At 28.6% G+C, this 268,807-nt stretch overlaps 15 protein-coding genes across 24 annotated transcripts; 6 read left to right on the plus strand and 9 right to left on the minus strand.

Moving 5' to 3' along the window:
• Positions 1-5,375: 5,375 nt before the first annotated feature.
• Positions 5,376-45,988, plus strand: LOC113548081 (transcription factor Ken 1-like). The gene is made up of 6 exons (XM_026948749.1): positions 5,376-6,129; positions 35,363-35,690; positions 36,537-36,839; positions 37,201-37,479; positions 40,271-40,700; positions 43,620-45,988. Exons 2-6 carry the CDS (start codon positions 35,373-35,375, stop codon positions 44,102-44,104), a joined length of 1,815 nt encoding a protein of 604 aa, XP_026804550.1. The 5' UTR covers positions 5,376-6,129; positions 35,363-35,372; the 3' UTR covers positions 44,105-45,988.
• Positions 45,989-66,361: 20,373 nt separating this feature from the next.
• On the minus strand, positions 66,362-68,512 carry LOC113560865 (apolipoprotein D-like). Its single transcript, XM_026966976.1, has 5 exons — positions 68,271-68,512; positions 67,284-67,414; positions 67,112-67,203; positions 66,819-66,911; positions 66,362-66,703 (listed from the first exon to the last, which is right to left on the minus strand). Exons 1-5 carry the CDS (start codon positions 68,394-68,396, stop codon positions 66,507-66,509), a joined length of 639 nt encoding a protein of 212 aa, XP_026822777.1. The 5' UTR covers positions 68,397-68,512; the 3' UTR covers positions 66,362-66,506.
• A 13,112-nt stretch (positions 68,513-81,624) lies between these two features.
• On the plus strand, positions 81,625-124,692 carry LOC113560567 (bestrophin-4-like). Its single transcript, XM_026966517.1, has 10 exons — positions 81,625-81,803; positions 109,302-109,436; positions 109,539-109,705; positions 109,812-109,969; positions 113,383-113,460; positions 113,541-113,693; positions 115,908-115,988; positions 116,092-116,243; positions 116,321-116,482; positions 122,689-124,692. Exons 1-10 carry the CDS (start codon positions 81,625-81,627, stop codon positions 123,095-123,097), a joined length of 1,674 nt encoding a protein of 557 aa, XP_026822318.1. The 3' UTR covers positions 123,098-124,692.
• Positions 124,693-131,390: 6,698 nt separating this feature from the next.
• Positions 131,391-140,173, minus strand: LOC113561274 (delta-1-pyrroline-5-carboxylate dehydrogenase, mitochondrial). Of its 2 annotated transcripts, none has more exons than XM_026967596.1 (13): positions 139,868-140,173; positions 139,149-139,241; positions 137,724-137,800; positions 137,057-137,190; positions 136,626-136,673; positions 136,343-136,557; positions 136,109-136,280; positions 135,852-136,039; positions 134,480-134,702; positions 134,238-134,416; positions 133,687-133,875; positions 133,508-133,626; positions 131,391-132,092 (listed from the first exon to the last, which is right to left on the minus strand). In XM_026967596.1, exons 2-13 carry the CDS (start codon positions 139,199-139,201, stop codon positions 131,980-131,982), a joined length of 1,710 nt encoding a protein of 569 aa, XP_026823397.1. In that variant the 5' UTR covers positions 139,202-139,241; positions 139,868-140,173; the 3' UTR covers positions 131,391-131,979. The 2 variants fall into 2 exon arrangements, with proteins under 2 accessions (XP_026823397.1, XP_026823398.1); XM_026967597.1 differs by lacking the exon at positions 139,868-140,173 and adding an exon at positions 139,364-139,771.
• An 894-nt stretch (positions 140,174-141,067) lies between these two features.
• On the minus strand, positions 141,068-143,721 carry LOC113555498 (EARP-interacting protein homolog). 3 transcript variants are annotated; one of them, XM_026959841.1, is made up of 7 exons: positions 143,461-143,721; positions 143,247-143,381; positions 142,767-142,961; positions 142,584-142,707; positions 142,220-142,370; positions 141,847-141,987; positions 141,068-141,591 (listed from the first exon to the last, which is right to left on the minus strand). In XM_026959841.1, the coding sequence occupies exons 1-7, from the start codon at positions 143,497-143,499 to the stop codon at positions 141,291-141,293; spliced, it is 1,086 nt and encodes a 361-aa protein (XP_026815642.1). In that variant the 5' UTR covers positions 143,500-143,721; the 3' UTR covers positions 141,068-141,290. The 3 variants fall into 3 exon arrangements, with proteins under 3 accessions (XP_026815642.1, XP_026815660.1, XP_026815650.1); XM_026959849.1 differs by lacking the exon at positions 141,068-141,591 and having other exon boundaries at positions 141,843-141,987; XM_026959859.1 differs by lacking the exons at positions 143,247-143,381; positions 143,461-143,721 and having other exon boundaries at positions 142,584-142,646; positions 142,767-142,909.
• A 2,324-nt stretch (positions 143,722-146,045) lies between these two features.
• Positions 146,046-148,194, minus strand: LOC113555519 (protein BUD31 homolog). The gene is made up of 4 exons (XM_026959885.1): positions 147,979-148,194; positions 147,007-147,129; positions 146,392-146,558; positions 146,046-146,310 (listed from the first exon to the last, which is right to left on the minus strand). The coding sequence occupies exons 1-4, from the start codon at positions 148,070-148,072 to the stop codon at positions 146,260-146,262; spliced, it is 435 nt and encodes a 144-aa protein (XP_026815686.1). The 5' UTR covers positions 148,073-148,194; the 3' UTR covers positions 146,046-146,259.
• Positions 148,195-148,334: 140 nt separating this feature from the next.
• LOC113555511 (immunoglobulin-binding protein 1b) lies at positions 148,335-149,898 on the plus strand. The gene is made up of 4 exons (XM_026959872.2): positions 148,335-148,600; positions 148,662-148,888; positions 148,965-149,453; positions 149,533-149,898. Exons 1-4 carry the CDS (start codon positions 148,475-148,477, stop codon positions 149,723-149,725), a joined length of 1,035 nt encoding a protein of 344 aa, XP_026815673.1. The 5' UTR covers positions 148,335-148,474; the 3' UTR covers positions 149,726-149,898.
• A 6,328-nt stretch (positions 149,899-156,226) lies between these two features.
• On the minus strand, positions 156,227-172,461 carry LOC113548469 (protein argonaute-2). The gene is made up of 19 exons (XM_026949361.1): positions 171,883-172,461; positions 168,718-168,828; positions 164,280-164,387; positions 163,461-163,741; positions 163,268-163,399; positions 163,002-163,176; positions 162,721-162,943; positions 162,516-162,663; positions 161,768-162,025; positions 161,332-161,486; positions 161,124-161,194; positions 160,948-161,061; positions 160,695-160,861; positions 160,450-160,634; positions 160,287-160,383; positions 159,980-160,086; positions 159,790-159,919; positions 158,946-159,145; positions 156,227-156,798 (listed from the first exon to the last, which is right to left on the minus strand). The coding sequence occupies exons 2-19, from the start codon at positions 168,803-168,805 to the stop codon at positions 156,690-156,692; spliced, it is 2,748 nt and encodes a 915-aa protein (XP_026805162.1). The 5' UTR covers positions 168,806-168,828; positions 171,883-172,461; the 3' UTR covers positions 156,227-156,689.
• On the plus strand, positions 167,853-169,298 carry LOC113548470 (39S ribosomal protein L53, mitochondrial). The gene is made up of 3 exons (XM_026949362.1): positions 167,853-168,117; positions 168,916-169,028; positions 169,104-169,298. Exons 1-3 carry the CDS (start codon positions 167,972-167,974, stop codon positions 169,256-169,258), a joined length of 414 nt encoding a protein of 137 aa, XP_026805163.1. The 5' UTR covers positions 167,853-167,971; the 3' UTR covers positions 169,259-169,298.
• Positions 169,226-169,681, plus strand: LOC113548472. The gene has a single exon (XM_026949363.1). It carries the CDS (start codon positions 169,261-169,263, stop codon positions 169,441-169,443), a length of 183 nt encoding a protein of 60 aa, XP_026805164.1. The 5' UTR covers positions 169,226-169,260; the 3' UTR covers positions 169,444-169,681.
• Positions 172,462-184,048: 11,587 nt separating the features above from the next.
• LOC113549797 (low-density lipoprotein receptor-related protein 1) lies at positions 184,049-200,735 on the minus strand. Of its 3 annotated transcripts, XM_026951259.1 has the most exons (10): positions 200,422-200,735; positions 192,065-192,573; positions 189,505-189,635; positions 189,136-189,379; positions 188,137-188,436; positions 187,368-187,542; positions 185,428-185,552; positions 185,226-185,336; positions 184,918-185,065; positions 184,124-184,208 (listed from the first exon to the last, which is right to left on the minus strand). In XM_026951259.1, the coding sequence occupies exons 2-10, from the start codon at positions 192,477-192,479 to the stop codon at positions 184,124-184,126; spliced, it is 1,734 nt and encodes a 577-aa protein (XP_026807060.1). In that variant the 5' UTR covers positions 192,480-192,573; positions 200,422-200,735. The 3 variants fall into 3 exon arrangements, with proteins under 3 accessions (XP_026807061.1, XP_026807062.1, XP_026807060.1); XM_026951260.1 differs by lacking the exon at positions 200,422-200,735 and having other exon boundaries at positions 184,049-184,208; positions 192,065-192,479; XM_026951261.1 differs by lacking the exon at positions 184,918-185,065 and having other exon boundaries at positions 184,058-184,208.
• A 28,918-nt stretch (positions 200,736-229,653) lies between these two features.
• LOC113549984 (14-3-3 protein zeta) lies at positions 229,654-240,830 on the minus strand. 4 transcript variants are annotated; one of them, XM_026951547.1, is made up of 6 exons: positions 240,691-240,830; positions 240,329-240,477; positions 234,144-234,477; positions 233,102-233,225; positions 230,882-231,045; positions 229,654-230,055 (listed from the first exon to the last, which is right to left on the minus strand). In XM_026951547.1, the coding sequence occupies exons 3-6, from the start codon at positions 234,441-234,443 to the stop codon at positions 229,900-229,902; spliced, it is 744 nt and encodes a 247-aa protein (XP_026807348.1). In that variant the 5' UTR covers positions 234,444-234,477; positions 240,329-240,477; positions 240,691-240,830; the 3' UTR covers positions 229,654-229,899. The 4 variants fall into 4 exon arrangements, with proteins under 4 accessions (XP_026807348.1, XP_026807344.1, XP_026807345.1 ...); XM_026951543.1 differs by lacking the exon at positions 230,882-231,045 and adding an exon at positions 231,096-231,259; XM_026951544.1 differs by lacking the exons at positions 230,882-231,045; positions 240,329-240,477; positions 240,691-240,830 and adding exons at positions 231,096-231,259; positions 235,826-236,169.
• A 4,053-nt stretch (positions 240,831-244,883) lies between these two features.
• Positions 244,884-249,817, plus strand: LOC113560966 (eukaryotic peptide chain release factor GTP-binding subunit ERF3A). The gene is made up of 10 exons (XM_026967111.1): positions 244,884-245,264; positions 245,334-245,600; positions 246,364-246,510; positions 246,602-246,747; positions 247,048-247,349; positions 247,413-247,587; positions 247,658-247,831; positions 247,897-247,986; positions 248,080-248,248; positions 248,947-249,817. The coding sequence occupies exons 1-10, from the start codon at positions 245,060-245,062 to the stop codon at positions 248,988-248,990; spliced, it is 1,719 nt and encodes a 572-aa protein (XP_026822912.1). The 5' UTR covers positions 244,884-245,059; the 3' UTR covers positions 248,991-249,817.
• A 3,841-nt stretch (positions 249,818-253,658) lies between these two features.
• LOC113549829 lies at positions 253,659-258,084 on the minus strand. 2 transcript variants are annotated; one of them, XM_026951304.1, is made up of 4 exons: positions 257,781-258,084; positions 256,830-257,638; positions 255,462-256,176; positions 253,659-254,402 (listed from the first exon to the last, which is right to left on the minus strand). In XM_026951304.1, exons 3-4 carry the CDS (start codon positions 256,162-256,164, stop codon positions 253,969-253,971), a joined length of 1,137 nt encoding a protein of 378 aa, XP_026807105.1. In that variant the 5' UTR covers positions 256,165-256,176; positions 256,830-257,638; positions 257,781-258,084; the 3' UTR covers positions 253,659-253,968. The 2 variants fall into 2 exon arrangements, with proteins under 2 accessions (XP_026807105.1, XP_026807104.1); XM_026951303.1 differs by having other exon boundaries at positions 257,718-258,084.
• A 4,309-nt stretch (positions 258,085-262,393) lies between these two features.
• On the minus strand, positions 262,394-264,208 carry LOC113548131. The gene is made up of 2 exons (XM_026948830.1): positions 263,854-264,208; positions 262,394-262,488 (listed from the first exon to the last, which is right to left on the minus strand). Exons 1-2 carry the CDS (start codon positions 264,206-264,208, stop codon positions 262,394-262,396), a joined length of 450 nt encoding a protein of 149 aa, XP_026804631.1.
• Between the last annotated feature and the right edge of the window lie 4,599 nt (positions 264,209-268,807).

The following is a 268,807-nucleotide window of genomic DNA, read 5'->3' on the forward strand; positions in this document are numbered from 1 at the left end:
TTATAATTGTACACAATTGAAAATAAATTGAATATAATATCGACTCATTGTTAATATATTATAAATTAACATTTAACGCTAATTAAAACATTAAGTGTTAACAAACAAATCTACAAATTATGTTATTATAATAAATATAAAACAAATAATATATAATTCTGTATGAAGCTATAAGAAATAATCGGTGAAAATTTCAAAACGATAGATGATTATTATTATTAACTTCCAAAACAATTATGCTTAAATATTATTCTGTAAGTTTCATATATTATTTTCTTGCCTTTTTATGTCTATAAACAAAATAAATGACGATACTATAGTATGATGCTTAATTTCTATATATACATTCCTTATAAATATGTTTTACGATATACACCGTTCACACGCAATTGCTGTGGCATTTCTACAATCACTAACATTATAAATATGCGTTTATTAAAATAATTATTTCTATTCCAGCATTAAAAAACATATTATACTAAATACCTAGAAATTATGTAATTTTGATGTTTTTTAAACTTGGAAGAATATCAATATTAGTAGATAAACATAGTTATATTATGAAATTTATCTTATTTCATTATGACTACCGAGTACCGTCAATCAATCAAAAATTAAACACAAATAAGCTATTAATTTTTAAGACTAACCACAAATTATGAAAACAATAGTCCAAATATTAAATAATTCAGCTTTGCTTAGATAGAAAGATAGCTTTTATTTGACAAACTTAGGCTTGTATATATTTAGGTCCAAGGCTGTACTCAGAACAAATTTTCAGATGATGGCGGGTGACCCCCCCCCCCACAGGTATAGCCTTGCTTAGGTTTTAAACTGTTATTATTTATGACAATTTTGTATTATTTCACTTAAATAATAAAAATGTTACGTAGGGTTTGTATTTATTATATTTAAATGTGTTGATAACTATTTACTTCATTTTTCTGGTTATAATTTATACTTATATACAAACTACTATAGGTAATTATTTTTTAATAATTTTCGTGAAGTTTTAAATATTGCATGTAACTTTCCAGTTTATTTGTAGTAATATCAACAGGTTAATAACTATATCGTTAAATTGTATACAATTGTATACTATTTTACTTTTTTATATTTTTTAATTTTTTTCAACAACCACTACGAATTGTAATAGTTTTAAGTTGATGACAAATTTTTTTTTATATATATTTCAAATAAATTTGATATTTATCACTATTTTTATAATAATAAGAAATGAAAATTATATATTGTTAAGACTTTATAAATATGTAAAATAATATTTAGTTAAATAGACAATTTTAATATAGGTATTCAATTCTTTTTGATTGCGGACCTATCGTTTTTCGATAAAGTAATATCACTTATATAGTCTTAAACAGGAAATTAACTTTCTTGTTCATTATCTTGTCAAGCAGTTTCAATAAAATAATTGGGTATTTATTTTGCATTGAGCAATCATACCTAATTAAGATATAAATTGTACTTTAAATTATTTTTGTACTTAATAAATTAATAGTTATCAATAAATTATGTTTTAAATGCATTTTTTTTTTATTTTACTGTTACTTATTAATATATTTAAATTACTTTTTATTTTTTATATTTAAATGATTTTTATTGTATAATATTTAGCGTTTAATAATACTTTTTAGTGCATAAAAATCCGTGCTTTTTAATAATAACACACCTCAGTTAAGCGGTGTGATGTGTACCAGGGTCATAGCTTAATCGAAGGAAAATGCTGTTTCAGGTTAAACGTGCAAAGGAAAAGTATACCCTTTAAAGTTAAAATACACACAAAACAGATTTAATGTTTTTTTATTATTATTATTATATAAAAAAATAACACCAAAAACTTCGTTTAATTTTAAACTATTTATTATTCAACTCATTAATATTTTATATAATTTGAATCATCGTATTTATTTAATTTATAGTAATGTTAATTTTATCATAGTCTAAAAATAATTGTTCTACATCAAGTACCAAAGTACCAATATTGAATTATATAGCTTTTCGTACAACATATAATTTATATATTGTATCATCAAACTTGTTTAAATGATTTTAAATTAATTACTAATCATTGATAAAAAAAAAAATCGTTGAACAACATAAAAAATAGTTAAACACTAATAAACCTCACGTAATTTAAATTTTTTTCTATTATAAAATAACTAAGTTTAGGTAATTTCAAAATATTAAAAACTATATTAACTATAATATTATATTAGAAATAAAATTAGTATACTAGATTATATTCTAGGGTCGATTATGTCCATTATGCAAATTAAATTACAATTGTAATTATCATAATTGAACTTGTATTTGAAGTTCTTTATCAAGTCTATATAGAAGTATGGCATCCAAATGTGGAGTTCTGCAAAATTTCCAATTCAAATAAAATCTAAACATTGCAGTCAAAACTCCTTTGTCTGATCACAGACGACCTTTATTATCTATGTGTTATAATGGGTTGTAAACTCATACTATTCATTCTGATATATATATATGCGTGCAAACCGTGCAAATCTGCATGATTATCCCTTTATATTATTGCTATCAGCTACCATTCCTTATTTTAATAGTAGCAAGAATTAGGCCTGAAAATCATCCCCATAGCCTCAAGAGATAATGGACATGGATCATGGAACCGTGATTTATTGCAGTAAAACTTTCTATAAATGCAACTATGAAATTTGTACTAATGATTGAAGAGTGATGAGTGACTCCTTTTATTAAAACTTAATAATATAATTAAAAAAATATGCGTATTGAACAAAAAATAACGTATTTTGTATAGATAATATATAATAGATGACAACTTAAAAATAAAATAAAAATTTGATTTTATTCACATTACCTATAGGACATGCGTGTTACAATATTTGAAAATAAGTATGATATCATCGGATGAACGATAAACAATATTTAACAATAAATATAATAAACTATTAAAGTGATAGTAATAAATTATTACTGATTCGTTGACCAATTACGACTAAATCAATTATTAATAGGTTCATTACGATCTGAAATTAGAAAAATAATCCTAATAAAAATCAGATTTATTTATTTTGAAAATAATACTAACAATTGTATAAAGAATTGAATACATATATTTTGTATAAGTTATTATTATATAGTTTTACAGTTACTTGTTATTATTACTTATTACTCGTTTAGTAATGTTACATATGTTGTATTATATATGTATGTAGAACAAGAAGATTGAATGAATGTAATTGTTTCATGTTTTTTACGTAATACATAATAATGAAAGTATTATTAAATATGAATTATCGATGGTTCGCATGGCGTTGAGACCAGATGTTAAACACTGGTAAGATGGCATGACGCGCGGTTATGGCGGCCATGAAAGTGGAATACGGTAAGCACGAAAGTAAAAATAAAAAAAAATTAAATCGATAAATATCTAAGTAAAATCCAATTTAACCTATAAGGTTATAATATATTTAAAATAGTATAATATTTGAAATCCTTAAAGAAATGACTGAGAAAATTATACAATGATATTTTGCGATCAAAAGTCATGAACAAATATCATCATAATTTACAATCTAAAGTTATATCTCTATAAATAATCGAAGTTTCTTCAGTGGCATGTGTTCCGAGTGGAGATAAAGTTGAACCATTTCTGACGCATTATTATTATTATTATTATTATTATTCCTAAAGTTATTTTCATTGAAAAAAAAACTAAACGTAAACTTTTGTCACTTGTTATTATTATATTTGGATGCGATCGAGACTTCAATGTGACTATAAGAAAATCAACGATTCAGTCAGGTTGGTTGGTTATTTTATTTATTTTTTTTATCCATACCTATTTTGCTGCGTGGAAACGCGGAGTTACGCAATAGTTATCACTTTTGATTTCTATCGTTTTCTTTTTCCATTATACCGTCTCATCGGGTTTCCGATTTCGATTGGCCATTACGCGGTAACGTGCAGACGTGTACAATATTATACGTCTGTGATGCGTGAAGGTTTTTAATATTTGTGGGTAATAGGAACAAGTACATACACGAGTTATGCAACAAATGACACCCGAGTATCGTTATACCGCCTTGATCTGACGGTGTTGGGTTAAAACGTTTTGTATTCCAACGAAGAGCTGGAACTGCGAGAAAGATATGATAATAATACCGTAGTTATAATAACGGCCGTCTTTTTTAGGCGCGCCATTTTCAATCGCACCAATATCCGAAATATTTAAAAACAACTGGGTGCATTTTAAATAATTGGTCCACCGACAAAATTAAAAATAATCTAAGTATTAACCTCTACAAGTCCATGTTTTTTGTGTATGAAATGTGTACGCCGTTTGCGGCCCGTTAATATTCTGTCTTCGAGGTAGCAGACAGCTCATAAACTCTCAACAGCATAGCCACGATACGCGTTTATATTTCCACGCACGCGTTCTCCTTTAGAATTGTATATTCTTTTAAAAATATACAACTCGAATTCGTTTAAAAATTGAAATATATTCAAAAACACTACTCGCAATATCACCATGTTTGGAAGTCGTTTCGTCCAATTTAAAATACTCGATGGATTTAATTATTTGAATTGTAATGTATTATTAAAAATTGGTAAACCCCATTTCTGTTAAATGTTTTCAACCTTAGACGATTCAGCATCGCACTTCCTAGATCATCGTTTTTTTGGAGTCTGAAAAACGAGGAAAACGTGTTCTAACATTATTTCTTCGTCGACGACATACGCTGTTATTTAACTTTGGGGGGTGAACGAGTCACCGACCCCCGCCCGCCTAGCTAGCACCCCGGGTAACGCCCCGCCGATTTTGATGTCGTTCGTTATGGGCGTAAAAGTTGAGTAGTGCTGTGAGACGGCGATGTTTCGTACCACTTACGTGAGTAGCGGCGGCGGCGGCGGCGGCCGTAGAAAGGGAAAGGGGTCCACCACACGCGGTAGAAATAGACAGTGGAACCGGACCGCCGCCGAAGCCCGTCACCGTCGTCATTCACGTCACACAGCCGCCTACCACCGCTCCTCCGCCCCACAGTTATCGCCGTGAAAAGGAGCGTGTTGCGTAATGATATGGTTGGGGGGCCCCTCGCTCCGTATACCACCAAGCACGTTTTTTTAAAATTTTTTCTTATACTTTTTACATCACGGTGTATAACGATGTTGACGACGATGACGATCGTAATAGTAATAATAGTAATAATAGTAATAATAATAATAATAACATTATGTGCACATCGAGTGCCGAGGCGGCCACGGTGACGTCGTCGGCGGAGCGCATGCGCCATCCGGTGAGTGCCGTAGTACACACGCCGCCGAACCAGTTGCGTGTCGAAACAAACCGCGAGCCGCCGCCGCCGCCGCCGCCGCTGCTGTTGCCGCCGTAGTTCTCATCGACATCGCCGTGCGTACTATACCATCCGCGGCACCGCGCGGCAGACACGACCATCGCGAGTGTGTACGGTGTGTGAACGTGTGCGCGCGTGTGTGTGAGTGTGAGTGCGTTTTTTTTTTTGTTATTTATTTATTTAATTTTTTTTTTGTCCACTCGTATATTTTTCGGCGCCCGCGAGTGTTTTCGCCGTCCACGGGTGTGCCGGGGAAAAGTCGATTAGTTATTTTTTTTTTTAACCCGTCGAAAATACCGTTCGGGCCGCCGTTCGTATTTTTCGGAAATAATAGTCCGTCGTCGGAGTCGTCACTGTTATATATTACGATGATATACGTATAGATCGTCCGCCCGGCTGTCTGCAGTGTATAGTGTACCCTTTTTGCCGTCCGCAAAGGAGTCGGTGCGGATTTTCCAGCATCTGGTACGGGAAACGGTGACGGTGGCGGAGGAGGAAAAATAATATGATATGAGAAAAGCGAAAATCGCTCAGAGATCCTCGCCCTAGCCCCGTCTGGTATATCTATCGTATAATACGGTATAATATTGTAATATTATAATACACGCCGACCGACCGCTTGTCCGCCGCATCGCTCGCGCGCGTGTTTGTGTTAACGCGAAAGTGAGAGTTTGGGTTCCTTCCGGTTTCGGCCGTCCGTACGAGAACGAAATAAAATACTATGGTTTACGCCTGTAGGATTCTATTTGGATTACCATCATGTACGGTAAGTGCAACGCGTGTTATCGTATGATATTATTGTAATACACTGTTGCTCTATAGCAGGCGACGATCGGTCGATCGATCTATATAATACACGATTGTCGACTATGTAATATAAGTTCTTATGCTTGCATACTTTTTACTTTTACACTAATTATATATGTATATATGTATGTATATTGTTGCATAACCGATTAGACTGTAATAATTTTATTTTCGAATACGATTAAAAGGATAAAACGAAACTATGTGAAGAAGCAAATATGTATTAGTATGGTCAAAATTAAAAATATTATATTTTTGACACGAATTTCCTGTTTAAAATGCATTCGTTTATTATATGTAATAGGAGGATATTTGCAAGAAAAGATGAATGGCCTTATATTTCAAGCAACAATAACGTGATTTGAATGGAAAGTTCATAAAGTCTATTTATTTTATCGCAATCGCAGACTATATACACATGAAACTATTCAATTTTTCATTTATGTACTATACAGGAAAATTAGTGTACGCTTTAATCATTAATAACTCGTTAAATTATTTAAATTACTTTTAGAACATAATAGACATACGAGAAACTTTGATAAAGTATATATTGAAGTTTATGTGTTACATTATTATTAGCATTGTGTATAAATAATATTAATATCTTGCAATCAAAAGATTTCGACGATAATTCAGTTTATTAAACACAATTTCTCTAAAATCAACATTTAAACAGCCATACTGTTTATACGAAATTCTCAATTAATATTCAACTACCCTTATTCTATTGGTAGGTAAATACAAAACGTGTAATGCGAAAACGACCTTTAAATGCGATTTAAACAATATAATATTATATAGATATATTTTTCACCGTAACATAATAACGCCGATTATATTTTCTACGTACTTTCGCGTGTCTAATACGGGGCTTATATATGTATAAATATATATACTAAATAGTTATACCCTTAGCTAATTATTAATTTGTCATCATAAACGTCAACCTATCGACTGTGACATTCTCAACAAATCTCGCTACCGTTTGGTACGAACTGATAAGATTGTAATATCTCGACATCTCGACGGTTGGCTGGACGATATTTTATTCGGTGTGTGTGTAGGTGAGTCGTCGTCGCCGTCCAGTGATTTCGAAAACGAAAGTGAATAGTATTTGAATACGGTCTGGCTATTCTATACCACTGCCGTAGCCGCAGTGAATAGAATACAGCCCGAACCTTTTTTAATCACACCGGTGGCCTTGTAATACATATACATTATGTTCTATAACGATTTTCGAAGCCAAACTAAATATACAGAGATCTGTATACACGTAGGTATATATTTATATGATTTATAATGATATGTACGCGATATACTAATGTCAGACGCTCTGCAGACGATTATTATTTGGGTATATAAGTATTATAGATATGGCGACGACAATATTACGTTCGCGTAGGAAAAAAACCTCGAGACCTTATAGGTTTTGGAAGTCCTTCGGGCTTAGGTCATCCTCAAGAACTTAACGGCACGTTAAACGTGTTTTAATGTCGAAACGATATTACTCCCAACGTGTCACCTTAAAAGCGCCTCTCGGCCTTAATGTGTGTTCTTGAGAAAACTTCGAACTGTATGGATGGTGTTATAACATTACGAGTTCGGAGTCGGTCTGTACGAATGAATGTATAGAGAAAATAAAACACGAAAGTACTTTTCAAGAAGAAAAAAATCATAATCACAAAAATTCGTTCATACTGCATAATATATTAGTGTACAAGGATGAATAACTTGCAAACTTTATCATAGCCAAACGGTTGTAAATATTGTGACTATACAGTTATAATAAACCACGTTTATATTTTACGTACCGATTATGATATTATACGCGTGTAGTCATAAAGCAAATATAGTTAATGCAGCTGAAATACATCATTACGAATCAATTTAACTGCATGTTACAACATCGTAATAATATAATGTCTCGAATTTTAAGATTCTCGCGTCATCCAAAGTGATGTGATAAAATTCAGATAATATATCCGACGGTCTGTCGCACAGACAACAACAAAAAATACGCACCACTACCACTACATAATTATATGTTCGCTATCTAATCACCCGTTGTGTTGACCTAATTCTAAATTCGATTGCACCATCGCGTGGTATAATTCCGCGAAAATAAAAACGTGTCTGAGAGGTGTATTCACATCGCAAACACAAAAAAGCATTTAAACCGCAATTATAAAATAGTATACGATCGCGGTTTTTACTCGTGAAGAAAGACGCGTTTATAAAGACACATTACAGTTTTATTATTTATCATTTATCACATATTATGATAAAATACCAGTCATCACTCTCGTCAAATCTGTTAGCGGATCAAGTCCACGTGTTGGAGATACATGTATCATATATCAGTCCATCAAGGATAGTTACGAGTTTTCACTTGAGCTATAATAATAAGTACTTCTAATCTATAAACTATGGCCTCGATATTATAGACACTCATAAGAAAATAATTGTAATAATGTGACCCACGACTATTATTGACGTCATTTTTTTTTTAATTGGTCTATATAGTTCAGAGAAATGAGAAGAAAAATTCTCAATCGATCGATACATTTTCAATATATACATATACACTTATACATAGTTTCACCGATTATGTGCAAACAATTTGCACACAAATTCGTTTGTCTTGGTCTGCAATGTACGCGCATCGTTGAATCGTGAGATATGTATAGTCGCGTGAACACTTTTCTCCCGAAATTAAAATATATTAAAAATCATTTAAGGAAAAATATTTAAATATTTTTCTTTTAATAAATAAATATTGAAAAATGACCGCATCCAAATTGAGTTTGTGCACGCGATCCTTTTAGCGTCAACTGTAAAAGTGGTGCCCTTTAACATTGTTTTCCCCTGATAAGGCTATTTTGTTATTTTTTTTTTTTTTTTACATAAAATACATAGTCCAAAATCGTTTATATTATACATAGCTTAGTTATTTAGTTGGAAAAAAAATCACTGATAATATTAAAGCATACTTACGATTTGTGTGTATTGTGTACACACTGCATGTACACGATATTTTATGACTATGGCCGAAAATATCACTCGTGCCAGATAAGTACCGAAGGCCATCTCGAGTTATACATATTACAGTATATGTATACATAGAATTTTTGCAGGATCGATAAGTATGTATTTAGTTGCTAGACTTTCTCAGGATTTCTCTAGCGTATAGGTCTCATGTTGCTATATGATTCAATTTCGTCCTAGCATAGTTTAATCACAGTCGTGGTTTGACAACTGATTTGGTCATTGCACTGCCTCTATATAATGTAAGACGTTTATTTCGGTATAGATCGTGATTTTTATACAGTAATTGACTGTATAGTTATTTCGTTAGTTAATAATGATGATCACTCAGTACGGTATCTGCAGAATATGTGGTGGTGTACAGGCGTGTCATACGCGTTACCGATTATAAGTAGGGTCGTATCAACTCGTCGTAGCTGGTTCCCCGAATAGTCGGAAAACTTTTTTCTGTTGCCAATGAACACGTGAGCTACAAGCACACTGCATAATATGATAACAAATTTGCGTGGTGAAAGAATATAAATATCGTCATATACATATCTGTATGCATATATAGTTTTGTTATAAAATTATTATTATTATTATTAGTAGTAGCAGTAGTAGTAGTAGTAGTAGTAGTAGTAATAGTAGTAAGCCATTTCATTGAGCCGTACGCCCTTACACATTAGATATTTTATTAAATTTAGTGTATAATACCTTTATAATATAATAACATAAATTACATATTTTATAGTTATATTTATATTTTCAATTGACTTATGTAATTTACGGGAGGTAAAACATCCAATTTTATAATTGTTTACTCTATAACTAGATTATTATGTCGAGTCCAATCCCTAAACTAAATTTACTGATCCAATTATTAACACACGGCTATATTTGCGACCGAGACATCTATCAAAACCATTTGCTTTGTATCGTCATCCAAACCCAATCTAACCTATTTGACAAATGCCAAATACACACAGGAAGTGTATTTCTGTAATCTTGTCAGAATTTGCATTACGCCCAGTTTGCAGTATTATAAATAAATCAATAATATTTTATTAGAAATAGTTACGGTGATTGTAACTTGTAAGTACTTACATGAAATGTTATACTCAGACAGGTGTTCGTGTGTACAGGTATTGTTATTCGGGAAAATTCAAACTGATATCTCCATATCCTATCAACACATCACATTTGATAGATCTTACTAATAGTATGTATATACTATAATATAGTCATTAGTCACCATATAGTATAATTGTGTCGTGAGACATTTTGTGAGAAATCGTATCACAGTATTGTATTATTATAATATAATAATATATAAATACAGGCCGATTATCTATATACAATACGCAACTGTATCGAACGTTTATATGAAAATATATGCGTTAATCGAACGGTTCTATTGTGCTTTTGGTGTCTCAAACTATATACACGCGGTATATTGGTTGTTGCTTGAGAAATGCATTTCTGAACCACATATCGCACTTATTTCATAAACAGTCAATGATTATTCATCAAAACATTGTTTTTTTCCGACTAATAATTTTAGAAATTTATTTTAGAATTTTATTCTAAGAATTTAAAGTTATTTTAAAATGTATGTGTTTCTATATTATACAATAATAAAACGGACAGTAAAAACCATAAGTTTCAATAGTTTCAAAGCAATTTTTTTTCTCTTTTAATATTATCAAATCGTTTCCAATTTTATAATAATATAACTATATTATTAAACAATAATATTTGTATTTTATTTTTGATTGTATCATGAAAAAATTGTTAAGCCATATTATCATGTAATATGCGTTTTTTACGTAGGTCTTGGTCACGTGTATCTAATACCTATACAACCGTATTATATACACATGTGTAAAGCTGCAGTGCTGTAATCTCGTTTTACAATAATTTATATCCGCAGCAGTTAGACATGGTCGTATTTTGTCCATCGAATACACCTAGACTAAGTACACATAGTGTTACGTAAGTGTAAGAATTCAGTTTTTTTTCCTCATAGCATTATAAACTTGTAGAATGGTTTTTTAATAGTCCTTCGTGATGGTATCGTTTAGAAGTTTGATTTACGACCCTGGATATTTCTGCTGCGGTATGTATTGTATTGTGTAGCGTTTTCGTAAAAAATCTGAGTACCTATAAAAGTGCCCACGTTTTTAGAAATACGAAAGAAAAGCAATCGTGTAGTCGTTTAAACGAATGCGAAATGGCCAATTAACCTTAATTGTTACAGAAGCATAAGAACGCTCCGTTTTTGAGCGTGCTTTATTCTTTTGTTTATCAATTGTGACTGAATGAATGATAAACAATGTATTGGTACGACAATCAAAATTTTAAATACTCAGCAGTGAACGTTACATTTTATAATGATATTATATTGTAATATGGCAGCTATGTCAGTTGATGGATAATATATTCTATCGCCATAAATTGATTGGTTTGACATTTAGGGTATAATATTAACAACTTATAATGAATAAATAAACTAATGAATGTATTAACATAAGTTTATTTAGGGTAAAAGTAACATTATATTGTAAAGAAGCAGAGTGTATAAGGGAAAAATTAGATAGCCATATAGCGATATTAAAAAATACATATTAAATTACACTCATCTATAAACGATCCATTGAAATAGGTAGCTCATATTGAATAAAAGAATTGAAAATGAGTCTAAACAAAAAACTAACAGGTCAGTTTGAGTATACGAGTTACGAATACATTTAACTTGATGCATAATACGTACGTCAAAAATAAACTATGAAAAACATATAGAAAATACATCAAATTAATCTATAGATCTAAGTGTATTCATTTATGTGTTTACTCTTACAAGAAGTTATATCCTTTGAATGTACTCTTTATTAGAGTTGATAATATTATTATTGTGTATTTTTTTTTTTTTATAATATGTGTAACATATTTTTAATAATAAATAAAACCAAGTATAATTTCAACACCTGTTACATTCAAAATCAATACAATTAATAATTAAATATTTAAAATTAATATTAATGGCATTGGTTTGAGATCAAGTTATAGTGTGGAGGTCAAACGAGATTAGAAAAACACAATTTAGTTTTAGTTGATACAATAAATTGATACTCTGTAACTTTGTCGTTCTTGTTACTTACTATTCATAATTAATAGGCATTTATTTTTAAATGTATCCAATCGGTGTTATTATTGGTATATACCTACAGACTGTAGGCCAGTTACAGTTGTTAGTTATTAATGTGTATAATTAAAGTATAGATATTATATAAGTAAGAAAGTGTTATGTGGTCAAGCAATTTCAAAACCAATAATTATTTTCTATTTGTTTACATCGGATAACTAAAAATACGTTATAATAAGGTATATCAAATTTTAATACAATTTCCGCAGTTACGATAATACAAAAACTGCAACTGTGTTAATCGATTGGCGATTGACGACGATGCTGTTGACGATAATATACTTCAATGGTTCAATACTTACCTGTATGGCTTAGGTATAATAAATAATAATAAACTACGATACATCTATACCTACAGTAGCTTTCGGTATTTATAAAATGCATATATATATATATATATATAATTTATATAGTTATTACGAAGTCACTCCTCCTTATTGCTTGGCTCAAATCTGCGGTTAAAATCAATAACAACAATAATAATCGACATATATAGAAATATGTGTTTGGCTGAATATGTAAGCATATAATATACGTAGTATGTATTGTATGTATGTGTATTATACGTGTATAGCAAACGAGAGTGGGACGTGGATGGAAATGGTGGCCTCGAACATCGTTGTAGGATGACAAGATCGCGTTATTATTATTATTATTTCTCTCTCACCATCGCACGGGGCAACGCTTGCCAAGGTCAGCGAAACTTGCACAATTTTTTCTTTGCACAACTTAATTCGTATTTACAGTCCAATACTCCATCAGTTATATATGTATATTAATCATACTCCGCATCGTGACTGTATTATTTCCCTTGAGTTTTCTTTATTTTCGTGTACATAGATACGTATATTAATAATAATATATAATATAAACTAAATACATATTAAAATTAACCACAACCTACGGGTGTGGTGAATTTCAATAATCTATTAGTATTTTGATACAACGTGTACGCTAACATTAATATTTATTATGATTGATTTTTATCGTTGGACGATAGAGTTGAATTTTTATCTCACGATTAAGACTCGAGTGTACAATTAAGTAGGAGGTAAAGCTCATATTATGGTAAAATACAGGAATATTCGTTTACCTACCTTTCCTCGACGTGTTTTAATTCAAAGTTTATCTATGATAAAGATATCCTAACGACATTTTTGGTCACTATATTATCAATATGTATTATGTATATATATTATGTGATTTATTATTGTATATTTTAATAATTGCACGTAATACTGTGTATAATATCGTATTTAATAATCGGATTTCTAAAATTATTTCGATGTATGAGTATGACTTTTTCATAATATTTAAAATGTAGCCTGCAATTATATTAAAATAATTGTATATATTTTATTTAACTACACATAATTATTTTCTTAAAACATTTAACCATTTATACTGTAAAAAGCCATGTGTTGATCAAAACAGTAATGACTAATGACTAGTGTAGATCACGGTAGATATTACCGTGGTGTAGATACATTATATACTTATATATGCACATAATATATTTTATTTTCAGCTGATATAATATAGGTATCTATAATACATTTAACAATGGCTTTAACACTGTGTATATGGCTCGTAAATGTTATTTTCATTAAATACTTACTAATGTTTCTGGATTGAATTTAATTAAGTACTATACTTTAGTCATTAAAATAATGCAGGTTTATTATTAAAATTCATAAATGTTTTTACTTAGTTTGAAAATGTTCACAGTAATAGCCGTTTGTGGTTTTGGTTATTTCTATACTAAAATCGACATTTAAGTCATAATACGCACATTATAATATTTTACAAAACACAATGATATATTTTCGAATGATTTTAATTTTATTTTCTATTATAATGCAACTAATTTTCATTATTTAGCTTGTTCAATTCACATTGTTTTTATAATCTTACTATACACGTACGTATATAATTTGCATTATTTTGTATATTAAAAATTTACCTTTTATATCATATATACGTTTACCTATAGCATAAGTATTATATGATTAAATTAGGTTTGTACATTTTTTTATCATTTCGGATAGGTATGTATAGTATATTATATAATGATGACATTTGACCCAAATTATTACTTAACTCGGTGCAGTAACTATTTCTGTGTGAAAAATTATTTGTGGTATTATATTGTATACTTTTAACTGTACAGAACATTACTCACTACTCACATACTATTCACACACCGTACCTATATATCCATGAACCAGCATGACATGTCGATCTAATACCTACCATAGCCGTATGTATGCGTATATTATATGCGTATCTATAATATATATATATTTAATTAAAATAACAACAATTAATTGAATTTTACAGGTGTACTTTTATGTTTGTTAGTAAAATAGACAAACGTATTTTTTTTCTGTGGAGGGGAGGGATATTAATATATTACCACGATAGAAATTGTTCCGTAATTAATATAATGTAAGTAGTATCATATGTGATTACCTATTATTTGTAATTTATGTAATACAAGAGTATCAATTATTAGATAGAAAATGGAAAGTGGCTAAAAAGTAAATTACAAGAAAATTATGACCATGGTGAATTTGGCGAGGTAAATCAGAAAAAGACAATTAAAATTAAACTATATCATTATTCATTTATCTACGTATTCCTGTTCTGTTGTTTTTAACACTCCTTTGTATATTCAAGGTCAAGGTCAGAAGCATTAGAAAACTTTTAGACAGTAAATATTTTATGCGTAAAAAAATTGGATTAGGAAAAACGACTTGCTGTTATTATAATTTATAGCCTTATCAACAGATACTAATGCCCACACCTAATTATTTCACTCATTTCTATAACTACATAATATATAATATAATACATTTATATTATTTGAATTATCCACTCGAATTTCGTTTAACCGTACACTTTATTAAAGTAGTATTGTTGACATCTCACATTGTTGTTGTTATTGTGAATAAATTGATTTACGAATATTTTGATTTAGTAATTGAGTTGTTAAAATATTTATAGATCGATTTGAGTTGCCTCTCCTGTCGGAGATTTAGTTTATTTATTTTTATTAATATATCATATAATTATAGAGATAAGCACCTCTCGTAAAAAAAAAAGACATAATAAAATAAAGTATATAAACAACGTTAAATTGTTTGTATTATGTATTATAAATATTATGTATAGCAGGATTTCCGATAACTTTTTAAAATTCGCTATCGCTGTATAGAGAGAAATGTGATCAGTCAATACACGCGGCCGCCCGCGTTATCCCCGCCGAGAAAAGAAAATAAAAAAAAATACATCGCCTACGTTCGAACATTTCTACTGTATTATGTAGTAGTCTCGTCTTCTCGCAATTTCTCCTGCGCTGGTCGCCCCGCTGCCGCTACGCCGGAGATGTCGTAACAGCCGCGCGCTCGTTGTTTCGTAACAGAGTCGCGTACGCACGCACACTAGTGCACTAGCCGCGATTATAATATAGTATGACGTATATGACAATATACATATTAAACGCGACAGAGAATAAATAATAATATCGTTTTGAATTTATCGACGATGCACATACGTGTTATTTTCTAACGACGTTAGACGCGTAAAATGTGTATATTTATACGGATTTACACGAGTCGGTAAAATCTCGGTCGATACGATAATAATTAGACTCCTTCGCGATAACACGCTTTACGAACATTTTAAATACTTATTGAAATAACCTGCGGTACGCAGTTTCACGGCTGGTCCATATCGCGCGGGTCGATGTACAATAAACACAGTGAAAAGCTGAATCTCTGTAATACAATATACTACGTTATAAGATATATATATATTGTAATAAAATAATATCATATTTATTAGCGTGTTTACAGCTATTATAATAGGTACATGATATGAATTGGCGCGAATCAATCGATTAGGTGTTCTTAATAAATCCGTACACACTTTCATCTCGCGATTCGTATTCAATAATTATTAGGCGTTATTATTATTATTATTATTATTCGAAAATCGTGAGTAGGGAGATGATAGGTAGCTACATAGAAATACATATTCTATGAGTATATTAAAAATATCGTTTGTCACCGTTCGTATTATTCACCAATGTCATCCGTGTCAAGAGTATATTATAACTATAATACACTCATATATAATGTTATGTATGTATTCCGATCGACCTTGTAATATATAGTATTATATTATTATTATTTATGGTTTTGGCTTTATGGCAACTATTTAGTGCCACTCGTATTATTGGGATCGGATTCGTATGCGAAACGCACCTTTCGAGTGTATAGATAATAATTATTACAATATTATTATTGTTGTCTCGCCTATTTACACGCATACAAAATACGATCGCGATTTTCGATGCTTGAGCGACCGACCGCGTGCAGGGAATCCAGAAATCCTGTTTTATCACAACCTATATTATACCCCGCAGATATTTGGGCAACTAATTTATATAATATTATGTTTGTGTGTTCATGTACCATGTACGCGCTCCGTATACAATATTGTTAGATTTCGACTCCAAATCCGGTCTCGATTTTTTTTTTTCGTCGTCAAGCATTGTGTCTATATACCATTATAAATAACAATAAAAATCGTAAGAAAAAAATGCGTTCTTACATTTCGCACCACTGGAGTACACGATTCGGACGAGAGATTGTTGATTCGGACCACCGCGCGTGTATGCGAGTGTGCGTGTGTGTGTGTTATATATATATATATATATTATACCATGTATCGTTTTTCACGTGCACATACGAAATCCGGTCAAGGATTTCAGAACCCTATGTGGCAGTGGAGGCGGCGGCGTTAGCACTACAGTTTCGCCTATGAAAGTCTTTCGGGAAAAAAAAACGCGGCAACCATGCTGTACAATTTCTATGGCCTTGGCGGTGCAGTCGACTCCGTGATTGAATGTTAATTTAATTATGTTTACGAACCTCGAAAACAGAGGCCAAATTTGGGATTTAGTCTATGTATATACAAGTTTGTGTGTGCGTATTCGTATCATAACATAATATGTAAATTTAATACTTACGATGATGTTATGAGTACCTACCTATGAACAGTTCTGCATATTTTGTTAATTGGATAGTTTTGGGGTCAATTTCATAGGTCACGAGTACGCGACGAGCGTCTAAAGAATAATGTTAAATTATACCGAAAATTATCAAGCTGAATAGATATTGAGCCGTACAGCTCTATCATGGTGCCGTCGTACATATATTACCATGTCTTATTCATCTTATTCAAACTAAATTAATGAATTCAGGTCAAATCCACATGTCAAGGTATATTTTATATATATACATATGGGATGTAACATGTAAACTTAAAAATAAAAATACAATTTTTTGAAAATGAATATATCTGATAAGTATATTAATATAATTCTTAAACGTACTATTAAAAAATATCGTATAATAATATTTATTGAATTATTTGTAAAATTGTTATTTTTTATTTCCGTTGGTTCTATTGCACTTGCCATACAATTTTTGATAATTCTTATGCATAAATTAAAAACCAGTGAATACATGTAAAATATGATATTATAGAATATTCGAAAAACACCATAATTTAAGTGTAATTAAAATTTATATTATGAGCATACAACAACAACGATAAAATAGTAGTATTGTTACTTTTAAGTAGGTTTTAAACAAAAAAAACTCTTCAACAGTTATTAAGTTTATTATAAACGTGTGTTTTAACATTGGCTCATTTTGACAGTACCTAATGACATTTGCTTAAGGGAAAAAAATTAAATAAAAAAAAAAAAATCAAAGAACTACTGTCGTTCAAAAAGCGACAGCTATTGTTTCTCTGCTGCAGTATTCATTGTTCGTATATTTTTTTTCTTGGTTATACATAAATGTATAGGATAACAAAAACAGATTAAACATTTTATAAATAATGAATAATATACATTTTTTACTATTGCAATTTCACAATAGTTTTTAATACGTTTTACGTGTCGTCAAAATATATCAAACATTACTTTTACTTAGAACCAGACTGATCTGTGTAATATATAACACAGAAAGAAAATAGACATGTTTTAATCAATTTTTTTATACCTATCGAGAATATTAAAAAAAAAAAATATGTCTTTAAGTAACTATAAATAATATATAATTAATAAAAAGCAAATTTTTAAATAAATTGTGTTTCATTTACTTCTACCCGACATTGATGATAATCACGACTTACAATAATAAGTGTAAATACATTATGTACAATATATTTAATAATATAAGGAACTGTGTGATACTCGAAAAATGATTTGTTGGCTACCAACATTATAAATACCGATGTTTATTTAACGTATCTTTTGTATGTTCGTGTGACGGGTAGTTGCGTGTATGAATACAACACTGAAGTATTCATATATATAAATATACTCTGTTGAATATGTGGTGTTTATGTATAATATAATAACATAATAACGAAATCCAGTGACAGAACTCGACCTTTGTGAACGCCTGTCCAAGAGATACGTCTGGCCTACGAGGGAGGTCGTCTGTAGACCTGACCCGATTTTAAGGACGGTTGTTTTTTTTACGCACATACCTACATAAAGGTATTATAGGTACGCATCTTACAGATCGTGAAGAATATCGATTTTCACTTTCAATGGACTAAACACTGTAGTCTATTATATCCAAACAAAATCTTCCTTCCCTTTTCAAAATTGAAAATTCTATTCACTTCCGAGTAGCCTGCGGGTACTCGTACATGTTTTATCCATTATACAATATTTAATACGAGTAACGAAACATATTTATCGTTTCCGCAGTCTACCTATTCTTAAAATGGCATCTGAAAAAAAAAAATCCGAAATGACCTTTTTCCCGAACAGACGATGTGTATTATTACTATTATTATTATTATTATTATATATTATTGTCGTTAGTCGTGTCCGTGACGTTAAACGTTTCCAAATCTGTGCGCGATCCGAGTGTCTGTATCTGTAAATAAAATGTATCTTGTACGCACTACTGTAGTATTTCTTTTTTTTTTCATAACATAGAAATCGGTACGACGCGATTCGGTCGTATACTGTATTATTCAGTGAGTGCCGATTCCGTCGCCGAACGAACGACACTTCGAATCACGGTCTCGAGATATATAATAATATTATGCAGGTTAACCCATATCCGTTCCTGGAAACGGTTAAAATAATGGCAGATTATCATACGGCGATAATTTCGCAACCGATTGCGTCTTATCGACCGCAGTATTCCGCTTTCGTCGGAGGCGTCTGATAAGCGCGTTCGTACGCCGTAATATTATTATATATACACGTCGTCGTATCAACATTCTACCTACTTACACGTCTCAATGCAACAATCGATCGCCGTACACGGCTATTTCAGTACGATGAGCGAGTAAGTCAACAGCTGATAGCGCAAGTATCTTCGAGTACGCGCGTACATCACGTATTGTTAATTATTTGTACATTAGACATATAATATAATATATAAAAATGAATAGCGTAGTAATATTATTATTATAATTGTTTATCATTAGGTATTATATTTTTTTTTACTATTCAAGCCTAATAATATTATACGTAATACGTTATATTACCATACACTGCTATCTGTATTGTTTATAATCAATTGTGATTGTTCTATATCCTTCGGATGTTTGCCCTAATTTTACTCGCACAAGGATCAATACACGACCTGTATTATATTTATACTAATCACGATTTAGGCATACACTTATATCCGTTATATACAAATTGTGTACACGATGCGTAGTGTTTCATACCGATGTAAAGAAAGAATATTGTACCTAATGTAAGTTTTCGTCCAGCTTACGTATAATATATTAATATATAGTAGGTAGTTAGGTAGTTACAACTGATAAGTTTTACTTTTTATCCGATTTCTGGACCATTATATACATATTGATTTAATGTATTCTATGTACACTATGTTAGCTGAGTTATGGAATCAAAATATTTTGTTTTTTTTTTTTGTCTGATTTCGATATGTGATGAATTGTTCTTATAAAATTACAATGATGATAGCTGTTAATACATTAATTTTTCAATTTATAGCGTACCTACTTATAATTTTTATTTAAAACAAAAAATTGCGAAAATAATGGTTGAGTTAATAAACTAACATCTGGTGTTTTTTTTTATCAAGCTGCTTATAAATTTATTGAAATTACAATAAATTATTGGGTCTTGTGAACGCAAATTATTTGTGGTTTATTTATAATAATAAACGAAAAAACATTTAAACAATTCGTGCTGAGTATACGCAAAAACAGTAACGACGTTACTACAACATTACATACAGCATGTACACGCTGTAAAATACTTAATAATATAATAATTTTAATAACGATATGGTTGAATATTATCGTCATAAATTACAACTTATAATAAACATCTTGTGTGCGATCAATATCTGTATAGATGTCTTGTATCCGTTGTATCATTATTGGGTACAAATCGTTGAACACAATGTTTTGCCTTACGTTTTATTTAATCTACTTTTTTTTTACTTTTACGTTCCTGACCGTACAATGTAATAATAATTATACTGTGCAATAATACGGCAAAACAACTGGCGTATACTTTTATTCTTTCTATAAACGACACGATTCGATTTGACCTCACGGCCGCTGTGATTGATTTCGCAACTTATTTGGCACCGCAGCTATTACGGAATATTTCGCGATTTTCAATGTTGTTTCGCGAAGAAAAAGAAAGTAATTACTCCGGTTTACCCGTTTGGGTTTCTCGATCGAACGATTAAAAAGTGTATATTATATATTATTATTATTATTATTATAAATGAAAGATCGCCACGCGGAGGGATACTACCTATTCGATAATCTTTTACTTCTTTCTTCTCTATATTATAATATATACGTATTACATGATGTCATGATGGATTTTATCGCAATAACATAATACCTAATAGTAAGTAGCATACAAGTTATTAACAGTATCATTTTTTTTTTGTAGGTGCCCCTAATGTTATACGAATTTTTTTTATAATTTTTACGAAAACTTGCAGCAATGAATTTAATTTTGTTTTATAACTGTTACAAATATATAAAATTAATAGCATGTTGAATACGCTGTATACTACGAATGTATACACATAACACATATACAATAAGATTAGGTTTTTTTATTATTTGCTGCTGTTATTATGCAGTACTGCAGATAGCAACTACGTATGCTATTTTTACTTTTGTTTTCAATATTACATGTGAATTATAATTATTTAGCAATATAGCGCAATGGCCTCGTAGCCAGCCTATTGTTTGCTTTCGCTTATTATTTTTCTTTCGATTTTCACTATCAAAAGTATTTCTATTATGATATTATGTAGGTACATCTTATATAACATTTATGTTAACACTGTACTATTATTAGAAATGCTTACAGTGTATTGAATTTAATATTTGCAAAGGCTCTTTGAACGGCGTTGTAATTATTTTAACCATGACTTCAAGACGGTTAATTAACGTTCCGTTTTATGTCGACGCAAGTGCGTACTTTATTACAATATAGTTTTGGGTTCTCGGGGCGTAATACGGCATCGACAGAATACAGTTTGAACCCCCACAGTATATTTTAATAGTCACTTACATCAAAAACGCTTTCGATCTAAATATTAAATATTTTAATAAAACATAGTCTGATATGAAATGCGTGCTCGTGTGACTTTTATTCGTTTCGAAACATGTATCATGTGGCACGCACTTCTGTGTTTGTACACATGTCTCAATCAGTCCAATATTATTTTTCTCGGGCCACAGCGACCGACCACACGACACTTCGAAAACTCGAAACAATAAACTTGTGGATAAATAAGACATAATAATATAAAGACCGCAGGTTTTTTTTTTTGCAATTGTCCTCTTTGTGTCTTACGATTAGTAATTGGTTTATGTTTGTGGTTTTAATTCAAAGCTTTTGTCCAAAAAATGATTGACCAATCTTCAGACAATTGATTTTAATATACATTATGTTAGTTTTGATAAATGTGCATTATATTATATTTATATATTATGTATATTATACTAGCTGAATACTATATTGGAAAAATAACAGAGGAAAACAAGCTGCTTTGTTTTGAAGTAGTATCGTTTTAATAATATAAAATATTAGTGTCTACATTATTAAATTTTATACAACTAAGGTGGTAGATTGTACGCATATGTTTTAGTGAATATACATGGGTTGAAATTTAAAACTTCATTAAACACACTGAAACCAAAACACGTAAACCTCTATAAATATTACGTTTTTTATATATATAAAAGGGTAACATACACATGCATTGAATCGAGCGAAGAGAGGTTTAATAAACAATGTGTGTATTGTGCTACTCGTTAAAAACTTTTTGAAAAGTTTGTTATAATATTTTCTTGACATCTACCGTACTTGTATATACTTTGATCGACACTCCCCTTGGAAAATTTCTCAAGCGTACATTCGTTCACTTTAATGCATTATATTATCGTTATCAGCACCACACGACACGACTGGATATTATAAGCCATAATAATAATACTTTTATGTAACACATTTTAAAAATGTACAGATTTTTCTCATCAAATTTAATAGTTCTAGATTATAATCATTGGTTTTACGTTAAGTAAATATAAATTATATTTTATTAAATGTATACACGCCATGGTATTTTATAATTATATTAATACAATATGACGGGAATAAAATATTAAGCATTACCAATAAGATCCTATTCGTTATACAAATTAAAACTGCGGTACTCGTCCATTATGTTATCTATCGCTCATTCGATAGTTTAATATACCAAAATTAAAATATTCTAGATATACAGAATCTACTAATATCGTTCATTTTATAATTGTACGATTAATATATTGAACGTTGTAGAAGGGGGTATGGTTAAGTAAAATGTATGACCAAAATAAGATATTTAGTTTGTGTTTATTTTTTGTGCGGGTAATAATAATAGAGATAAATCATAATAATATATTTATCGACCTAATAACTGTTGACTAAACTTAAAAGATAGAAACGTTCTGCAGACGCGTCAAAACTAAGTAATATAACATTAAAACAAGCACGAGCAACTAACACAATATTAGAGTCTATCTCTATTGTTTCAAAAAGAGTGGTGGTACTCTCTTCAACCATCTACAGAAGATTTATTTGAATAATTTCTCAGATAACTAAATACAAATTTAATATAACCTATGTATCTATATACCATACACTAATTATGAAAAAATGATCCTTTACATATTTAATAAATTAAATAATAATTTTATTTAATACATTTTTATTAATATTATTAGAACAGCAATACATTTTAAATAGATAATTGCATTTAGTTAAAGTACTAGTGTAATTAGTATATTATATGTATTAAAGATAATATGTATACTACGTATATAAATGTGATATAAATATATCACTGCTAGTTTTAACTCTTAAGAGTTGTGCACAACCTTTTTTCAAGAAAAATATAAAGTTTGGCTGAAATGTTATCTATATAGGCACAATAATAAGAGATTTTTTATAAAATACATGTGATTAAATAATCAACAGGACGAGAGGGCTTTACAATCTTTACATATTGGTTTTACGATGATGTAATTTATTTTAATATAAATGTATAGAATTATAACCATTAAAATAAAATTCAGTAATCACTGTATGCATGCATAGATCAATCATAATGGCATTTTAGACACATCATTTGTTAATAGGTAATTTTCGGAAAATGAATAATAAATATTAATTTGTTTTCCACGGTATAATATCTAAGTTTGTATATTATGACTTGAAATTTGAATTGAATGCTGTGCATATTGTAATCAATACATTATATATTATATTTTGATTTTTCTTATTCATTAATTATCTTTATGAGTGCTTACTATTCTATAACGTTCTATTGGCTATTTTTATGTACTATAAATACGTGCTCAAATCATCCAAATGATGTGAATGTTTAACTCGTAACCTAATTTACGATATTATATCACGCAAACACTAATCAGTAATCAGTTTAACGAGGCGCTCGTCGTACATCGTAAACATTTAAAACAATAATATTATACAGTTTCCACGGGTCCATCGGTCGACACCGGACTACGTTGTAATGCGACTATGCGAATGTGATATATAGACGATCGTGAAAGATGAATAAAGTGCGAGTGATTATATTTTAAAATCAAAACGTATTTATGGGCATACGTAATATGAGAACTGCACGCGGTTGATACCTGTATAGTGTATATCAACGCTTATAATATACAGATGTGTTGTAGAATGTAGATAGATAGCGATTAGTGGTGTAGGTTTTCATTTTCTACTTTTACCGTTTTTGACGACTGTTACAAAAACACAGTATAGGTAACGGATTTTTATTACGTTTTCGGTATATTAACATAATTATTATGTATACGCGCGCAACCACTTTACACATTTGGTTTTTACTATTACACACACACATACATATGTATAGATATACAATGTATGTACCCGTTGGTTGTCGTGGTTCAGTTTTCACCAAATTTTACGCCGCCGTATAATATGTATTGGTATGTGTTCTTTGTTTATCTAACTATGATGTGTATATAGCAGCAATATTTTAAATACGTACTGATTTATAAGCTTTTATTATTAAACACACCGTCTCGGGGGGAGAGATGGTTATAATATTAATTTCATAAAGTAGAAATGTTTAACTATGTGCATTTTCATTTTTTTGTTCTAAATGTAATAATTATTATTATGCAATATGTATGTCTATAATATATAAAATATAAATGTAGTGTATTAATATAGATGTGTATGCACAAATACATTTATAGAACATTATAGAACATATTTTCAAAATTTAACCCTCGATTTGAACATATCGTGGTATACACGATTGAAGTGAACAGTGTTTGATCTTTGTATAGTTGTTTATTCAAAACCACAAAATATAAAATTTTAACAATCCGGTATTCGGTATACGTATTGTATTATATAGGTATCATAATATAGCATTATGAAAATAATCAAATCGGAAACGAATCGACTCCCCCCCCTTCTATGCCACTGGCACCTGATAACGATGATAATAATAATAATAAAAACAACAACATTAACAAGAACATACGAACACACGGCGTGCACTGAAATTCGCAAGCGTAGACACGCCGTTCGACCGTTTGATCATTCTATACACGAGATCGCACGGATCGGTCGAGTATACATGTTATTATTTCGTATACCGAGCGAACAAATAATGTCATTAATAAGCCACAACTTTATACATATTGTTATTATCGTTGTCGTAGGTTTTAACTCGCGCAACAATTAAACACTCGGGTTTCGCGCGCGCGCGTAAAAAGAATACACACACACACACACACATTATATACAATATACACAATACGTAACGTCGGACCCTTTGAACGAATTCGCTTACTCGTGTATACATCATAGACCTACGCCGTTCGCTGACCGGTGAAAATATCGTGTCGTTCAAGTCGCACGCCGTCAATGCGGTTTACTGTACTCGATATTATTATTATTATTATCATTATTATCGTTATTGCAGACATACAGCGCGCAAGTTTGCGACGCACCCCGTTCTGTCACCGCAGTCCGCTGCAACCATACGTGCACTATATTGTATAACACGCGCGGCCGCGTCAGTTAGTCTGGTCGCGCGATGACGCGTGCACGGTGTATACATCTCGCACTGTACAGTGTACGCGCGCATACGAATGATAATGATAATAATAATAATAATAACACGCACACGCGTACCTATATGTGCGTAATGTATTATAATATATATGTAATAGTACGCTGTACCGTATACATATTATGTATATGATGTATACGCGCACACGATGTGAAAGTTCACGGAACGGCGGAGGTACGTAGTAGTAGTAGTAGTAGTAGTAGTAGTTATATAATTGCGTTACGGCGGCCCGAGGGTTAAGCCGGCCGTCGCCGGTCGCCTTTCAACCTTTCTTCTTTCTTCATCGTCATAATAATATTTTAACACGCGCACGAATAACGAATATAATACCGTAATGTGTGTGTGTGTGTGGGTATTATAATATTGATATTATCGGGACCGCGAGAAACTCTATATAGGCGTTGCACAGCTGTTGTAGACGTGCGACGGCAATAATGTGTGTATATAAAATGTTAATAATGCACTAGGTACACTACTGCTACGCCTAAACGATAACGACAATGAGCGCGCGGCGTTGTACGTACGTACGTGTGTATATTTATGATTTATGCCGATCGCGATCGTTGTCGGGGGCGGTACCGCGATGATCGAACACCGCGGGGTGACGGGGCCAGCGACCGGCGAAACGACCAATAAGAAAATACTATTATAATTAATAAATCGCAACGATATTCCGTATGATAATATATGGCACGACTAGGTAAAGCTCGTCGGACGTCATCAATACGACGATGGCTGAAGATGCATCGAATGCTCGAATCATATATCATTATAATACGTCCTAGTAAAATTATTGCTATACATGCTATAATATATGTATGATATACTCGACAATTTGTTCAAAATACTACGGTTTGTGGAAACCTACCTAATTAGGCATACTCGTATACAGTTCTATAAACTATAAAATGTAATTTTCGTGTGTGTGTGTGTGTGTGATGAATATAATATTGCCGTATCTATGTTATTCAAATTAGTTCTGATCAATAATAATACAGTGTTACTATGAGATGGAAATTGTTAAATGTGTAATTTTATGCGAAATGTGTTTGCAGATTTGAAATTTAAACTTTGCAAATTTAAATTCGTGTCATATACTTGTCAGCAATATAACTGTGACTGTTTGAATACACTACGTAAAGCCAAATAACAACAGCTAGCTCAATACAATCAGAGCAAACGAATTATTAATTAAATGTATAATATTATATTATATAGCATTAAAGGTGTATAATTGGATTTCTACATTTCGTCAAGTCCTCGGGGGAAAAAATGATACCGTTTGGTCACGAATCATTCGATACGTTTGATATTATTATTATTTTATTATTTTTTTTTTTTTTAATGTCAGAAAAACCCTAGTCGTTTTTAGGTATTTTGAGGTTTTATATTTTTGATCGATGTATTATCGTAATCTCCTAACCTATATTCGGCAATATCATAATTATTAATGACGGTTTTGGCCACAGTCGCCGCCGTCATAATATAGCAGATGCAAGCCCGGTGCACGGTACCTGTATTGTATTATATCATAATGCAGCACGATGACGACAACGCGAAAACGACGTTCTAAAAACCGAATTTTCACTTTTATTTCGACCTTTTTTCGTTTTTTTTTCCACTTTCCCCTCTCTCAACCGCCGCCGAGCGCCAGCCCGCCCAAGGTTAAGCGTAGCTATCGCGAGCGGATGGGCCGGGACGTGTGTGCGCGCGCACGTGTGAGGAAGGACGTCGTGCCGTCGTGTCGAAATCGCATAATAGTCGCGTATATTATATATGTAATAGTGTTAGTATTTTGGTAATATTAATACAATACTAGTAATAGTGGTAGTGGTAGTAGTAGTAGTAGTAGTAGTAGTAGTAGTAGTAGTAGTAGTAGTAGTAGTAGTAGTTGTAGTAGTAGTAGTAGTAGTAGTAGTAGTAGTAGTAATAGTAGTAGTAGTAGTAGTAGTAGTAATAGTAGTAATAGTAATATAGTTTAGAGTTGGAGATCATTTTCTGAGGTTACGCAATGGGCCGAAAACAGAGCACACGCACACTCGTCCGTGTGTACGCGCGTGATTGTGTGCGTGTGTGACCTGAATTCGGTTTTCACGTACGCATATACGGCGGACATATGTATAATATTATGATTGTATACTTACTATATAATATTTAGGTATTATATAACAGTGGCGGAGCATGAAAAAGATTTAGCCCGAGAAAACTATTTTATTGGCCATCAAATTTGTTCGGAGTAAAAAATATGCATGTTTATTTTGAAGTTTTGTCCTCAAATTAATAATTTCTAAACAATATAAAAACTCATATTTTGCATTTATTAAAAACAGTTAGTTATAATAAATTTAATTTAAAAATTATATAGATTATTTTTTTATATATTTTATCTAATCATGAGTAATCACTTTGTTTCTACAATGTTTCAATAATGTCTTCAACATCGATGGTATTCGGTAAATTTTTTTCTACAATAATTAATGAAAATGTTTCTAATTATTATTTAAATGAACAGCCTGCGACCTTCAGCCGCAGTCCAACGAGTTCAGATATCCCACTGGCATAGTCCGCCACTGTACATAGTAGGTACATATTATCATATGTGTGTGCGGCCTTTTTTTCAGGGTATAAAGAAGAGCTGCCACTGGTGCCCATGAAAGTTATGTTAAGCATGTAAAATGCTTGTAAAAACATATACTTAAATATTGCAATTTCTTTCTAACTGTTTGATTAAAAATATAAAATCCAAAACTTCGATTATATTTTTTGGAAAAATTCAATGATAAACGGTTTTCGTTGTCGCTTCGCTATCTGTGCTTATACATTTATAATTTATGTGTTTCAAAAATAAATTACAACGATTTTATGACTGAATATAACAATATAATATAAATATTAAATATATAGCATATGATCCAAAATCATACAATTTTAAATTTAAAAATGAGTTTTAAGACCAAATATCGTTATATTTTTATTTGCCTGGTATGTCTGGAAACAATGCTCTGCATACTCTGCATATTCCCTTCGCACGCCTATGCATACTAAATTAATAATATATTCATATACTATGTGGATTTTGGCATGTCCTCAAATTTGCCTCACATTGTACACACGCACACATTAGTTTTGCACGTGGATGCGGTACATCACGCACCCTGAAACAATAATGATCGCGATCGTGACGAAAATTTCAAATAACCGTCCAGTTTTAATTATATATATCAACATTTTTATATGCATCTGGAATGAAAAGCATAGGTATTTAAAATGCGTATTGTGAATTTATGCATTATACTATAATATACACGATTTCCAGGATGTCGTTAGTGAACTGCTTCCTTTTCAAGTTAATAATGTGAACTCTCTTTTTTTCTTCCATACACAAAAATGTATCTACTTATTGTTATAGTTATCAGATTGTAAATATCTTATTAGGATCAAAAAAAAGTCATAACTTATACGTATTTAATGGTTAGAGGAACGAAGTGGAGTGACACAGAAGTAACGAGTACCCTGACAAAATATTTATATTACAACTCTGCTTACCGAAAAACAATTTAATAACTTTTAAGTTTTAACTAATTAACATTAAATATTTATGCATTGACATTTACAAAGAAAAATATTCTACTTCATAAGGATGAAATCCAAGACTAATATGGCATTTAAAAAAATGTTTTTCAAAATGTTGGTTTAATTATTATGGTATTGAGTAAATGAAGTAAAATAAATATTTCTAAAGTCGTTTATATTTTTTAATAAAAACGGATTTTACTAATATAAATATATATTTATTTAAGTACCTATTCATACAATAATATTGTTTCTCAGCCGTGCATATTAAAATTATATGCTCAAAGTTACGTATAAAAACGTACGTGGAGCTCTAGATATTATATATCATATTTATATTTTATATTATTTTTTTAAATTTGATAATAATATTTAAATTTACTATAATATCAAAAATAACAAATTAAAATGGTTTATTCTGCACATCACATTGCTATGTTATAATACGTGAGTAAGACAGAGACAATAATTGCAGGTATGACGTCCTAAGTTGTAATTTTTTTTTAATTCATGATTTTCATACTTAAGTAACTTTTTTTTATGAATTATTTCAAAAAATACTACGACATGGAAAATATTGTCTCAATATCATAGGTACATACATTTTGTTTCCTTACTATTATTATATCCTAAGTGGTTCTTTTTCAACCAAAATTTCGTAACTATTATTATGCAACAACCGCAAAACTTATTTAAAATCTAAAATTTAATTTTTTTTTTCAATGTAACAATATTTTAGATATTAAAATCCTTTAAAATAAAGTAGGTGGACGTCAGTGGTGTCCTTCTAAAACAATATTATAATATATTTTTGTAAAAATAATAAAATCTATTTGCTATAAACATATAGAAAATACAATTCTGTAGTTCATTTTGAATTAAGTTTACCAACTTAAATTTTTTTTTTTTTTTGACACTATTTAATACCTTCTTCTTTTTTATGGGCAGGGTGGTGAGGCGAATAAAAAAGTTATCAAAGAGATGAACGTTACTTTTTTTTAAAGGGAGAGGTCGTTTTAATGATATATACATGTCGTAAGTGATTAAATGGTTAATGCGGAAAAGAAATAGTTTAATTGTTTTATTCTACGTCACGCGGGAAATTCGAATATTACCCATTTACTCAATGGCGCTGGCTTAACGTGAAACGTACGTTTTTTATGTTAATTAATAATATTTACATGCGTACTACACGTGTATATAGTTTTATAGAAATTACTATGCGGTTTTATTTGTTTCATGGGTCTTATGTGTACACGCAAATGAGAAGTTTTTTAAGTAAACCGAAAGTATGTGATAGATAACAAGGCTATGCATAAAATACATGTGTAAATTAAAATGCTAATCAAACAAATGTAAACGCTAAACAGCCGCAAGGATTGTATGTAACACTCGACACCTGATGTTACAATTATTATTATTTGCTATCTAATAATCGATAATGTGATAAATTATTTATTTCATCATTTTCTTCTCTTTCATTTTATTTTTACTGTTATTTATTTTATTAAATTAATAGAAAACCATTGTCTTATAACCTAAAATATCGAGAAACATTTTATTTAAATACAAATAATACTATACGATTTTTATAGGAATTTCAATTGTAAAAGTTATCAACATAATTATTACTATAATTCATTTTTTTTTCTCTATATCGACTTCGTATACTCTAAAATTATTTGCCATAATAATTACGATTAGGCACCTACCTGTAAAAGATACCATAGGATAAGACAGTCTAAATAAAGACATTTATGTGCCATGTATATGTGTTAAATATAATAAATAAATGCATATAATTATACACGATTTCAATTACCGCGCCGGTTAGTTTTTCACGACGTAATATACTTACATATAGCTATTATATTTTTATATAGGACGCGTTATATTATACTCGCGCCGTCAACAGGTGTGTAGGCGTGTGTGTGTGTGTGTGCGCGCGTGTCGGAGCGAGCGAGCTCGAGTGCAACAAGTTTACCATATTTGTGTGCGATTATTATACACGGTATTTATAACAATAATCCACGCGCAACTTTTTCTCTCGTTTCTTTTGTCGTCGCACGATAGTTAATAATAATTAAATAAACGAACGACGGCTTTCGTAATGATTTTAGCGCGATGAGTGATGCACTCTATAGCCAATTGTATATAATACATATTATTATGTATTATACTACAATATATAATTATTATAATAGGGAACATTATTATTATTATTCCCATAAATTTAGTTTAGCACAAGTATTATAAATAATATCCTTCATAGTTCAGTCGGTAGTGCGTGTTTTGCGATTATAATATATAATATTGTACATGACCCGATGAAGTGTCTATCGTTTTAAAAGAGTTCTTGAATTATTATACGATTATATGTAATCTAGATAAAATGTAAAAATAAATATTATTATAACCTACGAGCATATCGTACATTATGATAATACCTATGATATTATCAGTAATTTCGACGTGTTTTAAAATAGATAACTGAACACTTTTTTTCGCCGTAAATAATAAATATTAATGATAAATTAAACATAATATTATAATATACTGAATTAGATGTATAACTCGAATTCGCCTAAGAAAAATTAACTAATATTATCCGTCAGTTCGCAGTCAAATCGGTGTCGGTTTACTTCACTTTGTGAATTAATTTAACCGAGATGGGCAATCCGCTTTTGTCAGATTATATATATCACCAGGTGTATTTTCAAACGTTATTCAAGTTATATAATCTAAACTTTTTTGATAACTCTAAGAAATATTTCGGAAATGTACGTAAAAATCGGTCCATAAAAAAAATTTTGAATTTATATATATTATGTTTCGAAACATATACTCGTAATATACAGTAACCAATGGCAACCCTAAATATAATTTAATAAATATTTGATTTTTCGTGAGCAAAAATGAAATTCACATATGTACCACCCATAGCATCTTACAGCGGTTGAATATCGAAACTATAAACACTCTCTGAATCTAAAAGAATATCTTTGAAAATTGGTTCAGTAGTTTCCAAGTCTATAAGTTTCATACAAACGTACATTCATTTGCATCTACATAGATTGTTTTACCGATGTAACGATACATAAATAAATGTACGTGTACGGATCACATGAAACCCCATCACATATTTTTCACCTCCTAAGTACTGTGGACGAATTATAAATGTATGTATTTTGAAAACTATTACGCATAATATAATTTTTTTACGTAAATTTTTTCTATGTTATTGATATTTTTGAATATTATTATTACAGGACCATATTTATTATAATTTTAAGTACGTATATTAAAGTTAACCTAAATTTGATGTAAAACAAAATTGGGACGGTTATTTTCTTCACATATACTTGACCGTTTAAAATGGCAGAAATTTAAACGATAATAAGGGTTATTATCTATGCAAATATTTAAGAAGTAGAATTTATAATTAATAATTATCTTTAAGCGTTGGACATTGATACGAGGTATACGAGGATGAAAAATACACATTATTCACGGTGTCTCACACCCTGTGTATCCGCTGATGATTTATTATAAATATATACACATATATATATACGCAAAATTTATAATAAAAATAATAAAAAAATCACATAAAAATACGCGATTGACGACCTCACGTTAGATTACGTAGCCTACAGCTATTTAATAATATATTATTATTATATTATATTATATTTTATGTATAGTACGCTGACTACATAAATAATACATGTGTACGAGTGTTTTTCGGGTCGTCGCTATTTCAAGTCGAATCATTTATATGTATGATATTATAATAATATAAACGAATGACAAGGCGTTTTACATATAATCGGGATGTTTTTGAGTGACACGTGTTTCGCTTACGGTGAAGTGCCATCAGCCGCACCGTAATAACAATATTTCATATGACAACCACGGAAAAACGACAAATCTTTTCGTCGAATTCTCGTGATTAAGCGGTGGTTTTTGCTTGTTTGGTTTTCGAACGATCTACGTTAAGTTCAGCTTAACAGTAAAACCTGTGCTCATTTGACGTCACGATAACAATCGATATTTTATGTTTAAACAGGTAATTTGTGACGCGGCAACTGGGAAGTAGAGCAAAATAATTTACTAAAAATAGGAAACGTCAACGTTTGCGTATATTTCATAATCAATAGCAAACTCAATACTTCACTATTTTAAATATATTTTCTAATACAATAAACGTATATTATTGTATAGTCATTAAAGACTAATTCAAAAACGATTTTTGTACAATCCTTATGGACGAAGAAGTGGTGCTTAAGCTCCAAGTACCATGACATAAATACGCGCTTGTTTCACTATAGTCAAGACGTCGAGTACTTGGGTCTCAATAATATTATACAGTATATTATAGTATACACTTTTCGGGCAAACGATGATCAATTATATTGTTATAACGTTTTTCGAGTTGGAAAAATTCATTGCTGTCAAAACTAGAGCGATACGACGTATTTCGTTGAATTTCCTTTATCATCTACAATGGATGATGTTTATGACACCTAATAATATTAACGTGTGTCCCAGTCGTTGTTTTCGTTTATCTTTAACAACGTTAATCACTACAATCACATTATAATGTAATACGTTAAAATACTTAATAATAATACTACACTTATGCGATGGTGTTCGGTGCGAAAACATAAAATGTGCCAACACGCGTATAATATAGTACCTAACCTAACCATTATGTGTGTATATATAAGTATACAACAAACTTATATGTTCAAAAGAAAATTCGGTAAAAACCATTTGTATTGCCACAGTGTTAATTTTGGGCAACATAATTTGTTACGTGCTATAAGTCTCAAGAGTATCGTAAGAAAAGATGCTTATTTTTACACACGTCACTAATTTTCTCGCTAATATAGAAATGTATACATACCTATTGCCTTTCGATAAAACTAAACTTTTGTAAGCACACTCGAAAATTAAATTAAATTAAATTAAAATGTTATCTATCTTCATTGTTATCGTGTATTATATAGGGGTAGTGTGTACATTGTGCTGGTATATCCATGTAACAACTATATTATAAACAACGTGCAAGTGAAACGGCTTATATCAATAATTATATAGGTCGTAAAAATAATTGAAATTCGAAAATATTAAAATAAAACAGTATTATACGACTCCATCAACGAAAGAGAATTTATACTGTTTTTAGTTGCATTTTTTGTTATATATCCGTGATTAAAATGATTCGAAAGCCCTTTCGGTTCGCTTTTAATTGGGTGATAGTGTTGAATGATTAGGACATTATGTATTAATCTAAAAAAATAAATTAATTAGAAATATCTATTGAATGCTGCTTTGGCTTCAATGGTTTATTCATAATATATTTTTTATTATTTATTATTTATTTTTTTTTTATATGTATATTTTATATTTACATTAGGTATTATTTTATTTAATTATTTATTGACAAAAATAAAATCTTAAGTATTATAAAAACGATTCGTGTGTACTGAATTGTAGTAGAACGTTTATTTTTGTTCTCGTCATCCGTCGTGCAAACAGCTGTAAACTATAGTATTTTCACTATTACTGCGATTTTATATAGTGTATATATATATCACATATTTACTATAAACCATGTACTTATCTTGAATTAATTTTTGTTTTTACAGCCACGGCCAAATGATGTATGATACTGACTCTGAGTGCGGCAACGCCGCACCACTGACCTTGCACTATGGCAACCACCACGTTTACCTGATGGCGGAAATCCAACAGGCTGGCGACGAGCACTCAGACATGGAGTTGATGTGTGAGCAGGGCGCCACCATCAGGGCCCACTCGCTGGTGCTGGCTTCCGTCAGTCCGCTTGTTCGGCGGCTGCTCAAGGAGGACAACGTGTGCATGTACCACAACCTGGTGCTCCAGTTCCCGGAGATCAAGGAGTCGCACATGAAAACGGTGCTGGACTTCATTTACACCGGGCAGGCCAGCGTGTTGGTGAGTGTTGTACAATGAAATACCAATACTCATTATAGATAATTATAATTAATGACACTTACCACGCGGTTAAGTCGGGTTAGGTGTTTTGACAAACATATATTATTTGCTTAAATATAACTTGTAAGAGTTGTATTTTTTTATTACCTATTTACATATTTAAATAAATAACCACTTTATTCCCGACTCATTTCTCGGGATTTTGTTATTTGATGTTGACTTGGAAACTTCAACTTTAGTTTGGCATAGTTGTGGATGTGACTTTTTTTTTCTTTTAAATTTGATTACTTTTGATCGTCACGTATTTCTCGTCCACTGAGATAAATCGTGTACCGTTTTCCATCTCTTTCATTTATTTCCACTAATCACACTACATTTGGATATTGAAATTCATGATGTTGTTTTTTACACTCTTATAAATAAAATGTACACTACATCATCATAATGGAATTTGCATTGTATATTTACACTGGTGATATTGGTGATATTAATTAATTTTATGCCACTCGTGTACACCAGTGTGCACTAGTACATTCAGATAGAAAACGCTATTCTAGGTACTTGTAGATATTGAAATGGTCTATTATCGTCGTTTATATAATATTTTAACGACTAAGATAAAAATACATATTATTTAACATTTTTTTTTTTTTATTTAATTTAATTCAAATAAAAAAATAAAACTTGAGAAACGGATACATACTCCAAAACGGAAACACGCATCATTTCTAACATGTATATAAAGGCACACGAATATACATAATATGTATCCTGACTTGACCTCACGTGAATTTTTGATTGTCATAGTTATTGATGTGTGTGCGTGTGTGTATGGTGTTTTCGCAGGAGAACGAATTTGACGAGGTAGTTAGCTTGTTGAACTTGTTGGAGATTCGGTCAGACACGTGGCAACGGGCTATGTACGAGTCGGCGTCGTCATCGTCCCCACCGCCACCCGGTCAACCACCGTCAGCTGCGTCATCGGACGTGTCTGTAAGGACGGATCCAGAAAACCTGTCACCAGCGTCTCGGTGTGAAGTACACCCCAAAAAGCGACGAAGACGGTCGTCTGTGCCCGTAAACTTGTCAATCGATACGAAAAACGACGAGGATACAGCTGTCACCCAATCTAACTGGCGGGTATCTAAAGTGAGTCCTTTTTTTTGTAGACATTTCAAGTTTAAATTAGTAGTACATTTTAGGGTATATCCTTGCTAATTAACGCCCGTCATGAATACTCTAGTAATAAAATATTATATTTTCAATATAACTTTATTTTAGAAAATTATTTTGATTTAAATTATAAAACAAAAATAGAAAATGTATGGTTTGGTTGTTATACATTATATAAAAAAAACTATTTGATAAAAGGTGTACGATTCAGGATTTTTTTTCAAATTTATTTGCGTAGATATTTAATATTATCGAATGACGCAATAAGCTTCGGACAATAATTATAATGATCACTTGATCACTTACTTGAATAATATATTGGTTTTCATATGTGTAGTTCGAGGAGAGTCACCGGAAGTTGAGGAGGCGAAGCAGTTCGCCGTTCGACGACTATGCGCATCACCACGAACGCGAATACCACCACAACGGTTTCCAACCATTCCCAAAACGTGAACCGCATTGGGTGGAAACCGAATATCGGAGTTCACAGCTTCAGTACAGTTGTGAGGTAAACTTACCGTACATGGACCCAGCGGAACCGAACTTGGATCCTGAGATCGAAGAGACGAATGATTCGGATAGTAAGGACGCGAGGCTGAATCCCGCCGACTATGTGGTATGTATAATAATATTAGTATATTATATTAGAATATATTTTACTAGGGAGTTTTTAATAACGAATAAGTTTTCCTCGAAAATTTGTTTGGTAGGCTAGTTGTGTTGAACTTGAGTATACTTTAAACTGACCAGTAATAGTTTATACTAGGTTGGTCGTTTTACCATATAGTTATTATTAAAAATCATTAGTCCAATGTTACAAATACATCTTGAAAGCTTGTAAAAATGTATTTATCTTAATTGGAACTCCAACATATATTTGTTTATTCGATTACATATTCGATAACATAGCATTAAATAACAATATTTAAATTTATATATTTAATATATAAATATTGCGTTATTTGTGACGCAATTTTAATTTCCATTTCACGAAGAAATTCAGAACATATTGCAGCAAAAAATGACAACATTAATGCTATATGTGCATATATATATATATATATATATATATATTATACATTTATATGTGATCACACATTAATGTCAATACTATGTACTCTGCGGTGACTTTTTAGATGCTACTTTTCCAAGAAACCTAACCTAACCTCATAATAGGGAGTATGTAATTAGGATGGTCTTTACATTGAATGCAGTTTCCTTATCTCAACGATATGCGTTCGAAAATTGACCCGGAACGTAGTTTGGCTTTAATCATTGCTATCTAATAATTTTTTAGTGATAATTAATTTAAATTACTTTTATAATACATATATTTATTGTTTAATATTAAAACATTAAAACAATGTATTTAAGGTGAACGTTAAAAGTGTGACCTTATTCGACTTGTTGTGTAGTGACGTGAAACGTTTTTGAAATTTCCCTCGAACATAAAATTCTTTTACCATAAATTTAACACGTTTTTAAAATAAATTGTAATGCTGACACAGGTTTTTGCACATGCTTTGTAATTATTTCTACGGTTTACTATTTTGGTATATATATATATATATATATATATATATATATATTATTGTTTAAGTCAGTGAAAATCCGCGTTTATTCATATGGACGACACTGATCTCATAAAAACCAATAACCGAAATTTTACTGCTCCGACGATACTTAAAATGTTGTAATGAAATAATACATATATTATTAAATTCTCGGCTGGTTCCGACTCTATTTTTACTTTATAAGACGAAATAATATTACAACCAGCTGAACTAGGCTTACATTATGAATTATTACATTTTTCACACAGCTTCCAAGAATATAATAACTATGTAGTAACTATTTATAACAACTCAAAAACCTTTAATGATTGTTAAAACATATTTGATTGGAATTTTGTTATGTTAAATTCATCAACCTTCACCGTAGGATTTTATTTCGAAAAGCCGAATGAATAGATAATCATGCACAAAAGAGGTATTACATTTTATTTACTATTATATATCTGTCATTGCTTGGGACATTTATTAAATGATTATTATCACCAACTCACTGTTTGTTCTCGATTTTTAACATACACTAAATCTGTGTACACATTTAGTTGTTGCCTTGTCGTCCTCATTCACACCCACTTTTCTGCGATTCATATAATTATGTAGTAAATGGCGGTCGAGATATTGTATGGTGTAAAAATGTGCATTCTATATTTGTATATGTACGATTATTTGTATTTGTATATATTACGATAAATATCTAGAGACATTGTATATCTATTATCATACGAAATAATAAAACATTTTAATTTTATATTTTACGTTTAAGATGAAATTACTCTTATCGTATAATACTTATATCGTTTGTCCGTAACTGTCTATAAATAACAGAGCCCAGCAAAAACAAACAACTTAATACAAATCAATTATAATAATATATTATATAATCCAATGCAGGTTTATTGTTACCCCGTACACACATAGCATACCCCTCATTTACTCTGCTTCCCACTTACGTCTATTACAGATATTGTCATAATATACTCATATATCTATGGAATGCAGGTGATGTACCCATATATTAATGTTTTTAAGGGTATAATAATATTATATGTTACTAAAAATAAATATTCAGTTAAAAAAAAAAATCAGAAATTATTGATTATAAGTTACATTATAATATATTTATGTATTACAACATTGTTTTTATTAAAAATAAACATGGTATTCATGAAATGTGAAGGAAAACTAGTTGAACACGTGAAACAATTATGTATAAAATAAAAACGCAAATTGTTTTTATAAAATATTAAAAATACACATAACGTTATAAACAAATTAATAAATATGTACCTATTATTATCTAAAATTAATTAACATTCAAAAATACGCATTTTAAATTGTTGTGCCTAATCTCATCATTGATTAGAATGAATTACTAGCTCGGTGGTCCACCACTCCTATAAGTTCCGAGCCAAGCTGGTTATAACGAACGCGAGTCAAATGCTGCAGTTAAGTTGCAGCGTAAGATCGATTCGTTATTCCGTGATCGAAAATACTAACTTGCATTTAGCTTATAGACATATCGATTGCTTTATTATGCATAGGTATTACAACTTAAACAGTAGATATTTTATCTATGACCCACATGGTGTATAAACTATAAAGTAATGAAAAGGATTCTTCCTGTATTCGTAATTAGATTTTCGTGGGCTAAACATAAAATAGCATCTGCAGTACTAAAGTACTGTACATTTTTATAAATTATTGACTTGTATAAATACCTCAAGCTATACACTGAAGCGACTTCAATTTTTCTTTAGCCTAAACCAATCTACCACAAAAACAAAAAAAAATATTTCCCACCAAAGATATTTTGTTGACTATGACTATTCTGTGCAGGTGACCCCGAGGAAGCGAAAGAAACAGCCAGGGTTCCAGAACTCTCCAGCCCAAAACCCGCCGTTCGTGCCCATGTACTTCCACGAGATGGCGTTTAGGCACCAGAAGATCACGCAGTCGCTCAGCTCCTTCGTGCATCACCCATTCGGGTCCACGCCACAGCCACCGCTGACCCAGCCACGGACCACGGACGACGGCGACCGGGACACGCCACCGCACAGGACGCCCATCTACATGGGCCGGTCCAGATCTCAGGACTCCGGCGTGTACAGACCGCCACCGCCGCCGCCGCCGCCCCAGCTGCAGCCGCCACCGCCACCGCCGTCGGACAACGACTGCAGTCCGCCTCCACCGTCGTCCGGACAATCAACGCAGTCGTCGTCGTTCGGCGGTTTCTCTGAAAATGGGTCACCCTGGAAGCCATCGTCTGGTACGTTTTTCGTTATGGTGTTAAGATATACAGCTACCTAAGTTTTCACTTGATCGAATTATTGTCAATTACCGCGGGATGATAACAATTTAATATCAATGATAATTCGCTTCGGTTGATTGTAATTTTGCAATCACAGATCCTCGGTTGTACTTAGTTTATACAAGCATATCTGTTTTTTTATTTTTTATTACCTTTGGATATTACGACTTTACAGTAAAGTACTAAAATATTACACAACATTTCATTGTGCATTAGGAAGTTTAAAAATTATAAAAACGAAAGAGATATCTGATTTTTCCGCGCGTCGTATCTTTATTTGTGGTGTATCTGTGTAGGTAAAGAGTCTTATAAATCACACAAAATCATCGTAAATCCGTACAGGTCTTAGTGGCGGTGCTCAATGTGTTCATTCGGTTAAAGACAGATCTAATACAAATACCAAACTATTGTCGGATCACTGTGCGTACATCATTGATATTTTCCATAGTACTTGTATATACTATATTTATTTCATCGAAAAAATATTAACCGATCGATGTGCATTCACGTATAGTACTAATGAGAGCGAAACATTTTATTGTGTTTTATTATATTATAGCGTGCGTGTTAATGGAACGTTTAACAATATCGTATATTCATATATAGGTATATTGTAATTCCTCGCCAAGTAGGGGTTTCGAAATTCAAAAACTTTGGTGCTTGCCGAGAGGTTTCGCCGCGACGTAATTAAAACGGGAACCGGCACGAAGAAAGTTTTCAAACGTTTGTGTTATTCCATGTATAAAGTAGCCCTCCTCATCCCTGTCTATTATTACATAACTTTTGGGATAATATAATATAATAATAATAATACGATCTCATAAACGCGCGCGTAGAGTGCATAGTCCGAAATTTCATGATATGACGTAAAAAGGTATTTGATGCAAGTCCGACAGACTGTGTAGCAAATATAATATGATCTTATTTAATGCCAATGAAAAGAAGAGTGTACTAGTTTGGGTCTTATCACATTCTCGGGTATCGGAAAAATCATTTTTTTTCCTGGTGGGACCCCTACAAATCAATAAATCCTATGACCTACAGGTCGCAAGATACATTCAAACACATTAATATAGACCAAGAAAGTAACGAATAGAATCTGAATAGATGTATTACATTTGGATTCAATAATCAATCGTTTAATACGATGAAAAACGATTTTGAGAGAAAACGGACTAACTAAAGTTACCAAACAATTATTTCAATAATAATTTTAAAACTCCAACAAATTTTATTTTAAAAGGTACTGAGAAATGTCTAATTTTTAAATACGCCTACATTCAACAATTTGATACTTCTGATTGATTTTAATATTTTATCATTTACTTTTCAAATATTATAATTTATTAAAAAAATATATAATTTGTAAGTGTTTATCAGATATTGAACCTGTTAGGTTAAAAGTGGGAGGAGGTGGATGTTTTTAACAATCATTTGTGATAATCCCACAAGATTACCACTGTAAAATTTCTTTGAAAACAGTGATATTGAATTTTGAATTTTGAACGTCTTTCAATATCTTACGACGGCTCGTTAAATCACAAAAATAAAAGAATCGTTATTTATTTCTAACACAGCTGCCGTCTTAACCCGCTGATGTGCGCATTACGCCTGCTACTGCAGGGCTTATCGATATCCCGCCGGATTCATTTGATGTGACGACGCGAGTGTTGTATAACTGTAAACGTTTAATATTTTATTATGATTTTGCGCCACGGACAACTGCGTCGAGGGCGATACGACTTTGTGTATGTTTCTAGCACGCTCCGCGTTGTTGTTCCAGTTTTTGTCATTGCCTATCTGTACCGCGGTGATGCAATCTAATAAATTATATAATTACCATCACTATCAAATTGATAACATTCATTATAAATATTTTTTGAAATGCATGGTCCTTCTCGCTCGATAACAATGATATTATTATTGCGCACGCATCAAGTGTGAACTTGGTCAGTTATAGAAAACACGTATGATAAATTACGTATTGCTGCGCTATCTGATGATAATAACACTACTGCTACTAATAATAATGTTGTTATTATTATTCATGCAATCATACACACCCAAAACGTCAAAATCAAAAGTGACCATCGCCGATTTAATTTATCGTACTGAGAATTTGAGAATAATATTATGATAAATATTGTAAACAGATATCACGTATATTATTATGTTGCTAAACTATAATTACTCAAAAGGACTAAAATGGCATTCAATAATGTTGAGTAATGTGATGAGTTTAAATTATAATTTATCAGTTTGAACACATTTGACTAGTATATATTATGATATTGTATCGTGGCGGTATTAATTGCACAATATCTATTTGAATGGGTAGGCCGATTTTTCGATTTGAAATTTTTATTACTCTTAGACATAGTTGTTTTTAATGATAATTATCTATATTTTTAATTCCATTAATATATAACCAGAATTCCTTTTTCAACAAAATACCTGTGTGGATAAAATATCGAATATCGAATGAAAATAGGCAATAATATTGATAAGCATTAAACAACTGTCAGGCACGTATACAGGGGGGGAGGGGGTTCGACTCATTATTTCGAGTAACGAGGAAAAAATTGTTTTTTGTATACGCGTTTGACAATTGTGCACGTTGTATACAGACGAGCGTATAGATGTACATATAATTAAAATCATAATAATAAACTTGTCCACATCGTTAGAAGAAATGGCCACTTTGTGAAACGAAAAATTCCAACGAGTCCGAGTTGAGGCCGTTGTCATATTTTTCGAACAATTTTGAGTAGTCCATCGTAACGATTTAAATTGTTTATTTTCAATTATAATAATATGACACAATAATAAATCGTAGTATCTTACTGACTTACGTGATTTTCGTTTTTCTGTCCGCAGATGTGAAACCGATGGCGCTGTCGTCGGAACCGGCGGCCGAAGTGCAGCACCAGCACCAGACGCACCAGCACAGCTCGCCAGCGTCAGCGGCCGGACCGGCGTCCGCGGCGTCGTCGTCCGACACGGAGGACAAGTCGTCGGGCTGCGCGGGCGGCGCGGGCCGCGAGTACAAGTGCACGTACTGCGGCAAGCAGTTCGGCATGAGCTGGAACCTGAAAACGCATCTCCGCGTGCACACGGGCGAGAAGCCGTTCGCGTGCCGCCTGTGCGTGGCCATGTTCAAGCAGAAGGCGCACCTGCTCAAGCATTTGTGCTCGGTGCACAGGAACGTCATATCGCCGGGCACCAGCGCCGCCGACCAGGAGACGGCCGCCGCGTTCAACTGCTGCTTCTGTCAGATGACGTTCGACACGCTCCAGCAGCTGGTCCGCCACTTTTCCGGGCCGCACAACAACCTGCTGCTCACCAAGAACCTGAACGCCTGACCGAACGCCGACCGAGCTCTTTTCTCTCGGGGCGGCGGCGGCGGCGGCGGCTCCGTTTCACGTCTCGCGGATTTTTCTCTGATAATAACGATAACAATGATATTACATATTGTTATTATGTGATACAAACTTTCAGCGGACAAGACGTGCCGTACCTCCTCTATGTTATACAGCTTTTTTTTTTACAATTATTATTATTATTATCATTATTATTATTACATGTACAAAAAAAAAAAAACAACCCGTTTTTCGTAATTATTTTTACCAGCTGTTATCGTATTATTATTATTATTATTATTATTATTATTATTATCACTATCATCGTCGCTGTTCTCGTCGTTGTTATATTGTTAATTTTTAACGCGTGAAAATATTCGACCGGATATAGCGGTTTTAATCCGGACCCGACCTGTTTTGCGCTTTCGGCGTGTAACGCTCTGTATTATTGCCGCTGTCCGTCATCATTCATTCGCAGGCGCCTATTATACACTCCGACGTGTCTCTCGTAGACCTTTTTTGTATAAAATATGATATCTTAATTCAGTGCAATATGTCACGCTCCCATCGCCGGCGGAGTCGGAATAGACAACTTCAAAAACTCCGTGACATCGTCCGAAAAGTGTTCATCGCGATGTAATTTATTGCCAACGTTTTCTGATTGTATAATTATTATTATACTTCCTACGTGTTCACTAATATTTATATAGATTTAAGTGGCAAACTCCAAATCACGTATACTCGTCGTTGGGTAGGTACTTACGCATTCCAGTCGCCAACGGAGTTCGGGAAAAAAATTAAAATCAACGACGACGACAGCAACGCACGACGATATCGTTTTGCCGACGTGTGTGACGCGCGCGACTAAATACTAAATGTATAGATACTTAATTCGTAGGGAAAATTAAGATCTCTAGAAATGAATAATATGAGCGGTTATATATATATATATATATTATATACGTTTAAGTTTAAGTAGAATTACTGTATAATATTATGATAAACTACGTCCTAAATCGATCGTTACCTTTATGTTTATAAAACAAATTAATTATTTAATGATATAATAATATTAATAATAGTGTAACAATTTTAACAGAAACATTATAATATTATAAAATATAATACGACCTATGTATTGATGTTTGCGCGCAAATACGTGAACTGCAAAGATTTGACGATTTTTTATGCGTTCAAACTGCCGTCGAATCTCTGCAGCGATGCACCGTGCAACTTATTCTCGGACCGACTTATTCGACTCAGTGCGGCCCTCCACTACTCCAACAATCGCGTATAACGACATCCGCGTGATATCCAAAAAAAAAAAAAAATATATTCACGACATACATCCCCAAAACAGACGCTTTCGGACTCGGCCACGAGCGAGATAATATTTTGTTGGTCGTACACGATCTCGGTGCAGGTGTCGACTGCGCGAAATCGAAGTAGATACTTATTTAATTTTAGACGCATAATAATTGCCTATAAAACTTGTACATAGTAAATTTATGTATTATATATATAAATATATACCATAAAATCCATAATATTTTTTCGCGTATAATATTACGAGTTTTATGAATGAAAAAAAAACAACAATGTGTACATAATTTATAGTATTGTTACGGTAATAATAGTGAATAGCAATTATAATATTATGTATTGTAATGCGCATTACACGATGTATAAATTAAAACGCGTATTAATATTATAATATATAGTGACGCGTGATCGAAACTAGTCATAATTTATTCACTAAGATGTGTACGAAATGTAAAAAGATAAAAAAGATATTGCTTGTAAATATGTACTACCCTTAAACAACACCAACCGTGTTTGTAAATATTAAATATAACGAATAAACGGTTTACTAAAACTTTTACTCGACTGCTGTTGTATTTAATTCATATAATATAATAACTATAAAATCTACATGATCGTATCCAATCCAAATACGCGATATCGTACAACAACTACGTTATGCCTCCGGAGGAGTGTGAGCAATTTTCAACAGCCCGTCGAATTATTATTATTTTTAAATGGTTTCAATTGCGTTCTTACAGTCCGATAAATCGATTCAACGTGTCAGCAGTACACCGCTTTTGAGTTACAATATTATGACGTGCGGATCGATTAATTCCGGCTTTAAATTTCCGGCGACGATGACGTTTACTTGAAAATCGAATAATAGAAATTGTGTTATTATGCATATAATTAATAGTACTGTGGTTATATTTTCCCATCGCAGTGCAATAATATAAACGCAATGCAAAAATATTGCCGTATTATTATCACTGCAATATTATAATTTATTCAAACGCCACCGCTGCCATTTTTCTTCTGATCCTGACCTCTTTCACGGCGTTGTGTCGCGTATCGACGACTTGTAGAAGACAGACGTACGTGTGACGCGAATTGTTCATAGCACTAATAATATAACGCTGAACGTTATGTAAAAATAGTAACGCCGTGTGTACAAAATATGAGCGTGTCGTCATTTTGATAACGATAATATTATTATGACAACGGCTGGAAATATGCCATGGTATAATGAGCTGACGTGCACCGAGTACCCGACTTTATTTTCTGTCCTTGTATAATATCCTGTTAACTATAGTAATATTGTACCGGCCACCGACATTTTGAAACCGTCACAAGCAATAGTCTTTAAATAAACTTTACACTAATCGTGTGTGTTTTGAAATCCCGTTATTGGAGGCTGATATTTTTGAATAATTTTTATTAGAGATGTGATGAAACCGAACGAATATGCTACTAAAATCATCAATAGTTTAAAAAGAAAAAAAAAAGAAAAATCAATAAAATATAATTGATAAAAGTATTCAAATATTAAATGCGATAAACGAATATCCAATACTGGACCAAAGTCTAGAGTTGTTAAATATGCGATTATAATATTATGTTATTTTACCTTTACTCTGAATTTATTTAAATGTTTCACTCACGGCATTCGCTAAGTCATCAAAAGCTGTCAATATTGAATGTTCACCTCCGTCTCCGAAACCGTTTATAATAATGTATTAATTAATGAGACAATGTTTTTTCATGCAATGGTATAATACGCATTATGGAATTTAGTCTGTACACAAATACATTCAATTGTTTGAGTACATAATATAAACTATAATAAAAATGATCATATATTTAAAAAAAACTTTTTTCCATACGACATACAATATTTTATAATATGAACATTCTTAATATTTTATGACCATTTTTGGTCGCAATTTAATGTGCTGAATTGGCTTAACGCCCAAACATAGTTTTAATAAGTAACAATATTTTATTATGTATATATATATATATGCCAAATATTAGTAGAAATTGATTTATCAAAAATATAGAATTCAATAATATATTTCGGTTGAGATTTAAAAAAAATTATTAAAACAATACATATTGTTTGGTAAAAAATCGCTGAAACATGCATTCAGTAGACGAAATACGACCTTAAATACGTAATATATGCATTCAAATTTTTTAAAAAAAATGTGAAAAGCAAAAAATAATATGCATTAAAAAATATTCGTATTTCAATTCACAACACCGTGAAACTTATGTTGTGCTTACTTAGCATTTAATATGATCAGTTGTAAAAAAAAAAAATATGCAAATACATACAAATTCGCATAATGAATAATGCCTTTTCCAACACATTCCAAACAATATGCACGCATTAATAATGAATACAAAGTAAAACGCGAAGATGAGTTAAAACAGAAATACATTAAAAGTAAAATATATAATTTGCGTGCATTACACTAAATTATATATAATATGGTAGATCACATGTATAATAGTATATTACACCTTATTGGTTATAATTGGTTTGACATTTCTGAAAATATATCTTCCAGCATTTCAGCAATTTTATCATATGCATGGGAGCCTTGGAATCTGCGACAAGTTCCAATGCATCAGTGACGATTTAATGTCTCTGAATCAATCTGTAAAAAAAAATGTATGTCTAATTTTTGTTTTGTTTTGTTCATCTGTTATAATAAATTTAAGTTATACAGCGAACACTGAGTAATAGTAACACCCATAAAACTACGATGTTTTGTAACCATTCGTTGTAAACACACGATAAAAACTTCAATTTTTCTATTAACTTTTCGTGTATTTCTTCATCCGACGTCTAATTCTGGATTAATATCTAAAAACAAATATATATCCCATATTATTAAAAAAAAGTCAATAAATAAAAAATAATTATGATCACCTATCTCGAATAATTTTAATAATATTTACATATCGTACAGTTGACAAAAGTTTCGTATTTATTATATAATTCATTACATTCATATCCAACAGGTTTAATTTTAAGGGTATTACTATAACCTAAACTAACTGAGACAGTAGTTGAAATTACGGAAAAAAGTTTTAATTTGTAAGGTACCCGTTAATTATATTCATGAAATGTTTGAATTGTATACATTTCTCCCAACTTTCATATTATACTAAGTGTACGAATAAAGTTTAAATAAAAAAAAATATAATAAGTATTAAAGTAGCTATTATATCTTTAAATTATAAGTTACTACCAAAAAATTATCTAAATCCAAGATAAAAGTTACAAATGTAACTAAGTTACGTATTTCAGTTACTACCCAGCCCTGCATACATGTATTTTTACCATAATTCACCACTGCCAAAATGCTTGTGTGAAATGTTAACTATATTATATATATATATATATTATAATTTATCTTTCTCCATAAATCGCATTAGAATGATTATATATTAAATAATTATGCCAGTAACAATTTAAATGTAAATAAAGTATTTAATTCAACGGTAAGTATACTATAGCGTGTAATGACCGTATTTAGGTACTACATAATAATATTAAACAGTTAAAACCTTATGATAGATATTGATCAGAGTTTGACTTTATTATACTGATAGGAAATGTTTATGAGTATATTTTTTAATTATTGCATTGAGCACAATGATGTCCACTCCTGAGTAATAATAATACACGCATTACGCATTACGCCGCAGCAGTCATAGTGTGTCATTATAACGTTGGACACGGCGGAAACTCGCGAGTACGCAAGTGGACGAACTACCGAAAATCGATGTTGTGCACTTATTACAATATTATGGAATGACCGCTCCAAGAGAACACACGCATTATTTTGAACGGATATGCGAAAAATAATGTTATATAAAATATACATCGAAATAATAATTATCATCAACTGTAGATTGAACGACATATCAAATAGTATAATGTGGCGCAACTAACGCCAGAATTAGTCCTTTTTGGATATATTATAATAATAAATTACCTTTTTTTTTTTTGATTTATCGTCGTTATTATATTGTGATGTAGTTTTAGGTACATATATATAATATGTATTTTACTTTAAACCATTTAACATTTATAAAAAAAAAAAAAAAATGTTTGAGCTTGAAAAATATTTTAAAATCTCTTTAAATATTGATGAGTATGTGAAAATTAAAAAAAAATTAATAATAACTTATGTGTGACCACGTTTTTAGTTATATAAAGTTATAAAAAAAAAATCAAATGAATTATCGAGCAACAAATTGTCTGATGATTATTACTAATCATAAAAAGATTACCAAAAATTGAAGTTTGTTTGACAATAAATTATTTTATTTTTTTTATTAATAGAATCTAGATTAATAAATTTACAAAAATGTATTTATATGTAAATAACACTACTATTAATTATTAATTATTTTATGCAAGAAAAATATAATATTTAAATTTAAACTTTCAAAATATAATATTCAAACTAAATAGATAAACACTACAGATTATGCAGAATGAATTTAATATTTTAGCTTTTAAATAAACTCGAATGTTAATGAAATTTAAGATTTACATAATAAATGTTTAAAACTTGTTTTAGTGGGTTACTCACCCTGTAGTTAAGAGAGATTAAAAATATAATTTTAGTAAATACACTCGCTTGAAAATATTTAATACAAGTCTCTATTCTATTTTATAATGGTCATTAACATTATATTAGGTATTAAAAAAATGTACATCATAAACTGTATGATTTAAATATATCACACCAAGCATGATATATCAGTAATACATATTATTTATACGATTAATACATCTTAAGTATTAAAACAAAATTAGAATTAATTCATTTTTGTAAAAAAATCGATAAAAAATAGGAATTTTAAGTTTATATGATGAAAATTACGGACAAGTAACAATAGAAGCAACAAAATAGGTTTCACTTAGAATACAATTTAAATACCATAATATTATAAGACATATCTTAGAAAGTTTAATATAGCCCTATAGATTAAAACATAATGTTATTTTAATTACGAAGTATAAATTACTAACAAAATTAAATTACCTAAATAAGTCATAAATAATTGAGAATTAAAAATAGCCAAAATACATAGAAAATAAATATGTATACAATATATTGATGATAGATTAGTGAAAATGTACTAAAATTGCTAAAAATACAGTTTTGATATGATATTTTAAAATTATTTATAAAATAAATGTAATATTATGTTCAATAATAATTCAATAAAATCAAAATTATTAACCAAAAATATTAATAACTATTATTATAACACTGTAAACCTTGATACAAATTCCGTAAGAATTAAACATGTCATATTTAATGGAAAGAAAATGTACATTTTCTAGTAATTGTTACCCATAGGTTACACTGATTGATTATAGCTACATTACTGTTGTCAAAATATACATTTTCTTCAAACAAAAACAAAATTTCAGTAATGCATTCGGCATTTAAGATGTAGTTAATAAAATAAGGTAACTGTGCCCACCTTGTTTACTTTGTTAATATAATCGACACATGCGCATATTTTTAATCATAATTTACAAGACTGTAAATATATTAAATTAATACCCTCGATTAATATACTTAATACTTATATAACATTTTTAAAATTAATTTCATTTTATAACGAATAACTGAATATTCTTCATTCACTAAAGCAACGTAAATATCGAACCTTTACATCACAATGTTTGAAACCAGCGTAGTTCATTATTATATTACGTTTGAGATTATCTGGCGTTCCACTCGTCTCTGCCAAAAAAGTATTCCTCAACGCAGTTATGTACCTATATTGACTATCCATTGCGCCGTGTAACACAATGTGTGTTTGAATAATAATAATAAAATCATAACATAATTAATTTAGTACTGCACAGTGTTATTTGATATACTTTCTCGATTCAATAATATATTATGATATTGTACATTATCAAATAACCTATTACTGTATATATTTTTAAAACCTTATCATTCGCATAACATAAAACTAAAAGAGTTTAAATATTTTTATTTTAAATAGAATTAATGTAGTAATGTTTTTACTGTAGTCTTCAATTGTGATCATTTTGTTGTAATTATTAACGAAATATAAAATAAATAAAACAGAGAAATAAAAACTTGATAATACATTATAGGTATATGTTTATGTTTGATTAGGATTTACTCATTTTCAATTCAACTTCATCCAAGTAAAATACACCTAAGAAATTAATTTTTAATATAGTTCAATTAATTTTTCAATATTATTTTAATTCATTTATTCTATGTAATAGTAGATAAGTAATACATTTTAATATACATAAATTGCGTAGTCCCATAAGAATAATTTTCAATTTATTTCAAGGTTAGTGAAAATATCGCACTCATAATCTATATGACCTTAATGTCATACGCATTATACTTCGGAGACATTGAGTGGGTGTTATAATACCGTAGTTGTGCGTATCCAACCGTACGTGTGTTATTGCTATTTGCTTTTCAAACATAATCCGCAGAACATATAATAAGATGAAAAAAATTGCTTGAATAAATGATAAAACCAGTCCACAAAGGATAAATGCGATACCAATAAAAGTCATTTTAATCGTAAGTAGTGACTGCGCCAACCACAAAAATGCTATGCACTTTTTTTTATTACCACCTCGGACTAGCGAAAGATACAGAAAAAAACCTTCAAAAGAAAGAAAACGAAAAAAGGCAAACTCGAAAGGTTTTTATTTTTTCCCACCCCTCTTCACCTTCTATGACGGTATGCCAGTGCAACCCATGACCGATTCTTTATAATAATATATGTTATATGCTAGCGTTTGTTTTTACGAGTCTTTGGAATTATTCTTCTACGTTGCGTCCATAAATGATAGAGTTCATCATCTTGTAACCATAATACGAGATGCGTTTTTTTAAACTTAATTTATACTCGACAATATAAACATAGTTTATTTCACGTATCAAAAATTAAAATTTATGATTTTTAAAGGTAAACATACAATTAATTATGATTAATAAGGATTAATAGGTATAATAAAATAATAAACAATTTCAGTATATTTTTTTTACAATCAATTATTAAAAATATTATATTATTATAATAAACTATTTCTATGTAGTATTAGCTTTAAAATTCTTTCAAAAATATCCATAATATTTAGGTTTAATAACATATTATTATGATTTATTTAATAACTGAATTTCTCTTAAAAAAAATTAACATCACTATAAAAGATTTAAAAAAAAATCAAGAAGTATAATAATACGATAATATTAAAACATATATATTTGCTAACAATATACGTTGTACAAATTAAATACTTAATTATCTAAAAAAATAAAACCATTTGATAAATTGATAAAATGAGTGTTAATCGCTTAAAAATTGACTATGTATGATATTTAACGTTATTAAATAAAGATTTAACATTTAAGCAATTTAAATAATGTAAATTTGATTTTAAACAAACTTTTCAAATTATTCCACGTTAGATTAAAATAACTGGTCCACTAAAAGCTGAGAATTTATAGGGAATGTTTTTTTTTTGCTTATAGTTAAATATAAACATCCCACTATCGATATTTGATACGCACTAAGTCTCAACGATGTATTATTTTTTATTATTATGGAAGTATTCGAATTTATTAGAAACAATATACATTTTTAATACTTGTGTTCTTTTCAATGTTTTTCATCTTATATTTATTTTATGGCTTATTTACCGACTTTTCCATTTTTTTAAAGAATATCATGAAAAAAAAAAATCAAACAACGATGTATTTGTTGTTTTTTAAATTACACAATATTAATTAAAAGAGATATTAATCAAGATAAAATATATTTATCTCTATTTTTTCCTTGTTATTGCTTAAAAAAAAAACTAAGAAAATGCAATTTTATCGTAAATAATTTAACCACGTTTTTGATTTATTCTTTGATTAATATTTATCATAATAAATATGAGTTGGAAAATACGGTTTTAATAAAATATGAGCATGTTTCGGTTATATAAAGATAAAATAATTTTACATTAAAGGAAAAAGAAGAGTTGATTGACAATAGCTAAATGATTTATAATATTATATTATATGAATTGAAATAAAAATTATTTTATTAAATTGTTGTATTTATTGTATAAATTTCAATTAACTATTAAGTCTTCTCAAATATATGATTTCGCTTTAATAGTAAAGGATATTATTTTTACAGCTAACCCTTTTTTTACATAAATATCAACTATTAATTTTTAAAAGTTATGAAAATGTAGCGATCATAATGAATCCTAACAGAAGTCTTTTTCATTTTATTAAACGTTTACAATGATACCACTGTTACAAAAACATAAATACTCTGATGATGACTGGACTTCACAGTATTTCTTGTAACTTTAAAACAAAAATAAAAATAAAATAAGCACGAAGAATACGTTTCATAAGATTTTCATTTTAATAAATAATTTATATAGGTCTTAATGTAATTACGTAGTCCAACCTGTATACCTATACACATCATGATAGGTAGGTACCTCTACGGTCTGACTACCAAAACCATTAAGTATAAGTTGATAATTTAAATGGTAATCATTGAATTTATGTTGCTTTATTGCTGTGACTTGTGAATTTAACATCATATAATAAATTCAACTGAAAATGTAGTTAATAAATGTAGAAAACGTGATGTAATATAATATCAATAATAAATAAAAAAGATTTAACCTAGTATTTCTAGTTATTTTATACTTTCAATTTTTAAGCTATTTATAGACAATTGAAATTTTCAATTTTTTTAGTACTATTTTTTATAAATGCTTAAAAATGTAATTAATTTTAATTAAAAAGTTTCACGTGTATTATATTATTATGAATTTTACTACGACATGCAATAACATTTTGAGTTTATTTTGAAATAATAATATTATTTTTATACTGTGAATATATTTTTATTGTTTTACGGAATTTATAAACAAATAAAATTAAATTTCAAGATATATACATTTTTATGAAATGGTATAAATGTATATTATTAAAATAATTAAATACTATATTATCCAAAAGAAAATTATATCAACCCACCGTAATACTAACATTAAAATAAATAGCTTTAGTTATATATTAAAAAAAACTTATCACGAAATATACTTAGTGATATTATCGATTATCAGACCGTCTGCATAGAATCGATTTTCGTATACAATGACATACCATTGAATTAAAATTTAACACGCTTATAATATTATAGTGATTCACTTGACATCTAATAAACACCAGAGCAGTAACCACTTGTCTACTTTTTTCACTTAAAATTTTAATTAAAAATTGAAAGTATCGATATCACCGCAGCAATGGTATCACAGCGTTCTGACAAAATAAAAAATACAATATAGTCATCAATGGTTTCAGAGAGCTTTGTAAATATCATGACAACCACGCAATTATTTTTTATTAGGTTTTTTCATTCTAGCCGTTAAAAATATTTCAGTTGAGTGTGTTACAGAAAAACTAATAAATTTTCATACTCGAAAAAACGTCGATATGGAGATTCATTACGATCGTTTTTAAATGATGTGTATTATTGTATAGCTATAAATATGAAGAACCCAATTATGAATTGTCCGCACTTACGTGAAATGTGTTGAATCCGAACGGTAGCTGCTGTTGGATTAAAATTTAGTGTTATAAAACTATAGCCAAGTAACGAAATTCTCGTGACAATAGTAAATTACTGTACTTCATCCACCATCATCAATAACAGTACGACTTTGACACTTTGTGATAAATATTACACGAGTGATCGGTGTCGGCAATGTCTTGATTGATATAACCACTCTCTGCCGTACTGTGACAATATTATTTGCAGACTTAATAATATTAAAATTATTAATGTACCGCTAAACATGTATGTAGGGGTACTTATATAACTGACGTGAACCGTCTATATACTATAACGACACGATCGTTGTGTCATGTTCTCGTGATCATTCATGGGTATATAATTCAACATAATATAGCTGGTACATTATTACCGGTCGTTTTTTTCCATTTATCCATATAAATCCATAAATATACTAGTACTAATTACAAGTTTTTTTTAAATATACAAGTTGATTTTTTACCGTTCAAAACGATTAAACCGTTTTGAAAATATTTTTCTTATATAATTTACAATAAAAATAAAATAAATTTTTTTAAAAAAAATTATATTTTTCATTTTTTTTTAACGATATCTCATACATTTTTAAATTCACATTCTGAAACAGAATATTTTTCAGAGTATTTCGACATAAAAAAACATAATTCGGACTTATAAATTATATAAGAGAGGTATTTTCAAAAAAACTTTAATAGATTTTGAAATGGTGCGTGTTCGACGATAAAAGAATCGCCTTGTATATATATTATTACGTGACACGATTATAACAATGAGATTTATAATTATACTTAGATCATCTATGGATAATACGGATTTACTTACAACCCGTCGCGAGTGACAATATATGGTACGATCATCGACGAAATGTATGATAATATGTGCACCTATATACGTTAAATCACCTGACGTAACGTAACCGTGACCCACTAATTAATATACGCGGCGTTGTAAATTAATTGTAATGTGTTTATTATACCTGGTTAAATGAAACGATTTGCGAGCGAGGGCCGTGAATACCTCGTATTGTTTTTTACCAGTTAAAATAGTGTTTATCTTTTTTTTTCCACTGCATTTTTACCACAACGTGTTATAGTGTCGCACAAAATGTTCGTTTTATATTATATGCACCTACTTAACGAAATCTATTCGTTTTATAACTTACTATTATACTGTGGACAGTTGTACTTTATATGCCAAAAAATCTTCCGGAATAGACGGGCCGATTTGTTTTCGTCTAGTTTTTGGTCAACCGTGCACAGAAGAATTTTGTTAATCATTTGCGATTATTTTGACACTTTTGGCTTATTACAGGAATAACATAGGCGTCTTGAATTAAACTAAGTCTATGGTTAATTCATTTTTTTTAATTCTTAATTTATCTGTATAGTTAAAATATAATATAATATGGCCATATGGGTGCCCGTGAACAAGTTGGTTTTTGATAGATCACGTCATATAGTAATTTAGTTATAAAACGCATATACATTTTATTTTAAGTTAAAAGAACTCCCATTTATTAATACAATTTTAATTAAAACCTTATGAATGAAATTTATTCATTTGCCAAAGCTTCGTTCAGTCGTTTACTGAAAAAAAAAACACGCAATACCAAATTAGCCTCTTAATAATATATTGTAACATGCGACGCGTATGAATAAAAATATAAATTTAAAATAAAATCAATCCCGTCCATATTAAAATATTGTGTTACATAATTGAAATAATGAAATCGAATACTTAAAGTTTATATAATGCGATCAATATTTGTGCTATAACTATTATTTTATTTATTTTAAAAACGCAAGCTTCTGCTCAAAAGTAATAATCTTAAATTTGATAATTTAACGATAATTTTATAATTTATATAATTATAACTCAGCACAGAATGTATATAGATAATTACTAAGCTTAAGATAGGAACTATTAAAATAAATTTACATAAAATAATTTAAAAATAATCAAAAGAGTTATTTTTAAGATAATTATGGCCAAAAATATCCAAAATCCTCATCGTTCTCATAATAGTTTGGTTTATTGTATAATAGGTTGAATATACAAGAAATACAATAGGGTTGACAAGAATTAAATAAAAGGACGGAACTTAAAAATTAAATTAGTTTACAGAAAGATTCAAAAGTAATCAATATCTTCAATTAATAACTATTACAAATTTCGTACAACTAGTTTCAACTCTTTTTCTCATTTATTTGATTATTATTTTAAATTTATGCATGATAATTGATAATTGTAGTATGTTTTTATGTGTTCAGGATCCTATATTATTAAATTGTATAATAATTTTTAATATAAATTAAAAACAATAAATCAGTGTATATATTTTTATATAATGTCATAGTATGTTAATATTAATATTTTAATATTTTATACATGATTAGACGAATTCACTTAATAGGATGCTTATTTTGTTTTCGGTCTTTATACAAATTTTACCTTCTGCTTGTATTTAATTTCCTCGTTTTGCATTAAAATAAATTAATTTTAAACCCTTTTTGTTTTCAAATTAAATTACTGTCGAGTTTATCCTTTTTACTGGTATAAATGGGGACCGACAACTAACGTTTAAATATTTGAAAGTTAAGTATGCTTAAATGTTTTAGAATGATCATTTGTTATGTTTCAAGGGATAAAAAAAATATTCGTTCCATTAAAATCTAGTTCCACAATGATTCAAATATAATATAACGGCTTCAATAAAATTTACGTTTTTTGGGAGGGATGGGGGAGGAAACATATATTATATATTATCCTTTTCAATATATTAAGCATAATAGGAATTGTAAAATACGGTATTTAAAATTGAAATTCATTTTATTTTATTAAATTATAATTAAGTTAGTTGAGATGTGTAATAACTCAGTGTTGTTAATGTACTATTAAAAAATAAATGATTAATAGCATAATGTTAGTGTACTTCTAGATTATAATAAGTATACGCATTAGTAAGACATAATAATATGTAAGATAAAATAGTTTTCATAATATTATTTATTTCTATTTTTTTTTCGAAGATATTTTATTTCTGAGTGGATCTATGAATTTATTTGAAATTTAAATTCTGTTAATTTTAATTTTAATTATTTTTTATGTACAAATATATTTTATACTAGATAAAAAACTTCAATTTTTAACTCAAATATATTTTCTGGTATAAAATTAAATCAAATTAGTAAATTTTTAGTATAAAATAAATTGAAGAAAAAAACAAGAATTTTTAGAAAAATGTTCGTCAAAATGTATTTTGATATTTTGTTATTGAAAAATTAATAACTGCAAATGCATATTTGAAATAATAATCAAATATTCATATTATAATTTTCTATACATAGCATATTTATCATAACTTTTTGAGCTATTCATCAACATTTGACATTTTCTTATTTTTTCTTTCTTTAAATGTTAATAAAAATGTTAAGCTTTTTGAAATATCTTGAAAATATAAAATAAGACTTCTTATAAATTGTTAATATTGGAGTAAACAAAATAGCTAAGTGCCAATATCTATTTTTTATTACTATATTTTAGACGTGATGAGTGATGATAATTATATTAGTGTAGTTGAAAATTGTATACTATTTTAACAAATTTAAATAAGATTTAAGAATTATTAAATAAATTGAATGTAATCTCACAAATATTTTCTATACATGCCTAAATTTTAAATGTTAAAAAAGTTAGATATTCACGCTTAAAATAATAATTTCTAATCAAATGATTCTTTTTTTATGTTTTAATTTAAAAGTAATTAATCGTAGAAACATAAAAAGTTTAACTGTTACTTAAATTATTGTCTTTATACCCAATTAATGTTTAAAAATACTTCTACTAATTTTAAGATATTTATAAGAAACCCTTTCATCCTTTCTAATAACTTTTTAATACAGTCTCAGTTACTAAAAAGAATTGTTGTATTTATATTTTTTCAAAGAAATACTTTTCATAATCTAATTTTGACTACAATACAAATTTTTTCTAAAAGGTTTCATAATTTTAAATATTTTTTTTTTAAATTTTAACATTAAATGTATAGAAAGAAACATCTAGGCTATGTATTTAAATGTATAACATTTTAAACTTATGTAGGATTTTATTACATTTTTAACATTATTTAAAAGTCAAAATATTTTGAAAATGTTATCTTATAAGAAAAAAATGAAAAAAAATATTACTGACGTATTCGTTTTCAATTGAATGTATAAAATTATTTTTGTATAAAAAATTAAAATTCCCATTTTTTCCTGATAGTTTTTTTTTGTTTTTTATAATAACTAATAATGGTAGCGAGTATTATTTTATATTTAGTCCACCGAAGTAACCATTAAGTTCTTTTTCTTACCTTTAAAGATATTGAAATTATCTGAAAATTAAAGCATTATTTTAATATTAAATATGACACAACAACTTAAAAAATAATTCAATACAAATGTGATTTTGTTTATAATTTAAAACTATTTAATAGGTCAAATTCAATAATTCTTAATAAAGTGATATTCTACATAATTAAATGTAATTAAAAACCATAAAAATGTCTTTAGAAGTATTAACTTTCATTGTTATTGATTCATCATTAAATTAATTCTTTAAATTCATGTTATATTAATTTGTTATAAATTAAAAAAAAGAAATTACCATAAAATTTTACATTTTATCAATATTATGATCGATTTCATTAACCAGAAATTATATAATAATAAACCAAATTCTCTATTTGATTTTATTTACTCATTTTCTAAGTAAACAAAAAATGTATTGAGAGAATCAGTGTCTGTACTACAGGATGTGTTAAAATTGTTAAAAGGATCATCTTGATATACCTATAATATTTTATAAATAGATAGATCATCCTTATGCTCATCTTATGTGTGTACCAATTATTTTGTAGTATATTCTACTGTATGCACCACAATATATATATATAAAAATGCTTTTCATGGAAACACATTTTTAAATAATAGACATGTTAAACTATAGTAATTGTGTACGCTAATACATTAAAAAAGTATTAACATTTTTTCAAAAATCAGAATATCGTCGGAAAGCTGTATAATATTAGTTATATTTTATCATTTAAAGTCACCATCTATTCACCATTGTTTAGAATACTTTTACTTGCAAGTGACGAAACAATATATGAGGATAATACATGTCAAATGATAAGCTTTTGGTTTTTTCTCAATCATTTTGTCCATTCATAAATGTATATACATATATATATATATAATTATAATAATTTAACCGTTTATCATTATTCATTTAGTGGTTATGACATGTATTAACAATATACCACCATTAATAGACTAAGGTTAAATAACATAGTTTAAAAAAAATATATATGGTCGAATTAGGAGAGAAATGGTGAATACTGAATATTATATAGATTAGGTCTTGTAGATTTTAATTTTCAAGGATCACTTGCTCGATGTTTAAAACGATTAAAATATTCTCCTTTAGTGACGATTAAAACATTTATCGATTAGACTGACAATATAAAATATTTTTAATTATGTTGCAATTAATTACGTGAGCTTTGATCAAAAATAAAAATAAACAAGTTCTGCAATAATTTATTTTAGTTATATGTTTATTTTTTTCTCCGATTTTTATTATTTTTACGAGTATTTTATTGTAATCTTTTATTAGTTTAGTTTTTTTTAAATATTCTTATTTTTATTTTTTTGGTAGTAGTTTTTATGTGTTGATCTCGTCGAAATGTTTGTTCAAGATCGACTTTTTTCTAATACGCGTTTTACTTACTGTACTTTACTTATATATTTCTTTGAAAATATTATGTATTCTATTTTCTTTGTAAATGTAATATTTGCGCTTAAAATAATACAATTTCAGTGTATATTTTTTGTACTTTAAACTTTTTATTTGTTTTGATGAAGTTCCGAACTTCAACCAATTTTAGTATATATTTTGTATGCAATACGCGTGACTAAATTCAAATAATTAATTTTTAATAAAAAAAAAACGTTTACTGTCTTATTGTTTTTATAGACTCATAATAATTTAAATATACCACACATCAGTGGTGTAGCTAAGAGGTCACATGCGTGTACCCCCTTTGTATTCTTTATTGGTGATATTTTAATCACGGCTATAACCTAATTTCTCGCGATATTTTGTGGTGTATAACAATCTTTAAATAGCCCCACCCTCTTGATTGAGTCCCAGCTACGTCACTGCACACACAATGTTATAACATGATAAAATCACAAGATAGGAAAAAAAAGTACAACCAACATAATTTTATAAATTTATTTCCGTTTATTTATAAATTTATCGAATAATTTTTTGCTGTTAAGTGTATTGGCATAGAAAACTAGGTCGTTATCTAACAATCACATTGCCATTGATATGAAATTAATATGCTCAACTATGAACAAACAGTATTAAATTATAGAATTTATGAAACATACATTTTTTGTTATTATATATTTCGTTTAATTTTTTATACTTCGACATCGTTGCCGGTTTTGAGAAAGCTATGAATTCAGTGTGTGTTTTGTTCCCCGAGCACTTCTTTTATTGTTGAAGGATGGTTGAAAATTGTTACAGCAGTGAATAGTGGACAATGTAAGACTATGTGTTTCATTGTGAAGGGTTCGTCGCGTTGGCTGCAGAAAAGTTGTTTTTCGAGTTGTATTATGTGCATATGACGTGTAAGGTTGGTGTATCCAATTTTTGTTCTTGTGGTATAATATTTGAACGAATAGAAATATTCGGCTGTATTTGGCATTTATGTATTTTATTTTTTTGTTTCGTTGAACTTATTAATAATTATTAGTGTTTTATCCCAAGAGTTAAAAAAATTATATTTTCATAATTATAAAACCATCATTTTTAATGTATCAATGTTCTTTATTTTACATTGATTACGTAATTGTGTTTAGCGAAAGAATTGTGATCGCTTACTCAACATAATAAATTGCAAGATGATATGTTTGATATATATATATATATATATATATGTATATTATCTTATATTATTTTGACTTTTTGATGTCTACTTATCTTTGATAGAAATATTGTGAAACAGTTATTTTTGATTAGAAACGATTATAACAAATTCCGATGTTTTTTACTTTGGTTAACGCCGCAAAAAATAATTATAAGTACGATGCACATTTACAATTTGTGGATAATAATATTAATTAACTGTATTATAAGGTACATGAAATATTAATTAATTTAACATTACTTTTATATTCCAGATAAATTGTAATTTTAAAATTATTATAATAACAACAGGTATTGAGGTATATATATAATATAAATTAAGATTTTACCTCTTACAAACTATAACTGATCGCAAAGTTTGCAAAACCAACGTGCATTATTACTTTTAGTATTGAGGTTCTGAGTTTTCAACATTGGTTAACTATAATATATTACCAGATAATCAATACGTAATTAAATTGAAATAATTTATTACTATGTACGCTAAAGTTTAAAAGTTTCCATCCCTCCCCAAATTGAAACACGGTGCCCATAAACTTGACTCGTGAACCATTTTGCAGCGTGCCATCTTTCCACCTCATTATTAGCAGGTAGTTCCGTGCCAAAGTTTTGTTGAAGTTCTACAATTTTAATCATACTTTGGAATTTTGAATATTATACCATAAAATTTTCTTTGGAATAGCCCAATATGAATATTATAATGGTGTCTGCAAACATTCAAAAATTTGTTTATGGCACAACTTTTTCCAATCAAAATTCACTATTTCATCAACTCATAATATATAAAAGTCAAAAGACTACCCCTGACGTATAAAAATATTGATCATCATAATTTATAGTGATAAAAATAAGATAACATATTTGGCAATAATTATAAGGCGTTCAGCATAGGCAAATTCAGGACAAAATATTATGAAAACAAAGATTAAATTTTTATATATTTTATCATAAAACCTATAGTTCTACTAACTTCATTATTAAATAAAACTCAATTATAAATATCTTTACTCACTGCAATTACGCCATCTGACATTGTTAACTATTATCTTATGTATTATCTAACTATTTATATTATGAGTTACCTATATTTCTTGAATATTTTGTAATGTTATATATAAATACATGGAGCTTATCTAATTGTATTATCAAACTATTATAATATAAAGTGCATATGAAATACATTTTTGTTTTGTTAGGACTAATAATTTATTTTATAATCTAGATTAATAGTGTACACTGTTTATAATTATTGTGGAGCTGTAATAGTATTACTAAAACTTAAATAATAAAAAAAATTTTAATTAATACATTTAAATATGTTTTTAATGAAAGGCGATCCATAGTGAGCTATCAGTACCCACTGATTTTACAAATTATAATTAGTATTAAAATGTATTATAAGATAATAAATTCGTATTATGCTACTAATTATTTATATACATAATATTATGTATTGCATAACTGCATAAGTCGTATGTACAAGTTATTTGTAATTTTATAGAAAATTCCGTTCACCATTAGATCCAGATGACTAGATATCATTAAAAAAATTGGTTACCATCGATAATAATTATATTGAAGGTACACTATATTTAACACCAACTCCCCAAATTTAAAATTCGTATTAATATTGTATCAATAATTTTTACATCGTTTGTACTGTACATATATAATATAATAACAATTTGTGTTTTAAAATTTACCGAACGGGTTTTGTATACTTATCAACAATTTACAATATTATATCAAATTACTAATTTCTATTTTCATACATGATATGTGTCATAAGGGCTATTTTATTGATTGATAAATCTTTTATATCATATATCCTAATTATGCACATTATTTTAAATATTGACAGTTATTTTTCTTGTTTAAAATTATAAATAAAAAGTTGTGTTATATTTTTTCAAAGTTTGTTTTGCGTAGTTTATGCGGTAATAATGGTGAAATGTTGATTAAAAAAAAACAGTTGTAAGATCGGATATATCTGCAAGTTTGTGAAATCGCATTATCAGTTTTTTTGTTATTTCGTTTGAGTACACAGCTATACGTAAATTACAATGTTAATTAATACCAAGGATATAACGAGACTAATAATTGGATGGTTTTTTTTCTCGCGAGCAGAATATTGTAATTTAGTCTCGCAATTTGGCATCTGTGTTGTTTTTCAACGGTATAATAATAACAATAATAATAATAATATGCGTATATAGCATTCCCGTGGGTATGTAAATACTAACTCGGAATATTGGATTAATTATTATGTAGAGTTACGATTTTTTTCCAAGTGGACAACGAGCAAAAACTGTTTGTTTAATAACTTCAGCAAAGTATGATACATATATGTTATTCACGGTGCTCACCATTTCACCAAGCATGATAGTCAGTGGTCGTTCTCATATTTTCCTATAGTAATTAACTTATTAAAATTCTAAATTTTAAGTATTAATACTAAAGATACATCTTTAAAACCATATTTTTATACACTTATAAATATATACAACTCGAAGAGTATCCTGCGGCAAACATTTTTTCTCAAATTAGAACCTATTTTTTTATCATAAATAATAATTAACGAATTTGTTGATGTACGAATACATAAATAAAAACTAATAGTTACTGTGTTATTAAACTGTATAAAATACTAGGTAAGTATTTATTATAGTCTCACATAGACATAATCGATAAAATATAATACGAGAATTGTAATGATTTGATAATAATTATATTGATTTTTTCAAATTTTATCATTTTTAAACATTCCCGGATGTTTGTAGGTCCTATAATAGACATACATTACATCAAATATTTTATATTATATGTAAAACCAATATTTTGGAATATTATTCATATCGCATAAAGTGGAATAATACATCATAAAGTACTGGTTTTAATTTTAATTTATATGCATTTATTTTTTGCAAGAATACCATCCAAAGTAATACAATTTACACGAAAAAAGTTCAGGTTTAAAAAAAACTGTATCGTCACAGGTTTATACCGCTCAAGTAAAGATAATACATAACTATATTGAATGTATGGTATTCACTATTTAAGTACCCATGTATATTATATAAAAGTACAAAAATTCATAATTTGAATAAATACATTATAAAATAATAAGAGCGCATGCTCGGTGAACCATCCACTACAATACGTACAAAACACGGTGTGGCTCACCACGATTTACCGACGGTTCTCGCGTTGGTTATCATCGATGAAATGTGACAATGCGGTGGGCCACCCTGTATACATACAAAATAATAGTTATAGTGGCGCCAGTTATTATATTATGTGCATGCTGTCGAGGAAACTATTTCAATCGTATCCGAGATCTAGAAGACGTCTGCAAGTCGCAATGACAATGAGAAAGACGAGAACGATGACCCACCGCCCACGCATCGATTATTACGACCAGCACGTGAGTGTTACATTATCATTTTACTGTTGAAGTTACAGCGTATAGTAAACTATATTGCAAATTGTAAATTCTATATAAAACGTTTCACCCGTAAAAAAATTTCTCGTTATTATACACGTTTCAATATACATGTTTTTGGTTTGTTGGACATCGTGACAGGAATATTATTATCGTGCGCATTTGTCGTTATTTAATTGTCATTAGTTTTCGTTGTCCCCGCATATCTGCCCTTCGTTAAGAACAAATATCCGGACCCGATTATAATAAAAAACGATTTAATTCTGGTAACAGTTTTATTCGTGAGATTATCGTGTGAAATGCTTGTGTGCATAATGTTATTATGATTCCGTGTTACAAAAGTATATATTTTAATCGACGGCAGAAGAACGGGATATATGAAATTATTTTGTGAGTCTGTAAATGTACGTAGCAGTGTTGCGTTAGTTCAATATTTAATGTTTATAAGACAAGAAGAGTGTAAAATGTTTGGTCGCATTGTCGTCGTGATATTTTTTTATTATGTTTTACTATTATTGTCATATTTATTTGGCTGGTATATAGAATAATATGTCCTAAGCATAATATTATGTCATATTGTTGTTACATATAATAATTAAATGAACAGACGAATAATAGGAGGTATTCGATAGTCGATAGTATTATTCGACGGCTGAAACTAGTTCAATAGCACAACTCGTCTAGTCATAAGATTATAGAGACGACGTTTCAACAGCCAATTGTTTTTACACCACTAATAATAAAACAAGGCATTAGGTGCTTTTATACAATCCGCAATACCATATGAGCGCGAAGCATATTATATATGACGGCGATATTATAATATACGACGAGAAGGCGTGATAATAAAATTGAACAACCTATTTCGTCGCTTAAAATCTATGTATATTTGTTTTTATCATTTCACGATATCGTCGAATAAATATAAATAAATAAATAATGATCGTATTCTTAATAATAATAAATAATATTCTGATCTTCGTACTGCTGTCGAATAGAAGCACGTGTTCAGTTCAAGCTCCTCCTCCTTCTCCATTTGTTCTCGTTGGTGGTCTCATTGGGTGCAGCTTCGGCGATGGCACAGCTGTTCTGGTCTGTCTTGCGGAAGTAGCTCTTGCTCAACTTGTATTTGTCCAACACGCCGTAGGCCTTTTGCATGACGGTACCTGGAGCCAACTTTTCACGGGTCATGATCCAGGCGTTCTCTGCGAAGATCAACATACGAGTGCACATTATATTACATGAGTATACATCCGATTTACGTCCGATTGTGAGGACGCACGAGAGCGATAAGTGATCAGATAATGATCGAGTACTCACGTGTGTTGGCCACTCCGTAAGACGAGCAAGACCAGACGACCGCGAAGGAATCGTAGTCGGTTTCCAAAATCATTTGTTCGGTGGAGTAAGAGACTGTAAAGTATAAACAAAGTTAACGCCGGTTATTAACACACTCGCAATCGACGCGATAATGTAAAACGAAACCGTCAATAGTTTCAGATTACAAACGAAATCAATATATCGTCAAAAGCAAAAGGCCTTTCTTTTTTATGCATTTATGTATGTGTATATATATAAGGCGGTTTGAACATAAAATAATAACATATATTTACTTGGCAATGTCGTGTATTTGACGTTCATTTTGGATTCAGCTCCTTTGACGATCAATCTGATTTCACCATCCAATACGCGTTTCACTCCGGTGCTAAGAAAACAAAAAAAAAAATGTCACATTATTTTTATATTAATATGTCAACAACAGGCATTGAAAATTGTTTTACATACAATCTGTTCATGATTTCATTGGAGACGAGGTATCTACCATCGACGGCCTTTGTGTAGTTGGTTTTCACGCAACGGGTTCCGATTTCAAAAATGTTCACGTAGTGTTCGGCTTCGTACCATGTTCCCAAGTACTATGGAAAATATGAATTGTGATTAGTTCATATATTAAAATTCTTTATTGCTAATTTTTTTTTCATTTATTTTGTGTATTCAAATGAACGATCGAAAAAACTAATTTGCCTAAGCAATAAAAAACCATAAAAAAAATACATAATTTTGGAATTCGTTTTAAATTGAGTAAATAGTTAATTATTTTTAAATCGTTTTTTATAACATAATAATGAAAAAATATTTTTTCAAACATACTATTATATAATAATATTCATCAATTAACGTCAAAAAAAAAATTATCATTTAAAACACCTTTTCTCACTAACACAAACGAAAAAAAAAGCTTATTTTTTAAAATGAAGTCCTTAGCTTTAAAATGAAAAGTCTTTATTCATCGATTTTTTTTTTTTAGTTAAACATCATTTGTATACAGTGCCATTAGTCTTTTAGCCTTTTCTCTTTGACGTGAGATGAGAATAATAATAATATTATATTATCTTATATTAAAAACCCTTAGCGTGCCAATACTTTTGCGATACGAAAAATATTATGATTGGCAACTTAAGAAATGTTACTACATATTATTCCCTTTATAATGAAAGATACACAATAATTTCAAAAATATAACCAAAAACTCAGAAACCAGTCGCTTATAGTCACGAAAAATACTAATGAATTATCATAGTCACCATTGTACGTTACGGTGAAAATAATGGAATATCAGCTATTATGAGATATGATAGAAGTATCACGAGTATATTTCTAGCATCGATTTTAGTCTATCAAAACCGGTGACATTGATTATATCGGCCCGAGACTGCTACCGATACCGGAAATCGTCGGTGATTAAACTGCGAGACCAGAACGCGCACTTACTCTGTTCATGTCGAAGTCTGGTTGCGAATCGAAATCCGGACATCCACCGATGGCGGGCACTTGGCAGGACACCATGGCGACCGAAGTGCACACCAACAGCACAACCAATTTCGTGTTGAACATCATCGTCGTCTTCGTGCGGCGTTCGTTGCGGAAACTAAAAAATCCTGTGCACCGTCGTTGCAGTCGATCTGTTGCGTAGGTACGTCCGGTTTGGCGTACAAGACGAATGTGATGCCAGTCTGTGGACCGGTGGTCTTTTTATATCCGACGGACGCTCGCACGCGCTCGTCTGGAAAGTCCGGTGTGTGTGTTTGTGTGTGTATGTACGAGTGTGAGTATGTAAATTTTTAAACTTCACCGCGTTGCCGTTGTTGTTATTATTATTATTATTATTATTATTATTAGAACGATATATCAAATATCTTTATCTGTCGTGTGAGAACGGAAAGCAGAAACGGTAATCTACATTCGGACGTGAAAAATTCAGTTCGGATCTGTCTATACTGCTCTTGTCGTAGTGCCCCGGGGGAACGGTGGTGGTCTTCTACCGGGGGGTTTTTCGGACGAGCGGGAGAGGTTTAACCCGCTGCAGGATCCCGGCTGCTACGTCCATCGCGCACGACGACGACAACGACAACGTGGGGGCGGTCGACGAACTCCATTGGCCTGGAGACCGGTTTCCAGCGCATAAAGGCACATTATACCGAATACACGTTATACATACATATATTAATTATACATATATATATATTATGATATGCGAGTGTGAGTGCGTGTGTGCTGGTGAAACCCCTCACGCGAGCTGCTCACCTAGCTGATATATTATGTCTCCGCGTGACCCCATAACGGATTCCGGGTAACGGGACCGCGTGGATTTACGATCTAGTACTTATTGTGGCGTTCTACAAACAGGGTTTCCACCAGCGGCCCACACGTATCATTTATTTTTATTTTTTACGTTTCCTTTGTCGTCGTCCAATCGTTATACTTACGCTTATTGCACCTATTTTTATGACAGATGTAATAAGACCAAATACTGTCGATGGGTGAGTCTGCGGTCTGTTTGATCTATAAAATATTTTTGTTTATATGAAAATTAATATTTTATTTGGTTTTTGAGTCGTGTCATTACGATAATATTCGATCGATTTTTAATAATATTTCGACTCTGTAATAAATACACGGTTATATAGCTGTGTAGGCCACGTATAGAACAACGATAACTTTGAGTGATTGTTTTACATTTTTAATTTTTTGTTAAATAAATTTGATCGTTGTGATTTGTGACCATTAAAAACAAAGATATTTTTGGATGGTTTTAAGCTTTATTTTACTTTTAATAAACCAGTTGAAAATAATGCAACGTCACAAGGCGACGTTACACGGAAAACAATAATAGTCCTAACTTACTTTGCAGTAAAAATGAAAATTACAAAATTGTCATTTCAAATATTATATTTACTTAATAAATCTCACGAGCGATATGTAGAGATCGAATATTATCATTAGTAAAAACCAAGTTTGATCTTTTTTAAGCTTATGAGAAATGTAAATGGAAATGTTTTTTTCTTTTAGTTAGTGGACATAATATGATGAAATTATATTTCACAGTCTTCTTAGCTTATTTTATATATTATTATAACAATAAATTCCGCATTCCAAAACATTTAACCAACAATCGGAAAGCTTTGATCGTATATAAAATGGTTAGTGAATAAGGAAAAAATATCTATACGCATAAATCGGTCTAATCGAGTTAGACGCGAATAATATACGTTACCCATGCGATCGATTGGAAATCGAAAATGGCAACAGTAATGTCCACCGTCAAATATACCGTGAATACCGATAAGTAAACAACACTGATCAATAATTATTGTATTCGCAAACTGCAGCACTGCAGTTATCATAAGTAGTCATAAACAATTTCGTATAACACCTCAACTTCAATTGTACAAAGTATATAGATAATTTAACATTATATTATTATACTATATATAATATTCTATTTTGTATTTCCTAAAGTTTTCAAACACTGATTATACTTCAATGATTAAGATTTTTATTTTTGGTGTGAATTCGAATAGTTTGACGATATTGATTGGTTCTAAGTTTAGAAGTCCATGTTATGCGATACATCAGCAAGTATGTACCTAACATAAATAACATAACATTGTTTGAAGCAATTGAAATATGTATTATTTAAAAATTAAACTAATATAATATAAATTTAATAAATTTTGATAAAAATGAAAATATACACTAAACATAAAACAATAATAAAAAAAAAATTGAATCTTTTTTTTCAATATTATCTCTATTGAAATCGTATTTGACAAAATGTACACGGAATGCGGGTATTATGAGAGTTCATGTGATTCCCGTCATATAAATTTATTTATCACGTAATTTATATTTACTATTTGCTTTGGACATATTTTACATTTACAAATCAATACAAATAAATAATAATATATTTAATTATGATTTTGATGAAATCAATAGTAATTTGAATTGATTTACAAAGAATCTCAATAAAATATAGTAATTACACGGTATTATGATATTATCGTATTCAGTTATTCAATCAATTATTTAAATATTTAATTTAATTAATTTAGAACAAAATTTTGAAGTTAATTGATGACTAAATGATAATGAATAATTTGATTACGCGTAATTGGTTTTGTGAAATATTTAAGGTAAATTCATAATTATATTAACTATTAACATTATTCATTTTAATAATAAAATGTACAAAAGATTCAATATAGCGTAAATTAAATTAGATTTTACAATAATAAGAACAGTGCGACTAAAACATAAACAATCAAATTTTAATACTTTGAATAATAATCGGTTTTACATAATAATTATAATAATATAAGCTACTAAAATATCAAATACTTTTTATTACTATTTGTTATACGTCATAATAACATAATTATTCTCCTTTTAATTGTATTATTATTGACTAAGTAATTTAATATTAATTACTACTGTACTAGTTTATTATTTATATCTGATCAAGTAAAATACATTGCTATATTCACGTTTGAAAAAAGTCGGTAGTTATGTGTATCTTTATCGACTACGATATGAACGAACTGAATATATTTATTAGTTTATCGTTTATGTTTTATGTCCAATACAAAGTTATATGATGAAATTTGTCGAGTAATGAATAATAAAATTAAAGGCACCTACCTATATAATTATTTATAGGCCTATATGCTATATATAGGTATGTGAATATTAAATTTAACTTTGAGCTGTACATTTGTATATGTAAACAATTTAATACTATTTAAATTTTAAAAAAAAAAATGTTTTTTTTTTACATATCGTAGATCGTAATAATGTTAAATTAATCGGCAAATTCTCTGTATACGAGTATTTTTTTATTTATTTTTGTTTTATCTTTATTACACTCGTATAACCGAATTAAGAGTCGTAATAACAATCCTTCCGTTTAGTGTCCAGATCGTATATAATTTACAACGGGCGACACCACGCGTGTATAATAATATAGTACTCTATACGCTCGGTTGACCTACATGTTTTCACCAATAAACTTGAACATATATTACGGTTTTGTATAACTAGATATGGTTTTTTTTATTGTAATAGTTTATTATACTGTTTTATTTTCTACAGCGTATGACTTACTACGTATTATGATATTATCATACTTCCGCATAAAACCATATACACCGACAACTTTTTTGGATTCTTAAACGTGTAGCTAAAGGCCTGAATACGCCGTTTTATTTTGTTCCCCAATAATATCAAAATTTTGCATAGAATATAATAAAAAGTATATAGTAGCATAATGTAAGCATATGCACGTCAAAATATAACCTACTAATTAGGTGAATTTATTATGGACTCGATAATGAGAAGAGATGAGCCGCATAAAACCAATGTGAAAACACACAAAATAATGGTTGTTTGCCTTAAGATAATTGAGTCCAGTGTATAGTACGAACGATCGTCGAACGATTAATTTAAATAATCAAAATATGTCATAACTCGTGTATCATAATAGATATTGAATACGGTATGTATCAAAAATATAATTAGGATAATAAAGTTCTTGACAAAACTATTGTTTAATGCGGAAGTTTCCCAAGTCTAAAACTCATAAATTGTTATAAGTCAACATGATTTTAAGTTTATCAAGTTCTTATAAGTGCTACATAATAAATATAATTCAACTTTAATTATTTGATTTATTAAACATATTATAAAGTTGTTCGTAATAATAGGATAGAAATCCATCAATTTTATTTTAAAATGAAATAAAAATTCAAAACACTAGTTCTGCAACGTTGTGACTTTTTAAATAATATGTTTTTCCTTACATTTTTATTTGATCAATCTACCTTCTGACTATGATATGATAATATAAACTAAACTCAAGTTTAACTAAAAAACTAATTACCAATTTTAGTTGCAATGTTTTTAGTAAAATCATTTTTCATGGAAATTTCTAAATGTAAATAAAACGTGAGTAATTTTATTCACATAATAATGCTACTTTATAAATATGTAAAACCTCTGAGCAATAGACAGATTTTCAATACTCTCAAATAACTGGAGGTACATAAAATGTTCACTGCAATATTATAAACATATCATACAATTTAATAGTGTAAATATTATTTGTTACTTGGAAATATAAAATTTGGGAAACTAAATATATTTACCTATGTCGTGTTTAATATATTGAGATCTTATTCATGGATTCAATATTTAAATTATTTTTAAACTATAATCCTATAACCATAAAATGATTTTTTTTTTTTTTAATAATATCTTAAATGCTATTCACCGTTACAATCGGACATATACATAATATATTTATTCAATATTTTCGTTTCAATGAATACAACGTCTACGATATTACAATAACGTAGGTATATTGTCCACCAATAAAACTTTTAGATAAATAGGAACTACATCTTTATTGTTGTGTGTGTTTTTATGTACTGGTTATTATTTAATGGAAAATCCAAGAGTTCAACTCGTTACACGTATTTAAAATGAACGAAAGTCTATCACATTCATACGTTCTCTGTTTTGTCAACTCGCCATAATAACAACACTATTTCGTGGACACATATTATAATATTATGATTTGTTGAATATTCCGGTAAACAAACTTTCTTTTTAATGGAAATATTTTGATTTCATCTGGTTAACACGGCTAGGTATATAACTAGATTTTGTCGAAATAAAATTTCTATTTCTAAGAACACCCAACACTTTACTTTATTCAATAATAATAAATTCAACTATCACTGGGCGATAAGTATTATAATGTAATTTATGCTCAAATTATGTAAACAGGAATACTATGATATTTGTGTCATTCTGAGTAATACGTAGTTATCACTGAGTTACCACTTTCTTTGTTAACAATTAAGATCTGCATATTTATAATAAATAAAAGTATTATTAATATATAAATACATCCAAAGATACATTCCTACATTACTTCATTATTTTATTTTCAAGCATTGTATCCGCTACCCTAAAATACCGAAATAATAACTGTCCAAAAAGTATGAAATGTAATTGTTTTAAATATAATCTATGATCAATCATAATATATATATATATATATATATTTATTTTTTTTTTTAATAAAATATTCATTAATAATTCCTATAATCTTAAAAGTTAAAACTCTACTTCTCTATGTATTATGATCATAAATTAAATACATATAAAGTAGCATATTGTAGTGTTAATTGATCAATACTTTTTTCAAATACTCAATACTACAGTTTATAAGAAAACCTTATGCAAGTTTCATTTTCCGACTATCACACTACAAAATTTGGTACTAAATTTAATAGATACACGAACAGAAAAATACGAGTATTGCACTAAAAGTGACAAGTCATAGTATTAAATTAAAAATATAGCTAATAAAATATGATGTTTTTTCTCAAACAGTAATAAACAATAGAACAGCTTGACCTAACTCACAGAACATGATTTTAGACTATAATTTATCTACCTTGGATTCAAATTTCTTGTATTATATTTTAATATATTATATATATTTTAATGATATTATGTATATCAATTATCAACAATAATAAACGAAAAATGTTCAAGAATAAATGTATTATTTATAAAATAAAAAATTAAATACACATTAATCATAGTATTATTTTTCATGAAAAAAAAAAATAAATTGTTAACACTTTAAGTGTGTGAAGTTTACTGCAGTAATATTTATTGATGAAACATTAATGACTGTATTTTTGAGGTTTGCGCACCATTTTGTATACATTTGAATATTTAATAATTAATATAATTGTTTTTAAACATATTATATTATTTTAAACATATTAAATTTTCTAATTTCACAGTGGATAAAAGAAAGTAGAACCCAATGATGTTGAAAAAACAGAGGTAAAAATATTAAATATAAAGTACTACATATACAAGTCGACTGTCACGAAGAAAAAACATGTGTTAGTAAAAAGTAATTAGCCTGAATAATTTAGGTAATTTTAAGAACTCACTATTTTTTTAATGGTAATAACAAAAGCGCGTATTAAAAAAATTATTTTGTGACGAATATAGATAAATAATTGTTTTAATGTGACATTTATTTTGACTAAATTTAATTTTAAATTGAAAAAAATTATTTATTATATAATTCATTAAAATTGTACACTTAATATTAATAACATAATATTCTTTTAAATTCAAATCACTAAAATTTTTAAATTTAAAAATATACGTCTTTACTATAATATATAATATAATTACAGGTATTATAGAGATTAAAATTCATAAAAATTAGTTCCGAAATTTGTTAACCGCGTTCTTGTAAACCTAAAAAAATGAATATATTAAAATTAAACCAAATCAATTCATTAGCTCGCGCTTTCTATATACCAACCTTCAACCGGTTTCGTATACGATAAAAAAAAAAATTCACATACGGAGTGATCCATTTGAATAACTACACTTATTTTATACTTGTGTTTTTAAAAAAAAACAATAGAAGTTTTTGTTAATATTAACTATATCTTAAAATCTAAAGTATAAAACTATATTTATACATAACATTTATATTTTTACTATTCGATATTGTAAAAGTTAATAATTTTCAATAACCCCCTTTTATAAAACAATATATTTATAAAAATTTTGATTTAAAAAAATATGGAATACTAATAGAACTTTTTAAATTCATAAAAACTGAAAAATAGCAAGGAGTTATACTTATCAAAAGTTAGAATCCATTACTCCGTTTATCTCAAATTTAGTTTGTAATTTTTACAACACATAAATCTATACTTATAAAATTGTGTATAGCAATAATTAGTTTAACAGACCACTCTGTATATGTAAATTCGCATATAATATTTAGTTCATCGTAATAAGTTACTTTTAATTATCACCAGGTACATATTATATAGCCGCCCCCCAGAGAAAACGCATAGAAATCTTTTTGATTTGTCTTTCAATAAACGTCATAATATCAATACGGACGTCAAGATGCAGCGGCGGTGAGATTCTATGCTATAGTATTATAATTATAATTCTATTGAAACGGCCTTTAAATGTATAGAGAAACACGTATTACGCATGTGTTCTTTTGTTACTGAACAGTTAAGAAAGTCGATTGAGCTTATCCCGGAGTCAATTGTAGAAAAATAATAATAATACTCGAGACCGAGGGCTATTACGAACAAGGGAAATGCGCGTATAAGTATACTTGGGGGTACTACACATAATATTATGTATTAAAAGTATATATATATATATATATAAGTATGTATGTGTGTGCACGCGTAATTTAAAAATTATAATCGTTTGATTTGTGGCAATTTAAAAACAAGAGTTACACAAAGTATGAATACGCAACGGGTGTGCGGATATTCAAACAGTAAAAATTAAAGTATAAGTATATACGACAAAATGTTTTTGTTCGTTATTTTATGCTATTATATACGAAATTATCATGACCAAAATAACAATAATACTAATAATAACAAACAAATTGTTAACATCGTTTTACTAATGTATCGTTCATTCGTTCGAGCACAAAATATAATTTTCTAGTGCAAATACGTGTTCCCGTACATGAAATATGTACTGGAAACCTTTCGTTTAGCGATAAAAAAGTTTTTCTTTTTATACCCACCGGATCGCTAGGTACTAATTTATGAAAATTATAACCTTTTCAATGCCTTTTTTTTTTTTGTCGTTCGTTTTACGCTTCCGTAGCGATAGAAAATGGAATTCGTTTATCAGGTATTACCTAAAAAAAAAAAAAAAAATCAATGACATAAAAATATATTGCTATGAAATTATATTATATGGGAAATAAAACAAGCAGTAAAAATAGTTTATTTTTGTAAATATTAAGGCTGAGGTTATCAGCGAGTCTCTGTCTTATTGAAAGACACTATTTTATAGATGTTACACTATGACATTTATTATTATAATAGCTATATTTTATTTTTATTAGATACTGGGAAGTAAAGAAACCACGAACGAAATTATTCTCATATCTGAACTTCGCATTAAGTAATATTTCTTATTTAATATAATCAGAAATGTACAAAAATTAAAAACTTATCATCATTATATTGATTACAAAATACAAGTTTTTTGAAAACATTTTAGTACTATATTTGTATAATAAATTATGTGTACATTTTATTATTAATAAAGCAATTTTTTTTTAAAATTTGTTTAACATCCTATATTTATCACCTATACGGTCTACGAGGTACCTACATTATTATTTCAATTATGAAATTTAGATAAACTCCGTAATTATAAGCTAAACTAGTTTTTAAACACAAGTACGTAATATGAGTAGTTGTTATAACACGCGTCGTCGTTGTTTAAGAATATGCTATTCATACATATTTACCACAATTCATAATAGATATTAATGATACGGATGCGCCACGCCTATTTAGATACCATTTGAGACACTGATTATAATATGCGTGTAGTCAGTAGTGCTGATCTATTGATCTATATACTTATAAATTTGTTATTATTAAAAATATTTTTACAATCTATATAATAGAATAAGTAAATTATATGAAAGGATAGTAATCTAATAACATGAATTAACACGATTAGAGAAAATATCGTATCGAAAATAATATGTACAATCATAATAACAAGTAATTTATCCAGATCAAATTTTGTGGATGATGTTTAAATTTTGTTTCACTATTTCACCCTTTTTTACTATTTATGAATCGTTGTATCGGATATATTATCGGGTGTTATTAAAAACTAACCAAATAAAACATAAATTATTGACGGTATTTTTCGAAAATGACGTAAGAAGAATATATTTTGTACTTATTTTATTAGCCTAACCACAAAATGTACGTTTATGTCAAACTATACGTTTCTTAACAATTAAAAATAAAACAAAAACCGTATTCTGTTTGATATACAACTAGTTAATTAAAAAAAAAAATACGATAACGATAGTTTTTATGTTGTTTTTATGGCGAAAAGGAGTGCACGTTGTCATGGACAAAACGTTACCGGTTTACGAAAATTAAATTTATCATCAGCTAGTACACCTGCAGTCTTGCACGTTTATTCGTATAATAACTATACGTCGTTCTAAAAAGAAAAAGAAAATTATAATTGTTCCGTGGAACGGAGACTTAAAATTACCATGCTTTATAATTAACTTAAGCAGGTTTAATACATTCAGAAATCACTATTTATTAGCGTTATTATTAAAGTGCCTGACATATAAATAATATAATACATCTTATCGTTATACTGATTCATATAAGTAATATAGAATGATTGGTATTGCTTATACTCTTTGCAGGACAACCATACTTGTGGTTATAAAAGTCGACTTTTTTTCACCTCCTATCTGGTACAAGTCACTTGCAATAACTGGTGTAGTTAGGCCATTGACCCTTTGCTGCAGCTAAGGTTATCAAACCACTCGACATGCAGCGACAACGGAGTATTGGTGAGCTATTGCCTTAAGTTCAATCGTAAGTATGATTTGAAAACATAGGTATATAAAAATAAGTATCAAATGTAATAATTTTAAAACAAAATATATTATCCAGTTATTGTTTTATCTTACACAATAATCTACGTTTAGAGGACCGCATAGCCACTCTAGACTTTAAATCTCTATTCTTACTTCAAATTTTAAATGGTAATAAATTATTGAATATTGGTTAAATATATAACATATTTATATTGTATTATCATTTTTAGAAAAATATTTCAATAAAAAAAGCAGTTTGCGTTTTTTTCTCGTTGTGGCCGTTCTGTTGTGAACTTATCATTCATTTCTGCAGCTCGACACAGCTGCATTGCGTGTATTTAGACGTGATAATATAAATTATTATAATACGTGTATTTCAGTATACATATATGTATAGAGATTAAACGTAATATCCGGTAGATACATTATACACTTGTTACTATTTATTAAATGAATATAATAAATATAATTGTCATGAATATAACTACAACCGTGGTGCCGTATTGGTATTATATATGGAAGTAGTATTTGAAATGGATATCAAAAGAACGGTGTCAATTTTCATGTTGAAGGTATTAAACGATATTATACACTACAAGAATTATTTCCACTTTTTGGTTTTATCGTGCCACGGTATCATCGGTTTCATTATACCTGCTCGCCAATTCAATACATAATTTCACAGTAACTTTTCAATGTTTTATAAAAAAAATTATATCTTCTCCATTCAACAAAACTATAAAAGATATAACTATTATTATTATTATTATTGTTATTATCGTAAATATCTTAGTCCTCAGATATACATTCTATTATCGACCTGCGGTTCAACGGAAATACAATTTCATAATTTACTGGAATGAAAAGTATATTATTTAAAATTCCAAATAAATAAAAGAAATCCTGTCATACAACATCACCTTTATTATTTACACACCATATGTCACTGCTGCAGAGCCGCGGTCACTGACATTGTAATATTGTGTTATAACGCTATAATTAAAAATCGTTTTTCGTATAAAAAATCATTAATATTTCCGCTTCTGCAGTTATTTACACGTGAAAATAGAAAATTTAAAACTGTGAGTTCTGCTTATTACCGTTTATGTTAATGTGATTATTCTTAAAAATTTTAAAAACCATGATAAAATATAATTGGAAAATAACATTTAAAGTAAAAAAAAGAAACTACTAATATTATTCTCCGTATTAGCCTAAAATATTATTACACAATACACATAGACATGATATTATAATATAACACTAAAATGTATAATTATAGTGATGCTAATTTTACGATGAGTCGAGATTAAACAATATGATCATTGATCATCCATATCGTTTGGAACAGTCAAAGAAAGTCATCCCCATTCTTTAAATAGCCTTTTTTTGGTTTTATAAGACAATACATTTTAGTTTATTTATTATTATAATTTATTTGGTATAGACAGATATTTCATCACCAAGCCCTCCTCATAACGTCATCACTCAATTCGCTATTATTTTCTTCTTGATTATTCATTTATAAGTACTACTAAGTCGGTTGTTTATTTATCAGACAACACTAAGGAATCAGGACTTGAACGATTCCAATCTAATTTTCAAAATGTTTATCTCCACGGAATTTTCGCAAGCGTCTGGGAATTCAGATTTATCGGACATTTTTGCAACTCATCAAAGTGAAAAAGTGAATGTTTTTTATTCTCCCCTTGATAAGTCCTTTCGCTTTCCGACATTGTTCAATAATCGACTGCTGCGGTGATCGCATTCGCGGAACACTATCGCCATAATACGGTGTTCTATTAATTGTTCGCGATAACGCCACGCGTTATTTCCGAGGGAAAAAAGGGTCTGACGCGAGGTCGCTCGACGGCAGCCTCGAACTGTCGCATCATACGTTATTTACATTATGTATTATAATCCACCTCAAATATCTCTCCACGGACAGTGTACTAAGGTCGCGCGATCTTAAAACCACCGAAAACCCGATAAAAATATAACGCAAACACATCGTACGCAATAATAATATCACATAATTGGCGTTTTTGAAGTAATTTGCCGTTTTTTTTTTCCACTACACGCGCGCGCGCGCGCGCTACACAATCATAAAGTCACATCTCTGACGTGTATTGTTATGCGCAGGTAGCGTCGCGCTCTCGCCGCGCGCGAAAACGGATAATAACCGTCGAATCGACGTGACAAATTTAGCAAGCAATATATATGTGCGTGTATGCACAAACGACAACATCATAACACGTATATAATAATGTATACGGCGTGGCGCGGGTATCCATCGCGCATGAGATCGGCAAAAAAATCGAAACCGCGTCCGACATCATATGCGTTAGATATCGTATATTATGGTATGTGATATAATCATCGAGCGACACGCGCGAATAACAACCTAACCTCGGCAATGGCAATATTATATAAACATTATTTTTTCATACATCTCGCCGCATACGCAGCACGCGCGTTATTCACGCACGGGCCGAAACAATGGGGCCCCCCTCTCCCCCCTCCGTTTACCGATTACTGCGGGCGTGAGTACAACACACACACACAGGCGCGTGTAAACAATGCGAGGCGCGGATTGCGTTGTTTATCTAGAAAAAAATTTTCGCGTTCGGAAGGTCTCTCGGTTTTAATAATTTTTTTTTTTGCCGGTCGCGAGCGCGCGCACGCGTTCCGCCGGGAAAACGCCGAGGTGGTGGCACCGCTCGGCGGCTGCTAGAACAGTGTACAAACGCGAAACGGCGGACAAAAAATAAATAAAATTTAAGCGACAGAAAAATACGCCTATAGTTTTATGCCGCCGTACCTGTGCAGCTGTACCTAACCGCGTACGGGCCGCCGGCGTCAGTCAAAAGCGCGCGCGCGCCGCGTAGAACCGTCGTCGTCGTCGAGCGGTATATTACCATGCCATACGTGCCCGCCTAACGTCGCACGCGACATATTTCGCCGCCGATCGACGACCACGGAAATCGCTCGATCCGCGTCGATCGCTGTTTCGGCGTAATAACGTTGGATCGGTACAACGCTATAACTACAGCGTACGGATCGCGATCGTCTCGCGCGTTCCGCCGACGGCTGTCCAAAATGAAAACGACACGTCGACGACGGGGCCGGCGACCGCAAAACGTATGATATCGCCATCATCGTCACCGTCGTATACGTATATCGCACGCGATTTCGTCGACGTCACTGTCGGCGTCGATCACCGCGTGCCCGACACACTGCCCAGCGAGCGGATGCGGCCCGACGCGTCGTCGATCGTCGTCATCTGCAGCGCGCGCCCCAAGTCCTACACCGCCGCCGACCACGATGACCGTCAGCTACCAGTCGAAGGTGTCGTCGTCGAGCAGCGCGGGTTTCACCAAACTGCTGTTCCTGTGGCGGGGAAGTCTGTACCAAGTACTGTACAGGGAACTGCTGCTGTTCATGGTGGCGTTCGTCATCATCAGCGCCCTGTACCGGAACGCGTTCACCGTCGCGCAAAAAGAGTAAGTCCGCGTACCACGTGAACTGCCCGTAACGTCATCATACAGAGTCGCCGGCTTGTTGTATTCGGTGTCGATGCTGCAATCATATTATTATTGACGGTTTTTTTTTTTTTTTTCATCTTTTATCGGGCGCGAACGCGGGGGGAGGTTTTGGGTGTTTAAGCCCCCTCCGAAATACCGGGAACAAAAAATTAATTACCTGACCTACAATAAGTATATGATATTCGTGTATATTTTTTCAACCCCTCCCCCCTCCGAAATTTTTTCCTGCGTTCGCGCCTGTCTTGTATAGATAATTAAACGAGAGTTTCCGAATCGGTTCACATTAGGAATTGAGCGTTTTTTAAACGGCGCAACTGAATCGGTTTAAATTTAATTTTATCCGTTATACTCGAATGATCGGTTCTCGAATAAAGTGTTTAGTCGACTACGCGCCAGTATTCGTTCTCGTTTTCGTAGGTTTAGGAACAGGGCTTTGCATCCAAATCATTTATTCGGGCTTCTGGTTTGAATATATTCAGGTGTTCAAACAACGGAATGTAAAATTTTAAAAACGGTTTCGATGCTCGTATCCATTGCTATTTGGTTAATTGGTTTAATATTAACTAATACGGTAAATATTTTCAAGAAAAACTTAACTCTGTAAACAATGTGATGACGTTTTTTAATTCATAGGGTATAAGACGATCCCTTTAGTGTTTAATTCAATTCATATAATATTATTGATACGCCATTAACGATAGTATGATAACATTGATGACCGATATGGAATACGAGTCCGACGCTTCGAATCCATACCTCCGTTGTTTGCACAATTTTGTACAATTTAGCTTAATTGCTAAAATATTGAGTAACATTTAGTAAATTTTGGTGAACACCGGTGCATTGCTTTAAAATTATTCGACCGTGTATAGTAAATGGAGCGACTTTACTCAAGATAAGATACTTCTTGGCTGTGGCTGTTTACTGTTAAAAAAAAAACCAGTAACGATCGGGGACGCAATTCCAATGAAAAAACTGAGGGTGCTGAAGTTCCTCTATTTTTTTCTCTTAACGATATATTATGATTATGGTGGATACCTGACCTATTACTATTAAAATATGAATTAACATGAAACAATTTGCAAGTGTTAATTTCAAAAAAAAGCCTCCCCTAGTTGCCACTTATGATAACGCTATACATAAAATTTAAAAGAAAAATAATACATCTGAATCGACTATCTTTTTCCGTTAATACCCAATTTCGAAGTTATAATGACTCTGAAGCTGTTTGGAAAATAGTACACAATATTATATTAGTTGCGATGAGTGCTGATGCACTGTGGGAAGGGACCAGCCGACGGCACAGCGGTAGCTCTATAGTGACCGTGGAAATGTCAAAAACGCTCGAAAAACCGACAGCGTCCGTCGAATAAAAACTGAAAAAGAAAATGCTTTCATCCTGGAAGCGTCATAACTGAGTTAGACATACATCATGTATGTATCATATCGTTTGTCAAATACAACGACGATTTGATCCAAATCAATGCAGTGCTATTGGATAAGTGGGAAACAATCACTCTATCGGTAAACACGCCAATCACTTCCTCCCCAAATAGACTTTTTTCATATATCTAGTATATAATTAATTTACATTAGCTAACGTTCATCACCCTTATAATAATTACAATTATTATTAATAATAGGTATGTTAATAAATTGATGTGCCATATTTAGCATTAAATAATATAACTTATAAAATTCTAACCGTCCTAAAACAATTGACCATCCATTCATAATCTATAGATTAAATTTTTCATAAGCATATTTTTAAAAACCTATTATAATATAAAGATGCTTAGAAAACATATTATTTTCCAACACTACTGCAACGAATCTACCATCTAATTTTCGGCTTAAATCATAATATTGTAACGATATGATAGCCCAAACAATATTAAATAAATTAAATTACCTCGAGAATGGTTAGTTTCAATGGTTCTGAGGTGGCGCTATCAGGATACCGTTACAACTAAGTCTTGTTTTTTTTTATTCCTAAACGGCTGTCTGCATTGGGAAATGAAGGTTCTTCGGTCTTTGGACCAGAGTTACTACGTAAATCATGTGATTTTCTGTTGCTATACGCCTTATTACGTGACCACTTCATCAAACACACGGCAATTTGGTGAAACTATTCAGTTGTCCTTATCGGTGATTGTTAGCCTTTTATCTGCATCGTACCTCAGGTTTCCAATGTATCAGTAGTGACGTGTACAACTGATTTGTGTTCTCAACAGTAATAAATAACCAGAATAGATATAAAAAAAATATATTAAAATATAGAGACGACAAAAATGTATAATAAGTTTACAAATACCATAGCACCTAGTATAGCTAACACAATAATGTTAATATATGTACTATTTATATAGTTACCTATATAGACGCTATGGGAAATTTATCTGGAAGGATATTAAATCCAATACCAAAAAGGGCATTAAAAAAAATGTATTCTTTGCAAATTACTTAATGAACGCAAAACGCACATTAGGAATCTAATATAAAAATCTATATTAAATTCAAAATATCAATGAATTTATATATATATATTAATATTTAATCAATTATAAAAGTAAACATTTTCAAATTTATTTTTTAAGTCCAAAGGCGGAAATTCTCCATCTTGCCCCCTTCGGGCGCCCATGAGTATCTATTTTCAATGAAGGTTGGATTTCAATGAATGCACTTTGAATTTTTCCTTGTGCTAATCATACGATGCTCATTTTGGAACAAATCTCTTTCGTGTCTAGTTGAATTGACACAACAAAAAATATAATTCGCATTTATTGGTATTTATTATAAGCAAAAAAATATTTTAATTTAAAAATACCATCAAGTAGATAATTGCACTACGGTACAGTTAATAGGTTTCGAATGTACCACATAATTGAGTAAGTCGCTGTAGTAGTTGTTTTAAGTTTTAATTCGATGATAAATAATTGTTACGAAAAAAAAACTTTTATCGAAGACTATCTAACTTTTTTGTAACCAAGGTTATCAAACAACATTTTAATAATGTTAAAATGTTTACAATGTTCGTATTTTTTCCCCTAATTATTTTAAAAAGCACTGAGAAATTTCTTTTTTTGATACACATAAGAACAAATTAGATTCATTTGTTATCAGAAACCTCCCTAAAAGTTTAATATCAGAGCTTTTTATCTAATAGAAAAAGTATCTTCAAGCACAATAATAAAAAATAAAAAAATACACATCACAGTAAAATCAATTCATTCATCACTCAATTCAAAATCTAAAATGTATTTCAAGACTCTAGTAGATTCTCATTTTATATAATAATAATAATAATAATTCTACTAACAACGCAAACAATCAAATAAACGTAAATAATATATTTCTGTTTAAAGTGCGTGTATAGCTTATGTTATGGTTTTTAGTGAATTTTATAAGTGCATTATTTCGAACTTATAAGAATTTTTTTAAGTAATTTTCTTAGTATTTATAAGACATCGATTTCGATTTCCTAACCTTATAAAAACTTATCAAATACAAATCTGTTCAGTAAATTCTGACCTCAGTTCATTTTTGGTAAATCATTATAATATGTACCTACGCGAAAATATCAAAACCAGTTTTAAACTTTATATTCTTTGGCCGCTGTTTAAATAGTTAAATGCCATATATTTATGTTATATTATATGTTATAGCCGTATTATAGGTATAAGTTGTACAACGATGTTGTTGCACACCCGTTTTTATCTAACAATGCGTATATTTTATGTGTTTGAAATAATCACATAATAATATAATATTATTATGTTCCTTAACATTTGCAATATTAATATCGAATAAAATATATGCATTTCGGTGCACAAGTGTCACGATAGTCTTTTAAACGTTGGGACGAAAAATAAATCGTCCATCGAATACTCGAATAGTAGTCACAGTTGTACAACGATTGTATTTACACTCACTTAATGTAATATGCGCGTCTTTAATCTCTTTTGTTCACCTTGTGTTTAACACTAAGATAAAAATATATTTTATGTGATACGGGGTATACGATACTATAGAAATATCTTTGATTATAAAATAGACATATCTTTGGTATTGCATACAGTAGTAGCCAGTAGGCTCATCCTTAGTCTTTAATTGACGAAAGTAAATTCCAAACTTATTTTTATTTGGTCTCCGCGTGCTAACTTTACAAATTCAAAACCAACTAATTACTTATAAAAGTGTTATCAAATGCCTTATTTTATAGCAAATATTAATTAAATTGTTTAAAAAAAAATATTTTATTAAATAATCAATAGCACAAGTAATAAAAGTATCCATTATAAAATAGATGTAGGATAATAATATATGCTAGGAGCTAAATAGATGTTATAGTTTGAATTATATTAACTTTTTAAGAGAACGTTATACCCACGTGTTTTTTGTTCTTTTTTAAGTTATAACACTTAACATAAAACATTTTATATTCAGAAAAATCCATTTTACACTTTTATTTTCAATATTAAAGTTGATTGAAAAATTATCACACTTAAATGTAAAAATATTATCTAATATATTAAATTAATACAATATTGATATGTTGATGGGAAATCCAGACCCGAACCTCGACCCCCTTTTATACGCTCTTGCGCATCCGTAAGTATATCGGAGTCATATATTTTATATGTGTTTAAATTATATGATTAAACTTTTAACTTTCAAATTTCTTTCTAGAAAATATAGAAAGAACTCTTTTTGTTATATCTATGTTTTAAAGACGGCTGTTAAAAAAGTATTATCGATGCGTAAACTAAAATATCTGTTTGGATTATTTTATTCGACGTTGGTCAGTAAAAATAAATAATGAACAATTTGTATGCGTCTGAGCATAAAATACTAAATAATCTATTCGGGCACAATAATAGTAAGCAATGACTTTTCACTGTCAAAATATAGACTGCCGCAACCTTTATAGAATTCGCGGTCTTTCCAAATGACAAAACAAAATGACGGTTTTCCAAGTTTTTACGATTCGTCACAAAAAATCATCTATATAACTTAACAGTATAAAAAAAACATATTGTACATATTATAGTATGAAATACAATATTAAAAATCAAAACAGTAACAATGCAACCAATATCGTTTATACAGTGTTTTAGGCATAATATCTACATAAATTGTTTAATACTCAGTAATAATAGATAATTTTAAATTTTTTACACGTTCCATCTTAGAAACAATGTTCTTTTTGTTATTATAATATATAATATTAGCCACACGATGCATAATCATACCATTTAGTTACAAACGACGTCCGACGTCCAACTATAATAATTGAACGCGTCTGTAAAGTATAAAAGAATTGTCATTATTGATTAAAGTTCCTATATATTATTATTCGTTTTTTTTTTTTTTTTTTTTTTTTTTTTTTTTAATCTAAAAATGTAACGATTTTTCCTAAATCTTTATCGGGTTCCTACTCAAATCAATGATGACAAAACGTGTCGATTGTAGGAGTAAGTTCTGTAAATATTGATTATTATAGAAGTCTAGGCTCATCATCTAAAATTAATAGCGATATTAAAACACAAACAAAAAAGTTAAATGTTGCTTATCTACGAAATATTTGATTGTAAAAAAATATTTGCTTATTTTAAATGTTCATTATTATTTTTATTTTTATTTATTTGTTTTATACCTCTATTTAATAGATACTAATTAAAAGTCATACTTCAAATCAAAACTACATTGATTACTTATGAGCTATATTTGATACTGTTTTGAATATTAAACTTGTGCTATTACATGCATAATAAAATTATGATTTTAAGCATGTAAAATTTATAAAAACCATAGTACAGTAGATTCTCGTTATGTCAAATCAAGAAGGAAACAGGAAAAAGTTCGAGATAACAAAACTTTGAGATATAAAATTTTATTAAAATTCTTAAAAAAATTGAAGAAATTGATAAATAATTTTAATGCCTAAAGTACTAATACTACATACATACTCGTATCAATAAATTACAATAATGAATAAATACCTTTTTTTTTTTTTTTGTAATCTGTCATTAAGTTTTGTTTAATATTAGGTACTCGTTTTTTTAAGAATGTAAAAATGTATTATAAAGACATTTAATTTACGCTTATTTTCCATTTCATTATATTGTATACAAAATACGAATAACTACAATTATTGACTACAAAGGCGTGAAATCACAATCACTATATTTAATGTACGTGTACTGCTTAATATTTATTCTTACCATAAAAAAAATATTATTTTGTATTCAAGATAGTGAAAAACAATTAATTTTATTTCGAGTTATTGAGGGGCAAAACGCTATTAAGTGTAATGGTAGTTTCAAGGGGATTTCAGTGTAGTTCGAGATAACGAAAAAAATCGAGATAGCGACATTCAACATAATAAAAATCTACTGTTTATAGAATACAATGATTATATTATATAGTATATAAAAATGTATAAATAGTTGCACATTTTTAGTAATGATAAAAAAAAACAACCAGGAAGTCATTCTGCAGTCTGCTTTATAAATTTATAATAGGTGTCGAGTGTTCTTAGACATTAAGTAGGTCAATAAAATGTTAAATTTAAATTCAGTGATAAATCAATGCATACATAAAACGATTCTGAGAAATTACAGTTTTTCAGCTTTTACCTATTTCCAAATATACCTTAATATAATTTAAAATGCTTTAACTTATTTATTTTTCAATCGATAATAAGTGAAAAATAATGAAATCGGTCGAACTATTTTTCCCAAAAACAAATAGCTTATAATATCATACTATTTTAATTAATTTCAACACACTGTAGAACGGTATGAACAGGTTTATAACATAAGTTATATAAAAAAATAACTTAAAATCACTTTAAATATTTTGAATATTGCATTGTGCAATAAAAAACAAAATTTTATTGATTTTAAAAAGATAAAATATTGGAACCTCCTCATTAAAAATTCGGATTACATACTCATATTTATATTAATTTCACAGTTTAACCACAATTATCAAATCATAGTCTAATTTAAAATTAAATACAATATAAACTTGTAGACTTCTATTATATTCGGTGTAGTTATAATATAAATTTAAATTTTAAAATAAACTTTAAAACCATAAATTAAATATGATTTATTGGTAAGTATATGATAATTCGTTAGGTTAAAGAATAACTTTCCCAATTCATTGTGAGAAATAAATATATTTTTTAAATTCTTTTATGAATAATCGAGGCTACTTCAGATATATAATAAATTATGCATTGTCACATGGTCTATTTACGTTTATTTGTTCAATCGAAAATTTGTTATTTACATATGTGATTAACTCCTTGTTTTAACAGAAACTATACTCAGCTAGAAAGTATGTAGGCTTACGGAAATTCTTTGGAAATAATTGTTTAAATCTTCATTAAAAATGCAAATCAAACCACAAACACTTTTCAAATATATAAAAAAACCTTATTTAGTTTATTGGTCTTTTGACCACAGTAACGTGCCGTTTTATTTTTCAATCTGGTCATTGAGAAAACTGAAAAATATCTTAATGTATATATTGATATATAGGAACAATTCATCCACGTTATTAGGAATCTACCTACATTTCTAATTTAAAATAATTAATGATCTGTAGAGTAGGTACAATTTTTAAAATTGTATCAAATATAATTTATATTATTTATTTACCAAGTGTTGAATTTAAGTCGTATTATTTTTATTAATAATTACTAGGTATACTGTATGTTTGTATGCAATTTTGTTAATTATTTGAATCTAAAAACAGTCATTTTATGCAGTGAAAGATCTTAGACCGTTTTCATATAAATATTTAATTTTACTTTATAAATATTAAAAATGAAAATACTTTATGGTAATTATATCAACTCTCAAAAAATCTGTTAAATATGAATAAGGTAAAATAAATTTCAAATATTACTTATATTACATTAATTAATTAATTAATGATATTGTAAAATATGAATTATGTTGTTTTATTAACCTATTTAATTAGATGGTCGAATAACTAAATTGATCTATTAAACTATACACCTATATACAGGTTGTAAAAGATAGACTTGACCAAAAAAAAAAAATTATGTTATTTAAACGTATGACAAAAATTGTTAATATTATACTCGTATATGATGAGTAAATAATTTAAAAAATATACTCATGTCAGAAAATTTTTAAAAATGTTATTACGTTTCAAATTAATTTAATCACAACATTTTGGCATTTTAAAAAAATTCTAAAAAATAAAGTACTTGACTTAGATAAGTCTTTTATCCCTCAAAATTGTTCTTATAATCAAATTCACAAATTGGCTGTTTTAAACTTATCCAAAAAAATTTAAATCATATTTTAATTTTTTATTTTCAGTACTAAAAATTAAATTATACATGTAACACTAGTCCCTTAATGATAAAAAAAAAAAAAAATGAAAATATTAATTAGAACAAAAGTTATTCCAAAAGTCAGATCTATCTGTTACACCTTGTATATTATATTTATTGATATCTATAGTAACGTTGAGCATTAAAAGCAAGCTTTAGTAATAACCTTAATTACAATCAAACGTTTTTTATAAAAAAATAATAATTTTTCTATGTTTTTTGATGTTTTTATTCTCATTGCACTACAAGAAATTAATCGGATACTCGAATTCTCAATAAATTATAAGTAAATATTTAAATCAGCATTTTACAGTTTTCGCTTCTAATTATTATGGCGTAAATACTCATGGTATTTTAGTTGAAATATGAAAATATAGTATTACATTTTTATTTTGTTTTTTATCAATCTCGACTGAACGTATATAAATCGAAATACACAGACACAAACTCATTCCACGATCAATTATTATTTAAATTTAATTTAATATTATTTTAAATTTAATATCATTGAAGATATTATTTGTTTGAATCATAATTATGATTAACAGAACTCAATTAACAAAACTCGGTATTGATTTGAAGGAAATGATAAAATCTGTTTAGTATTGTTATATTTAAAAGTGCTATATTATAAAAAAAAAAAACCAATACTGAAGTAGGGTATACAAAAAAAAAACTAGAGAGTGAATTTTCTGATCATTTAATAATAATCATCATCTTATCCCTAGTATGCAATATTGTTACAGAATACTTAAAAGACTTGTTTTATCATGATAACAATTTTAGATATTGGATTTTTGTTTGTTTTTTTTTTTTTTATCTTTATTTGATCTATGGTCATTACTGAATTAGTTATTTTTTTTTTAAATTTAAATTAATATGTAATCCCCTGATTAATCGTTGGTACGTGTTTTCTTAATTATTTTAGTTTTCATTGAATCACTTATACAAATAAATTATTGTGACATAATGAAGTCTAATTTATACGATTAACTTTGAAGTATTTTTCGTTTTCACGGTATTTTTAGTTGTTGAATAATTATTAATAACTTATATTGTACAGCGTGGTTTACTTAACAATTAACTACTTTAATACTTAAGTTCAAAAACACTTGTAAAATACATATATACAATGTACACGTGTAAAATATATTAATGTTTGTTCGAAAAGCATTGAGTTGATTATACTTTAAGTGAGTACTGAGTACATATTATTACGAATACGATCCGTTTTTTAATAAGATATATTTTATTTACTTTGTTTTTAACTCATTACAAATATATATATATATATAAATAACTTTTACTTATTAGTATATCTACAACTCAAAAAATGATTTAAATAAAAATATTTCATACTGACGACGTCTAATTAGTTTATTATTATTCATATAACTGGATGTCGTCTAAAATCTGCCTATCCCGCAAAATACGTGTAACCTACACAGGATACTCGTATATCATACACTCCCACCAAGTCTATGCAAATTGTCTGAAAATCCAGTTTTAACGGTAACGATGTTTTTACTTTGTGTGGTTTTATGAACGTAAAATTTTTCTGGTTTTCATAAAGACTCATATCTTTTATTGTTTTACACTTCGCGAACAATATTTTAAAACGTATATTCTAATTTGAAAGTTGACATTTCCATATAATCTCTATTTTAATTTTTTTTTTTTTGAATGTCAATTGTATATTCTGAAACTTAAATAAACGATTTAAGACGTTATTTTACGTTCTCATATTTAGTTAGAACTCGCATCATCAAATCAATCGTACTTTATACGAACACGTGTACAGCTACACCAAAACAAAAAATCAAAGCGTTTGTTAAACACGTCGTATCAACTCGGCGCAGACTTACTATATAATTATTGTATTTTACACCATCGCAATACGCGTTATATACATTAATGCATTATGCACATTGCACATTCATAATATTATTTTCGCTTCGATCATACGGGGAACTGTGCAAATCATAAAAACCGTAAACGATAATATCGAATATAAGACGTATCTTACACACATGCGCGAAGTTTAAGAATATTCTAAAATCGATGCTTATACCTACTATAGTATACCTGCTGTTGTATAGGTGGACCCATATACTCGCGTATAAGTCGTACAGTCCGAGCTGGTCGTTAGAATTCGACTCGGTAGTCATAAAACAGCACACCTACGTAATGTTATAGTTTTATACCAGCTAGTCTTGATCACGATCGAAAGAAAAACGAGTTTGGACTTCCGCCGTATAGTATTATTATAAATTATATTACTACAACACATGTTATCGTTATTTTTTTTCTTTTTTTTTTTTTTTTTTAATTCCTATTCACTCATTTCGTCCGTATAACAATATCAAATACGCAGCTGGTTATATAATATATTATACTCAATACGCCGAACGTATTTAAATTCGACTATATTTCAATGATAATAAATAATAATACATAATATAATCTAACGGTTTTAAAAATGATATATTTTTATTTATTAGAGCTTATATTATATCTATACTTACACACCTAGCATAAAATAATAAGAAATATATACTTATAGATGAAGCTGTTGAGATATTATTCCATTAATGGGTACGATATTTCCCGTCGTCAAACTATTCTTTTATTGAAATTAGTTATTATATAGCAACGATCGATTGGAGAATAAGTAGAAATACAAGTCTAATCAAACGGCTTTTTGAAATATATAAATGGGTATTTTTAGTTTTTAATTTAAATAAAAACCAACACTTATCTAATTGTATAAATTAAAAATGTACTAGTTGAAAACTACGTTTATTAAAACATTTTAAGTTTATACATATAGGTGAATTACGATATGACAAAAATGTAAGCAATAATCATAATATAATATGGTAATCAATAATGGCTCATAACTAATCACCGTTATTTGAGTTCAAACGTTTGTATAAACTAGTAATTTGAAATTAGTCAATATACATTTATATATATATATATATATATATATATATTAATAATTAATAACTAATATCAATATGATGTAAGTAATATTAAACTAAAAACACAATAAATTATCTTCATATAAATTTGTCATTTAAACAACCGTTAGACCATTTTTCCGTTCTTCAATACTCGTGATCCGTGGCGTATTGTTTAAATAACTAAAGAGCAATAAGTTATAATATATAAGATATATTATAACATAATATCAATGATAATATTAAACTTCGTCATATTTTGCTCATATTACCAACAACTTTAAAAATAACTCACATATGTCTAGTCATTTCCAAATAATAATAATGAAAAAACAGACAATATAAACTTGAAAAATAAAATTAAAATAGATCTTTTCTCCCGTCTCAAAGTTTGCTTTCATCTACAGCAAAAAACACTTGTCTAGCCTCGACATTCTCAATTTTTTAATGTCCAGAACGAGCCAACTAAATTTGAGTAAACCCCTAAACTATCATGTGTTCCGTGGATTTCTCTTTTCTTAATTTGTTATTAGTTTTCATTTACTAAAATCATCTACAAAATCTCTCTAACTCGCGAACCTGTGTCACTAGACTATTCAGATTCCTACACCGTTTACATTATCAATAAAATTACATTTTTTCCGCATTAATTTATTAACAATAGTATTTATACATTTCAAATAGTGAAATTTTGTTCGTTTTACGTACACAATTGTCGTCAAATTAAACCTCGTGTTATTGATTTTTCAATTATTAAAAACAAACAAAAAATATTTTTTTTTAATGTATCTGCAGTTATAAAACAATCTTCTTGTACGTTGTTTTTGGAATATTCTATTCTTTTAGGTAGGCACTGATATTAATATTTGTACTAGTATTATCTTATTTGTTTTTGCTTATTTTTTATAATTTGTTTTTCTCGTGCGAATTTTAATCAATCACGATATGAGTAATTTATCGAAGTTGCCAACGTCGGTAGCTGTCTTAACTCCTCCAACTGGTTATAATAATGCACGTGAATGTTCGAAGCTGTTTCAAAAGTTTATATCGTTATGGGGAAACATCAACTTTGAAACGTGAAACAGAACTTTTTTAACATGGAAAATCTAAACTATTGATTGATGATCAAACAAACATGCTAACCATAGTCCATAATGGTATTTATTATAGTTTACTGTAGTGATATAAGAATTTATAATATCTATTTTAAAATAAAAGTTTTAAAAACACCAATTCGTCTTTGTATAATATTATTCTTTAATATGTTATTCAATATTCTCGACTAAGAAATAACTATAGTAAGGATTTTGTATTTTTACATAATATCATATACCTATTTAGTTAAATTTTAGATCTTAGCTATATTTTGTAAAAGTAGAACAAACTATGATTTTAGCATATCTAAAGTTTCAACGGTTAAAGTCTTAAAGCCTATATATTATCTTAAAATGTTAAATCCGTGAAACTTTATCGAACAAGGTATTTAATCTGTATAGTATCGGTACCAGAAGTAAATACCGGATTTTTATAGGCAGTATATTATAATACTTGATTGGTCGAGCATCGACAAAAATCGAGTAATATTAACATAAACTGCAAAAAAATATATACATTCAGTTGGTTGGTATTTTAAGTGGTTTTTTTTTGGTATAAGAAGAAACCTAACTATGCTAATAAAACTGTATAATATGATAGTCATTTTCCAAATTCTATAACGAATGAAAATTTTTCTAAAATACTATCTAGTGTAATACAACAACATGAGTGATAAGTGTGTAAACTATTGAGTATTCTCAAGAAAGTTATGGAGACATCTTGCCAGCATAGCATGTTCTATAAACAAGCGATTTTGACAAATTTCTATTACATTTAATTTATGCACATCCAGTTATTGCAAATTAAATATTTGTTTTACATATTTTATATTTTCACTCAAATACAAGCTACACCGATGAAGTGATTTTTTTTTCCAAGAATCCCTCAATTATACGTAACGCAGACCACTATACTAAAATAAACTAGAATAATATGACCTCATACTTGATATCGCTTAAGTTTAGAAAAAAAAATACATAGTAATTTATTCACCCAAAAATGTGTTTTATTGTTCAGGTACTTAAAAAGAAAGTAAATTTAAAACGACATTAAAATAACTGCTGGTTTTTATCTCTGCGATTAACAAAAACATAAAAAGTACAGCATAAAACCTATCGCCTGTACAACATAAATATCTCTATCATGCGTAAACTATAAAGGTGTAAAAATGTTTAACAAATTAATATTTTTTTTCGAATATCACTAAAACATTAATGTGAAAATATTCAAAATATGAATTTAAATAAAATGTAAATATTATAATGTAACTAATGGTTTGTGGTGCCAAAACTGTAATTTAAATCAATAAACAAAAAAAAAAAATCTTTTAACACATAAAAAATACTGAAATTATTTAATATTCATTATTATCAAATTTAATATCGTAATATTTTGTTTAAAATAATTCTATGTTTTTGCATTTTATTTAGGTTTATCAATTTATTGTAAGAATTTTAATTAAAAAAAAAAAAAATAGTACAAGTAAAATTATAAAATATACTTATTGATAGGTATAATATTTAAAAACTTTAAAACTAGAACTTTGTTGTTTAATATAATGTACCCATAGATAGCTATTAACTGGTTTCTAATAATATTTCTAAACAAGACATCATTATTGTGATTAATGTGTTTAGTGGCCCACTTTTCAAAGAATTATATTTAATTCTTACCGTGACAGATTTTCAATATTCATACACTAAATTAAAAATGTCACTAATCATGTACCTATTCTAATATTTTAATGTAACTTTAAAAAAAAATAAAGAATATCAGCTTCGTTATGTCTACTTATTCGTTGGAAAAACGTATTAAAACAATTTAGTAATATTCAAAAGGATTGATTAGGACAAATAGGTAAGTTATATATTTTTCAACCTTATAAATATATTTATCACAAATTAATATCACATAATTTCTAGATTTTTTTTTCATTTACAGCCAATTATTTAAAGGATAATATACCTAATTTTAACGGTTTCCCTGCCGTATTCTAATTTTAATTTTACAGAATATATCACGAAGGTTTGAAACATTTATAAATGTTATTTCAATATAAAATTCCTTATTTTTGTCATACATCCTGTATAATATACTAAACAATAAATAGCTAGATAGATTGGTTATTTTTTAACAGTTTGTATGTATCATTTAATTATAAAATACACAATTAAAATAAAAAATACATTGTTTTAATGCTATTTTTTTCATTCTTTTGAATTGTATTATTATTCATACAAATTCATACCACGATATATTTTACATGAAAAATCGATATTTCCTTAACTTTTCATATGTTTTTTTACAATCTTAGTTATTGTACATTTTTATATTATTATTATTATTATTATTAGTTTAAAAATTTAACCTAACAAGCATTATTCTACGACAGTGTTTCTTAACCTTTTTTGAATGATGAATCATTTAATATTTTATGAGATTTTTTTTTTGAAACAAATAAATCAAATTTAAAAAGAAATTTTCACAATTTTAAAGAGTATACTTTGTATATTTAATTATATTATTGAGCCTGATGAATTTTAAAAATATTTCCAGTATCATGATATTGCTTGTATACTTAAATTTCCACTATCTTCGCTAGAATCATGTTTTTGGTATAGAAATTTATCTATTTTTTCGTTTCTAACAATTACGTAATATAATCATTATGGTAAAATATATGTATAAAGAATATCATATAAGATATTAACGTTGCTAATGGTAGACAATACTCTAATACTAGTGCATTCAATAACTTTTTTTATTAGATATCGAAAAATATGATTGTCAATACAAATTTATTTATATTATTATCGACGATATTATGCGAGTATAGTATGAAAATTAACAATAACGTTTTTGTACACTAAAATGATTCTTACATTGTTATAAACGTCTTAAACTGTTAACAAAAAAACTGATTTTTAAATTTTGACAGAACACTTACCCTAAGTTCACGGTACACCGGTTAAACACCACTTTATGACACACATTAGTAAAAGTGATTGTAATTTGTAAATACTATGTATAAGTATTATAACGGTGTGTAAAAAAAATAAAATGTAAGAAAAGTCATCCCAATTTGCAATTTAGTGCCTATTAAATTATTATAAAAACACAAGAATAAGACAATAAAAATCAGAACTAATTTTTCACTTTAAGTAACAGATACTTAAACTTACAAATTAGTATTTTCGTTTAATTATCAATCTATTATCATAATATAGAAATCGTATATCACTTTACACTTATGAAATCGTACTCTATTGTATATTATGTTCCCTTAATCAGTAATTATTATATTATTATACTGACAATGAGTGACGAATGACATAAAATGCTTGTTAGAACAACGCAATAACGAGTTTTAAAATGTATTGTATACCATGCGTATTACCTACCTATAGTAATAACGTGAATATTATATTATTTTAATGATATGAGTATTGAATAATACACTAATACTGAATTTAATTTTTCACTAAGCTTTCTGACAGTTATGGATTATACATTTACACTACGTTCAGGATTTTTAAAATTGCCAGTATTATTATTATTTTTAAAAACAGTCTATTACTAGGTATTGAACGAATGATTAACTTCATAATAAGACACTTTATTTTAAAAACAGCTTAAATGTGGGACGTTATTTATAGTTTAAAAATTACAAGTACACAGGAACTACCTAGTCTACTTACTATAGAGCTCTATATAAAATAGTTATTTAATTATAAGCTATAAATATTGTGTTTGAAAATATTTTTAATCCTTAAGGCTTAATAGATAGGTATACGTTTGCAACTTTTAGAATTTAAAATACAATTTCATTTGACAGACTGTTAGTGACACGATAGATGTTAATGTACCTATACAGATACAAGTACTTTAGAAGAAGAAATTGGTTTTCATCATCGCTTTCTTTCAATATTACACATGAGTAAATAGGTACTGTCTGTTCCACCTACTTGCATTGAACCGCATTAACCGTAAGTGGATTTCAAAAAAAAATATTTCGATGCACCAAAAAGCTTTCAGCATTACTTCAAAATTTAATGGATAAATCACGTCTTATTCCACACAGAAATAACAAAATTCAAATTATAGTTTAGTTTAGGTTTCTTTGGCCTGGACAAAAAATATATAGAAAATTTCGAGACGTGTAAGAATATCATATTTATACGAGTATTGTGAATTCGATTAGTTTAACGTAATGCATAAGACGTATCAATGGCATAATATTTGAAAGAACGATAGGAGAATTCGCCCTGCTTCCATCATTTAATTCTTTCTTTTTTTTTAATGGTACATTTATTTATTTCCAAATTTTAATATAACTATAGTATATTAGTATTAGTACAAGTAATCGCATCATTTTTTTCCTATTCTCTTTATATATACTTATTGTACCAATTTTATACATACTGTATATTTTTCTTAAAAATAAAAATTACAGTGAATATAGTAAACGCCAATATTATTATTATTTCTTTTTTTTAAAACTTACTATAGATACACAAATTATAAAAAGTATAATAATTATTTTATTTTATTATCTCTAAGGTGGTCAGACAAAATAATTGTGGGAGGAATAGTATTATTACGAATTATCGTATATTCCATAGATACTGTAGTAATCACATATGAATCAGATGTAATTTCACCACTCCATTAAAAAAAAAAAATTCTCCAGCTTATCTTATTTTTTTCATAAGCTATCACGCACGAACTACCATAGGTAATATTTGAAAAGCAAAAATCATATGAATAATACCTATAAAAGCAAATATATAACTTTTACAAAAAAAATTTTAAGTTGCCATCATATGTCAAAAAATAAAAATAAGCTCATAACAAAATATATAATTTATAATAATAATATTAATAAATATTTATATAATATCAATTTGAAAAATATACTCGTACATTCAAAAATGTTTAGAAATAAAAAATAAAATTGTATTTTAAATAAGCGAATATTAGTGGTCTTTCGTTTTAGCGAATACATCTACCAACAACTTCTTGTAAATGAATGATGCTTTTTAATTGATTGAATTTTAACTTTCTATATTTCAGTTAAAACTTGCAATCCCTATTAGATAATTTTATCAATCGTCGCCTATAGTTGTACTGAAATAAGGTTTCATTTGTTTAAACGATGAAAAGAACCTTTTATCTGTACAGTTGTTATTGATTCCTGTACTGGTAACGTTTTTATTAATTAAATAAGTTTTAAGGTTTAAGTAAAAGAATATTCCAGTGGTGTTCGTATTTACATCATGTATAACTAAAAATAATGCTATTTTTGATATGAATTCAAAATAAATATGAATTTAATCAAGTTTTCAGTAACTACGAGTATAATGGTTTATTAATATAGAATATCAGACTATTCCCGTTGTAAACGTTATTGTGTTTGATTTATGCTAACGAACGTCTTTTGGAGTAATACGATAACAATATTTAATATTTGATTGATTATATTACAAGTCATATAACAATATTTAATATTTAAATGATATCATAATTCACATTTATTAAAAAAATTGTGTTTCTGTATTTTTAATATTTTTGAACAGCTAAAAGAATATGTTTTGTAGGACCTTGTTTTAAATTTCCAAGAATTTTGACCCAGCAAGTAATTTTTTATCGAAAAACAAAAAAAATTGAAAAATTCTTATGCTCAGAAATAGCTTAAAAATAGTCTACATTTTTTGAGAAATTTTCCGTAAATAGAAAATTATAATAATATAGATATTTTGTAAAAATGTAAGTATCTACATTTATTCATTTTTGAGTTGCATATAAAAATAAATACAAAATCGTTTTTTGTCGAAAATTGGATTTGCATAAAAATTTCCGTTTTTCCTTCAATGTTTGTTGGTTTTACTCAATTTAAAATAATAAGTACTTGGCATTTTTATGTTTGACCTCTCTAAAGCACAACTAGAATTGCTCCGCTCAGAAACTAAAATTAATTTTAAAAAATGAGATATTTTATAAATTTATACAATAAATGTACATTTTTTCGACGTTGACAAATATTTATTAAAAGGCCAGTTGAGATTTTTTTAATTAAATACTGTGACCACAAACACAGGTGACCCTCACCTAAATTACTCTCTTGAATAACATACTGTTTTATATGTTATACTACTATGTATATTTAATTACATTTTGAAATTATAGACTTATATTTATTTACTCAAATTATCATCTCTGCTCAGCAAGATGAGACTTTAGTAATTTACTATAAAACATCTTAAGTTCTGAAAAAAAAAAAGAAAAATATAATATGTATATAACAAAGTATTCCCCTCCCCATAAACATAGGTAAAATACGCCCTTGACAAGTAGACAAGTATACAGTTGTAAGTAATCGATTAAAATGACCTCGGATAAAATGTCAAAAGGTCCTGGACAAATACCTAGTGCAAAATATCCCAGACAGTACATTATGAACAATGACAGTAACGATGAAAGTAAAAAAGTCCTTTTCAAATGGTACGAGACTGGACGTGTGTAAGACCATATAGTCCACCAATCACAAAATCAAGAGGTCACTGACCACTGCTGTAACAGTATATCGTTAAATAAATTTTATATTTCCCGTGTGGTATCAAATAATAATTAATCTGACGTGCCCTAGGTAAGTATAGGTAGGTATATTATGGAAGTTATATAGGTACTTGGCTAACGTCGAAATTAACCATCATAATAATATGCCATGAAGTGGTCGAGGAATATTGTAATTTTATTTTTTATATTTAATTGTCATAACAACTTTTTGCAGCACAGTAAGTGCTAATAAATGTGTACGTAGGGGATGGCATATTAATGTAATATACCATAATATACACTAAAAATTTAACAAAAATATTTCTTTATAAAAAGTTCAACGTTCGAATTTCGCAAGAAATAATAGAAAAACTACTGTGTAAATATTGTCTTATCATAAGCTCTTCACAAGGTGTCTATAACCGTGTTCGTGTATAATATAATATAACCTAAATACTGTGCCACCAAGTGCCTACTATTTATTTACTTTAATCCATACCCCACTCTAATACTAACACTTTAAAACTTAGCCAACTATTTGAATCTTAATACTTTAATAGTTAATAGACATAGTTATTAATTCAACTTGTAAATTGTTCACGTAAAGAACATTTTAAATATTTTTTTCATGTATTTATATTTTCACTATATTATGTACGCGAAACATTTATTTTTTTTCCGTTTAAGTAAATCAAAAAAATTATAATAGTCACGACTAACGGTTTTCTTAAATTATTGTGTTTTGAATATTTATAATTAATAAAAAGTTATCATTCTTGCATAACGAGTAATTTCAACCAGTGATTGCAAAGTTCTTCGACTGTCAATAAATAGTTGTGTTAACGGGTACAATATTGTTTGCTAACTCTCGATGCTTACAAATGAAAAGTCATGCCCTTTTCTAAATCTCGAACACTTATAGATTACAATTATTTCCTGAACGCCTCACCTTTAAAACGGGTATTTGAAAATAAATATTTAGGACTCATATATTCACCATTTTATCTTTTAGATCCCATATTGAATATATTTCCTGCGAGGCCTACAGGATTAAAAGGGTTTGTACGTCAACATAATACACACTTCAAAACTCAGCACCCTGTTTAGGTACACTTTATTGCTCCCTTGTAAGATCAATCCTGCACTATGGATCGATAGTTTAGAATCCTTCTATTCGGGTTGAGAGCTAACTTGTTGAACGAGAGTTCAATCTCACTTCCTAAGTTTCAATTATTTGCCATTAACCTATTTCGTGGAAAGGTTGACTCTTCCAGACTGCTTGAGCGTATAAGTTTTAGGGTACCAAACATCCAAATCATGAGATCCATTTCCTCTTTCCCAGCTCACGTTCCAATTTGTCAACGAATAGACGCTTTATTCTGAGCTAAGCACTCTTTAAATAAAAATAATACTGATATTAGGCCTTAATAAATTCTTTTATTTCTCTTTTCTTTTCGTTATATTAATGTGTTTAAGTTGTATTTTAATGTTATAATTAATTATTTATATTTATAACACTTATACATTTTGTATTAATTGTTCGACACTATTGTATAAGATCCTATATATGTACATATATAAAATAAAATAAATCGAAAATGTTTGACTCATATTTTATAAAATTTAATTACAATTTGATTGTTTTCTTAAGTCATTGCTTCTCAATAGACTATGACCCCGCTATTATAATATATCTATTTATATTAACAACAAAATTGTATAATACTATAATCTAACCGTACACAATTAAACACTGAGAAACGAGGGAGTTCAAAGAGTGAAGACTTGTAGTTTTTATTTTTTTTTTTTAATAGGTGGGTGGGTTGTGAATGGCACTCTGGGTACAACAATACTATAGGTAAATCCTGTTGATTTAAAAATTAATTTTTTTTTAGATTAACTTGATTTATTTAATAACAATAATGTAAATATATGAAAAAAGGGGTCTATTATATATCAATAAACGGGTGGGTTGATTAGCCTAATCACCCTAATGGGTCAAATAATTGTTTGTTGTTTTGCACATTATATTTCACACCACCACTTCAGATAAGCATATTATATTATGTGTGTTAGGTAATCCCTACTTCTTCTCTAGTATGTAGTAAGTGAGTGCTGGTTACTTAAAAGAATGTTATATGTTGGAAAGTCATGTATTCAAAAAAATTGTGCTCTTAAGTTCGTGTTATTGAAAATTCGTGTCTTCTAAAGGTCATATATTAAACAAATTATCTGTTTAATAGATTTAGGTTCAATTATATATTAAACAATTTTATTTTACTCTTATAAATAACAATTACAGTAGATTCTTATTATGTTGAACATCGCTATCTCGAATTGTTCGTTATTTCGAAAATTGAAATCCCCTTTAAACTATAATTACACTTAATAGTGTTTTGCTCTCGATAACTCGAAATAATATTAATCGTTTTTCGTTATATATTATCAGTGGTGTATATAAGGGGGATTAAGGGGTTCAACCCCCCTGAAATGTTTAGTTGGTACGGGCATTGATTTTGATTGTATAATTAATTGGAATTTAAAAATGGAATTTTTTTTTTAACTCCCCCCCTGAAATTAATTTCTATATATGCCACTGTATTTTATCTATTAAACAAATAATATTTTTGTTACGGTAAGAACAAAAATTAAACAGTACATTCAGTATAGTTATTGTGATTTCACGCATTTGTAGTCAATATTTGTAGTTATTTGTATACACTATACAGTAAACCTACTGAAATGGAAAACAAGCGTAAATTAAATTTCCTCACAGTTAATTTTTACACTCTTAAAAAAACTAAAATAATATTAAATAAACTTTAATGATAGATTTAAAAAAAAAATTATTTATTCATTATTGTAGTTTATTTATATATATGAATAACTATTAGGTTTTTTAAGTATTCGAATTATACATTTTAGGCATTCAAATTATTATTTACCAATTTTTTCAAATTTTTTAAGAATTTTAATGAAACTCAATATATTGAAGTTTTCAATATCTTGAACTTTTTCCTGTTCCCCTTGAGATTCGACATAACGAGAATCTATACTCTATTATAATAATTAATTGATACTCAAAAATAATAAAGCAAAATAATAGAAAATACAATATTACATTTTATTATAATTATTTAGATACTATACTAAGTTAAAATAAAAATGTATATTCATAAATCTATGTTGTGCATATATAAATTAAGATTTGCTTACAAAATAAAAAATAAAAATATAACTGATACTTAAACCTAAAATAATACATTAAATTTGTAAAAACGATGACTGATACGCAGATACTCAGAAAAAAAAAATTATAAATTTAAGTTATTTGTAATACCTTTTAAGAATTCTAACTTATCTAAATTATCGTCATCGTAAATTCTTTGTTGGACACATTTAAGCCAAGTTTTGTATACATTAACTTTCTTTAATGTCCTTTTTAATTTCCATCCTTGTATTAGCTGTTAAACTTCTAATTCTATTTGATTTTGCACTTTTTGTATTAATTCAATTAATTTAAACACACCTGAAAAATAGTATACAGATATTCATTTATACACTATTAAATGTTTGAACTTACTTAGATTAGAAAAAACTAGTCTATGTATCTTCTTGTGGCATGATTCTACAAAGTCTAGTTTTTGCAAACCAAGATTCAGACAGTCTACTACTGACCACTTTATTACTTATTGATAGTTAAACGAAACCAGTTTTCTGTGAGATATTGGACCACGTTCTTGATCCAATTACATGGATATTCTAACAAAATAAATAATTATTAATAACGTGTATATAATTTTTCAAACGTTAGACTTTTCGAAAACATGATTTCTCGAAGTCATAGACTTTCGAATACAAATTTTCAAACTCATGACCGTCGAACCGGTGACCGGTATTCTATAGTACTTATTGTGTATAGCTTTAATTTATAACGATGTCGACGAACCATGTGTTTAGATAACAGACATTTCTTATTTATATAGTAATATACAATTATTTGTATTAAATTAAACTATAAAATATGTGAATCAAATTTTAGAATAAACTGTTAATAGGTTTTATGAGTTATAATGATTGAACATAATATTACAATTGTGTATGATGTATAAATAATATTAATGATAATCAGATAAGATTTGTCAGTCGTATTTTAACCATATATGTTATACGTGATACGTCAATAATAAAATATATGTGTATGTCATAACTATTTATAAAATTAATTTTTTAATGATATGATGGAAACGACTTTTTCATATTTAGCGAAATATGACAATATTATCATATATTTAATTAAAATAGTCAATTTTTTATAAGACGGTCCTCCAATTTGACATCGTCATTAGAGATTTTGTGAAATTTAATATTTGCCGCATGTCCGCATACATTCTATATTATTAATATTATTATTTAATTATTTATTATCTCATTCCATCAATTCTCAAAACCTTCACTAATCAGACCTTTTATGGAATATTTTAAATAAACGCGTCTAATTTTGAGGAATTTGCATATTACCACATTCTAGAATTGTGGAGTAGAAGAAAATTCAAATGCGCACGCCGCAAATCCTCAAAATATTATTTACTTTTTACATAATATAATGTATAATTTTTATAATTTAATTCAATTTTTTATTATACACACGATTTGAAAAACGTATAAATAATTACTTATTACTATGTCTTTTTAAGTTTATGTTTGGACGAATTACCTACAACAAAGAATTGTCATTTAAGTTTGAATTTTTTTTTCAATTCTAACAAAATGAAAATAAATTATTTTTTCAGCGATCATAAATTCATAAACAAAAAATATCTAAAAGTGCATGTGTTTGTATAGTATATTATGATAAATGATTGCATGTTCTGAGACATCCTCCTGATTAAGTTAGATAGGATAAAGGTTAGGTTGGGTCATATAGTGAAACGTTAGGGAGGATCGAAAGGATCACAACAAAATAATAAATATATAACAATGCATTGCAGTATATAATATATTAATATAATATAGCAAAATTTTCCACGCATAACGATGTAGATTTATACTTCATCCACCGTGTTAGAGATCACTATTTAATAATATTATACGTCAGCTGCAATATTTTAAAATGTTTTCCTTTCAGTGATTGAGACGTTCGCCCATTGTTATATAATATTAATATTTAATTGTGTAAATTTTTACAATGATATGTTATCGTATAGCTTAGAACTATCATTTCAAAAATCAAGACAAGTTTCTATTTTCCGTCGGGTATACGCGCAAAAGCGTTAAATTGTATATAGATACAAAGGTGTTAACAGTGTTCCTACTTGGACTATCTTTAGAAATGCCTAATGTGTTACGATGCATTCGTTAGAGTGCTTATTGTATTACCTACTTATTAATTTAGTTTCGTAAAAAGGAAAATAATATTCGATAGATACACGAATATGGACAACCAACAATTTTGAATGACCGAAATAACTCGAATAAAAATCAAGTATTTTAAATAACCATTTAATATTTACATTAAATTTAACCGTTAGGTCTTTTCAAATTTTGCACATGCCGACGTCCAAAAAAATATAGTTTTTTTTTATCTTTATTAAAAATGTATATAATATGTTACGATCTAAGTGAAAAAAATTAGTTATTGTTAATAGAATAACCGGACGTGTAGTGCAATGATAACATCGATAACAATGTCCGCAATATTTGAGCAATGTGAATTATAAATATTTATTCTCCATTTAAAATTAGACTTTATTTTATAATAAATAGTACAGTTCTAAAATTTGTATATACATTGTAAACTAAACACATTACAGACAAAACATGTAGGGCCGTCAACCGTATTAATTAGACATTTAATGCGCAAAGTCAACCATTTGCATGTGACTCTGTCCTTTCCTTCCTATGCGGGATAACCGCCCTCCTACAAAATCAGAAAAGGTGAATTAATAGCTCGGCATATTGTCTCTCAAGTGACTGTGGTTAGAATTTAAAGCCTTGTATTGCTGTCATATTTTCAATGCTATGTATATATATATATACGTAGTGATATATTATTATAATTTGCATATTATATGACTCCTTATAATTAAAATTACTACCCTAACTCAATTACAGTCCTAATAATATCGTACACGTATTCCCATAAATAAAAGTTTTAAAGTTCTGTCTATATGTTATTATAATATGTGTTATATGTTACATATTATTATTATTAAGTTAGTTTGCAAAAAAGGGATTGTAAATTTCAATGATATACCCAGTAACCAATAAGAAAAATCATAATTAGCCTATGTTACAAGGGCTTAAAAGAGAGACGTAAAGAGTGTGCTTAAACTTGATTGTGTCCACAAATTAGGTGGTTAGGTTAGGCTAAATTAGGAGAGAAAAATGTAAAGCCATTTCCTGCTAGAATCGTATGCAATTCTAATTGTAATGGTAGTATCTTATTTTAAAATGAATAGGGAATTATATTCTAATATTTCAACATTTTTATTTATTTCTTATTTATCAGGATCAAAATATTATTATATATTATTAATTTTTTTTTTAATTGTACATTCTGTATTATTGTTTTTATAATAAGCATATATTATGTATATTATTTTATAAGGGTAGTATAAAAAATAAAATATCTAACATAAATAACTATATTTTATAATAAGGTTGAGGACACCAGTTAAGTGTCCATTGAATGATGGAATTTCGTGAGAATATCATTGTATAAATGTCAATTTTAATGAATAAATCACAATAAACTAACAGTCTACTTACTCAATTTTTTTAACTTAAAAATACTATTCATAGTATAATTTAAAACACTACATTTTTTGAAAAAAATAATATTTGACTATTTCGAATCATACACAAAAATTATTTGTGATCGAATCGTCTTTTATTTATAAGCGTGGTTTAATAATTAGCCTCGTGGAGTGAAGTAACACCCAGTAAAGTATGTGAAACACTCCGTTAAACAAACGGTAATGATAATATCATATTGGAAAGTCGGCACGCACTATAAACCCCGTGTGGTCGCTGGCCAATCCACTGGCTGAGGTGAGAACAGCGAGAACGAGGCCTCGTGGTGGTGTTATTTTTTTTAATTGTCAGTTGAAGCGCTCCGATTAAAGTAAACAAAATATTATGATTCGTCATACGTACCGTATATTTGGCCATATCGTATACGTACAAATGCAATGTATTATACGACTATGTCACTATGTACTTATATATTATTCAAACGGAAAGAAAATATTCTCATGGTCAGATCTCCTGCCGAACCCTTGACAAAACGCGCGCTCAAGCCGAGACTGCGAGTAATAAATATTATTGTTATTACTATTTTAAAGAATGACCACGAATAGTAATATTAATAATGAGAATTAATCAAATCGAATCGTCTCGGCACGTCGCGATTCTCGTTTTCCGTTTCACATTGTGTACATTATATAATATATAATTATTATACATTGTGTTTTGTAACTATTCAATTAACGTGTCCGCGTGACTCTGATAATAGAATACACGTGCGAGAACAAATAATATATTATTATACAATAGCTTATAGGACGCGTGTGCATCCGTATAATGGGTATTAGGACAATATTGTATTATGGCAAAGTTTACAACTTTAGACTTTAAGTATGGTGTAATCACATTTAACTATTTCAAGTAACGCTTCCACACGCTATTATTGTACGTAACGCGTTGTATTTTAACAAATCATTGGAATGACTCGATCCTTACATTTATAGTTTTAATGTTTATCAATATTTTTAATTAGTTAATTTTGATATCAATTTAATGATCCTATTCAAAATATTTTTTTTATATATATATATACATAAAGTAAATGTTTTATTTAATATACTACTTTATATTATTCCCACCACTATACTTAAATTATTTTACTAATCATCGCCCTGCATCTTCATCATTTGTCAATTTACCAAATTCTAACAACTAAGTCGTCATAATTTAACTGTAACTTTCGTGTAACTTTGCTTATGAATATTTTCTGTACATATTTACTTTGCCGAATAAAGGCTAAAATAAATTATAAAACTAAATTAGGAATTAGGAATATTGTACATTCTATTTTAATGGAAAATATAAACTCGTATTAAATCGGGTTTCAACAGAAATCAACAAACTTATTGGTTAACACAAAAAAATCAGGTACCCGACGTATAATCATATCGTTGACGTAAAATATCAACTAAAATGTATAGATAGATAGATAGATAGATAGATAGATAGATACGATACGCAAATTACATAACTAATTATCAAAAATATATGATGATGATAATACTGTCGTCTGTCAATAAATAATAATTTTAACTTATTATTTATTTTAATCTGTTAAATTTTGTATATTTGTACAATATAATTATATTGTTGAAAATATGATAGTTTATATTTTTACAAATAAATATTTATTAGTTTGTAATACTAACTGTGTTTCAGAATATTTGAAAAAATAGTTCGATATTGTGATGCCTTTATTAGTCAATTACCATTATCATTCATCTTAGGATTTTATGTGACATATGTGGCCAAAAGATGGTGGAACCAATACTTGGCGATCCCGTGGCCCGACAGGTATTTAGAATATTATTATTATCCTTCGCTTTTCACAGAATCCCCACAACCGTGCTATAAAATAAAATATACATATTTATTTATTTGTTTGTTTCTTACAAGAGCGATGCATGTGATATCAATGTACGTAGAGGGCAATGACGATTACGGTTGTATGATTCGAAGATCGTTAATGAGATATTTGATTTTGACATTGATTTTGGTATTGCGTTCCATCAGTTCACCGGTGAAAAAACGTTTTCCGACATTGGAGCACGTCGCTGAGTCAGGTAAGCTATAACTTCATCGATCCAAACATATTGTATTATTATATCATTTAAATTGTTTTATGACTTAGTACACATGATCATTGTTAATCTTAATAAATATGCGCAGGCTACATGACCGCCGACGAGATAGAAGTATTTTATTCACTCCCCAAGGTAGAATTTAATACTTATTGGGTGCCTTGCACTTGGTTCATCAGTCTGTTGAAAGAGGCCAGAAAATCTAAGCGAATTGAAGATTCCGAAGGAGTCAAACTGATAATGCAGGTAATGATCCTTATTGCTTTATCGCAATATTATATAAACGTTAATCGATAATTTGATTAAATAATTCTAAATAAGTAGACAAAAAGATATATGCATAAAATCAGTTCAGTCATTACTGTTTCATCATTCTACACTTCATCATATTATTTATTTACGTGTCTATCGACATTACCCTATATTTACCATGGTAAAGTTGTTGTCATTGATGTTAATTTCGTAACAATTATATTTTTCAAGCTACTAGACTATCTGCAATCCTCTATTTTAAAACGTTATTGTCTTATTGAAGTTTCATCTCAACTGTGTAATTCACAGTCAACATAATTCGATCGATATTTTATATGTATTTAAATATTTAATTATTTTTGTAGTATTACATAATCGTGTAAAATATTACAAAAATGAATTATTTAAATGTATATAAAGGCGCAGTAGTATTTGTTGTGGGCCACTGTGTATAATAATAAAATACAAGTATTTTGAAGATACTTCGATAACTTATGTTAAAATATGAACAGAACCAATTCAAACATAAATTTGAAAACTTCTCTTTAAAAATAATATTCTTGAAAAACTCAAGTCATCTTCTTCCGGCCAGAAATTATATAGGAAGAAAAATGCAATCAATAATATAAAAAAATCTCCGAAACCTGCAAAGCATCTTTATTTCATCGACATTTCTGTTTATTATAATTACATACATCAAGTATCGCATTTGTAATTTTACATTATCATTATTTACTAAAATATTTGAGAAAATAAAAGCATCATGCTGTCCAGTTGTAAAAACCGGATACATTTTTTAAACGTGCTCTTTTCAATATTTTAACAACACAAATTAATATTTATCTAAAGCACAATAACAGTTATAAAAATATGATGAATATACACATCATAACATAGTTATTATACAAGAAGGAAATTTTTTTTACGCTTACGATGACTATATATTTTGATGAATTTTGCATTTATATTTTTATAACGTTTTAATAATAGGAATTCATATGAATTTTCGGTCAGAATCGTAATTCGGGGAGAGGATAATTTGGTGGACAAATCTCCTCTCTCTCTTTTGCGCTGTGTTTATAAATGTTGCTGCCTGATTTAATTATAGATGGATAATATTATTACTATTTGTAAATGATTAATAATAATAAAAAACGATATTAAAATATTAAATAAATTTATGGGCTTTATTATCGTCATTTACCTGTAAATAATCATTTTAAATAAGTCATAATCTTCTCAAGATTACCCTATTACGTGGTTTATACTATTTCGCATCAATTATTATGCTTAAGTATTCTGACGTGGGTCAACGAAAAATATGATCCCATATAATCACATATGTATCGCATATTATACGACTTTAAATACTCAATATTTTAAGTATAATAATTTTCAATTTAATATTCCTAACCTAAAATTCAGTTTTTGTTTAAGTTTATTCAACAACCATTATTTATATAGCGTATGTTATAGCATTACTTATAACTTATAAACTTAAGATATAAACCTTAGACTCAATAAAAAAATAAATACTAAATTTGATGAAATGAATGAGCTACAAAAGTTATACCACGTCGTGAAGTTATGCAAAACCTAATTATAAGTACCGCCAAATACTTAAAGATATAAAAAATAAAATCGTCTAAATTCGTTGCTAAACAATCATGTATAACACATGAGATAATAAAAATTATTCTAACTTACTTGTATCTTTCACAATATCATGTTAGTACTTTATATGACGAAAATCAAATTTCGTACTTGAACCAAAGCTTAAAAATCGTTTTTTATGTGCAAATTCTAGTAAAACATTTTACTAACATCGGGAACGAGATAAGTTAACACATTTAATATCAAATTTAATTTACACAATTTTTGTGCAACTTTATACACCCAAAACAAAATATTCATACCAAAATATTGGAAAAAAAATTTTTTTATATATATAATATTATGTACTAGTTAATTTATCAGACCTTTGAAAATTCTTCAGTTTTTGATTTTAACCCGCTATTGTACGTAGGTAAAATTGTACGTATTTATCAAACTAATACGGCTCGATTAAGTTTTGATATGTTTTCTTGTTTATTCTGGTAACATAATCAACAGTCCTCTATTAGGAATACTGAAACGTTTAATTCTATACTTCTAAAGAAATCTCAAACTTTGGTCGACATAAGAATTTTCAACGGTTGTTAAGCTCCGAAAGATTTATAAAAACAATGGCTTTTTAATGTTTTTTTTTTCTTTTTCCTTTTTATGGTATCGTTAGCACTTGACAATGCAATGAATACAGCTGCATACTATATCGAGGAGAAGCTAGGTATCTCGATCTCTTTATCATTACTATAAATCAACGAGGGTCTATACTCCGTCTTCAGATTTTGCCCCATCAGTGAATATTTTAATGTTTTTGAAATCTTCGAGCATTGTTCATATTATATTGATTTTATTTATGTGTTGACTGACGTTTCAATTTTAACATTTATAACTTAAAATTGAAGTGATTTCAATTGTCAATTCATATTTAAAACTGTGATATTTTGAGCATATATCGTTATGTACCAATTGTACCTGTATCATTAAATATTATTGATATTTAAATACCTAGTTAAATAGTTATGATTGCAGTTGAATATTTTTATGATTAAAGATTATCTACATTTCATTCGTTTCAAATTATTTTAATTTTATTGGCTATTATAGACTTAACCTAATCTCAGTTATTACTTCGTATTAATTGTATTTCTTGTGAACTAAACTAAAGAAGGGAAAGGGTGTTTACAATAAAATCAAAACTCAATAACTGATGAAAATTAGTTGGATGTATAAACTGACAAAAATTATTTTAAGGTTTATACACTGTGGCGCTATTGTTATTTTACTATTAATTCGTACTCCAACCGCTATAAATATGTGAATATATAGAAACGGCATTGAACTCTTCGAAACAGTATTATTGTAAGCTTAAAGTTATTGATTTGAATTCTTAACAACTATTTTTATGATACCACGTAGATAAATGACAAAAATAATCTAATTTATTGTGAATAATCTTCTTACTATAAATAACGTATCATATAAATTGTTTAATATGTTTCCATGTGCTATGTTACAACTTTGAGAAAATAATATATATTTTACTTTATGTCAGTTGTATAACAAAAAATGCTATAGATAAGCTGAAATTTAAATAAAAACAAATTTCAGTTTCTATCATTTTTTTTTTTTTACAAACTCACACTTTACCTATATTATCTGATGTAAGTGGATAAAATATAATAATTGGTTTAATTCACTTATTGTTAACTGCAAACAATGCAGAATTTAATCGAAAATGTGTTATACTATAATAAATTATTTAATAAAACCCTAATTTATTATGATAATATTGTTTCGTTTAGGAATTTATCGACTTCAGATCAAAATGTGGTTATTTGTGGAGTTACGATTGGATCAGCATACCGTTAGCGTATACACAGGTAATGACAACAATAATATCATGATTCTGTTTGTTTGTAGATAAATAAAAATACTATTATTTTTTTTTTATTGTTTTTAGGTTGTTACAATTGCAACGTATTCGTTTTTCATTACTGCCGTTGTCGGGAGGCAATACGTGGAAGGATCAAACAAAATGCTGCAAACAGAACTTGACGTGTATATACCGGTGTTTACAATTGTACAGTTTTTATTCTTTATGGGACTTTTAAAGGTAGGTACGCAGTTAATTACCTTTTTAACGTGAAATCCAGTGTATTTTAACTTTTAAGTGTACTTGATAATTTAAAAAAATTAATTTATCGAACTTGTATATAAAAAACAAAAGAGCATACAATTTTAATAATTAATAATGTTATAAAAAACAAACCCTTTTACAGGAATAATTACCCTTTTGTGTGTTAGTTTACCGTCTTGAAAAAATGAAGGAAAAGCGTAACTGAATAATATTATATTATGTTAAGACGTACTTACTGCGTAGTTATTATTGTATATATGGATTTTGACGTTTTACAGATCTATAGTTATTATTTCTTGGGAAGATTAGTTAATTTGAAAATATGATACTAACAAGTAAAACGGTGAAATTGTCTGAATACAATAAAATATTAAGAATATAAAAGAATTAACTACAACAATAAATTCAAACTATGCAAATGAGCTATAATATTTCAAGAATAATTTTGTATTTTACATTTACTACATTTTAGGTAAATACAAATTTTAATTATAAAAGTACAATTTTATATATAGTCTTGAATATAAAATATTGAGTAAAGCATATTGGAGTAGATCAATTAATTTAACGATTTAGGTTTTATCTCTGTCAAAGCTAATTTGTAATTACCAATTTTTATTAATTTGAATAATAATAAAAGAAAATGTATGCATTAAATTCCAAAATACTTACTAGTTAGCAAACATATGAGTATTAAAAAGGTTAAGTACTTATACAACTGTTTTAAAATTTAACTATACCATTTTCTATAGTATCCAACACTATAGTTAATCATATAAATAATTATATAATGTATTATGTTATTAACATTAATAATTTAAACAAACAAATAATTTTGTAAGCATGCTGTACCGATAATTGTCATTAATCATTATTGAGGGATTTTAATGATTTCAATAAACGTTGGGTTAACGGCAATAAACATACAGTAGATGAAAATATGATTTATGATTATGAATTTATAAGTATAAAGATATTTATAATGCTATCAGAAATATATATTTTTTTAATAATGTCATGATACCGGTAGACAAAATTATTCATAAAGAAATGTAGAAATGTCAACAGATCTACTTAGCGTTACTGTAAACTCTGACAGTACCAAAATTTCTGTATAAATGCAAATTATTTTTTTATATTTTTCATTTTTTTATGTTTTCAGTTTAATTAACGTTCTTAAAAAAATAACTCAATTTTTCTCTATATTTCCTGTTTTAATATAGTTTATTAAGTTGTTTATTAATATTGTTAATTATTCTGGACAAAAATTTCTTGATTGATTATTTTTTTATATCAGTGTGTATAAGGAAATTAGATCTTAAAACAATTTTTTTTACTTAAAAGCATCTCAAGTGTATTAATTAATTTTTAATAACTATGCATATAATGTACATTTTTTGTTAATGTTGCGCTCGTATACTATTTTCAGTGTTTGATCTATATATTATACATGTACTATAAATAACTAAGTTGGTTTATTTATCTTTAGATATATTATTCATAATATAGTAAATATTTACTATATAAACAAATAACAATATACAAAATTATACTTTTAATGAAAACTTATTTGAATCTAGAAATATTACACTAACATATTTAACTTTCTTCCCTTTCTACTAGTACAGAGTAAATATTTAAATAGACAACATTCAATAATAGCTGGACGTTTTTTTTAATTTTTTTTTTTTTTACAATACCAAACACACATAAAGTATAGAATATTTAACAGTTAATAAGTTATTCTTAATTAAACTTAATATACTAATACAGACATACATAATATGCATATGTATTGTTTTTGAATGATACCAGTTAATAAATAGTAATCAGTCATTTAAACATTATCAATCATAAATAAAATGCACTTCGCGGATTTATAAATATAGTTTGTAGATCAATCAAAAAAAGATTCATTGCCAATTTTCGTTTTATTTCGTAATTTTAATATCTTGTCTCGGATGAATGCATGGTAATATATAACTATTGTTATTTAAAAAATTAATTTGAATACTTATCAAAAAATAAATATATTATTAAATCTTTGATAATTTTTAACATTTATCATTATAATATTATTATGTATAATAACAATATTATTCAATAATTAAAAAATAAATCGTACATTATATGATATATTGTTATATTGTACCGCTATAATTACTATAGATACAACATTTCTTCTTGCAGGTAGCTGAACAATTAATAAATCCTTTTGGTGATGACGAAGAAGATTTTGAATTAAATTACTTAATCGATAGACACACAAAGGTAAATTAATATAAAAATAATAACAATATCTTGACATCTCAGCTATATTTATTATTATAACAAAGGTATTAAATCATACTCATAACTAATTTTGTTTCGGTAGGCATCCTTTTTGGCGGTAGATTACCTTGCTAAAATAAAAATTCCTCTGGTCAAAGATATTTACTTCAACGAGTTAGAAGTATCAATTCCTTACACCAGTGCATCTGCACCGTTCAAGAAAAAATCGCATAGAGGATCAGTTCACCATATGCCGTAATAATCATACTTATTACATAAGTCATTTTAAAAAATATTATTTTTTAGCCATATGATTGTTTTTTCGTTTTTAGTGTTCCTGAAGACCAACATATGATGTTCTTACCCGAAATCATAGAAGAGGCAGACCCGGACCAGACGAAAACCAGAAGGACCTCAATATGTTCGAACAAGAGTGAAGGAAGAATCAACTCAAATTGCAGAGAGAAATTCAATGATTCCTTTGGCATTATGCAGTAAGTCGATTCAAATAAACAACCTCCTTAAAATTTTCTAACTAAATTTACTCATTATATTGTAAAATAAGATATAATTGCTAATATTATGTATTTATATATAATTAAAAATATTACACACTGCAGGTGTCTGATGTGTACTAATTCGTGTATTTTTAGCCATTTATCAGATCTATTAATGGCAGATATTCTCACAACTTTTAGTCGTCTAAGCACGTTTAGTTTTTAATTATAACTCTGTTTTGTTGATTAATTCGCCAATAATATGACTCAACACAAAAGTTTCACATCGAAAAAAAAATTATTAAATTAACTCGATATATTTGACCTCACCTAAGGATTTAAACTATTTTAGTACAGATCATTTTTTAATATATATCTACAAATTATATGATTAGGATTTGTTAACAAGTAAGTGAGAATGTGGTAAGTCGAAGAACTTCAGGTTTCAATGTAATCATCTCTTTATTAAATAATAGACAGGACATTTTTAAATTTAATACAACTATTATTTAAAGTATCTAGAATTATTAGTAATAATCTCAAGCTTTTATATTTGAGGTTTTAATACTTATGAATGACTCAAAAAAAAATCTAAACTCGTCATTTTATCCCATACGTAGGATAAGTTAACTTGTGTATATTAAACTACAAAAAAACCTATACAATTTTGTATATGTACATACTAAATACCTATACTTAATATAATATGATGATTGTACTAAGAACAGTAAAAACACTAAAAAAAGATTATAATTTATAACAAATTAAATACTCACAGTAAATTAGTAAATACAATTTATAAAAACCTTTGTACAGTTACTAACTCGTCAATAACGTCAATAGATCCTTGTCATATTGACTGATAAAATTTTTGTTAACATTTTAACTTTTATTTATTTTTCAACCCATTAAACTTATTATATTTCATATAAATATATACAGAAAATTGCTTGGGTATAACATGTAAGTAATTTTTAAAGTATAAAATCGATTTAATAATTATACTTTTGGGAATTTCGGAAATTTTAATGCTAAACGGATGTAAAATGTCTAACATCATATATATTCAATAAATGACTAATATCTGATTTATATCATAATTTGTTACCTAAGAAATATGATCATTATTCGTCACCTTAACGGATTCGTCGACTTACCACACTATCCTACTTACTGAAAAGGTTTACACGACATTATAAATGTATAGCATAATTTCAATAATCCTATATTTAATTTATTGCGTACATAACGTATTACTGGTCATAACCCATAGTTGTTCATTAGGTACTAAGAGTTTTATAATACCTATTTTATTTGGTATTGGCAGACTTAATGTACCCACACACAATACTAACAGATTGGTACAAGAATTCACGATTTCCATTGCACTTTGAAGTCCTCTTGAGAGACAAAACACACTCCAACCACGATCTGAAACTAGGTTAATCTTGGATCGAGTACTTTAAGACTCCGCTTTTATATTCATAAAAATGTTTCTACTTACTATACCGTTGGATTTTCACAACAACATTTCAAATATTTTAAACCAATTTTTTCGAACACGGTTTTTCTACGAAGCCGGAGGATGTACCTAAATAATTGTATTTTAATATTGCACTAGTATCTTATAAACGTTTATTGTATTCGTTTTTATGATGAAATTAAAAATTACATCATCGTATATGTACAACTGCTGTAAATATGGTTCAAGCGGCGTGTATAGTACGCGGTGTTTATGTTTACATTTAGACAGTTTAGGAGTTTTGTACTCTCCAAATTGTTGTGTAGCTGCAAGTTTTTCGGATTTATGCACTCTTTCGGTATCGTCCAGACTCTATTTTATGTGAAAAAATTAACACGTATAGGTACCTACCAACGTGCATTTATTGTACACGACAACGCAGTAATTGGCGTGTGCATCACACACACGCGTATTACATTTTCGCATTAAGTTCCGTTATGTTCGGTGTAGCGCACTACTATAGTTAGTGTATACGACCGATGTTATTTTGAACACGTACATATTAATTATGATACATGATTTAGACGCACTCCAAACCGCAGATAAGTTTAACTCGCTATATTACTATGTTTAAGGTGTCCAAAAATATTCAAAAACGGAGCTAGTTTTTATATTTTGACAAAGACACATAATACAGACATCAGACATTATGATACGTATAGTATAAATGTATACAAAATATACGATGGTAGAGACTTAAACATTTATAACACATAATATAAAACAATGTATTATAGTCATAGTGGTATTTTATCTCGCAGGGCTTGGATGTTTATGTAATTTAATATTTTTTTTTTTTCAATCGGTTCTATTATAACCGTTTACCGCTATAAAATATTATAATATTATATTAGGTAATACCTACAAATCAAATAATAAATACCAACGCGTTATCTTCTCATTTTTGAAAAAAATACTCAAATAATAACTGTCGTCACATTGATATAACCATTTAATACAATTTATCATAATTTATCGTAGCATACGCTTAAAGATTACTGCAGTTAGATTCGGTGCATCATTAATTTTGATCACAATTTAGCACCCGTTCCGTTTGAAAATCCTAAATACTACGCCACTATTTTATAATTAAGTAACAATAATCTCGAAATATAAAACAGAAATGATATCAAATCAAAAGACAAAACATTAACTACGCGTTATTATAGAGTAATTATTATGAAAGATAAATGTATTACGCGTGTGTATTCGTGTGCCTTTAAAAAAACCAAAAACTGTTTCCGAATAAATTCAATAGAAACAATAATCATATAGGTACGTATATTATATGTTTTATAATATGTTTGTTCGTACAATAATATTGTCGTCTTACTTGTTATTCTGTAACATTTTCTTTTTTATTTCGCCAAAGGGCCTAGCCCGCAAACTAAAATTAATAAATAATATATCGGCTTTCGTCCGATGCCACTACGGTTTTGTATTCCAGCGAATGGCGACCGGGACGAATTGACCGGTGTATCACCTGTACAGTACCTTCTTCGTACACAAAATATACCGCGGCACTAAGTACCTATATATATATGTATGTATAGAAAGGTATACGGGCTCTAACGGTCATCGCGGTAATTAATCTTATAACGTGATCCCCGCCGAATACCGAGACTCGCCGAGATACCAGTGAGATTTATTCAAACATTACAATAAATAATAATCGAATATCGAGTGTAAAATCTATAACACGTTTATTTTTGCCGCGGTGTGTTTCGTGCGCGAGCGTGATTATTATCATTGTTCTATATATATATATTATTATTGTTAACGGCTAGGCGGTGCGTATAATCCCTGCAGATGACTTTCGCGTGTCAGCAATACCAACGCGCGTTTATATTTATGTGTGTGTGTGTGTATTGCGGTTCGTATTAACGGCCGTGGGCTACGCCAATGGCTTTACATCGTTATTGGTATGATGAAGACGACGGCTGTACACAGAGAAATAGAGAGAGAGAGAGAGAGAGAGAGAGAAACGTCTATACACGCGATTGTACACGTACGCACACAAACACGCGCCAGATCAAGTTTTCCGGAGGGTATACGGCGAACAAAAACAGATTCTCGCATAGGATTACTGCGACTGTGACGTTTCCGGGACTGTAGATATACGTGATACAGTGTGTGTGTGTGTGTGTATATATATATAGTATACGTGCGTGTACATAGAGAAAGATACTATATACACCGATAGTGTAAATGCGCGCGCGCGTGTATGTATTGTGTATATCTACTTTTTGGTGAAAAGTCATGGGCGCGGGCGAAGGGAAATGTTTTAGAAAGATTATATATTGTGGTGCAGCAGCGTACGGGTCACTTAGACGCACGCTAATATAACACACGCACCCGCACACACACATATATATATATAAGCTGTATGTATTATCATGCGAACAGGACTGAACTATTATACGCGTGTGTGTGTGTACGATCGTGTTTGCCCGCGGCGAATGAAGAAAAATAAATTTAAAAAACGTCATATTTTTTCATAACAAATACTACCAATATTATTATAACTGGCGAAACGTCAGCGGTATCGGTTTATGTCTGCGCGTACGTCCGTAGTACAACAGCTATTATAATGATATTATAATATTAACAATATAATAATATCTGAGAATGCAACGAAGCGCGTTTGAATTAGTTGCGTACACGTGTTGCAGCTCGCAGTTAATTTGTAACCGTTAGAAAGTGGTTAAACTCGCCTCGCCGCTGTCTATAGGTAGGTTTCAGTATTGTATTTTCATATGGATAATTTTTTTTTTTTTTTTACTTTCTCAAATCAGCGTGAGTATAATTGTTGTAAACAAATTTTTATAAAAAAATTCGAGTTTAGTGTGTTGTATCTCTGTAGCTGCACGGCGATCGAACCGTCGAATCGAATCCACACACCTACGGGAGTTCTAAACCGCGGTCGAAGTGATACGGTGATGATGGTTTGCGCGGTAGCACTTCTGAAAAGTGTACGTTATCGTGTTTTTCAGTGTATATAGATTAATATTATTGATTTATTTTCTTGTTATCTTTATCGACACATAGTAAATCTATCCAACCGTTATATCCGCGTGTAAAATATCAATCGTACATTTTTTAACTAGCGCAGTGTAGTGAAGTATTGAGTAAGATACTTTTTTAAATATTTTCAACATGAACTATTTTCAATATTTTTTTTTATTATTGGTCTTTTGAATACTTTTTTTTTCGGTTTTTATTATTTTCAAACATTTTATTTTTATTTGAAAAATTTAATTTAAAAGTAAGAATTGTTACCCACTCCAATAAAAGTTTTATTTAGTGTGGATGAAACGACCATGCTAATAAGAACCAATACGACTGAAGATTATTTTTACAACTTTGAATATTTATATATCACGTTTCTAATGCGCATTACACAATAATTAAATAAACAAATATAAATTATACTGTATATAGATGGGTATAATAATATTACGTTAATTACCGTCTTAAAAAATAATGACCAAAAGTATTTGAGTAGTATTTTAAATACTTAAAAAAGAGTAATTTTTACGACACTACTCATAAAACGCAAATATTATGAAAATATTTATACGTATGTATTATACTATGTACGTAAATTGATGGTATCACACGTGTTTGTTATACCTAATACTTTTAGTTTTCCGTTGCATTTTTAATTTCATGCATGCAGGTATTGAAATAAAAATTGACCATGGATACATTTTTATTTGAAAACTAGTTGATAAAAGAATTTATTAATCTCTTAAAATATATGTTATTCGACATTTTATTTATCCATATATATATATATATATAATATTTGTGGTATTTATGCATTAAATATTTACGCTGTGATAAACTGGTAAATATTTAAAATACTTGTTATTTAATAGGAGTTATTTGTAAATTTATGTGACGATTTCTATTTAATGTAAGTATAAATTATTAGTTAATTTTGTGCAATAAAAATAATTTTAAAAGTCACATATTATAATACTGTGCAGTTGGTAAATTAAATAATAGAAACAATAGTCCAAGACTCTATTAATACTAAACAGTAAGCACTAAGCAGACCTATAAAATCAATATAGATTTACCCAACAAAACGATTTTGTAAAAATGTGTAGGTATTGGTGAATTATACTTTGACTACTTAAAACTATACTGTGTAAACATATTAAATTTGAAATACGACGAATGAGGCGGTACGTATAATAGTGACGTCTAACCACCCTGACCAATAAGTCGATATTATGGAGATAACCATTAACCATCACCAAGTGTTATTTTAATGAACACCGTCGAACCTAACCGAACCAAAATTGAGCAGAGTAATATTACAAAAAGTGCAGTCGATTTAACAAGTATGGGCATTAGACAGCCAGATTGAAACGATCGTATTATTATTTTATTCAATTCTGACATTGGTTTCACCTAGGTGGGAATAGAAAAAATTAATTAATTTTTTTTAACTAGGTTCAATGTTTATAACTTTACAGTTTTAAAGTTTAAAAAAAATATATATTATTTGGTTAATTTACAACTTGTAACTTAACGGTCTCGACAGTTGTCTCGACTCAATTGACTCAAATCAATCGTTTTCATTAATACGCTCTACGTTTGTGTATACGTATAAAGCTACTAGACGTACCAGAATTAATCACAAAATATCTAATATCGGTATTGTGTGCAGGGTAGTGCAACAGCGGTCATCGTTGAACGGCTGTGGCGAAGTTGGTGGATTTTGCGGCGGAGGACCGAATTCAAACGCGCCGACCAAGCGCGGGGGCGGTGGTGGTTTCAAACAGTTAGCTCAACGGAAGTCGGATGCCACACAGCCGGTAGTGCTGGTGTCGATGACCCGGCGACCGAGCTACAATTCGGGACAGTGGAAGCCGTTCAAATGGAGATCGTCGGACAGCAGCGAACAGCGACGCGCTTCCGTCGGAGGCGGTTCCGGGCACTCGGAACAGCATCAGCAGACGAATGTGGACCTGCAGAAAGGTGTCCGATCGGAAACAGTGGCGGCGGCGGCGTCAGTAGTACCGGAAGGGCGCGTCAACGCGGCGTACGTACCGGACACACTGCACAACGACGTGTGATCAGTGCCTGCCGGACCGAAGTCTCCAAAAGCCACGGGATGCAACTACTAAAACATTGGAGGTCCCTCTAAAAAGTTACTATTTATAAGTCATATCGCACGATACATTAATTAAATTTCTTTCTAGTATTTGATAAAAGTGAAGAGATATATTTAAAAAATAAAACATTTCTACTACGGGCACCTACCCGGTGACTCGTGTATTTCGTTATTAAATCGAGTCCCGCGTAGAAATAAAACCTAGTCCTATAAGTGGTCTAAAATAAACGGGTGCGAGTAATTTCTTAAAATACTATTTTTCTCGACCATTAGCCCTAAGGTTCCGATGCATTATACACCCCTGCTAAATCCGGTATTGCGTGTTATGCTCATTACTCAACAGCGGCGTCTTTGTGAAGGTTAGTCGTCGGGTTTTTTGGTACCAGATCCCCCCTCCTCGCCACGCCACAATTTAATAACTCCGATTCCGGTTACACCTTGAAAATATATAATATAATAGTTATTTCTGTAACATAAACGGGTAACCGCATTATCGCACGGCGGGTCATTTACCAACCCTTTTTACAAATCCACAAGTTTCTCACATGTATATTTTGTATTAAAAAAATAAAATTTAATGAGTTTTTTATGGAAAGTTCTACATCTAATAGGTTTACTAATTAAATTAAAATAAGCATAAATATTTGTTTCCTAATTAATATACATTGTAATTGTAATGATAAATATAAACATGATTCAATACGTAAATTATTGTTAGTTTTGTCTAACTAGATCTGGGATTTGTTCCACTGTGTGGTGTTAAGAATTAAGATTATCATTGATCCTCCTCCATCCTATGTCTTGCCACCCCATTATAAATCTCAGCGGTGTGGATGCGGGATTGAGAGAGTGTTCTTGTATACAAAATCTTAATATGATTATTATAGTCCGATCCCCAACTTTTTAGCACTAAAAAATCTTAAATACTACACCACATACACTATAATGTGCGTTTAATAACTTTTTTATATCAAATTCGAATGTTTAGTAAAATGAAATAAAGTCCTTTTAAGAAACGTTAAATCGTATACATTTTTATTCTCAGGGAATTGACTTAAATTAAAACTTTACAAAATAAATCTTTTTAAAAAGATCGTTAGATCGAATTCTTTCATTTTAAACCAACAAAATTTCATTAAAATTCAAAAATATCCTGCTATATAGAAAATAGTGTATAGGTACGTTTATTTTAGGAGAGACTGGTTACGTATTCGCGTTGATAATTTATTCGAATTGTTTGTAGTCCAATTTTAGACGTAATCTCCTCGCCAATTGTAATTGAGTATAATTATTGTTTATTCCAATTTATCGTTAGATATTGCATTAAATTATAACATCTTTTATATCATCCTTTTTATAATATCCATTATAAAGAATAAAGATACCTTCCGTTTATCAGTTACCAATTAAATCTTCGAGAAAGCATGTATACAGGGTGAAGAGTTTCGATGAGCGGAGTGGAGTGGTACGGGGTTACCCCGCAAAATGTTTGTTCACTACTCCGCTTGTCTAAACTTTAAATAAGTATAACTCATAAACTACTCGCTCCAAATTCGAATTTTATGTATCAAAATACTCAGAAAATTATTCTGCTTTGGGATATGAAATTAAAACTCTATGTTGTCATTCAAAAAAGTAAAAAACTTAAAAAATTATAAGGATAAAAAATACTAAAAAATATAATTTTTTAATAAAAACGTTGTTTTTTAACAACTTGAAATTATGTAAAAATATATTTTCAAAAATATGAATACTTTTTGAAATAATGAGTGTTTTATGATAAAAGAATCACCCCGTATAGCCATGTTCGGATTATATCCCTCCTCAGTCTTCGCCTTGATTTTTTTGTTTTATTTTTATTACTGTATAATGATTTATGTAGGTAATTTAATTTTATCATTTTTCATTTTATTTAAATATTTTATAATACCCAGTTAGTTAAGCATTGATTATTAATTTCTATTAAAACATATTAATATGATAAATTATAATATATCACAATATGATATGATTTGTGAACATCCAAATTTTTAACAAATCGTAGTATAATTCATATTAAAAATTATTAACTACAAATATAATTAAAATTAAAATAATTTGAATTTGTCATTCAAATTTTGAAATGACTTTAAAAATTAATAGAATCAATTGCATTAGACACTCTGATGATGATGAGGCACTATGTTATGTTATGTAATTTATACTGCACATAATATATACCTAATGTATAAATATTTTATCGTTATTCTATTTTGTCTTTTGTTCGTATACACATAGCTACTTATGTCTTATACTCAGAGCCGTTCCGTGGGGGGGTTAGAGGGCATGCGCCCCGGACGCGTGGTTTAAAGGGGCGCCAAAAAAATTGAAATATATGAAAAGCATAATGATAAATAAAATAGGGGGCGAATATTTTTAATTTTGCCCTGGGCGCCAAATCTTAACGGCACGGCTCTGCTTATACTACATAATAGATGTAACAAGATAATTATAAACAATAACATAAGTATATTAAAAAAGTAGCCATCGGGATTGTGTAGGGAGATTTGATTTTTCCGCGAAAGTCTTTGGCGAACCTTTTTCTTTTAGCCAATAGCCATAGTAAGTTATTGAAACTCTTCCAAACAAATCATGACGTCTTCACCTATACAGTAGGAATATTTTATAAACTTTACTAATTATAAACTCGATGTCTTAGAACGTTTACCCAACATGAGTTTACAGAACAATTTTAAACGCCTCATAACGTATCATTGATAATTTGTAAATATAGGCATATTTATGTTTTATATATAATATATTATAATAATATAATGGCAATAATTGTAGATCGGTTTACTAATTACTTTTATATAATATATTCATGTATTTATGTGTTTCATGTGTATTGTATATATATGTTATGTACCTACTATGTATTATACACCTACATTATAAAATTATATATTTTATTGTAATATTGTACATTGAAAACTCGTCTAGCAAGCGAAACGATGACAATCATTATGCCGATTTATACATGTATTTCAAAAATTATATGATTTACACATTGCACGAGTAGTGAGTACCTCACCTAATGGCTAATATAAACTTATATTATGTTAGTAATATATAAGTATATTGTATTATAATAATAAGAATACTATGTAAAATATTTAAATAAAATATCACTATGTTTTAATAAACAGCGCATAGTTTATTACCTGGTAACTTAAACAATATTAAAATCCTAAGCGTGTGCACAGAATCAGCCGGGTGTGCCTGGGCAGCCTCCCCCCAACATGTAATTGGAGCCCTACAATTTAATTTCTGTATAAAACGCACAAAAATATGAACATAATGATAATTAAAATAAAAAATATAAATTATACTTATTAAAACAATAAATGATCAAGTATAGAAACTAGTAGTTACAAAATATTTTTAACACTACATAAATACTAAAGTACTAAGTCTGTATTGACTGTATTTTATTATTTTTTATTATAAAAAATAAGTGCAACATAAATCATAATCTTAGATTAATTTTTTTTTTTTTTTTTGGTAATTATTTATTAGTATTATTAATGATTATAAATATTATATTTTAGCTATATACTCATAGTTGGCGACGAAAAGAAAAATTGTAAGTAATATTTATTCGTACATTACTATTTATTAAATGTTTATATCTTGTTTTGAGATGGCCAAGATTAAGAAAAGGGACATAAAATATTGTAGGCATTCATGCCCCCTAAAATTCAGGTTTTGCATTTCTTTAATAGATTCTCGTTATGTCCAATCTCAACGGGAACAGGAAAAGTTCGAGATAACAAAAACGTCGATATACAGTAGAATCCTCTTAATTGGAACACATTGGGCGGTGACCTATTTGTCCCCATTATCCGACTATCCCGATTAACCGGATAACTAATAAACCGATATATTCGTTCGGGATTATGCAACCTGTGCCTATTAATTGGGTTTTATTAAAAAATTTTAAAAAATTGAAAAATTAGCAAATAATTTTAATACTTATTTCACTAATATTAAATAAATATCAATAAACTACTATAATGAATATATACATTTTATTTTTTTTAAATTTGTGATTAAAGTTTGTTTAATAATACTTTTGTTTTTGTAAAAATGTAAAAATTAATTGTAAGGATATTTTATTTACTCTTATTTTCCATTTCACTTTATTGTATATATACGAATGACTACAAGTATTGACTATAAACGCGTGAAATCATAATCAATATAGTCATTATACTGAATGTGTAGGTAATTTTTTGTTCTTACCGAAATAAAAATATTATTTTTGCATTAATTCGAGATAGCGAAAAACGATTAATTTTATTTCGAGTTATTGAGAGAAAAACACTATTAAGTGTAATAGTAGATTCAAGGGGACATCATTATAGTTCGTGATAACCACGTTCGACATAATAAGTATCTATTGTATTATATAACCAAAGAACTCTAGGCCTGCAACAAGCTATGATATGGCCAACGAGCTATACGATGTGTATCGATTATTTAATTCAGTTAACTTTGAAAACGGGTTGAACAGTGGATCGATGGCAAACAGCGTACTAAATACTAATTAGTGTTCTGCTGTACAGTAAAGTATCCGTAGGCGTCGAATGTACCTCGTCATTGAGTAGATACTGAAATGGATGTGTTAAATTTTATATCAATGATGGATTATATTGCAAACGAAAAACGATTATGAGTGCCGAGTGGAGACGATCTATCAGCCTACATTATTATTACTCATTATAATTTATTATATATTATGTGTATTGTTTTTCTAGTAATTTATTTTACTATTATTATAGCAATGCGGTAGGTGAGATTATTAACATTTTGCCGAAAAAATGCTATTTATTTTTTTCGTGATTTTGAAAAATATTTATTTTAATGCTTAATTATAAGTGTATCATTTGTAAACATTTGAAGAGATTTATTGTTTGTTTTATGCAATCACGCGTTGTGTTTCAGTAATAAAAAACAAAATCATCATTAACTCATTTTTCATTTTATTTTTGTGCTTGGCTAACTCATTCAATCGATAAATTGAATTACCTATACGCGTATAGAAACCGTTTGCAATGATTACTATGAAACTCCGTCAATGCCTATATGGACATGACATACGGCATACAACTATGGAGTGCGGACAAAAAATCAAATCTTCCAATTTATAAATCTTTGTATAATCACAAAATATGCCCACTTCTTGATCTCCAACTCTCTTCGTGTAAATCTAAAAGTAAATACAATAGAAGAAACTACTAAAATCCTATTTAAAAAATTCTACTTTCGATTGACAATTCACTCGAATTCACTAACATCTGATATTGTTTCCGACAATATTCCTGGTAATTCTTCTCACCGACTAAACAGAAATTAGCGTAGAGACTCAAATCTTACTTAAATTTCAATTATCCTAAATTATATAATTAATCCTTGTCTAATCTTCTACTAAGTGTCGCTATCGAGTGTCTGTTTTCTCTATGATGAGTATCCAAATCATAAACAAAATTAAAAATACATATTATATAGTCATATATTTTGTATAGATTACGGTTAGCACAAAATATTGATTATTGTCATAAATTATAGAAAATCAACATCTAGTGATCAAATATTAATTTACTTTGCAAAAAATAAAAATACAATAGACTTTCGTGAGATACTACTAATTAATATTTAATATACGACAGTAGCGTAGCAAAATAGCCTATCTTGAACGCCGTTTTATCAAAATTGTAAAATTAAAATATCGTATTTATAACTTATGAAATTCAAGAAAAATTATATTTCAGTACTTTGAAACTTACTTACTTATACTAAGATTTAAAAAAACACATAACTAATGTGATAATTTTAAATATTCGTATGATATAAATCAACATAAATAAAATGAAATAATATTATAAAAAAAGGAAATATGAATTATGAATAGGTACTATTGACACTTTAAAAAAACGGAGATGTTAGTAAAGGCTGCAGTAAAGCAGACATAGATGCTATATAAATTACAATTAACTTTGTAGTATTATCCGAATTATTAAAACTCAATAGTTTATCTATCCTATAGGAAGTGTTACAGTTTATACTTTATTGTAAGTAATTACAATTTTTATCAAATATCTAGCTGTAGTATTTTATATCAATTTAAAAATACTTATTACTCGTATCAAGCAAACGAAGCTTCAAAATAACCTACCACAGATGACTTGAATAGAACGATCTCATTTATATTGGAGGCCACTTACATATACTATCTATGAATAATTGAAAAAATTTTCTGTTTTAATTCCAAAAAAAGTTCATTCATTACATGTTTTCTAAGTTTAGCACACATTTTACTTCTATTTTTACACTGAACCTCACATTATACTTTTTATTATGACGTTCTTTTCATGGATATAGTACCGTAATTTATTATGCGACGGTAGGTACACTTAACTACACTCGATTTTTTTAGTAGCTTTAATGTTTTTTACAATTATTTTATTTGTCTCTATTTTTAACCAACCAACATTTTATGAAAAATAGAAGTACCTACCTGCCTATAGAACTTAAAGTACAGATTCTAAATATGAAGGATTAACCTCATAGAAATTCAGAATGAGAGTCTTTACGCCTTTAATTTTTATGATCTGTGATCTAGTCGATCTAGATAGGTACCTATAAAAGGAAGGGTAATATTTATATATTAGTATAAATAATATATTTTTTTGATAGCATATATTTTGAAAAAAGCTAGATAAGATACTAGGCCTTACTTGAATATTGAATCCCGTCTAACGTAGGTATTAATATATCTACTTTGCAATACCATATTTTTAGAACTTCGGCGCCATTTATACACACTTCACGCAAATAGTTATCGGTGGTAAAACATACCTACCGAAAAAAATGGATGGCTGATAAATAAAGAATCCAAAAATCTTTTGCTAAGACATATTTCTATTTCATTCTTTACTGATGGGTTAGTGTACTTCAACACGTTCGGTACAGATAATACTGTCTGTAGCTGACTAGTTATTCGATGTACCTATACAGTTTGAAATGTTGACACGTAAAGCAACACTATATGGTATGTAGGTACTAGGTATATATAATTATATAATATTACTACAAATTTGTCTCGAATATAACATAACACTCGAAAGATAAATTATCATTACGACTAAGAAATTTTAGGAATTGAATATTTGCTTCCATAGATACCTTTGATTTATAGTAGACCAAGCTGTACCTATCTCCATTCTATACAATGACTAATTAAAAACAAAAATCTAAAATACATAAGTATTGTTCTTCATACTTTGGGATTTTAGAAAAGAAACTGCATAGATTTACATATTTTTACAATTATCTATATATTAAAATACAACTGTTAAAATAACATACCATTTCTTGCAAACCATACCAACCAGACAATTATTATTCCACTATAAAATTGTTTAATTATGTTATTGTTATAACTTGACACTTTGACAGTAACACGACAACAAATTCTTTTTATCCAACCAATTTTACATATCACATTTTATTTATTTAGTCATCTTTATTAACAAATAATAAATGTAATTTTTTTTTATCTTGAATCATTTTTTCTTTTGTTATATTATATTGATTTTAATGTTCATAATTTCTGAACTCTATTTATCATTGATCACATCATAGTGGTCACAAAAACATACATTTAATAATATAGATACATTTTATTCAAAAAATATTAGGTTTTTAATAACTATACATAAAAACATGATGAATTAATTACTATAATTCAACAGACTTTATTACTTTGATAATAAAAAAAAAAAACCATTGAGACAACCAGGCCATAATAAAATAGGCCTATAATTTAGTGATAAATATAAAAAAAAATAATAGTAAGATAATTATTTTGTAATGCTCTAAAATTAAAATGCATTTGCTAACAGGTGGAATAAACTAAATTATAGATATACGTGGAGTGCTGTCACCCATTAAAAAAAAATATATATATTAATATTATTTTTGTAACCAATGTTTAATTTGTTACCATTCTATTCACAATAATAAATAGTTCCAATTTCAATTTAATCTGCTCAATTTTATTACATAATACATAATTATGAGTGCGTATACACTGTAAAAAACTCTCATATTTACATCATACAACAACATCTTTAATTAGACAAAAATAGAATCTTGAAAGTTGAGTAACTCTAATAATTTGATTATGGCTAAAGTATAGTACTACAAAACTATTTCAATAATACAGAAACATTTATTCTCGAATTACAAAAATTCTCTTGTTTGTAATACAAGTAACACATTATTAGGCCATTTATCATCACTAAATTAATAGCCAAACATAAATTAAAAAGTTTAATATACACAAACATCATACTTAAGTATAAATTTATCTAATTAATACCAGCCAGCATAATACAGTGTTTATCATCACTATTTACATTTCACAATTTAGTTCAGTTTACTATCTAAACTATAGTAATACTAGAACTACAGATATAGCCAGTGGGTTCAAAAATTGGGTCTATTAAAGTTACAGTAGGATATAAAATTAATATCAATAAGATGGAAAAAATTTAATAAATTAAAAATAATTATTTTAAATTGAATCTCTCATACTTTTTATGAAAAAAATGAGATTCTTTCAGGTAATTTTTATAAACTTTAAACAATGTTTATTCTATAAAATATAAAGGAATTGCTTCTTTTTTCTATCTTATTTCAAATAATTTAGTAGTATTGGATTCAATCAATATCACAGTTTTGCTAGTGTTCTAGTAAACCTATAGCAAAACACTAGATCTTGTTTCAACCAGCATGTTATTAATTCATGTAAGGATATTTCCATTCGGTCAATGGTACAAATGTTTCTTTAACAGATTGAGGTGACGTCCATCGTAGAACATAATGGGGACCACCAGCTTTGTCATTAGTGCCTGAAAAAAAAAATTAAATTAATTTATATTATTCAATCAATTAAATTGCTAAGATAGATTATATTTTATATTTTTATTAACAATTATTGAATCATTATTCATTAATTATTATACATCAGTTAAGGCATATAATATTAGTCTCAATTTTGTTAGCTCAGCCATTATCATGATATGAAAAGTATTACATGGAAAGTTAAACAGATATTCAAAACTAAATTATTAAAAAATTATGTTTATTGTTTTAGAAGTATTATTAATTAAAAGGTAATGAATATCTGCAATTAGCCTAACATTGAAATTAATATTATACTTTCCATAAAAATGTTTACTTCTTAGATACCATACAGTAAAAATGACCATAATTAACAAGATATTTCTATTAAAATTGTACATAGGAAACATTAAAGCACCAAAATTATAATGGTAGGTACCATCCTAATTAGGTTGTTCATGTGGATATAATATAAATGAATTAATCAGAGTCTAATATATACCTAATAATCAATCATACTATTCATACTCATCATTTCAATTTTATTAGCACAGTTAATTATGATGCATGTATTCAAAACATTTAACATATTTGGCTTACTGTTAAATGGAGAAGCAAAAAAATAATCGAGGAATCATACAACATTATTTGGAAACTTATCTAAAGACACAACCTAAATAGAAATTAATTAGATGTTTAAACAAATAATACTCCTACTATTTAATTAAAAATAGAACTAGCAAAATATCTCATAACTAATATCTTTTAGCCATCGACAAAATATTCTATTATTTCTCAGGGTGAAAAATCCGTAAATCCAACTTTTTAATGTAAACAAAACAGTAGGCATGAAATATCTGTTAACAAGTTAGAAAAAACCAAACTGAATATTAATATTCAATTAATAGAATACTTTTGAAATGATTTACTTTCTATTACATACCAAAAGTACTATGGAAATTAAGCAATTAATAGAAAAAATAACTTTTAGTTTGTAGTAAAAAATGGCTATCAAAGATTATGAATCTCATAGATCAAAGAAGAGCAACCTGGAGGTCACCAATTATGTAATACCAAATGAAATAGTTATATACTATTTTAAGAAGAGTTGTTGTATCATCAAAATAATTAAATTTTGGGTGTCATGGTTGTCGTAGATCATAAAAGGTTGCATATCACTGCCATATAGATATATTCAAAAATATACAGTGGAAGAAATCTAAATTTAATGATAAAATTATGTTACAAAATAATCTCTATGTTGAAACAGAATATTAAGAATACAATTCCAAAATTTAATTTATTATGAACTGAAGAAAAAAAAATAATTAATTACACTTAGCTGTTACCTATTTTAATTTATAATGATACATAATATATAAGTAAGCAAGCCATTATAAATTTAAAAATTATTTAAATTTACCTGACATTCTGCTTCCACCAAATGGTTGTTGTCCCACTACGGAACCTGTAGACTTATCATTAAGGTAAAAATTACCAGCTGAATACTTTAATGTTTCAAGAGATTTTTTTAAAAAGTTTCTGTAAAAATAAAAATAAATTTGTAAATAACTACATCATTTTACTATTTGAATTTCTTACTTGTCCTGAGCAAATACAGCTCCAGTCAATGCATAAGGAGTAGAACTAATAACGAGATCAACTGTTTTATCAACTTCTGAATCTTTATAAACATAAACAGTCAAGAGAGGCCCAAAGATTTCTTCAGTCATAATTTTATCTAAAGGATCCTTTGTTTCCACTATAGTTGGCTGTATAAAGTATCCTTTACTACATTCAAAAAAAAAAAATAATAATATTAGATACTATATACTATATAGTATATACCAAGGGTGACCAACATGACTATGTACGTGAGCCACATATATAAATGCAATTATATCAAGAGCCAAATTATCTAATCTGTACTTTTATACCACAAAAATAATATATATAGCTAACATCCGATAAACGTATTATCAATTTACGAAATATGAAATTATAAAATAATAATAATAACATTTTTTTTTATAAATGTATGCAAAAAAATTAAAATGTTGGTTTTTGTATACAAGACCGCGAGCCGCAATTTGGCCACCTCTGGTATATACAATGGTAACATGTTAAAATGTAAATATATTATATTTAATTACCTATTGTCATACTGTCCTCCACCAATAATTTCCAAATTGGGAGACTTCTCTGCATGTTTAATATATCCAACAATACGATTAAATGCTTTATCGTCAATAACTGCTGAAGCAAAAGAATCAAATTCATTGACATCACCAATTTTCAACTTATTACGCAGTTCTAATAATCCTTCTTTAATCTATTCATGAAAAAAACAATTCAAATTCAATATAACAAGAATTACTATAAACAAAAATATTACTTTAGGCCATAAAGATTGAGGAACGTATAGTCTGGAACAGGCCGAACACTTCTGACCACAATATTCAAATGAAGATCGAATAGTGCCAGTAACAACAGATGTCACATCGGCTGTTGGATGCACAAAATGATAATTCTTACCTCCACACTCTCCAATCAATCTTGGAAAGTTAACATAGCTATTTATATTTTGTCCAACTTGGGTCCATAGTCGATTAAATGTCCTAAAAAATAATCATCAAGTATATTAAGATATATAAAATTAAATATAAATGAAACAAACAAATTGTATAACCCAAACAATATCAGCCAATAATATTCTATCAATTGTTGTGGTTTGAGAAAAAAAGTCTTAATTTAAACATACACTATATTATAACTATAATCACATTTTAGGGTGTTTTTTAGTGGAAATGTATGACTTCAAATTCACATTTTTCTTAAAACTAAATTAATACTTTTTAGTTTAAGTTTAGACAAGCATTAAATGTGTGTATGTATTTATAAATGGAATTATATGAAACATGGAAAACTACTAGACAATGCGTTATTCATAAATTACAAAAATATTAATATTCACAACACCATGCTGTTCTACTGTTTGACACTGTGAGCCAACTTTCATAAAAAATAACAAACATAAGATATTTAGTGTGTTAATTATTATTAATTTAAACAAACAATTATTTATTTTTAAACTATCAGCTGATCTTTTCTACAAGTGGATAAAAACTTATCAGTCAACTATATTCTGTTATTTGTCACAATTTTTTTTACCCTTGGGCATCAGTACGGACGGGGCTGTTACCGCACATTTACTAAAATTGATACTGCTTCAAAATACATGGTAACATTGCCAAATAACAAACAGGTATCATTCTACAAATATCAAGCTTGAAATAATACAAATTTAATATTTAACATTCCAAAAGGTTTTTTTATGGCAATTCACTAGATATTTTTATTTTTATTAATCATTAGTAAGTTATTAACAAAATTATTTAGATCAAATTCCTGGTGTCGACACAAAGTGCCGTCCGCGGGTGCTGGTGTCTAGGAGGAAGACACAGGTAGCCGAGGATTAACATAATATATAATTAAGCACAATATTTTAATACTCAATAATTAAAATTAAGCAAAAGACCTATGTTAATTATTTTTATTGAGTCAATTAAAGAAGGTAAAAATAAATATATTTAAAGTAGATTGAGTTGTAAATATATATTAAAAACATATTATTTTAAAAACCATACTGTATTCTTTACAATGTCTAGACAATAGATAGAATGCCTAAATTAAAAACTGTGACATACATTTTATTAAACTTAAGTAGATTATTGAGGACCTATTAGTATAATACAAAAATTTCTTACGGAACAGATCCAGTAAAGTTGATACCCGATAAATGTGGTGATGCAGTAATAGTATCACCAAATACAGGACCATCAGCTGGGATAAAATTAACTACACCAGCTGGAACTCCTGCTTCAGTCATTATTTCATAAATCACCCAGTTTGATAACAAAGCTGTATCTGAAGGTTTCCATAGAACAGAGCATCCCTAAAAAATAAGTTCACAAATAAATTAAATAAAAAAAATTAATTAAATTATATAAAAATCAAGAATTACCATTAAAGCAGGAGTGTATGCTAAATTTCCACCAATTGCCGTAAAATTAAAAGGAGACACAGCAGCAACAAAACCATCAAGGCCTCTATAACGCAAACTATTTAGTGTGATTTTTTTATTTTCACTAATTGGTTGGTATTTTGTCAATTCTTTTGCAAAAAATGCATTTAATCTATAATTTGATTAATATTATTTCAATCATTTTCAACAATTATAATCACACATTTGACAAACTTGATAAAATCTATTAATTCAGCAGCTGCATCAATTTCAGCTTGGATAACTGTTTTTGACTGACCAAGCATAGTAGCTGCATTCAATTTCATTCTGTATTTGGTAGCCATTAAATCTGCAGCCTTTAGCCAAATGCTTATTTTTTCTTCCAAAGGTACAGTATCCCATTTTGTTTGAGCTTCAGTAGCAACTTTAATTGCTTTTGCAACTAAATCCTTTTGGATATTTACAAATATTAATAAAACTGGATAATAATAATTTAATAGTTGATATGAATACTTACTGATGAAGCATAATAAAATTTTGCGATCTTCTTGCCATGGTTGTGTGGCTAAAATCAATTTTAATATGATTTGAATAAGTACATTAAAAATAATATTTTGTTTATTAACCCCAACAACTATACATCTTCCTAAATCTAAGTTAGGTTAAAAGAGAAGATAAATTTGAATGATTTCAGTCCAAATATATACAAGAATAAATAACAAATACAAATGATAAAAAAAAAAAATTGATTGAAAATAATACTTAAACAGTCATAATTTACAAATGATATATTGTAGTTTTAAAATGAAACATATATTGCTTTAGCTATATTAAAATGTAACTTAAAATAAATTTATTTATTTATAGTACTGTTTTTATTATTGTATCTATTATTAAAATAATTAAATACACAGGTATACAAAAATTTAGTACACCAAAATGTCTTACCATAACTTGATATCTAACATCTTTGGTCTTGAATTTTTCATTACCGATGATAATAGGTACATCTTCCACATTACTAGACAGGCGTTTTAACTCAGCTTCGATTTCTTTTCGTTCTTTGCTGCCAGGCAAGTATTCTAAATATTAACATAAATTGTTATAAAGTAGCTTATAATAGACTAATATTGATGTTTGAAACTTAGAATTACATTAAGAACTTTTCACATTAAAGGAAAAAAATAAGAAATAGTATTAGGAACATAAAAAAAATATTAAATAAATATTTGAAGATATTATTTTATTTTATTTAATAAATTTAGAATAAAATAAAATTAAAAATAATTGAATAAGTAATTATTAGATTGATTAAATATGATTCATTATCATAAAAACTTCAATAAGCCGTTTTATTATTACTATATATTTTTAAGATTAAGTTCTTAATTTCACGCTACTTTGACCTTAATTAAAAAACCATTTAATGATTATTATAATTGATTGATAAGTATTTTTTTCTAATAGATACAGAATTTGGTATATTATACTTTAATCTACTTATTATTTTCTTTTATATACAATATATAAATAGACGTAGATATTTAGGTTTTAATTGAGTATGTAACTTTATCAGGAAGAAAGTTATTACATAATATAACTTACGTTTGCTTACCTAAAAGTGGTTCATTTTCTACACTAAAATCCTTAACTTTAGGTAGTGAAAGGGATCCAATACTTCGGCAACATAAGCTAAAAACAAAATAATTAATTAAACTACTTCCAAATTATAAACATTGATTACATTTAATATTATGATTTAGTTAAAGAATATATTTGATTGTCCCATTAGTTGTGTATATTTTACAACTTAGTATGTAAGATACGGAGGTAAATATTTCATGGATATTTGATTTGGTTTACTTTAAAATATTCATTTATCAGTCTATTTTGGTTAACGTTATTAATGTCTTCAGTTAAAAATACTGGTCAAGGTTAATCATGTGTCAACTATTCTTTATTTATTTATGTTTTAAATAGATATTTAAAATGAGTGAAACACCCATCAACATATTGTTTTATTTGAATTATTTATTAAACAGTTTTAATGTATGAATACATATTTATTACGATTACATAAATGAAATAGTTAAGGTTGTCTAATAGTAAAAATAATATGAGATCCATTAGAGATGTTGAGTTTTATTTACAGTTTTAGAATTGGAAAGTTTGCCAGTACTCAAACATTCTATTTTACATTCCAATTATACCTCAAATTTAGTAAAATCTTGATAATATAATAAAAAACTATCAAATTTGCTAATTGCTAGGCATTTACATAAATGATTCATTAAATGTATGAATGTTGTCCAAATTTAACATTAAATTTATTTATCAAGACGTGAGTTATTGTCAACTAAAATAATAAAAATAAATCTTTTAATACACGTTTTAGAAGCAAAATAACAAATTTAAAAACCTATCAATCGGGAAATATGTATAATATATTATTATCTTAATTATTTATTTACATAATAGTAGTGGTTATGTAACTTGTTGCAAAATAAATTTTAAAAACCATGACCCTAGGCAACATTGATAATTAATTCTCAAGCACTCTTAACTCTTTACTAATAATAAACAATATTTAACACTTGAAAGATAAAATATTTATTTTTAAAACATTTATTTTAAATTAAAAATGTAAAAAGAAAATATACAAACTGTAACAAACTATGGAAGTTTTAATACAGTACAACAAAAAATTTCAAAATTTCATTATTGTAGGTAATAATTTCTAAGGCCTAGAATAAGTTTTTAAATCACCGAGTAGATTATATGAGTAGGAAATTATTTTTATTACTTACACAAAACACCATTAAAAGACCTAAAAATTAAGCTGTGAAAAAGGCGAATCTCATCATACCATGCAGATACAATAACATAATGGATTCGTGTAAGCCTACTATCTAGGCTCCTAAAAATGTTTCAGACCGTCGGTAATTCGTAAACCTCATTTAAATACCAGTCGTAAATACACCCCTAACCACTACACACAAAAAAAACCATCTGTACTCAGTGTATTTTAAAGTAATTTTACCTTTGAAATCCTTTTAGCGTGGCCGATGAGAAACGATTGGCGTTTGACAGCATTATGACGTAGGTAAGTGTCGTTCGTTCGACAGCTTACGACCTGGTCGGAAACAAAACGAAATTATAACAATATACTTTATATTAAACAGTGATTTTCAAGACAGAAAAACGATTTTTTTTCCCCCCGAGAAATTAGACTAGTTGATGCAACGATAAAGGTACCTGATAATAAACTATAAACACTATAGACAATATAATAACAAAACAATGATCAAACACTCGTGAAACGTCGCACTGTCGTAAACTATAAAGTGTTAAGTACTGACTACTGACGTAATGCGGTCTGCGAAAACAAATTATGTTCCAAACCGTAGTAGTCAGTAGGCACGGTTTCAAAACGGGAGGGGGTATGGGAAATTAAAAAAAATAATTCTGTCGGACGCCGAGTCAAAAACAACACGACCGTGTGCTACGTTGAGCCGGGAGAACAGTCGACAGTTCGATATAAACAGTAAACATTACTATAATAGTAATGTGTAATGACAATGAAGCGTTGCGATTATCAATTATTAGAATGTAACAAAATAATATAGACCATTGGATCGCCGACTTTCCCTCTTCACCTCTCACCTAAGAGCAACTACTAATAATGGTATTAAACATCGGCTATTACTTATGAATTATTAATATTATTATTAAAGTTTATGAGTATTAGTTCATTATTACTATATGTTTTATTTTTGCACGTCGAACACCGACAGAAAAACGACGACACGCGATAGCGTACGACGACCTTTCTGACGCACAGCCAACGCGATATTGAAACTGGGACAAGAGTATAAGACGAGTGACAAACTGACAACTGATTAAGAGTAACTAACGACGGAGGCACCAGCAGAAATTCAAAACGGGCAAACGGCTGCTACGGACTCACGAAGTCACGACTGAACAGTGTACAATACACTGGGCCACTGACTGAGAGAGAAAGAGTTAAGACTGTAAGGAGAGACTGACAGAGTGAGAGACGTTCGGTTACACAATACACGAGCAACCAGCACCACCACTCGGTACCTCGCCATGGATTGTCGAAGGCGGAGGAGGTGTGCCTCGCTTGGACAAACGACGTTGGCGCGCGGTTCGTCAATTGGCGATTGCCAAAACTAAAAAGACGAAAATTACCACGGACGCAGGTCCCCGCAAGTGCTGCCAACGTAACGGCGCTGCGATAATAATGTTGTCACACCACGCCACTCGTTTCGAAATCCAAATGCGAATGATGGCGCCAATACCCCTCTCCGCACCGCTTACGAACTTACGGTTCGACCGTCACCTACTCAACTACTATCGACTGACAAACGAATTAGAATAACGACCGACGTTACCCGACCGCTCAAATGACAAATTGTCAAAATATGTTAATTAATAATTATTCTTAATTAGTCCAGTCTCATCGTTCAACGCGCTGTCCATTCGCAGTGACGTTCTACAAAAGTCAAACACACTGTCGTTAAACATAGTGCAGTCACTAGGCCTAGACGATCTGAATCTCTTTATTAAAACAAGTGCAAGTCCCCACTACCAGATTTCAAATGGAATCTAAATTTCTAACCAAATAACGTTAAAATTTACTCTAATCCATTGCAACTACAAAATTAAAAATATTATTTTTTATGAATAATAACAATATAAACATTTCAAAATAAACTATAACTATATAATACAATATACATTAATATGTTTTATTTTATAAAACTATATCACATATTTTTAACAAAAAATAATAATTCTTAAATATTCTTTAATTTATAATTACAAATTACAAATTCACAATATAAACTTCAATTGTATCAACATGGTAACATCGAAAAATTCATATATCATATAATACAATATTAAATATTTAAGATATTTTTTTTTAATGTCTATGCAGTCTTTAGAGTATGGGCTGTATTAAATATGATTACTAACTCCTATTTATTTTATAAATGTTATCTTTAATTTTATTTTATTTATACTGGAAATTGGATTGATAATTTCAGAAAAGTGACAATTTTAAGTTTAATTTAAATTTCATACTAATATGTGTATACCTATGTATATAACCTATAAAAATTAAACCAATAAATTACACTTCCCTCGCAATGACTGACTAAATTGAATGTATAAATAAAGGTGATATTATTTTATTAAAAATCGATAATTTCAATTTATATACTATTATAATACAAGATTTTTTTTCTTTTTTGATTAAATGAAGTATTATATAAGATTTAACTGTTATAGAATCTTCGTGTTGATCACATGTAGCTACTATTTTATCTTCAATAGAATTTTTTGTTTTTAAGTCTTCGTTTTCAATGGCTGATGACGAAATCCCAGCTAAACGTGTTATAAGGACTTGGCCATCACTTGAAGCAGTTCCAATTAATTCATCATGTACTGGGTTATATCTATAAAAATGAATAACAAACAAAATATTTTAATGGTTGATTAAATCAAACACAAAAATTAAGAAGACTGTTCATTTAAATTTTAAAAACAATAATTCTAAATTTAAGATGTAAAAAATGTGCGTTTAGAATTTTAAATTAAAGTTAAGCTTAAAATAATACATTTATTAATTTCCCTAAAAATAGTATTCATATGTTTACTAAATAGTAAATAAATATAATATATTTCATTAAAATATGTTTGTATTATGTTACCTAATAGACCAAATCCAATGTGAATGATCAGCACGGGATATTAAAGGTTTGCTGGAATTACGTATATCCCAGAACTTAGAATATCCATCATCTCCACATGTTGCCATATAGAATTGACGATTTGGATTAAAATCAAAATCTCTGGAAATATTTTAATATTATTCAAAAAACACATTTTTAAAACATTTAAAATTATAAAATAAACTAAATATCAGTACAATATCTTTTTACTGTAACTAAAAAATAAACTTTAATTTATATAATATTAAATAATTAAAATGTGTAAGCAAAAATAGTTTTTATAATTGCACTAAAACTTATTATTTGAAAATGCCATAATTTATAACTTAATAGATCAAAAAAATGTTTATACCTAATAATTTGAGTATGAACTCCATCTAAACTCCATGCAATTTTAGTTTGGGATCTTAAATCCCACGCTTTTATATTACAATCATCGGCAGTTACAAACTGTAAATTGACACTTTGTGGATTCCATTTGCCAGTAGTAAACCTTGGTTGACCTAAAAATGAACAACTACACATTAATAAAATACAATCAATATATTATTTAACTAAAAATCATTACTCTAATAAATAGTTTTTTTTTCAAACTTGAGAAATTGTAAGTTCTAGATTAAGATATAACTAGATAAAAATATGAACATGTCAAGCATACATTTCAACTTTGGTTTTAACAATTTGTTTATTTCCTGGTAAAATACAAAATGTCATACCTTTGCCATCCAATACTGCTGTACATACAATTTTTACTCCACTTTCACTTACATCCCACATCACTAAATTATTATCAATTACAGAACACATGTATGCATCATTTGTAGGATGAAACGTGGTCACCTAAATTAAATTAAATTTAAAATTCTAAAATCAAGAAATATAACTATAATTCTATATACCTTAACATCAGTACCATACTTTTCTGAAGGAAAAGTAATGACATTTTCTAATTGACCATCATCTTCTGGGAGTCGCCATAAAGCTGTACGTTTATCACAATCTCGTTCAATACTAGCATAACAAGTAGATATCAAACGTTTATCTGTTGGAGAAGAAGCTAATGACCATATTTCACCACTGCTATGCTCATATATCTAAAATGTAATTATTTAACATGATAATAACTTATATTAGGAATCATACACTTACTAAACAAAATAATTGATTTTACTCATACAAATTTGGAATAGGTTATATTTAACTAAATTAATTTAATTTCCAACTAGGTACATACAAAATGACGCAACTCATATACAATCATTAATTTAAAATAACTTGTTCAATCACCCTATGAGACAGTTTTAACTTTTTAATTATTAATTTTATCTTCCTTTATATTCATTATAGGTGCAAAAAAAATTATGACTTATAATACTTACTTGAGGACAAAGTGTATTGGTCTCTTCTTGTAATTTAACAAGATGTACTTGATTATTAGACGTGATCAATGATTGAGTTCCAATTAAAAAACAGTCTTGATCGACATCAGCGTGCAAGGAACATAACGATCTGGCCTAAAATGTAAACAAGACTTGATAAAATTAACTCGCATTCCAACAATGTTTAATTATGTTTTTACTATTTAATACATACCTGAAATTCAACTCCATAAATTATAGGATTGTTGGACATTATGTTAATCAACGTTACTTTTTTATATTCGATTTCAAATCTTTGAACTTAAAAAATTAATAAGTGTTATCTAACATCCAGGTAAACATCTCACGAACTGGAAAAGAAGGAATTAAGTGTGAAATAACTAATTACTAGTAGGTAACAAAAAATTAAGTACTATTTAATTTATTTTATTTACATATAAGCTAGTGAACTAAATATTTAGTATTAGTTTAGTGATTTTAGTATTTACTATTTACTAATTATTATTACTTATTTATCACAGATATAGATAATATGTTATCTGTGTGAAAGGAATGATGCGACTGATAAGAAACAATATATTATTTTTTATTATTATTATTCATTATTATGCCTCGTGTATGGCTGCATCCACAATGTGATAGATTATCGTGTGCATCTAATTTATTGACTTATTGTAATTTTGTAATTGTAAACACTCCTTTTCCTTTAGAATTTTAGATTATTATTAACAAGTAATCATCCATTTTAACTATCTATTTTATTCATAGATAATATATTCTTATAATATCTATGATTTTATCGGCATTAATAAATAAACAAAAATGTATGTTTACATTAATAATTAATAAAAAATTATCTTTCTTTAAAGAAGGAATATTAACTATTAACATATAACCAAGTAATGCTATAGGTACTAGGCTGTAATGGGTATATGGAAACTCCGTCACCAGTGTTAAGGGCGTTAAGGCCTTCTCACATTAAATACGTTGACAGTTGACATACGTTGCGATGACATACGTCGACATTTCTAAAGCTTATGTATAAAACTTAACAATATATCTCAACCAAATAAACTCATAAATTCAAAATAAAAAAAAAATGAATGTTACATATTTAATAATTGTTACGGGGGCACGGGCGCATGTAAATTGAACTAAATTCCACTGATGGGCGTTGGTACTCTCCCAATTTTTAAAAATAGTAAACTCTCTCAGGTCAACATTATGTTTACCTGAGGTAAATGTATAAGCTCTACCGAATCAACATTATGGTTACCTGTAGGAAATATATAAGCTCTCCGAGGTCCAGTGGCGCACACATGATTCTTTTCGGGGGAGGGGTTGTTCTATTAATAATTTACTATAGAGATTAATATTGTATAGCCCTAAGTAAACATATAGCAAAACGTTGTATAAAAAAAGTATATCTAACATTATTATAGTCTAAATATTAATTTTAATTTTTTAATTTATTATAAATAGTTTATAAAAGTCAATATAATTAAAAATAGTTAACTTGCTATAGTAGAACAATGTATGCAATATGCAATATAGTATAATTTGGTACTAAATAGCATAATAAAGTACAAGGTATAGTATAATTTTATAAATGTAATGCCAATCTCTTGTTTGATGTTTTTCCCATCTCATTGACTATCTCAGGTGTTATTATTATGTCCCTGTGAATGTTTAACATTGATAAGCCATTAAGTCGGATTTGTCCAGTAGTATTCCTTAACTATGTTTTAATACGTCGTAAAGTAGAAAATGAACGGTGTTTGATAATTGTTTGTTATTTCTTCTAAGCGGTTACTAGGATACTAAAAATATCAAAAAAAAACATATCTAAAGTAATTAGACATATTTTTAGTATCCTAGGTTAGGTAACCGCTTAGAAGAAATAACAAACAATTATTAAGCGATTAAAAAATACATATATCTATAGCTATATAAAAAAAACCTTTTACCTTCTTAAAGGTCAAATTTTGAAAAATCTTAGTGTGCCCTAACATTGCTTAAGGAACCTCTGTACAAAATTTCAAGTCTCTAGACTCAGTGTTTTGGTCTGGATGTTGAGTGAATACAGGTGGTCTCCTATATGTATAAAGATAATAATATGGTAAAAATATAATATATTGTACATATAAGTGCGATTTATTTTTAACGTCCAAAGAAAGTTGTGTAGGTGAAAAATTATTAGTAGGTAGGTACTCGAGTAAGTATACTCTACCTCATTATAATTTATAAGAAGGTTATAACTCAGTCAGGTTTTTGTCGTCAGCTTCCATTTCTAATAATTGGAAGTGACCAAATAATTGTGTTACTGTGTTAATTTTTGCAAACAGTATGTTAGGCTATTGTTGGAATAATTAAGTAACACTCCTAGGAGCAAATCAATCCGCAATACCAACATTCATTGCCGCTGTTGTACCAGTAGTCATCAGCCTGCGATTACTTTTATATAGTATGAAACAGAGTATAGCACCTACACTATTTTTACAAGACATAATATACTCTATTTACTTTAAAAGTGACCAACGATGCGCAGGTCATACACATAACTGCCCACCTACTTAATCGACCACCAGTAATATAAACACAGAATAACAATTGTCCTATATGTAGAAGTCGGTTGCCTGGGTCGTTTCTAAACATGAATGGAGTAAACAATAGTTTATTAAAATAGTAAATGGATATACTCCATATACATGGAAATACTAACCAAAATACTTTTGATTAAACAATATTATGTCAAAATGCACTTTTTATTGAAATAATAGTAAAAAGTCAAAAATATTTGTTATTAAAAATGTTTATCTTAAAAAATAATGCATTTCATACTTTACATTATTATTATAGAAATTAAATATTACTAACTTATTATGTTTTAGTTAGTATGCTGTTTTAATTTCAGTCTTATACCACACACATATTAATAAAGAAATAAATTCATTTTACACATATTAAGAATAAAAGTAATACAATTATCATTTAATCAATGTTCAGAGTTTATTTAGCCAGAACAACCTCTACATCCACAATGCACACATTCTACAATTCGACCCTGAAAAATATAATACTTATGTAATATCTAATGTTTACTTTAAAAGTTATACTTGAATATATTAAATTATTAAGCAATTACTTCTTCTAATTTAGATTTTGGGACTCTGCATATACAGCTAGTGCCAAAATTTGTATCCCTTGTTTGAATACAACGAAGACAACATAAGTTTTCATAACCTTGTTTTTTCCATTTTGCAATTAAATTTTGATCAGCAATTTTTTCTTGCAGGCAGAAATCATACAATTCTATAACAAAAAAGAAGTTGATAATAATTTAAGCTATGCTTTTATTATTTTATATACAATTATTATCTATACAATAATAAATACAAGTAAACTTTATTTTTAATTAAATAATTATTTGTTCAAGCAACAATGGTTAGTCAAAACAAGATCGTACATTGGCTAAAGTAATGAAATATAATATATAATCTTCCAATTTAAAATTATGTAACAACTTTTTCTCATTAAATAGCAATAGCGTAGAACTATGTTAAGTTATTTAATTTAAAACCCACCTTAAAATTGATACTTTTTTCTAAAAAATTAGAAAATGTATACATATTTAAAAAAAATGAATTTTTCCTTTTAAAAACATTCTAATATATTAACTTTCTTAGGATTTAATATATATTAAATAACAATAATAATTATAATTATATTACCTATACCTGATATTTTAAAATAAACAAACCTCTAGAAATAGCTTTACGTCTATGAAACAAATCATAAATATATCTTGATTTCTGGTTATGAATTTTGAAAATTGGCCATAGCGCCTCGACTTTACGTTTTCCTTCGTGAGATTCAGTTTCAGCTAAAAATCACATAATATAATATTAGTATATCATTTTTATAATGTACCAACAACAAATTATTACTAAAAACAATTAATTATTATTTTAAATTAATATAAACTATAATGACTATTAATAAAAATAAAGGAAATTGTTTGATTTTATGCAAACTTAACAAGTTAGGCGCAACTCAGTTTTTAACAGACTAACTATTTTTCACAGCGCATAGGTTTTTAAACAATGTAATTGTCGGATACAGCTGGCATAATTTCTGTTCAATTAAATGTACTCTAAAATAGTGACGCACCGCGTTAGTTTTTATTTTTATACACGCACATACTACTATAGAAAATTCTTATTATTTCAGTCAAAATAAAAACATATTTTGTGATACTCCAATAAGTCACCATTAATTTTTTAACAGTGCTTTCACTGTACCTGACAGTTTATTTTGAATTTAGCGGACTGGTGAATATTTATTAAAAAGTTAAGGTATAATATAGTATTATGGCATCTGCCTATAAACAATATTTCACCCTGCACATTTATACTAGTTTTATCTGAGCCATAATGAGGGGAATTGGTTAGCCGTTCATTACTCTGTCAAGTCGATTAAAAATGTGTTATGCACCAGGCACAATACTTTAAGCACGTCAATAAACCTTATTCATTCATTTTATGACAATTAAAAAACAATTTTGTCAGACATACATTTATTTTTTTGTAGAATTAGTATACGTATAATCTAATGTTAGTACATTAATAGTATTTTTATCGGTCTACACGGGATAAAATGATGGACGATGTCGCAATAGTAACTTGTATCAAGTATTCATTTCATTGGGGAACAAATAACTTTTCGTACCTACCTTCTCTCATTTTCTGTTCCAATTCTTCTAGTGTAGGCTCTATAAGTTCCCACCCATCTGGTGGAGGTTTCCGACTTCTGCGAACTTTCGGCATACCTAATTCAATTCGTGCACTAGTGGTGGGATAATATTAAAGAATAAATTAAATGACCAAATAAAACTTATTAAATATTTTGAATTTTCGTTGTTATATTTAATATATTTCTTATCTTTTAAACTGATAAGAAACTAGGACTCCAAAAAAAACATAGACCTTATACTCTAAGGTCTATGAAAAAAAATGGTAGGTGGCGTGGTATTGTAGATAATAGCACAAAATCATTATTCTGTGATAATATATTATCTATGGGTATTATTTACTGCAGATATACAACTATAGTTATATTTCTGTGTTGTTTACATCTCGGACTCTCAGAGGTCCATCCTGATCTCATTTACTCTGTGATATCACTGTTACTGTTATTTTATCCGAACAGTATTTTAAAATTCTTGAAAAATGGCGACGGCGTCGGTCCCCGTAGAATTTCAAAACCTCACATTATCCGAGTGCTTCGACCAAGGTTTGTCGTCTTACGAGAGTATTTGTGAGTCTACGGAACCAGCTAAGGAATCCGGAACACAGGTTAGTGTGATCACATTTCTGGTTTTCAACATTTTTCCTAATGACTACCCTCTGTTTTCAGTACAAGATAATAAAATGCATGAAAATGTTGGAGCACACTACACAACTCGTGTCGGCAGCCGGAATGTTCAGCGACAATGAGACTATTGAAGAAATACCGACGGCCGATGTCAAATACATGTTACTACCATTTATGTTGGGATCTCTGGCCCTGAAACTCACAAACAACGGCAACAGATTGGACGTTGTTAAGACAGCTGAGGTGTATTTCAGAGATTATCTCCAGAGGTATGTGTAGAAAGCACATTTGATTGTTTTTAAGTTAAAACACATTTACAACTTCGTCTGTTTTGATATGTTGTAGGTGTAAAGATTATGGACTGTCCGATCATACAATACCACCTGTGTACACAGATTCTGAAGAAACAACTACCCAAGCCACTATGGACTTTTCTCTCATGGCTCGTAGGCGTGCCGAAAAAATTAAGAATTACAAGGAACAAAAATTAATGGAGTCTCAGTTACAGCTGTTGAAGGAACAGAATGAATGCGAGTCTGTTGATGATGAAATGAGAAGAAAGTACATAGTCTCTTTACTAAAATACAATATTGGTAAGGCTCTAGAAGAATTAGATTCACTACAAGCTGAAATGAGAATTTTACACTATAAATTGAAACATGAGGATAAAGACAATCCTGAACATGCAAAATCTCAAAAGATCAAACCTAAACCATTAATGCCTATTATTATCACTAAAAACGAATTACAAAAACAAGTATTTGGTGCTGGCTATCCAAGTTTGCCAACAATGACAGTTGAAGAATTTTGTCAAAAACGTATTAATGACGGAATGTAAGTATATTTATACAAAAAATATATATATATTTTTAGAGTTTTAAAATTCTTATTTTATTTTTTTTCCTTATGTTAGATGGCATTTACCTACAGCTGATAATACCAAGTGTTTACAACAATTGTCTGAAGCCCCAGAACCTGAACAAGAAGATAAAGAAGACAAAATCAATGAGGAAGAAGAAGAAAACGAAAGACAGCGATTAAATGCTCGCGACGAGTACAAAGATAATCATCGCCGAGGATGGGGTAATAGGCATAATAGAAGTTAAATAGCCTGTTTTAGAATGCTGTTGATATTATAAGCATATTCTGTACACAAAATGTGTTTATTTTGTATGAAAAATATCACAAAACTGTTAAATTATTTACAGATACTATCAATACATTTTTTTGTAAATAGCTATATTAAATTTAAATAAATTTTGGTTATCTAAAAATTCTATTTTTATTTGTAAATATGTAATTAATTCATTAGGCAATTATATTAAAGACCTTAATATATATTAAACGACTTGAAAATAGTACATTTTTTATTAATGTATTTGATATAAAATTTGTTTATTTATATAAGTCATTTGGTAATTTAAGACTGATCTTTAACCTCATCAGTTATAATATATAGTAGAAAAAACAAATGTTTTTTATGTTTCATAAGTAAATAAAAATGAATATGTTGCAAAACAAAATTGTTAATATTATGAATTATAACTTCTAATTATAGTTATACTAAATATTCATCAAATGTTATAATATTTAAATCAGTTTTATAGATGCAAATATTACATAATTCAGTCAACAATTTTTACTTTTGAAAATAAATTAAATTCAGATAATTGGTTGTTACAAATATAGAATACTCATTTATTTATTTAAGAACTAAAGTGTAGAAATTTAAAATTAATACATAGAATATAACACATTAAAATAGAAATTCATGTAATCCTATATTACCATTTTATTATTGCTATTACGTGTGATATTACAAATCTAACGAGTAGATAATTAATTTTTTTAATAATTAATAAGTATTCACTAAATAATAATTTTCATTGGTAAAATTAACGCTATAACAAGAGTAGGTAACACTAGAAAATTTACAGTATTAGCATTTATTTCAAAAATTAACATCTCTTCAAAATAAACAATTTTTTAGGTCAGATTCCCATCTTTGGAAATTATAACAGCATTGCGATTAAAAAATTGAACTAAATACAACTATACTCTATAAATACTAAATAATATAATATAATTAATCTTTAATTATATCAATTTAGACCTATGATAATATAGTTGAATGAAACAAAAAGATGCAATAATTTCAATAATAGCACTAAAAGCCAATATTATGATGTTTAAAGTTGCTCTTGTTGTGAGGACAATAATATGAAATATTTTGTCAAAATAGCTTAAAAGAGAATTCACACAGTGAAATTAGATGATTTGTATTTGTTGATTTAAGTTTTGACAAAAATTATTTTTATTATAGACAAAAACTATAATTTTGGTACAAACCTAGAGTTTAGGTTTTTACACTGATTTGCACTCTCGTGGAAAATACACCATGCCATTGCATACACCAATGGTCATTAGGAACAGCTCAACTAAATTTAGAAATCTAGTTGCTACAGTGGCTTAAAAATAACCAAAAACAATTAATATAAATAATAATTTATATTTGAGAAATAAATATAAATAAAACAATTATTATTGCATGGTTACAGATTCATAGAAAAACTTTTAAAATAAGTTAGAGAAAAAATTATTTTTTATATTTAGAAGTTATAGATAGATTATGGTACTTATTGGTACAGGATGATGGTGATGTGTGATATATAATAGATATATAATATATATATAATATACATTACTTCCCTCACAATGAACATCATACATTTAAGTTAAGTATACACATACAAATTAATAATTAATATGTAAAATATTCAAAAATAACATCAAAATATCAAATACCTTAATAATTATAATATAAACATAATCATCATATCAGTCCTCAACGCTTTTTTATCAAGCCATTTTATTTTTAAACAGTAAAAAAAGATTAACAATAAAATATTACAATATTTATTTAAATAAATAGAACTTGTATAAAGTCAAAAATAATTATAGTTCTTAAAGCTAGGGCTATTATCGTGGACTAGTATTCAACACAGAGAGCAAATCTCAGAGAAGACAAAATAAAATATAAGAGGGAAATTATAAAAGTGAAATGTATACATAATATTATATAAAGACAATAATTTGAATAGTATGGGCTACTGGACTAGTGACGATAAAAACTAAAAGGGGAAGCAGAAAGAGTAAAAGCTACGGTCCCAACTGCAAAACAAAATGTAAAAGGCAAAGAGAACGTGAAAAACAATGGAAGAATATCATTATAGGACACAAACAAATATGAGTTATGGATTTGAACAAACGGATACAGGATAGACAGATGTATAGGCTAAGTATTGACAAAGGATCTTGAAAAAAGAGACATGGAATGAAAGGAGGATGTAAATATTTACACATCTGATCAATAACAACAACTTTCATATTTACTAGATTGTATATTTTAAGTATATTGGACAGTATTTTTAATGACTCGATGACTTCTTAAGTTTTTCTTCGAGTTCATTTTTCAACTGTATGAATGATAACATTGAATTTTCTAGCCTTGATTTCTCTTCTTCAATAGCTTGTAATAACTTTAAATCTTTTTCTATGTTTTCTCGTTCTTTTTCAATTTGCTTCGACGCATTTCTTGTCATAATATTTGAATGATTAATTTTTACATTACTCCAATTGACTTGTTCAAAATCAAACATATATTTGTTATCCGCCGTTTTGTGTTGTACATTATCATTTACGCTCTCCATTTTAATTTTATGCTGTGCAATTTACAAATTCAACTGATTTATTTTTGAAAACTATAAACCACAATAAAAAACCTAGAACGAAGTTCAAATAGCTAGTATACCTGAATTAAAAATAATTAATTAATAAAGACTACAAAATGACAAATAACGATAATAGAATATAGATACCCATCAAATTGGCAATAAAAACTATTGAGATCTAAGAGATCTTACCTTCAAACAAAAATTATTAATTGGTTCATCGAAAGATTCTTGTTAAATGCAGTAGTATAAAATATAAACACCCTCATTAACGACCAAATATTTTAATTAAAAGTTAGGCACCATACCGAAGACAAGTTATAAAGTACTAACACACAACTATGTAGCAACAATACGATATCAAAAATCGTACGTTCATAAATGGAAAATTTAATGTTTCATTTTTTGAATTTTAATTCTTATCTTCAACGTTAACATCACGATACACAGGACCGACTGACCATGTAATCTATTTCATATTTCCTTAAATTTTTCGTTACAACTTTACAAGGTTACAAGTTACTATCATGATATAATATTATATAATGGTTACTATATAATAATAATTTACTATATATAATAGTTATTAGTTTCAAGTTACGACTTTTGAATCAGCGTGTTAACAACATAGATAATATAAGAAATATCTATGGTCAACAAAGCCATAGAGAAAAGTGTATACATGATAAAGGAACAGATTAGATTACATACCGCCGAGATGGATAACAATACATTGTAGTGCACTAGTGCGCAGCTTATAAAGTTATGACAGGCGACAGTTGCCATAATAATTCTATTCTGTAGTTCTACTTTCTACTTTTTAGGTTCTACACACGAATTAAGATACCTTAATTCGTGGTTTTACATCTATTAGAACTTTTTTTAATAAATATACAAAAAAAAATGTATGAATATTAGGTATACTTAAAATAAATCTAGGAAAATAATAACAAGGAAAATAACGACATTTTATTAATAAATATACATTTAAATAAATAAATAATAATAATGGGTGTTTAAATACCTAAAATACCCCCCTCCCCCGTGTACGTCACTGATGAAGTCATCACTAGTCACATTATTATTCCTATTTTCTTGTGACGTGTGTGCAAACGAACGCGTGAGGCGCCACTTTTCGCGGTTTTTTACTTCCGGATCGAAAGTTTCAGCTATTGACCGTATTTCCCTTTATAATCACTTAATTAATATTCACAAGTACCTCTTACCCGAGATTTATAGATAATAGATATTAATTAATATAGTTAAGATGACGTCATACCCGCATGTGTTGTCTCTGTCTTATGAACGTAAGACATAGTAAATTTGCGTTCAGTAGATTCAATTTTATGCTATTAACTTTAATATTAAAGTTAATTTAACTATTATCAAACTTAAATGTAATCATATTATCTATATTATAACTATAACTCACTTAAAAAATTATCCATAAACCTTGCCCCTTACCGAGTTACATCTATACTCACTAATTCACAACTCATTGTTTCAGATCTCCAAACAGTAATACTGTGTACTTTTTTTTCTGTTTTTCCTAGTAATGTTTTATATTTGACCTCTCTAATGTGTCAAGTATATTAAATTTGTTTCCAGAAACTCGTCTCCCCTATAATATAAAATCAGTTGAGTATACAATGTATTAACCATTGAATTATATAAACTATTCATTATTTTACATTCTAGCACCTCTAAAAAATATCCACCATTTAAGTTTTCTAATATGAAATGCATGTATTTAATAAATCCAAAAGATTGATGCATAGTACAAGATCAGCATTATACTATTGTACTCCAATAATTGGAGTAATTATTACTCCAGTCAATATACTAAGTACTAACACAGACTATATAGTCTGTGGTACTAATCCCTTTTTCTCAGTTCATTGATGCTAGAAATATTAAATTCACAAAAAATTAAACAAATACAATGATTCCTCAGCATATTAAAATAAAACTTCAGTTTATAGATATCAGTAAAACAGTATTTATTTTAACAATACGAGTATAAGACAATTTTTTTTAATGCTTATAAGCCAAGTATTTTTTGAAATTACTCATCACTAAAATACTCTTTTAGTACCTAGATAACATTATTTAATAATATTACAAGTTTCAACATGTCATGCACATATTACAGAAGACTAATTTGCTACTGATAAATAAATAAATAAACAGTTAGTACTTCATATTAAGAAAAACATGAGAATAACTTATTCATAAATTGTCCATCTGTAATAAATTCAATATAAAATACAATATTAAGACCGGAAGAGCAAATATTTAGTTTATGATACATTTCAACAAATGTTACACAAGGCTTCACCAATGTTTAAAAAACTGAACAAATACTTTTACAAAGTTTGAATATTATATTATGATCACCATATTGCACTGCAAAAGGTAATAAATATCATATTTATTATTATATAAATAATATGCATGTATATACAAGTACAAGTATAACCGTTTATAACTGATATTTTCATACAGAATAATAAAAAAATTATGTATACTGTTGAACCCCTTAAACCATGTTGTAATTAAAAATTATCAGATAGATACACGGACATTAATTAAACAAAACTTAAGTTTTTGTAGCATATATATTATATTATAATCTTAAAAACAATATTTTAATCAAATTACTTAAAACAAAATTTAGGCTACAATGTTAAAATATATATTCTTATAATTTATAATACAAATACCTCGTATAATTATGATTTGCAAAAAAATTATAGATCCATCATTTTATTGAAAAAAAAACTAACAGAATATAAGCGTAATAATATATAATAAATGGGCATAATTAAAAGTTATCCCATTTTATATTTCCTATAAATATTAAATATACTTATAACAGTAGTTCAAAAGAAATAAAAAGTATACTTAAAATAAAAGTATACTTATATACTTTTGAATACCCGACAACTAAATATTAACCAAATTTTAATTTCTAACTAAGATAAAATCGATATAATATATTGTATAAAATAGTAATAATAATAATAATTATTATTATTATTATAATTAGGTAAATGTATGTATGTATATAAATAAATATTTTTAAATTTAATTAATTTAATACTCAAATTGTATAATCGGAGGGTTAGCAATATTGTGGTACCAATCAAATGCACATTTAAAAATTATATGCATTGTTTGATTATTATAATACTATGGTAATTACTAATTAACATAAAAATGTTTTTAAAGTTTAAGGTATTAAATATTAAAAGTTAATATTAAATATATAATTTTGTTTTATTTACCTAAGTATTAAAAATAATTTTGAGGGAAAATAATTTAGTTCCCTTAAAATTTGATCAAGATAACCTAAAAACAAATTTAATTGAAATCTTATCTGCTAATATTAAGTTTTATGATATTCTTAAGTATCAGGTACAATTAGTGTTTGTTACAACTTAACCCCAAAAGAAAAAGTTTTTGTATTTTATTAAAACAAAATAATATACTTCAGGTATAATACCAATATGTATAATATAAAAATAAAATATAATTTAAAACATTAATCACAATAGATGTATTTTGGAAAATGGTTGGAAGTTATTAAACAATAAAACTTATTGAAATGTATAAATTAAAGACTATTGAGATATTAAGCAATGACTGGTACCACATTTCCGGTTTTATTGAGGACCACATTTAACATATGTCTACGTCATCAAGAAATGGGAATTAACCAACCGGAAAAACTAAATACAATTAAAGTTAATCACAATTAAAATTATTTAAGCTCGAGAATAGAAGAAATAAAATCAGATAAGTAGAGATTAAGTTGGCAGGAAGATTGGAATACAAACATTACAAACAATTACTAATTATGACTATAATACACACTTAACAATAATATGATATATTTATTATACAATAATTATATATTTTAAAAGAGGAATGCATTTTTCATTACTGCTGTTGCTATTCAAAAACATTTCCTTCGATAAATCAGTTAGACTAGAATTTTTGCATTACTAAGATACTGGAAGCATTCAAGTGATGTCTAATTTTGATTAGAAATTAAAAAAAAAATAAAAGAAAATAGGTAACAAAACAAATACTAGCAACAACAAAATTGAAATTTGGAAAATGTCTAAAAACTATATGGGAATTCAAAATGTAAAAAAAAAAAATAATAAGACAATGAATACTCTTAAAATTAATCATCAGAAGTCGAAAAAATAATAATATTTTGGTCTAAAGTTACATTTAAAGGCAATGATTGGCAAGGTAGATCGTACTATAATTTATGCCTAATATTAATTAATGTTGCGCGATAATCATTTTTTTTTTCAATTTTGGTATTTTAAGCAAAGTACATAACTTTTTTGGTATCGGCATGTACTGTAATAGCTCGTGCCATTGCGCCTGGTGTTCGATCTTCACTACAGCCAGATTGATGTGATCCTTCACCACTGAAAAATAAATAGATTTTTTTACAAAATATTTCATTTCATAATTTAGTATATGTAGTATGTACTAAAAAATAAATCTTATACAAAGTCTTAGTTTAAGGTCTAAATAAAATTCATTAGGTAAAAACAATGTTAAATTGAATTTTTAAAAAAAATATATTACACTTATTTAAATAAAGAATTGTATGATTCTAAGATTATGTTCTTAAATATAACCAAAAAAACAAAAAATTCACAACATATCATAAAAAAAATAATATTTTTATCAAAAAATGTTTAAGCTATTGGGTAAGTGGTTTTTATATTAGATTTTATTCTATTCTATTAGATTATATTGATAATAATTTTTAATAATTTTAAATTTTGAACAAAGTGAGGAATGTATTGATTTTACAATGATTTTTACAATAATTTATGTTTTTTTCTTGTGTCTGTCCATAATGATTTAGAGTAGAAATAATGCTTTAATTTTTTACTTCAGCCTCTCTTTGAAAAGGAAAATTCATCTAGTGGTAACTTAACCTGGGGGGGGGAGCCAAAAGTAAAAAGTGTTTTCAAAAGCGTTAGGAAATGCCCTAAAAAAGTTACGGAAAAACAGGAATTTTTACACATAACCTCCTGTTTGTGACAAAACTGATTTTTTATTTTGCTGTAACTCTAAAACGAATCATTGTAAATACTTGAAATTTTTACAAAATGTTTAAATTAGTGTTATTCATTTACGATTAGATTTTCCAAATATTTGAACTTTTTTAAGCTATTTATTTATAAATAATTGAAATTTTCGATTTTTGTAAGTTTTTTTTTGAAATGCCTATAAAAAAATTTGACACCAAAAAATCTTTGAAATTTAATACAAGGTTTATAATAAGTTATACTTATCGTAGTAAAAAAAATAAAAATCGTTAGTCGCAATTTTTGTTTATAAGCATTTAAAGTTCAAATGTTTATGAAATTATATCAAAATCGCAAAAATTTGAAGTTAAAAATTAGTAAAATTTTTGTGATTTATACCTAAGGTTAAAACCCAATACAAGGTTATTCATAAGTTTTCCTTTAAGTAACTGTAAAAAAAAATTCCAGCGTCAATTAAGAAAAAAATTGTTGAGCGTATGAAATTTAATTTTTTACGAAATCACGTAAAATAACAATATATTACAATTTAAATACCTTGTATAGGTAATAATATAATATATCCTACTAATTTATCTTATACTGACAAATCATCTCTATTCAGAATCGTTTTTTGTATACAATGATACATGTCATTGCATTCAAATTTAACACATCCATTAGTGACTTACTCCCCATCTCTACTATACAGCAGAGCAATACCCACTTACCCATTTTTTTTTTTTTTTTTTTTAATATATAATAGTATATAATTTTGTTATAGTAAAAATTAGTTTTTTTTTTTTTGTCTCACTTTTAACAAAAAATTGTATGATCATAAATTATTCACATAAAAAAAAAAACTCCAGTCTTAAGTATTAAGGGTGATAATTAGTAACAGGTTAAATCTAGTGGTTAAAACTTTAAGTCACAAAGTCCAAGTACTTTTTAAAATAATCCAAAAAAAGGTTGAGAGAAAATTAGGAATCTTTATTTAAGAGTACATAACTCAGATCAAATTTTTGACTAAGCCCTGAATTATTAAATAGGATGAATGCGTTAAATTTGAATTCAATAATAAATTACAAACATAAAAAATCCAATTTGAGAAAAAGAAATAGATTTATCACTATATATATATTTATAAATAAATATACAATGTTAGTTTGTGGTATTATTTTATACTACCATTAACAGAACTTTTAATTTTTGTATAAACATTTCATTAAAATTTAAATTTCTAACCCTTGTCGCACATATAAATCTTTTATATTATAAATTGCATATAAAAACTTAGCATTTTTACTGTTACTAAAGATAACTCCTTTGACAAAATAAAATGTTAACATTAAACATACATCCATGCAAAACCAATGTATTAATTGCTTTGCACAGAATCTAATATTTTGAATTATTTAACATTTTTCAATACCATCCTATACCTTAAACTCTCTAGGTTTAAATAATTTTGGTTCAAGTACACTCTCAAAAATACCTATTTACAAATACAATATGAATAAATTCAATAATATTACCTGTCATGTTCTTTTTCGACTAAGTGATATCTAGCTCTAAATGCAACTAAGTGAGCATAATAGGCAGGTGCAGGTATAGATACAGAACGTGTACATCTCACATAAGTGTGACACAATTGATACGTTAAGCATTGTAATTCATCTGATTCAAAATGGTTGTCATCCCATAGAACATGATAATGACTTGGCCGACTTGTTCCCTGTTAAAATATGTATTGTTATATTACAATAAATTATTTTTATTATCACAGTAAAATTTTTAAAGAAGATACGAGTTTTAATGTCTGGATAATAGAGGATTTGTATAACAGAGGTTCAGATAATCGATATTCTAATGTATAAATATTATGTATATAACTTTATTTTTATATAATTTAAGATAAATATTATTATACAGGGTGAATTAATTACTTATTCTTAATCAGAATATTTTTTGGAGTATATCGATACATAAAAATCGGAATTTGAACGAGTAGCTAACGAGTTACAACTTTATAAATATTTTAAGTATGGCTCTCGGTTTGATACATGTATTAATATACACATGTACATGTACTTCGTACCTTAAATAATAAAACATACACCAGTGTATTTAATTAGATGTGTTTTAAAAATTGCATACACCCATCTATTTTAAGTAGCCATTTAGTATTCAAAAAAGTATATTTTAAAATCACAGTAAAAAAATATTAAAATATATATTTTAAATTTTTGTTTTATTTCAATTGGAAATTAGGAAAAAAAAAATTAAAAAGTTAATAGATTTTGAAATTATGAATGTTTTTTGATAATAGACCCACCCTGTATATTAAACGAGTAAAAAAATATTATTAAAAATTATTACCTGAATTCCCTGATGACTACATAAGTAAAAATCAAATTCTGTAGGATGTGTTATTCCAACATCAACTGTTGTACCTGCTGGAATATTTCCAGATTTTCCAGATTGTTCCTTTTTGTCGGCACAGAACAATCTAAAACACAAAATATTATTTATTAAAAAAATAAAATTTGAAATTTTTAAAAAAGCAAACCTAGTATGATGACGTTTTTGAACAATAATAAAAGTGATTCCTGGTTTGTAATCACCTTCCAACTTTATACATGCCTCTCGAATAGCTGTAAGTTCATGTTGTAAAACCTGCCAATAAAAAAAATAGTTAACATATAAAAAAAAAAAACACTAAAAAAAAGCTTTAAGGTAATATTTTAAAAATAAATTTTTATACAAAAATCAATTATATCTAAAAAAAAAAAAACTTAAATATCTATGTTGATATTTTACAAATGCAAGTTTATTATCCTTTATATTTATATATAAATAAATAAAATTAAACATACATGAGGAAATTGTCCTTCTGATACTCCATCACGATACAATATAATTCGATGAGGCTTATAACCACCAGTACTCTTGTAAAACATAATTAGAAGTTCTCTAAAATTTAAAAATATTAAATTAATAATATAGTTATATTAAAGAAAGTTGAATAGTGCTACATACCTGACCATAGAACTAAGTTCTTGAATGATTTCTTGTCTGTGTTGCTGGACACGTACAGTAGCAGCATAACGACTGGGATGAGCATCCATAGATCCAACTACTGCTGCAATGGATGGTTTTTTATTATCACCTGCTGGTGGGTGAGTTACATCTGCACCCAAAAATATCACTGGTTCGTTGAATACCTAGAAGAAATTAATTATTTATTGATAAGAAGTCAATAGCTTTATAAAAAATGTATGTACTTTAGGTCTGATGCTTGGTACAAGAATGCTATTGATACCACCTAATTTCACATTAATCTTCAAACATAAATTAGATAATGTTTGAGGTGAAGTTTTATTAACATTTTTTGCTTGAACACATTGTGTAGCCATTCCTAGAACAGTGTCTCCAACTCTTTTGACCTCAGCTAATAATAGTAATAAATAAACACATGAGTTATATTAAATCAATTGGAAACATTAAAAATACTAAATAAAATAAAAATTCTAATACCATATACTGGAGTTTTTCCTGGTAAAACAACAACTACGAGTTGTAATCCAGTGAAAGTTGATTTTAAATAACGAAACATAGGTTCTACTTGATCAGGCCCAGTGGCATATTTACCTAATAAAAAAAATATTTAACTTAGTCAAATAAAATTATAATTATTCATATTATGTTCTTACAAAAACACGGTTGACCAACTATTGGCATGCCAGCATCACTGCTTATCTTTTGGAGTTGTGTAGTAAAATTCCTATAAAATAAATAATATACAGTAAATACAATACTACAAGAAAAATGCAATGAATCTTTGAAACTTCTATGATAATTAAATATATTGTTATATTAATAAATTTGCTATTATAATAATATTGAATTATTTTTAGTTACCTTAACGCATCCTCGCGAACAGTTCTCTGTGGTGCAAAACAAGCTATTGCCCAATTACGAATTTCAACACCGGTAAAGAACTGTTTGCCTCTCATATCCCAAACTCCTTGATTGGGCAATGCTTGTTGTTTAGTTTGTTGGACATTTAATCCACCCTATAATAAACAGTTTATAAAATTAAACAAGTACAATTTTTTAACAGATATTATTTTTATCAAAGGTTACTAATCAAAATTATAAGGGTAATAAAATGTATAGACTATAGTCTGTCCAGTGAGAGAAAGTGCAGATTCTGCGCAATTCCTCCCCACGTCACGATGCTATCAAAACTGGTTCGCCTATGGATGGGTATCATTGGGGAATGCGCAGTAAAACTGATTTTGGTCGGTCTGCGGCGCATTCTCTCACTGAACAGAGTATAGATATATATTTATACCTGATTAGGTAGAGTTCGTCCACCATATTGTAATTTTGGGGGTGGTAAAACACGACCACGCACTTCCATCATGCTATTTGATATGGTAAGACCAAATTCTTGTACATATGAATCATTATTAAAGTCAGCTCGGCGAACCAAAGAATTAATTTCTCGTTCACGATCAGGAGCACTGCGCGCAGTTGCTTTAATCATGGTTGATGTTTGCATGTCAGTTAATTTTTTGATACAGCGTTGACCCGCAACTATGTTACAAACCTAATAAAAGAAGTTTATAATAGTTACTACTTGCTACAAACTAACACTTACTATATTAAAATCCTATCACATATATAAAATACTATGATTATAGATACAGCAGATGCGATAAATTGAAGTTGAAGGGAGATAAAAAATTGCTTCAAGATACTTAAATCAAATTAATCCTATTTAAGTTAAAACTTAAGTTATATTATAATGAAATAAATTTTAAAAAATAATTACGATAAAAACGTTATGATAAACACATACACAAATATTATAAAAACTAAAGACACAATGGTATTATTTACTCTATAAAATAGAAAAATAGTTGGTAATTAATTTCTGATGTTTCAGTAGTGTAATAATAAAAGTTTCTAATTTACCTACGGGTTTAAATACAGAAGTATTGATGCCTTTGACAAAATGCCTAACAGTTTGTTAAGATGATATATTATATATATTCAAAATGTATTATTTTATTTATTAATCAACTAAATGCACAAACCTCCAAAGGAAGATATGTATGTTTATGTTCCTGTCCAACTTGAAGACATGGTAAATGCGGATAACGTAGTTTCATCTTGTATTTGTCCAAGAAATATTTAGCAACTGTGCATTCTACTGTCTGACCATTTTCCAATTGCAATGGAAAACTAAAAATTTTTTCAAAGAATGTATGACAATATAAAGTTTTAAAATTAATTTCTTACGATTGCATTTGAGCTGGTCTTCTTGTAACATTACAAACTCTATATTTTCTTCGCATTGCTCCACAATGTGTAATCTCTATTTTAAGACCTTTAATTTCCTTAGTAAATTTAACTCTTTGAGAATCTGTTAATGGTTTTCTTTGTTCACCAATATCCCTAATATCTAACACTTCACACATAAATTCTATCACTGGTTGTGCTTTGTAAAAAGCTGTTGCTGACACTAAAAAAAGAAATATATCAATGAATTTAAGCTAATTTTATGTTATTTAATAAATTACCATCAATATTAAGCATCATTTTCCATTGAGATGGACGAACAGACTGGTGAAAACCAAACCAAACTTCTCTACCACCGCCTAATGGATGATAATATCCTTCAGGGGAAGAAAAAAATGATCGACCCACTGGTGTGTAAGTCATTGATGGAAGATGTCTCATGACTACATCCAAAGCCTATGTTAAAGAAATATGAAAAATTAACATAAATAATAAATAATAATTATTTTATTATTAATTAAAAGTAAGTAGAATAAGATGAACCAACCAAAATAGCATCGTACGGTATCTGTCTTGTGCGGCCTTCTAATGCTTCTTCCAAAGCAAATAATGATACTTGAGCTAACCATTTAATATTAACACGGAACACTCTATCTTTACCTTCACCAGGCAATGTAACCTAAAATAAAAATTAATACAGTTTAATATAATTATAATATAAATTAAAAGAAAAAACATACTTCTAATTCCATTCGATCATTTCCAATAGGCAATGGATCTCTCGTGTATAGGTTATTTCGACCGTCAAATACAGGTCGAAGATTACCAAACAGCTTACTGTACGCATGGACCATAGTTTCAATAATTTCACGATTAACTTTTCTTGGACATTTATCCGGTTGAATATTAATATCATAATGATGAACATATCCTCGGGGCATTGAAATTTGGAAATGATTGGCACGGAGCACAATTGGTCGACCTTCTCGTCCCAAATTTGGGCGACGTGGACAATTGAATACTATGAATTTATAAAAAAGAATTTTTAATAACCAGTAGTTATTACAGCAAAAATTTACTTCACGACGCTCTTCAGGAAATTGAAAACTTTGTTGGAACTTAGTAATTCACCAAGTTAAGAAACAACAGTGCAATTAAAAATTGTTGCTTAGATTTTGCTTAAAGTATATAATTTATCATAGTCACACATTTGTGCTACTTTTTGGCATATGAAGAAACTACTAATTTTATTCTTTAATTGATAATTTATGAAAGATCCATAAAACCTAGAATTTTGAGATAGAAAACCAACAGAAAATTATAAAAGACAACTACTACATACAAGAACCTTCATATTATCACTAAACCTAATAACTGTGATAAATGATAAACTTTGAAATAAAATCCCTGCGACCATTTTTTATTTCATCATTCTGAAATTGATGAAATACATACGTTCCAACACTTAATTTTACTTCTCATAAATAAACAAAAACAGCTATGATTAATATGACTATGATTAACAATAAGCATTTTAAATTATTATTATGAAATTTTACCTGGTACATCAACTAGTTGTGGTTGCAATGCAGGAGCCTGAGGTTGAAGAACGCCCATTGCTCCAGGTACACCAACTGGCACTGGGGCCACAACAGGTGCTGCAGGGGCTAAAATATTTATTAAAAAAATTATGATTTAATAGGTAATTAAAATATTAATATTAATAGTTAATTATATACTATAATTTATAAAAATAAATAAATTTAAGCTATATTAATATAAATTAAAACATTGAGGTAATAACTCAAATTTCATATACTCATTATTCTTATGTTAATTAGATAGTATTTATATCAATATCAGAACTTAAAAACAATTACCTCCAAGGTTAGAAACCTCTTAGTATGAAAATTCTAAATAAGTAAGGACAAGTTTCATATAAAATATAATTTATAATATTTTAGTATTACAAATGTATTGAAATAGGTTACTGAATTAATTTTATATTGTAACCAACAGTTTAAAAATATATATTTAATATTATTAAAAAATGTAATTATTATAATTTTTTACTAATACCATTAATTAATTAATTTATAATGTCAAATTCTTGGTAATAATAACATTAATTTTGGTTTCATAGCCAAACACATTATTGTGTTCTTCCATCTAATTTCTGAACTTAATATTTTGATGTCTTTCTTCACGCAATTTTTTTACTTAGCCTATGCCTCTCTAAAGGGCTTTTTTCTATAGTATATTTTATCACGCGCTTAAACAAGTGTTTAAGACAGACATAGCCGTCCACATTAATTTTATTTAAGTGATCTTTTAAAATGCTGGCAATGAATATAATAAGTAGATAAATAAGCATCATAATATGAACTATTTACTATCAACATAATATTAATATTCTTCATATTCTGTACCAAGAACTTATTAATGAATTTTAAAAATAGTCTATATTTTTTTGCCTAATTTCATACAAACATAATTTTATAAATTGTATATTCCTATATTTTCATATGTTTGTAGTCATCTTAACTGAACAATAAGAAATAACAATAGAGAAGTTGACTTATCATTTGACCAATTATAATAAGAACATTAAAATATTTATTTTTTATATCGTCAATTTTTAGGGTATAACATATTAAATATCAAAACTTTAAGTATTCATAATTATATGTTGATCATAAATATCACTCCTAATTATCTTTTTAATTAAACACCTCCTCGTGGTACTACGATGCAGTATCTGACATTCTAACTATAAGTGCAACTAGAGCTCTATTTCTGGATAAGCTAAATGATATCAGAAACCCATAAGAGCTTTACCCCTATACTACTAGTATTGATAACATATATAACTGGGTGGGCTAAGCCCACCCAAGCCCCCCCTCTAGTTGCACCTATAATTCTGAAATCAACATTCTATATAATAAGGAAAAATCCTTGTAAAGCTTGCTTTAAATTACAAATATCATTGAACATTATATGAATACATAACAAAAACACATTCTTTTAACTACTGCTATCTATCTAGTATCTTAATAAAATAAAACTATAAAACACTGTATTATATCTTAACATTATACCTGCATGTGTTATCTCTTGTCTTACTTACAAACATCAAAGCAAATTTTCATTTAACAGAATACATTGTGTGATGTTAGTTTTAATATTAGAGTAAATTTAACTATCATAAAATTTAAAGGTAAAAATATTATCGGGGAAATATCATATGCTTTTATTGACATTATTATTTTAAAATGAGTTATAGCTATGTAAAATATTACTACTTTAAAATGTTCATATCTCACTTCAAAATTACTTTAATATTATTAAAGCTAACATCACAAAATGCATTCTGCTGAACACAAATTTGCTATAATGCAAGTTAATAAGACAGAGACAACATATTCGGATATAGCGTCCTTTTCCAAAAATTTTTTTAAGAGGATTAAACACCCACGTAATTATGAATTTAGATGCATTGCATACTCAACATACAGATTGATCAAGCAATAAAAACTGAAAACAAATTAGAAATTGTGGTCAACTCTACTTGAGATCCATTATTATTCCACAAAATTCTAATTTTAATTTCTTCAAAAATAAAAGTATAACAATTTTTTAAGATTTAGAGGAATAAATCAAAAATGTTTAAAAGACTTAGTATTTAATTCCCTTGATCAAATAGTATATTGGAAATAGAATATGTCAACATTTTTATGTTGCACACATGTTAGACAAAGACAAAAACCTATCGTTTCCAATTCTCTAAACTATAATAATTAATGCAACACAGTAGTTGGTAGGTAAATATATAATTTTATTGAGATTTAAATAGGTATTATCTAAGATTTATATAATAAGTATAAACATTATTAGGATCAATATCAAAAATATTTAAATACTGAAATTGGTAATGTTGAATAATAAGTATTTTTTCATAAAAACTAGGGATATTAATTTCCATTCTAAAAGAATATAATTCAATTAATACTTAAGATGAAAAATAGAACCATTAATCTGTCAAGAGTAATTGCCATTCAAGAGAAGACATCTACCAAGTTCAATGTTGACCAATTAATATCAGTGATTAGTCTAGTCTTAGCAAATCATCACTTAACCTGTGGTAGTATGGCTAGAAGCGGTGAAAAACTACTTTTAAAATAGGTAAGTGCATTGTTTTTTTTTTTTTTTTAATTGATTCGAATGAAATAATAAAATGTCGAAAAGCAGAAAATAGTGAGCGGCGATAACGACTGGAGAGCTGATTGATTTATTGCCGCAAAAAAAAAAAAATTTTTTTTAAAAGCACTCATAATAACAAACAACAAAGGGGCGGGACGCAGGCATGAGATACGAAATTTGAGATGGCGAAAAACCCCCGACACCAATGTAGTCTTCGTTACCGCGATATTATTCTGGGAATGGAGGTCATTGCCTCTATAACTCTGTTGATCAATCCGCACACAAAGCTATAAGAAGTATGATAGTGTTTGTGTGTGCGTATAAATGTGTAAGTGTGTACGTATCAGTGAGTTAGTGTGTGCGCGCGCGCTGTGTCTTGTACTCACGTTGGCCGACGGGATACATAGCTTGTTCCGGTTATGACAGCGGCGACGAGCTTACACGCTTAAACGTTTGCGTCAGACACCGTTGGCGGCGAGGATCAACTGAACGGGTGCATTATTAAAAATGAAAATTTAAAAAAAGGGAAAATCGTTAAGATCAAATAATGAAAACACTACTCTCATAAAAAAGGCTTGACGCTGAAAGGATGATTACGATAGCGGGAGAAAAAAAATAAATTAAAAAAACCGCGACGGACTACACTACGACGCGCACGTAGTTGACCCAAGCCCGACGACCAGTGTTGCCCAACTGGATTTCGTTTCACGTTCGATGGTTGCTGTAGTTCGATCGTCGTCAACTCGACAGAATTGAAATATAATGGCCGACGCGCGGGCGGTCACCACAACCGCGGTATAAAAATGCGATGGAAACTATAACCTCAATCCCTGGACAGACCGTGCTTTTATAATTGTGATTCGTGACGTCACGCAACGACATGTTGTCAGCGCTACCGCTACGAGCGCCGCGGTAGAGACTAAACTAAAACTACAAAAGTGTTAAGAGTAAAGACGTAGAGTGCAGGCTATGCAGCCGCTCCCGCAGGGATTTTATTGATTGTTCCTAAAAAAGCACGTACGGCTGCAACGCATCGTAGGCCATAGTAACTATGTCTTTACCATTTTCCGGCTCGAAATCAAAGTCTGCGGGTTTGGTGAGTGCGATAAGGAAACAGACACTATTGTTGAACCTTAAGCCCGTGAAAAAAGTGTTGGTCAAGTTCGATCCTTTTAGCCAAAATTCCGCCACAGCCAGGTAAATTGTTTTCTACGCTCTGCCGTTGTTATGTACGAAACTAATCTTATCATTGAATCGCCATGTTTGAACGGAACGTCGTATTCCATCACGACGAATATAAAATAACAATACCTACCTATTGGTGGTGCATTTATGTCTGAGTTCAGCTTCGATTCGCCATTGCAATAAAAAAATAATTTATCGTTAATATTACTTGATTTGAATAAGTTTAAAACGCGAGTAACTCGGTGTTTAATTTTATGAAGCTCGCGATTGTAATAAATTAGTTGTGATTCAAACAATTAATAACATTTGAACAATGGTTATATAAATCATCTTATTCAATATTTTTATGGTGTAATACATATATATATATATTATACATCAATATACTTATTATGTTAATAATAATTTATATTAAGTCATAGTATAAGCCAACAAAATAACCTTCAATATTTCAAACATAATAAATATCAAAATGTTACAAATTTTCTGTATAATGCTTAAATAGATGTATTTTAAGTTTCATACAATTAGAAATACATTATAACATAATATATATATCATAGAAAATTCTATAGTTATTAATGGAATTTAATTAAAGTTGCAAGTACTTACTTCCATTAAAATGTCCATTGATGTTTTCATAAGCAGGTTTGAAATTAATTTGCTCTTGAGGTACTGCAAAATTTGCGTTTACCTCCATGATTTATTTATTAAATGTTATTCCTAAAACAAAAAAAAATAATATAAATTCAATCCTTAACATATTACATTTCTATGTATATAATGATACAATTTATTTTTATTTTTTAGAAATTTCATGTACCATTTACTATCACCCAAAGTAATCAGAACAAATCCTCAGTGTTTGGTGAGAAACGAAGTTGTTAATGATAGAAGTGAATCAACAGTTGATGTTTCCTTAGGTAAAATACTTAATATTGTATAATGTTATGTTAATAGTTGAATTACATTATATTAATTCAAATTTTTAATTATAGTGAATGGTGAATCAGTGTTATTTAAATGCCAAAATTTAACTATTTTGGAAATTTTTCAACAGTTCAACAAACATATAACTCCCTTAGCACCTAAAGAAGAATTGACTGAAGTTCTTGTGACCAAGACTGATAAGAAAAAAGGAGGAAAACGGTAAGAATGGCCAAAAAAGAACATTATACTACAACAATTATCAATGGATTCTATAATCAATTACCAGCTTTCTCAGATGTGTTTGATGAAGAATCGTGGTATTTATTTGTAATATGTTTTGTGACATTCACGTTAATAGTTGTTTATATTTTATCAAAGTTCATTAAATTACAACCTGTAGATTGGTGATAAATAATATTTTTAGAATTAGTTATTTAAATCAAATTATTTCATTATGTAAAAATCTTGTTATTTATAATATTTTTAAATAAAGAATGCATTTTGAAACTAAAAATATCAGTAATATTTTTATTATTTTAACTTAATTATAGAATTGCTTTTTAAATGTATTCATTTAAATTTTTAAACTTTGATCCCGACTAAATTGCTTATCTTACAAATCAAAAATCTTTAATAATTGATTACTAGCACTGACAATTAAAAGTTTTTATACATTTGTTCTATCTATTTTGTAAATTATTAATAAGTTATTAGCAATTACATAATAAGTAAAATATGTTTATAATACTTTAAAAGAAATTAATCTTAGTGAATTTGATACTTCATTAAAATCTTATAAAATTATTATATACTAATATAAAACACCATTTCATAATTTAATACCTATTGGAAATTTATATTTATTATTATTGATTTAATATTTATAAATTAATGTAATTTAAAATCTCTCTGTATATTATTTTTATACGCGTGGCTAAAGTTGTCTGATATATTATTTTATAAATTAAAACAATAATTATTTCATTCTTCATTGACGTTTTGTAATCTAACTTGCAAAAAAAAATATTTTATTTATAGTATATTAAACTATTTGCTTACTACAATATAATTTATATTATATTATGTCAACAAATATTGGCCCTTAACTCGAAAGTTCATTGAAATAAAATTATATGCTTGTATCGACATAATTTTAAAAATAGGTAAATTATTATTCAATGTATAAAATTATAAATTTAAGCAATTGCATTCTGGGCAAGTAGTTTTCAAGCTATTATTATTATTTCCATTTAAAACATTTGTTATGAATATGGTTAATTTATTCTAACAGAAAACTTGATGTCTAAAATTTTATTTTTCTGTTACCTGCTTAAAAATGTATTTGAATACCATTGTATAGTCTTTGTGTTTATATTTTAAATAGAATGCTTCTATACAGCCATAACCAGAGAGGCCAGATAATAAAAAATATATAATCAGTAAATAATCACTAATCATCATTTTCATAAAATTATAATTTAATATTATAGCAATGACATATCTTTTGAATTTAAAAATTGTATGTAAAATACAAACCTCAAAAGTATAATCTATTTATTGGGTAATGCAAAGTTTTGATGAAAAAACTATTGATTTAAAATACTACAAGGCTCATAGGAATCTTATAGTTGGAGCACAGATTTATGGAATATTGTTTTCAAGATACATTTAATTACAGCATTTCATTTTGTAAATTGAACTAGTAAAATTTAACACCATGCTATGCATATGCTCATTGTATAGTATTATATTATGTTGATAGGTATTAATGTATTAATGATATTCAGGCAATTGGATTTAAATATTGTCAGAAGCTTTTTAAGTGGATAATTGAGGGAATTAATGTTGACCATAAAAAACATTGTGTAAACACCTATGCTATCATAATAAAAATAAAATCATTTGTCAAACATTTCTATCATCTAATTGCACTGTAAAAATAAAAATACCTACTATTTTCAGTAAATTATGCTCGCGCATTTTTTTGCTGAACGACTTTTGTTTTAAAAACAGCTAATCGGCCAGTAACAGACGTCGTTAGATTTTTTCACGATTATTTTAATTTAGGATTCGGATATTTGACAGATAAGTATAGTATACAACAAGTAACAACTGTTCCATGATAGTCGTAGAGCTCAGGTGAACAAATAACAACAACGACGAAATCAGCGTTCGAATGACGTTTAATAATTTATGTAACACTTGTCGGAAATTACATAGCCACCTAGGTAGTAGGTAATACGTGTGATGCCGCGTTGCACTGAGCGAGGAACCCCGAAGGCCCGAAACAGCCGCATCATTACCAACACCAAAATTATTATCGTAGGACGGTATTTTTTTTTTTATTATACATCATCGTCGATAACGAGTGGCTTCAGCGCATGGCATATAAGCATAATAGTAAATACTAATATGTTATAATGGTATTACGGGCGGCCGGCGGCTCTGACGTCGACGATTGTGGATTGCGTTAAACAGGACCGACAAAAGACACCATCGAATAGACGGCGACGGACCGTTTTCGCTCTAGTTTTACGAGTGCAATGAGAAACTACGAATATCATTAAAAATTGTATCGCTGTTTTAAAGTGACAGGCAATCATTAAGAATTCGATTTTCAGACAAGACATGGATAGGAAATTATTATAAAAAAAAATAATAATGTCTATATATAAAAATCCAACCACCCGCCTGCGCCGCGTTTCGTTCGCAACAAAGACTTAAGACTGCAGCCTTCAATCATCGTCTTGGCCACCGACCGGGGGATGTTGTTTATTTCGACGGGGTTCTGTAGGTACTCTACATCTCTCTCCCACCCTCTTCTTCTTCTTGTTCCCTCCGACCTACCTTTTTCTCTTCTTCCGATGGTACACCGGGCGCCGTGCAGTAAAACAAGAACGTAGAAGCACAAAACTACCTCTACGCACGCACACCGGACGGCGGCGGTGGCGGGCGGCACTGGTCTACTGAACCGAAGTCTCAAGGTCAAGGTCTCGCGTGCGCAACGTTTCGGCAGCGGTGTACGATGTAATATTATTGTTATTGTTATGATTTTTTTTCCTCCGTCCAGCCGGTCCCATATTGCGATGTCACATCGGACGAGTGAGAGTGGACAACGTTATGTAATATTAAAATTATTATTATTATTATCGTTGCGTAGGTACAAAGTGGTATACCTATAGAGTTCGCGACGCGGCGGTCGGTCAAGTCGGTTCGTTAATGTGCACCCGAGTGCTGGCTGCTGTGCCGAGACGACACGGACACGGATTTCGTCTTTTACCAGACGGACGAAAGCGATGATCGGACCGCCAAAACAGATTCACTCGACGCGAACACGATCGAACGGACCACGAACGTCCGCTGGTACTGTTCGACGGCTACTACAACGATGCGGCGGTGGCGGCGGCGATGACGACAATAATAATAACAACAACAACAACACGCGCGCGCCCGCGCAGCACTGTCTGTGCATGTACCCACCGCCGCCGCCGCGTCAGACCGACGTAGTTGCATCGCCACCACCGTCACCACCGCTGCCGCAGCCAGCAGCAGCATCGCTCCTCCGCAGTTACCACCACCGCCGCCGCCTCCCTAACGACGATGCCGCCGCTTTCGCGCAACCATCCCTTTGAATGACCGTCAAAAGAACGGCGGCTAGGCCGTTGGGTGGGGGTGATAATCGATAAGCGACCGCGCGCACCGCTCCGGCGGCCTTTGTCAGGGTCGACTACCGAAGCCTCGAGGGGACGACGTGTTGTGACGCGCAGAGGGTTGGCTGACGGCAGCCGAAACGAAAAGCGTAATAATGATAATAATATCATATTGTTATATAGTTTTGCTGAGCACAATATTCTCCGGTTAGATCGGTTTTGAAAACGTTAATCGAATCATATCGCGCAATATACAGTATCGGGTTTCGGGTGAATATTCTTTTTGTCTTTCGGGAAGCCAAATCGTCTGCAAATCGCTCGTATACCTGCCGGCATCTGCTGCGTCGTGGCGGCGGTGAGAATGCGTGTGGTAGGCGCACGTCGACCCGCACAGGCCTGCTCGGCGACGCGTTCACACACGTGCGCTCGCTCGCTCTCAGTCTTTAAGTGGCGTATTAAGTATATGAACATTATGAACATTTATTAACTATGACGCTCAACATGTATATTTCCTATCCATTCACCCCTTTTTCAAGGACAAATCCATGAAATTTGTTCAAAAACAATTTAAAAAAACTATAAACTAATAAAGATCTAAGTACCTGTATAACCTTATAGTATGTTAATAACTCCTACCTAGGAATACTAAATTCGAAGAGACTTTTCTCTATTTTATGTTATAATTGACTTGATTTACCATAAATAACAATTTACCACTTTTTCCTTATTTACCACCATGGCTATGACGATTAGGCGTCATAAAACCCCTTCACCGCGCCACTGTATTTGAATAAAATTTTCAAGAGTGCAACATTTTTTTTTTTTTTTAATGTTATTAATTTATTATAATTACCATTGAATTGTATTTACATTTTTAATACCATAATACAATGAGCCTTCCATTTAAAGAATATTGTAATATTATTTATTATTTATATATTATGCACGAACGCAAAGTTAAAAGAAAAGCTCCCACATGTCGTGGATGTTTTACAGGAGGGGTGTAAATACTACTTACTCTCTCAAATACGCCACCGGCAACGTTGTAGTTGTTTTTATTGTCATCGAGTACGAGAACACGTCCTCTATAACGGGCAAGACGTCCCGTCACAAAGACGGTGCTAAGCAAAGACAAGTAAAGGCGAACACGGTGTATGTGTCTACACAAAATTATATACAGAGCGTTCAGAAACGAGTTCTATGCATTACTAACAGTATACACGACTACATGAATATTAGTTTGTTTTTCTCACTCCGCGTAAGTTATCGGACGCCGATAATATTTATATACGTACGTAATGTTCTTATTTACACGTAATTGATAATTTAGTATTATATTATAATAATAATTCGATACATATTGACGTCGTCGTCGCCGGTTCGCCACTTATCGCGTTGCCCTCTACGACCGATACTGTTTAGTATTTACACATTATACATATTACATGTATATTATACTAGCGTAATTGCTGTAGTGCTAACAACACAGCATCATTGTCTACGAGATGATTATTATTATCGCCACTCGATTTTCGTTCTTAATCACCGGATCGATCGCGTATGCATATAATAATATAATTAATTTTCTCATATATTTTACACCAAATGGAAATTTATAAAATTACAAACTGTAATATGGTATACGACTGCCGTGTATAATTCAAAAATAGGAGTTAAACAGAGTACTTTAACTTCATTTTTAGATATTTCAGCGAACCCTAACTTTTTCAAATTAGCACACATAGAAATATATTTTATTTATGATTTTTTACTTTTTTTACAAAATTACCGATAATTAGTTCTTTTTATGAAAAAAAACTGTTTACTAAATGTAATATTGATAGATTATATACTGTTGTATAAGAATTTTAGGATAATTAATATGTAATATTATTTTTAATAGTTGAGTACAGTTATTGCTAAATATAATAGGTAATATAATTAGGATTTGGGATTGATTTTTTATATGTATATGTTTAGATGTTTAGGTACTTGGATTTTGATTATATGTTTGAAGTTCTAATAGGGGAGTGGTTCGAAGCTACCCACGGTTATATCACGTACCTGTATTAATTAAAACGTATAGTTACAGAGACGATTTGTCCAACTAGAGGGGAGTGGGGGACTTAGAGTGACTTAGCCCCCCAAATTCTATAGATTATTTAAGATTTAATAATAACTTTAGCATAATATAGTATGAGATACATCCTATACAATATGACGTAGAGAATTATTGTAACAGAATAATTCAAAAGTAAATTATATAAAATATAAATATATAGTATTAAAGTTAATTTTTCAAAATGTATTTTTTTAAATTTATTTATTAGCTTCTGATCAAAAACTATTACAGCTCAACAATATTATGATATTTTGGTAAAAATATTAAATTATACATTATGCAATTACTTAATACAACCGTTAAACTATATATAGTTTACGTATTAGGTATACATAACTGAAAGAGAAAAAAATAGAGATATATTATACAGAATACAGATAATGTTACTTTACTTATAATGAGTTACATAAATACATAACAATAGATAAATATGTAATTTAATAATAATATTTTAAGTCATCAGAGATCAGACTCCCAGAGTATTCCAATTATTATTTTTCAAGTCCAGTATTGATATAACCCAATGTAGAGGATAATTGTAAAAAGGCATTTTAAAACTATAATATTATCATCAGTTAACTCAAATCAGTCTAGTAAATTTGTAAATTTTCATGATTTTTTTCAGATCCAAAGTAACCTCTGTCTTCGTTAATAGGTAAACATAAAATCATACTTGTACTTAATTTTAATAAAGGTTAGATAAATTAATTATTACGAGAGAAACGACAACAATTTATTCTCTTCTCGATATAATTTTACTTTATTATTATTAACCTATTGGTAATTGATATTTCATGAATTTATTTTAATATATCAAAATATTACGACTTTAATATTTGTTGTTGTGAATGTGAATTGTATAATTAAATACTACGGAAATAAGATATTGATAGGGTTTAGCAGGGACAGTTAATATTATAGGGGCCTCAGTGATCGATACTCACAACTCTCACACTGAGATGCCTCTGAAGTTAACCTGAACCTTAGGTTAGTAAAATCGAGAGTCACTTAAACTATATAGTACATATATAGTATTTACATAATATTAAATAATATGATGACATGATGTCATTATAATTCATAACCATATGACATATGAATAAGATATTTTTATACCTACGCGGCTGCATTTGAATACCCTGAATACCCAATACCTAAAACCGGAATTACACTAATTTCTGGCTTCTGTTACTAATTTAAAAAAAAACCGATCATAATAATATAATGTTATCAACATTATAATACAATATAATATCATCTATATTTTAACCATACCAGTAAAATATTATGTTTATTGTAAATAAAAAAAAAAAAAAAATTTGATAAAAGAATAAGAATAATATTAATATCGTAGTGCGTATAGTAGTTTAGGATTGAAAAACAACCAATTTCGTGATACAAGACATGAAAGTGAAAAAAGTTTGAGAGTAAACAGGATATCAACTAAATTTTTCGACTGTTTAAATTTTTTATTAATTAGTAGTCATGAGATACATTAATAAACACTAAAATCTATTGAAAAAACCTGAAAACGATATCGTATCTATAGACTGATTTTTTGAACATAATATATAAATTATATAAGTATACCTTTCCCTATTATTAATTTATTATATGTTGGAGTATACTTTTTAATTTCTACATAGGTATTCGAAAAAAAGATTAGCAAAAAAATATAGAACTGTTGACAATTCAGTACATTCTTGGCTTTAATCACTCTTTAATTCTTATTTAATTACATTTCTAACAGCAGTGTTACTTTTATTGACATAAGTACCACAAATAAAATGATAAATCATTGCAAACTTTAGCTAAAAATATCAGTTACCTAGTATTTCATATAATGGTAAGAATAATAATAAAAAAAAAAATAATATTTACTTATACTTTGTTACAAAAATGTAATCAATATATTTGTATACTTATTATTGTAGATGTATGATTATCGATTTGGACCTATGAAACCTAACTAGTATGAAAATCAATTAAAATTTTATTCCATATTCATGTTCATGAAAATAAAATTATTAATTTTTATTTCTAGAAAGTAGACACTATTATAATATCCTACCATGTAGCCAGGTGTTAAAATTGAATGTTGATAATGATGGAAGAAAGGGAACTATGAAAAGAGAGTATATATTGCCATAAACAAGCGGTTCGCGAAACCGTGACGTAAATTATCCGTGTATTAAGTTCTATTGTTATTGGTGTTTTCAGTAAAATAGCGGTTAGTTTTTGGAACAAAGTCTTAGAAAATATCTCATATAAAAGTAGGCTGCTATAATATATATACAGACATATACAACTATATAAATATAATACGTAAAATACGAAACTAATAAAAGTAAACGATAAATATTATTATAATAGGGAAAAACTGGGGGAAAAATAATATATGTTCTTTATTAAGTATTTCGATTCTATGAAAAAGTTTCTAATGTATTATTTTGCAACTTAAATAATTTCGTATTTTTATTTTGGAACAATATGTTGTACTTACATAGATTATATTATGTTTGGGTTATAGATTTATCAATTTTTTTATTCTTTAAGATTTAAACTAAACCATTTTTATCTATTAGACAATCTATATATATATATATATATATATATAATATATTATATCCACTCTATATAATAGTAAAATCTATAAAGTAATATAGATGTGCATCACGCATTATTATCGTATTTGATATTTCTATGCTTGAAAAACATTGATCAAGCCATTAAAACTAATAGAAGAATTGGTGTCACACATAAGTCATTAAAATAAAAGGATAAGCGAGAAGGTTGACTGTATCAGGGCCTGGGGGATGAAGGCCACATAAGAGGTCTTAGTTGATTTAATGAGTAACAAGCTGCATTTAATTTATTAATCTTCGAAGATAAAAATCTATGTAGACATTAACTATAATAAATAATTTTGTTTGAACATTTTAACTCTACACATAATGATTACATAGAAATAAAAATACATTACACGCCAGTTGCCAGATTTTGGTTGTATAATAAATAATAACTTAATTTGATAAAAAATATAACAGCCGTCAGCCAGTAATTATCAAAGTACCTATTTAAGTATGGGTACACGCAAACTAAAAATATAATTTATAAGACTTTGATCCTTCCCTAAACAACACTGGGCAGTGAAAAGGGTATAGTTTTTTATGCTAAAACCCATTCTATCGTAGACAATATTTGTCAAAAATTGGTTATTTTATGTGCATAATATATAGGTACACTTACTGCATGTCCAGCGTGTTCCGTTATATCTTCATGAATAAAATAAAATATTTAATACTGTAATTAATTACCTATACGTTTCGATTGTTATCCTTAACAATATAAATCAATACATTCTATATAAGCAAATAAGCAATTGTCATATAGGTAGGTGCATTTATAAAATTTATCATCACTATCAAAAATTCAATAGAGAATAGATATTTGTATTACTTGTTATTATTATATCAGTTAGCACCTCGGTATATACTAAATCAGATATATAGACTATAGAAACAGCACTGGTTCAACACGGAATTTCTCTTTTGTATTTTGCATAGGGACTATGGAGGGAGAGCTAAGGGAATATTTCATACTTTTAATAAATATACTATTCCTATAATTATGAACATCACGATAACTAATAATATTTATATTTATTTGTCTATAAATAACTCAAAACGAGTTTAAATATTATCTGTTAGTCTACAATGTTCTCAAAATTATATTATGCATAGGAAATGTTAACATAAGCAATCAGTGAAATTAAAGTATTAAAGTATCTACAGTTTTTTGGTTTTATGTTACCATCGACCAAAAAACCAAAATCGAATTTTTAAAAACTGGTTTTGCGTAAGTATCCTTAAATTTATGTTTGTTTTACCCTATGATTTTGAAAAATTCCAATAGTTTTACCTCTTAAAATACAAACTAAAAAAAGTTTTCTATTTGAAACCATATTCAAAGTTAAAAATCGAAACATTTTTTGTTTTTTTATGACATTTATACAAATACAAAAATACAAACTCATCTGTTCTAAAATCAATACATATATTCATCGCTTCGCTGAGAATCTAAAATATTTATCATAAGATATATAGCTACCGTTATGAATAGATCTATTGACTTAATATTATCGTCATTGTAGTTCCATATCTGACTGTGAAGTGGTTATGTTTAAAGTACTTGAATTCTCTGAAGAATTTTAATTTGATTCATTTTGTTTATTACTTAATAACTTGAATTTTAAATAATTTAACAACGTAGTTACAAAACGACTTCGTATAATAACGATTTGTTTAATTAAAAAAAAAAATGAAAAACCATAAAAATTAGTGTAAGAAATAAATTAGAAAAATACTTATTTGGAACATACACTTTAAAATTATGTTTATTATTTTTAAGTCACATATGGCTGTAACAAATATATTTTTAATAAAATTTCACACAATTTAAAGAACTTCAAAAACGTTTCTTATAGGTCACGTTCATATAACACATCAGTTGTCATTGGTATAATCGGACTTCTAATACAGACATACAGTGAACGTATATAATAAAAGTCTATACTGTATGAATAGTATAGCATTATCTTAATAGTATTTTAATGGCGTCGTTGTTTCCAACGCGACTATACTAACAGATTGTTAATTATAAATAATATATAGTAAATAGAAAATAAAGTGGGAAGTAGATGATGACAACATTCTATACCCATCAAATAATTTACCAATAAGAAATCTATACAAGTAAATATTATATAGCAGTCCTTGAAGTTTTGAGCATTATAAAATTAGTGAAAATATATCAAATTATACTATATTATTCATAATGAAGAATACTTTAAGTATACTTATTAAATCATATATATTTTAATGATAAAATCTTAATTACATTGTACACAGAAAAATTAAATACAAGCTCAAACATAATATCTACTATGTATAAAAAAATATAATATAATATTAAATGAATTAGAGCTTAAAAAAGGAGCAAAAAATGTTTCTTTTCCTATCTATATATTATAAATAAACTACTGTAGTGGTTCTCAATCTTTTTAGAACCACGACCCAAATTTTTCGCTGAAATTCTATTGGTGGATAGTATCCACATGGTTTCACTTTTACAGAATCAATAAATATATCTAAAAAATATATAATATATAATTTAGAAAAATTTCCACGACCCATCACTGAAATACGAAAAAAAATATCTTCTAATATATCTCTAATAAGTCTTCTAAATCATATGATAGGTAGTAAATTAGTAAATAATATAATTGGTATATTTCTCAAGATTACTTTCTATTACGAAAACCTGTATATGATATGTTTAGATGAAAAAGATAGGTACCAAATGAATAAAAAAATGTATATATAAATATCATAGATCGTGTTAATAATAAATATTAATGTATTGTTGTGACATTGTTTATTACTTCATTGTCAGCGGATCATTCATTTGTGATCCGGCTATACTTCATGATCACACTCGGTATCCACATCGGTAACATAATAATTACAAAAAAAAATTCTCATAAAACCATAAGGATACGATCAACAAAAAGTTATAACTTAATTGAAATTTGACTTGAATATTGCAAATTCAATTAGTAGCGTATGAAACTAAGAATCAAAGACTACATTACTTGAATTTTGATTATAATATATATTTTAATAATATGTTATATAAAAAGAAACTTTTCAAATTAAAAATGTAATTATGTTTAAATGATTTATTTTTATTTCACAATTATCAATAATAATTAATTATTTCATAAAGACTATAACATACTAGTAAATATAAAATAAGTACTTTTTCTACAATAATTTTGGCCTTCTTCTTGTTTTTGACAGTTTTGTTGCTGTGAATTATTAATTTTAATTATTTATTTATTTCTACCAAAAAAGAAATTAATTCTATATGTAATGACGAGTTTAAAAATTATAAAATTAAAATATATAATATTTCGTACAATTCATCAATTTAAAAAAAAAAAGGTAATTTCTTCATTTTTGTGTAAAAAGTATATTATATTTTATACATATTTAATGTTTTTTTTTTTAAAGAATATAATATTTTATTTTATAATTGTATATTTCAGTATACAAATTTACAAATATAGGAAGTGTATTATATTAAAACTATTTAGATAGGTACCTATAATATGTTTTCAGTTCAATAGTTATAAACATAAACGACTACCAGCTTCACACTCATCAGATTTTTATTTTTTATTTTTTTAATATACTCATACTAACAAGTAAGAAGTAACAATACAACAATGTTAATACAACTAGATTTTTTTGTACGTACTTTTTTTTATTTTAGCTCCTATAATTTCCAAACCCTAGTTAATAAAAATACAAATTAGGAAGATGTAAGTACTTACATCTTTATTTTATTAAAAAAAAAAAATGTTAAAAAATCTATAAATTTATGAAAAAAAAGTAATATCTAGATAAATGGTGTTTAATTTTTTTCTTATATCAGTTAACTATCTTTCCACAACACTAAATATATTTATTATAAGCCATACTTATAGAGCTTATACTACCTATGGGGATAATGAGCAACTGATTTATGTCATCTTATAATATTATAAGAAATAAAATACATTAATTTCTAAATTATTCAACTACTATAAAAATAATCAATTTAATTATTATATTATTAGTAACTAATCATTTATGATTAGAACGAAATACAAAATACAAAAAATAATCATAAAACGATGTAAGTCATTTGCTAATATACTATTTTTTTATTATTGTATTGAAATTGCCTATTCATAACTCCGTCTTTGTGTAGTATGTATTATGATTTAATGTTGTTAAGTTAGTTCTTTACTCTTTATAAAAAAATAAAAAATGTAATATTATTAATTTAGTTTTGATTCATTCATTTAAATTAAGTATATTAGTTATAAACTAATTAGGTATAATAAAATGTTTTTAATCGGGACGTATTCAATTCACTATATTATATTGTAGTTACTAACTAATAGTTAGTACTTAGTAATATATTATATTCATTCATTTAGTTTTTCCATAATAAATTTTATTTTTATGATTTCAACACTTTATAGTTTATTGTATGCGTGAATGTATTTATATTATTATAAAACAACTATAGTATTGAAAATAAAAGTATCACAAATTTATCTTTCCTGGGAATGATATTGGATCATGAACATGCAATTTAAATTATATCGGTTAATTACTTTTAAAAATAATTATAAATTTATACCTTATAAATAAGACTACAATATTATTGAGTTGAAGATGAATATAATAGATTACAGTACTTGTGTGTCATAATTTTAAGGAAGCCATATCATTGTATCAAAATAAAACTGTTTAAAAATTATGATAAACACCATATAATTAACGTGTAGTCGATTTAATTAATTTGAAAGATTTTATATTCATAATTTAATGAGTGAATTCCATAGGATCCAAATCATACCCATTTTCCATTAAATTCATAACCGTTTTTCATTAATAATAAAATATTTTTTTCAGGATGCAGTGATATAATTATAATTATATATTATTTATACGCGTTTGTCATATTAACATTTAACAATTATATAATTTAATAACTGATAACATAATCAAGTGTGAAAAAGCAACAATTTCACATTTTCACATCGATTAAAACCAAACTGAAACATATTGAAATCCTACGAACTTAGACTATGAGCGGAGCAATAAATTGGTATTTGGTATTATGTATATATTTATTTATTTTTGATTGTGTCTGTCACCATCTTTTGGAGTAGTAAAAATGCTTCAATTATTTACTTTAAGGGTTGTATCTTATACCAAATTGAATCAAGTCTATACTATTTAACACATACATAATTATTATTACGAAAAGAAATAGTTAATACAATAATACTCAACGCATGATATTTAATATTTAGTTATTGTTCATATGTAAATAAAGTAAATAGAGGATAAAAATATTTCAAATTACAAAACTTCTATTATAAAGTTATATACTTAAATTATTTTGAATTAATCAAATAATTACAATAAGACATTATCATTGATCATTGATGATATATTATTAAATTAACAAAATGTATTGCGTTCAGTTTCAAGCATACATTGGATATAGGCATCTAATATAGCACCTTCTTTTGGATATAATAAGAAATAAGCGTCAACTACTATATTATATTAATAATGTAATATTCTATAGTTCTATAGATACCAATTTTTCATTCTGAATTTTTTACATGTTTATCAAGTATTCTCATAGTTTTAGAATTTTTAGTACTAACCAGAATCGTATATTCAATTAGTCCAACATTTTCAGATATAAATAAAAATTCATAAATACTTAAAAAATGCAATACTTTAGTCATTTTTAAATTACACAATATACGGCTAAAAACAAAATCATTAAAAACTGGTTTGTGTATTGTGTTATAATCCACATTTCTCCTTTTTTCCAATTATTTTGAAAAATACTTAGGATTTTTACTTTTAATTCCCTTTTCCCTCAAATAATCTACTAGATCTGATTTGATATTAAAAACCCTAATCTAAATTGAAGATTGTCTTCAAACAAAAAATTGTATTTAAAAGTATACTTAATATACTTTGTAAAATAAATACAATGATCAATCTACTCAGAATTTAAGATTGAAAGTGTGTAGTTGGCCAAATAAAAATGTATGTAGTGATAATTGGACTCATGTGTTCAGGCTTCTTTTTTAAATTGTTTAAGTTTAGGTAGAGGTAGCTAGGTTTATTTATCAATTAGCCCCATGTCTAAATGCACAGTATGTCTATGGAAAAATCATAAATATGTATTATGTCAAATATTGAGTGCTGAGTATTTGAAGCAGTTTACTTGAGTCTTCAGTTTCTTAATTTAAATTTATTATTAACCATTGTATTTATGTTATTTTATCAGACATACATATTATACAATAGTAACTTAAGTTCTGAAAATGTTAGAAATATATAAACTGTAATATATATGTTCATTTAAAATTGTATGTTTGTGTATAAAATACAAAATTAGAAATTATTATAGGATACATCATAATATGTATCCTATTAATTACGATATTCTAGTTATTTTATCCTATTTGACATATTACACATAATATTTTAAAGTACTTTTCACACATTATATTTCCATTAATTTAATAATTTATCCAATTGAAGTTTAAATATTATATTTTATTAATAAATACTAAGTAATTTACAACATACAACAAAATAAATACAAAATATATACCTAAATAAATATATAATAATTCAATATACATATTATTTTTAAATTTTACAAACTAACAATTAGTTTTATTGTTAAATTCATTTCCGCAGTCTTCTATTTCATCACAAAGTGTATGGATTTTTACACACCGGCCATTTCTGAAAAAAAAAAAATGAATAAATACCGTGTTTGTTTATATATAACATTATAATAATTTTTTATGATGATTATTCAAAACATGATTAATTTCTAAAATTAATATGAATTATGAATTTTAAAATTGTTAATAATTAATTTAAAAAACATTCATAATAATTTTAAATTTGTAAATGTTTACATACACTGTATTAAAAATATATTTATATGTTAAATAAGTACCGCATTCTAGTTTCTACGAGGTACAGTAATAGTTATTAATAGTTAAGCCACGCTCTACAGACATGCGTGCGAATTGTGCAAAATATATTATTATCATTGCAACAATATAGTGGGATTTTATTATAATTTATAATAATTTGTACCTATATAAATAATATAGTTATTATTATAAAAACGAAATATATTGAATAATTTTGACTACAATGAATCTTTTATAAGAAATCATCGCTTCGTGATGTATTATCATTTTGAAAGTCAAAATTATCATAAAAGCCAAACGTATAATGAATTGATTATATTATAAATCAATAGCGAATATAATATTGACAAATTTGATTTTCAATCGACAACAAGTGTTATGTTATATTATTATTTAGTATTCTAAGTAAAAAACAGTTGCGTCGCCCGAAAATTCTAATAGAAACATGGTGCTCAAAACAATCGAAGACATTCGTGTGAAGGAGCATATTCGTTCGATGCAATATCTACCTGCAAGCTTTCTCATTACTCCTGCAAGGCCCTTCACATCCTAACGGTTCGTCAGACTTGTCTGTACAGTCTGGGTATGCGTCACAAAAATGATCGTAGATTACACACTCATCGTTTGAATTACAAGCAAATTTACCGTCTTCGCAATCTAAATTTTTTTTCGTGTGTTTATTATATTCATTATTATGTATATAATATATTAATATTATTTATTATCTATGTGTAATATATTAAGTTATTTAATTATAAATGATTTATTATTGTTTTTTAATTAATTTATCAAAAACGCGATAAACGTATATACTTACGAGTACAATTCAGTTCGTCGTGGCCATTCCAACAGTCAGACACGCCATCGCACATTTTCGTCTTTAGCAAACATTGAATGCCACATCGGAAGTGTGTTTCGAGATCACAAGCTAAAATCGAAAACATGTAAATGTATCGGCGTTTCTTTTTGTGTGTAATAATATTATAATATATATTTTTTATGCAGCAAGCAATACTTACGACAATCTTTTTCGTCTGTCTGGTCTAAACAATCGTAAATACCATTACACTTCGCTTTATCCGATACGCACATGCGGTTTCCACATTCAAACTCGTTTTTAGAGCATGGCGAAGTATCCACACAACTAAAACAAAAACAATAATTACATTGTAATTTATATTTTATACATTTCATTAATTTACTACTATTTCATAAATATTTTGAATTTGATGAGAGATGATGAATTATATTGATATATGTTCGTATAGACTTTTATTAATAATTACGTTGTCCTATTTTATTATCATGCTTAGACCTGTATTAGTAGACTAACAAAATATAGATACTATAATATAGTGCTTTCAATCGAATTCAACCTTAAATAAATACAACATAAAAAGGAGATATTTAAATGTTGATCCCAATTCGAAAATTTTGAATATTATTAATAGGTAAATATTACAAAAGTAATAATTCCAAATTATAAATAATTTATATGAGTTTTTTTTAACAATATTTCTTTAATGGATCATAATAATTATTTATTCATCACGAGATAAAACAATTATTTTTTTTTATCGGGAAATGGCAATGTGGGTACATATGTTTAGGTATTTATGGGATATGTATAGTTAAATGATGTTATGTTGTGGGTTTGAAACGGATATTGTGTACAGAATAAAATAATGTGTGAGTGGGTGGTAGAAAAAGATCAAACAGACAATAATTGATAATAGTATATGTAAAATATAAATAGATAAATCTTACATCAAATAGGTATTTAAATTAAATAAGATATATTATATGAAACCAGACATGACAAAGACAGCTATATAACTCAGAATATATTATTCATATTTAATAAAATATTCAATATATTGATGACACGAGATTAGATATTGTACTAAAATCCCATAGTATCATGTAAAACTACGTAGTTAGTTTAAAATAAATATGGTCTCTGCTTCTTCAAATGATGATACGATTAGAAATAATATACTTAGATGATTTTAATACGTAAAAAGAGAGTATGTTATAATAAAAAGTAATAAGAAATTTTTAGAAGAGGAAAAATGAGTGAAAAAAAATAAAATAAGAAAGTTTGATTCATATATTTGGGGAACATAAAAGGAACATTAGATCTAATATTTATGCATATATACATATTGCGTGATGTAATTAATGATGGAAACTAAATATTAGAAGTATCACTTTTTTATCCGTAGTCTATACAGTTTTTCGAAAATATAACAAAACCTTATCCGCATTCCTTGTCGAAATTTTAGCCGCTATTAATCTTTGTATCTTTCCCTTCACACCGGTTTCAATTGTTTCCACTATACTAACTAAAGAAAAAATTATTTTCATTTTTACATGACTATATATAATACAATATTCTTATTGTTTATAGCTATATTAATCATAATAATTGTAATAATATGCAAATATTACATTGTTATTATTTTATCACTTTACTTAAATGCCTTTATGAATAATTTTAGATGTTGAGTTGTATACTATAGTAGTGCTTATTACAGTAAAAGTTAATAAAAAAAGATTATAATTGTTTTAAGAATAATTTCAAAACTAATTTCAAAAAAAAACTACTAACTATTATGTCAAAATAAGAACTTTTGTATTCTTTTAATTTTGAAAAACCTGTTTGAAAAAACGATTACTATATGAATTTGAATGGATTCACAGTCGCGTATAGTGTATTACGTACAAACCAGTTTAATTTGGTATTTTATATTCCAATTAATTTAACTTAATAATAGTCATTAAGTAGTAACTACCGAATGACCAATTTTGGTGGAATTTCAAAGGAATGTTGAAATTTAAAAAATATTTCATCTTTACCGTATACAACTTTTAGACGAATCATGAATATTGTATGTATAACTCAATTATATCTCAATATATATATAATTATAATTATTATAAAATAACGATGACTTACGTATACGCATTTCTATGAATATTTTGACAGTACTGGGTGTTTATACCACATCGTCCACCACATCCAGTTAAATCCTTTATATCTAAGCTTGGTAAACATTGCAGAATCCCTTCGTCTCGATCGGCCAAACAAACTTCGTCTTCTTTGCATTCGTCACAAATCCAATTATCTTCAACTGAAATTTTAAATAAATTTAATCGGTTGTATGATAGTACCTACGTTTTATAGAATAAAATTGCAAGTACTGAATAATTGTATAGCACACAGACATTTTCATTAATGTTCTATGGCTGATTAAATTTACATCCTTGTTAAAATTTAATCAAAATAAACATCATATTAAAAATAGCCTAAAGCCTGAACAGATTAAATTTTTAATTTGAATAACTACAATTATTGTAGTTGTATAAGTAATTATTATTGTTAGTATTGAACGTGTTTTAAAACTTTTTTCGATTATGATGAGAATAAAATATAATAGGTTTTATTTCATAATACTTAAAATTGAAACATTTTTAAGCATACGAGACCCGCCCTAATATTATTTTATTACCCAGTTTTATATATTTTAGTCGATGAAACACATAGATTTTAATCGATATATAGGTTAGATACGAGTACATATTGAATACATATATAATTAAGTCGTAAAACTTATCCATATTTTATAATTTGAAATTATTAAATAGTTATTGTATTTTATATTTTTAAATACGGGCAGTGGTTTTTGGGTAGAAAGTAACTTATAGTAGTGGTTTTATATAGTTACCGTTTTCTGTGACTTTGTTTGTCGGCGCTTGTTCAATTACTTCTTTGCTGGTTGATGTCGAAATCGGTGGTGGGACTGTGAAATATTCATCGAGGTCTGAATTTTGTGATAGATATATCCGACAAGGCATCAGGTCCAGATCACTCTTATTGCCCGGTATTAGCAGACACCGGTCTACGCTTGTCGGTTCTCGCGTGTCCCTAGTTAGACATTTTCTGGTCCTGGTAGCTACATAGTCTCCGGGATCTTCACAACCACTCCATTCAGACCAATCAGTCCACATTCCCAATTCGCCACTCACTATTTTATAGAAAACAACGTTATAGTTTTATAATATTGTAGATGATTTTAATATTCAGTAGTTGCCAGTTGGAAGTGATTCACTATTTATATTAAAAAACTTTACAGTATATTATTGTACCATTTGTTTAAAGCGATATAGAGCCCTACAAATATATGTCGTAATTCTAAAGTAGGTACCCAGCGTAGCAAAATCGAAACTAGGTACAATCTTTCACTATGATTCGATTACTGAATAGTGTAAATTTCAATAATTTTTACAATTATTTACCGTTTTTAATAAACTTCAGTCCAAATAAAAAAAAAAATTATTTATCCTCATATAATACTATATGGCGTAATTTCCATGTGCACGATTCATGCGTAATTACATTATCAATACGAGATCAATGTTATGATGTTATTATCTATATAATTAGTTCACTGAACACCGATATGTCTTATTTTTGTGTTGTCATAGAATCGTGACTTATATATATGCTTAAAAATTGGTATCCAAGAAGGCATATTTAACAGCTGTATTTGGGGTTATACTTTTTAATTGGGGCCTACGAAAATCATTTTGTTAAAAAAAAGTTGCATAAATACAGGCGCCTAAAGCGATAACTTTTTTATTTCGTAGCAAATTCCAACTATTTTACATTAAATTTGTCTATACCAATTTTATATGATGCAATTAATAAGAAAGTATTTATTTACTTTGAAATCCAATAGATTGAACGTCTACACTGTAGTTTCCTAACCAAGTATGTCCATGCTGTATGCGAAGAGTCTTCAGGAATGCAATACCGATCTGCCCAATGCCAATAGCAGACTCGGGTTCTTGAGAGAACTTTATCTCGCACTGCACTTGAACACCCTTTGCTTGACCGGGACTTAGATCAATCACCTCACAGCCATCATACCACGGTGACAGTTCACTGTTTCTGAACGTGTCGTCCAACTACAATAAAAACAGTTTAGTTATATTTTACAGTCCGCTCTTAAACGAACAATAATAGAATGAAATACAATGGTATACGTACTAACTAGTAGCTACTGTACTATATAAAGCTTATTTATAGTTACCTGAATCGTGATATTGGCACTCAGTGCTAAAAACTCGGTGGAGTTTCTATCCACAAAGCCTATCGTGTACGGGATATTTGTAATTTGAAATTCTCCTTCTACTACTAATGGATATTTCTCTTTATGTGGAACTATAAAAATACAAAAAAAAAAAGATTTCAAAAAAAAAACTATGAACATTTTTTAAATGCAAAATATTTAAATTATTTATTTTATTACTATCACGGGTGCGCCATAATATACGATAATGATTTTTTTTTTTTAATTTTAATCAACAGTGATGGGCAGCTTACGACGAGACAAGTAAAAAGGTTTGGAAAAACTCACAATACGATGATCTGCCTATTAATTATTAATATCGACGGACGACGTATACACATGGTATACCTACACATAAGACATACGATTATACATATTACTATTGGTTTTTGGTCAGGCGCACGTACGTGCTTGTTGAAAATTAAAATCTATATACTGTCGGCCTCGGGCGATGAATTAAAAGATGCTTGTATTATATTAAAAACATTGTATAATATATCTTTAAACAGAACCTGCAATATCGAATATTTCGTGAGCGGTTTATAAAAAAAAAAAATAAATAAAAACACCCGGAGAACCTAGTTTTTACGGGTAATTTGTTTTCATCAATAGCGTTATATTTTTCAATTGAAACACGATGGTCGAAATCGGCATTGCGCATTATATTATTCATCAGTTCCTATTCACCACTGCAGTGCTCACACTCATGTATATATGCACGTATATAATAATGAATATAATGCACAACATACGCGCATCCTACACAAAATGTATTATATTATGTGCACTATCGATATTTCGGTATCAATCGATCTCGGTACGTAATCTGATTGATCTATAGGTACGTCTATAATACGGTGCGTGGTGCATTATGTGAGTTCTACCCATTGTGTTGTCTAAATCGAATTATATACGTATTTATTATTATATGGCATATTGTAACGGATCGCGCGTTCATGTCTTCGTTTGATGTACACAATAATAATAATAATAACAATAATAATAATAATAATAATCATGATAATAATAATATAGTAATACACTAATACAAGCATAATACTGCAGGTAGGTGTACTGCGCTGTAGACAAACGTATATCATACAATAATATCATTATGTATCTAAATACGAGGGCGCCATACGGTTGCGCGCGGGACGGAGTGGACCAACATCATTTCCCCTCTCCATCATTCGAGGGTTTGACGGAATTAAGATACGCGTGTATATGCAGATTTTAATTTTTGAAAATAAACGCCAATACTGCAGTAGACGCGACTATTACACGATATGGTATAATCATTATACAGGATTATCTGTAATAACTTAAAATCGTATAGTCAAATTTAAGTATAATATTATTATAAATTGTCAATAATAACTATAGATTTTACATTTAAGAATAAGATGATGTTAAAACACGATATAACAGTTAATTTTGTTTTGATATAAATTTACATGTTATATAGACAATGTAAAATGTTACATTTTGGGCATTAATTATATTAGATTTTTTTTCTTAGGGTTTGTTGGTTTTTATGACCTAATCTCATATTTTTCAGTAACGATGCCTTGGATTTTGTTACAAAATCCGAACCCCCCTAGCTGCAATTAAACATATTTTTGTAAAGCATAAACGGTGCAGCTCCAGCCTCTGGCCAGCTGCTTCATCCATGGAACACTCGTAATTTACAATACTTTATAAATAGCACGCCCCACGTTACAGGACGTCACGCACACGTACATATTATTGTATTGTATAGTCGTAGTGTATACGGTATACCGATATGTCAGAATTTTACAAGAGAGCCGTTTTCAATATAATATTATTCAATATTGTAAAATATAATACCTCGCGTTTAAATAAAAATTCCTATTTTCAACATCGATATAAATGTTATACAGGTAATATTATATAATACACAGCTTATGGATTAATACATTTAATACTTCTGTGAATAATAAAATGTGTCTAATATTTTTACTGCAAATATTAAGATGGATTTATAATGATAATTGGAAATTATTGATTTATTTATTTTTTTTATATTTATCACGTGACGTCCTGAGAATACTATATAACATAATTTAGGACTTACAACGACCGTTCTGTAATAACTGACGGTCTGCAGCTCACAAATCGCACAAATTGAATTATTAAAATACAATATGGAGGAATGCCCAGATGTTTGTTTACGACTCGAGTGCAGACTTGCATCACGAGAATTTCTGAAAAACAACGTACTCGCGGAAGTCACTAAAATTCTAGCCGTTGCGCGTGTCGTCGAATCATATTTTGCCCGTATAACAGGTACACGAGTATCAGAGTATGCCTACTATACCTACGTTATTACAATATTGTATTATGGAATAATTCATTGAACGGATTATGTACGGTTTCCGGTTCTATCAAACAAATTTTTATAAATATATATATATTATTATCATCACATAATAATAATATTATGTGCGTATACACTCGGTCGTCGGCGTACACACAATTGTCCATATGGGCATATAGGTACCTTGTATTCTAGTGATGTACAACAGCACGCTGGTGGTCAGGCATATGAGAGCCGTGAAGAATAGAAACGTGTACAGGACGAACATGTTGGTGTGGCACATGGTCCTGGGCGGCGAATTGCACTTATGCAAATGCGGTATGTCCGAGGGCGGCTGCCAGCAGGTACACCGCTTGCCGGGCTGTTGCCGGGTCGCCGGTTGGAATGCGGCCGGCGTGGGCGTCGTCACTACCGCGGCGGCGTTGGTGGCTGCGGCGGTGGCGGTGGTTCCGTAGGCGCGTGGGTCGTAGATCGTGGACACCGCGGTGCCGGTGCCGCCGCGGCCGCCCGTGTTGTCCTTACCGGACAATAACCTCGCGGCCAAACACTCGTTGGCCATCCGCTGGCCCTCCTCCGGGTTGTAAGCCGGGTTTTCCATTATGTTGTGACTTTGACGGTGGTGATCGCGTCCCGCCGTCGCACAAGTCGTCCGCTCTAACGACACGCCGACTGCAGCACCGGAACGTGATCGTCTGAAACAGTCACGAGAACAGATTTTAAACTATTGTTCACCGTATGATAATATAATAACAGCAGTTATGTGTGTGTGTGTGTGTATCATCGTGATGTTATAGGGGGGCGAATATTGAAAATAAGTTTGGAGGAGGAGGATCGCTGTTCGGACACGAAATACGCACCTATAAGTGCAGTTGCAAGAGACTACCTATTGAGTATAAATTATTACAACTTTTTTTTAAAAATTAACTAATAAACAAGCGGGGGAATAATATCTCTGAAATAGTATATCTCTATGACGGTGAGGATATTTAAGACTTCCTCCAGCAACCTCCCCCCCCCTTAGTCCGTCCTGTGTATACGTCATAATAATATCATAATATATCATATACAGTCGGACGTGACGTTTACAACTCATAACATACACACTACCTATATTTTTGTACGGGCTTGCGGTTCTATCGGGTTCAGCGACTCTCATTTTATACGCACACACTCCTATACAGACGACATAATAATACAAATAATAATAATAGTAATATTATATACCGCACCTATTTATATTAATATATATATATACATTCTATTGCTAAGGGGAAAATGGAAAACCGTCGTCTCGCGTGTACATTAAAACGGTAACGTGGCGCCGCCGGTGGAAATTTTTGTTCCGATAATCGTGGACATCGCACTCGCATTGTGATCGACTATATTATAGGTACATGAATGAAACGTCAAAAATCCTATTGTCGAGTTTATTATTTTTCTTTTCAATGGGTCATTAAATCGTTGCCCGGGCATATAGTCGTAAAGTACATGTGTCGACCAGAATAATGACTGAGAGTAAATATGGAATTTTTCACGTGGGTGTGTGATAGTCTGAACGAAAACATCACAATAATAATATATACATTATAATATACCTTATATATATATTATATGCCCACAACCACACCACCATAATGCCGGTCTTATGGCGTGTTCATGGGCAATGTCCAAGAGACGTCGCTCGATTTGCATAAATAACACATTTACGAGTCAATATATATACCTATATACAATATACATGTATGGAATATATATATATATATATATACACATTATACAAGCTGTACGGTTCATAGCTGTTGTTGTTTTTTTTATTTATTTATTTAAATTGTTGTTTAGGATATTCATTAAGCGCCGAACACGTTTTAACTCTTAACCGAGAGTGAGTCCGCAAATTAAATAAAAAGAATCTAAAGAAAAAAAAACTGAGACGTTTTATTAAGTGCCGGGGCCGTTTAAACATTTAATCGGCTGGTTATTTAACGTGAACAACTGACTATCCCTTGTATTTTTAATGACATATAAAAATTGTACAAATAAAATTTCTCGGTAAATGTATAGGTTTATAGGTAGGTAGTGACCGATACACCTCGAACGTTTTCGCCGCGGACCAAGAAAACATCTTCAGGCGTCTGCGAGAAATAAAAAACTAATGACTAATGATGACGTCCGTGAGAAAGTCTATTTTATTAACATTAAAACAGTAAAAGTTCATTGAATTTTTTTTTTTTTTAATAAATGATTATAATATTATGCAAGAAACCAATTAATTATTGTTTAAGAGAAAAATCGCGAGACCTACGATTAATGCAATATAGCAAATATAATATAATATATTGCAGTTAAACGGAATAAACATATTTATTATTAATTATAAAAATAAAATATCGAGTAGTAATGTACCAATATATAATCGCACACGATGTTCGCACGTTTTTAGAGATGATCAACAGTTTAATAATTTAATAACATTATTAATTTCAAATGTAATATTAGACACAGGTATATATATAGCACCTATATAGCCATATAAGGTACTTAATATTAAGTACGTATGTTGTTTCATTCATACGTATATAAGTTATAGAAAAATATATCTAGATTTTTTAATAACAATTTTATGTTTCATAATACATCCTATTATACTTATCCGGCTATATATCTACTATAATTAAATAAATTACACCAGTTTCAATAAATCAAAATAATGAAACTATATAACTGATTTTGTGATTTCAATCCTAGAAAATTAATTAAAGGCCTAATTATATAGGCCAAAAATTAATCTAGTCATAATAATTACTTTGAAAATAACCATAAAATCATGTATATATATGAATGTGATAAAAATACAATTAATATGCTGAATGACGTTCTGTTAAAATTGACCATTTACTCGTATAAAAACGAGATCATTTTTACTATAAGAGTTTTTATTACATTATATGCATATACGTTCTATAACAAGTTGTTTTTATTTGTTTAAAAATGTCTATTAAATGTACTAATTAATAGAACATGAAGTTGTAGAAAGCCAACAAACATAATAGAGTAAAGAATTTTAACATTTGAAAATAATCGATATGCATCGTAGAAATACGGTGTATAGGTGTAACTAAATTGTTTTTAAAAAACTATTATAGCCTTAATTAATGTACTTATTTAATTTTATACAGTTTACATCATTTTTTCAAAAAAAAAAAAAAACGCTATGGTTAGGTTCTAAATAAATGATTCACTTTTAAGATGTACAATACATCAAAAAAAAAAAAAAAATCGTCCTTTTTAAACCTCAAATTCAAAATGCTTTTATATTCTTTAAATTTTTATAAGTATTTGGTTTGACTATAAAAATATAAAATAAACATTTATTTTAAATTGAATAGCTCATTGTCACATTTGGGATAAGAATAAACACAATATATCTATATCATATACAATATAAATATAATAGATAAAATGGCTCTTTACAGAAGGCAATATTATTATATCAAATTCTTTTTACGAATTTATGAAATTGTATTTTTAAACGTGAAAAAAAAGGTAGCAATTTTTTTTTATTTTTTTTACAAAATAATTCCGTGCAAACAAAAAAATAAAGGTAGTCCCTAACATCCAGGTAGGTCAAGTTCTTATAACCATTGTTCTCTAGATTTCACACGCCATAACATACCTCACGGGATCATAAGTCATGAATCGTTAGAGACTGACAATAATAACTGTTAACTTCCTACTTAGTCAGTAATGTCATTTAAGTATATGTTTGGCACCGCATGCACTCAACTGTAGAAACGAAATTAACATCAACGCATTATTATTATTATTATTATTATTAATCATTATTTGTATAATATTTTTCTGTAGGACCGTACTTCATAATTAATACTTCATCATAATCAATTCAAGTCATTTTATTATGTTGTGATCTACTTTTTTTTATATTTAAATATTATAATTTAAATATACAGTTTAAGTGACATTGTAGAAAACAAATAAAAAATTGATCGGTCTATACAATTATGAAAATAGTTTCAATTAAGTTCAAATTATTGAGTTTTAAATTTAAATTCGATGATAATATGTCATTGTATATGAAAAACAATTCTAAGCAGATACGATCAAAAAGCCTATATCACTAAATAAAATACTTCATGATATGTCTCATGATTTTGCTATAAAGTAATTAATTTACTATTAGTAAGTAATTCACAATAGATTGAATTAATTTTGACCCAAAACTTGTCGTATCAGTCGTTCACAGCCGCGTCATACAAATTTTAATTCATGGTTTTTTTTATGTGGGGTTTAATACAACTATATACACATTTATATATTATGCGTTATATTTATATTTAATGTACAATCATGATATTTTACGAAAATTGGTAAAAATTACCCAGTAGCTCGTAAAAAATTGTACTGTTAATTGGCAATTGCCTACTTTATATGTACCTATTACATAAATATATAGGTACAAAAATTATGTTCAGAATTTAACCTAACAGATTTAAAATGTGAAACACTAACATTATACAGTATAATTTATACTTGTACGGTTAATATGAGTTATATAGAAATAAAACGTCTAATTAGTAGACATTTTTTTTGACATGGTATTATTATTCTCAAAAACAAAGTTTTAAATAGTATTATAGATATAAATATTAATTGAAAACATTTAATAAAAAAGTATCTATACCAAGCCACCTGCAGCAAATACTGTACACAGATTAATTTTAATTATATTCGTGTTAAATTTTAGAAAAGAAACAAGCTATACAAGTTACAACTTTTAAGAATAATTTATCATTTTTAAATATTTAAAATTAATATCTGCGATTCATATAATTCATATTTTCCTAATACATTTTCACTTAAATATGTAGGTGCATGTATATATGATATGTAATATGTTTTATACTTATATTCAATGTAATTTGCATGTAAACAACTGCATTTTTTATTTTTAAGAGTGAGTATAAAATTGTTTTGTATTACATACGGTAATCGATAATTAAATACTTAACAATTAGGGTTTGTCAGTTACAGTTAGAATGTTATTATTTTTAAGACAATGAAACATAAAAGATGTAATTATCTACTAATCATTGTATTACTAACAATAGAATAGTGAGAACATTTTCAATTGACTCTGTGAAACTTATCAATAAATTAATGTTTTTCAAAAGTATGATTCGTTTAAAAAATAAGTAGGTTTGCCTTCGTACGTATACTTATAACAATATTGAAATATATTAACTACAAGCATATAATTCAATGTAAAAAAATCAAAATGTTTGTAACAGGTTTTAATAGATTTAAAAATGTTTATATATTCATGTCTTCAATTGTTTGAGAATATTTTGTAAAATTGTTGACACTAATGAAGTTAAGGATATGTTACCTCACAAAGATTATGAATATTGAATATTTTATTACTATAAAAAAAAAAAATAATGAGATTTTTTTAAATAAGGTATTCTAATAAAACTGTTTGTGCTAAGAAATATAAGATAATGTGGTTACTGCTGTATAATTTATTTAAAAGTTCGGAGATGTATTAGTAAATTAAATCAATGATTACTTTATTAATTACATTATCTATATTTATTTTAAAGACTTATTTTTTTATTTGAGACGTTTAAATTTTTAAATAGCACTTTTATTATCTGATAAGTATTATAATTAAAAATAATAATTAATAAGTTACTTTTTTAAATAACAGTTCTAATCTGCAGTGTTGTATTTATGGGAGTATATGAAACAAATTGATTTACTCTTTTTATTTTATTATACTTTATTATTTCATATAATTATGATATAATAAGGTACAGTCCCACATAATTTCAAAAATAATATTTAATTTTAATTTTTGTTAGTTAATATACAATGTTAAATTGTTAACAACACTTATAACCTAAATTATAACTATTATAAGTTTAAAATTATAATCAATACTACATATGTATTAATCACTATTACAAATTTACCAACATATCTATGACGTCATTAATTCTATGATGTAACCATTAGCAACGAAAAAAGTATAACAAAAACTATTTAATAATATAATCATTTACTTGATTTAAAAATCAGAATTATACTATTATAGAAACAAAATTCCAGTTAAGACCATAGTACCTAGTACCTACTAAGAAACTGTAGTGATTATTCCTTTTTTAATAGTAGGGTGAAACAAAACAAAAATTGTAATCAAAGGTATCATTTACAAAATCGTAAAAAATATTTATAATGGTTCATAAAAAAAATTAATCCGAATAAAGTTATTGATTTTATTTTATTAGATACTTATAAATAAACATTTTAATAAAACAAAATATGAATTCATAGACTAAGTAAAAATGAACTATGTCATTGTACGTTTATTTAATGCAGAAAAATGTGTACTTAATTATCTAAATTTATTTTTATTCAGTTAACCAGTTAATAATTATACGAAACAATTAAAATATATTACTCGATTTTTAATGAAGGTTTATGAGTAATTTTAATAAATTATAATTGAAGATATTAAAAAATTAATATATTTTTGTATAAAATATATATGACGTATTAATTTTAATCGTATCATAAATAAGCGCCATGTGTTATTTATAAAAAGTGATGTAGTACCTACTGTTATACTGTTACAATATATAATATAATATATACATCATCAAAACACCTTTATTTAAATATACGTTTAAAATAACCTAGTCAATGTTTTTTTGTTATTATATACTCTATGAAATCAATACGAAATTGTAGATTGTAAATGTATCATATTTATTCATTTCTACATGCATGTATATTTTTGTATCTATACGTTATGACCAATGACCTAATAAGTAATAAATAGAAGTTAGCTTTCCAGTGTTATCTATTAACATTAAAATATTATTATACATTATATTTATAGAAAAAATGTTTTATGCTTAATTACGATTACAACTAATTATTTTTTATCAAATACAAACTGATTTAAACTTGTTAAATACTTTTGTTAACAAGATTTTTATTTATTTTATAAACGTCTGCAGCTTAATTAAGTAGAAATTATTTCTGAGCAGAAATATATTTATACACACTCAAACCATTTGAGTCAAACGTACTACGCATAGGAACTTATTGTTATTGTCGGAAGATTATCTGGGTATCTATAACTTATGACTTATGAGGTATACTTATAATTTATATACAATTGTAATTTCATAGAATAAAAGGAAGTTTTATAAACAATGTAAAATCAATAATATTTAATGAATACTCAAATAACGATTATAAAAAAAAAAAATTTAATTTAAATGTTGATATAGGTATATTATAATATAATATCATTAATATCTAGATACTGACTCAGCATAGTACTTATTAGCTTTAATATTAAAAATTCAAACTATAAATAGATACGGTTTAATTTAGATTTTAAAATAGTACCTATATACTATGTCATGTACTGGACGTATATAATTCATCAATATCATTACTTAAAGTTTATCTATATTTATTTATTTTTATTTATTTAATTTTAATTTCATTATATGAAATGCTGGGCCCCATTGAGAATATTCGTGTATTATAAATGTATATAATACATCACAGAACCAACCTATAACCCGGATTTTAGGATGCAATAACTTTTTGATAGCTCATTTCGTAAATAAACAAACTAGGTAAATCTCCCCTATCTGTTTTTCGCAAAATCTGAGATAAAAATGTATTTTTCTCTCTAAAATCTTACAATAATATTGATAGTAATTAATAAATTATTTTTAGTTATTATCAAATAATCACATTTTAATTGAACTTTATAAAAAATTAAGCAATTATAACATATTATTATAAAATTAAATAATTATACGCGGGATAAAGTAAGCTAAATGTCGAATTTAAAACTTAATAGTATTAGATTTGGCGTATGTTATGCCGATGTGTATAATATATCAATATATTATTAACTCAAATTACAAAATGGCAAGAAAAAAAATTAGAAACGCAATGCAGCGTGGACAATCAAAAATGTCTCAGACATTCCACGAAATCGTACATGTCGGAACCTGCGTGTGTTTAAAAATTAACATATTTTTTTTATACGTTCAACAATCTGTCTATATGCATGACATTGTATTCTCACGACACGCATATATAGTTTAGGTACGTAAACCTTAATCCCAATAATATCTATACTGTATTAATGTTTTGTGTTTTAGTAACTACATATATGTATATATATAAATCTAAGAACAGGCTAGCAGTTTTTTATTTTAGATAAATTAACAAACCACCAAAATTATTACATCCGATAAATTTTTCACTTTTGTTTCAATCCCGTGCAGTGTCCAACTGTGTGGACTCCAGTAGTCCAGTGTACAGATATTAAAATATTTACAATCTACTTCATAAGACTATAAAAAAAATACGTCGAAATACTATAATAACTATTGTAAAATATTATTGCCGATTACGACACGGGCGAGCATAGTACAATTTCATAATATACTATGATGGTTTTTAATATTATATAATGTAATGTAGCTTACCCCGCGTCGTGGTGGTAACTGGGTATGTGTGTGGCCAAATTTGGCGTTTGCAATTATTCAATGATCGCTTGAGGATCTTCTTCCATTCTCACAGACAGGCGATGGCAATAAAAAAAAAATGAGAAAAAAAATCACTACGCGTATGTAATAGGAAGACTGACGTTATAATCGTACAATATCGAGTTAAACTACCACTAAACCGTTTAAAAAAAAAAAAAAATTTGATAATCACAATAGGTCGATCAGCGCGCGTACTATGTATGTTAAGGTATGACGACGACGACGACGACGTGTTGCGATGTTGCGAGTCGTGAGTGAAATAACCAACTGAACCGAACCGGCCATGCACCGGATGGAACTACCGCCGCCGCCACCGCCACCACCACTCACGCCCCTGCCACGACACAGCGGTTGGCTCCTTCGTAGAATGTTATTAATGCGTTCCTAAATACGACAAAACACCTGTGTATATACAGCACACCACCTGGTACCCCCCTACCAACCCCCCACCCATTCATGGCCACACACATCTTCCCCCTCATTCGTCACCGACGATGACAATATACCTTTTCGTTCGGACTTAGGCACCGTTCGCACGCGCAAACTGTACCAGAAGATGAACAGACAAAAATAAACTGGTTGTATCTACGCAGGTATACCTATGTGGTATGTAGTAAATAGTACATCGTGCGTAGGCGTCATATTATATAACACGCCAAATACTTTTATCAACTGCACAATGAGAGTAGAGATAAAATTTTAGCTATTGGTTTATTATTATTATTATTATAGTATTATTAACTGAATTTATGTACACAGAAACAATATTTTTTAACAAATTCTAATATGTACAACTTTTTAAAACCATTGCTCTTTTTATAGAGTACCCTCTAATCGAACGAACGTAGCTGATATTATGTTATATTTATTTATTATATATAACATATGATTTAATGGGTTTTTTTTTTTTAAAGAATTTGTTTGCCTATACGCCCTGTACCATCAGCTGTTACCTCACTGCGGCAGTTCAATTACCGGGCACACGCGATTTGGGAGGAGTTATGAACGGAACAGGGAGGTCTTCCTCCCGAATGGAGCCTGCGCTGCGGATCCCGCCTAATCCCCCGGTCGGCACGTATATAATAATACATTATATTTCGGTACATGAAGGTAACTCGTGCCTATAATACGAAACACGTTAGAACCACTAAAACGCGTTCACGCTTAGACGTCGGATTGTTTCAACGCTGTCAATTGTATGTATTTACATAATATTACAGTCGTTATAGATTTTTTATATACATGTGGTGTTCAAATCAGCCCCTGTCGTCCCTCTACCTATTACCAATATATCGCGTGTGCAAAAAAATGGCAAATGGACGCGGACGCGATATATACCTTATATTGTGCGTACTATTAAAATTAAACCGAGGGACGGGGTCAAGACGTTAACACGAAATCGTCCGTGTGTACGGTAAACGACCCAAACAAAATGAACGAAATAAACGCCACGACGTTCCGTACCGTCAGCTCGAACGACTCGTGTGCGAACGTCGCCCTCGGCGCATATAGTAGTCATAACACGCTACCCGATTTCCTGTGGTGTCCACCGGATGTTCTTTTGTGTCCCGGCAACACGCGGCGGCAGCAGCAGCAGCAGCAGCAGCAGCCTCATCCCCCCTCGTCACTCCACCACCACCTATATGGGTATAGGTTCACTACGGTTTTGTATACGGTGCGGAGGAGAGAAGAAAAAAACTTATTAAAAAAAGAAGAAAAGAAATTACGTGCGGATGACTCAATGACTGTGTCGGCGGCGGCTGTCCTATCCGATTTCAACGGTGCGCAGAGAATCCGAAACCGATCATTAGGCTCCGGCGGATCGTGACCCACCGCGTGGGCACGAATGGGGGGAGGTGCGGGAGCGTACCGGTGCTAAACGCGCGCGCGGCATCGAATCCAAATAAGCTGATTAAGCAAACGTAGGTATGAATAGGTAGACAATAGGTATATATAGATATATAATAATATAACATATATATATAGATAGATAGGTGCATTCGATATTGAATTAAGGTATATGATATACACCTACATAACTCAGGTACGACACACCGCAGGGATTTTCGCGATGATGTCCCTAACTTCCCCGACCGTCTAGACGTAAGTTAGGCACGCATACAGTGTGTCTGGTAACGCTGCGATACAAATATTTTCTGATACCCGTCATTATATAACATATATATACTATTATATTGTATACCTTGGGCTATAGTCTCACGTGTGATCAAAAGAAACCGAAAAAATCTCATTTGCAAAAACAGTGGTTTCAAGTATTAGATTATACATATAATGTACTGCAGTAATATATACCTCGCACATAAACATTACGGATTGCATCATCAGTGAATTTTAATTTTATGACAAACTCCCGGGGTGATGAGACTACTACTTACTATTACTTAGGATCCAAATGATTATAAATTGTAATTTATTTCCGACTGCGGTCTATGGTATTCAGTTTAAATTGATTTGTCGATGCAAAGTTTATTATATGAATTCAATGAGTCAACATCACCCGCGAGTATTCGCGAGTATTATTTCCCCGAAATAATATACATATTACATTTTAGAAATACGTATAAGTAGTTTTCGATTTATTTGGTTCGCACTGCAGGGGGCTAAAATATTTGTCTTATAGTTTCCAGCCTGCTGCAGACACGAAACACCCTGTATAGTGTATATTATGAACGGAGACGGGAAACAATAATTTAATACGACGCACTGATAAAAAATAATAAATAATAATAATAATACATGTGTATCATATAGGTAGGTTTATTACTCTATACATAACATATATATATATATATATGATTTGTGTGTGTAGTGTGTATGTACTTGGGCGTTCTGTATACGCGCGCATGCGTCTATTATATCTATACCTGCAGTGATTCAGAGATGACAGAGTAATAAATCGCGTGTATACTACGTTTTACCTTCATTTTTTTCGCCCGTTCCTTTCTCCGTCCTCCAAATTTCGTTTTTTCATTTTTCCTATGTGACGCCGCGCGCCGACCGATTACAATATTATACACTGTACAGGACACAGCCACACAGGTATTTATAGGTAAGACGTATACGACTATATACGCTGCGAGTATAATATATAATATTATACGCGAGGGGACCGAACGGCAATAAAAAAGACTGCACGTACTCGCGATAATTTTTCTATGTACGAACAAAAAAATTATAACGACAACTGCAACGGTTTTCACCGTCATCGTGTGCAACGTAGGTACACATGTTTTTATTATAATGTATATTGTAGGTCGTGTGTCGCATATATACTTGTCGTATTATTATATTTATTTTACCGTGTGCGGCACATAGTGCAAGTCAACGATCCTCTGTTGGGCCGTCGATGCTTATAAGCATATAAGCATACATATTATTACAGTACGGCGAAAGAAAAAAATTTACTCACATATGGTATGCACGTATACGTACGACGTACACATATTTATGTAACACAGTAGGTAATACACTGTACAGATTAAAATGTCAACGTCGTCTTCGTCTACGGTCCGTGTGACAATAAAACGAATCGCATCGTGCCATAACCACGTGCGAATAATATTTTAATGTGATTTATATACTTAAAAACAATATGCAGCGGAAGTTGCGTATACTTCCTTCAAAGTCCTTACTATAGGTACGTCACGTCTACCGCCTATATAATAATTCGAGCAGATATAATATTACATATACGTTCGCGTTAGTAAATTTGCATAAGATGCATCCGGAAGACTCGTGCTTTGTGGCGCAAAATAATAAGACTTTATCGTCTCATTTATAATACATGTTATATAGGTACTTAATAGTTATTATTTAAGTATAACATTTGGGGTGATTATAGAATTCAATAAACTCAAGTTTATCTATAATATCCAAGCGGTGTTTGGAAAGCGAAGGAGGCAGTGATGCCGAACTCATGTGCAATGTGAAGCATTCTCTTCACATCTTAAATGGGTTTGTTATAAAAATTGAATGGGTGGTTGCCGGTTGGGACAACAATTTTAAATTTTGTTTCACAAAAAAAGTCTGAGTTTGGAGTCACTGGAAGGTGGTATTAAGTCTTCTAAAATTTAATTTTTAATACTTAAAATTATTGTATTAAAAGATTGATTCTTATGCATAGGCGCAACTAGAAGGGGGGGCTTGGGCGGGCTTATCCCACCCAGTTTTGTCTGTAGCCCATCCATATTTTTATGTTAGTCTTAATAATCAATATTAGTGAGCCTCACGGGTCACTGATATCAATATAGCCTACCCATAAATGGAACTTTAGTTGCGCCGATGGTCTTATGTTTCTTATGTATTACAGAGTAGATAAGTGAAATAACGCAGCATGAGTAATATAGTAAGATTATAAAATGACTCAACTGATGAGAATTAGGATTGAACTGTATAGTACGAGTATATTTTATTATAAATCATTCTAACTTGTTCAAGAAGAGAACATAATATATAATTGATACTTGATAGTTAATATAATATTTTAAAAATAGGTACGTGTTTTGAAATCATTTACAAAATGAGCGTTGTTACCATGTCAACATTTGGCACAAATATTATTCTGACATAATATATAGTTCGTGGTTTATGTAAAATGTAAATATATGTAAATTAAACAAAATAGTATTAAGTAAAAATGAAGGGGAAATTTTTTGTTTTCACCCTACATTACGAAGCCAATTTATTTGACAACAATTTAATCATTTATAAATTATAATATGTTTGTCCCACACAATATTATGGTAAAAAAAAAACAGTTTAAAAATGAAATTTCAGTAAGTATTTACATCCTCAAAACAACTGAACTGTTTACCCAAGCATTAGATTCCGTGACTAAACATATATATATATACCTATATATGATACATAATATGATAATATACATAGTATATTTAATATATTAATATATGTGCAATATGTTTATATCGTATAGTAATGTACATTCTATAACCTATATATTGCACATCCAATAATCCACATGCGTGTCCGCCTGCAGGTTTTCCATTCATACACGCACATCGGTACTACACGCTCACGTACATTTTACGCATTACATTATAATATTATTATATTATTATCGTTAAAGCGACGCAACGCATAAAAACGGACACCCATTGATTTTGAACCGAGTATATACCTATTACCTATACATATTATATTACATGCGTTACATAGTCGTTTTAGAGTTCCCATATTTGTAGAATGTGTGCACGCGCATAATATTATTATATACGTAGTTATTATATTATCGTAGTATATCGTGAGATACACACGTTTCGTTTCATTCATAAAACGCGTCGTACAGAATATCGCGTATATATATATATATATATATATATATATATATATTCGAACGTATCGATATGACGAGGATAGTATAAATACGTGTAAAAGTATCACACTGCATTATGTATACCGTGGCTATGAGTAATATTAATGTACCTAATGAATATATTTGTATCGTATACACGATTCCGGAAACACATATTATTTCGCACTGATTTCGAAATGTTTTATAATGATTAAATGACACACGGATATAGTTTTATGTTCTAGACATATGTAGTGTAGTGTTTGCGGTCTATTTTAGACTTTATAGAGAATAGAAAAACGAGAACTGTGGATAGACACACCCCCGTGACTTTTTTATACATGTATGAGTGATTGTGATACAACATAATATATTATTAAATGATAATATAATAAAATACAGTTTTGAATTATCAAAAAACAAATTTTATGGATCTATAATATGATAATAGTGTAAAATTTATATTAAAAGTATTGAAAATTGTGAAAATACAAAAATAATATCATATAAATAATAGGCTACAGACCTACCGCCTACAAACTATAAAGTATAAAGGCAGTAATATATATTACAACAGTCGACAGTAATAAGTTCCGACCCATAAAAAAATTATTGAATGCAGAGTGAAGAATCTATATTATGCACGTATATATACAGTAGGTAGCTAGGGAACGTAAAAACAATACCACGCCGTTGTACTATACATGTGTATTAACTTAACCTATAAACAAAATATGCAATAATATTGTAATAAATAAAAGGCATTGACATCGTCGTAAATACATATACATAATACTATTATATATGGGTATACAGTAAATAAAAAATAATACGTGCATATGAAGCCGCGACACAGACAATTATTATATTATAATATAGTATGTCTTTGATGCACTACGTGCTCGTCCTATTAACTATTAAATACATCATCCGACTTTAGTTACGCTTAAAAACTTTCACAGCCATACTTGATTATTTAAATCGTAGATAAAAATTATCAATTTAAAACTCTTTTATACATTCATACATAACACAAATTGTCGACTTGTCTTATAAAAAAAATTGTATTTTATATTTTAAGTTTATAAATAAACCAAAACATTTTTAAATCAAAAATCGTCATAAAATCTTTAATCCAGTATAATAATTTTCAAAAAATATATCATTAGAAAAAAGGTTTCATGAACTCGGCGAGACACTCTGCAGTAGTCTGTACATTAATATTAAATATTTGATATTCTGTAAACGAAACGATCGTATTCGTCGCTCGGTACGAAGGTATATTATGTACACGAAAAGTGCGATGTCTATAATACAAATATATTAATATATTGTATTATTATGTATACCAATAAACCATCGAGTTTGTGGCAACTCGGTGGCTAGTGAGAAGATAGTCGTCGTGCCGCGGTGTGCACGTTATATAGCTATTATAATACTTTACCTATTACCTGCAACGTGCAACGCGCGTTTGGGGGAGTCCGTTATGCTTCACGGTCCGAATACCACGGACCAAAGAGAGATGACGCGGACTCTGAACCGTGTATACATCTATTATTATCATCATTACCACTACTATTATTATTATTATATATATATTTAATAATATATTTAGGTACTATAGGTAGTATAGGCGGTAAACAGAAGGTGTATATATATATATATATGTATAGGTTTTTGTTTTTTATTTTTTATTTTTTTGTTTCCACTCCTGTAGTGTTTTCGTCGCGTCGTCGGCGGCTATCCATCGTAACGTTGTGAATGAAATAAAAATAATACATAATAATACATTTATATATTTATATATATAAATATATAAGTATACGTATAGCGTAAACTCGACTGTAAGATCCCACTGCCCACGTGAAACGGACGAAAAAACCGTAAAAAACGTAAAACGACCGACGAAAAAACGTGAAAGAAAAAACATCGAAGTCGAATATTCCGTACCGCGCGTTAGAATTCGACAATCCATAAAGTGCGTCCGCCTTGATCTCTCTCGCTCTCGTGGTGTCCGTCCCTCTCTAGGCCCGGAAAATAGAACACAATGCTTCGGTGACGGCGTTGTGTCATATATTATTATATGTACCTCTCTTTACTTTATAGTAGGTGTGTGTGTGTGTGTGTGTGTGTGTGTGTGTGTGTGTATATATAATGTATAAGTAATAAGTATATAACCACTGTTGCAGTATTGCTGTGCGCTGCGGCGTAATGAAATTATAAAGAAAAAATAACGATAATGACCCTTAATAGCAGTCGTTCATTACGCGACAAAAACGTGTATTATTCGAAATCACACGAATACAATATATTCACATACACGCAGACACGCATCGCAAAACGCGGTTTCGTTTTTACGATAATTAAAAAATAATGAAAAAAAAAAGGTAGATTCTATCTATAGCTGATGGAATGTAATGTATTGTATATTTATTTTGTAGATTTACTTCAGCGTTACAGAAACAGGATACAGAAGGCATATTACATAGGTATTATGGTTTAAGCCATTAAAATAATGCGATTATTATTAATTTTATACTGAGAAAAGTAAATTGTCAAATTGTCATTTGCAAGGAATCATTTCAAAAATCATCAAAATATCCATATAAATATTGATTATAAATTTATAAATACTTGTGTTTATAAATTATCAATAGTATTAGTAAAATTATTATATTGCCCTGTTCATATACGAGTTGTAGACTATAATATAGTCGATAAAAGGGCTTCGTATAACCCACATTTTTTTATGGTAAAAAAATAATTAACTGCAAACATGGACTTTGTGATCAGAACTCAACTTATGAGTTGAGTGTTCAAAATAATGGTAAGGGTGATAGTCGAAGTCGTATTGTATATAATACATAATACACTAATACATATGTCTTTAATTAATATAATAACCAAAGACAATATAATACGAGAATTATTCTTCAAAAATTGCGTGCAGTGAAGAATCTACTTTAATGACTTTTTTGAAGAAAATATTCAAGTATGTAAATATTAACCTAATGCTAGAAAAAAAATTTTCATGCATACATTTTTTTGAACTACGAGTATAAGGTAACTTTTGAAATTTTATAGAAATTTAAGTATCTATCCTGACCAAATTCGTATTATAGATAATAATTATTAATGAATCTGACTTGACGCAGTCGTATTATTGTTATTGTATAAAATAAATTTCAAATACTTTTTTAATTTTATGTATTTAGTCGTAAGTGAAAAACATTTATTTTGTAATTAGTATTATTACGAATTTAAAATTATCATATCACATGAAAGCATAATTAAAACTTTTTACTATAAACTGGCTTCTTCATTTTGTACTGAAAAAAAATGAAAAAATAAGTATAACCACTCTGCTATATACTTATGCTATAGTATAAAAGTGCTAGTGTACTTTGTCATGAAATAGACACTGTAACTATCGTAACACACTAGTTACTATAGCATTGTATAGTTATAACATAGTATGTGTTAAATTTGAACTCAATAATAAATCATTGAATAAGAAAAACGTTTCTGAGTGAAGACATATAATATATTGCTATATTAAAATAATTTATTTTGCCATTAGTAATGTTAGTAATATGGTGGGTTAAGTTAATTTTTGCTGAAAACATTGCATTTGAAAATGTCATTGTTGTGTATATAAGATATGATATACGTTTAAAGTTCCAAATTTCAACGAAAATGTTTTTAAATTATAATAAAATAACTAAACTCCTTATTCTTAGTTTAAATACCTAATTTCATACAAATTTTAACTTACAATGTCTATAATAAACATTAATCTTAATGATTTTTTAGTTTTAGTACGAAATACTTACGAGGAACGTTATTTTAAATTGTGGAGTCTTAGCTATAAAAATTGAACATTTTATGTTCAAATATGTGTTAAAATTTTATTTAAAACTACAAAATAATTTTAAGATTTTCATAATTTCAACAAATTCTGTTAAAATGCTTATAAAAAAACACTCGTCTTCTTTTTATAATTATAATAGTTAATTCATAAAACACTCGACAATTGTTAGAATACATGTAGTACACGTGTATAACGTGTTATTAAAAATACTCATTAAGTTCATTTGGTTCAGCATATTTAGCTAATTGCGACCAACAAGAATGAATATAAATGTATAATTGATATTTGATTCATCGCAGCCACGGTGTACAACGGTCAAAAATAAAAATTCCTCGTAACTAGCTGTATCGTTCTTTTTCACATACGTAATAAGCACATTAAACAGGCGAGTTATAAAATAATGTTTAAGTAAGGAGAAAAGCATCGCCACATGCGTCTGAAAAAATCAACAAAAATCTACAATTCCAGAAGTCTAATTATAACTTAGTTTAGGTAGTATTTACTAATTAAAAAGAATAGTTGTTGTTCGTGTGCGGTGCATGCACAAGATCTATATGCTGTTTCGACTTCGACATCGTAAACCACGCACGTTAGTCGGTTGACTAATTTATTTTGATGGTCCAAAGGTTATAATACATATACTTTGTAGTGTTGTCGAAACGCGTATGGTGTCACCCCTTGTTTATACAATACGCACGCCCGCTAACACTTATAAATATATATGTAAGAATATTGCGGTATCGTCTTACTGCCATATGGCACATACGCGGTCTTGTTGCGAGTTTATAAGTAATATTATGTCTTTGTATAGTAATATTATACATAGGTGCACAATCTACTCGATTTCTTACGCACAACCCACAACCTAAGTATACGTTATAACATTATATATGTTCGCGGGAGTTACATCTTGCAACCATATCCTAGTGGGCTATAATTACACAAAAAGCACGCGTTTATTGTACTCATTAGATACGCTGCAGCAATGCGTATATAGTTTGTAATGTTTATACCTACAATTATTTCTATTTAACAATGCGTAACCCACACAATCACCGATTTTTATTGTAATCGATACTATGTTCGCGTTTAAGCGGTTAAACAATATTATACACGTCGAGTAAGTATACTGTAATAAATAATATAAAAATTGAACGGTATTTTAACGTATTTACTCTTGAGCAAATTATTTTTGTTCTTGCATCAACTTTGGTGTGCAACGCAGGTAAGCTGGCTGGCCAATGCTTTATATATGATTTGAAAATTTATTTGTAACACCTGTGACAATTTTTTTTTTTTATCTATAGGTATGTACATTTTTATTTTTATTTATTATAAATCAAATCAATAATATTTAAAGACTAAATTTATTTCTGTTTTATTTATTTGAAAACAATTAAATACTAATTAACTCAACAAGTATACAAAGTTTAGATACATATAAACTAGAAAGTGTAATAAAAGAAAGTGTATATATAATTTATATAGTGTAAGAATTTTAACGAAAAATTATATCTTAAGAATCTATACCTACCTACTCATTAGTTTAAGTTTTTTTTAATAAATATGCTTTCCCAGTTAGACACACTAATAATACTTTTACTATAGATTAAAGCTCTTCGAGAAAGATGTTTTTAGGAGAAATATATAAAACAAAGGTGATAGAGAATATAAGAAAAGTTTTAGTCATTACTGATGACTGATGAGTTATTCATTTATTATTATATATATATATTACTATAATTAGTATGTAACACGTTTGCACATGAAAGGTTATACGCAGGAGGATAATAAATTAATAACATATAACAATTTCCAAAAGTCTCTTACTGAATTACATGTAACACCTAGCTGGGTGCAAACAGCACTACGAGGTGTTAGTCGACATGGGTAGCATAAAAAAAGTCTCTGGAGAATTGTTTACTCTCGCTGTACATTCACAAATTTAACAACACACACACTGTTGTATTCAGTATAGTTGTAATATTATATAGTCACAGATCCCTATGTCCTGTAATCCCATTCTTCGGCATTCCTCACATTGAACAATACACAAACATTACAACATATAATTTCTATACCTCACCATAAAAAAGTGACCTTTATGATTTTTGTTAGACTTGTAAGCCTGGGGATTTTATTCGTTTCACAAAAAACTCTGATATGTTTTGCACTGCAGGTATCCCATAACGCTTAAACATAGTTATTGTAGAACCGGAAATCAGAAAAAGACCGGAAAAGGACCCCTACTATTAACATATTATATAGATGTAAAAAGTACTAAGGCGTTTGTTATTTATGAAATACATAAAGAAAAATAAATCACCAAGGAATTTCAGGGCATGAAAAAATAAAGCCGAATATGGCCACGTAAAAAATATTTAATAAAACGAAACATCTGATAAATCCACACGGCTCTTATAATATATGCAATAATATAGGTTAAAATATATTATATTACCGTAATTTCTAGGTTTTACAATTTAATGATAAATGCTGTACGATTTACAACAATTTATTTATCGGTAAACTAGTAATAACAATCAATTAAAGCTAAAGTATTTATTTTTAGAAACATTTTCTATAGTAAGTTATCTATATATCGTTTTAAAATTTGCAAAGCAGAATGATGAATATATTGGTTTTAAATTCAATGCTTTATTTTGTATGTTATCACAAAGAGATCGATTGATGACCTATGAAACATTAAATAATATTTAAAAAAAATATATATATGTATGACCTAAAAATTATATAAAACGCGCTCAACGCATTTAAAAGCCATACAAATACCAAGGTAATTAAAAAAAATTAAACTTGTGAATTTAATTTGATAAATTAAATATAATCATTAAATAGTACATACAACAAAATTAATTGTATGGACTATTTTTATGAAAAAGTTTATTATATTTAAATAAACGCAAATATTTTGTCAACTAAATGGTTTTAAATTATATAAAATATATTTTAATAGTAAAATAAGTTGTGATTTTTCATAGTTTCTGTTATTAATTAATTCGGAACTCACTGACATGATTCCTACGTTCTATTATAGCAAGATGTACAACACTTTTAAGTAGAAGCTCGGAAATTTAAACATTTCCAAGTGTAATTGCACTTTATAAAGGCACCTTTAAATACCTAGACCGCAAAGTTGAAATGTTTAAATTCATAAAACCTAATATTTACTAGTAATAATAGCAGTGCTTTATTAATAATAACTTTTTAAATATATATAAATACATATTATGTATTTTATTGTAATAGTAATATTAAAATATAATATGTATTAGGTATATTTTTTTCAATTCATAATTTATTATCAAATTTCTCCACGTGTCATTATTCTGATTGATATACAAATATAATATATTACATAGTGAATTCAAGTATATTATATATGTATAATGTATATGGAACCAAATGGGCAATGATTTACAAACACAAGATATAATACGATTTATGATTATGGGTAATTGAAGTAACTTTTTTTTTTTACTATATATTATGTAGAAATTAAAACTGACGTTAATTGAATAACATTAAACTAATATTAAGATATCTGTAGTCTGTTAAACATCATCATATTTCATAGATACAATGAAGGCATACGATATTTTAATTAACTGCAATTAATATTAAATAAATTTATAAGAACGTTTACAAATTATTCTTCTTACGAAAGGAAAACTTACATATTGTATTTGATAATATTTTAATATCAAATTTGGCAATTTTTTTAAAAATTGAGAGGCATACTGAATATGACAAAGTGAGAGAAAAAGATAGTTGATCGTGAAAATATATTTATACGACTACTAACTGACTAATAATATTTACAAAAAACGCGTCACGGGTAAGACACGATTATGTGAGGTTATTTTTTTTTACTTACATGTATTATACTATGCCTTGTCATAAATACGATTATACGTACATTAATCATATTCAATAAGTCGTTAAATCACCAAGTTACTTACATATAAAAATTAATGAAGAAAAAACACCAAGCTTTACCATAATATAAAATAAAATCATATAAATACATTTTTCATCATACAATATTGTCGTAGATAATTATTAAAATTTTTAAATTACCTACATACGTTTGTTATGCAATATACAATTTTTTATTTAGTTATAGGTATTAAATGCTAGTTCAATTCAATGAAATTAATAATAGGTAAATGAACGGATATATAGTGGCTACTGGTTAGTATGTTATTTATGCAATTTATATTTTATGCAAGTGCATAGAGCATAAATGTAATTTAGGTTAGGTATAGATTATACCTAATTATTTATTATTTATTATTTCTATTAATTATTTTTTTTTTTTTTCTTTTTCAATGAGAATAATTTTTTTTTTGATACCACAACATGTCATTATCATTAATTTGTACCTTATACCTATAAAATTTGTATTTTTTTTTGTAATAAAATATATTAGATTTAGCACTGGGGTGTCGCCACTGAGCGACTTACCCACTTATGTATATTTTGTCTTATACCCTCATCAAATTCACTTATTGTACGCATTTTAAATAAAAAATATAGCAATATTTTAAAATATTTTATTTTCGTAAATATCTGTAATATATTTCCTACCGCTTCTTTAATATTAAAATTTATACAGCATAATATATTATTATAAATGTATATTATATAGGTACTATACAATAATACTTACTAGAATCAACACTTAAAATAAGTAATACCTATACATACCCAAACTACAAACTTTGAAATATTCATGCGATCTTATACGCACCCATAAGGTCATAACACGTTATAAAGTATTTTTATGCTTTAATCCGCCGACAAATGTTTATATATTTATGCGCAGTAATAATTTATTCTTTAAGGAATAGTATTTTTATCGTATATAACATACTGTATTCATTATACATGTTTCGTGTATTTAAAAAACTAGTTTTAAATTCTGAACAACAAAGTATAGTATAAGATATAAATTATACTATAAAAGTCGGTAGTATAAACAATCATATTATTATTACATTTAATTTACTTTTCATGTTGGTAATTTATATCATTATTATTTATAATATTTATTACTCGCAAAATAAACACAAGTTATTAATTATTTTTTTATCGTTTAATTCATTTTTTACACTAGTAATGAATATTTTTTTATGAACTTAAATTTATTTCTAAAATGTTTTATAATAAGGAATTTTCAATTTATGATTAAAAAAGAATATTTTTATACGTCTCTAAAATATGGAAGGTGATCTTATTTTTTTTTTAGGATTTTTGAGTATTTTGCATTATTATTTCTATGAATATTTAAATACTTGCATTATGAGAATGTTATTGGTTCACAATTGTCACAAGGTATAATGACACATCGTTATAGTATTTCAAGCAAAAACGTATTATATAGTGAGGAATTGAGTAATAAGTGACGAATAATCGTTCTTTTGTATAATAATAATCTGTCGTGAAAGCAGTATATCATTTAAACTGTTATTGGCTTAAAGATACTTTAATAAAAAAAAAAAAAAACTTTATATTATTGTAGCATCGCTTAACATTTCATTATTATATTAAACTACCAACTCGAGTTTCAGTACTGCAAGCATTTTAATACTTGTATGTAGTTTATCAGTTATGTTTGTATGACGGAACCACGAAACATCATTATTTTACATTTAATAACTAAAAAAAATATGTTTATAATAATATGCGGGCATGTGGCGTATTGCGTATCCATAAATACACGATAGGTATGTTATATTATAAATACAACAAATAATTTCAAACAAATAGCAAAAAAATTAAATTAAATATTTGTTTCACATTAAATCACCTTATAATTATTTAGATGTGTGGGCATAACACGGTTTTAGACTTTTAGTTGACCTTTTTGTTTTATACTTAAGTTGTTCACATCCACCAAAGCTGCTAATATATTTTGAGAGGATTAAAATACAAGAATTAAAATATTTATTTATTGACTAATATATTTTTAATAATATGTTAGTTTCAAACTAAAAATCAAACATACGACTAATAGAAGTTTGGTGAATTATTTACTATACTGGAAAAAATTCACTAGTTCATGCCGCCCATGCAGGAAAAGAATTTATAACAACACAGAAAGGAAATATGTTAGTTTCTGAATAATTATAATATTAAATAAATTCATAATATGTGGACTATATAGTCTACACTTTAACGAGCAATGGCTATACAAAGCATGGAAAAAATATTAAAATTATGTAATTATTATTATTATTAGACAAAAAATATTATGTAGTATATGAACATAATAGACTAATAAAAAAGAAAACGATATGGTACCTACGGATATGACGTATTCTTTAGATACTTGCAAACATATATTATATACCTAGTTATGGTATATGTATATACCATATGGTACCTAAACCTACGTAAACATAATACAGCCAAACAAGTATACTGTATAGTTGTATAAAAATGAGGAAACCATACAAAATAAATACATGTTTATAAATAGGTACCTATTGTAAATCATAACTTTGCATAAATTTAAAAGTAGAGTTGCGTTAACTAAGGGTATTCTTAAGGGAAAGACAATATAACCCCTTCAGTGATTTCGATACCTATTCTTATACTTAGATACTTTTTTTTGTCTCACACGGCAAGCACAGTATATATTATATTGAGTTTCCCCTTTCTCCTAGAAAATATTATAATATACTCAGTTAGAGTTATCACCGGCACACATATTTTATTTTTAAATTATTATGACTGCAGGTATAAGTATCTATATTTTTGTTTAATTACATTTGTTTGTTTTGTTGCATTTAATAATTGAAAAATTTTCCACCATGATCTTTATGCTGCAAACAAAATGCACATCATGTATACTCCATATTATTTTTAAAACTTGAAATGGAATTTATTTCCTTACAATAAAATATAAATAAAACAATTGTACGTTTAAAATATACTGAATTATATATCTATATATTTTTATCATTGTCCCGTGACCCACCCTCTACAGTCTATTTTGTTGTTTTGATTATTTGCAGCTTATTTATTAGCACTATGAAGTTAATAAGTAAATTCGTGGATGAATTTAAAGAGGGTGTTTGGGTGATTTTATTTTTTGTCCCGGCAAATTTACACCCTATATCATGCAGTCGTTATTCATTAACTGAAATATAATAATATTTAGAACCGCTGCATCGTAAATCATCATACAGCACGTGCGCTACGCGACTATAGTCTATAACTCATTATATAAAGGCATAACACGGATTTTACGAACACAACACATACCAGTCACCACTCACCATACACGTTTTAATTTTCATAAATATATAACATTTAATAACAAAAAAATATATATAAATAACAGTCGTAGATGTAACGTGTATTAAGTTAAAGTCTATTCTCACAGTCCACAGAGAATCTGTCTATATTATTTATACACATATTATGACATTATATGACTGATATATGACTTCCTTGATGTACTGCCATATAAAAGCCGCATAATCATTGGGAAACAATAGTCATGTTTTGTCAGGGACCGGAGCTGATTGCAAGGCTCGTAAAAATCATATGTACATGTACGTACAAGACTTTATAGTTTCGCTGGAATGTCATCGCAATATTCACAATATACCTACTATATAATAATACAAACTTATATAACTTATACACTTATATATATTTATATCGGTAGTGGATGGTGATAAAAATATTAATCGGAAATATAACAGCACGGTGGAAGTAGATCTCAGTTTATTTTCAAACGTCGTCACGATAGGCAACTATTTTTCTATTACACGAAAATAAAATATTCATATGAGAAATATTTTAGTTTCCTGCTCGCAAGTGTGGTACAGCAAACGAGGAAGTTCACCTCACGACCAAATTTACAACCGTCGCGATTTTAGAACTTTACCAAAATGTTCCATAAACGCGTTTAGAATATAGCCGCAAAATTTGGGGTATCAATATACATCAAGATTGAAAATTTGGCAGTACGGTCTTTTGTCCCATACAATATTAATAAGTAATTTTAACGATTTCGACAACTTTCCTTTCTATAAATTGGCCTTAGACGACACTGTCGATTAAGAAGCCAATATTTGATGGACAAAATGAAACGACAAAATATTTACGTTATTTCTCTGGGCTCTGGATACCAAACAAAAATAATAAACAATATTATAGCATTATATAGGTAATATGTCAAAATATTTTATGGCTGCAGTCGGTATAGTCTACATTATTCAGTTGATCAAAATTGAAGTCTCAAGATACCTAAAAAAAAATCCACCCCACATAAGGATACTATGTGTGGCCGCGCGTCACTGTATAAAGTCTTGTTAAAAAATAAAGGTTTTTTTTTTTAAAACGGAAAGTGTAAACGCTGTAAATGGGATTTTCACGTATTTACCAAATCTAATCTAATTATCGTGTTAGTTCGTTTTTACCCTTCAATATTTACTACTTAAGTCATAATTTGTCCTGTAATTTTATTTAAAAACACGATGTGTGAATTCCAACACAAATACACACTCTCGCGACTTACAATTAAAATAAAACCCTTGCGACCCACATTAAAAATTTAACCCTCGTTAGATTACGTGACAGCCAATAAAATATAAATAAACGCATGTGATTCTATCGTGACGTCGAAGGTATTAGAGGGCTGTTTATACTAAGAGCCTAACGCAACCGTCGGTTAAACCAATAATAAAGATTAAAGAATACCTAACATATTATAATATATACAGACTCAAAAACGTGATAGAACCGATGCAGGCAAAGATCCTGTGGTTGAATTTATTGACAGCGGAACGGGGGGTGAAAGTAAATCGGATGACGGTCGTATATAGAGAAACGGGCGCGTATAAAGAAAAACGATAATCATAATTCGCGAGAACCGTTTAAAAAAATGTCAATCGATGCTACGAAGACGACGACGACGTTAATAAGACGGCTTACCGCTGAACCGGCACGTCTGTACCGGATGGGCCCGTCTTGTGAGATAAACGACACAATAATTATATACATGTTATGGGTAGGCACCTATGTAGGTACAGGTATTTTACCATTTGTGTATAATTTATATGTGGCACAATGAGAGAATATTATATATGTTATATTCAATTATTCGGGATGAAATGACCGCGGACAACAAGGTATGTCGAACGTGCGGAGATCACGTTTAACGATTCCGTACACACGCACAATGCCTATACATAATAACATAATGTATAATACAATTTCATGTCTGAGAATACATTATTATTATATAATACGAAAACGCGTTTAAGATATATAAATCAGTGTAGTGCGGGCGAAACGATAAATATATTTATATATGTGTGTGTGTGTGTGTGTGAGAGTGTATAATTTTCGGTCACCCCCTCGGACTCGAAAAATATTTGCAGCCCCCGCGGCGGCGGACGTGGTTGACGGACCGATTTTTTTGTGAATGGGACCATAATGCGTCGTCATCGCCGTCGGTCCTGTACAAATGCACACGCGGAGATTTCGTGGCTTTATGTGTGCACATAAATCGTAAGGGTTTGGCGGCGGAGGTTGGAGGGGGAGGGGGTGAGAAAGAAGGTAAACACACGGTGGAATGCGCGAGTCGTCGTCCGAGGACAAATGTGTATAATGGAAAAAGTGTAAATTGTCGGCACGATAACACTGGAGCTGCTGCATCAGCAGGGCGATGCGTATAGTATTATTATAATAATAATATAATGGGTATGCGTGTGTGTGCGTGTGTGTTTGGGTATTGTCGTGCGAGCCAGTACGGTGCGAAAGATGTATAAAAATACAAACGAAATAGTTATTACTACGGCGCGAGAAGGTCCTCTTCTCCGTCTTCTTCTTCTACCTCCTCATTGTCGTCGTCATATACTTAACCTATTATATTACGACGATCCAATGTGTTGTGCTTGTGTGCGTGTGTGTGTGTGTGTGTGTGTGTTCATTTGTGTGCGGTCTGCGCGGCAATAAGAAAGAGAGACGAACGGAGCTGCAACGCAGAGAAGAAAACGGTCGAGGGTCGGCGGGCTCTCGGAGACCCTTCGCGCGTCAAATAGACCGTGCACGCACGCACGGATGACAGTGGTAGTGGCGGTGGCGGCGGCGGCGGTGGTGTTAGTGGTGGTGGGTGGTTGCGGCGCAGTTGAGAGAAAAAAAAAGGTTTATTGTACTCGTTATATACCTATGCACGAATATAAGCATAGTATTTTTAGACCGGTTGAATGGGCCACAAGAACGTCACGATAAAATGCCAACGACCAGCATCCGGTGTGGCATACGTATAATGTATAAACACCACCGTGCGTTACGGAGGGCTCGGGAGTACGGCCGGAAGTAGGAGGTATTTATTTATTAATTTTTTCCTTTCTTCGACGTATTCTTTGGCGTTTCCCCGTCACCGCCTGCAGTGGCACTGAGGTCGGTCTCTAATATAATAACAACAAAAAATAATGTTGACGGAGAATTGTATATATACAATTGTATGGAAAACGCGTGTTCAAAAAACACAAAACAAAATCACTAGACGATTTCTAACAAACGTTTCGTTATTCCTCAAGTACGCGCGCCGGCGAAGGGTAGTAACTTCGGATAATTCGGTACTACTAAATGAAAAAGGCAATGGCAGTTCCCCTCCCTCCATACCATATGATCGAAATTGAGCTCCCTTTAAAAATGTAAAGGGAAATGTTTCCACTCGGTAGAAATAAAACTTAGTGATGAAATATAACTTCAATATACATTATCTTTCCAAGGACAATTCCAATGAAAAAAAAAAATAATAACAGTGAATTAAAGTTCCTACTCTAGAATTAATGAAATGTATTTTTAATTCAAAACTAGTCGATGTATACAGTCTACACGCACATGGAAAAAAACTATATAGTCACTATACACTCGTCATTCGTCACTACAGTACGTATGTACTATGTAGTATACTAGTATGTACCTAACCTTAAATAGAAATAGTTAAGTTTACTCGATTGAGCGAAGTGGCTCGTATGGATATCCGAATATTTCCAGATGGCCCTGCGTTCTTGACAATTTTATGACTGAGTGATATGATGTTATATACACATACTTTTCTGTAGTCATCATAAGTACCTATATACAAATATACTAGTCGGTTATTATAAGGTCTGTCGATCTGTGTGTAGACGTGTAGTACTGTAGTGCGTTCATAAACTATATTGTGGAACTTGGACGAATAATATTTCTCTATTTACAGAACACTGAACGACTCACTCCACAGTCCACACTACATCAATACATTCAAAAATCTTAGTGAATTATTATAATGTATAAATAAGTATTTATAATATCATTGATTTACAGAAATATACAATGTTTCAATACATGTAACAATTTTAATTTATATAATATGTATAAGTGCATAATCTACTTGAGTAATATATGAGTATATTGTTTATGAACTATTTAGGCTATAAATATTATACATGAGTACATATGGTATGAAAACGAATATACTATTATTGTAGATTGAATTCGGGTGGGGGGCTTGGGTGTGCTTAATTTCCCTATTTTTTTTTTAAATCAGCAACCTTTTATAATTGATATTATTAATGGTTAATTAGTTCTTATTATGTAAGTACCTATTGTACAAGTCTATTGTTAAACATGTGTTCATAGAATATGACATGGTAATGGTAAGGGCTATGTAGATGCCCATTATGTAATCCACAATTCAAGACTAACTGAAAAAATTGGGGAGTTCAGAACTACCTACCGTTTTTTGTTTATTGTGCACCCCATAACTATTATGTATTTATATACATATATTATATAATTTTTGAGTTTAAAATTTAAATATTATTTTAGCATTCGCTTTACCCCACGGGCCACGTCTTCAATAGATATTATACTAATAATTAAAAATATTTTAAAATTAAAAAAAAAACGTATTTTTCTTTGAAATCGTACATATTTTATAATAATAAGTATAATTAAAAACAATTTTTTTTATACATTTTCTACTTATATCTATATGTAGTATTGTAGTAGAAATTTAGCAAAAGTAATTGAAAAAAAAAATGGATTCCAATCTTTTTTACCTTCTTACTGTTTTTCTTTCAAGTATGTAGTATGATAACATCTGATATTGTCTATGAATTTCAAATACATTTATTGTAAATAGAAATTGCAATTAATTTTAAGATCAACTCTTCTGTAAGTAACTTGCAGAACTTACTTATTCATATGCATAGAGCTTATCCTATTTTCAATATTTTTAGGGTTTTCTTTGTTGGTGGTACGCATAGTTCCTGTACAATATATTCCTTTTTTTTAAATTATATGAGCTATTATAGCCTCGCATTTTTGAACATTTACAACTATCGACTGTATTCAATAAGGCCTTTAATTAATTTTATATAAACATCTTGTGTAAGGGTATAGTCGCTTGACCGTATACCGTGTCATACCCTTGTCCAAAATCTATAATAATTATATGGATTTAACCACTATGTATACTGAACATGTATACTTAGACACTTGAAAAACTTCTCGTAAATAATACCATTAGGTCACGACATTACGGATTTTACGGAAAATATAACTTTTTTTTCATTTATAATATTGGTAAAAATAAATTGTAAAAAACGATACTTGTATTCAAAATCCTTTTCTGGCTATAGTAAAAATCAGTTTCTTAACTATAATTGTTGAGCGGTTCTTGCTCGAAACAGTTTTTTAACAAATAATTTAAGCACTCGTGACGTGTTCGATAAATATTTTTGAAATCAATTGAATATCATAGTGCCGTCCGTATCACACAAATGCTGTAAAACGTTTGTCCTGTATAGGTAATTGCCTATCCCCAGTTCGGCGGCGAGTAATCGAGGCGATGATACAACAAATGAACAAACGCCGTGTAAAAGATAAAAACACTAAAAAAACACTCGACTGTTGAGGAGACTAAATCGTTTGAATTACTATAATTAGTCTGATATAAAAATCTGTATCAGCGCCTGAATGCCTGATGATAATTAATACTAGAGGACCTGCAAGATTGTTGTATCCTATAACCAGAAACGTAAGTATTCAATAATTTGGCGCCCGGGCGCTAATGTTTTTTCACCTCCCTTCATCAAAAAAAAAATTATTTGACTTTTTTCACCTACTACAATGGTAAGACTTACGATAATTACCTACACCTTAATTTTAAAATTCTATAATAACTGTTCTTTTCTGTATTATTATTTTTTCTCTTGTATAGTTGTATTTTGTATTATTTTGTGTACTCTCTTTGCCCGAATGGCCGATAAATAAATAATTAAAAATATTCTGTTATTGCTATTGTCAACCATATAGTGTTGAAGTATAAAATATTCGTCGTGTACATAATATAATAATATCTGTCTAACTGCAGTTGGTTTTCTGTATTGTTTCAAAGAGCACACGTCGAATAATTTATTAGAGAGTGAACTCGCTTTTCTTGATGTTAATCTTTATTATTTATTTATATCATTATATTAATAACCACACCGACATCGATGGGAACCATTTTGAAAAAATCGCAACACGCTCAGACCACGAAGATTTCGGAAAGCTCGGAATTCCCGGGTAAACCGTACTTTAGATCGATGCCGAACATAAAAAATAATAACGTCTAGCGGCGATGGTGATTCCGATTAACCGCGACAGAATCCTGACGCGCCACTCGAATATCGACCATCGCCAATCCTGCTGGTCAATTACGCAGGACCGCAGATGCGGCGATTGATCGCGATCGTGAACGCTGCTGTGATGGCGCCAGCGGTATAAGCTAAATCGCCGGCTACCTCGTCGTCGTTACGCCAGCATTCCGATGACGATGCAACGCATAACGAAGGCCAGTCGGACGTGGTGATCCCCATTGAAGTCACTGGTCCGCCAGCGAGGCGATCTGTTTCATTGCCTAGTATTTCGATAAGCGTGACGCCTATCGAAATAGAAATGCAAATTTCGGACAAAAAGGTTTTTCCGACGTTTGATTTGCTGCTGCGCTTAATAAATATATGGCGTAGCATAAAATGTTATATTTGTATCTATTTTAATATATAGCTGATTATAAAGCTATATTCAGCGTACTAAAAATTATGTTTGGCGGAATAAAGTATTTTGTTAAGTTAAACAGTATTATTTTATATATATTATTGTAAAATTAGTTTATGTACGGCTTGTGAAAATTGTGAATAATATATTGTAGATAGCTGATACTTTGGTATTATTTTGTTGTACCTGACTGGTTTAAAACTTAAACTAAAACTAACCTACAGGTGGTTTATGACGACATGGTAACGCTCTCGGGCTCTCCATGTATCACACATTTATAGAATGACCCCAGCCATAAGACATATATATTCAAAGTTAATAAAAATAATATCAGTTTGAGACTTGAACGCTATGTGAAAATGATTGTAAATGTAAAATAAAATGTTTAAAATTAATAAGATTGGTTAATGTTGATTTATTACTTGTATAAACATGTTGCTGCGAAATAAGAAAGTTTTTAAAAATAGAAGTTAATTTATAATTAATAATTTTAGAGAACATTTTAGGAATTGTTGAAGTAAAAAAATATTGACCTATAACACCATCGTCAATACCTAGTGTTCGTAGTGCTCTGCATGGCCCGGTCTTAATCAGTCCGATCCGGGCCATGGTCCGGTCTAGTCCGGTCCTAACATACAAAAATTATGAATCATCGGTTTTGTCCAGTTCAATATTTTTTAGGAGTAATTCAGTCCAGTCCTCAGATAAAATGCATTATTTTCAGTCCCTTTTGGTTTCAAAAAAAAAAAAAAAAAATGAAAATAGTTCAGTCCGGTTCGGTTCGGTCCCAATCACGGTTCTTAAAATCTAAGTAAGTTATTTTTACGTAATACCATTGATTAAAATTAATTTTATTATGTTATTATTTATTATAAATATTTTAAAGTTAAAATCAATTGATAGTAATTAGTAATTACTAATTACACACAGATACCTAATAAAAACCATAATATAATAATTTATTAATTGTCATTGTTTTAAAATATTCAAATATTCAAAATAATAATATTATATAATTATAAGTAAATAGTAATAATTAATTTAATAAAACATATTGCAGTAGCATTATATATAACAAGGCGATTCAAGCAAAATAACCTTTCTAGCGCATTCCCTCCTAAATACGTCACTGCCCAGTGCCCATAACCACCGGGTGGTATAGGCTATCCAAAGCGATTATCATGCGGACCAGTGCCGTTCGGAAGTAGGCTTTTTTGAAAACAATTACCTCAAGATAAAAAAAAGTAGGTAGGGAAGTGGGTACCGGATAATGGATGGATGTAGTGTGATAAAAAGTTTTTACTTAATTAACATTATATTAAGTAAAAAAAAAATTCAAAGCTGTGAGTGCATGGGTGGTAAAATTGTAGAGTCCCTTAGGTCTGAAATTTGTTCAGCACACTACTGATGCCGATTATGTATAATTTAGAAACAGTTCATAACTATAGTATAGAGGGGAATTATACTGAATACTGATATGAATAAATAATTAATTTGACTAATTATGTGTGTTTGTTGGGTGCGTGCTAATTCCACCGGTCATTTTTTACTACCTGAAAAATTTTAATTCCACTGTTTTTACACAAAAATATATATAATAATCAATAATAATCATTGATAATGAATTAAATGCAGATTTAACAAAAAAAATTATTGTAATCTGTGGATTTTACCATCAGTGGAGTTTAGGTTTTTTTCAGGTCAAAATAAAAGTAAAAGTATCAGTGGAATTTACTTGTTTTAAATCGAATCCAAAAATTGACTAGGTACCTACCTGTAAATCGGTGGAAATGTGGAATTTACAATCGTCCAACATTCAATAGTATCATATAATAGTATACATATAACATATAATATTATCCATTATGATTATAGTGATTAGCGAATAGTGATTATACATGAATGACCAGTGGTCAGTGCCCTGTAGGATAGATTATTGTCTGCTGTACAAAGACAGATTAACAATAGTAAGCCCGATATGTGTATGAAATATAATAAAATATTAATATATACATCAATTACGTCAAAACTTTCAAGTAAGTATACACAAATAATATTTTTCATTTACAACGAATTAATTAATAATCAAATAAAATTCTTCGTTTAATTCGACATTGTACCTATCTAATTTCATTAGATATAGCGTAAGTATCTACGCTATGTTTATATATTTATTTAGGTTTTTTGTTAAAAGTTTGGAGTAGGTACTTTTGAAACGGCGGTCGTTCTAACCGCACACTTACCGTTCATATAACCGCATAATTTACACCGTTCAATACCGTACACATTTATTCTATTGTTAAAAATGGAAATTTGAAAGGTCGATAATTCAAAACCTGCTCACATTTGATTCACATTCAAAAATTAAACAGCAAAATCATAAAATTCTTTTTCATCTGGACAAGTAGCCATAGCCCGTAATCTCAACAAACGCCTTAGGAATTAAAAGCAGATGTGGCAAACCAAAAAAAATGTTTTAACTATAATCCAGATTGTGAATTTTTATTGTATTTGTTTTTTTTATATTGGAATAGAACTGATTTTTCTGTATATCTCGAAAGTTTAATTTTTATGATTTTGTGATCTTTAATGATTAACTGATGTGCGATTGGCGATTGCGATACTAAACGATATACAGTAGAACCTCGATTATTCGTGATCGTGCTTACTTTTTCGAAAATTTAAAATAAGTATGGTCTGTTACAGTGGCGTCATTTGGGGGGTGGCCACTTGGGTATTTGTCCTAGTCTGATACTCTGACATTTACAGCAACCTTAAGTCGGCACATTTAAAAATTATAAGAAGTCTAATTTTTAACTATTAAAGGCCATTATTATAAATAATATTTTAATATTATTATAATTATTATTATTATTTTAATATATTTTAATATTTTTTTCATAATATTGAATATAGATTTTTTATAAGATTTATTATTAATTTTTTTGTTAGTATTTACATTATGTGAATGTAAATCTGCAGTATTAAAACGTACTTAGGTACCTATTACCTATTTATTTACACATTACTCAATTATTTTATATAATAAATATTAATACATATTAAATATAAATATTTGACAAAATTGTATTTAGAACTCCAAAATCCTTTGTGTGACGTTCATATACCTGAAAATTAATCCCCCTCTCTCAACAACTATGGCACTATTCTATGTGAACTGCGTGGAAAATTTTTAAATATATTTATACATATAATATTTCAATGACAAATTGACAAAATGTACTCACGGACAGCAGTGCATCACTAAGAATCAGCTACTATTATCTACCTACTTGATTTTGATGATAAAAAAAATGAAAAATTGTTCCTACTTACAGTAGATAGACTGCTTTGGCTTCAAAATTTTTTACTCAACTCGTGTTTAATGTTTAAATATGTACAATATTTTTTTAAGATATTTAAAGTTCAAATTTGGATAAATTACTTAATTAAACTATGAGAAATGATATTCATTATTTTGTTATAGGTACCTTCTTAAGACTTAACTCAAAAACATTATTCTTAGAATATAACAATTTTAGATATATTATATATTACACAAATCATTTTAAGAAAAACTATTTCAATCTACATAGTTTACTTACCTACTGTTAGTCTGTATTACTAATAGTAATATATAAAAAAATAATATGAAATATTTTCAGTGATAGGGTAATAAATAGTTTCCGATCAAAATCGCTCATCATACATAGTTAATTGAATTTAAACTTCACGTTTATATTTATCACAATGACCCACTAGACATAAACCTACTGTACAATGTACAGCAAAGAAATACACACTTTCCCATATTTTATTTATTTACTAGTGTAGTCAGTGGATATAGTTAAAAATTAAAGAATTGTATTAGCTGATCAAGTTGTATATTTATATTAAAGAATTAAGAATACTTTTATAGATCTCCACCAAAAAACTTACAAGAAAAATTCTTTTGGCATCTTCCCCTGAACGCGTTCGATTGCAAATGTTTTTTTTTAGTCAACATCCATCTTGCTATGAATAACCTCAACAGTCGACGGTTTTAAAATACTAAAGACAATTATCATAGTTTACACCGTATAACATAAAATTGGATAGCCACCAAAACACAGAATAGGTTTATTTAAATATAATTTTGTTTTTATTTCATTTTACACTCCCATAATATATGTATTCTTAACTATATAAAAGATTATCCAAATTGATCAAAGGTTTAATTATAATTGCAGTTAAAGAAAAAAAATAAATTGGTAATTGCAAAAGATTACTAGATATGTTAAATTTCTAGTTTGACCACTATAAATAGGTCATTTAAATTAAAACGTTAAAAATAGAAGAAATGTCGTTACAACACTTCTTTTTTTCCACTTGTTTCCATTAATTTATATCAATTTTGTAGCAGTGATACGACAGGGCTGGAAGTAAATTAATATTTTGATATTGGGGCACAATTTTTTTGTCATTTTCTATACAAATTTGCTAAGTATAAAATATGTGTTATAGTTTATTAGTAACATATTTATAAATGTTTATTTTCATTTAATTAAAAAATAATTGTACTTCACAAAATATTCTGTGAAAACAAATAATATTTTTTACAAAAGTTAGAATCAATAAATTATACCCGAAGAAATATATTTTTTAATAACATTAAGTTGCTAGGAAATATACAAGTCACTTAGTAACTTTTTTAAGAAGTTTCAACTACTTCCACCCTTGTAATATGTAACACACATCAAATATAATAATACCATCTATAAGACAAGTAGATATTTTTGAATAAAATTAACATAATAGAGGAAAGGCAACATACACAAACTATATAAAATAGTTAAATCTATCTACGACCATAATATATATATATGTATATATATATATTTAAATCAAACAAATTGCAAAATAATAAATGTGCATCTTATACAATTACAATGGCTGCTTAAACTTAAAAACGAAAAATTGTATCAATGTTTTAATAAATTATGTTTATACCACATACATTGTATAAAAATTTTCAAAATGGAACACTTATATATCATAATAATTAATTAATGTTTAGTGAATTGTCAGGCTACGCTTTGAAGAAGTTGTTACGACGAGACCAGGATTTAAGAAAAGCGAGGAAATTTTATATCATCACATACAGTTGTTGATGGATTGTATAGCATATTTTCATTAAAAAGATAAATAATTCCATTTTAAGTACAATAACAATTTGTATATATATAAATATATATTAAAAAAAAAAAAAATTAAAAAAGAAGATAACGACGTGAGCGAGGGAACAGGAGTCGAAACCGGCAAAGATGAGACGACTACAGGCTAAAACCAGTAAGAAACCACTATATTCATGACTTGTAAAGATAGAAAAATCACAGCAATTAGAAACTCAGCACAAATGTTATTATTACAACAAATTTTTTGGGTTTATATAATAAATATAAAATATATTTATATACATATACATATATATATATTAAATTAATATAAATATATATATATATATATATATAAATACACATATACATAAACAATTACGAACGAATTATGAGAGTAAACATTTTTACAGATATTGAAGTTATATACCGAAAAAACCGGTCTCAAAATTAAATATATAAATCATTTAAACATCATAAACGGACGGTCAACATGAAGAATGCTGGCAATAGTTTTAGTCTCTAGCAGTTGTAGTTTGATACTTGTAACTTAGCTTGTTGAAGATCCAAGATACATTAATATCTAAAAATTTCCACAATTGCCAGCAATCGACATGTTAAATGATCTAATGTAACTATAACATACTTCCAAAATGTATTTATATATATAATTATTTTTATTGTAATAACTCTATATAATAATAGTTATAAACATTCAATAATAATTAATAGACTAATAAAGAAAAAAAAATGTGTTTATTTATTCTTATTCAAGACTTTTTTGTTTTTAAAGAACAGGTATACAAAAAAAAAAAGATTAACGAAAAACAAAGAGCGTGTCGTGAGAGCGCAATTGTGGGGCAGGTGGAAGATGAAGGGGGCGCAGTTTCTCGCGGAAGTGTGTAAATGTTTGTTTTGCTTTATTAAAAATTATTATAGTTTTTTTTTTAAATTTGTTTATATTAAATATTTTAGTAAAAGAGTTAGTTGTCTCCAGTGGCTTCCTGGGGCTCATCGTTGTCTTGTGTATCAGACGTCCATAAAGTCAAGTTGTCACGTAACAATTGCATGATGAGCGTTGAGTCCTTGTAGCTGTCTTCGTTTAATGTATCCAGCTCAGCAATTGCATCATCAAAAGCCTAAAAAAAAAAAAAAAATCAATGTTAAAGTATTGGAATTAGATTAAGTATGTATATAATTTAAAAATATACAAATACAAAGCATTAGGTTAAATTTTATGATCTCAATCCCTAGAAAAATACATTTAGAATATAACTTATTAGTAAATACTAAATAGTATTATATATATTATACACATAAACTTTGGGATGATTTATTAATTGTAAATTTGTCAATATTTCTAAATGTTATACATTAAATTTCTTTTAACACTAGAAAATCATTTAATTTTAAATTCAAATTAATTTTTTTTGAGTCCATGCAAATGATTTAAACCATTCATGCATGGCCAATTTAAAAAAAATACTGACAATTTTTCAATAACATTTAGTTTTTAAGTATACAAATACAAGTGTTTAAACAATTAGAGATGTTGACAGATTTAATATTGTATAACCAAGAACTTATAAAACTACTTACAAATTATTTTAACCTATTAAAGCAAAAAGCGAGCGATAATTATTTGTGCAGTGTTTCATTCAAATCATTTCATAAAGTACAACTATTTTATCAATAGTTCAAAAATATTGGGTTAGATATTAATTATAGAAGCTAGAAAATCACTCGTTAAAACAGTGGCAGATCATGGAAATTGAAATTTTAAAATAAAGAATAATTTTTGATTTAAAATTAATGAAAATAATAAATAAAATATATTATATTTTCTACGATTTTTAATTGCTATTTTATAAGCAATTATAAAGGTAAGTTCACTTATTACTACAGTCCGCCACTGAAAATAAGTCAAACAACAATTTCTGGATTCATTGGGGAATGTAGGGGTACCTGTTTAGCCAAATGGCAAGCACGAGCTGGGGAGTTAATGATTTCATAATAGAAAACCGAAAAGTTCAATGCCAGTCCAAGTCTAATAGGATGAGTAGGTTGCATTTTTGATTTAGCAATATCAAACGCCTCCTGATATGCTTTTTGAGAATCATCCACCACCCCTAAATACCAATAATAAAAACAAATATATTAAAATCTGTGAAATAAATACCTGTTTCGCCAGTTGGCAAGCTTTATCTGGTGAGTTTAGTATCTCGTAGAAAAACACGGAGAAATTTAACGCCAGACCCAATCGGATTGGATGTGTTGGTTGCATTTTTGCTTTACTGATCTCGAATGCATCCTGGTATGCTAGTTGAGAATCATCAACCACAGCTATGTTTTTCATACAAAAAAATAGTTTTAAATGACTAAATAAAATAACACTGGGCGATTAGACAATAAAGTTAGCAAAACACGAAAAAAGCAAATGTATTATACTAAAATATTGTTAATCCTAAATACACCAATTAATTACACAAATATGAAGTATCTATTGTATAGTTGAAACTCTGTGGCTAACTTTTCAATTATAACATACTTTAAAATCATTAAATTAATGTATTCCTCAAACAACTTCAGAAGAACGAAAGTTAATTATCTTACATCATTTTTTGATACTAAAAATTATTTTAATAAAAAAAATCATTAACATTGCACATTTAAACAGTGGATAGAAATAATACTAATAATTAATAATAATCCAAAAGTAAGGATAAAAGTAATCAAATAATTAAATGGAATAATATAATAATTTATCATCAGTTTAAGATATCATTCTCCTCACACAATTTCAGAAGAACGAAAGTTATATTAATAAAACATCATTTGATGAAATATTACTATTACGTATGGTACTAATAATTAATTCAACTTAAATTTCAATACTAGAAGTTCAGAATAAAAAAACTAAAAATATTGTATAGTTAAAATGTAACATTATCATCAGGTATAAAAAAATGTTCTTCACATTAAGTCAGTAGAACGAAAGTTATATTAAAAAAGCATCATTGAAAAATGTAATGAATTATACTAAAAGCCATAAGTTCAATATTAATTAAAATGTTTTTTATTTTTTTTTGTCAATTTTAAAATATTTTAATATTCTCATTAGTTAATAGATAAAATGTATCATCAGTTAAAAAAAATTTCTTCACACCAAGTCAGTAGAACGAAAGTTAATTAATAAAACATCATTTGATCAATTAATATAATGATTAATGATACAATAATAGATTAAGTAATTTGAAAATAAATTTTAAAGTATGAAATTAAATTTCAATATAATTAAAAATGCAGGTACTTATAAGATAATAACTTCAAAATTAATTAATTTAAAACGTCAATACAGAGTTTCAAAATGTATTCAGTATGTTATCTTATTAGTTGTTGATTGATATCATCAGCTATAAAAAAATGTTCCTCATACAAACTCAGAAGAACGAAAGTTATATTAAAAACATCATATGATTTTACAACCAGACTGTTAGCAATTCTTAAAATACTATAAAACCAATAAATATATAGAAAAGTATTGCTATAGACAAATTTTTATATAAACATTCACATACAATAGATGGCACATCAAATATTTTAGAAAGTATCTACATAATGTGGCAATGGTTAAAGAAATGTATTATTTTTTGTTAAGCTTCCTTGGGATATTCTTATAAACTTAATTATTGAATATAATTAAGTTATATATTAAAGATCATAATGAATACTGGTCAGTGAAATAAGGAATAGCATATTATTTGTTTTTAACATTCTTCATTTATGACTCATGCATTAATGTACATTTTTTAAAAACAATATGTGAAAATAACAAATGGTAAATTATTTATTTACTCTTATCTTATAAATGTCATTTAAAATACTGAATTTGTAAACACTAATTAGTTGTTTCAACTACTAATCAGTGAACCACTTAAAACGCTAGTTTTAAAATAAAGAACATAAAAATAAATATAGTTTAACATATTAAAATATAGTACAATTTTTCAACTTATTTCACAATGTTAAAAAAAAAATAATAATAAATTACCAACAGTTTAAACATAAACTTGTATATTTTTTAATTCCAAGAAATGAATTCTAATTCAAATTTTTGGAATTAAATAAAAATAAAAATTAACAGTTCAACTTGTAAGTAACTATAACATAGAAGAATGAACTTACCATTTCTAGTTTCACCAGTAGCTACTTCTGCCAGGTACCTGTAATAATCACCCTTCATTTTAAGGTAGAAGACTTTGCTTTCAGCATTACTCGCTTTGGGGATTAGGTATTTGTCCAAAAGGTTCTGGAAAACAAATATTAAAAATCAATAATTAATATTTTTAGTATATTATGTGAGTATAATACATTAATACTAATACTAAAATTTATACTTCAAAAATATAGAATTTAAAAACATTTAAATGAATTTTAAATAAAAATTAATTAAAATTATGGATTCGTTTTTTAATATTATATAATTAAGAGGATTAGCAGCTGGTTTTTCTATATATGTCTATTAAAAAAATGTTCCAGTTTCATTTGTCAATGCATCAATGAATTATTAATGATAAATAAAATTAGTAATTCCTGTTTAAAATTTTCTCATAATGCCAATAGTTTTTTTGGTTCAAGTTTTCAGCTAGCAATAATCGCACATCAAATGAAACTCATTAGTTACAATATTATCATTGCACAAAGTGAGGAATAAAATAACTATATAGTCACAACAGACACAGTGAAATAATATAACTCTCTAGATCTGTGCCTAGCATATATCCATAACTAGTCAGCATAATATAATTTGAAAATATTATTACATATATAATCTTTTATCATTTATTTATGTTACTTACAAACTTTAATTTTAAAATTTTATATTGTGTTATGTTAAATGTGACTATTTAAACCATATGAAATAATAACTTTTGTATGACTTGGGAGATGAAACAGAAAAATGTCCATATTTAGTAAAATAGACTTTACAACAAATTTGTTTTACTTTATAATACATATTTGGTAATAAAGAACAGTGATAGAAATAAACATCTAATTTCCTACATAACAAACATAAAATACAGACCAAAAATTAACGGATATAATCTATTAAATGAATAATTTAAAAATATATAAAATCAAGTTATGACAACTTCATATTAAGTTTATTTTGATAATATACATAACAATAACAAAGTGATTATTTTATAATAAATAGTAAACATACCAATACGTCGTAGCAGATGTCCCTAAGTTCCTTTTCAACCTTCTCCCGATACTCTCTTGCCATTTGTTGTTTCTTCTCAGAGCCTTCTGTTTTTTGCTCAATTGAAGAAATTACTCGCCATGATGACCGCCGAGCACCTACAACATTTTTGTAGGCTACCGAAAGCAGATTGCGCTCTTCATTAGATAGTTCCACGCCAGTTTCGGTAACAGATTTCATTGAGCTAGCCATATCGTCGTACCGTTCCGCCTGCTCGGCCAGCTTGGCTCTCTGAACCGAGTCTTCTTTATCTCCAGACATTTGATATTTAACTTGACCAACAGACTAATTTAACCTTAAAAGATAAACAATAATTAAAATGTATAAATACTAGTTTTACCATCCAGTTAATACATTTAGTAAATGGCTCTTAATATATTAAGCATGCAGTACCAAGTAATAGTACTTAAGAGTAAAAAAATGAGCGCAGACTATTATGATATTTTTATAGCAATATAAATATTGTAATTACAAGTCTACTTGTGTATATATCTATATTAATTATGTGATAATATTTGATTAATCAGTAAGTCCTCAAGCAATAAGTGTTCGATTTTTGCAAGTTTACATTCAGATAATTAAATCGACAGAGAGGTAAACTAATTAGATAAATTACTATTATTATCACCGAATAATAGGTATTAGGTTAAAACTCATTAACACAAACAACACATCTTACAAATTTATAATAAATTGTACTGATAAGACTGATATTTGGTCTCGCATGAATAGAAAAAATATCCGGTAATAAACTAAATTTTTGAAGCGACAACTATATAGTAGAGTGCAGCAACTCGTGGTATTATAACGCACATACGTAAAACCGGGATACTATTGTTTAAACATAATATTCCGTTCGGGTTCGGTTTTATATATAGATTTACAGGAACGCGTCGCAACAGATCAGGGCGGTAACCGGATATTTCTAATAGACATATTATTATATTTTAAAAACCGTTGTAATTAAACGGGTCCGCGTCATCAGCCGATGCAAAATAACAAAACTCTTCATTTGGGGAAACCCACGGGATCGGAGAAAAATCGAAACCGTTTTCCAAACGGCAGTACACGGAAATGGTGGCCGGGGGTCAAATTAGCGTCCCAATCAATTATTCAGACCTACGACGTAACGGCGCCGCCTAACGAGGCGCACCGCCGCCGCTCGCGGTGCAGACAATCATTGTTTGCTGAAACGATTTACCCGAGCGCGACATAGGTTCCACCTGGTTACCTACCGATCAAAAAATGTAAGCGGCGGCGACGTACGTACGAGCGCGCGAGTGACACACAGTCGTGGAATGCGTTTGCCGCATAGTGTCCCCCGCGGCCTGCCTGCCCGCCCGCGCATCGCCGCCAACCAGCGGAAGGTGTGTTCGGGTAAAAACCACGCGGCGGCGACGGCCGGGCGCACAGACTTTTGAAAGTGATAGAGAAAAAAAATGAGATTATTTTTTTTTTCAAAACGTTCAAATAAAACTGCGCGTCGCCTCGGACAGGCGGTTGGGGGCTCCTCCACCAAATCCCAGCCGGCTGGGGAATGCGCGCGCGATAAAAATAGATCATAGATCGCACACCGGCTGGCCAGCCGGTTGGCGCGCCGACGGCCGCAGCGGGACCGTCGTCGTGTACCGTATACAACTCACCTATAATGGACGTGAACACGGCCAATGTGATAGAAATATTGCGCTGCGGCGGCTAAGGAGACGGACGACGACTGTTGTACGCGGTCACTGTTAACACTGCCGGTACGCGACGACGGAAGAGGGCGGTACGCGAGTCGAGTGAAAAAAAAATTGGTTCTCGGTAAAATTTTCTTTATTTTTATATATATACATAAATAACACACAATACGCGTGTGTTAAAAAATTATTAGTACGGAGCAACTGCGTATAATATGTATGTACGTGCGAGCGTGTTCGTATGTGTGCCCGTGTGTGTTTGTGAGTAGTATGTACGCGCGCGCGCGCGCGGGCGCGTGTTCCACAGCCGGACGAGAGATTGAAAAACACAAGACGGAGTGCGTGATAGAAGGGTGGTAACGGTGTAGTGGTGTGATGATGGTGTTCAGTGAAACGGGGGGAGAGCCGAGCGAGCGGCGGACGCTGCGTCCTACCCCCACCACGGAACGTGCGTGGCTGCGGCACAATCGCGCCACAATCGATTGTGCGTGCGAGGGCACTGATTTGCGTTTGAATAATTTTGGCGCGATGCATTTTGGTAAATTAAATCGCGCGCGAGTGGACACTCCTCCAACGACGATGGACATCTCCGAATTTCGACATATTGTATTATTACAACACGAGCGGGTCGCCGTTCGGCAACGCATTGTATTCTATTATTTCGATCGCATCGGTTGAGTTGGGAAACGAGAACACGATAATACGACGTTACGTCCAGACAACACGCATATTATTGTGCGTCATCTCAACAGACGCCGAGATATATCGCCGACGATATTCCGGTTATGGTCACTGTGGCGCGAGCGACAACGTCATTATCGACGGTAGTCGCAGCAATCGCCGTTTTTTTTACGTAATACTTAACCGACCAATACTGTATATATTATATGGTACACGGCACGTTTTCGGTGACACGAGTGTACTGAGACGTGATTTTCCTGCAGTGGGGTGGTCGAGAGGGGGATACGGGAGCCGATAGCTGGACGTGAAATACGATACGGGAATTACGGGAACGCCGATGTGCATGACAATTACGTTGTGCCTATTATTCGTCGTGTATCGTGGTACTTTAATATAATATTATTCCGAGGTAATAATAATAATACATACAACATAATATTATATCGATATGATTTACAGTACACACAGGTACATTCGACGATACAATTGTCGAGTGCACGAGTGTGTGTAAAAATACGCAGAGGCGCATGCGCGTTGCTGGGCGTATGTGAGAGAGCACAAGGTTCGATCGATAGGTATGTGCGCGCGCGCACGCGTGTTCATGTGTGTGTGTGTGTGCGCGTGGACGTGGATGCGGCCCCCGGGATTGTTGCCGCCGCCGCCGCAACTGCACAGGCGCGAAGGCGAGCGGAGAACGAACGCGCGCGCGCCGGATGGCTAGCCGATGAGATATGGCAACAGCGGTTTTGTTTTCGTCATGGATTTAACGTCCGCCGCCGTTGCATATACACGACAAACCGGACGACCGGCAGCGGCTATATATATTATTATTACAAAGCGTAAACTGCGGTAGCAGCGGCGACGTCTGGCCGAGCGTGCGCGATTGGAATCGGAAATAAGTGTCCGCCGCCCATCATCCTCCTCGCGGCGCGTAAAACACACCGCACCCCATGGCTGGGTTTCCGAAGGGGGCACACACAAACATTTTACGCTTTAGATTACAACAAATCGGTATCTGGATTTCCGAATCCCACTATATCTATCCTTCCGCACCCTTCCCCCTATCATGGGGGCATACGTCTCGACTGGCGCATATAATTATGTATATAAGTCGAAAGCACACTTTTTTACAAAATGTTGTTATAGGTCTCTAGAACGACATCTTGGTACTATATAATTTATGGAAATATAATAAAACGTCATGAGTAGATAACCACGAGACAATAAAACTGCATAACGGAAATTCTCAAGCCATGCATGATGCAAACTGTAGACGGATAATATTCCTAGGAATTGAATCAGCATCTACCTACTAATCAAATAATAAGGTCAATGTCTTTATATGGCCATGCAATGAATGGGATTTTGGGAACGCCACCACCACGTTTTAATAAAATGTTCATAACGTTAATTTGTATAAAATAATTAATTATAATTTATAATCTATAGCCTAAGCCAAATTTATGTTGGAGTTAACAGATATCACAAAATAAGCACGCGTTACGTCCTTACGAAATTGTAATATGACTAAAAACCGTTTCGGTGTTTATTTTATGAGTATAATGTAAACACTTGAATAAATATTTCTACCATCATTTTTTATATTATTTCTGAGTCAATGAAAACTTGTTTGTTAATTCTATTGATTTTTTCAGTGATATCAATAAAAATAAAGACAATAAGTATTGCTTAGATAATCCTAATCCAATACCTACACTTACTATTAGCAATTTAAAATTTAGGAACTTTTATTAATTACTTAGTTCAAACCATAAAAATAGAAAAGGTCAACATTTGAAATAACAAAATGTTACAAACCTTCAAATTTAACCATAAATTACTTAGTTTATAAAATAAAAAGAGGTATGTATGCCATAACATAGTTACAGTTAAATTAAACGAGACAGTGTTATTTGCCTAACATAACATTTGACAGCAAATAAATCCAATATTTATCATCTAAATAAAGAGTAAAATGTAGATATTTGATAAAAATAAAGCCACAAAATATACAGTTTTTTTTTATAAATTAAGGTATTATAAAAGATTAACATAAAATGTATCAATTAGTGTACTTAAAATTTTAGTTTACACATAAATTTGATATCTAATTTGGTATTCAACATTTTAAACAATGGTTAATAATTACATATATGTTAATTAATTTTAAATTATTTAATTATAATAAAAAGACTAAGTTGATCTAATTATTTGAATAGAAAACATGTTTTTTACTGCAAGATATTAGGAGTATCTAATAAATATTATATGGACTTAATAATATGTTAGTTTGATAAATAATAAGAATATAATTAAAGACCTTAAGAATATATCATAATATGCCATATATGTGTCTAGCACTACCTGAAACATCATATCTAGCCCAGTTCCAAGTCTAAAAATATACTGAATTATTTATTTTGTATTCATTGATCCTTATCCATAAACTATGTTCACAAAAATATATTAATGTGTAATAATCTAAACAAAATTACACAAACGAATGAAGTTACATCACAATGGAGATGGGTCATTCAATTTTATTAGATACCTTTACTGAAACTTTTTTAGAATGCCTAGTAAATTTATAATTTCATTTTGAACTATATTAATATATAATAAAACTGAACTAAAGACTCAAAAATTAATTAATAAGATAATTTTATAAAAATTACACTATTTAATACTAACCGATATTTATAGCTGATAAAAGAGTTGAAGATACTTCACTATAAACTATGAATAATAGCATATTAGCCTATACATAGGTCTCCACTGTATAAATTTTAAAATATAAGCTATAAATCCAAACAAACATACCTCTATTATATAGAATTGATACAAAAAAAAAAGAAATTATAAAACACAAATTAATTTTCTACAATATAAACACAGAAGGTTGCCATAAAAACAGATTAATTCTTAAAACTGTTTACCAGAGAAAATAATTATGTAAGCAGAACTTTATCATAACATTGTTGTTTATAATAAAACCTCATCAAAATATGATAAACACGTACACAATATTTTAAGTAGGTATCAAATTTATAATAAATTTTAGTTAGAAATTAATACTCAAAAAAAAGTTCCGTTTAAAAATTAATTTTATCATGACTAAAAAAGCAAAATAACAGTGTAATTGTTTAACCACAGTCTAATGAACTCACACTAATACAATTAAGAAAGCGCTAAACACTTGAAGAATAATGACTAAAATGGGGTTATTTTAATAGAAAACATATCTAAATGGTCATATCAGAGAAAAAGAAAATAATAGGAAAATTAAACAGACATTGTGGTGAAGTTTGAGTTCTTACAGTTAACTACACCACCATAAACATTAATTTTCAATACTAATGTATGATTTACATAGGTGATATAAACAAGTATTTTAATTGTGTATTCTAAACAATGAAAAAACCCGTAGACAAGTACTAACAGCAACATAATAATCACATGGAAAATGTCTAGTCTACAAAACAAAATGCATTCATTTATGATATGGTCAGATATGTTGTAACAAAAAGGTACTAACTATTACATACAAGACAGTAAAGTCTAGAGGTATGTGGATAGGTGTAAAGAGTTGACAGTTGTCGTACACACTGAAATTCTAAAAACCTGTGTCATGATCTAATAACTCGTTGAAGCTACTAGTTCAATAGTAAGTACCACGAGGATGATTAGACAACACATTTTTGATATATTCACGTTTATATATAAAAAAAAAGTTAATAATGTTATCGCGCACGAGAGACCAATTTTTTAATAGTGGTTTTATCATACCTGTACGGCAAATGTTCGCCAAAGGCGTTCCAAATTGACTGTGGCGGTCGTCTTATTTCGCAGACAAGTCTTCCAATAAATGGTGTGCTTTGCAGAATTCAATGCGTCTCACGAATACCGTTAAGTGGACGACTGCTCTGCTACTATGACTGTTATTGATCCCAAACCAGCGACCACATGAAATAATCGAAAAACGTGTGTGAGTTAGTTATGTTATGGTTATACGATATTACGAATTCACGGCTACTCGTTATTCGGTAATGCGGCAATTTATGTGTGTGTATAATGTATTTGTGTGTGTGCTTGTGTCTATGTAAGAAGTAATAGAAAAATTATTAAGAAAAGAAAATAATCAATCAAACCTGGTGTTTTAAGTATGCGTGACCGAAAACGTGATGCGTTTTTGTAGGAAAACTATTCACTTGGCAGCCATGTTTGATACGGTCTTGTAGAACCGGCGTTGCGCGAGCGAGGGCAGCACTTGTTCGGCGGCGGTGTTGAGTCACTCGACCGCAACCAACCTGCGCTAAGCATTGTTGCCAACGTGATGCCAAAGTGTATTTGTACCAGGGTGTATTAAAAATGTATATTGTAATCTTGAATCGTGGTGGATACATTAGATCCAAACACACCGTAGATCCACGATATTACGATAATAATATAATAAACTAGAAAGATAAGTTGATACTGATACCGTCAAGCGGCGATGCTGTACCACTTGTAAAAATTGTTGGTGTCAATTTTTACATTTTACTAAAATTTACTATTTACTTTTGGTAAAACCAATATTATATAGTCCCGTGTAACACCGGATAGCGTCATAATATACCAGTAGGCTGATGCCAGGTTTATTATATTGAGAATGCATTATTATTTGTTATTAATTTATAATATCAGAATATTTGTCTAAAAAACTAATATCAATTACTACATGTTTTTACTATTTAGTTTTTACGTATTTTATGTGTCTTGTACTCTTGTAAGTTGTTATCTAAAAAGAATAAGTACTATCTTTAAATTCATTATAGTAAATTAGATAGATACACAGTTAAATAGTTTTAATCAAGGAAATGTTTTTATATTTTAAAATTATTTTATTATATCACTTTTTGTATATGTTTATGTTTACATTATTTTGCTAAACTTTTTTATTTTTTCTCATGTAGCATTTTTTATGTCACCTACATCCTAGAATGTATTTTTTTTTTTTTAAATAAACTTTTATTAGGTACTTTTTCTAGTATATGATCATGCATATTATAACGATGATTTATTAACGTTTTGCTAATATTATTAATATCTAATTTACAATAATAAACAAACAATTATAATTGCAAAAACAGAGACTAAGAATAAAATAAAATAACAACATTATGTATTTATATCTAATTATAAATACTTAAAATCTCATAAAATAAAAAATATATATTTTTATATCTTCTCTAGATTGTGTTAAGGACATATCGTAATTATTTTTGTAATATTATTGTAATATTTATGTATATTACGATCTAAATAGTTTATACCATTGAATAAGGGAATGGGTTAAAACTGTTAAAAGTTACTGTCTTTTTTTTTATATTTATATTTGTGAGTACCTTTTTTGGCAGTAAAAATGCTTCAATTTTCAACCCATGTGATGGTCATTAGTCTGATAGGAAAGTGAATGTAATTATTGGTAAATATGGGGTGAAAAGTAAACAATAAAAACAAAATATAATTAAAAATGTCGGTTACTTTTACACAAAACCAGTAATTATTTTGACAAAACCAATTTCTTTTTTCGTTTTAATTCCATAAACAAATAAAGTAGAATTAAATAATTAGACACTTGGAATGTTCATTAAAATATGTTTAAATTATTATTTTCTATACAGTACATTCATTTTACATCATACATGTACAATTTATATTGTATCATTCCAACATTCGTATTTTATATAAATGAAACTGCATCACTGGACACTGATGGCTGATGCATCAATAATAGTTTTAAATGTTTTAATCTAATAAAAATTTTTTAAAAAATAGTTGTAAGTATTTTTTGTATTAAGTTAGTGCACTTACGTGTATAGGTAAAATTAAAAAAATTGGACGATTCTCACGCGTGAACATTTTGATGAATTGTATTTTTTTATTTAAATTTCACTCAATGTGTAAAAAGAAGTAAAAAAAATGCCCTAGAATTTCATTAAATTACTTAAAAACGAAAAAAAATTTAAAAATAAAAAATAAAAATTAGTTATAACCTTATATCAATATTGATTTATATGTTATTGAAATACATTTTAAGAAAAGCATTGTCTATGATAATAATTTAAAAAAGATGCAAGCAACATCTCGATTTTGGACTTGAGTTATAATTATCCGTACACAATTTTTAATTTTGTAGTTGTAATTTAAAAACAAATGACCATATTATATATTTTAAATTATCATCATGATAATTTTCAAATTTTTATGTTACAGCATCTTCTACACAAAGTATAGTTTATTAAATATTTTAACCCTTTTTGATCTATGTTAATAAATTTTACTTTTTTTATATAAATATCAATAAACAATTTTTATTGAGTCAAAATCTTGAAAATGTAATACAGAATTCAGAATCTAACAGAAAATGTATACTTGTATTTATTTATATAAGCATATTAAAAATTCAGAATTAGCAACTAAAATTTTCACAAAATTCGTCAAAATCACAATTTAAAAAACGTCGAGTATTTTAAAGCAACAAATGATTCATTTGATATTTTGATAAATTTAAAAATGTTATAAATAAAAATGTTAAAGGACTTTTGATTTGACAAACCATAGAAATTGATTTTAAACACATTCAAAGTTGTTACCTATTGTAGCTTTATCACAATTAATACGGATTCCAATGATTCCATAAAATGGATTATTGTTGTACAAACTGCAAACTAGTGGTATATATATATATATATTGTATTTTTAAAGATACGAATATGTTTTATAAAGTATATAATAGAATCAGTCTGAATAATTAATTTTATAATTTCTTTTTTTGAAACAGCTGTTTTTTAGGGAAACTATTGGTTATCGTAATTTTACACACTGTAGCGATTTTTTAAATTTTTATTTCAGATTTGAAAACTTTGGTTATTTTGTAAAACAAATGTTATAATGTTTAATTATTTCGCTAAATCTAAATAATTGACTACAATAATAGGTATAGTTAGAGCAGGATAAGTTTTTAATATTGGTGAGCTTTTAGTAAAATTTAAAATTATTTCAATCGTCCATCATTAGAACTCCAAAAGTAGTTAATTATCTAAATATTTTTGTAATTAAAAAGGGAAATCTAAATTGGGCATAATACATGTATTTGCTAAAAATAACTTGTTTTTTATTATTTTTATTCGATGGCTAACCAAACAGGTAATGCCGGTATTGGTAGGTATCACGAACAATATAATTCTATCCTCGATTTTAAAATTATTTATTCAATTATGATGATTATTGATTAGAGACTAAGCTTTTATACATGTATAATAATGGTATTTGAGTTATTTTTACTTACTGTAATCAGTGTTTGACTTGGCAAAATAAGTAGGGGACTCTGTTTAGTTTAAAAAAAAAAAGCATCCCCATTACTTATTTAACGTTATTGAACCATGGAGGCTATGCCCTTATACCTCCTAATACCCCTCTTTAAATCATAAAAAAAAATTTGTAAATAGGTAATCAATAAGAAAAAAAAATAAGTTAATATAAAACAAAATTTGTAATAAATTATAAATTGGTAATACAAATCATGTATCTGTTATATAATATATTAAGAAATAATAACTAACTCAAAAAGATAATAAAAGTAAATAAATAAAAAAACATCGATTTTTAACTATTTATTTTTATAGATGTAACTACGATTTTGAAATAATCCATTAGACAAATTATGATATGGTATTACGTGCATTTTGATAAAAAAGAAAAATGATGAAGCGTCCCGTGCGTTCCCCTTAAAAATATTAGTAGGGGTACGCTAAAATTTCTGAAAAATTATTTGGGGTACTCCGTCCCTCCCCAAGTCGAGCAACTGACTGTAGTCACTACACATCATTCCGGTCCATAAATAATTCAAATATCACGTCATATTCTATCGCAGATCGTGATCGCCGTATGCCGATAACAGTCGTGGTATAACAATGATCTCACTATCACCAGTATCACTGCAAAATAATCGACCACGTTTAAAGATACTTCATGAGTATTTTGTCATGGGATACTTTATCTATAATTTATAAGCCGTAAATATTATTAATATGGAACCGTAGGACTGTAGGAGTGCCACCCAAATTATAGAAAATATTTTTCAATATTTGTATAATTTTGGTGGCACTCCTACGCTTCCGTAGTGGAACAATCAACAAATTATATTTTTGGTATCACACTATCACAGTTTCTTTGGTGCTGTGTGAATGATGAGATAGCAGCAATTGCTGCAGTTGCCGGTTTTGCGGTGTTGGCTGTACTGCGATTATGGACGCGTGGCGCCATCATTTTCCAGTGGAAAACCATAGCACTACACTTGTATCGCACATTCGCACCATATCTCGTGATTGGCGATTCGATACTATTTTTTTCTCAATTCCAAACACGTTTTTTTCTGTCTACGTCGATTAATTCCTCAATGCAGTGATTGGGTTTTCATAATTTCATTTGTGTACGTAATACGGGACGCGTAGGTACCGAAAAAAGACGGCAGACATGTCCAACAACGCGGCACCGGACTCTTGGGAGGAAGACGAATTAACAGATTCGAGTGCCGCTGAATTACAGCAGAAACTAATCAAATTGAACGTTAATGCTGTGGAGTTTGTTCCGTCGTTCACCTCGTTTTCATCCAAGTCTGACGACGTTGATGGTGGCCCTCAAGATGAAACTGCCGGCGGTGGTGACAAGAAAACGACAAGTAAGTAGTACCGGTTTTAAGGTTATGACGTGTCCTAATTTATTGGGCCTGTTTGTCCGTTGTTTGTAGACGTGGATGGCATAGGAGACCCGTTGGCTGGTGACACTGGTGGAGGGGCTTCAACTGCTGTGCTCGATTCATGGGAGGATGGTGCGTCCAGTACTCCCGAGGACGGTACTGCCAAACCCATTATTGAGGTTGATAATGGCATCGACGTTGACATTGATGTGGACGGCGATGAAGAAAAACCTAAACCCATTCCTAAAAAGGTTATCGAAGAGTCTGAGCCAAAACCTAAAAAAGAACATATCAATATTGTCATTATTGGACACGTAGGTAAGGCTCGAACAATTATATGCTACATTTCATTTCATAGAAATAATTACGATTAAATCAATTGGAAATGTTACCTAAAATTACTTCATTGTATATATATACTATACTAAATGTTTTGTGACTATATATAGCTTGATTAATTTTGAAAGTAACCTAATATTTTCCTTTTATTAACTATGGACTGAATGACCTTTTTCACTGAATAAATTTCAACTGTCAATATTAATCCTTATCTGCTTTTGAATCAAACCATATAATAAAAATTGAAGAAAATGTACTACTGTTTTTCCCCTGTACCCTTAATTTTGTTTATTATTCAAAGTTTCTATTATTCTATTTTAAATTATTTGTATTAATTTTTGATGATAATATTTTGATTTCTATTTTGAAATTTTGCTATTTTCAATATTGACATATTTTTCTTCAATATTCTAAGTTTGATTTTGATAAGTTCCTAATTAAGTTATATAGTATATATTTATACAATTATTATTTTTCTTACTTTACATAATATATATTAAATAAATTATTTTAATTTAAAACAACACATTTTTTACTTTTATTACCTTAAAAGAATAAATAACTTTTTTTGTAATACCTTTATTAATTTTTCCCATAATAAACCTATTTAAAAAAAAATTGAAGATGAACATTTAAAGTATGCATGGAAGTTACATTTATATTCTTAATACCTTTGAAAAGATAATAATTATTTTGCAATTTATCATATAAGTAGCTGTAATATATCTACTCATTTGATTAGATGCTGGAAAATCGACAATTGGTGGTCAAATAATGGCACTTACTGGTATGGTCGATAAAAGAACTTTAGATAAATATGAAAAAGAAGCAAAAGAAAGGAGCAGAGAATCCTGGTACTTATCGTGGGCATTAGATACCAATCAAGAAGGTAAATTTGATAATATTTATTATAAAATTAATAGTTTCATATATTTATTGATAAACTATGAAATTATGTATTATTCGTTTTAATTCTTTAGAAAGAGAAAAAGGCAAAACTGTTGAAGTTGGTAGAGCATATTTTGAAACCGAGAGAAAGCATTTTACTATATTGGATGCACCTGGTCATAAAAGTTTTGTGCCCAACATGATTGGTGGAACTGCTCAAGCTGATTTAGCTGTTTTGGTATGTTATGATGACAAATAATAGTTTATCAACATTTTATTAATATTAATATTTTTAATAAAAACATTTAAAAGTTATAAATATTAAAATATTAAAACTTACTATTTTACCTTTTTATTAATAAGTGTAATAAAATAAATAATTTTTAACATGAATCACAATTCAAGAGATGGTGCAAGATATTATTCAATTTTCACATATATTTATAACTTTCACTGTTCAAAATTATTTAAAAAAATTGTTCATTTACTTCATTTTATGTTGAATGTTAATAAATTAATTCTTAATTTTGGTGATTAGGTTATTTCAGCTCGTAAAGGTGAATTTGAAACTGGATTTGATCGTGGTGGTCAGACCCGAGAACATGCTATGTTAGCAAAAACAGCAGGTGTTAAACACTTGCTGGTATTAATAAATAAAATGGATGACTCAACTGTCCTGTGGTCTAAAGCAAGATATGAAGAATGTAGAGACAAAATTTTACCTTACTTGAAAAAGCTTGGATTCAATGTAGCTAAAGATTTAACATTTATGCCTGTATCTGGTCAAACAGGTTTAGGATTAAAAGATCAAGTTGATGAATCTATATGTCCTTGGTATAGGTAAGGGCTCTTAGTATTTTTTTTCATATAGTAACATACTAATTTTTTATTTTTATTTTTCAGAGGACCAGCTTTTATTCCATTTATTGACAGTTTACCTCTATTAAATCGTAGTTCAGATGGACCTTTTATAATGCCTGTTGTAGAAAAGTATAAAGACATGGGAACTGTACTCATGGGCAAAGTAGAGTCTGGTGAAGCAAGAAAAACACAAACTTTAGTGTTAATGCCAAATAGAGTATGTTTTTTATTTCTGTGTGTTTAATCACATTTCCTCTTGTTCAACTAATATTATATACTGTTTATAGACAACTGTTATTGTTGACCAATTGTGGTCAGATGATGAAGAAGTTACCTTGGTTGGACCGGGTGAAAATATTAAAGTTAAACTAAAAGGAGTTGAAGAAGAAGATGTCTCTCCTGGATTTATTTTATGTGATCCAATTAATCCAGTTAAAACTTGTCGTATATTTGATGGACAGGTATAAACCTTATGATTATATACATATATAGAATTTTTTTTATTGATGAACTTTTTAAATTTTAGGTTGTCATATTAGAGCATAAAAGCATTATTTGTGCTGGATACTCTGCAGTTATGCATGTCCATTGTGTTGCTGAAGTAGTAGAAGTTAAGGTAAATTTAAATATACTATATAGAATCAAAACATTGGTTGTCTTGTAAATTAAATTTTAAAATTTAAGTGTGTAACATGGTTTATTTTTTCAGGCATTAATATGCTTAGTTGATAGAAAAACTGGATTGAAATCAAATATGAGGCCGAGATTTGTTAAGCAAGATCAAGTAGTCATAATGAGGCTTGAATGTTCAGGTGTTGTTTGTCTTGAGGAATTCAAACTTTTCCCACAAATGGGTAGATTCACCCTTCGAGACGAAGGTTTGTACTTTGTTTGAATATTTAGATTATTTATTAATTTCCATCATTGATTAAAATTTTTATGAGTTATATTCAAATAGTTTACATAATTAATTGATAAATCTAACTGTAACTTTAAAAATGTTGGAAAATAAAATTGATAGGTGCTGACTTTTTTTAAGCAATACTATTGTAATATTTCTTTTTCTACTAAATTTTAAACATTAATCTGTGTTAACATTGTTAAATAAGCAGTGTTCATTGTTAGTTTTAATCAATATAAAAAGACTATTAACATCTATTGTGATTAATGTTTTGAACTTATAACTTTTAGCTCATGTTTCTATTGAACACTTGCTTAAAAAAACATAAAAAAAATTATTTTGATAGAACTATTTAATTATGGACTTGGGTTTTTTTCATCATTAAAAAAAAATTGCAAAAAATATAGGATATAATAAAAAATAAAAATTGTGACTTGGTGTGAAAAGGGGACGTTAAGAGTCTATAGCTATCTGCTTTTGATTAAAAAGTAACCAGTCTGGCAGTCTGTATTTACAATTATTAGTGTATAATCTGCCGGTTGTCATTAATTGGAGATATATCAATGGAAATTATGAAAAAACTACTCATTGTTTAACTGCATTATCTGCAAGGCTATATATTTAATATTATTATCAGCGAAGAAGTTGTTTTAATTGTTTTATTTTTATTTTCAGGTAAAACTATTGCTATTGGCAAAGTGTTGAAAATAATTGAATAGATGAGCTTGTTTATGTTGAAACTTAGTAAGTTAAAAATGATGGGCGACATATATATATATATTTTATAACTTAATTTTTTTCATTTATTTTTTATGATAAAAAAAAATGTTGAACTCAAAAAAAATATGCTGATCCTTTTATTATGTAAGAAATCTAATATTTATATAGCCACATCTAACGGACACTTGTTATTGTTGATTGATAGTTAATGTGTGCCTTATTCCAGGCAGTTTTTTTTTTTTTACATAGCTTGTACATGTTAAATAATTACATAGACTATGTAAAAGAAAAAAATGTTACTAATAATTATATTTATCTCTAAATCATTGAACTGCCATCTATATCCTTGTAAAAGTTGTTAAATTTGTCCGATTACAATTTATAAAAGTAACAACATTATTGACAGCACCTGGCTTGCTCATGGTGATAATTTTTGTATTCTAACATGTAAATGTTACGATTATACATTTAAAGTTAGATCATTTTATGTGACAAACAATCCATGTCTTATTGGACCTATATGTACAAAAGACATGAAGAATTTTCTAACTATGCTATCTGATATGCAACTTAATATTAAAATGTGTTTTGTTATTAATGAAGAAAACCCAAGTGTTAAATTTAATTAAATATGTGATCTTTAATAATAACTAAACGTGTCCATTAAGACTTATGTAATTAACGCTATGCATAATTTATTATATTTCTTTAATTTGTGTATATTCAACAACCGATAATTATTGAATCAGATGTTTATAGTGAAAAGAAATAAGATTAAATATATTCATTATTATTATTTCAGACAATAAAACAATTATTTTCAGCTATAAATCATCATTTTTATGTTTTATTATCATTGTATTATTTTAGAACTGTTAAAACTATGGAATAGTAGAAAATAAATATAGTAGTTACTCTTGTGGTTTGCACTCAATAATCAAGGAGGTACTGTAATCCTTAATGTAGTTACACAATACCTATTAGTTTACCCTACAGTCAATCGTCTGAACACTTGTAGACTGTAGAGCTTTATGCTGTAAGTTACCCCCTGAAATTCCTTCTTACGATGAAAAGAGTTATTTCAATATTTTGGGTATTAATTTCTAAATTTAAAATATAGTTGTAACTATTACATAGATAGGGGTGGCCTTTTTTTCTTCAAATATTCATAATTTATATCACTAACTAGTAATTTACGTGTTAGTGCATAATATATATACCTACTTCTTATATATGAAGTTCACCCTTCCCCCCATTTAAAAGGATCTAGGGTTGCCACTGTTCATAGCCGATCAAATTCAAGAATTTTATTTGTTCAATGTTTATTGATGACAACACATATTGAATAAATAACAATGAGTATCTATCAAAGCTGATACAAATATTAATAGAACGCTACAACCTTATGTGTTGTCTATGCCTTGCAAATATAAAACATAGCAAAAACTGTTTTGCACAGAAAAGCACCTAAAATGCTACAGTAATAACTAAGAAACAAAATTTTCAACACATAATAAGAGAAGTTGGGCTGTGCAATGTCGTTTTTAATTTTTTAGATATCATAACTAAAAAAAAATAATTCAAATTCAAAAATAATAAAAAAAATTGTTCTTATATGTGACATTAAAAAAATAAAAATGATATTTCACAGATAATATTTTTAACTAAATTATTTTATATCAATTTGGAGTCTTAACTATCACTACAGCCTGAGTGGTTCTATCCCGCATAAAATAGCTTTTGCCATAATTTATATGTGTAAGACGAAGACACACATACGGGTGTAGTGTTCTCTTAACCTAAATTTATAAATCATACTGGTTATTTCCCATTTGAAAATGATTTCTTAAAAACTCTTATTTTTTATGAAATACTTAACGAGATTATTTTTGTTTTTAAACTATTTTATACCTTTAATTTGATAAATTAATTGTAAGATTACTTAAATACATATAATTTATAAGGACATTCCTCACTTTTTTTTTTGTTATTTCTATTTTATTAAGTTTACAATATTTTTATGTTATTCCTAAAAACTAACATAATTTGTATATTTTTTTTGAACACATTAAACACCTAATTCTACAATTATACATATTAGCGTAGGGTAATTGACTGGGTGTTAAAAAATCACCTCATTTTTTTTGTAATTGAGCCCCAAAATTTTACATTTGAGAATAAGTGGAATATATTGTGTAATTTAACTTAATAAAATCTAATTTTTGCAAAAATGTATGATACATATTATCTATAAAAAAGTGCAATATTTTGTTTTAATTCGCATTCAAAAACTTATTGCATTATAAACAAAAATAGAAACTATTCTCTAAATAAATTTAGATAATATTTTTTGGGAGTTGTGACTTTTACTGTTAATATTATGAGATATTAGTATATTACTGAAATATTGTAATACAATAAACTATCATTGCTTATGTATAGCTTTATTAGGTTTTCTGATTTGGAAAATCCATATACCTGTTATTTGTTATAATTTATGAACATAGAACTATTATGACTATATTTAATCATACTTACAAACACTACCAGCTAATAATGACTTCTAAAATTGAAGCTCAAAAGATAAATATTTAAAAAAAAGTGCTGTATTGCTGTTGAAAGTATTTTGATAGATATATATTCTACCTAGAACAAGACGTAAGTAAATTAGCAAAAAATGTCTGAAACTTGGGAATCTATAGTACATTTTTTAGATTCTAAGCAGTGATATGTAGGAATTTTACTATGATGTAATATATAGGTATTTTACTAATTACTATTATATTTGTTAGTACTTTTTCCTATCATCTCCTTTAGGACAGAAATGTTTCAATTTTTAATTTTTAGTTGAAAACTAGATGTGATTGGTACTTTGACATTAAAAATAAAATTTAGAAAACACTGGAAAATTTTACAAGATAAGTTTAATTTGTTTTTATTTTGTATGATTTAATTTATGAACACCATGAATACTTGAAATTGTCATCAAATGGTTATGTGAGAATTTAAAATTTTTTTTTTTAATGATTCCGAGATAAAATGCTTGACAATTTTATACCACGTTCTTCATTAGTTTTTCTACCAATTATAAAAAAAAAAAAACATTAAATGGATAGTAACAATTTTAAGAGCGATTCAAATTCATATTTTTTACATTCAATATTATGCATTGATAATTATTTGCGATAAACACATTTTCACTTCATTAAAAAGCTTAAAAATTGAATCAAAGATTCTTTATTATAAGTTGTAATTCTTATATATTAAAGATATAATATTGTCACAATTTTAAATTCAAAGTGGCACTTAACTTTTAGGTATATGTTTTTGTAAACACAATCACTGTTTCAAAATTCTTCATAGATTAATTTTAAAATACCTATAATAGACTACAGTAATAATTTTAATATATATTTACTGTTTTATGGAAAGTCGATGTTCACATACCTAACAATAATAATATAATTAATGCAATTTATTTTTCATAAAAATAAAATCTGTCTGTTAACTGCTTGGAATCATTTTTTTGTATATAACAATATAATGACATATAATTTATACATATATTATGATTGAACTCAAATTAACACAGCTGTTTCAGTCACTCCAGTAGGTACTTGAATTGAGAATATATTAGAATTTGTGATTGTATTGTATGCAAATAATTTACTTACTGATCAAAAGTCTAAATTCAAAATTAATAATAAAGCTTAATAACAATTACAGGCACTTCATTCAGGGTTGCACATGCTTATGTTAGCAGTCTATCATATTTGTGCTGTTTTTTTTATACTTTAATTCAATGCTCCAGAAACAATTAAAATCTAGACATTCATTAATTTAATTATGTTTAGTCATCAGTTATATTATGATAAAATGTAATTTACCTCACTATAATAATAATATTGATACAAATAAGTTATTCCTGAACATAACAAATGTATAAGATCGTATTTCGATACCTATTTTAAGAGGATATCAGCGAGTTATGAGTTTTTTTAAAATTGTAAATTGTTTATGCATCTTAAAAGCTCATTTCTCATGAAAATTAAAATATAATAAAATGCTTATGAGATTTCTAGATAACGTTCTTAACTCTTAATTTTATAAATTAAACCAAAATGTATATGGTTATAATCATTATTGTGAATGTAAAATTTGCTATGTTGCGCGTGGGTTAGAGAGATAATAAATACTAAGCTGGCACCCTCTTAATATTTAATTACATAGTAAAAACCAAATACAAATTATAATTTACAGAAGATAATAGGTTTCTAGTAGGTAGCATACAAGATGAATAAACACAAAATAAGAATATTGTAATGAAGGGTAATTGTTTGATATAAGTTTTTAAAAACCATGTAATCAAATACATAAAAATTATTTGAATTATAATACAACATTTACACAATAAGAGACTTATAATTTCAAAATATCACATATGTTATAACTTAAAATTAGAATCATTGCCGGAATGTCGAGGTTTAAAATAATTTGTGCAATAACATCAAAACAAATTAATTATATAAAATGGAGTTGAGCTTTTAGAAATATATACAACAGATTTTAAACACTTATTTGTCACATGATAAAGAATCTCATTAAGAATACACAAATTGATATTTAGTTTAAGTAAATGTAATTGAACTATGTCCAAATATATTTTAAATTTGAATTAAATATTTGGTGTTAATACATACAAATATACAAACAAAGAAAAAAAATATTAGTTATTAGAAACACATAACATAAACAACAATTGTACACATTGCATTATGTATACAAAATATACAGATAAAACATAATAATACATGTATAATATCAATTAACTATTATTAAAATAATATACATATTTTTTTTATACCAAAAATAATAAATAATTAGTTGGTCAGAATAGTTGATACATTGTGTTTAATTTATATACATTTACAAAATTACCACAATATTTCCCTGGTTTGTCCGGCAATACATAATCAATCAGTTTAAATCTAAATCTACTATCATGTCGGCTTTGTAGTTTTTATTATTGATATTAGCTATCCTCTCCCTTAGATTATCGTTTGCTTTACGCCATACTTTTTTTTCTGCGATCAATTTATTTTCAAAATGTTTTAACAAATCGCACTCTTTTTTTGCAGCTAAAAGTATGCTATGTTTTGATGGTACACGTCTATTTGTGTTCAAATAACTACAAGATTTTCTTAGAATATCAAATTTTTTGGCTATTTGTTCTCGACATGCTCGTTCTTTGGCATTATGTAAAGACCTATCTTGGGGTTTTCTAAACCTCTGTTTAGACTTATTACTACTTTTATGTTGAGGTTTTGTCATTTTTATGGTCCGATTTTTCTTTCTGGTGTTCGGGTAGTTGACATCCAAATCAGGGATATCACTGTCACAACTAGAATAATCTAAAAGAATAAAATAAAAAGCAGTTAGTAATCCAATAATTATAAAATATATATTATCAGGGTGGTGCATACGTGGTGGATAAGTATATCATATCCTTTCTAACCACTTTGCCTTTTTTTTGTTTTAACAATTTATTGTTAAAATTAAAATTTATATTTCCAATACTTTTTCTTTGTGATTTTTAACTATTAATTTAAGAAAAGATGATTAACAACAATAAAATAAATGATAAAGCAATAAAAGCATATTTATTTACTACCACACTAGAAGATTTATAAAGAAAATATTGAATTGAGTTTATGAACATTACACAATGTGCAATACACAACAATAAGATATATAAATATCAAATTTTTTCAAAATTATCACTATCGTGCCACATACCTTAGTAAACACACAATTTATTATGAATACAATATCATGGTGTATATTGAATACAAAATAATGTTAATAAATAATGGGTTTAAGATTTAATTTCAAAAAATATTGAAAGATTAAGTTCAATGCTAAAATTATAAAAACTAATACAATTGTTTTTTAATAATTCTCTAATAATATAGTCTTTCAAAATTTCAATGAAAACTTATAAAAAATGTTACAAAATATTAGTAACTGCGTTTTTTTTTTTTTTAAAAAGCTGTGGTTTTATTTTTATTATTTATACAGTGTAAACAAGCACTCACATTGTTTAAGTCTACAGTCTACTCAGTCGACAAACAGTGGTGTTGTATCTAGATAACACTTATATAGGCTAAAGAAAGTGAATTTAAATAATCAAAAAATATTCATGAGACTTATTTTGTATAACCAATTTATGCTAAGGTGTTCTAATAAGTAACAGCACACTTCATGATATATTAATTTCCCATACCAAAGATAAATGATAATATATAATTATATTTAATTAGGTAACTGTAGGTTAACACAAAAATATAAATATATTTCTTTTTGTTATAACATGGTCAGAGAATAATTAAAACTTCATATCCCTCTCCCACTCTTACAAAAAGTTTTGCATACCGTTTTATTTTATAATGAACAGAAATATAAATACTTACATTCTTCTTTACTTTTTTCATTGACCGGTTGTTCTTGTTCATAATATTTAACTGCTTCAACAGGGATTGAATTGCTGCTGACATTGTTATATACATCGCTCTTATTATCTGTTGGAAAAATTTCACTCCAATCTTCATTACTTCCAACAGAAATGTTATCATCAATATCTTCTGATTCTGAACTACTATTATATAGCTCTTCGATCAATTGCTCTTTAAGTTTTTTTATGATAGGTTCAGGAGGATTTATTATTTCGTCGGTTGATATAGATTTTTGTTTCAACTCAATATTTGATGAAGGCAGTTCAGCTTGTACATTTACTTTAATATTTGGTTGAAGTTGATTCAGAGTATCACTTGATCTGGTTTTGTATTTTTTTATGTCAACATTGGTTACAACTTCAAGTTTTTTTTCTTTGGTAGTTATTATAGGCTTTAATTGTTTTAGCCGAACAGTTGATCTAGTTTTATGGTTTCTAATCTTAGTTGGTTCAAGTTTTGAGTTTAGTAATTCAGTACTAAAAGCAATTTTTGGTTTAACATTGTGATTTAAATTAAATTTTTCTAAATTATTTGAAATTAATTTGATTTTAGGTTTTAAAACAGTATCATTAGTATTCTCTAAATACTGAAGAAGTTTTTGTCGATGCCGTTTAATATTTAGCCTCATCTGTATCTTGCTATCATTATTTAGGCACAACATTTCAAATCAATTCTGAAAAAAATATAAAAAAATTAGTATTATAATTATTAAAAATATTTGTAAGTTTAATGTTAATGTAAGTCTTCATAAATACTTTTTTCTAATTTACATATATTATTTATATCGGAATAAGTTAACAATTAAAAGTGAATAACAATAAAATTTAGAAGGAAATTAACTAGAAATTAGAATACATTAGATATAATCAGTCAGTTTGATGGGTAAAAAAACCATAATAGGTACCATATTATAAAATGTCACACAGGTAAGAAGTACTGGGCATGGGGTTGTATGAAAAAATAATTAATTTAATGAACCATTAGTTAACTACTGATTCATTAAATCTTTAGTGATTTTTCACGCAATCTGATATCAGTATCTCATAGTTATAATAGAAAATATAAATAAATAGACTTAAAATATTTTATTATTAATGAAAATAACTAGTATGCCACGATCGTAAAACGAATGTTTTTTTTAGGACTATAGTTAGTATATGCGATAACAAATTCTCAGATATTTTTGATATAGCGTCATATGGTTTTATCGAAGACCGCGAAGGAAGATAGCAATAGATATTTTAACGGGTAAAAGACAATATAAATGATTTACCGAACGGCATATGTAACTTTAATAAGAATATCATATAACATAATTGCACTCACCGACCGCGATCGTGGTTCTGGACTTCTGGAGGAGGCTCGGCTATGGTATCACAGATTATTTATTAAATTAATAGGATTAAAACCCGTGGTCGTATCGACGACAGTGACGCGTCCGGAGTTTCCTGAACCGATGGATGACGTAGCCGAATACTCGTAACTCACTGAACACGATGTTTACGCCGTTTACGGCGCGTGGTGGTATATATAATATCGTAACCGTAACAATAGAGTTGCGTGGCTGTTATCACGTGGTGCTGATAATTATTGGCGGTGGCGAGACAATTAATAAGTCATACCTGAGGCGGCCGAGGAGTGAATGCGACTATGCGAGAGACACGTCTAAGCGAAGCGCCCGGACGATGTGTGCGTTCTGCGGGTTGTGAGTGTAATGTGCTCCGCACTGTGTTACAAAGAATCTGGGCGGTATGGAACGGAACGCCGTACGGCCCGTGTCCGGAAACGCGGAACAAAAAGAAAACTGACAATGGTTATATAGTCCTATGATGATATTATTGTTCACTCGTGTATCACCCACCGGAGTATTTGTCTTCGGATTTATCACGTTATTAATGCATTTGGTTATTTAGCCAGATTTAAATACTATAAATGATCCATCAATGACCTAGCGAATGTAAACGCATGGCACTCCCGACTATTTGCGCCGCGATTTGTGCAACCGGTTCAGAATTGGTTGAGGTCAGGACGCGTGTAAGCGTGTTACATAAAAACAGAACGTGCCGTCGGTCGTCGGTGGCATCGCTTAGATAGTAGATTGTCCGCAGAAATGTCATAGAAGTTAGACAGCATTGCTGTAAAGGATTTAATAAGATTTTTAGTAATATTAACTATAATAAATATATACTAGTACGCATTCAAAGTATGAATTACGATTTACGAGTGAAAATGTGTAATGCGTGTGTGCACGCGTGTCGTGTGGACATGTGGTCGAACCTGGTTAAGTGGTAAGCACTAAACAGCTGCCGCACTGACGTTCAAGCATACTATATGATATGTAGTTCAAGTTTCAAACACGCCGTCGACAATGTGCAACGTTTTGTATTGTAGTTCTCTAGTAATCGGCCGATATTGTATATTTACGATTGTAGTCGTCTCCGATGTTTGTAATAATATTTAGCTCTGATGTTGCACGCTGCTCGATGAGTACATTAACTGTTCGAACTTCAAAATCGAAACATTAGAAACTTCCGAATCCGAAAGACTTGTCCTTGTCGTAATGTCGTCGTGGGACTATGTGTATATATAACGTTTACGGAATTTGGTGCATGGTCGTCGGGGGACTTAGGTTGGTCACACTTATTGGCGACAAGTTTGCCTAAATTGTCGTGCAGTACTGTAATTGTCTAAAGGTATAATACTACTATAATCTATAATTTTATATGTACTTGTCTAAAAGTGCACACAAGTCACGGTGTTTTATTTCATTTAAGCTAAAAGCCAAAGCACTGTAACAGTTAATATTTATTTTTAAACCTGCCGCATCATAGGCCATTAGGAGTCAATTACAAATATTTCAACTTATATACATAATATATTGTCTAAGTAGTTTTCAAATAAGAAATAAATTAAAATATTTTAAAGAAGCGTCTATACTCTAGTTTAATGTCTAGGTATATAACATATAACTTATTTTGGAGTTAAACTTTTTTTTTTAATATTGTCAGCTACTAGTTAAAATGAATTCTTCAGAAAGTAAATAAAAGTGGGTAAAATTGGGCCTACCAGCCCTGAGCCCTGCCAATTTCTTGAGTCTTGACTATTGTCTATACCATTAAGAGAATAACGGCATCTCATTAGTCGACTGCTTTCACTATTAGTTATTCATGTAAACCTTTTTTCTTCTGCCATATCCAAATTTGCTTGTTTTGTTAATAAATATTTAATTAAAAAAAAGTTCACATTAAAATTATGATATTACAAAAAATTACATGTTTAAAATAGTAGGATACTAATAATATACTAGAAACACATTACCTATACGGCTGTATTTAACAAAACACGAAAAATTGACAAACTTATTTTATTATTGGCACGCCGCACGCAAGGCACGTGCTGATCCATCCAATAATACATTTTACGTACTCTTGAATCCCAAGTACCGACTGCCGAGTGAATGAGTTATCGAGTTTTTCACGGACGTGTGATACTTGTTGATACTGTTGATAGTTAAGCTGACCACTCACCCTTCGCTCGGAAATGGGCGTTGATACCTGACCAATTAAGTGTACAACGCTATCTCTGGAAGTGTTGCACGCGCTTCGCCAACACGTGGTTGTGGTATGCTTTTTTTCAATGATAAGCAGTCATTGCTGGACGCGACGTAGCAAAATTATCTACATTATACTTGGGGCGCCATTTGGGGTATCGCAGAGTATACAGTGGTGGCCCTATTTTTTCCTATAACATATTGGCCTGCCTTAATTTTATACTGCGCCGATACAGCTAAAATATAATAAATAAACTATTATAATAATTTTCGAAAAATATTTTATAAATAATATAGGTATATATTGTTTTAATCTCTATTTTCTTAACAGTTGTAAGATTATAATCAATGGATCAAAATTAAAAAATATATTTATCTGTCTTATTAGCTTCTTAAGATTGGAATATAAATATAAATTATTAAAAATGTATAAAAAATCAATCTTATGTTATTAATTTTGCTAATTATTTATAAACTCTTAATTTCAAACTTCAAGTAATTTAACGATACAAATAACTGCATGCTAATAGCTTACATTGATTTTTTTATAATATATTGCTTACAGCTTTATTTGTATAATCGAAAATTTGATTTGAATGATAATAGTCATATTAATTATTCATTATAAATTGAGGTGCTTTTTAAGTTAAATGTATGAATTATATTTATAGATAATGACAGTATAATCAAGATTTAAAGTAAGTGTGTACTGTGTAGGCTGGTCGTGACTGTTTTGAGACTTTTATAAATAGGCTAAAATGTAGAAAGAATGTTAATAAATTTCAATATTTTTACTATGTTATTATATGATGGACAAATTTGGCCTGCTTAATAATTTGGCAGACCTATTTTAAAATTAAATTGGCGTCCCTGCATTATACACATTTATAAGGGTTTTAGCCCATAGGTAATAGTATTGTTTTAAACATTCCAAAAAATGTTATTAGAATATTAGATATAGCCGTATAGATAATATATTTAATATATATAAAACGTCGAAAATTGTAACAATGTAGATAATGACTATGCGATGTCAGTAATGTCGGAGAACACCAGTCGTTGTTAGAATGTTCGGTATTAGTGTTGGTAGTACATACAAATGATTTTAATAAATTGTATTTGTGTTATAGTTTTGTAGAATACCATTTATTAAATATCAGGGCGTCGTCGTTTTCGGCTAAATCCGTTTACCGCCTGTATATTTAGGATATAACTAATATACGAGTAAACGATTATACTTCTATTTTCTGCCACAACATATTCATTTTAGATTTTATCATGACTCTTTATTAAAATAATTTATAAATTATATTATCCACCTCGTAAATAATATTAGCATGATATTAACATGATAAATTAAGTATTGCAAATAATAAATTCATTTCACGTGATAATTTTATTTTACATATTATTTTTACATATTTCATCATAAATACATATTTTAACATTATTTGTAAAATGTCTGCATTTTTTTTTTATATATTTCGGAAATTTTGATAATTTCGGTGGTTTAGTGGTATTTACATTTATACTTCAATAATAGTATTCGTAAAAATTGTAAGTGAATAATGCATATAGGAAATAAGTATATAAAAGTATTAGTTAAATATTAATAACTTGATTATATTTTATTTTATTTGTTACTGTTCGATAACTATACATTAATATTATGATCTTAATTATACTTCAGTGGCGGATCCAGGATTTAATTTTTTTTTTTTTTTTGGGGGGGGCATAGTCCAAAACCCAAATCTTAAATTTTTCAGTAATTAACAAATACATACAAATATGTGTATTTAACTTATGCCAATGGGGGGGGGGAGATCTGAGGCCCTTCGGCCCCCCTTAAATCCGCCACTGTTATACTTTATATTCAACAATTATTAGGCAAAATATATTTAAAAATTTTCAGGTGTCAGTATATTTGCGTTCGTATGGTTGTGGAAATATCTTTATATTTTTAAAATTAAATTATTGGTTAGAAATTAAAAACAATTGTATATTATTAAATTATTTAGAATTAAATTTTAATTTTAACTTTTTCATATTACATATTTTATATTTTATACTACATATTTTGGCAATTTTACATATATATGTACATACACGGGCATCATTTGAAGGATCAGGGTGTGCGGTTGCACCCCTTACTTTTAAAATAGTTGGCCTGTACCCTGATGAAATAATGCACGATTATTAATATGATTTAAATTAAATTGGAATATTTGAAGCAACTAAATATTGTATATGTGAAGTTTAGAAATTCAAAACTATCTCCTTCAGCTGTAGAATCTTAATTTTAATTTATTCTTTAAAATATATATAATGATTATCGTTTATCATGTTTTTATTACTTTTTGATGCCTACAAAATGTGTTTATGATTTTTCTACTTTATAATATATGAATACATAATACTCTATTTTTTTTTTATTTTTGCTCCAGTAATATGTAATACATTTTAAATTTTGTGAAGTTATGAAAAAAATATGCAATAACCATAAAATATACAGAAATATGCAAAAAAATATTTCACTATTACTTTCAAACTATTTTGATTCTTTAAAATCCAAAAATATGAAAAGTAAAAAAATATGCAATTGCATAAAAATCTTAGGTCTATTATTAACATTATATAATACTTAGATAATCTTTATTTTATTTAAAAGTATCTATTATTTGAATGGTGATAATTTATTTTAAATATTTTTATCAAAAATTGGTTACCTTTAATTATATTTAGTTAGGTTTAAAGTTATTCTTTTAAATCATTGCCAATAACAAAAAAATTCACACATTTATTTTGAATGAGGAGATAAAAATTCAAGAAATTGATATTGTAATGTGAAAATGGAAATATAATATAGGTATTATTATATTAGTGATTAGTGATAAATAAAAAGGTTGATTTTGATGGAAAAGTGTAATACCCCGTTTTTTGGTTTTTCCTAACGTTATGAATGTCCCCCTCCTTTCACTACGGTATTTACGATAAAATTTTTTGAAAATATATAAAACATTTTCAAATATTTGCAAATTAATTTTCATACTTTGTAAATAATTTCCTGGACTGATATGAAAAATAAGGTCAAGGGCCTAACTTTACACAGTTACTTATTTTAAGGTACGGATTTTAAAATAATACCAGCATTTTGCACGTAATTTGCAAATTATTGTAAATTGGTTTGGAAATTTGTAAAATATTAGCATTTGTTAAGTTTTTTGTGAACTTTTTGACTTTATCTGAATTCCAAAAACCAATTGTCAATTATTTGAAAATTGTATGCAAAATCATAATACCATTTTGAAGTTCATACTTTAAAAAGGGTGAATGATTTAAGTTAAACCTTACCTCTGATTTTGGCGCCTTGTTCGTCGGATGCATCGATAGTATTTAAAGCCGACCCTAGGTTAGGTGATGGAAATAGCACTTTACCTATAACGATATTTAATCAATTTTTAAGAATTCGTAACCACTATATTTTCGAGTATTGATCTATTTCTATATGGAGGCAAGCCCACCTTCAATTCGATTAAATCGTTATAAACAGTTTTTAACTTTCAATACCCAGTTTTTAACAAACTATTTAGAATTTTTTAACTTATAGTTTTAGTTTATTGATCAATATCCATATGGAGGTCTTATTTAACTCTCTCGATTTAATTAAATCACCCAAAATAATTTGTAACATTCTGTAGATAGCTTTTTAGAATTTGTAACCTCATTATTTTCTAGCATCAATTGATTTTTCACAAGAAGTCTAGAGCAACCTATTTTTATATAATATGTAATTCTGGTAATACCTATGGTTGGCTTATAAATAGTTACAAATATTGAGTATTATATTATAAGTAACTCTAACCAGTTTTTAGATAAGTTGATTGAGTGTAGGGGAGCTAATTTCACCTACATCTAATTACCTTATTGGTGGTACCATATATTCTATAAACGTAAATGTAAAATAAAAATGTATTTCTATTAATTATTGGAATAAATAAACAATAATATATTTGAACTTTAAAGTAAATATAACTATAATATAAGTTACCTACATTATAGTATTACAAATTACCGGACGTTGACTAGTGTGATATTTGCGTAGTTTTTTTAATCAAATCGTTCCACCTGAAGTCGAAAACGCGATTTGATGCAGCTAGTGATGACGTAGTTCGTTCAACTGTGCTTGTCTGAACGCGATTTACCATGGGTCTTATTAATACGCTCGTCTCCATATCTGCGCGGAAATAGAACAGTGTACACACTATAGGTAGTACTACACACTCACACACATTACAATGAGTGATATACAATATAAATATATTTTATTCATTAAATATGATTTAATTGTAGTCGGTGCTTGGTGTAATATTACACTACCGAGAATGGATAAAAAAAATAAATATACTTAGTAGATTAACCGTTTCTACTCAGAATCATTGTTTGTATAGGGACATGATATTATATATCACTGAGTTTAAATTTAACACATCCATTACAGTAAATACAGTGATCCACTCAACACCTACTGTACAGCATAACAGTACACGCACTTAATACACTTATTTATTTTTAAGACTATTTACTATCTATACAAAAATATTACAATATTTGTATTAAATATTACAAAACTGTTATATAGTTTTATTTAATTATACTTATTAATTATTATACAACAATTAAAATATCGATCACTATTTTATAGCACAATTAATTTTGTTTTTTTTTGTAGGGAGGGGGAAGATATTGCAGTATTATGTGCCCACTGCCACTAAGAAATAAATAAAATAATATAGTTCTTACGATTAAAGTCTGTAGCGTAAGGCCAAGGTACACCGCCGTGTTTCTTAACGACTGTCGTTTGACCCAACCTTCGGTCGGCCCCGCTCACGTTTATCAATGTGATGATCGGCCGTAGTGTCGTGGACCTAAACAGCAAGCCGTCGTCGTCCCGGACCGTGGCCAACTTTGGCACAGCCTTGCGGAATTCGTGAATTTCGTGGGGGTCCGCGTCCGTGGAGTCCAGTCCTGAGCGATGGTTTGACAGCTCCGGGAAGAAGTTTGTGTATGTATAATCGTAGTCCTCGTCGACGTTCGCCAAGGCAGACGCGACTAGTAATATCACTAAATAAGCTGCTAGGTCAAATGATCCATTCATGATGATGTAGACCTATAAGCCTGCGGGCCGAGTAGTATTTGTATAATTACTATAATAACTACCATAGTAAATTATTGATAAATGATAACTCTCAAATTATGATAATATATTATTATAAATATTATAAGTAATAATTTTAAAGAGTTATGTTATATTATAAATGTTTGTTATTCTTTTTAGGTACTTTTGTCGAATTTTTATTTGCTTATCCACTCATTCATTTCTTCTCGCTATTTACGTTTCCTAGATGCTTTTTAAATTATAATGAACCGGCAAATGCACTTTTATTAGTTTAGTATAATTATAAAAATATAATATGTACTAATTGTAGCTACTATTTCTATTTTTTGTTTTCTTAGCTCACCCGCAGTCACCCCGTCCCAAAAATAAAATAATTATAATTTTATCTTGTGAAAAAACTATGCTCACTCATGGGTGGTTGATTTTTACGCATTGCACATGATTACCCAAAAAGTATAATTGATGGATGCACGCTGAATGTGGACGCATTATAGCAATCAGCCGCTCGTTGCACTTCTACTGCAGTCGACTATCGTACGATATTTACTATTTATACTTATTATTATTGATAAATGTTACCATGGAAATATTTAGGTAAAACTATAAAATATGATATCAACTGTAGTTTCATGTTCATGGTTTATCATAAAATAAATAATCATTAAAATTGCGTATATTTTTGTTATTGTTATCCATGGTTTAAATTAAAATTTTAGGGGAACACGGAATAGAAGAATCTCTTATTCTTTCAATTTATTTAAAATATTTTAACATAACATTTATAAGTATATCATAATTATTAAACATTGAAAATCTTCAGTTACGCAAATGCATTCCTCTCTTCTAATTCTTTTCTAATTTATGCACACTGTAGATAATACAGATTGATTTATATTTTGATATTTTATGAACGTACCTACTATAATTGAAGACTGTTTTCACCACAAATATGTATATCTATGAAAAAAGTATTGATAATATGATATTATAAATTGATTAAAAAAAAAAAAGAAAACAAATTTACAAGACTAAAATATCAGTTAAATATAATTTAAATATTTAATCAATCAAGAAAAATGATTTTAAAATAATTGTAAACGTTTTATTTTGTTGAATTGTATTTGCTTTACTTAGATTATTTGTATATGTAAATAATGTTTCTTTATATAGATATAAATTTGAATTCTACATTATTATTTATTGTATGGACTATGAAGTATGAAAGTAGTTGGGGGATTAGGATAAAGCTATCACAAACCTGGTAACCCTTCAGAATGTGTGCTCTCCAAAAATATTTGTATATGTTCAATGTTAATTTACTGACAACAGCTATCGCATATAGTGATCACCTATAGTATTGTAAAGCCCTCTTGTTTTGCAGTTACACGTCAGTTATCTACGGATGTACACTCCGAATTATTATGAGACGTCAGACGTCCATACAGTTCGCATGAGTACTTATGCGATTACATATAACCATAAAGTATTAAACATGATATCTAAAAATATCGGAGTTAAGCCGGGTTCACAGTTACGTTGTCTGTTGTGTCGTATTCATTGTATGGTATTATGATTGGCCGGTGTAATCATTGGATCATTTACTTACCATAATCTACCGTGCTGGGCTGAGCTTAACTTATGAACACGACACGGCAGACGACGTATCTGCGAACTTGATTTTACTTAATTAAAGAACCTTATCTATCACTTTTATACGGTTAGTATACATATCTATATAGGGTGTTAGGTCCAATGAGTAATGATAAACTAATATCTTGTAATAAACCTAACTAGTCGTAAGATCCCTTTTGGGATCTCATGATGTTACATGACCCTTAAATGTAATTTTGCTATTATGTTTATTGTTTATATAATAAATAAAAAGCGCTTATTTGAACGTAAACGCTGACATACACGGATTACTTCATAATCATAATTATTTTATAACGGACGGTTAGGTGCCTAAAACATACATACTAGTATGTACACAACGAGAGTATCTTAATTGTGCATTTGTGTAAATATAGCCCTCAAGTCCCACCCACGATATTCTGGACTCATACGTGTGCGTTGTGTAAATTTGCCATGGGGCTCACTATTTTATAAACACGTACAGTTTTACATAAATAATTACTATAAAAATTACTAAAATATAGTTATTTGTTGTTTTGTATGTTATAACATTTTAATAGTATTAGCAATTTCAATTTTAGGTGGCTGAGCTTATATCGAGCTTATAGGGGGGGCTGCAGCCCCCGAGCCCCCTGTCTACAACAGTGTAGTAGCCATATATGCGTAGTCGGAAAAAATAAAATGTATTGATATTCGACTGTATATTACAGTCAAATTTTCTAATAGGTAATACATATTTTAGGTTGAACTGTGATAGTTAATCGACGTAACGACGTATATTATATAGTCATATAAGAAGGAACACAATAAACCAACATCATCATATATTGTTTGTTTGTTTATTTAAATAAAAAACGCTTGTTTCAAATTATAAGTATACGTGTTTGTATGTATTAAATTTGAGATATTTGGGTCGTCTAAAAAACGAAATTGCCCGATTATACCACTCATGTTTAATTATAAATTCGTTTTGCGGAAAATTAATGATAAACTACAGTGCGTGCCTCGAGAAAAATTTATAAATAATGCACCTTTTTTTTTCTGTTATAACCGACGATGCCGCGTGATCTGCTTTCGCATTGCTTCCGCGGCGCATAAATAATGCACTTATGTATTTTAATATAGTTGTTTGAGCTGCATATGTATTAATATTAATCAATTATTAATTTATAATATCAATTTTATTTTCTAGAGAACTATTAATTGTATGCCTTTATGAACAAAAAAAAAAAATTAATTAAGAATACCCACTACACATAACATAAACATTGGCAACGTTATTTTAAGACCACTATATTTGATATTATTTCAGACGCACGAATATAAATTATAATGAGTACATAAGTGTTAATACCTATTAATGAGACTTGTTGAAACATAAATAAAAAACCATTTACACAATCGTTATTCTATATTTTAAATTGTAATTTATAAGTAAGATTTGTATTCTCTAACGAGTCAACTTTAACTTTCTAATTTAAAAATTTGACGAAAAAAAATACAAACAATCATTCAATTATCGCTGCTCGTCTGCTAATTTCTACAAAAAACTTCACTTAACCATTACTAAAGAGTAGATACCAACAAATCTGTAATAAATTATGAATAATATTATCTTTATCTGTACTGTAGGCTAGCTGACCTCTAAAATAAGACAAAATATAGTTAATATCAAAGTGTATAAATATACGTATAATTATTAGGAGAATCGTATAGCTACAGAGTAGGTATAGGAGTATAGTCTATACTATAGATGATAACCAATTATCAGTCAGTACATTAAAAAACAAAACTTGAGTAAATTCGTAATTTCTCATTGGAATCGTATAAAAAAAACTTAGTTTTAAAATCAAATTTTACAATCTACTTTTCTAATTTAAAAATAAGCGTACTATACTACAATATATATACTAAAGATGAATAACTGACGTTCCGCGAACCTTTTTTATCTGGTCCGTGTTACATTCTGAAGTAACTTCATTAAATTATATTGTATTATTTAATTTATAAAATCGATTAAATGTTTATAGTATAACATAGATATGAATTATATGGAAAAGATATATTTAATGTTGTAAAAAATGCAATTGAACCATTTGGACATTTGGTCGTTTCATCAGTTGTGGCCGATGGTAAAAATTTCTTTTTTTTGCTTCCATATTCTCTGGTCCTCTAGATTTTAAAGTTCTAAAAATTGGTCCTCTGTGAACTTTGAGTTACCCATCTATAATATATACTGCAGACTGTAGTGTATTGTATTACACAATACATTATTATTCATGTAGTCTGTTAAAAAACGCATTCTCAAATATTCTACTAGAAAGAACGGAAAAATACTTTTTAATATTAATCAGCATATTATTGTAAAATTAATATATATATATTTATACGTATATATTTTTATAAAATAAAAAATAAAATAGGTATTAGTTTTTTAAGAATCTTTCATCGGTCTTAAAATGTGATATTTTCTTAAAAATAATAAATCAAATAAGACAATTTCTTATTTAATTGAATATTATGTAGAGTTTTGACAGAGATATTAATGTTTTTAGCAATAGCCTGAAGTTGTCAAATCAATTTAAAAAATAAATTTATTAACTTTTATAAATTGTTTAGGATCAATTGGGCAAAATTATTGAAGTTTGTATTTGATTTTTTATTAGAGTTGATTATTTTTATCTTAATTGATTCCTCAAACATAAGCAAAAATTGCATAGAATTGTTAAATAAATGAAAATATACCTACCATTACAATTTAAAATGAAAAAAATCATTATTTTCAAGTTAAGAACAATTTTAAATTCCAATGTAAAATAAGTAACAGTGACATTTTTTATGATGGGACATATTGTGTATGTTTAATACTTTAATAGCTATGATGATATTATAATTAATGATAATGTAGGAATTTAAGAAGTTTTTTTAATTATAGTCATGGAGAAT

Source organism: Rhopalosiphum maidis, chromosome 4, assembly GCF_003676215.2.
Source record: "Rhopalosiphum maidis isolate BTI-1 chromosome 4, ASM367621v3, whole genome shotgun sequence".
Classification (NCBI taxonomy): Eukaryota; Metazoa; Arthropoda; class Insecta; order Hemiptera; family Aphididae; genus Rhopalosiphum; species Rhopalosiphum maidis.

Bases quoted from the DNA above. Each gene is read 5' to 3' on its own strand.
- LOC113548081 (XM_026948749.1), top strand. From the start codon at position 35,373: ATGATGTATGATACTGACTCTGAGTGCGGCAACGCCGCACCACTGACC. The intron at 37,480-40,270 runs GTATGTATAATA...TATTCTGTGCAG, and splicing joins TGAATCCCGCCGACTATGTG to GTGACCCCGAGGAAGCGAAA. The intron at 40,701-43,619 runs GTACGTTTTTCG...TTCTGTCCGCAG, and splicing joins ACCCTGGAAGCCATCGTCTG to ATGTGAAACCGATGGCGCTG.
- LOC113560865 (XM_026966976.1), bottom strand. From the start codon at position 68,396: ATGATGTTCAACACGAAATTGGTTGTGCTGTTGGTGTGCACTTCGGTC. The intron at 67,204-67,283 runs GTATGTAAAACA...TTGTTTTCTTAG, and splicing joins AATGAAATCATGAACAGATT to CACCGGAGTGAAACGCGTAT. The intron at 66,704-66,818 runs GTGAGTACTCGA...TGATCTTCGCAG, and splicing joins TTACGGAGTGGCCAACACAC to AGAACGCCTGGATCATGACC.
- LOC113560567 (XM_026966517.1), top strand. From the start codon at position 81,625: ATGACCGTCAGCTACCAGTCGAAGGTGTCGTCGTCGAGCAGCGCGGGT. The intron at 109,437-109,538 runs GTATTTAGAATA...GTTTCTTACAAG, and splicing joins GCGATCCCGTGGCCCGACAG to AGCGATGCATGTGATATCAA. The intron at 115,989-116,091 runs GTAAATTAATAT...TTGTTTCGGTAG, and splicing joins TAATCGATAGACACACAAAG to GCATCCTTTTTGGCGGTAGA.
- LOC113561274 (XM_026967596.1), bottom strand. From the start codon at position 139,201: ATGCTGTCAAACGCCAATCGTTTCTCATCGGCCACGCTAAAAGGATTT. The intron at 137,801-139,148 runs GTAAAATTACTT...TTTTGTTTTTAG, and splicing joins ACGCTAAAAGGATTTCAAAG to CTTATGTTGCCGAAGTATTG. The intron at 134,703-135,851 runs GTAAGAAATTTT...ATTATTTTTTAG, and splicing joins AACTTTACTGGATCTGTTCC to GACATTTAATCGACTATGGA.
- LOC113555498 (XM_026959841.1), bottom strand. From the start codon at position 143,499: ATGTCCAACAATCCTATAATTTATGGAGTTGAATTTCAG. The intron at 143,382-143,460 runs GTATGTATTAAA...TTTACATTTTAG, and splicing joins TTTATGGAGTTGAATTTCAG to GCCAGATCGTTATGTTCCTT. The intron at 142,962-143,246 runs GTAAGTATTATA...ATTACATTTTAG, and splicing joins CCAATACACTTTGTCCTCAA to ATATATGAGCATAGCAGTGG.
- LOC113555519 (XM_026959885.1), bottom strand. From the start codon at position 148,072: ATGCCGAAAGTTCGCAGAAGTCGGAAACCTCCACCAGATGGGTGGGAA. The intron at 147,130-147,978 runs GTAGGTACGAAA...TGTGATTTTTAG, and splicing joins GGAACAGAAAATGAGAGAAG to CTGAAACTGAATCTCACGAA. The intron at 146,311-146,391 runs GTAATTGCTTAA...TATATTTTTCAG, and splicing joins CAAAATCTAAATTAGAAGAA to GGTCGAATTGTAGAATGTGT.
- LOC113555511 (XM_026959872.2), top strand. From the start codon at position 148,475: ATGGCGACGGCGTCGGTCCCCGTAGAATTTCAAAACCTCACATTATCC. The intron at 148,601-148,661 runs GTTAGTGTGATC...CTCTGTTTTCAG, and splicing joins CTAAGGAATCCGGAACACAG to TACAAGATAATAAAATGCAT. The intron at 149,454-149,532 runs GTAAGTATATTT...TCCTTATGTTAG, and splicing joins AAACGTATTAATGACGGAAT to ATGGCATTTACCTACAGCTG.
- LOC113548470 (XM_026949362.1), top strand. From the start codon at position 167,972: ATGTCTTTACCATTTTCCGGCTCGAAATCAAAGTCTGCGGGTTTGGTG. The intron at 168,118-168,915 runs GTAAATTGTTTT...TTTATTTTTTAG, and splicing joins CAAAATTCCGCCACAGCCAG to AAATTTCATGTACCATTTAC. The intron at 169,029-169,103 runs GTAAAATACTTA...TTTTAATTATAG, and splicing joins AACAGTTGATGTTTCCTTAG to TGAATGGTGAATCAGTGTTA.
- LOC113548469 (XM_026949361.1), bottom strand. From the start codon at position 168,805: ATGGAGGTAAACGCAAATTTTGCAGTACCTCAAGAGCAAATTAATTTC. The intron at 164,388-168,717 runs GTAAGTACTTGC...TAAATATTTTAG, and splicing joins CAATGGACATTTTAATGGAA to CCCCTGCAGCACCTGTTGTG. The intron at 161,062-161,123 runs GTAAGAACATAA...TTTTTTTATTAG, and splicing joins AGTTGGTCAACCGTGTTTTT to GTAAATATGCCACTGGGCCT.
- LOC113548472 (XM_026949363.1), top strand. From the start codon at position 169,261: ATGGCCAAAAAAGAACATTATACTACAACAATTATCAATGGATTCTAT.
- LOC113549797 (XM_026951260.1), bottom strand. From the start codon at position 192,479: ATGGAAAACCCGGCTTACAACCCGGAGGAGGGCCAGCGGATGGCCAAC. The intron at 185,337-185,427 runs GTAAGTATTGCT...TTTCGATTTTAG, and splicing joins GACAGACGAAAAAGATTGTC to CTTGTGATCTCGAAACACAC. The intron at 184,209-184,917 runs GTAGATATTGCA...TTTTTTTTTCAG, and splicing joins AGTAATGAGAAAGCTTGCAG to AAATGGCCGGTGTGTAAAAA.
- LOC113549984 (XM_026951547.1), bottom strand. From the start codon at position 234,443: ATGTCTGGAGATAAAGAAGACTCGGTTCAGAGAGCCAAGCTGGCCGAG. The intron at 233,226-234,143 runs GTATGTTTACTA...TTTGTTTTCCAG, and splicing joins ACATCTGCTACGACGTATTG to AACCTTTTGGACAAATACCT. The intron at 230,056-230,881 runs GTACCCCTACAT...TTTTTTTTTTAG, and splicing joins CTTGCCATTTGGCTAAACAG to GCTTTTGATGATGCAATTGC.
- LOC113560966 (XM_026967111.1), top strand. From the start codon at position 245,060: ATGTCCAACAACGCGGCACCGGACTCTTGGGAGGAAGACGAATTAACA. The intron at 245,601-246,363 runs GTAAGGCTCGAA...TCATTTGATTAG, and splicing joins TGTCATTATTGGACACGTAG to ATGCTGGAAAATCGACAATT. The intron at 247,350-247,412 runs GTAAGGGCTCTT...TTTATTTTTCAG, and splicing joins TCTATATGTCCTTGGTATAG to AGGACCAGCTTTTATTCCAT.
- LOC113549829 (XM_026951304.1), bottom strand. From the start codon at position 256,164: ATGTTGTGCCTAAATAATGATAGCAAGATACAGATGAGGCTAAATATT. The intron at 254,403-255,461 runs GTAAGTATTTAT...TTATTCTTTTAG, and splicing joins TGAAAAAAGTAAAGAAGAAT to ATTATTCTAGTTGTGACAGT.
- LOC113548131 (XM_026948830.1), bottom strand. From the start codon at position 264,208: ATGAATGGATCATTTGACCTAGCAGCTTATTTAGTGATATTACTAGTC. The intron at 262,489-263,853 runs GTAAGAACTATA...ATATCGTTATAG, and splicing joins TTACGCTACAGACTTTAATC to GTAAAGTGCTATTTCCATCA.